The sequence below is a fragment of the Ictidomys tridecemlineatus genome, chromosome X (genome assembly GCF_052094955.1).
Source record: "Ictidomys tridecemlineatus isolate mIctTri1 chromosome X, mIctTri1.hap1, whole genome shotgun sequence".
Lineage (NCBI taxonomy): Eukaryota > Metazoa > Chordata > Mammalia > Rodentia > Sciuridae > Ictidomys > Ictidomys tridecemlineatus.
This window is the reverse complement of record NC_135493.1, coordinates 116,982,354-117,270,711: the sequence shown is the minus strand read 5'-3', so window position 1 is coordinate 117,270,711 and position 288,358 is coordinate 116,982,354. Positions and strand designations below refer to the sequence as shown.

Sequence of the window (288,358 nt, the reverse complement as noted above, 5' to 3'; positions counted from 1 at the left end):
CAAACTTCTGTCCAAAAGATCCCTCTGGGCCAGAGTGGTGCTAAAGTAGTCTTGAAAGTTGATCCTAACATTTCCATTATTTCTAGGTCAAAATTATCTCTTCTATATCCTATGATTGGTTTATCTGGTGAGTCAAATGGGATCTCTGAGTTCTCATCCAGGCCATTGAGCAGAGTTTAACTTCTTTCCTGAGAAAAACTTGTACCTCATGTGCCCAGGTCCATCTGGCACCACTTCTGTTTAAAGGCAGGATATATTCTATCTAGGTAAGAATAACAACCAGGATAAATATGTCAAAATAGACTCAACTGTCATGTATATCTAAAAAAAAAGAATTAAAAAAATGCTTAACTTTTTCATGTAGTCATCTGAAGGCATGAGTATCAACAGCATAAAATATCTATATTAAATATATTATTAGAAGGCTTATTTTTTCAGCTGATATGCAGCTTTGGCTAAAAGTCTTGGTTGAAAAAGGTTTTACTTGCAAGAGACAATCTAGGTTATCTGCCAATAATTTCAGCCTTATGTTAAATCTTAGATCCTCTGAAAGCAATGCATTCAAATGATGTTGTGTTGGCTGCAGTAGGATCCTTCTTCAGCACATAACTCCACTCCCACTTAAATGATAAGAGAGGTACCCTTTGCAGCCATTTTTTGTTATATGGCCTTAGTCTCTCATGCAGAGTTGATTGGTCCAGACTTGAACTTGTGATGCAGACTCGATGAAATAGAAGGCCTTCCTTCAAAATTTTGAATTGGAATTGAGATTCCAGTTTCTATCAGGACTGTGAATTTAAAAGGAAACAATATAAATCCATGAGTGGGGGTGCACACTTATTTTTAACCATGTGAGTTGAAAAGCCAAGAAACCCAGAAGGGAGAGAGAAGAAAGGAGAGAAAAAGAAACTTAGAGACAAAGAGAGAAATAAAAACTTGTAGAGTGATTCAGAGATGAAAAGTGGAAAAACTGCAGACAGTTTCCTAAGTCCTCATTCTAATCCATTTCCAATGTCATTGAGTTCCATGTTATTATATCTTAATAATAAATGACTTTTGCTTATATTCATTTGGATCTACTTGAGTCTATTTCTGTTAAATGCAGCCCAAAGAGTCCCAAATACAATAAATATCTTCCCTGAACTACTGTCAAATGCTGTGTCTTGGCTTGTGTCAGAATCATACAAAAAGACATTTACATTTTATATAGTGACATGGTTGAAATAGCCCCATCTGTATTGCTAATTGGGTGAAAAATCTTATGCAGACTTGAATCTTATTTGTGTGAGTGTGGTTATGTGTGGAGCTCATGTTAATTTCACCACCAAAATGATTACCATTTTGTAGTCATCTAACAAATGTTTATTGAGCACCTAACATATACCAAACAATATAAGTGCTGGTTTTAAAAAATTACATTTTCTCCCTTTAGTTGGTGACAGTTTTATAATTTATGTTTCCCTAATCATCTTGCCTGCCAGGAAGCTCCTGGCTAAATTTATTTTCCATTTATAGTGATTATTTCATTTCATATCATTTTATTTGTCTGTCTCATCTTTATATGATTTCTTACTACACTTTAAATTCCTTTCAAGTAGCTTGTGGTCACACATCTAGAAATTTTCATTTTTAAAGTTTGCTCCAGGAATTTTGCAAGAAGGTGGAACAGTGATTATTTGGAATTGGTTCTAATGAAATTTGATTCCATTTGGGCTGATTTGTGGAATGGAGATGAAATTAACTCAAAAGTCAAATCAAGGTATGGCCATGCTTTCTATCACATGAATGAGGGAGGAGAGAATATCAGTGGAGGGAAGCAAAAGAGAGAGTGAGAGCAGAGTAAAACACTGAACTGGGCTTTGAACATTCACATTCATTCTTTCATTTATCCTCCAGAGATTTATGGAAAAGTGCCGAATGCTGAATAGCAGAGACAGAGTTCTCTCTCACTTTTCACACAATCACCGAGGGATCATCATTTCAAACCTTACTTAACCGCAGCAGATTTAATACTGCAGATCCAGGATATTTTTTCTTTTTTGCTTCTAGACTAGTTTTTTTTTTTTTTTGTGAATCTTCTGGCTTTATTTCTGATATTTGTTACTGGATTCCACTTTTCACTCACTGACCTAATTAGTGCTTGGGTGGCCTGTCTAAGCCTTCACTAAGCCCTTGGTATTTGCTGTACACTTCAAAGCCAAGGATAAGTCAGTACTGGGCCTCCTCCTGATGGTTTATCTTACTGAGGTCAATGTCAAGTCATAAGATGAGGATGAGTACTTTAGATATTGGTAGCTGGCATTGCATGCAAACTGGAAATTTAGAGTGAAAATCCAGATGCCTGTCCTTGAGCTCTTTCACATTTTTACAATGGATGTTTACTGGTCAGGGAAAGGAGGCCTGTATAGGAAAAAAAGAATGGAAGATAGAAAATCACCCAATCTTCATTACTAAAATTAGAGCTTTATTACTTCTCTTCACTAGATATACTAATAAGCCAATTATACGTTGATATGAAGAGATTTTTCTTCACCATGTCATTGCAAATGAATTCCATGAGATTCATACAAATTTCATCATCATTTCAGAGCCTGAAGAGTGATTATGCTGTATGAGTATATAAACAACATACGCATGCATGCGCGCGCGCGCACGCACACACACACACACACACACACACACACACACACACACACAGACCCCTAGTGGTGAAATTTTCTTCCAATTCAATGAAATTCAGTTCTATTTATAAGTGTATGTTTTAGCCCACTCTCATATCTAAGATTGCACTGTAAATATTGCCTTGGAAAGTTGAAAGAAAAAATTCAACTAAACATTTTCATTATATAGAATTGAATACAATCAAAATGCTTATATATATATATATATATATATATATATATATATATATATATATATATACACACACACAATGCTAAACAGGACCAACCATTTGATTTAATTATATATCCCAGAGTTTTTAGAATGTGGTTTGATTCCTAACTGGTATTCCAAAACCAGAGAAAACTTCCTATGATAGTGAATGGAATTCTAGAATCTGAAGAAGCTTTCCTTGATGTCTCATAATTGATCTCAAAGAACAAATATGCTCAATGAACACAATTATAAATTCATTTAGGTAATAGTGCCTAAGCAATTATTTATTGACATTCATTGTGTCTGTTTCAGTAGATTCTGTACTGGAAATAGATTTGTGTATAGTATGAATAATGAATTAGGTGAGGTGTTCCATTTATAGGCAACAATATCATACTATTACTTTCATCACTTAGATGTTCTAATATGTTCATAGGAATGTTCAGAATCAGGTTCTGCAAATTCAAATCCTTGAGCAATGCAAAGAGTGGAGGTTTGGGAAACTGTCACCTGAGCAAAAACTTTTTTCAAGACGATCCTAATTAAAGGACAACAGATGCAGTTTCTCTTTTAAGTATTCTTGAAGGCTTTAGATGGCAAAGAAAAACCCTATAAACACATAATAATAGACCCACATAATAATACATAATAATAGAAACACATAATAATAACACATAATAATAGACCTACATAAGAGCTCACTAGTATATGAGTGTTTCTACTTATAAATACATTCACACATATAAAATACAGAACAACTTGGATAGATGTCCTAAAAATAGAAGGTCCTAAGTTTGAACATGTTAACAGCAGAGAGGGTTTTGTCGTCGTCCTCCTCCTCCTCATCATCATCAATCATCATTGTCATTATTATTATTGTCATTATAGAGTATTTTTATGTGCTAGGCATAAAGTTAAGCATTTCACTTTCTTTTTTTCCTGTTAGTTATATTTTAAATTAATTTTATTTTCTTAAATACATGACAGTGAATGCATTCAATTTTATTACACATATATAGAGCACAATTTTTCATATCTTTGTATATAAAGTATGTTCATGCCAATTCATGTCTTAATATATTGTACTTTTTTGCATTACAATTCTTATTACACATGTATACCACAATTTTTCATATCTCTGTATATAAAGTATGTTGACACCCAATTCATGTCTTCATACATGTACTTTGGATAATGAAAGCATTTCACTTTCTATAGCATATTTAACTTTCACATATACACTGTGAGATAGATAGTATTGTTATATCTCTTTTAGGGGAACAAACTTGGTTTTAGAGCAGCTAAATACATACCACTAAAATTCCAACTATGCCATCTATCCAGTTTGCTATTATAGAATCACAACTCTATGAGTTCTTTGTTTGGTACACTTCTAAATATAACACATTTTAGTTTGGAGCACACGGTAAACATCTGTAAGAGTGGAAGACAACCCTCTTCCTATGTGAAAGAGATATCTGAAAGTGACTTAAAGATCCATTACCTGAAGCGTCTCACTTTTAAAATTTTGTGGTACACTGACAACCAGGGCACAAAATATCTGCTCTTTGTTACTACAACAAACAGTAGGGTGTTTTTCCTACCCGGACGTCAGAATAGCAGAAAAATACAGAGGTTGAAATGCAGATTCTGAAGAAGGATGGCCTGGAGTTTTCCAAGATCCTGGCTGCACCACTTGCTACCTCTTGACTTAGTTCAGTCACTTAGCTTATGTTAAGGTCTTTATCTGCAAAATGGTGATTAAATACCATATCCTATTTAATAGGGTTGTAGTAAATATTAAATGAGGTGCTACATGTAACATACTTTGTACTGTATGATAAATGTTAACTCCTATTATTTGACCAAAGTATTCATCTCTTACAAATACATTGTGCCCTAGAAGTGATCTTTGGGCCTTTGCTATCTCTAAAACCACTGGCTTTCAACTGTCTCCCTATGATAATAAACTTAATGGTGAGTGCCTGGCACAATTGCTTTGTTATTAATTAGAACTCAATAATATCTTACTACATAAAAAAGTGTGAGTGATAAGAGAGACCTTCTATTTATGTTTTGGTCTGTCTTTCACAAGTTTTACAAATTTCAAATGTGAAGTCATGGTGATATAAAAATAGCTACTGTACTCAACTAATAATGCAAATAGAAAATGATCTTCAAATCACATTAAGGCTTCTCTTACATGCTTCGCATTGCCTTGAGGAAGAGATTTGCTTCAACCTACTCAGTTTACTGCTGGTTAGTGTCCTAGATTTTCTTTGCGATCTTAAAAAAAACCACCAAGTCAAGAATACTGAATGTTGCTGACCTTATTTACATTAGCAATGATCTCAACCAAATGATTAGTAGAATTGGAGCATAGTTTTATAGTCTTTTTTTTTTTTGTACCAGGGAGTGAACTCAGGGGCACTCCACCACTGAGTCACATCCCCAGCCCTATTTTGTATTTTATTTAGAGACAGGGTCTCAGAGTTGCTTACGGCCTCACTGTTGCTGAGGCTGGCTTTGAACTCACAATCCTCCTGCCTCAGCCTCCCAAGCCATTGGGAGTTTTATGAGTCTTTAGGGATATGAGTGATGTTAGGTAGAGAAAGTATGAGAGTAGCATGGAGAGGTGCAGTTTTTGGTAAAGTCTTTGATTAGACATCCATTGTAAACTCAGAAAGAGAAAGCACTGCTTTTGTAGCAAGCACAGAGATTAATTTGATGTTGATAATGTTAGCCTAAAACCAAATTCCTGGTACTGGCTTTGTGACTCAAATGTATAGAGAGATACTATATCATGTTGGTGACGGGGTCTGTCATCTCTAAAAGGCATAAGATCAATAAGGTCATATCAAGCCATCCTTCTTAAAGGCTGATGCAATTAGAACAGCATTTGGAAAGCATTTCACTGGTCAGCAGCAGCAAAGAATAATGTTCATTTTGATAAATACCTAAGCTTTCTTCCAAAGAGCTCAAATGTTCTGTTCATACTCAGATAACCCAAGTATCTCAAAGCTTTCTACTGTAAACATTCACCCTTAGGCTCATGCTCAAGTAGCACTTGTTTTTAAATATATTGTCCTTTTGGAATCCACATTGTTATAGCTATTTTGTTTACTCTGATTATTTTCCAATCAGTGTATACCTATTGCCTAACAAGGCTACAGACATCACTGTTTTGCAGACCTTCAATTCATTATCAGGCAAGCATAAAGCAGAATCTTTACTTAAGCATGAGGTTATCTCTAGTTTTAAGGGACTGTATAATATTAAAGTCCATGATAGAGTGTCTTTTATATACACAACTCAATAGGAGTGAAAGGGACTATTTATTAAATGTATACGCATGTCACGCACCTAACCTGTACTAGGCATTGTGTATGTGCATATGTGTGTGTTTTACATATATTACATATAAACATATATATACAACATATATGTGCTTTGTTTACTCTATGTAATCTTTCCTTATAATTTCTCAGTCAAAAATATTAATGTATTATTCTTTTTTATTATATATGTTTAATCCGTACGTGATGTTTTGATAAGACTTAATACATAGTGCTTATTATAGTCAAATAAATTGACATTTATTATCTCAGTTACCCTTTTTTTGAGATGAGAACACTTAAAATATTTGCATAGTTCCAGTAGGCAATACAATATTTTTATCTATAACTCTAATGCTGTACATTAGTTCTCTAGATTTATTCATTTTACATACTGCAACTTTGGGGTATCTTTTGACTTAATCTCCACATTCTACCCCCTCATTTCATCCTTGCCCCTGATAACCACTATTCTACTGCTTCTATATATTTGAATTTTCCTTAGATTTGATGTATAAGTGACATTATGCAGAATTTTTCTTTCTGTGTCTGACTTACTTCACTTGGTATAATGTCCTCTGGGGTCATCTTAATGCATCATTCTTGTAACTCCTCTTAATTTCATGCATCTATTCTCTTACACCTCACAATGGATTCATCAACAAATATGATCATCTTTATCTTTGCAACATACCTGGAATTTGAGCACATGTCACCACCTCTTCTCCCACCACTCTGGTCCCATCTGCCATCTTCTCATCTGTGTTGGCTTCATAACTGGTCCCAGCTTCCACTCTTGCTTCACAAAGGTCTATTGTCACAAATCTCCGTGTGACACTTTCAAGATCTGAGTCAGGTCATATTGTTCCTCTGCTAAAAACACTCTAGTAGCTTCCATCTCAATCTATTTCCTGTCTCCATTGTACTTCTCTGATGTCATCTCCTGCTCTTCTCCCTGCTTAATTGGAAAGAATGTGGAACATTATGTTTTATGTATTATGTAAAGGGAAGCACATATTAGTTGGTCTTTTGTGTGGCTCTTTTCCTTCAACATTATAGTAATTAAGACATTGTGGTATTGTCTTAAGATCAGGCAGACTATTGGAACAAAGGAGAGGGCCTGGAATTGTTCCCATATATACATGAAAGAAAAGATGCATTAAAATATGAAAAGAGATGAAAGACACATGAAAAGAGAGGGCCTGGAATTGTGACCACATATATGAGAGTTGGCATGGGAGTTCAGTAAGTAAATAGCCCATCTATTTGATTACTAATACTGGATGAATACATATCCCCATAGAAAGAGATGAACTTTTATCCCTATACCTTACACAAAAATCAATTATAGATTGCTAAAGGAATTCACAGCAAAAGGAAAGGTAAAATATAAATAAGAAAATAGAATAGCTATACAATACTTTGTTAGAGGGTATTTCTCGAAAAAGATGACAAATAATAAGCAAAAGAAACTCATGCTAAATTTAAGTACATTAAAATTAAGAATTCCTGTTCAATAGACCATAAAAGTAAAAGGTCAGCTATAATAAAAGAGAAGATATTTGTGGTACCTATAACTAGCAAATACGGAATATCCAGAATACAGTAGTCTCCCCTTTTATGTAGCTTCACTTTCTACAGTTTGTTATCGTAACCATGCTCCAAATATATTAAATGGAAAATTCTAGAAATAAGCAATTCAGAATTATAGATTGTACACCATGTTGAGTAACACGATGATCACTCATACTATCTTACTCTGTCTTATTTGGGTCATAAATCATTCCTTTGTTCACCATACCCATACTTAGTGGCTGTCTCCATGATTAGATCAACTATCATTTTCTTGCAGTGTTCATGTAACCCTTAGATAGTAGCCTAAAGCTGTGCCATAATGCCTGTGTTATTCACCTCAGTTTAGCTAGTCACATAGATATTGTATAATCTCACATCATCACAAGAAGGGTGAGTTACAGAATAATATGACATTTTGAGAGAGATATCACATTCACTTTAATTACAGTATTTATTATAATTGGCACTATATGTGCTTTACATATATTACGTGTAATACATATATACATACATTATATTTGCACTTCTATTTTGTTATAACTTATTGTTAATCTCTTAATTTGAATGATTCATAAATCAAACATTACCATAGTTATGTTTGTATAGAAAAAACGTATACAGGATGGTATTATCTGCTGTTTCAGGCATCCTGTGGAGGTCTTGAAACATAACCCTAGCAGATAAGGGGGAGAGCATCATATATGACAATATCCCCAAAATCCATGCAAAAAGAAAAACAAGTAAGCATTTCAAAAGAGATATATGAATGAAAAGGTCCTTATTCTCAGAAATAATCTGAAGGTGTTAGTTAAGGATTCAAAGAGATGACATTTCATGACTACCACTCTACCACATGGACAAAAATTTAAAAGTCTGACAAGGATGATTATTGCCAGAATGTGGAGGCCCAAACATTTCTTGTTCTATTGGAATGTATATAAATTAGTACAACAACTTGGGAAATAATCTGGCATTACCATGTAAAATTAAAAAAAATGTGCACTCACCAAAGAATGCATACAGTATAATTATATTTATCATATGTATATGAGGAGTTTGGTGCAGTGGCACATGACTATAATCCCAGCTACTTGGGAGGCTGAAACAGAAGGGTGGCAAATTCATGGCTGGACTGGGCAAATTAGTGAAACATGTCTCAAACTGAACAAAACAAAACAAAAATCATGTTTAGTAAAATAAAATTTTGTTTATGAATGCACACAAATTTTGATAAAAGTATATAGTGAAATAAATAAATGGTGAATTACCCTATATACACGTATGATTGCACGACTGGTCTGACTCTGTGCCATGTACAGCCAAAGGAAGGAGAATTTGTGCTCCATTTTTGTACAAAATGCAGTCTTCTGTCTTGTATAACTAATTAGAACATTTTTTTTAAAAAAAGGAGGTGGTTATTTCTGAGAGTGGGGTTAGCCACAAAGGGATCAGGCAGAGGTACTTGAAGAAGTTTAGGTAATAGTCTATTAGGCAGAGTTGTGAGGTACAGGGATTATTTTACTATTATTTGAAGAGTATATGTTAAATTATTTTATTCCTATGATATTATTAATAAAAATACAGTATCCATGAACAGAATAGTTTTTATAGAACTGTGCTATCCAATATTGGAAATCAAAAGACACATGTGGATATTTAAATTTTAATTATTTAAAATTAAAATTAGATATTCAATTCCTCAGTCTTATTGCCATATTTTAAATACTCAATAATCCTATGTGACTGATGACTACCATATCAGACAGTGCAGATTACCGGGTAGCACTCTTCTAGAACTTTCTTCTGTTTAGAGTTAGGTACTATTTATATATCCACTCTTTATATAAGCAAGCAAGTCACTGGCTTTCTGTAAAAAAATCTCTATAATTCTGTCAATAACATCAGTAGGAGATGAAGCAAAAATTTACTTCCTATGGATTTTGTTGATCCTCTTGGTTAAAGGAAATGCTATTAACAAATTTGTCAGACTTCATATTTCAGCTCATTTAACTCATCAAGTGCAGCATGAGCCTGATTATTCTTTGGCTTTAGGAAGTCAAAGACTGTTTCCAAGCATATATATTTGGCCTGAACCAACAAGATTGTGAACAGAATTTCATCTGCTAAAGATATCCATTTATGAAGTTTTCCAAAGGTGTATATTCTCCATGGTAGAATACATAATTGGGAAATGATAATCTAGAATGAGATACATTAGTACTATAAAGGAAGAATATCTCCACCTTCTTCTCACCTACTTTTAGGTCCCTTTCCCAAAGCAGGCATTGCTAATATGAGTACAGATTCTAGTACTGGAGTATATCACCCTGTGTGGTTAGAGGGTCAAATACACAAGTGTTATTTTTCTGTTTCTCTTGCCTCCATGGCTCAGAATCTGGCCTTGGACTCTGACTTCCTTCCTTTCTTTCCTATCACACATGTACTTTAGGTAATAGTCTATTAGGCAGAGTTGTGAGGTACAGGGATTATTTTGAATGTTCTAAACCTTGGCTTCAGATTCTTAATGCAGCTGACATAGGGGTAGTGAAATTTTGAAAATGGAGTTTGGGTTTGGGGCAGGATGAGCTTTCCTTCCTCTCTTTGTTCCAAGCCCTGAATTCTGTCAGTTTTCACAGAAAGCTTGCATTGGAATTCCATTTACAGACTCACTGAAAAGAAAAAGAAAAGTCCTTTTCCCCATTGCCATTGCCCATTGTAGCTACAGTTCCTTTAAAGATTCAAGGAGAAGAGAGGAGCTGATCCAAGATAAGATTTAGGTGATGCTTTATCCTTTGGCTAAAATTCCATTTAATGTTACTTGAAACCCCATCATAATTTTCAAGAGATACTATGTAGGGATTAGAAGTTTAACAGGAACTTGAAGAAATAGCTCTTAGCCATATGATGGTTCTGCTAGGAGGTACTATTTCAATAGAGTGTTTGCCTTACTTGATGGGTGGTAATCATTCTATTAACCCAAGTGATGTGACAGAAGGATCAGGTGACTTTCCATCCCTGCCCAGGCCACTTAGGATACGTCTATACACCCTGGTAATGTTGCATCTAAAAAACCAAAAATTTACATGGTCTGCAGTCCTGAATTGCTAAAGATAAATATCATCTTTTCAAACATCATTAGCTAAAGTTTACTTATAAGAAAGATATTTCATCTTATTGTTCTACTAATACAGTTTGTTGGACCAACCACAATGAGCACCCCTAAATTCAACACAGATGCACAGTAACAAGAATGATCATAAAATCATTTCCAATTTACCAAAGTAATTGTAATTCTAGCCTTAACAAGAGGCCTAGTTTCCTATATTTTAAGTTCATGTTTGTTTTCCCCACTTATTTATTACTCATTCTTTTATTTGATATCTGTATTGGTTAATCTGAATTGTCAACTTTATTGGATTAAGAGATGCTAATGATTAAGAGGCTTCTGAGTGTGTCAAATGAGGGTGTGTCTAGGAATGATTGGCAATGGGATATCGAACTGAAGTGGAGACCCTTCCTAAGTGTGGGCAGCACTGCCCAGTAGGCATGGATGGAATAGAAGTTGGAAGAACAAGGAAGAAAATACAAATGCAAGCCCTATTCTGTTTGAATGGGTTCTTGATTGCTGCTGCAATCACCTGAGGATATCTAACTTTCCATTCTTCACTCTTCCAAAGTGGACTCTGACTGATTCTCCAGGGGGTTTCAAGAAGCCTTTCGTCTCAGACTAGGGTAGCATTTTTGATCCCTCTTGTTCTGAGGCTTCAACCTCTTGGACTGCATAGCTACTGTTTCCTCCAGCTCTCCAGCCTGCAGATAGCCATTGTAGACCATCCAGCTTCTGTTCATGCAAGCCAATCTAATAAATCACCATTTTTATAATCCTACCTCCTGTTGGTTCTGTTCCTCTAGAGAAGCCTGCCTAATACAATATCATTCATTATCTACGTCATTGGCTTCAAGTCTGTACATCATGGGTACTTAGGAACTCTAAGTGCTGTGCAAAAAGGACCTTTAATCCCTCTGAATCCCAAAGTATTGGCTGCATATTGAATAAAAATAGATCTTCCACATACTTTTATTTTTAAATGTCTGTAGGTGTTCTGATTAATCAAACACAAGGTCATTTGAATTATTTTTGAATCTATACTTAGTTTTCCATCCTAGTTCAAATATTTTCTCAATTAATGAATACTAAAAACATAGGTAAAATCTTATGGTGATTTGGGTTTTTTTCTGATGGTATACAAGGGTCCTTAATTTCATAAGTGTTAGAAAATCAAATGTTGGTCTAAGTCATGCAGAGTTGGATCCTCTCCCACTATAAATTAATGCATACAAATGGACTTTACAAATCCTTGACTAACAAGAGCCACTGCTGATCAGAACATTAGAATGTCACTGGACCAGAACTTGGGGGACATATACCTGGGCTGTTAACAAAGGAAAATGAAAAAAAGCCCTTTCTAAACCAAAGGAAAAACCATTTTGCTTATCTAATGTGATCAGATACTTCCTCTTTCTGAAAAATACCACAATTTCTTTCCAAAAACAAGAAAATAATAGGACTAAAGGGAGTGTGAGGAGTCAAGGGGTCCCAAGCATCTAGCATCTAGTCTTTTATCCAAACATTCCCTAGTTCTGATTTTGACTTTCTTAGGTATTCCTGAATAGGGTCAGTGTTCAGCTAACCCATAAGAATCCTCTCCTTTCTAACAGCCCTCCACCTCATCTCAGGCTTCTCATCTGCCTGGTATTCTAGAAGTAGGAAGATGGGTAGTCAGCTACTATTCCTCCAGGGGTGGCATGTGCAATGTGTCAAATATCTCAGCAGGGACTGGGGTTGTAGCTCAGTGGTAGAGCGCTTGCCTCTCATGTGTGAGGACCTCAGCACCACATTAAAATAAACATGTAAAAATATATTGTGTCCATCTACAACTAAAAAAATATTTTAAAAAAATCTCAGCAGTTCTGGTTAAATGGCCATCATTATTTGTTCTTCTATAGTAAACAAGTGAAGTCAACAGGGTGGGGGTGGCAGAAAGGGAGACTAAAACTGGTGATACAACCAGGCTCCAGTCCAAAGATCAAGAGATAAGATGCAACACCTAATGAAGTTTTTTCCTAGTGAAATTAATTGGAAAAAAGTATAATCTGATATGCATCTTTTGCTTAAAGTTTGGGCAGCAAGGACAGAGAATTCTCAAAAACATAAATTCTTTTTATATAATAAGTTCATTTAGTTTGCTCCCATTCCCCAGTTTGCACCTCAGATATCAGTTCATCAGCTTGTAAAATTCATGTTGGTGGTAATAACCCAGGGAGGACGTGATGCATCAGAGAAGCTTCATGGCTGGATGAAACAAAGAAACGATGAAAATTCTATGTCTTTGATTCTGTATCAGTAGTAACAGCTTCCTGTGCAAGAAAATAACCTTGATAAAGAGATGGGGAGTTTGGAAAGGAGTGGATGGGAAATATAGGAGAAAGAACAAAACTTTATCATCTTTTATTGCCTTTATGGTTTTTGGTGGACATTTTAAAAAGCAAGCTTATCATACTTCCAAATTAGTATTAAGATAGCTAACTTCAGAATGTAGCACATACTGCACACATAATAAGTACCCAATAAATATTTATTAACAGCATCTGACCAACTCAAGATCAATTTGAGAGACTACTTGTCTGTTTTCCCAGTCTCCCTCTATCTGATTTATGGTTTCAAAATTCCTCTAACTAGGCTCAAGACTGAGATTATAATCGGAATTATTATAAAATATGATCACTTAGTCACAATATTATGGTCAGAATATAATATTTTTTCTAAAGGGAAACATACTACAAAAAGTCTTGCTTTGTTCTCATGGTTTTCAAATGGAATTTTGAAAACATTAAGTGTGGGAAAATGTTTTCTTAATTTAAAAATTACTTTAGTGTGTATATCCATTGAACTAATTAAAAATATTCTTCTATTTTAGCCAATACTTTGTAATATTATTTTACTACCTATAATTGCAAAAGGAGGGCCACACATTCTTTCTCAAGTCAGCAGTTCACTGCCAGAACCACCTTGGTTCTTCCTTTTGTAGATTTCCTACAGTTCCTTGTAAGCTTTCTTGTAGTTTTATTTTTAAAAGGGTAATAGTTCAACACTCAGCATAAATTTGAGAATATTGGGAAAAGTATTTCATTTCCTCTTCCCAATCTTTTAATTCAGTTTTGTGGTAAGTACAAATTACTAATCAGTGGTTCTTAAAGTTCAGAATGCATTAAAAAATCTCTTGGAAGGTTTATTAAGACACAAAATGCTTCTACTCAGCCCCAGAAAAATGATTCAGAAGGAATTGTCTGAGCATCAGGATTTATAGCAAGCACTCAGGTGATGCTGATGCTGTAAGCATGCAAGCCATATTTTGGTACTGATCTGTATGGTGCTGGATGAGTTAATGGAGCCATTCAAAACACCTGACATCCTTCTAGAAGACCTAGTGTAGGTTCAAATAATCCTGCCTAATAAGTGAGGATGGATGTCAAGACCTGGGCATCTTGAGACTTAAGCTCTGGCTATACCAGAAATATTATGTTTTGAGGCCAGCTCTAGTTTGACAAATATGTTTTCAAAGCTGATCATCATGACACATACCTACCAATTGTGTTGTTAAGGCAGACTATGTGCACTTCATGGACGTATATGTACTTTAAGGAAAGCTTGTTTTCTTATCTTGAGAACTACTAGGTCAAATCGAACCTGAGGTCATTCTAGTAAACTGTGGAAAATAAAAATAGCACTCAAGCAGATCTAGTTATTTTCTATGATAGCTGCTTTAAATATCATCAGTCAAGGGGAATGGGTGCACTTGTCCCCTTGGGAAGCCAAATGGAAAGTCAGAAAACAGGTATAAGGTGGATTTTCAATTAACACAAATTCTTTTGCCCACTTGAGTTTTGCAGGAGCTTATTCTACAAAAGGCTCTCAACAAAACAGGAGACATGATTGAAAGGAGATTAGGTATCCTTGAGTGTCATTGAGATGCATTCAAATCATTTCATGTACTCATGCTGTCAATTTATTTGCTCTGCTGTCTATGTGACCAACAGAAAGAACTTTCTCTGAGAAATATATGAAAATTCAATTCAAAGGTATTCAGGACTTCTGGATCTGGCTGAGATGGAATAAGCACACTTCATCCTATCTTTTCACTGAACTAAAAACCTTGGACATAGTACTTAAAGTAATTTTTTGAGGATGGTAAATAAAATCATGAAAGTATATTCAACATTATTAATCATAGGAAATATAGTATCACTACATAATTATCAGAATGGCTTATAAAAACCTGATATAACAAGTGCTAATATGCAGAGAAACTAGAGATTTCTTACACTACTTATGGTAATTCAAAATGGTACAATCATTCTGGAAAACAATCTATCAGTTTCTTTTAAAGCTAAATATCAATTGAACCAACATTATTAAGTGATTATCTTAGTCTTTTCTCACTGTTATAGCAAAATGTCAGAGAATGGATAATTTATAAAACACAGAAATGTATTTCTCACAGTTCTGGAGGCTGGAAAGAAGCTGGTACTTTGAATCTCTAGTGTTGGCATGGTTTCTCCTTCTGAAAGGAAACCTTGTTGCTGCATCCTCAGAGGGGACTAACATTGTCCTCACATGGTGGAAGGATGGAAGGACAAAAAGGCCAGTTCCTTTGAGCCCTTTTATAAAGTCACTGTATTACTCAGCCATAAAAAAGAATGAAGTTTTGGCATTTGCTGGTAAAGGATGAAACATGAGAACATCAAGCTAAATGAAATAAGCCAGACTCAGAAAGTCAGAAATCGAATATTTCTCTCATATGTGGAAGCTAGAGCAAAATAAGGGGGAAAGGGGGGGCAGGGGAATTCAACAAAAATACAAGGGAGATCAATGCTGTAAAGGAAGGGGATTAAGGGGGAGGGAGGAGGGACAGGAAAAGGGAGGAACTGCAGAATGAAATTGACCAAATGATGCTATGTAAATATATGAATATGCAACAGTGAATTCCACCTTTATTCTATAAAGTACCAATTTAAAAAGCAATAAATAAATAGAAGGAAGACCAATAGAACAAAAGAAGGCAAACAGGGAAAGTGGGGAGAGGAGAGTTAGAGGAAACAATATGGACCTAAATGGAGCAAATTATATTCCATGCATGTATGATTATATCACAATGAACCCCAATATCATGTATAACTATAATTCACTAATATAAACGTTAGAATAAATACAGTTATTGTGTTAACCAGCTTTTTATTGCTGTAACCAAAAATATTTCACATTACCAACTAAAAGGAGGAAATTTTTATTTGGGGTTTACAGTTTCAGAGGTTTCAGTCAATGATAGACTGACTGGTTCCATTGCTCTAGTCCTGAGGTAAGGCAGAACATCATGGTGGTAGGATGTAGTAGAGAATATCTGCTCAGTTTATGGCAGCCAGAAAGCAGGGGGGTGAGAGTGAAGAGCCAGGGACAAAATATATTTCCCATAAAGTTTTTTGAATTCTTTATATATTCTAGATTTTAATCCTATGTCAGAAGAGTAGCTAGCAATGATTTTTTCTCATGCTGTAGGTTTTCTCTTTACATTCCTAATTGTTTCATTTGCTGTGCAGAAGCTTTTTAATTTGATGCCATTCTATTTATGAACTCTTGGCAGCATTTCCTGAGCTTTAGAGGTCCTATTAAGAAAGTCACAAAAAAATCAAACAACCCAATTAATAAATGGACAAATGAACGAAACAGACACTTCTCAAAAGAAGAAAATGGTCCACAAATATATGAAAAATGTTCAACTTTATTAGCATTTAAAAAAAGCAAGTCAAAACTACACTGAGGGGCTGGGGTTGTGGCTTGGTGGTAGAGCACTTGCCTAGCATATGTGAGGCACTGGGTTTGATTTTCAGCACCACATAAAAATAAATAAATGAATAAAATAAAGGTCCATCAACATCTAAATTTTTTTAAACTACACTGAGATTTCATCTCACAACTGTCAGATGGCAGTTATCAAAAATACAAACAATAATAAATGCTGGAGAGGATGTGGAGAAAAAGGAACACTTTTACATTGTTGGTGATATTGTAAATCAGTACTACCACTATGGAAATCAGCATGGAGTTTCCTCAGAAGATTAGGTATGGCAAGCACCATATGACCCAGCTACAACACTCCTCAGTATTTGCCCTGAAGAATTAAAGTCATACTACAGTGATACATGCATACCCATGTTTATAGCAGCACAACTTCCAATAGCCAAAGTATGGAACCAGCCTAGGAAAATGTGGTATATATCCACAATGGAGTTTTATTCAACCATAAAGAAAAATGAAATTATATCATTTGCAGGAAAATGGTTGGAACTAGAGGTCATTATGCTAGGAAAAATAAGTCAAACTCAGAAGGCTGAGGGTTGTATGTTTTCTTTTATATGCAGAAGCTAGAGAGGAAAAAGGTAAAGAATGGTAGTAACAGATATCATGAAAATGAAAGGGAAATCAGTACAGGAAAGGGACCAAGGAAGCAAGGAAGGAGAAGGGAAGTGCTGTGGAGTGATATGGGGCAAAGTATATAGTGTATATTGTGTGCATGCATGAATATATAACAACAAATCCCAACATTATGTACAATATAATGCACCAATAAAAAGGTGGAAAATGGTAAATAAAATTATATTTCCTGGAGGGCATGTGCCCAGTGTTTTCTTTTCTCCAGCTATACCCCATCTGCCTACTGCTATCACCCAGTATTCTATTCAAATGATTAAACTATCAAATGGATTAATCTACTGATGAGGTTACATTGCTCATGATCTAATCATTTCACCTCTGAACATTCCTGCATTGCCTAGCACATAAGCTTTTCATGGCATGCATCATATTCAAACCACAACAATTACTTATACCATTCATGAAAGTAGGGCTCTCATGACTTAATTGCCTCTGACAGGGCCTATCTCTTAATACTTTTACATTGGGTCATTACTTGCAACATATGGGGGACAATATAAATTCCAATCATAGCACCTAAAGAAATAAAATCTAAATATAAAAAACATGTGAATGTTTATAGCAGCTTTAAAGTGGGAAAAATGCAAATGTCTTTCAAAGGATGAATGAATTGAAAATTGTGACACATCTGTACATTGGTATGCTGTTCAGTGATACAGGAACTAAGGATATGTAAATAACACAATTGAATGTCAAATATTTATGCTAAATGAAAAGATTATTTTTTAAAAAAAGCTATTCACAGAACTGTACCCAGAACAAAATGAATTTTACTGTATGTAAATTTAAATATAAATTAAATAAAAAACAGTGTCTGCTAAGGCTGAACATATGCATATTCTAGAACCAGTCATTCTACTCCTTGACTTATTTACAACAGAAATGCATATATGTATTCACTAAAAAAGAAGCATGAAATATTTTATAATGATGGTGTTCATAATAGCCCAAATCTAAAATAAAAACAAAAACAAAGAAGCCCCAGAAATCCAAATGTTCATTAATAATAGAAAGGATAAATAAAATATGGTATATTCATACAATGTAATATATACAAAGGGATTAATGAACTTCAACTACACATAATAATATAACCACTTACTCTTATAAACTAATGTTGAATTTAAGAAGTTGAACATAAAAGTGTATATCCTATATGATTTCATTTATATGAAATTCAAAAATTGGCAAAATTAATCTGAGGTCTTAGAAGTTTGGGTAGCATGTATTATTGGTGGGTAGTGACTGGAAGGGTAAGAAAGGTTCTATTGCGATGTTGGTAGGTAATATTTTATTGTGGATCTGGGTGCTATAGATATGGGTGTGTTCAGTTTGTGAAAATTTATCAAATCGTAATCTTTGGTTAGTACATTTGTTTTCTGTATGTATATAACCTGGATGTGCATAGATTTTTCTAGTAAGAGTTTCCATAGCTTTCATCAGCTTTGCAAAGGGGTTCCTACCTCAAAAATAATTATAAGCATTGAATTGGAGAAGAAAGAATGCATCTTGAATGGAATGGCATTAGAATTGTGGTTTGACAAGAAAACTGGTTTTTCATTGAATGAGTCTAAGTCCTGTCCTATTTAAAGAAATTGGTGGTCCTGTGGAATTTCCCACACTGAGCTATATTTTTAAGACAGCAGTTTTATGTTTGCTCTGAACTGAGGTGTTTCCCAGCTCGAGGGATTTTCACTGCTTCAACTGAGAAAGTCCTGAGCAACCCAAAATGAAAGTAGCAGAGACATTTGTCTTGTTGTTTTTAGAAAAGAGCAAATCTCCAACGTGCCCATCATTGGAGTTATTGGACACTGGGAATAATCTGCCCCATAGAAGCACCAAAATGGGTTTTGCAGATAAACTGGGTGGAATTTCTAGCAGTTACTGTGTTTGAAAAAACAAATGTGGGTCAGAGCAGCATTTAGAAATTCCCTGATGTTCTGAGGGCAAGGCCTGCTGCAGCACCTGGCCTTTAATCAACCCTCTGTATAATGCCTCCTTTCATCTTCCACATTAAGTGCAGCGACTTGGTTTCCTCTGTCACTTCAGAGGGGTGCAATTTCAGTGGCGGCTTCAGGACAAGTGATTAAATGAATGTCTTTCAGAGTTCTTGCTGGTGGATCAGATTTAGCCAAGGCAATCACGTGTCTCTGTACAACGAGTTCCCTAATTTTCAGAGAAGAAGCACAAATGGCCCAGTAGCCCTCGAGACTTTTCAGTGTAAGGTAGTTTCTCTTTCTAGGATTATAGTTTTTGATGTTTTTCTCTTATGTTAGGTGAACACCACTTTAAAAATACATTCAATATAAGACCATCAAAACATATCCCTTTAAGAAAGAACAAGACATATATCCTTTAAAAAACAGGAATGTTCTTTACCTTATTTAATAATCATACTTTTTACCCTTTTGATTAATGACTGATCTAAATGCAGGGGTGGAGGAACAAAGTAACTGGATTCTCTTAACATCACAAAAATTATAATGCGAGCTAATGGACACCAAAGAAACACATCATTTTGTTCGGTGATATAGAGTCCACTCTATAAAAGCTGTCATTATTACTATGAGAACTAGAAAGGTGACAGAAAAAGAGAGTGAGAGAGAACTCAATCAATTATAAGTTTATTGAGCACTGAGATTTATTACCCACTATGTATATGTGTGTGTGTGTGTGTGTGTGTGTGTGTGTGTATATATATTACATATATATCTTCTTATGCATATAAGAATATAGGTAAAATGTGTGTGTATATATATATTCACATATATATTCTTATTTAATCATCTAAATAACCTTTGGGTATATTAGTATGTGTTTTATAGATGAGAATCTAAGATGGAGAAAGATGAAGTAATCTGCCTTAAGTGTGCACAAACAGCAGCAGAGAAAAGATTCAAAAACATTTCTTCCCTATGCCTGATGATAGATGCCTTAGGGACTAAGATTACCATGAGCCTGGAAAATAATAGTCCATTTTGCAAAGGTATACTTGAGCTGAGGGGTTTCAGGATAATTTTGCTTCAGATCATCCAAGGCAACTATGAAAAAAATCCTTTGTTTTAAGGCAAAAACTTGTGAGTTCATGTTTGTAGCTGAGAAGAATTCATTGTGTTTTGAAATATGTAAAGGAAATTAACCAACATGGGTGAAATCCAAAGTCTGCATGGGATAATGATGAGGGAAAATATGCACAGTTTGCACATGTGGGTAGGGGACTTGAACCCTAGTTAAGATATATTGGCTCGTGTGAGCCCCAAATTCCACACCGGCATCAAGAGAAGTATCTGAAACCTAAATTAACTCATTCCAGTATTCTAATGCTACTCAGCAAGCTAATAGTCTAGCTTATATCTTGAGTTCTGATTTCTAGAGTGAACACATTTCCTAAGAAATATTAGCCAAACTAGTGCTGAGAAAATCCCCACACATGTTTTTTTTTAATTGGTTGTTCAAAACATTACAAAGCTCATGATATATCATCTTTCATACATTTAACTCAAGTGGGTTATGAACTCCCATTTTTACCCCAAATACAAATTGCAGAATCACATCAGTTACACATCCACATTTTTACATAATGCCATATTAGTGACTGTTGTATTCTGCTACCTTTTCTATCCCCTACTATCCCCCCTCCCCTCCCATCCCATCTTCTCTCTCTACCCCATCTACTGTAATTCATTTCCCTCCTTGTTCCCCCCCCTTTTCCCTCACAACCTCTTATATGTAATTTTGTCTAACAATGAGGATCTCCTACCATTTCCATATGCTTTCCCTTCTCTCTCCCTTTCTCTCCCCCCATTCGTCTCTGTTTAATGTTAATCTTTTCCTCATGCTCTTCCTCCCTGTTCTGTTCTTAGTTGCTCTCTTTATATCAAAGAAGACATTTGGCATTGGTTTTTTAAGGATTGGCTAGCTTCACTTAGCATAATCTGCTCTAAAGCCATCCATTTCCCTGCAAATTCCATGATTTTGTCATTTTTTAGTGCAGAGTAATACTCCATTGTGTATAGATGTCACATTTTTTTTTATCCATTCATCTATTGAAGGGCATCGGGGTTGGTTCCACAGTCTAGCTATTGTGAATTGTGTCGCTATGATCATTGATGTGGCAGTATCCTTATAGTACGCTCTTTTAAGATCCTCAGGGAATAGTCCGAGAAGGGCGATAGCTGGGTCAAATGGTGGATCCATTCCCAACTTTCCCAGGAATCTCCATACTGCTTTCCTAATTAGCCTCACCAATTTGCAGTCCCACCAGCAATGTACAAGTGGACCCTTTTCCCCACATCCTCACCAACACTTATTGTTGTTTGACTTCATAATGGCTGCCAATCTTACTGGAGTGAGATGGTATCTTAGGGTGGTTTTGATTTGCATTTCTCTGATTGCTAGAGACAGTGAGCATTTTTTCATGTACTTGTTGATTGATTGTATGTCCTCCTCTGAGAAGTGTCTGTTCAGGTCTTTGGCCCATTTGTTGATTGGGTTATTTGTTATCTTATTGTTTAATTTTTTGAGTTCTTTGTATATTCTGGATATTAGGGCTCTATCTGAAGTGTGAGGAGTAAAAATTTGTTCCCATGTTGTAGGCTCCCTAATTACCTCTCTTATTGTTTCTCTTGCTGAGAAAAAACTTTTTAGTTTAAGTAAGTCACATTTGTTTATTCTTGTATTTAACTCTTGGGCTATGGGCATCCTATTAAGGAATTTGGAGCCCGACCTCACAGTATGTAGATCGGAGCCAACTTTTCCTTCTATCAGACGCCATGTCTCTGATTTAATATCTAGCTCCTTGATCCATTTTGAGTTAACTTTTGTGCATGGCGAGAGAAAGGAATTCAGTTTCATTTTGTTGCATATGGATTTCCAATTCTCCCAGCACCATTTGTTGAAGATGCTATCCTTCCTCCATTGCATGCTTTTAGCCCCTTTATCAAATATGAGAAAGTTGTAATTTTGTGGATTGGTCTGTGTGTCCTCTATTCTGTACCATTGGTCCACCTGCCTGTTTTGGTACCAGTACCATGCTGTTTTTGTTACTATTGCTTTGTAGTACAGTTTGAAATGTGGTATCGCTATACCTCCAGATTCACACTTCCTGCTTAGAGTTGCTTTTGCTATTCTGGGTCTTTTGTTTTTCCATATGAATTTCATGATTGCTTTATCTATTTCTACAAGAAATGCCCTTGGGATTTTTTTTAAAATATATTTATTTTTTAGTTATAGTTGGACACAATAACTTTTTAAAAATTTATTTATTTATTTTTTTAGAGAGTGAGAGAGGAGAGAGAGTGAGAGAAAGAGAGAGAGAATTTTTAATATTTATTTTTTAGTTCTCGGCAGACACAACATCTTTATTGGAATATGGTGCTGAGTATCAAACCTGGGCTGCACACATGCCAGGCGAGCACGCTACCGCTTGAGCCACATCCCCAGCCCTGCCATTGGGATTTAGATTGGCATCGCATTATACCTGTAGAGAAGTTTGGGTAATATCGCCATTTTGATGATGTTAGTTCTGCCTATCTATGAACAGGGTACATTTTTCCATCTTCTGAGATCTTCTTCTATCTCTCTCTTTAGGGTTTTGTAGTTTTCATTGTATAAATCTTTTACTTCTTTTGTTAGGTTGATTCCCAAGTATCTTATTTTCTTTGAGGATATTGTGAATGGAGTGTTTTTCCTCATTTCCATTTCAGAAGTTTTGTTGCTGATATACAGGAATGCCTTGATTTATGCGTGTTGATTTTATATCCTGACACTTTGCTGAATTCATTTATTAACTCTAGCAGTTTCTTTGTAGACCCTTTTGGGTCTGTTAAATATATTATCATATCATCTGAAAATAGTGATAATTTAAGTTCTTCTTTTCCTATTTTTATGCCTTTAATTTCTTTTGTCTGTCTAATTGTTCTGGCTAGTATTTCAAGAACTAAATTGAATAGAAGTGGTGAGAGAGGGCATCCCTGCCTTGTTCCAGATTTTAGAGGGAATGCCTTCAGTTTTTTCTCCATTTAGGATGATGCTAGCCTGAGGTTTAGCATATATAGCTTTTACAATATTGAGGTAAGTTCCTGTTATCCCTAGTTTTTCTAGAGTTTTGAACATAAAGGGATGCTGTACTTTGTCAAATGCTTTTTCTGCATCTATGGAGATGATCATATGGTTCTTTTCTTTAAGTCTATTGATATGGTGAATAGCATTTATTGATTTCCGTATATTGAACCAGCCTTGCATCCCAGGGATGAATCCTACTTGATCATGGTGCACAATTTTTTTGATATGCTTTTGTATTCGACTCACCAGGATTTTATTGAGAATTTTTGCATCCAAGTTCATTAGAGATATTGGTCTGAAGTTTTCTTTCTCTGAAGTGTCTTTTTCTGGTTTCGGGATCAGGGTGATGTTGGCCTCATAGAATGAATTTGGAAGAGCTCCTTCTTTTTCTATTTCTTGAAATAGCTTAAAAAGTATTGGTATTAATTCTTCTTTCAAGGTTTTGTAAAACTCCGCTGTATACCCATCTGGTCCAGGGCTTTTCTTGGTTGGTAGTCTTTTGATTGCTTCTTCTATTTTATCCATTGATATTGGTCTGTTTAATTTGTGTGTGTCTTCCTGACTCAATCTTGGCAGATTGTATGACTTAAGAAATTTATCAATATCTTCACTATCTTCTATTTTATTGGAATATAGGGTTTCAAAATACGTTCTAATTATCTTCTGTATTTCTGTAGTGTCTGTTGTGATATTGCCTCTTTCATCCCGTATGTTAGTAATTTCAGTTCTCTCTCTTCTTCTCTTCGTTAGCATGGCTAAGGGCCTGTCGATCTTATTTATTTTTTCAAAGAACAAACTTTTAGTTTTATCAATTTTTTCAATGTTTTTTTGTTTCAATTTCATTGATTTCCACTCTGATTTTAATTATTTCTTGTCTTCTACTACATTTGCTGATGTTTGGCTCTTCCTTTTCTAGGGTTTTGAGGTGTAGTGTGAGTTCATTTATTAGTTGTTTTTTTTTTTTTTTTTTGAGGAAAGAACTCCAAGAAATGAATTTCCCTCTTAAAACTGCTTTCATTGTGTCCCATAGATTCTGGTATGTTGTGTCTGTATTGTCATTTGTCTCTAAGAATTTTTTATCTCCTCCTTTATGTCTTCTGTAACCCATTGATCATTCAGTAACATATTGTTCATTTTCCATGTGTTGTAGGATTTTTCCTTCCTTCTTTTATCATTGATTTCCAGTTTCAGTCCATTATGATCAGATATGGTGCATGGTATTATCTCCATGCCTTTATATTTACTAAGATTTGCTCTATGGCATAATATATGGTCTATCTTTGAGTAGGATCCATGTGCTACTGAGAAGAATGTGTATCCACTTGATGATGGTTGATATATTCTATATATGTCGGTTAAGTCTAGGTTATTGATTGTGCTATTGAGTTCTATAGTTTCTTTGTTCAGCTTTTATCTAGAGGATCTGTCTAATGGAGAGAGCGGTGTGTTGAAGTCACCCATAATTATTGGGTTGTAGTCTATTTGACTCTTGAACTTGAAGAGAGTTTGTTTTATGAACGTTGCAGCACCATTGTTTGGTGCATACAAATTGATAATTGTTACGTCTTCTTGGTGGATGGTTTCTTTTAACAGTATATAGTGTCCTTCTTTATCCCTTTTGATTAAATTAGGTTTGAAGTTGATTATATTCGATATGAGTATGGCCACTCCTGCTTGCTTCCGAGGGCCATGTGAGTGGTATGATTTTTCCCATCCTTTCACCTTCAGCCTGTGTATGTCTTTTCCTATCATATGAGTCTCCTGAAGGCAGCATATGGTTGGATTTGTTTTTTGTTTTTTTTTATCCAGGTTACTAGCCTATGTCTCTTGATTGGTGAGTTTAGGCCATTAACATTTAAGGTTACAATTGAAATATGGTTTGTACTTCCAGTCATGTTTATTTATTTATTCATTTTAGTTTGGGTAGTTTTTACTTTTTGGTTATTTTCCTCCCCCTTTACTGAGATACCTCCCGCTGTTAGTTTTGGGCACTATTTTTCAATTCCTCTTCTTGTAGAATTTTGCTAAAAATGCTTTGCAGTGCTGGTTTTCTGGCTGCACATTCTTTTAACTTTTGTTTATTATGTAATATTTTAATTTCATTGTCAAATCTGAAGCTTAATTTTGCTGGATACAGCATTCTTGGTTGGAATCCATTATTTTTCAGCGTTTGAAATATATTGTTCCAGGATCTTCTCGCTTTCAAAGTCTGTGATGATAAATCAGTCGTTAACCTAAATGGTTTACCCCTGAATGTAATCTGCCTCCTTTCTCTCGTAGCTTTTAATATTCTCTCCTTGTTCTGTATGTTGGCTATCTTCATAATTATATGTCTTGGAGTTGGTCTATTATAATTTTGAATGTTTGGGGTCCTGTAGGCTTCCAGGATTTGGCAATTCATTCCATCTTTCATCTCTGGGAAGTTTTCTAAAATTATTTCATTTAATAGGTTGTCCATTCCTTTGGTTTGAATCTCTATGCCTTCTTCTACCCCAATGACTCTCAAATTTGTTTTTTTATGACATCCCATATCTCTTGAATAGATTGCTTGAGAGATTTAAGCATCTTTTCTGTGTTGACTATATTCTTTTCAAGTTGATAAACTTTGTCTTCATTATCTGATGTTCTGACTTCTACTTGATCTAGTCTATTTGTAATATTCTCGTTTGAGTTTTTAATTTGGTTTATAGTTTCCTGCATTTCTAGGATTACTGTTTGATTTTTTTTTAATCTCTAACTCCTGGTAGAGCTTGTTCTTTGTCATTTGAATTTGTTTAATTCATTTTCAAAATATACTTTCATTGCTTGGACTTGCTGTCTCATGTCTTCTCTAATATTCCGTTCCATCTGAGTTAGGTATACCTTGAGTTCTTTCCCTATCCATGTTTCTGATGCTTCTAGGTCCTCCTGTAGATTTAAGTTGTCCTGCATTGTTTGTACTCCTTTTTTCCCTTGTTTTTTCATGATGTTCATGTTACTTTCCAGCTCTATTTGATTGCTGTGTTTCTGCTCTCTTCTATAGATTTGTTTTGGTTTTGTATATCTCTGTTGTCTCTCCTTTGTAGAGTAGACTATGCCTGCTATGGTAGACTATGCCTGCTAAAGTGAATTCTGCTGGGAAGGAATTCCGACGGCTGAGTTCCAGTGACGTCATCTCTCTGCTATGGCGGTCCCCAGGCTCCTTACTGGGGTGTCCGAATGGGTGGGTAAGACTGGACTGTCTCTGGTTGGTTTCAGCTCCCGGTCGCCGGTGGGTGGGCGGTCTCCAGCCGCCCAGTCGCACTGGCATCCGGGAGGCAATTGGTCACCGGCGGGCGGGTGGTCTCCAGCCGCCCAGTTGCACAGGCAGCGGACCGGCTGTCGCTGGCGGGCTGGCGATCTCTATCCGCCCATTCGTGCGGTCGGTTGTTGGCGGGCGTGTGGTCTCCAGCCACCCAATTGCGAGGCCTGGCCTCTAGTCCCCTGGTTTCTCCTGCTAGTCCTGGCTTCTCCTGTTAGACCAGTCTTCCCTGAGTGATGCCTCTCGGCAGTTCAAACTATACTCTGGGCCTGCCGTTTGCTGGGTGTGGAGGGTGACTATTGGGAACCCCGGCACTCTATTGTTTTGATTTTTTCTGCTTGCCCCTCCCCCAGCACTGGCAAGACAGGTTTCGTTTTCGCCGCTGATGGGAAGGGGAGTTGAAGGTCAGGTGTCTCTAGCTTTCCCCGCATCTTTATGCAGGCTCGTTCTGATACTCCCTCCCCCGGAAAGCCTAGGAGAGATTTTATGCGAATTCCCCGCTGTATGGAGATGGGCTGAATAACACACACCTGTTTTATTGTTGCAATCTGTCGGAGACTGGCAGTGGTTATGTCAGCTCTCCAAGATGGTGGTCCCTGGTTTCCTTGGTGGAGTTTCTGTTGTGGGGGATAGAACTGGACCACTTCCTTCCCTGTCTGATATCCTGAATTCAGCCCGGGGCTCAGTGAGGGCTCAGCCGGCAGGATTCCACAGAATCCGTAGCAACGTTTCTCTCTGCTTGCTGGTCGCTTCTCGGCAGCGTCCTGCCGTCTGTAGCCGCGGGGCGGGCCTCGCGGATCAATCAGCCTGGATCTCCGGTCGCACAATTGGCTCATGTTTGAGACTCAATTACTGGACCTCGGTGCTGGAAATCCTTCCTCTAGGTTTCGGTGCACCCCAATTTTGCTGTAAATTCCTAACAAGATAGTTTTTTGTCGTTCTAACTCATTATTCACCTGTGCAGTGGCACTGTACATAGGGTGTGATGCACTCTATTCGTGGCCATCTTCCCACGCATGTTGATTGATCTCAAAAATTATAACTCATATTATTTTAATATAATAATATATTTTCCTTGGTTTTCAGTGCATTTATCACCACTTTCCATCCTTGAGATAATTAAATAAACACAGTGATCTTAGTTAGAAGGAAAGCATATACTTTAAATCTTGGAAATCAGTGATTTAGTTGATTCTGCTTTCCAACATTTTCTTCATTTTAGCCCCAAATTATTATAAAGTCTAAATATTTTCAAAGTGCTTTTATTCTGAAAGACTCAAATTGTTTTCTGGATTCTTTAATACTCACAATTTGTGCCAGAGATACCCACTGGCAAATGTGAGGCCCATTTTACAGTTTGAGGATTTGTGCTCTTTAAACAAAAGGTATGTCAGTCCTATCCCCAAAGGTGTAAGGACCCAGACCAACTGTGACCCTAGACTTGCTGGTTTTCCCACTATGGCTTTCTTTATTAAGGAATGTGACTTCTGTTGGTTCCACTCTGGTGCTGTTCCTTGTCTGGTTACTAGGCAACTTGAGCTATCACAGCCTGACGGTTCAAAATACTTGTGCATCAAAGTCCTGGAAAAATGAGGCAAGATCTTTTCATTGAACACATGTTAAATTTAGTCTAGTATCATGCCATTGTAGCTAGAATCAGCTAGGAAAAAATCAAAAAGCTATGAAAGGCTACCAAACATTGCACATTTGATAGATTGGGTTAATTACAGGTGGATAATTATTACAGCTGTCTTAGCACACAAAAGAAGAAAAGTAAAGTACAGGCTGCTTGCTACACAGAGCTTAGACCTCAAGGCACTCAAATATATATTTGTAATACATGGGAAAATGATGTAAAGAGTATCACGAAGGGTCAAGGTAGAAGAGAGAAATCATCTGATAACCAGGGCAACTTGATCTTAGCTTCTCTGAGCTTTCATGGTGATTTCAAAATGAGAAAGCAAAAAGACAAAAGTAGAGAAAACAAATTACCCAAGCTACTTATTTCTTAAGCATAAAAAGGAATTCCTCATAAGAGAAAGAAGACAAAATAGCTCTGTGTAGTCTTTCATAATTCTCAGTGTGTGGATCCAATGTAGGCTTAGTTATGTAAAGCAGGTTTTGCCCTTGAGGACAGAGAAAGGTGCAAGATGTGGTTATGGGCTTTACAAACAATAGTTGTGCCTCAAACCTATAGCACAATCATTGAGGACACAGTGGGGGAGTGGTTTTCCCCTTCCCTTTCAGGCACACAGCAGGTTACTGGGAGCATTTTCACTTCATTCTGTTTTTTAAATGGGATATATTGGGACCAGACTCAAACTTTAAAAAACTAAATTTTCTTAGATTCAAAAATGTTGCAACAATCAGTAAAAATGAATAGAACTATTTATCCCTGAGATGTATTTTAGCCCATTTGTTGTTCTCCACATCATAAATTACAAAGAATTGAAAAAAAATCTGTCAAAAAAGGCCCCTAAAATTCCTCTGATTCCACATGACTCTACTCAGGAAGGTGCTCTATTCCAGGGATATTATCCTGGAACAAGACACACTGCAAGAGGGATTATGTATCATACATAAATTACTGGTCACAATTAGGATTCCAATGTAGAATGAGCATTAATCAATGGCTTAGGCTCACTCAAGAAAGAGATACTATTATTTTAATCTTATTAGAGTTCTAGTTAATATGATGATCCCTAAAGAGTAGTTAAGTAAATATTGGAAGAGAGTCATATTGTCCTGATTTTCATATGATTCCATGGTTTCCTAAAAAAAGAAAAAAAAAACCTAACATAAAACTTGATTAAATTATGGGATTAAAGGTAAAATCACTTAGTAAGGTGCTAGTTATCAAGAAAAATATTTTGAAAATAAACTTATAAATAAAAACAAGAAAAAATGAAGATGGAAAACATACACATATACTCCATTAAGTATATAAACAAAAACTACAAAATAAAAAGGAAAAAAATTCAACTAGGAAAGTATAAGATTTATTTAGAGAGCTATAATAGTTGTTGAGGCACATAAAATAAGACCTGTAGAGACATACTATACATGTTCCTTGATAGAAAGTCTTAATATAATAAATGCTACTCTTTTCCAAATACATGCACCACACACACGCGCATACATATATATACACACACACATAAGTATATATAAAAAATACAACTTCAATTAGTAACCCAATAGGATTTAAACTGACAAAATGATTTTATATAATAGAAAACAAACTATAAGTATATAAGAAAACAAAGTATTCCAAAAATTGCCAGAAATGCTTTTGCAAAGGTAGTAAATAAGGATTGATCCTACCTGTTATTCAACTTAAAGACTACTGTATTTTCCAGAATCTTCCCCAAGCAGCTGCTTCTGGAGAACCCAACGTGACACAGTTATGATCAATCTGCTACTGAATCATATTTTTATTGGTTCTTTTTAGTTATACATAAGAATTGAACTAATTTTTACATACTTATAAAAGCATGGAATATAATTTGTTCTAATTCCCTCCTTTCAACCCCTGTTCCCTTCCCTGTACTCTACTGATCTTTATGCTATTTATTTATAGTTTTATAAAATAAAAGTGCCTACATGATCGTGAGACTCACTGTGGTGTATTCATATAAGTACATTGAAAAGTTATGTCAGATTCCTTCCACTGTCTTTCCTATTCCTATACCCGTCCCTTCCCTTCATTTGCCTTTGTCTAATCCACTGATCTTTCTTTTATTCTTTTTATTACCCCCCCCCCCTTAGTTTGAATTAGCTTCCCCATATCAGAGAAAACATTCAAATTTTGACTTTTGGGGACTGGCTTATTTCACTTAGCATGATAGCCTTTGGCACTGAACCATAGTTTGATGGGGATGTCAGAATTCAATTCCATCACTTTGTTTTTTATCTAGCTAAAGAAAACTGAAAGGGAAGTGGATCTAAGCTTTTAAATGCTATATATTATGGCAAGTTGAATTTCAGTTGGGCTATGGATCAAGAAACCAGCCCTCATCATCCCTTTGCTATTGTCTCATGCCTTGGGGCTTTGCTTTTTAAACATTTTCCTTTGTGACCTGGTCCTCCTCCTTGTCTGGATTTTTTGGCTTTCTTTTCATCCAGCACTACTACTCCCTGCTTTGCTTGTAATTCTGTGATTTGGCACTCCTCCCAGTGCTTTGTTCTGGTTTGGCCACCTTTATGCTCCACTTGGCTCTGGCCCAACATGGAGCACATTTTCCCACTTACTCCATCCTTGTAGGCACTTCCAGAGTTCCAGATTTAGTCATAGCCTTATTTGTAATTATATTGCTCCAACCCTAGAGAACATTGTCTCTAGTGGATTATGATAAGTGGCTAGCCCCTGAGAGATTTGAAGGCTAGGGCCATGCTTTATTTATCAGCTAGTATCTCAACTATAATTGTGTTAGTTTGCTCAGGTGGTCAGAGCAAAGTACCACAGTCTAGGTGGCTTACACCATAGAAGTGTTTTCACTCACAATTCTGGAGGCCAAAAGTCTGAGACCAGGCTGTCAAGAGGATTGATTTCTTTTGAGAACTTTCTTCTTGGCTTGCAGATGGTCTTCCTCTCCCTGTATCTTCTTCACATGGTCTTCCCTGTGTGTGTTCTGTGTCCTGATCTTTTCTTTTTTTATTTGTTCTTTTTAGTTATACATGACAATAGAATCTATTTTGATATATTTATACAAATAAGGAATATATTTTATTATAAGGACATTGTCATATTGGACTAAAGCTCACTCCAATGAGCTTATTTAATGATAATTATTTCTTTGAGAATACTATATCCAAATATAGCCACATTCCAAAGTGCTAGGTGTTAGGACTTCAACATATGAATTCGGGGGACACAGTGTAGCCCATAACAGTAGCTCCACTTCCTCTATCAAATGTGTATTTCTACTTTCTAGCTGAGGGACTTTGAGCAAGTTCCTTCACTCTTTGGCCCAACATCTAGCACATTTTTCCACTATTCCATCCTTGTAGGCACTTCCAGAGTTCCAGATTTAGTCATAGCCTTTCATAGCCTTGTGAATATATATAGTCTTATGACTACTTCTCTGTACAATGAAGAAGACAAGTGTTCATCTCATACAACTGTGGTTAAGATTAAATTAACATAGATATGCAAAGCTACCTGGATCAGTTGTCATCCAATAAAGGTGAATTATTATTGATATATTTGAGGCCTAGTGCCATCACAGAATCTAATAAAACACACATTAAAATTTGTATATATAGAAATATATTCAGCTCCCCATTTACTTAATAAGCACTAATTAAGCACCTATTATATACAACTAATTCTCATTATTTGTTGTGGTGATTATGTTCTATAAAGTCACCATGAACACTAAATTATAGAATACTAAATCATGGCTCCTAGGGGAAATTCAAGGTTAGTCACAGGAACAATTTGCATCAACTGATCAATACACAGAACCTTGTTTTATGTATATTTCTATTTAAAAACATTTTATTTTAACAATATTATATATATATATACATATAATATATTATATATATATTTGATTTATTTGCATTGAAATCATGGCCAGCAGCAGTCATGCTTTATCTAACACATGTATCTTCTCCATAAGGAACATCATAGCATTCTTGTACTGAGGAACACTAGACATTACTTTATCACTATACCTGGGAGCCATTATAAACAGTGAATTTACCAATGAAGAGCACAAAAAAAATGAAGAAGAAAATGTCATCAAGGAGACTGCAAAAATAACAATTGTTTATAGTCTGAGAACTGAAACAAGATGGTAGTGTAACTTCGTTAAACCTCAGCTGGGAGTGTGCATGCATGTCAAGATACTAAAACTTTTTGTTGTTCTGTACAAGTCCATAATAAGGACCACAATGCTGAGTATTGATTTTGAAGTTACAAGAAAATTTCAGGGAGTAGGTGAATTTGGAAACATGGAGTCTTTGAGTAATGAGGATTGCCTGTATATGCAGCACTCTATTAGGATATAAGGCATACTGCAGAACAAGGCAGTTTCTTCTTACTGTGTACTTACTGTCTACAAAGGAAAAGAATGGTAGGGTGGCAAAACAGAAAGTTAATGAGTGACCTACTGACTTAAAGAACTGGCAAGAATGTTCTCATTCCTTCAGACCTCTGGGGAAGAAGAGGATTCCAAGTGTCTATCTCCTGAAGGAGCTCTGCTGCCACTCCACTGGCTGAATGATTTGTTTTTCTCTCCAGAGGGTACCACAATCAGGGAAGATCCTAGTGAAGTCCAAGTTGAAATATGTAGTAGGTCAGCATGTCCTTGTGTGGCCTCTGTTTCCTGGGAAATGCTTGTACTTGATTGAGAAGAGACTAGCATTCTCCCTTTTACTCCACTGATCACTGGCTGTGACACTTGCCTTCTTCAATGTGGATTTGGCTCAACTTCAGCACTCATAGATGCTGGCAGCCAGCATTCTGCAAGGTGACAGCATAGACTCTGTTCCAGATTCACATGACCTTGATCTTTTCCCCACTCTGCCACTGAAATTTAAAACAGGGACTCTGAATTTCAACTATGCCTAAAACCCATGTGAGAGGCTTTTGAAAACCATCAATGTTATACTCTATCCAGACCAATGAGATAGGCTTTGAGGGTGGGTCACAGACACCTCTTTATTTTAAAGTTTCTAGATGGATTTAATATGCATCCAGAATGGTAAACCACTACTTGGATTTAACTGCCTTTCAATTTCCTCATCCAGAGTAAAAGATGTTGGTATCTGAGGAGTCCCAAGAGAATAGATTATAAGCTACAGTCCTAAATTCAGTTTCAAAACTATCAGGACCTTTCCCTTTAGTCTTTCTTCCACTAATGTAGTTACTATAGGAATTATACTAATTAACATATTTTTCTTCCCCACAGTATGTTTACAATATTGTTGATGTCTAGCTCCCTATTTATAAGTTTGGAAAGAAATAATGTTTTCCCCTCCAAAGAAACAAAAACAAAAGCAGTCCCCAAAATAAAACTGTTTTCTGAAAGAGAACAAAAGCACTATGATCTTTTACATGATAGCTGAACTTGAATAATTTGTTGCAGGAATTTCAATGCCATTTTTGTGTCTCTAATCACATCCCTTGAGCACTTAGGTCTGTGGCTGGAGAGAGCAGGAGAGACATAGAGTTGAGCCAAGTAGCAGGTTTTTTTGTTTTTAAAAGAGAATATGTCTGGAACTCTGAAAAATTGTTAAGATCAGAATCTATGGAGTAATCCTGGAATAGCTTTGAGTGGGCAGATGAGCAGAACAAAGGCCACTAGGCTCTCCCCATAGGCCAAATGCTAAGTGAAGTTACAGGAGCACTTTGGCAGAGGTTTTGTCCAATGAGATACTTAAGTCCCATGCTTAGGTTACCTAACAAACCTCTCTTTGAATGAGATGCATCAAGTCTTAAGATAAAATGAAACTGTGAGAATAATTTAGATACACTGATCAGCAGCAGTCTAAAGGGATTTTAAGTCTTTGATAAATAGAATATTAAAAGTATCCCCTGCTAATCTATTAGGTTGGGATACTCAGTTCACAGACTGCATAGATCATATAATATATAGTTAACTTCCAGCAGCCATGATATGATGTTTTCCAAAACTTTTGGCAGTGAAGCATAAAAATGATAAAAATGATTCCTGTAAAGTCTGAGTTAAGGTCTAGGAACTTCCAGAATGTTCTAGAAGTTGCGAAGGACTGATTTTATAAGGAAATTAGCAGTAACTGTAATTCACATAGATGGGTAGTGACAGTGATACCTTCAAAGACTCCACATGATTAGATCCCAGAATGAAAGAAATCAAGGCTGGGTAGAGAGTGTTGTTAATAACACAGAAATAAGCAGATATAATATGTCTATAAATGTATGAATCAGAAACTGTGGAGCTAGGAAACAGAAATTAGAAAGTCAATCTCAAATATTAGGCTCTAAAGTTGAAAAGACTCTGTGAGTCAGAGATCTGAATGAGGCAGAAACTTATCCAGCATTTCATCAACAAAAATAGAGTTGTTATTAAGGAAAGTTCTGGGAATTGAGGCTTCCTAATAAGAGTAACCAACAGCCTGGTTTGTCTGGGACTTTCTTAATTTTAGCACTCAAAGTCTTGTATCCAAAGACAATGTCTCAGCCTTGGAAAACTAGAAATGGTTGATTATCCAACTGCTATATAATCTTGAGACAAAATCAGTCATTTTCTGAATAAGAGGACTATTCTAAAGAAGAATATAAAAGGATACAAGTTATTGAAGGGAAAAGTTAGAGATAGGATAGGGAATTAAGAATGTACTATTTAGGGGCTGAGGCTATAGCTCAGTGGTAGAGCATTTGCCTAGCATGTGTGAAGCACTGAGTTTGATTGTTAGCACCACATAAAAATAAATAAAATAAAGGCATTCTGTCCATCTACAACTACAGTTTTTTATTAAAATGTACCATATAGCTTACATAACTGGCCATAGAATTTTCTAAATGTTCTTTCATCTCTTAGAACCTCAGTTTCCATATTGGTGAATTGACTCCTTGGGGTTAGAGCAATAACCTTCAATCTTTTGTATTGTTCTCTTTTAAAAGAAACAGATCCCATTCTTCAAATGAGATCTTACCCAGAAATAAATATATAAACTAAAGCAGAGCTGCTGGGTTGAAGTCAGTTTAGAGGACTTATAACCCAGACCACTTAGCTGTACACTCAATTATTCCCCAAGACAACCCTTGAGGCATCTGTGCTGGACCAATACAGTTCTGATTCCACCAACTGGATGATCTCCAAGTTAACTCTAGGTCAGAAATCCCTTGATGACCTGGCTATCTGCAACATTACCTCTATTTTCCATAACTGAACTAACTGTCCTTATTTTCAGAGTCTCTGCCCCAAGATCCCCCTGCCCTCCAACACATGTACTACTCAGAACACACTCAGGGAAACAAATTGGTTGGACTTTTTTTCCCCTCTCAAAGAAAGTCAAATAATGCATAGAAAACATTTTCAAATGATCATCTTTGGGTGGTATGAATATAGGTGACCAATTTCTTTTGGTCTATTCAGGTATATATATATTCAAATTTATGCAATTTGAATATATTATTTGATCTTGTGCCACACCTCATATTTGGACATGTTTTGGCCTTGTCCACTACATCTGCCAACCTCTCCCTGCTCACAGACACTTTTTCCTTGGGTTATTCTATTTGTCTAGCATCCCTGCTTTCATAGTGCACATTTTTAGCTTCTCCTGTATAATTTTCTACTCTGCATTTCCCCCCTACTTTGACTTACAATGTGAATTTCTATTATTAGCATTCATTGCCCCTGCCCCTTGGGGACTGATTTATCCCTAAGATGACACATGTTTCCAGTGGGTATTATTAAGAGCTAATTCCTTGTAGAAGTCCTCTTTTCTCCCTTAAAATAGCTCATTAATCATTTTTTGACCCCTTCTCAGGTCCATTGGCTTCACAGAATGTTTCCCTGTGAAGAGGAGGTTCTGATAAAGAGAAGCCAAGTCTGAATTTAGGGACTCTGGACAATACACTATTTGGTCTCCATGAGGGTAAAGAATCTTCAAGTGAACTTCAAATCTTTCTGAAGAATATATCCCTCCATTGCCAAGGATAATAAAGTTTTATGGTTAGATATCAATTACCCTATTACCTTAAGCTGATCAGTATCACTGGGGTATGTGATCCCCAGAGAACAGATTGAAAGGTGGTGGAAGAATGAGGTAACAGTTATTAATATAGCTTTAGATGAAAATGATACTTAGCCAAAGCAAAATCCTTTATTGGGGTAGTTGCTCATGAGGCATACTCCATGGTCCATCACTCAACCCAGTTTCTTATCTTTGGTTACCTAGTTCCTGACCCATGCCTGACCAGGTTCTTCTGGCTTTTTGCTTCTAGCATTAATTTGTGAACTTGGACTATCAGATTTGATTCTGCCCAATGTCATTAATTCTTTTGTTAATAATTATGCACATTTTAAACTATTCAATCTTGCTACTTTCTGATCCTTAAAATATGATGGAGGATGATTTGAATCAGGATAAAATGCACTACCACTAACTAATTTTGTGACTCAGCAAATTATCTAAACTCTCTTAAGTCTCACCTTTTTCATCTGTAAAACAGAAAAGAATTTCCTTATAGGATTGTTCTGAAGATTAAATTATGGTATTTATAAAATGTCTATCATGCTCTCTGACACTTAAAAGGTGATCATTATTTATCTAGAGCAGTGGTTACTGCTACTCAAAATGTGGTTCACAGACCAGTGCTGGTTGTTTGTTACTGATCTGTTATGAAAAAAGAAATGCAGAAACTTGTAGATTAGAAATTTTATTTAAAAATAACCTTTATCTTTCCCCTACAGATACTTTGAGAAATACTTTTATAGATGGGACCTCAGTTGAGGAAATATTTGATATACCTTAGCATATATTACCTGGAAAGACATTTTTAAGAAGTATTAAACATCTTATTCCCCTTTTTCACTTGCCAGTTATCTTCATGGTATTGTCAATCCTGGAAAACTCTCCTGTCACACCATTACATTTGTGAGGGACCTCTTTCGTTTTCTGCTCATCTGTTGGTGTCTGTTAAGGAAACACAAATTAATGTTAACATTTGTTCAAAACATAACTCAGAAAATCTGTTTCAAAAGCACATGGGATGCATTCCAAAGCCAACTGGCATTTCTGATTTGTGTTACTCATGCCATTTCTCAAAGCTGTCAGGGGATAATTAAAAGTCAAAGGGTAAAATTTAATTCTTTTTTGTTAAGGTATAGTGGCTGTAGTAGAAAGAAAGCATTAACATTTTCAGAGAAGAAGAGGAGTGCTTGATTAAATCTAAAGAAAACAATCAATTCTAAGCATATGCTATGGTCACTTTATCCATTAGCTTCAGGATAAGAGTGGCATTTGGAGCAGACTTTTCAAGGCATTGGCATCAGGCCATTCCTGAAGCAGAGAGTCATTATGGAGACATTTAATTAGTGCATTTTGCTTGATTGCCTATGGACACAGGAGGGGCAATATGCCATCTAGCCCTTTTAGGGTCAGTTGATGGCTGGAGAGAAGGCCAGTCTGCAAAGTTATAGTAAATCCTATGGTGTTAATGAGTTCCTATTATTTCCATTTTAATACCCCCTCCCATGCCTAGAATGGTGCCCGGAACAGAGTAGGTGCTCAGTAAGATATTTGTTGAATGAATAAATAGATTTCAAGGCCACAAAAATCTAGAATACCTTTAAACCTGATCTTATCTGGATACCTGGACTGAACCAGTGATAAATGGCAGAACCAGGATTTAAACCTAAAGATTTCCAACTCCAGAGTTCATGATGACTCTACTACAGGCTGTTGCACAGATAGCACCAGAAACAAACGCTATGACCTTCACAACTGGAGAGTCCTCAGAATGTCTAATATGGACCACCCATCTATGAGATCTCACTGGGGCTGTTACCCATCACTTCCCTTACTAATCTCTAAAGAGGGATGTATGGTGGTGCCTCTTAAACTTATTATTAGTAAAACAAAATTGCTTTTTTGTTGCAAGCAAAGTCCTCCCTTTCTCTTTTGTCATGTATTGAATGTGTTCTGTCCTTATCTTGAAGTACCCAAGGTGGCCCTTAGGGGTTTACAAGGAGACATTACTTCAGAATAAATCCTAAGTAGAAGCTGGTTCTAAAATCCATTCTAATCTTATGTTTTTCTTCTGTTTCAAAAGCCTTATGTACTGTATCACCCTCAAGCATCCTTCACTTTAATATTTTTAATACAGTAATAGAACAAACAACAATGTTTAATTTAAGTAAACACAATAGCACTTTATAAGAAAATTGACCTCCTTTTTAAAAAATCAGCCAAAGAAATAAAATTAAATGAGCTCTGTATTGTTCCCTGGAGGGTAGAAGATTCAAACTTTGTTATATTGAGGAAGCAAAGGATTTTCAGACTTATAAACTCAAAAATCCTTTGATTTGTCATCAATGATCTAATTTAGTAGTTTTATAAAGAGAGCTTGGGACTTAAAGGTTTATAAGAATGGAGCAGGAGAAAAATAGTGATGAAGGTCTGAATTAAAATTGAAAAAAATTAAGAAAGGTTGATAAGAAAAAGGAAGCAAATCAAGAAATGATGAATTAAGATTCCAAATGCAACTCCTAACTATTGCCTCTTCCTGACTTGGAAACTATGAGAACTGTGAAGAATGGATTTGTGTGTCATCTTTAAGTGAAATACACCTTATGCTTAAGTAAATAACTGTATGTGGGTTTAAAATACAGTGAGAAGTCATAAAATAATGTTGGTTTACAGCTTGCAAAAGAGGAAGTGAAAAAGAACAGGAGTTAAAGATCAGGAACAGGAGTTTGAACATGATATCACAGGCAATAGCAGGCTTATATGGAAAAGAGTTTTCTGGCTGGAAACAGAGCCCTGCTGAAATGGAGTAATTGTAGGCAACTTACCAAAGGGACTATTTACAAAGACTGAATTAAAGGGAAAGCCACTAGATATGGTGAAACACCCAAGTCCCCAAAACAGCAAGTAGCCATTATAGCCATTACTATCCTATGCCTGAAAGCACAAAAACTGGAAACTAGAAAGAGCTACAGCCATAGAGAAAGTTACTCTCTAGGAACTGTGGCCTTCAATGGAAGAACAAAGCTACCACCACAATTCTGTTCAAGTGGGAGATTGCTGGAAAAAAAAAATACCTCAACTTTTCTACTTTCCAACTCTTTTGCTGGTACTTCTTATTATTAGTCAACCTCAAGTGGAAGCTATATGTCAGTGAAGCCTAATTTTAGTACATTAACATCAGGTTTCAGAGGTATAGAGAACTATGAAGGGTATGGAGAGAATCTAGCAGGACAAACAACAATAAGTAGTGTACCTAAGATGTATGGGCCTTGGGTAATAAGAAGATATTGGGAAGAGAATGGGATGTATGATCTGAATAGTAGAAGGGATATGTCATTGCGGTATAAGGAGTTGGGACTCCATGGTGAAAAGATATAACCCTAGGCATAATAGGTGGATGCAACATCACAGAATCAAGAAGTCTGAAGTTCACAGTATGATTGATTGTTTTCAATATTCTTACATATCAAAAGATAAAAATGGCATTCTTTTCTTAATTATAATTTTAATTAGGCAAATTTATGGGATACATTGTGATAATATTTTAACATATGTATACTATATGTACTAATCAAAAAGTAATTAACATTTCCATCTCCTTATCATTACTTTGTGTTTGGAGACTTTAAGTTCCTCTATTCTCATTATTCATAAAATATGTAATAGAATATCATGAACTATAGTTTCCCCACTATTGTGTTGAACACTATTTTTACTTATTCTATCTGTTTTGATTCTAATATATAATAGTGATTATTAGAGGCTGGGAAGGGTAGAAGAAGGGATAGAAGGAGGTTGGATAACAGAAAACAAAACATGGCATCCTTTTATTTTAATATTTAAGTAGTTTCTGGAGATCCAAGAAAATGATTTGTCATCAAGTGTTCATATGTCAATTTTCATTCTTATAGGTGTCATTGCAATTTTGTAGACATGACACTGAAAATCACATTCATCTTTTCTTTATGACACCCAATAAATAAGTAGAAATGTTTATTTGCTAACTAAATGATGGAAGTTTGTACAACTAAATTTATGTAGTGTTTAGTTAAAAACTGATTTAGTTTTGCAATATTATTTGGCCTCATCTTCAAGGCATTGCAAACTAACAAAAATAGCTTTCCTTAAAGGGAAAATGATAAATGGTTATTCAATTGTTTTGGCCTCTTAGTTGATTATGTTTTGGGGGTGGTGGAGAAACAAAACCAACTCAATATTTTCACAGACTTAGTCATATTATTATGATATACCACCCCCAACTTCTTTTAAAATTGGTTTTCTGTCAAGGAGACCTTTTCTTTGTATCAATGGAACTCTCTGCTGTACTCATATTTAGCAATTTATTGAAGTCTTTTGGTATGGCTATTTAAAATACTTCAAATTATTAAATTAGTGTCTTAAAAGTTGAATTAGGTTTCTTTTCAGAGGCCCATTTGAAAAATAAGATGTCTTTGTTTTCTTCATCCGCATATATTTTATATATACTATTTATCATTATAAAAATACATCTTTTTTCAATGTTCCTAAATTGATGTGAAATTTTGAATAAAATTTATAATCATATACTTAGAATTAAGGAAATAATTAAGGAAGCTATTATATAAATAACCTCCTGTGATCATGATAATACATTTATTTAAGAATAACAGCTTAGATTTATTAGAGTCCTTGAAGTTTATATTACCCTTTAACCCATGTTATTAGATGCTTCTTGCTACAACCTGGCATGGTAAACAAATAAGGTATTATCTCCCATTCTATTGAAGAGGAGATTCAAGCTCACAGAGGTAGAGTAATTTGTAATACAGAAAATGGTGGAGGTAGAACTTGAATATACACCTTCTAAATTTTTAGTTAATGCCATGTGCCATAGCAGCATAGGCCTGGAGGTGGATGAATGTGTTTACGAAAGGCATGCATGTTTTTAAAAAAGTTCTACTGATGGAGATTCCCCCAATTTCTCCTCTGTCTGGTCGAACAATCAACCATTTGGCAAGAATTCCTACCATTTATGTAACTTAGAAGCACAGCCCCTACATGGCTGCCCTGAAAGTAGATGAAGTTATACTATTTGGCATATTTTAGAAAATAAAATTTATACTCTTGAAGATGATAATTACATTGTCCTTTAACATTCTTGTATAAAATATGAAATAATTCTCCTGCATCTTGTCTCTGAGAACCTGTTTCTCTCTCTGTTGGGAGACATCTTTTTAAAATGATAGCATTGAAGTTGGATCAATACCAGGCAGGCCTGGAGTTAGGGAGTTAGGTAGAGAGATAGACTCTTTGATTCTCTAGTTTAAAATGTAAATCCTGTTTAACAATTTTTCTAACATTTAAAAACTCAGGATATCCTCCTATCCTATCCATTTTTTTCCTCTCTGTTCATCTTCCTCTTCTTGGTTTTTCTTTCTGCTCTCTTCCAATGTAGTGTCATACTATAACTTTAATCACATTGATATGGGTATAATTTCTGGATTTTCATACTAAGATTTATTTAACCTTAAAAACTATTTTGGTTTGAAATTAACATATACCATTCATGCTTATTTATATTTGTACATTTGTATAGCAGTTTCAATGTTCACCACTTTTTTTTTCATCTTATACTTTTCTTCTGGGGGCAGTTTCCTTTTTCCTAAAATAGTATTTTACTTCATTTTATTTTATTCATTTTATTTTTATTTTAAAAATTTTCTTAGTTATAAATGGGCACAATGTCTTTTTAAGTATTTATTTTAAATTTATTTATTTATTCTAATTTGTTATATATGACAGCAGAATGCAGTTCAATTCATATTACACATATAGAGCACAATTTTTCATGTCTCTGATTGTACACAAAGTAGAGTCACATCATTCGTGTCTTCATGCATGTACTTAGGGTAATGACGTCCATCTCATTCCACTGTCTGTCCTACATCTTGCCCCACTCCTTCCCCTCCTTCCCCTTTGCCCTATCTAAAGTTTCTCCATTCCTCCCATGCTTCCCGCTATCCCCATTATGAGTTAGCATCCTCGTATCACAGAAATCATTTAGCATTTAGTTTTTTGGGATTGGCTTTAAGTATTTATTTTTATGTGGTACTGAGGATTGAACCCAGGGCCTCATACTTATGGGGCAAGTGCTCTACCACTGAGCTACAGAATTTTATTCATTTTTTTGAAGTTCTGTTTTTTGTAAACATTTTCAGTTTTATTTATCTTGAAGTATGTTTATTTCACTCATTTCTGTTTTTTAAAAGAACTTCACGGATACATATTCCTAGGGTTGGTAGCTGGAGTCCCTTAGTATATTGAAGTCATTTCACTACCTTTTGGCCCTCTTCTTATTGCTGGCAATTCAGCTGTTCAATTGTTGTCTCATAGTATTGTCTTTGTAAACCTATTCCTAACTGACCTCAAGATCTTTTCTTCTTGGTCTTTAGGTTTGTTGTTGTTGTTGTTGTTACTGTTGTTATTTTTAGATTCACTTTCAGTACAACGTATTTAGAAGTGGCAATATTTTACCTGCCTGAATTTTATTGGCATTTTTAATTCTGATGATTAAAGTTTTTCATCATTTCAGAAAATTTTAGCCATTGCCTCTTCAAAAATAATTTCTCCTGTAATTTATGATTTATTTGAAATTCCTACTGGACATTTGTTAAACATTCCTCTTATGTTTTTTAACCTCTCTTTCATGTTTTCAAATGCTTTGTTTCTGTTTACTATTTTATATTTAAATAGGTTTAAATAGATCTATTTAAATAGCCATTTAAATAGATCATTAGCTTCTAAATGTTAACTGTTACATTTTTATTTGCAAATATTCTATTGGTTATTTTTTTAATTCTATTTAGTTATATATGACGGCAGAACTCAATTCAATTCATAATACACTTATAGAGCACAATTTTTCATGTCTCTGGTTGAACACAAAGTAGAGTCACACCATTTGTGTTTTCATACCCAGCTTTCCTACCCCTGTACCCCCACTTCCCCTCCCCTCCCTTTGCCCTATCTGAAGTTTCTACTTGGTTATTTTTGAGTAACTTGTTTCTTTCCCATTATTTGTTTTTGTAATTATTAAACATGTTTAATACATTTATTCCAAATCTAATAAGCCTAATATCTGAAGTATATGACTATTTTATTCTCTTACTGATTTCTTCTTCTGGCTCTAACTCATAGGGTCTTTGTCATGTGGTGTGTCTTGTGATTTACATTTGCAAACCAAATCCATTATAGCTTTTGCTGAAGGAAGACCTTTAGGTGTGTGTTGAAATTTGTTTCCCCAAGTGGATTATCATTCCTTCTACAAGAGACACTCGTAATCACCAACTTAGAAGAACTTTAAATAAATTCTTGGTTGGATTATAGAGTTAGTATTAATTAGGATCATAAATCTCTATGATGTTTTCCTGTGCTTACAAATTCTCCAATACTTTAAAATTCCATTTATAGTCAAATTTTAGATAAGCATGTTCCCTTGCTATTTCTCATTTTGTAGCACACTGCATAGCTCATCTCCCATCTTCTTTGCCTGGACTTTAGGCTCTCTCTGTAACTCTCCCATTGTCCCAAGATGCCATTAAAACTGAAGTCATAAGTCTCTGGAATAAAAACATACTCTAAGGCAATTTGCCTTTGGCATCTGAATTCTACTTTGAATTTATGCTTTCTTGTTTTAGGTATCTGAGAATATCCTTTGGTCATGGTCATTTCACTTTTTTTTAAAACATACATTTATACTTGAGCTTTAGGGATATTGTTAAGGAAGTTGGTGCCTGCAAACATATGTTGGAGTGTTGAGCTTATGTTTTCTTTTAGGAATTGGAGAGTTTCTTGTGTAATTCTTAGGTCTTTGATTTACTCTGAGTTGACTTTTGTACACAGGGATCAAGATTCATTCTTCTAAATATTGATATCCAGCTTTCCTAGCACCATTTGTTAAAAAGGTTGTCTTTTCTCCAACATATATTTTTGGCACCTTTTTCAAGTATCAGATGACTATATTTACATAGGTTTGTCTCCATGTCTTCTATTCTGTTTCATTGATCATCCTGTCTGTTTTGGTGCCAGTACCATGTTACAATAGCTCTGTAGTATAATTTGAGATCATGTATTGTGATTCTGCCAGCGTCATTCTTCTTGCTCAATATTTCTTTGGCTATGAATTTTAGGATCTTTTTTTTCTAGTTCAGTGAAGAATGTCATGGGTACTTTGATGGGGATTACAGGAAAATACCAATGTATTTTGTATGCATATTGTTTTTTCTATCATGGCTATTTACAAGATTAATTCTACCTATACAAGAACATGGGCAGTCTTTCCATCTTCTAAGGTTTTTGTCAATTTCTTTCTTCAGTGTTCTATAGTTTAACTTGTAGAGGTCTTTCACATGCTTGGCTAGATTAATTCCAAAGTGTTTTATTTTAGATATTATTGTGAATAGCATAGTTTTCCTGATTCCCTTTTTTTTTTTGAGAGAGAGAGAGAGAGAGAGAGAGAGAGAGAGAGAGAGAGAGAGAGAGAATTTTTTAATATTTATTTTTTAGTTTTTGGTGGACACAACATCTTTATTTTATTTTTATGTGGTGCTGAGGATTGAACCCAGCGCCCCGCACATGCCAGGCAAGCATGCTACCACTTGATCCACATCCCCAGCCCTTCCTGATTCCTTTCTCAACAGATTCATTATTAGAGTATAAGAAAGTGATTGATATACTTATGTTGATCTTGTATCCTGCTACTTTGCTAAATGTTCTCATCAGTTGACTTCTTTTTTACCATTTTTTATTTGTTTTAACTAGTTATACATGACACTAGAATGCATTTTGATACATCATACATAAATGGAATATGACTTCTCATTCTTCTGGTTGTACATAATGTAGAATGTGTGTATACACACACACACACATACACATAGGGTAGTAATGTCCAATTCATTCTACTATCATTCCTTCCCCCATACCTCTTCCATTCCCTTCACTCCCCTCTGCCCAAAGTACCTTTATTTTTCCCTAGGCCCCCCATATTGTGAATTAGCATCTGCAAATAGAGAAAACATTTGGTATTTGGTTTTCTGGGATTGGCTTTTTTTTCTTAGCATGATATTCTCCAGCTCCATTCATTTACCTGCAAACACCACAATTTCATTTATCTTTAAGTCTGAGTAAGATTCCATTGTGTGTATGTATATGTATGTGTGTATACACACACACACACACACACACACACACACACACACACACACCGTATTTTCTTTATCCATTCATCTGTTGAAGGACACTTAGGTTGGTTCCATAATTTAGCTATTATGAATTGAGCTGCTATAAATGTTGATGTGGCTGCAGCACTGTAGTATGATGCTTTTAAGTCCTTTGGGTATACACTGAGGAGTGGAGTAACTGGGTCAAATGGTGGCATTGTAATAATAAGCTTTTGGGTTACAGCAACCAGTAAGCATATGAGGTTGGGACTAGGGTGATTATAACCAAAACTACTGAATTCATTTTATATAGAGAAAAACATAATGGATAAACCCTTAGCGACACTAAAGAAAAGAAAGAAAAATCAAATTTCTAAAATTCATGATGAAAAAGGAAATATCATAATAGACACCACTAAAACACAGAAGATAATTGGAAATCATTTTGAAAATTGTTACTCCAACAAAATAGAAAATCTCAAAGACCTCAACAAATTTCTACAGACATACAAACCACCCAAACTGAATCAGGAGGACATACACAATTTAAACACATCAATTTCAAGCAATGAAATAGAAGATGCCATCAAAAGCCTACCTAACAAGAAAAGCCCAGGACCATATGGATTCTCAGCTGAGTTCTATAAGACCTTCAAAGAAAAATTAATACCAATACTCCTCAAATTACTCCATGAAATAGAAATGGAAGAAACCCTTCCAAACTCATTTATGAAGCTAGTATCACCCTGATAACAAAAACAGACAAAGACACATCAAGGAAAGAAAACTTCAGACCAGGATCCCCAATGATCACACATGCAAAAATTCTCAATAAAATTCTGGCAAATAGCATACAAAAGATAGTGTATTTAAAAGATAGTGCACCATGATCAGGTGGGGCTCATCCCAGTGATACAAGGTTGGTTCAACATATGGAAATCAATAAATGTAATTCATCACATCAATAGACATAAAGACAAGAATTATAAGATCATCTCAATAGATGCAGAAAAAGCATTTGACAAAATACAGCATATCTTCATTTTCAAAACTAGAAAGACTAGGGATAGTAGGAACATACCTAAACATTGTAAAAAATTACCTATGTAAAAGCTACCTAAGCTCAAGACCAAAAATTCAAAATGAAGAAAAAGTGAGAGCATTCCCTATAAAAACAAGACAAGGATGCCCTCTATCACCACTTTGATTCAACATAGAAAACTTCTACAACTCATAAATAAATTCAGCAAAGTAGCAGGATATAAAGTCAATACCCATAAGTCAAACATGTTCCTATACATCAGTGAGGAATCCACTGAAAGAGAAATTAGGAAAACTGTCTCATTCACAATAGCCTCAAAAAAATAAAATACTTGGTAATCAATATAACAAAAGAGGTGAAAGGCTTCTACAATGAAAACTAAAGAAAGAAATTGAAGGAGACCTTAGAATATGGAAATATCTCCTATGCTCTTGGATAGGCACAATTAATAATGTCAAAACTGCCATACTACCAAAAGCATTATACAGATTTAATGCAATTCCTATTAAAATACATTCTTCATAGAAATAGAAACTGCAGTCATGAAATTCATCTGGAAAAATAAAAGGCCCAGAATAACCAAAGCAATCCTTAGCAAGAAGAGTGAAACAGGAAGCATCATAATACCAGACCTCAAACTATTACCACAGAGCTATAGTAACAAAAACTGCTTGGTACTGGCAACAAAACAGATATGAAGACCAATGGTATAGAAAAGAAGACACAGAGACAAGCCCATATAAATAGTTATCTCATACTAGTCAAAGGTACCAAGACATTCATTGGAGAAAAGATAGCCTCTTCAAGAAATAGCACTGGGAAAACTGGAAATCCATATGTAACAAAAAGAAATTAAGCCCTATCTCATCACACACAAAACTCAACTCAAAGTGGATCAAAAGACTTGGGCACTAGAACAGAGACCCTGCACCTAACAGAAGAAAAAGTAGGCCCAAATCTTCACCATGTCAGCTTAGGAAATGTCTTCCTTAACAAGACTCCTAAAGTGCAAGAAATAAAATCAAGAATCAATAAATGGGATGGATTCAAACTAAAAATCTTCTTCTCAGCAAAGGAAACAATCAATAACATGAAGAGAGAGCCTATAGAATTGGAGAAAATCTTTACCATATGCACCCCAGATTGAGCATTAATCTCCAGGATATATAAAGAACTAAAAAAACTCAATACCAAAAAAAAAAAAACAAAAACAAAAACAAATAACCCAATGGATAAATGGCTAAGAAACTTAACAGTCACTTCACAGAAGAAATATAATCAATAAATAGGTGAAAAAATGTTCAAACCTGAAGCTTAATTTTACTGGATATAAAATTCTTGGTTGGCATCCATTTTTTTCAGAGCTGGAATTATGTTGTTTCAGAACCTCTGAGCTTTGAGGGTCTGGGTTGAGAAATCAACTGAGGTCCAAATCAATTTCCCTCTATATGTAATCTTACACATTTCTCTTGGAGCCTTTAAAATTCTATCCTTATTCTGTATGCTAGGCATTTTCATTATAATGTGCCTTGGTGTGGGTCTGTTGTAATTTTGTACATTTGGTGTCTTGTAAGCCTCTTTTATTTGACTTTACATTTCATTCTTCAGGTTTGGAAAATTTTCTGATATTATTTCATTGAAAATATTGTGCATTCCTTTGGTTTATATCTTCACTCCTTCCTCTATCCTGATAAATCTTAAATCTGGTCTTTTCATGTTATCCCATAATTCTTGGAAGTTCTGTTCATGGTTTCTTACCATCTTCTCTGTGTGGTCAACTTTATTTTCAAGATTATATATTCTGTCTTTGTTGCCTGAGGCTCTGTCTTCTAAGTTGTCTAGTATGTTTGTGATACTTTCCAGTAAATTTTTAATTTGGTTTATTGATTCCTTCATTTTGAGGATTTTGGTTGATTTTCTTTTCATAATCTGTATCTCTTTATTGAAATGATCCTTTACCTCCTGAAATTTGTCATTGATTTCACCTTATATCATCCTTTTTGTAACAAATCAGTCTAACCAAGTATATTCTGAACTCTTTCTCTCACATTTCTTCTATTGTGTTGTCCATGGATTCTATTATTGGAGCATTTTTGTTTGTTTGGGGTGTTTTGTTCCCTTGTTTTTTCATGTTGTCCATTTGTTTTCCCATCTAGCAGTATGGATCTGAGGTATTACAGCTTCTACCCTGTAGACTTATAGTGTCCCTGAAGGTTTCCAGTACCTTGCTTTTAAGGGGGAGATCAATATTAACATAATCCAGTGCAAACAATATACAGCCTTAAAACAAATAGATCCTATTAAGATGTCAGACACTTCTATCCCAGGTGATACTCAGAGCTTAGTGCCAGGACTTGTGTGCTTTTCAGAGAGAGCTGCTTTGAATCAGGTGGATCAGGACCAGGTGCTAAGAGCAGTAGGCTGACTATGTAGATGTGAATGCTCTGCCAGGTGGCTAGGGAGGGGTTGGGAGCCTGGGGTTTGGGAAACATAAGGGCCCTGCCAGACTGATGCTGGACCTGGTTGGACCAGGATATTGGTGCATGTCAGACTAGGGAGGGAGTTAAGGACCCAGCTGGTGCTGGGGCCCAGTGAGTGCTGTCCCGAGTGGGCCCCAGGAACCCAGTGGGTGTTGGACTGGCTGGCTGGACAAACAGAGAACAAGATATCCTCATACCCTTTTCCAGTCTCTGACTCACTTAGCCAGCCCTGTCTGTTTTCATGCACTTCAGGACCCATGGAGCTGGGGAGAGCCTGGTTCTTCCTGCCTCTGCAACAAGATGGTGGCTATTAGCACAACTAGCAGGAAGATCTCAGGTGTCACCAAATCTGCAGGCACCTTGATAATGGACTTCCAGGCCCTGGCCAGAGTCCCTGTATGTAGTTGGCCTTGTCCTGAGAGGGTAACAGTGGCAGTGGTGACATACCTGCAGGCACTTTGATATTAGGCTTCCAGGCCCTGGCTGGTGTCCCAAGAAGGAGGCGGCCACATTTGGAGATGGGGCAACAGTGGAATATGCCAGAGTAAATTTTACCATATGTATTCCTATAAATCATTAATTTAAAAAGTGCAAATAAATTGAAAGAATATCAATACTGTAGAAGAAGTGGAAGAGGAGAAGGGAGGACAGGTGGGAAGGGGGAGCAAATTAGAGTCTGTATATTCCAATGTATTCCATGCATGTATGACAACTGCCCAATTGAATATACTTTCTATTCATACTCTAGAAAAGTCCCCTCCTCTATTAAAGCTGAGCTGGTCATATGTAACTAGTAAAATGCAGTAAAATGAACAGTATCACACCAAAGATAATGTTATAATAAGCCTTGTGACAACATTGTTCTCATTCTTTTGGAGTGTTTACTGTTGGGATGCACCTTTTCAGTGCCAAAGCAGCATGGTTTAAGAAGCCCAGATTTCATGCAAAACCATGTATAGGTCTTCTGGTTAACTGTCCCAGCTGTCCATCCCGTATTCAATACTAGTCATGTAAGCAAGTCATCATGGAAGTCTGGCCCAGTTGAACCATAAGATAATTGAAGTCTTAGTTTCCATATAACAGGTTGACAGGGCCTAAACATGAGTGTCTGGATGAACCCACGCAACCTACCAGACTGAGACAAATCAATATATTATTGTTTAAAACTAGCAAAATTTTAGATCATTTATTACATAGCCATGCATTACCAGAAGAACAGTCAAGTATATTTTTTTGATTAGCAAATATTGTATCTCTTTGTAGTGACTTTTCATTCAAATATATGTTGTGATATGCTATGTTGACATTAGGGCATTTTATTTTCCAATATTTGTGTGTGCTTATTAAAGCAAAAAAGCAAAAAAAAAAGACAATGATAAGAAAATATTTAGGAGAAAAGTTAACAAACAAGATGTAATAATGGATTAGAATTCAGGAGACTTCAGAGGTGTTGAAAATTTTCTGTCTTATGCTATTTGTAGTTACATAAAATGTAATTTGTAGTTACATTTCTATTATTCTAACATAATTGACATATTTCTCTTATATAATTTTCTAAGTGTGTGAAACACAATTAATGTTAATTAGCAGTGGGGTTGACCAGAAATAGAGAATAGAAAAGAGAAGTTTGAGAAATAAATCAAATCCTAGTCTAAGCAATAAGTAATGGGAACACATGATATAAGTATTCAGTTTCTGGAACAGGTATTATGAGACTGGAGATGACTCTATCAGTTTGATATAGGTTCCACTCAACTTTTCCACATTTCAACCATAAGGTCATATTCTAAAATCAATTTGTCATGCTGCCTCCCCAGTGTACCCCCAGGAAGCTTACACACTGCCTAGGCTTACATGGGTTACTTAGCAGCCCAATAACTATTTCATTCTGGCTTATATGTCAGGTTCTTGGGCATTATAAAGTTAGTATGTCACATTCCTGATTAGTAATATATTTGGGGGACTAACAAAATTAATTTTGTGAACCTGCCAAGCTAAGAACCTAAATTTAGACTACAAAGAGTACATAGGTGAATGTTCCATTTTGAAACTTCTTGGGTATTAGTAAGCCAATCTCCCCAGATGAGATCTTGACTGAGAGCCTCATTTCTATAATATTTATTCTTCTTATTTTTGCATGTAGATTATAAGTCTTTAGCAGACAAAATTAATATATTACTTTGTCTCATCTTCAGAGAAATATATAGTAGTTTGCATATAGTAAATGATTAACCAATATTTTTTGACTGAGTGATTGACAGGACTGTTGGTTACAGACATATTAGCCAGTTAGCATCTATATCATGATTCACAATAATAATAAGTGTCATTACTGACTATAATGAACATAACTCCATTTCAACTATCAAGTGCTAGCTTATTGGCTAATATAAAACTATTGCCATTGTTCAAGTTCAAATCACTCTTTCTCAAATCAGCTTCTTCTCAGCATTCTATGAATTCAAGCAAGACAATCCAGAAGAGGCATTTTATGGTGTGTGTGTGTGTGTGTGTGTGTGTGTGTGTGTGTGTGTGTATGTGGAGTGAACATTAATGAAGTCAGTAACAAAAGTTTAAAATCTGAGAACTCCCCAAAAGAATTTTTCAGCATTACATAATGAAGGTAAAGTTAAGGCAATTTTCATGTCAGTGGCAGAATCAAACCTAGAAGATTCTAAGACAAGTGATAGTATAATAATCAATCTTATTGTGTTCATTATTTCATCTTTAGAATTGTAACAATGGTAAAATTTTTCTAACATATTCAAATGGTGATATACTTAATTTATCCTCTGAATTATTGTTTGCTCTCTTATTGTTTATAAAAAGAAATGCTGCATTTCTCACACTAGCCAAAAGAGAAGCAATCATTTGCCATGAATCAGTGCTAGAAATAGAAATTATTTCAAGCATTAGACACATTTGTAGTCTGTGAACACTGAACACTAATAACCAGAAGAGTTCCAATCCTAAAATGACTTCCGAGTAATTTAATCCAGAAATGCTCTGGACGGACATCCAGTTGTCTGCATGGAGCCTGGAAGAGCAGTTATTTCACATTTAGGCTTCATAGCCTTGAAGCTTGCCTTTCTGCAAGTAGGATGTCTCTATGCATTCCACCAAAAAAATAAAAAATAAAAAGAGGAGAGAAGCAAACTGTATTTCTGAAAACCAGGGAGAAGGAATGCAGAGTGACATCAGCTCTTTAGGCATTCTTGCTCTGTGGGTGCTGGCTATTAAAGCAGCCTTTAATTAATTAGTACTAATGCTTGTGGCATACTGAACAAATCAACATGCAGGAACTATGCTTTGTTTTTCACTTTCCTTTTTTTATTTCATTCCTGTCCCCCTAGCAATTTATCTAATCAACAGAAAGTGGGCTCTATTGTGTGTCTTTCATCTCCAATACAAGTGATTATAAGGAAATAAAGAACATATAGGCCAGAGAGTGGCCATGGAAGTCAAGGGTCAGTATGGGTTCCACAGTGATAGCTCAGCATTCTCAGTTTGAAGAGAGAGACTCTATACCTGATCCCTAAGGTAACAGTGATAATTAATTTTAGGTGTCGACTGGTATGGAAAATCTAGAGAACAGATAAAGCATCATTTCTGGATATGTCTGGAAAGATATTTTGGTAGGAGACTCATGTGTCAGTCAGTGGACCAAGTGGGAAAAATCTGCCCTCAAAGTGGGAAGGTACCATACAATTAGTTAGGGACCCAGATAGAACCAAAAGGAAGAGGAAAGACTGATTAATTCCCCCTCTCTCCCCTCTGGAGCTGGGATGCTATTCTGTCTTTGAACTAAAGAAATTACATCAGGGTTCTGGTGGGTTCTCAGGCCTTTGGTATGGAACTGAGAGTTAAATCATTGGCTTCCCTTCTTCTGAACCTATCAGACTTGGACTGAGTCAGGCTACTGTCATCCCAGGGTCTCTAGCTTTCAGAGGGCCTGTTGCCAGTTGTGGGATTTCCCAGTCTTTGTTGATATGTAAACCAATTCCTCCAATATATAATATTTTCTATAAATACACAATATTACATTTAGTTAAGAAATGGCAATCACAAATATTGATCTAAGAAGTTCCGTGGGTTAATAGATACAATGACCACATATCCTCATGCCTTAGGGTTTTCTCATCTAAAAATCTGTTCTAATCTGTGGTCTAATAGTGAAAAGGGGGGTCTGTTTGAGGAAGGTAAATCTTATAATTCAAGAGGTGCATTTTATCAAGTTGAAATTGTCTTTATTGTTTTTGGTGAGGAAGCATTCCCTAACAACTAAGGATTTGGTAAAACAACTTCTTGCTCTCTGTAATTTGCCTCTAACACTCAGTTGGTGTCAATGGCAAATAAATAGTTCATTCTTAACCTCTACTTCATTTTTTCAAATAGAAGGAACAATGGCCATATTTGAGGAGGACCATCTCTTTGTACTGAGATTCACAAGAGTTCAACTGGGAGTCCTGATGCAGGATATTGATATATTACATATCTTTCTATTATTTCCTTTAGGAAACTGACTGAGATTTTAATATGGGGTTTCTATTCATCACATTTGCGTGTGTGTGTGTGTGTGTGTGTGTGTGTGTGTGTGTGTATGTGTATCTTAGTATAATGGTGACCAAAATGCCATTGAAAAAGGGCATTTATTGCAATGGAATCAGAAAATGGTTATTAAAACTAGTTGTGAGCATATAATAGGCTTCCAGTGACTTGAAAAATAACATCAATCACACATGATGAGAAATAATTCTGTTCCCTTTGGTAGTAAATATAGAAAGTATGACTTTGTCACTTAATCATGTAGACTAGGGAAAATTAATAATCTTATTTGAACTTTATATTCCTCATTGGAAAAACATATGGATATCAATTATGTTCTGCCACATAGTGTGGGTATTTTGAAAATTGTGAAGTATTATGTAATTATTAGAGACTCCAAAAACTTATCAGTTGATGATACTGATGATCATAAGAAATGGTTCTATATGTTCATGTCTATTTAAAAATGTTTAATATGTAGCATATAGAACAATATTGTGTGTTGATTCTTATAACATCATAGGATGGATCAAAAATCTCATTTTTCTAATTATAAGAATACAAAATGAGGGTGCCACATGCTTCAACCAGTTGTAATTTGGTGAGTTAGAATCATAGAGGGATTAGACTTCAGGATTTCATTGCATTGCAAATAAGACCTTTTCAAAACTCCTGAGAATTACTGTCCTTGAAAGTGGAATTGTCCAAGGAACAAAGTCAAAACATAAATTTTAACAGCTAGTAGATGCAGGAGTTGAGATTAAGAGCACTTGTTCAGCTGTGCTTTCATATGACTTGTAAAAGTATTCTACATAGAAATATTTAACAATATTATCTGGATTTTACACATTACATGAATGAGGCTCAGAGAGATTAAATGACTTATCCAAGGTCATATAACCAATGAGTGTTAAAGGTAAAACTAGAATGAAGTACATCAGATTCATAGTTCCAACTCTGAATTTCATTTCACACTGTAGACTGCTGAGCCATAGAACTTAGTTTCCTAATTGTATTCTTAATATTATTCCATAATAAGCAATTTCTGACAGAAATATTTACTAACTATACATATTTACTTATTTTAATTTGTTTAAGCATCACTTTGGGGTATATATTTAAAATTCTCTCTTAGTGACCATCATACCATTGTGATTTTTGTTATTATCACTGAGTATATGGGGATACAATGGTAGACCAAATGATTTGCTATCCCTGTCCACTGCAAAGCTCATTATCTATGCAAAGAATCATGGGCATGTATACATGCAATGGTGATGTACTCCATGAATCAGAGTTGCAGAATATGAAGACAGTCTATAATAGAGTTGATAGAATAATATATCAGGAAAAGCCTTATTGAGGAAATAATACTTGAGCAGAGATTTAAAAAATAAGCTGGTGTTGATCAGAAAAAGATGGCAAGCCTTAACACTCCATGGGATTATGCAACATAGAAAGCATAAGAGACTAAAAAAAGACCAATATAGTCAGAGGGAAAGGAAATAGATGAATAGCGGGTAAGACAAGGGAGAACATAAACATGGACCTGGCCACATAAGACTTTTAGGTCATATTAAGTAGTTTCCTTGTTATATTCAAAGATAAATGGAGATCCATAGTATTAACTAGGGACTGTGACATAATCAGATTCTGATTTTGAATAATCATTCTGATTGCAGTAAATAGAATGGGTGGAAGAGGGTCAGCTGTTGGTCCATGCCAACTAGTAAGATGACTATTACAGCAGTATAGGTAATAGATAAGATATCCCAACTGGGGTTATGGGGGAATTAGATGCAGAAAAGTGGACATACATGACATATATTGGGGAGATAAAATCAATTGGGCTTGCTGAAGAACTGGATATAGGGTGTGACACATAGGGAGACTCAGAGTTGCTACCTTGGCTATTGGTTGCTGCCAGTGAAACAGGTACAGTAGAATAGGATTAGGATTTGGAAGAATTATCATGAGTCTGGTTTTGATATGAAGAGTTTAAGGAGATTTTGAGATACCCAACAAGAATTGTTTAGGAAGCAGTTGGATAAATAGATCTGGATATAAATATATATCTCTGGTTCATCTTCATAAAAGACAATAGAAATTATATTATTATCTAAGAGAGAGTAGAGTGAAAAGAAGAGAAGGTCTAGAATATATCCTTCAGGAAACCCAACTTTTATAGGCTAGATAGAAAGGATATGCCTGCCAAGGAGATAGAATAGGAGGCAAACTAGGAGTTCACTGTGTCACAAATGGGATGTACTTCAAGAAGGAGGAAGAGACTAATGACATTAGGTACCAAGGAAATGTCAAATAAGATGAGAACAGAAGAATATCCTTTGGCCTCAGTTATAAGGAATTCATTGGCAGACTTAATGAGAGCTGTTTCTGTGTATTGAAAGGGCTGGAATCCAAATTGAGGAAAGATGAGAAAAGGAGGAGGCCAGACTAGATCCTCTCTAAAGTCCCTTCCAACTCTAAAATAATATAATGCTGTGATTTCATGCTGCTAGCCAGAGTCTTCCTTTGTCACAAGTTTCCCAGTTCCTGCTTAATAACATGGCTCTGTTGTTGAAAGAGATTGATTCAAAAAGAATGTATTACTTTAAGCATCTTTAAAATCTTAAATTTGGGATGAATCATTTTTTCTTCATTTACATCTATATTTTCTTTTGGAAAGAATCTTGAGCACAAAAAAATCTTGTGTGATTTTTCCATATAGCACACTAATTGAAGAAATATATTTCCAGGAATTTGTTTAACTTTTTTGGTCAGGACGGCAGGGATAAAACCAGGTTTAAAGTTTCCATGTGAATGAATTTGGAAGCGAACAGATTTGAAGCTGTAGTTCAGGGATGTCTCATAGTAGACCATACTGTTTTTCTTTTAAATTGAATCTCTTTTTCTAGACACTGAGAGTTAAGAAACACATCCAAAGAACTGATTTTGTATGTAAGCAGAATGCTTAGGCTGCTGCATTTCATCTAAAAAGAGGTTCCAATATTCTGTCTTGGTGACATAGAAATCTGGTGAAAGGGCATACACACCTTTGTTATTCAAAGTGTGACCTGTGAACTTGCAGCATCAACTTGAGCTAAAAACTTGTAAGAAATACAGAACTCAGGTCCCAAGGCAGATCTATTGTATCAGAATTTGCATTTCAATAGGATCTTCAGGTGATTTATATTAACATTAAAAGGTGAAAATAACTTGCATTTTCCCTCAGAATTTACTTTTTAGAAACATAGAATTCTTTGTTACTCTGCTAGGATGTTATAAATTGATCCAAGGACAAGTTAGTCATTTATGGACTAAAAAGTAATTATATTATTTTGTTTTAAAATTAAGTCTTCTGGTGGAAGGCCAGAGTGACTAAGGTGACAAAAATTAAGTTCCTCACCCAACTCATGGTAGGACATTCATTTTTTCTTTCCCCCTTTCCAAAAGCTCAGTTGAATTATCTATCCTTCTTCTTGTACTTAATTATAAAATTTGTAAATTTAATTTGTAGTAGCAAGGTTAACTCTTATGCTTTCCTACAGGATTTACAAACTTTTGTTATTTTCAGTCTCTAGCATAGAAGAAAACCTACACTTCATTACATGACCTCCTTCCTGGTGATTAACATCTGGAATGGACAGATGAAACTAAAGCCCCCCGTCAGAGTCTCTCTCTCTCTCTCTCTCTCTCTCTCTCTCTCTCTCTCTCTCTCTCTCTCTCTCCCTCTCTCCCTCTCTCCCTCTCTCCCTCTCTCCCTCTCTCTCTCTCCTCCGTTTTTAACATGGAGCACTGTTCTAACCTTTAACCAGGGGCAGGAAAAGATTGCTACTGCCCCCTGCTGGCCCATTGTCTCTTTTTTTCTTTCTCTACAAATCTGACTTAAGAGGATGTCCAAAGATTTTGAGCCACTGAAGAAAGCCCAGTGGAAGGGGCTTTCCCTAGTAAAGAGGTAGATCCTTTGAGAACAGGCGGCTAAAATGAAATGAAAACATTCAAGAGGCGAGGAAAGCATAAAGGACTTCTAAATTAAATTACCGACTTTATGAACCTTTTTCTGTACACGGGCTTCTCTACACCAAGGTAATATCCCCTTCTCTTCAGCACAGGGCTTCACTTTTGCCTCTGGTTCCCACTGATAATAAGTGAACTACCCACACCCTTATTATAATTTCAGTACTCCAAATCCTGTTCTGTTTCCCTAATTTTCTTCCCCATGTCGAAACCTTATTTCCTTCTCTTTTCTGCTTCAAACTCCCGTCCCGCCCACCCACAGGCAGACTAGCATTTTCAGGAAGCTCAGACCCCAACCTTTCTCACCCTCTCCGTCTCCCCTGACCTCTGCTCTCTCCTTATCATAATCTCGCTCACTTCACCACCCCCTTACTGAATGGCCACTCACTCTTTGCCTTTGAACAGCAGGCACGTCCCCACATGAATGCCTCTCCCCGACCCCCGCCCCAAGCTACTGAAAAAGGAAACATGCGCACTTCAGAGCTAGGAGCTGTCCGAGTGCTGAAATTTATAGGCTGGGTAAGATCACGTCTCCGTCTTTTTCTGTAGCCCTCATTCCAGCACAGGATCTCAGCAATTTCTCCCTCTTCCCCGCAAACACTCCAGCGCGCAGAGTCCTTTCTTCTTCCTCATTTACAACTTCTTTTTAAAAGAGAACATTTTCTAGAGGAAAGGGCTTTGCTAAATAGAAAGGATATAAAACAAAAGCCACAGCAACCCGACTTCCAGCATGGCATTGTCACCAGCCCCCTTTGCATGGTGATGCGATTAAGGTAGCAGCATTTTTATTATTCAGGAAAAGCAGCTGGGGGATTCATCAGTTCTGAGGCTTTGTCTTTCCTGGGCTAACTGATGGTCCTGAGCCTCGGTTTGACCTGACCATGATGCCCAGGACTGGCACTTTTTGTTTTTTCTCAGAAAACTGTACAAACCCAAATTTCTTTTTGATTTTCAAAGAAACTAGATTCCTGCTAGATTTTGAATCTGGACAATAAATAGATACTTTGTCCTAGCTTCTTTCTGGAATCATTTCGGGATATTTTCCACAAGCATCACAGAAACAGGAATGAACCGGCAGCTAGTGAACATTTTGACAGCCTTGTTTGCATTTTTCTTAGAGACAAACCACTTCAGGTAGGTGAAACGACTTTGCATGCTAATATTTTCCACATGAAACTGTTTGAAAGAGAAAGTGTCATGCAATTATCTATTTTTCCTGTTCCCTGGATCATATTATTTTAATTTTATAGAGCAGAGTTAGATTTCTTTTGTTCATTTAAAAAGCTTAATTATGGTGGGAAGGTGGTAAATTTTCACAAAAGCAAGTTTTATGTTGCATAGCTGCACTCTGCATTTCAACACACATTTCCACAGCCAATGTGATATTAAGATAGTCTGATGAGTTGCATGTCCTTTACATTTCTATATAAGGTTGAGATTTTTGCTTTCAAATTCTTTTGGAAGTCATTTAAAGGGATTACTGGGTGCAATGTTTTTCATATGGTGGAGTGATTGAATTAATTTGTCGGAAACATGCTCATTTTATATAAAAATATATGAGAACCCTAATTCTCAGCCAACTTGGGACTTCTATTATATTTCTTCAACTTGAAGCATACTCTGAGAACTGCAATTCAGGAATTTTCTTGAAACATCAAATATCTATTTTTACCACAATTCTACCATTTAGTCTACTTGAAAATTGATTGCCTACCAAAATTTAATTAATATGACATCTTTGTACTTATGTCTGCATGACGAGTGGAGTGTGCATAGTTAAAATAAGTGAGAAATTATTATTTGCATGCTTCATTTTCTACCTAATTTACTAGTTGTCAAATCAATTGCTATCTCAAAATATTAATTTTATTGCCAGTAAATGAAATAGCCATTTAGTGGCAGAGTCTAAGATAAGAGATAGGAGATACTCTTATAATAAAGTATAGAACTCTACCTTTAATTTTCACCAAATTTTATGGTATTTTTTCACAGAACCAAGAGAAATTGAACACATAGAAATAATGCTATGAATACTGGGAAAACCCACTATGTTCCTTTCAGGTTCACACCTTCTACTATGATTAAGAAAGATTGTAGGCTGGGTTTTATTAGAATCATCATCATCATCATCATCATTTTCATCACTACCACCACCATCATAATCAAATAATACTTGATTAATCAGATGAATCTGCATATGGGAATGTGAGTATTTCTGGATGATTATATCAATTTCAACTCCTACCAAATGCTTATATCATATTTGCACTTAAATTCAATGCCTCTTCTTTGAAAAACTGGCAAGAATGTGGTATTTTCTTAGTGTTAGAATTAACAAGATTGTTCAACTATTGAAAACAAAGCTTTTACAATACATACTTTAGTGAAGAAATAAACATATTCAGTCAACCACTATGTATTTTGAAAGAATTTATTACAAACCAAATATGCTCTTCTTATAAGCTCTTTATTACTTTTGACATGGACATGAAAATCTGAGAGATTTTCCATTCAACTTTTAGTGCTTTTGATACTGAAAAAGACAAAATGAATTAGAAGTATTTCTTCATTAATGCTTTATTAGAGAGTTGAAAATTTAAGTATTCATATATAAATAACAACTGATAAATTAATGGAAGTAACAAACATAATCATTGTTGACCCATGTTTAAATGAAGTTAAAATTCCAAATGAAGTTTATCTTTTAGATATCACATTGGAAAATACTAATAACTAATAACTGAAATAGAATCTAGCATGTGAGAAAATAAGCAATATGATAATTAATTGCAGGGTTTAGTGTGTTCATCCTATCTTACATTTCTTATGAAAGGTAGAGGATTTATATTTAGGGCTGCAATGATGGAACAAATTTTTAAAAGCATGGGAAAATGATTCAAGTCATCACATGAATTTCAAAAATTATCATTTTCAATTCTCTGGTAATTCTACAAATAAATAGTTTTACCTAAATGTCCATAGAATCTACAACCTGAATCTATGTACATTGTCATCTGAAGCATATTATGATTAAAGTTTGAAAACTTGGGAGGTATGGATTTATGCTTCTCATCATGTAAAGTTAACTTTAGACCATATACAAGCTCAGAAGTTAACCAAAGAGTTTATATTTTTCTATTTTGTTCTTACTAATATATGAAATATCTTCACCAAAATGTGATACAAACATTCTATATTAGTTCTCAGCAGCTGAGAATGAAATTGTTTCTAAAAGAGTTAATGATGTGTTTAGGGCGGCTTTCTGCAAAGACCATGACTCCAGGTCTGGAAAACAACCTTCGCAGACCCTATCTCCTTCAGATTTCTTGGACAAATTAATGGGCAGGACATCGGGATATGATGCAAGAATCAGGCCAAATTTTAAAGGTATGTTCCACTTAAACTCATGTTAAGGCTTTGAGAAACACTAGGTATTTGAATAGTTTACTCAGGAAAAAAATTTCAGGCTTTTTTATTGCAAAACAGAAGCAACAAGTATGGTATTCATTTTATTTTAGCATTTTAAAAATCACTCAGTGATTTAAATATATTAAATTTTATTTGTCACTTGCCATACTTATAAACTTTCCTTGTTTGTGCTTCATTCCAAAAATAACACTAATGGCAGAGATTATTGCCACAGTCTCTATTTTGTCTTAAGTAGGAATGTGGATGGAAGTGAATACAAGAAGAAATGATTGACTTGACTTGTATAAACATCTACCAGGATGCATGACAAATTCAATGGTTACACCAAAATATATCGTTTTGGTTTTAAATATCAAATCAAAGTGAAGTTTAAATATCAGATAAAATATGACATTTTATACACTTTCAAGCCTTTCTAAAGTTTTAGGCTTTGTTAGAAGAGGCTCTAATACATCAGAAATTTTTGATTCCCACTTGTTTAAACATTTTAATTGCTTATTTGAAATTATTTATTCAGAAATAACAAACATTATAGAATTGCAAATGCATATGTAAAAGATGGTAGATAATTTCTTTGTTCAATTAGAAGCAAATGGAAGTTTTCTGTTTTTGTTCTACATTACAAAAAAAGTACTTAATAGTTTGTAGATACTGTTTTATCATTTGGTTTATTTTTACTCTCAATAAAAAATGTACTAAGAACAAATTATTAATAAAAATTATTGTGATGTTTTGTTTTTAAATACATATTTTAAATGGCAGTTGTCATTTAGTTGAATTGAGCATAATGTATTATGAAGCATTTATAATATTTTATAAAAGTATAAGCCTATAATATTTTAAATGTTGTGCAGTAATTCATGCATCACTTTGATTTTGCATATTAACAACTTAATTTCATTGCTTTCCTTGAGTTTTGATTAATTTTCATTATTGGAAAATATAAGCATGAAAACTAAATTATAAATTCCTTTCTTTTTAAGTGCTACACGTCTGAATATATCCAGTTTTGGGCACATTTCATAAAGATATGCCAGAATTTTGGCAAAACAAGCACTTTTGATTTTAGAGATTTCCAAGAAACTAAGATGAACTAAGTTTAGAGATCAATTTTCCTGAAAAAAAATCTTCCAGTTCATCCCATTTCCTATAACTTTGTGGTCACTGTTTTAGAAGTCAGTATTTGGAATAAAATCATATGAGTAACAAGCCAAGAATCAGCTTTCAATGGGATTGCTCATTCACACATTTATTCAATACCTTTTGAGTCTGAACTAATGGCTGAGTACTTTGGAAAACTGAAATATGAAACAGGTTCGTGTGCTCAAAAAATTTCAGGGTGTGGCAAGAGAAGATGTTACATGAATACTACAGTATTACATAGAAATAGTTAAGTACTCTCAGGAAGTATACATAAAATACTATTGAGAAATGGAGAGATAATTTCTTATTAAGCTATTCATGTAAAACATCACAGATAAGGTCTAGAGACAGCAAACTGTTCAAGTTTATGAGCATTTTTGTTTGATAGCAGTTATTACTCATTGCTCTCAAGAAATAATTCTTCAAAAGTGCAAAGGATAATAAAACAAATACCTATGTTGCCATTGCTACTTTACATGGCCACAGAATGAGCCATTATTCCTAGTTTTTTTTTCCTGACTATTCTGGGGATGTCATCATTTGGAAATGACATTTATCATGGTTCTAAAGGATACATGAACAACAAGAAGGTCAAGTTTAGCAAAGCATGACCACATTTTTGCAATCAATCTACTACATGAAGGCCTAAGTATAGGATATTTTAATGATGATAAAAGAAAAATGAGATGGATATCACTTAAGATTCTAAAATTAATGAACTTCACTGACTTTTATCTCCCTGTCCCTTTAACTCTCCACTTCAATGAACACTGCTATTCCTTCATAAACTTTATTTATATAGCCTTCATTCTGGGGAGTTTGATTTTCCAATGTAAAAGATTCCTCATTATTTTAGAGTAAAATGAATTTCTTTGCTTGGTGTTCCCATAGAACTTTATATGTCTAATAAGGTCATTTTACATATTTAAGTTTGATAGATTCACTCTACACTATATTTGAGAGGTCAGGGGGGCTCCTTATTTATATATACATGCATATGGGATATTGTGGTGTAAGGGAAAGAAGTCATCTTTTTCTCCAGAATGAGGAAATAAGGACCAAAAAAGAGTGAAATGAAGATCAGTTATGAAGATTAATGCTTCCAATTAGTTGTAGTAGAAGCTGAGGGTGAGAAATTTGGCAGTAGTCTTACAGGTGAACAAAAATGATCTTAGCTAAACTGAAGAGAAAGATATAAAAGTCAGAGTTAATAGGGAATTTGAAGCAGAGGCTTGGAAAATCACTATCATACTTATCATAATTATTTAGCAATGTATAAATGACAAATTTTGTATAGTAGGCAGAAAAGAAGAATGATTAGTATATGTAATTGCATCTAGAATAGTGGTAGTCTCCCTATAAATGTCCCAAAGCAAATTTGATATGATAATAATAAACATGATAATGACAATGTTTACCACAACAGTGATTAATAAGTAGACATAAGGACAAAATTTGACCATAAGAATAAAAGCAAGAGCCAAATATTGACTGCTGAGGTAAAGAGAATGAATATTCTAGAAGTCTTATTAAATATTAGCATGTTTGTTTTCCTTGTTGCCAGCCCTTGGCAAGACAGAAATAAATGTATATGCATAAATTTTTATTGAAAAGAATTTTTCTGCATACTTTCAAGTCAGTAAAATATTGTCTGTCTACTCTATATCCTTGATGGGCTCTGAAAGATGTCATAATGGGCATATATACATGAAAGAAGATGGATGTAAGCTAGAAAAAGAAACCAGAAATGATTCAGACTTAGGCTCTGTAATTGAGAGACATTCTTAGAAACTATAGGAAAAAAATAGCTTTTTTTTGATGAGCTGATACACAAGTGTATAAACAAAGTCATGAGTCAGAGTTGTCGACTGAATTCCATCTATAAGGGCTATAGAGACATGGCTCGAATCTTATCAAAATATAAATTTTCACAATTCCCAGTTCAGATAAAAATGCAGCAATGCCTGCTCACAATTACCCAGTCAAAACACATAGTAAATGTTGATTCTACATCAACAGAGAAGCTCCTTTCCCCTCTTTGGTGATTTGTCTGGTTTTAGTTGATTTATCATGGTGTTATTCCACCATCCTATCAGATATTCCTTTGTCAGTATTATTGTATCTTGAAAATGTCACTTTAAACATTAAGTTTTTAATTGAAATGCTCAAAGCTGGAAAAATTCATTAGCTCTGTCTCTTTCTTTTTGAAACAAAGCTTTATCTATTTTAATGAAAATTTCCTTGAAAATAAAATTAACTTAGATTTATATTCTGCATTTCATCCCAATGTGAATAAATATGTTTCACTATGGTATTGTTTTTGGCTTAGGACCTAGAATAGATAATACCAGGAGATAATTATTCACTCCACTTCTTTGAGCATGCCATGCAAACTAATTTTTCCACATCTAGAGACCTAAGTCTGAAAGTATGATGTATGGCATTAAAATCTACATTTGCATGTAAAATGGTTTACAGCATATTAGGATACATTATTATAAATTACCTTGCAAAGTACATATAGAATGCTTATATATATGCAATTTTCAATGAGTTAGTATCTCAAGAAGTTTTTCAGGCATAAGTAGAACTAGTTTCTCTTCCATGAAACCAGAGGTTTTCAGGTTTTGCCCATTGGCAATTCTTTTTTTTCTGTAGCTAAGTGGTGCTTAAGTTCAAATGTGAATATCAACCCCTGTAGCGAGTGCTTGAGCATGTGTCTAGCAGGGACACTTGGGAAGGAGGCTTCTCTTATAATAATGCAGCCCCAGAGTGACCATTTATTTAATCATTCTGGGGGACATGGGTATAAGACATTATCAAAGATCCTATGAAAGAGAAATGGACAAGTGGAAGCTAAGAGGAAAATGGAAAAAACTAAACATGTGGGGAGAGCTCATGAAAATCAAAGGGAGATCAGCAGAATAGAGTAGATGAAAGGAACCAAGGGAACAGAAAAGTAGAGGGAAAGGGGAAATACTGGAGTATGATATTGGCCAAATTTTATTGTTATATTGTGTGTGGGTATGAATATGTAACAAAAAATGCCATGATTATGTACAACTACAATGCATTAACAAAATAAGGAAAATTCTACTTTTAAAAAAGAAAGAGGAATAGAATTTGTATCTGAAGCATTAGACTTGAGGGCAGAATATAGTAGAAAGTCCTCAGGCACCTGAAAGGGTGAAGCAATGGTCATGTTGAGATTTGTCATTTTATTAGAATCTGAAGAAAACAATTGGCTCAATTATAAATCACCTTGATCAACATTTTGCCTTCTTCATAGGGGAATTCCTATTCTGTATCTCCCTTAATTAACCAACAGGTTTGAGATAAATTGCCCCTTAACTACTGAGATGGGAAAAAAGCAATGAAACAAAACCAATGTTGAAACAGAGTCATTGTTAGGAAGTATAAAGCAAAAGGAGTTTTCAGATGTTTATAAATGTCAAGCCTGAGAGATTTGTCTATTGTGAAAATTTTAAAGCTTATAAATATAGCATATGAGTTTTATCTTTTGATTATGATAATAACATCCATTTCAACAGGCCTAGAACTAAGCCTAATTGCAAGAGTCAACATTTACGTTAGGGAAAAATTGTTCTTCACTGAATACAAGGTGATAGCTATCAGTGGGGTTGTTTTTTGAAGAAACTAGAAGAGAGAAAAAAAAAGGAGGAAATAAAATTTCATGACTGAAAGAAGAATGGATTTGTTTTAGGATACATTATTATAAATTACCTTGCAAAGTACATATAGAATGCTTATATATCTGCTTTCCAAAGTACATATAATATGGAGAAATATGCATGCATAGTATGTGTATATATATATATATATATATATATATATATATACATACATACATACACACACTATGTTTATACATGCATTAGATTAACTGTGAAAGATACACATTGGTGACCTCTGAGAAACGGAAATAGACGCAGGGGGATAAGGATAGGAAGAAAATGTACTTCTCTCTGCATGTTCCTTGAACTTGGGTTATCACATATATTTTCAATTCAAAAAAAAGAATTAGCTGCAAAGTACTTAACAGAGAGGCAGGGTCAAGGAATCCTCTCTTGGGTAGCAGGACACACCATTGCAGATTAATGTGTCACTTAAAGCACAATAACATGCATATGGCTCTCCAAATACCCCAAATTTGAAATTTGTTTGAAATTCCCTACCCAATATACTTCCCAAACTAGCTTGCTACCATGATGGCTATAATAACAATGCTGTTGTTTCTGTCCTCGCATTGAAGTTTTATCTCATAGTAAAACCTTATGACAGAATGGCAATAAGCCTAATCAGTCACTGTCTCCATAACATTTTTTGCATAGCCCATTTATAAAACATCTATTATCTAACATCTCTCAAAGTTCTCTTCATTCCAGGGAGCTTGATTTTCTAATGTAAAATATTCCCCATTATTTCTAGTCTGAAATTAAGGAAGAATACGTGGACTCTAGGCATTCTAGAACAAGATGATAGGAGATAAAAATGGTGGAAAATGTTACTAAAAGGAAACACTGAGAGAAACAAAGGAAAATTTATATATGACAATTTTGTCCAAGAATGTTATGATGAAGATTTTTGAACATCCCAAATCCTCTGGCTGTTACAATTTATTTTAGCTTTTCATGTGCCACATAAATACCAATCAATATATTTGAAGATACGAGGCCCCAACCACAGGTCCACGAGATATTTGTTAGGGATTGGAGGTAGCATCAAGAAGAAAGTATCCAAAAAATTCTATTGAACTCTGGCAAAGCATATTCCAATAGTTTTGTCATTATCTTCCATTTCATGGTGACAGGGTGCTACAGTAAAAATAACCCTAGACTTAGATCCAAAAGACTCATATTCATGTCCTCATTTAGTCACTTTTGAGAGAAGGTGTCTTCACAATCTATCCATGCCTCAAATTTTCTTCTGCTTTATCTTGCCTCATATGGGTTGTTCTGAGGATCAAATGAGATCATGCATATGAATGCTTCTTTTATGATTATTATAAATAGTGTGAATTATTATTAACACTCTACCATTTTTCTTTTATAAGTAACATGATGTATTGCTTAAGCTTATCATTCATTGTGATTGGGTCCTTATATTTGATTTTTTTTAAATGGAAAGAAATGAATTAGAAAATTCTCACATCTTCTATTCCTAACAGAGTAGCCATAATGTAGATTCCCTATGTCTTAGTTGGTTTTATTTTTATTAGTTCAGTGAGTAATTTTTCAACTCAACAAGGTAATTCATATTCCAAAATATGAAAAAATAATGATTCATTGTGGGAAGAAATTATATTTCTCTGTTCAAATTCCATCCTGGATTAATTGCTTGGATTAATTTTAAAATTAAGCCATGTAAAAGGCACAGAATAAATTTCACTTGTCCGTAGAAAGGGAAACCCTAAATTTAACTGAAGATAATATAATTTTCATTTTTATGTATCTTTTTGTCCAGTTACCATAGTTACAATGTTTATTAAACAAAATTAATGAATTAGCTTCCTATTTTAGAATAAGTATTTTAAAGAGAATATTTGATCTTTATGATGTGGCAGGTTAGCAGCATCCAAAATGGAAGACTATAATCTTTGAGAAAGTATTACATCATTCATTAATTGATTCTGGGTAAAACTATAAGCTTTAATTTTCATTATTGAAAGAGACTAAACATTTTATCCTGAGTTCAATAGAGCCTGTTGTTCCTTCTTATCCTGAAGAAAAATCCAGTTCATTTTGCTGATAATCTGAGACATCATTTTAAAAAAAATATAATGGCATCAATATCAGGGTATCCTTCAACTTAGTCATTGGACAATATAATGTGTTCAGTTGGAGCAATTACGTTTAGAATGAGAAAAGATAGTCATTGGTTTGTTCTCAATGGTAATGAATATTTTTTCTTGGTGTGTTGAATCAGGCAATATTTGGAATAGGATCTTAAAATACTTATGGATCTGGGGGTGTTGGCACATGCCTGAAATCTTACAGTTTGGGAGGCTGAGGCAGGAGGATCTCAAGTTCAAAGTCAGTCTCAGCAACTTAGCAACTCAGTGAGATCTGTATCTAAATAAAATACAAAAAGGCCTGGGATGTGTCTCAGTGGTTGAGTGCCCCTGAGTTCAAGCCCCAGTACAAAAATAATACTTATGAAAACATATCTGATCAAGCCTCAGAAATATCTTTGGAAGCATTGTGAGATCCTCTTGGAGTTAATACCCAAGAGGCTGCCCTAACCGGGGCATGCTGCATTTGGTCATTGCCTTCCTCCCTGAGATGGCTACTTTGAACACTAGTGACCAATTAAGTCAGTTTCCGTCATGTGAAAGCCTCTAAAGGAAGAATAAAAACAAAAAGCAATAGTTCTCAAAGTGATATACTAAAGTATGAAGGACATTTAAGAACAAAGTCACTACATTACCTTCTTGGAGTCTAGTCTGTCTATTCAAGAGATAGTCATAAAGCAAATATAAGAAAGCAGCTGGATTCTACTCATATCCTGGCTAATATACCCACCAATCAATTATGAACATAAGTATACCAAATGGTGGCTCTGTTTTATAAACACATTCATTCAAAAGAACAATACACATCTTTAAATAAAAATGTGGAAATTACATAAGTAATTATCTTGTATGTGACTGGACAACTCTTATTTTCTAATTCTTTTTTTTTCTGATGGGAATGACATATTTTCTTGAGGAGGGAAAAAGTCACTTTTGACTATGCACTGTGAAAGCAATAGATTAAATCTGTCAAGTGAGCTACATGTGTGTACAAAAAGTTTCATGGAAAGGTTTTATATCATTATATTTGAGACTACACACACAGTTCATTTTTCATTCCTTCAATAAATAGTGAGTAGTTATTATGTGCCAAGGAACATATTAGGTGCTATGTATACAGTGCTAAACAGAAATTGAAGTTTTTATATGTCAGTTTTCACTACTACTATCTCACTTCAATAAATACTAGAATATAATTTGCTGAATCATCCATTATCTTTGCAGGAATGAGATGGCACACTCCAACTGGGTGTGAGAGGTTTTAGGAAAACCAACTTCCAAAGGTAGAGTATTCTGTGACTATCAATAGATCTGAAGAAGCAAGGAAGGGAATAGTTACTAGAACCTACCAAATGCAGCTCAATAGAGAAGCCACTCAATGGGAACTGGGAAGCAATGTGGTCAATCTGTGTTGTCCTAGCAGGGAGAAAGCCAGGGAATAAATATTGTCACTTTGCTTTCCTCCTGCTTTGCATTCTCTTGTGGGAACCTTTTATTGACTAAATTCACCTAGGGATCATGGAGTAAGAAAGGCCATTGATACAAATCCTGATGAAAACACAAGAGTGTCTCTTGGGTGAGGAATGCAAGATGACCAGCAAAAATATCAACTTATCAACAAATTCACCTCTCAATCTTTGGGTGGTTAAGGAGGCATTTCTAAAATCAGTGAGACATTTAGTGGGCCTTCCTTTATTAGTCTGAGAAAAAAGGGAAGTAAGAAAGAGTAATTACTGCAATAGATAAATGCTACCTCCAAAAGCAGAGAAGAGAGACTATAATGTAATGTGATAGATCTGACTCTGAAACAGAAAACTGGAAGAGGTGTAATCAACAAATTGAGGTGTGTGAGTCCAGGGGGGGGTGGATACAGAGGTGGGGAGGGAGAAAAAGGAGGGAGAGAGAAAGAAGAAGGTAGAGAAGGGGATGGGGGAAAGGTGAGGGACAGTGAAAGTGTAAGGGAGATCTATCTTCACTTTCCTTTCTGATTTAGTATGCTTGCTAACGTTGGTATGATTGTCCTTACAGTTATTCCCTGCATAGTCCCCCATGATGGGATATGTTATGGCTCTTTTACACTTACATTCTTTAAGATCTTGATTCCTAAGAACTACTTCATGTTTGATAAGGCAGTCCAAATTTATTTTCTCAGGCATTCTGTTAAAAAAAAGTAGGAAAGAGGGGGCAAAAAGAGATTTTAAAAAAGGGGAGGCAAAAAACCTCCCTGAAGTTTATTTCCTGAAGTTTAAAAAACCCTGTGCCTCCCCTTTTCTGAATGTATTCAGAAGAGATGTGTTAATTTATCTTTGAACCCCAGAGTCTCTAAACACTGAATGTTGTATATATTTGGCAGATCACACTGTAACAACTCAAGTTAAATTGGTATATATACACAATAGAGTATTACTCAGCCATTAAGAACGATTTTATGACATTTATCAGTAAATAGATGGATCTGGAGACTGTTATGCAAAGTGAAATAAGCCAATCCCCCAAAACCAAAGGTTGAACGTTCTGATATGTGAATGCTGACTCACAATAATTAGTAGAGGGGTAGAGGAATATAAATTCAGTGGGTTAGACAAAGGGGAACTAAGGAAAGGAAGGGAGATAGGAAAAGGAAATACAGTGGAAAGTATCTGACCTAACTTTCCTATGTACATATATGAATATACCACAGTGAACCTCACCATTGTGTATATCCACAAGACTACGGTCCTAATTAGAATTAGATATATTCCATGCCTGTATAATCATATCAAAATGGATTCTACTGCCATGTATAACAAAAAGAACCAATAAAAAATTTTAAAATGTGATTCAGTATAATTAATAATCATACTTTACAATTCTCACAATGAATTCTTTGTGTTCTATTTGTTACTTTGAATTAACTCTGATTTTCCTAGATGGGCTTTGTATGAAGTATGTCAAATCAAAGATTTGAGAATTTAATATGAAAATAAATTAGTGACCAATCATATGTATTTCTCAAAGCATGTTTTTCAGAACTGCTTCAGAGTCACGTAAGTGTCTTGTTTTCACCACAAAGAAATAAAAAGAGGAGATAGATATGCTTACCCTTATTTTAACATTACCCAATGTATCCATCTATTGAAACATCAGGTGGTATCCCATAAATATTTGGAATTTTATGTGACACTTAAAAATAAAAGACATTTTTTAAAAGGTACATCCTGGGCCCCCACATCTCTCCAGGTCTGCCTCTGCAGAATCTCTGGGTGGAGATTGAAATATGTGTTTTGAAAAATTCATTATTTCCTGATTTAAGAACTCTAGGGCTAGAATGAGAATATTTTGCCCCTGAAGGTTGATATGATCTTTATAGTATCTTTTCCCAAGATACTACGTGCCCACATTGCCTTACCAAATAAAGAGGGGAAATTCCACAAGACAAAGAAGTCTAAACTGAGACTCATGAGGCCTGGTTTCAACTTTAGTTTTAAAAATATTTTTATTAGTCCACTATTATAATTATTATATAATGATTGTTGTATTACACATAATAGTGGGGTTCATTTTGGCATGATCATATTTGCATGAAATATAATTTGCTCCAATTCAATCCCCAGAATTTCTTCTAATGTCTGTTTTGACAGCTGTGGCCTGGAACATGCCACTTAAACTTTCTGAGATTCACTCTTGTCATACATAAAATAAAGGAATTGGTCTAAGATGTTGACTTCCAACTTTGATAGTCCCTGGTCCTGATAGTCTAAATTGATAACTTATGTTCTTTTGAAAATTATTGATTTTCACACAAAATAGCTTAGATGAACTCAATCATTTTTTGTTGTTCTTTTTAGCTATATATGATAGTAGAGTGTATTCTGACATATTCTACATACATGGAGTATAATTTATTCTAATTAGGATTCCATTCTTGTGGTTGTACATGATATAGTTTTACCTTTTGTGTATTCATATATGAACATAGGAAAGTTATGTCTGATTCACTCTATGCTTTTCTATTCCTATCCCGACTCTGGTCCCTTCTTTCCTCTTTGAATGAACTACTCCAATGAACTTCTATTCCCTTTTCCTCCTGCCCTTATTGTGTTGGACTCAATCTTCCTAGAGAATTGGTCCCTTCTCTGGGAAATTATTAATTCTGTCCAGAAGTTTTTACAGTTAACCATATCTTATTTCAACATCCAATACTGTCAAGATAGTTATTCTTCTCTAGGAAGATCCTGGAAACTTACAAGAGGGTTACTGAAGAAATCAGCCATTTATAATTTCTGCCTTGTTTTTGGTTTGGAGGTAGCAAATTCATGAGTAAAAGGGCTGCTTCTAGAAAAGTAGCTACCATGCTTTTTGGATCAGTGTTTGGCCAAAGATATTCCTCAAAACATTAGTCCTAAGAAATATTCCTGACATAAACTTCTAAATGTAAAATAAGTATACGAAATTCTGTAAAATACCTTCTGAGAGAGACTCAATATTTATGACCATATTAAAAAGCATTGAGAAAGCTCACAGTAAAAATAAATACACAAATAAATATTTTTAAAACTTTTTAAACAGGGGTTTTCCCCATACTCATTTGATCTGAGATTCTTTATAATTAATAACATCTGGTTGTACTAGTGTTTTATAGGATAATTTGGAAATTGAAGTCTTGATAAAAATCTAGAAATCTAAAAAAATATTGCCATGAAAAAACTGATGGAAACCCTAAGTATACATAAAATATTATTATCTGCTAGAAAGATAATATTCACTAGAAAAAAAAACATCAAAAAGACATACTTGATGCAACAAAATACATTTATCTAATGTAAATTTTCTGTTTTAGTCTTTTGATTCATGAAATGAGTGATAAATACATATTTAAATAAGTGGCCTTTAACTTTGAACATGAAACATTATTTCTTCAGGAAGCTATGACAAAGTTTCATACTTGTAGGGAGAATATTTTTATTGCTAGCTTCTTTTTCAGGAAGTTTTCAAAAATGGGTAAATTTTGTGCTTATGCAATTTCCACAACTATTTGCTGAGAATTTTCCCCATAACTTCCTTGAAATGAAATTTTAAAAATTTGAATCTATGCTAAAATTGTAGTTTAAAATTGCATGATGCAATATTTTTCTTAACTTTTGTATATTGAAGACTAGCCTCCTCACTTACTAGTATTAAAATATATTCTGTTGGTCTGCTTAAAAATGATAATGTTTCATATACTTAGCTATAAAAGTTCCAAAAAACTACTGAAAATTGTTTTCAGTTGAGATGGATGAAAAAGGAGAAATATCTTTGAATTTAAATATAACATATGTATTAGTTATTTCTTACTAGTCCCTCTTTTATGCTTTCTCTGAAAGTGTCAAAAAAGCAAGTATGTTTTTTTTTCTTCTTATTTGTCTCTCCAGACTCTCATGACTATATAGATAATGAAGTAGTGGGTGAGGAAATAGCGAAGATACCTTAGACTTAATGGATGAACATACATCAATGATGAAGCACCTAATTTTGTATCAAATTAATTCTCTATTTTTATTATTTACAACTATTAATTATATACATTAATGGATTTGACTGGGACATTTTCATGCAAGTATTTTGATCATATCCACTCTTTTGCCTTTTCCTCTCTCCCCTCTTCCTACTGTCCCCTTCCCATTCCATAACATTCCCTCTTCTATGTTCAGGTCATCTTTTTGTTTTGGTTTTAGTTTCCACACATAAAAGATGTGACACTTATCTTTCTGTGTCTCGCTTATTCCACTTAACATGATAACCTCCAGTCCCATCTATTTTCATGCAACTGACATGATTTTATTCTTCTTTATGGCTACTATACCATTGTGTATAATACCATATTTTCTTTTCATTGATCTGTTGATGGGCACCTAGGCTGGTGTCATATATTTGGCTATTGTGAATAGTGCCATAAAAAACATGGGTTTGCAGTTTTCTCTTTTGTGTGCTGATTTTATTTCCTTTGGGTACATACCCAAGAGTGGCATAGCTGGATCATATGGTAGTTCTACTTTTAGATGTTAGAGAAATCTCCATACTTTTTCCATAGTAGTTATACTAATTTACAATCCTACCAATAGTACATAAGGGCTCTTTTTCTCCACATCATCACTGGCCATTTTTAAGTTTTATTTTGTTGATAATAGTCATTCAGAATGGAGAGAGGTAAAATTTCATGGTTTTTATTTACTTTTACCTGATGACTAAAAATGTTGAGAATTTTTTCATTTATTTATTGGCCATTGTACTAAATTTATTTCAAGAAGTGTTTATTCATGTCATTTGCACATGTATTGATTGTTTTTTGAGCTCATATATTCTGGATTTAATACTTTGTCAGATGAATAGCTGGCAAAGGTTTTCTTCCACTCTGTTGGTTGTCACTTTGTTATGTTGAATGTTTCCTTTGCTGTGCAGATGCTTTTTGATTGATGAAATCCCATATGTCAATTTTCTTATTTTCTGACCTATTAGGGTTCAAATCAAGGAAACATTGACTGTGCTTATATCTTGAAGTATTTTCCTCTAGTAATTTCAGTGTTTTAGGTCTTACATTAAGGTCTTTGATCCAATTTGAGTCATTTTTGTACAGGGTGATAGCTAGGAATCTAGTTTCAATCTTTTTCATGTGAATATTCAGTTTTCCTAGCACTGTTTGTTGAAGAAATTGTTTTTATACAACAAATGCTTTTGAATCCTTTGTCAACCATCAGTTCCTTTTACTGTGTGGGGCTATTTCTGGATCCTCTGTTCTATTCCATTAGGCTATAAGGCTGGTTTTATGTCAATACCATGCTTTTTGTTTGCTTGTTTTTTACATGTCTCTGTAGTATATTTTGAAATTAGGTATTGTGATACCTCTAGCATTTCCCCTTTTGCTCATTGAATCTGTAGGTCACTTTCAACAGTATGGCCATTTTAACAATATCACTTTTCTCAATCCATGAACATGGGAGATCATTCCATCTTCTAGTGTCTTGTTCAGTTTCTTTCTTCAGTTTAATTTTTAATTTATTTTTTATTCTAATTTGTTATATATGACAGCAGAATGCATTACAATTCATATTACATATAGAGAGCACAATTTTTCATATCTCTGGTTGTACATAAAGTAGCATCAAATCATTCATGTGTTCACACATGTACTTAGGGTAATGATATCTATCTCATTCCACTGTGTTTTCTACCCCCTTGTCCCTCCATTCCATTCCCACCCCTTTGCCCTATCTAGAGTCCATCTAATCCTCCCATGCTCCCCCATCAACCTCATTATGAATCAGCATCTTTTATCAGAAAAAACATTCATCATTTGGTATTTGGGGATTGGCTAACTTCACTTAGCATTGTATTCTCTAACTCCATCCATTTAGTGTAATTTTCATTGTAGATGTCTTTCACCTTCTTAGTTAGGTTTGTTCTGAATTATTTTTAAGTCTATTATGAATACTTTCACCTTCTTAGTTAGGCTTGTTCTGAATTATTTTTAAGTCTATTATGAATAAAGTTCATTACTGGTGTATAGAAAAGCTACTGATTTTTGTACGTTGATTTTGTATCCTGCTACTTTGCTGAATCTGTTTATCAGTTTTAAGAGTCTCTAGGTTGAATTTTGAAGGTTTTCTAAGTATAGAATCATATCAGCTGAAAACAGGAATAATTTTTCTTCCTCCCTTCCTATTTGTATTCTTTTATTTCTTTCTCTTGACTAATTGTTCTGCCTAAAATTTTAAGTACTGTATTGAATAAGAGAGGTGAGAGTAGACATTCTTGCCTTGTTTCTGATTTTTAGAGGATATGTCTTCAGTTTTTCTCCACTCAATGATGTTGGCTATGGATTTGTCAAATATAATTTTTATTGTGTTGAGTTAATATCCTTTGTATATCTAGTTTATTCAGGGTTTTTATCATGAAATAATGTTGAATTTTATCAAAGGCTTTTTCTGCATCTAAGATCAATGAGATGATCATGTGATTTTTATTCTTGTCTCTATTATATTTATTGATTAGTATATGATGAAGCATTCTTGCATCCCTGAAATAAGCCAACTTGATCATGTATATGCTCTTTTAATATGCTGTTGAATTTGATTTGCTTGTACTTTATTGAGGATTTTCGCAAATATTTTAATCACAGATATTAGTCTACAGTTTTCTTTTTTGTTTTATAATTATCAGGTTTTGGTAGCAGGGTTATACTGGCTTCACAGAGTGAGTTTGAAAGTACTCTTTCCTTTTCTATTTTATGGGATAGTTTCAGGAGTATTGGGGTTAGTTTTTATTTAAAAGTCTGGTAAAATTCAGCCACAGCTGAATCTATCCAGTCATAGACTCTTCTTTGTTGAGATACTTTTTTATTATTTTTACTGCTTCAATCTCATTGTTTATTATTAATATATTTAGGTTTTTATAATCTCTTGATTTAATTTTGGTTGGTATAAAATCTATTTCTTCTATTTTTAATAATTTATTGTCATATAATTTATTGTCACATACTTTTTTCAAAGTATTCCCAAATGATCTTGTGGATTTCAGTGGTTTCTCTTGCAATATCCCCTTTTTTACCTGTCATTTTATTCAATTTGATATTCTCTCTCTTTGGGGGGGCTAGTTTGACTAAAGGTCAATTTTGCTTATCTTTTTAAACAATTTACTCTTAGTTTCATAGATCTTTGTGTTGTTCATTTAGTTTCTATTTCATTTATTTCTGCTTTGTTCTTTATTGTTTGTTCTGTCTACCACTTTTGGATGTTCTGGTTTTTATAAGGCCTAGAGGAGTATCATTAGGTTATTTATTAAAGATATTTTTTTAATGTAGGCACTCAGCTAAAAACTCTCTTCTTGGTATTACTTTTTTTACATCCCATAAGTTCTGGTGGTGTATTTATTTTCATTTAATTCTAATTTCCAATTTTCCTTCAATTTATTCAGTGACCCACTATTCATTCAAAAGTGTATTGTTCAATCTCCATATTTTTAGGTAATTTCTGTAGTTTATCTTCATTGTTGATTTCTAGTGTCATTCCATTAAAGTCTAATTTCTGTAGTTTATCTTCATTGTTGATTTCTAGTGTCATTCCATTAAAGTGTATTTTCTAAGGCTTGATTTATGGGCTAAAATATTATTTATTTTGGAGAATATTCCATGAGCCCATGAAAGAAATATGTATTCTGCTGTTGGATGGAACAATCTGTAGATGTCTGTTAAGTCCACTTGAAATATAGTATAATTTAACACTGATGCTTCTTTGTTGATTTTTATTTGTCTGGGAAGAGTGGGGTCTTGAAGCCACCCACTATTGCTGGATCAGGGCCTATTTCTTCCTTTGTGTCCTGTGGTGCTAGTTTTATAAAGTTGGGTGCTCCAATAATCAGTGCATACATATTTATTATTGTAATACCTTCTTGATGTATTTCTCTCTTTATCAATATGTAATAACCCTTTTTTGTCATTTCTGACTTATTTTGGCTTGAAGTCTATTTTGTTAGATGTGAGAATAGTCATTTCTGCTTGCTTTTGGATTCCATTTGCTAGGAATATTATTTTCCATGCTTTCACTTTCTTTGTATGTCTTTGCTGGTAAGATTATTTTGTAGACAACAAATTTTTAGGTCTTTTTTTAAATTTTGTTTTTTTTTTTAGTTCCAATCAGTTTCACATGACAGTAGAAAGCTCTTTCATTCATTGTACATGAATGGAGAATTTTTCACTTCTCTAGTTGTACATGAAGTAGAGTCACACCATTTGTGCAATCATACATGTAGTTTATCTTCATTGGTAATGATGTCTGTCTCATTCCACCATTTTTCCTATCCCTTTACCCTTTCCCCCTCCCCTTTTCCCCATCCAAAGTTCCTCCACTTATCCCATGCTTTCCCCTCATCATTATGGATTAACATCCATTTATCAGAAAAAACATTCAGCCCCTGTTTGTTTTTTTTTTTTTTTTGGATTGGCTTATTTTGCTTAGCATGATGTTCTCCAACTCCATCCATTTACCTGCAAATGCCATAATTTTATTCTCTTTTAATGCTGAGTAATATTCCATTGTGTATATGTACTCCAGTTTCTTTATCCATTCCTCTATTGAAGGGCATCAAAATTGGTTCCACAGTTTAGCAATTTTGAATTGTGCTGCTATAAACACTAAAGTGGCTGTGTCACTGTAGTATGCTGATTTTAAGTCCTTTGGGTATAGACCGAGGAGTGGGATAGCTGGGTCAAATGGTAGTTCCATTCCAAGTTTTCTAAGGAATCTCCATACTGCTTTCAGGTCTTGTTTTTTAACCCAAGCAGCTAATATGTATATTTTAATGAGATTATTAAGACCATTTACGCTCAGGGTTATTACTGAAAGATATGTACTAGTTTTTGTCATTTTGTTGGTTTTTTTCTTGATGTTTTGAATCATAAGTTTGCTCCTTTCTCCCTGATTTATCTTAGGTGTTTGACGGTTTCCTGAATTAATAATATTTGATTCTTTCCTAATTCTCATTTGCTTATGTACTTACTCTCTAGTGAGATTTATTTTTTCTTGTGCTCTCATGATTGTGTTTATCTTGCTTCCTCTAAGTAGCTTCTGTAGAGCTGGTTTAGGGGATAATGAAAATTCCTTTAGATTACACTAATATTGGAAGGTTTTTATTTCTTCTTCAATTATGAAGAATAATTTTGCTGAATATAGGGCTTGATGTACATCATTCCATGTCCTCCTGGCCTTTAAATATTTGCTGAGAAATCTGATGTTATTCTTTTTAAATTTTTTTTTTAGTTATACATGAACAAAATCTTTATTTTGTTTATTTGTTTTTATGTGTTGCTGAGGATCAAACACAGTGCCTCACCTGTGCAAGGCAAATGCTCTGCCACTGAGCTACAGCCCCAGCCCCAAAATCTGCTGTTATTCTGATGAGGATTTGCCTTTATAAGTAACTTGGCACTTTTCTGTTGAAGCTTCAAATATTCTTTCTCTGTGATGTACTTTTGGCAGTTTAACTATAATATGTTGTAGAGAGTTTCTTTTCTGGGTATGTCTATTTGGGGTTCTAAATAGAACCTATAGACATTGGGGCTCCTATATCTGCATGTCCATTTCTTTGCCAAAGTTTGGAAAATATTCCATTATTTCACTGAATAGGTTTTCTATGCCTTTAGCTTTTAGCTCAACACACTGTTCTATACTTTTAATCCTTTATTTAAAACACTGATTCAATGTGCCCACAGTGATGACATTAGCATTGCTTGTATTGCACTGTGCAATCTAGAGAGTGAAACACTAATTAAATTTTTCTGGTGATTGAGGGTTGTAGTCTTAGATACACCAGACCTAGAAAAGATACTGAATAAAAATCAACTATTGGCTGGGACTGTAGCTCAGTGGCAGAGTGCTTGCCTAGCATGTGTGAGCCACTGGGTTTGATCCTTAGTACTGCATAAAAATAACAAAATAAAGGCATTCTGTCCATAAGTAACTACAATTTTTTTAAAAAATCAACTATGAAGAAGTTATTTGGCATGCACACCATTTTGCTTACTGTCTTCAACTTTTGATTTGTATAGCCTGAGTTCTGAACTCAGAGTCCTAGTTATAATTTGCTTCTGATATCATGGCTGCTTCTTCATTTACAAGGGACAAATGATGGCATTGATATTGGGTTGATATTGCTGAATCTTTACTTACAGATGTTATGGACTATGAACAAGAAAATAGCATTTCTCCCAGAATTCTGATATATTCTTTTTTTAAGTTGCAGATGAACACACAGTATCTCTATTTATTTTTTATGTGGTGCTGAGGATTGAACCCAGTGCCTCATACATGTGGGGCAATCACTTTACCACTGAGCTACAGCTACAGCCCTCTGAGATTTTCTTTTAACATAAAATATACAATGTCTTCCTGAAATATAAAAATTTAGGAGAGCATCCCTGTTTGAACGAAAATATTATACATGTCCAGTGCAATTCCTTATAAATAGGAAGCCCTGGCACCAAAGTTTTCACCTTTTGTTCAGAGGATTTATTTTATAGATAAATGCTAATTCTTCTCTGTAAAATTTCAGGTCAGTTGTTAGCAACAAGATTGCCCTACTACATGGCATTTATTTCCTCTGGAGTATCCCCATTCCATTTCTTGGAATTTGTAACCACTCTGTGACCAGGGGGATATTTAACTCAACTCATATAAACTAATCTATGTTATTAGACATATTTTCTCTAGCTCTCCCAAAATAGGAGGAATTACCCACAGTCTGGGATATATGTTCCTTTTATTTCCCTGAAGCATGTATATTTCTAAGATTCATATTTGTTTATCATGCACACTGACTCTTTTATTTACATCCTTTAGACAAATATTCTGAGCAAATATCCCCACTTGAAACCCAGGTAGTGGTTTCCTGTTCCATAGTTTCACCGAATGCCAACCAAGTTTATAACATGCAGCACATTTATCAAAATGTATGAATTTCACACTTGGGGCAAATATCCTGAAGCCCATTAAATAAAAATTTCCTCAGTAAGAGAATATATTTATGTTAAACAGAAAATTCCATATTTCTACTTGTCAACTAGGTTTAGCAAATAGGGTAATTACACACTCATTTTATATCCTGCCTACTTGTGAAAATAAGTTTGCAAAGAGCTTCTTCTAAGTGAAGAGTCTTCCATAGCATATCCTCCACCATATTGAGCTCATTTAAACGGTGCTAATATATTGTTTAAAGCACTGTAATTTGGGTGAAGAAATCTTTGTGGAGCTCAGTGGAAATGGATTGGCATGTTGATGCTTACATGAAAGAATTATTTGCCTCTCTCATTACACCATGGATTCAAAGAACATAATAATTATATGAGAAACCGGATCATGTACTAAAACTATACCATTATAAACAGTGCGTAAATTGTCAGGTGAGCAGGTAGCCCTTCAGTACTCAACTTTTCATATAAATGCCAGAATAAGTTATATGCTCCAACAATAAAGCATAGCAGTTCAAGGTTATTAACTAAAAGTATCCATCAGTCACATCATTCAACAGGCCATATAAATTGCATAATGACATCTTTGAAAAAAGCTATTGACTTATGAGGGATGATGTGACAGGGGCAATGACAACAAAGAAATAGAGTGTATAATAAATACATTGTAAAGCAAACCTAAAATCAGGAAGAAAATCCCATACTTTTAAAAAACATATGTAGTGCAGTAGCTCTGGGATACCTGTTGGCTATATCTTTATAGCCACACAAAAAGGCAAGCAGAGTTGTCACTAATGGGTAAAGAGCTCAAAATCCTAGTATTCTTGGTGTTCTAGGCCTCTCAATGCACTTAAATATCTTCCTAGTCTTCTCTTCACTTTTGGATAAATTCTATGCACCTGGGCATGGCTTATAATGGTCTTCATGGTTGTAGTTTTTTGCTATGTCTGTCTGAGGTTCAATTTCCAAGAAGCAGACCTGTGTGCATCTGCTTTGCTAAGGATAAGCAAAGACACATAAGTGAGACACATAAGTGAGGAAAAAATCAGATAAGAAAGAGGGAAAAGCTACACATGAGAGTATTCCTAACTGAAAACAAAACAGGATTTTCATATTTTCTTCTGTGTCACTTCTTGGTGAAGAACTGCCTTTAGAATATATGTGGGTAGATGGAGAATATCTCATATATTTTTTTTTAAAGAGAGAGTGAGAGAGGAGAGAGAGAGAGAATTTTTAATATTTATTTTTTAGTTATTGGCGGACACAACATCTTTGTTGGTATGTGGTGCTGAGGATCGAACCCGGGCCGCACGCATGCCAGGCGAGCGCGCTACCGCTTGAGCCACATCCCCAGGCCCTCTCATATCCTTCTGTATCTTCCCATGTTGGCCAAGTTAGCTCCAGTAGCCCCAGGACAGTCATTTGTGAAAGACAACAGGTGCTGGCTTCTGGAAACAAATGATCACTGAAGTGAGAGGCAAAACTAATAAATGGGATCAAATAAACCTGAATAGAACATCAGTGTTGTCCATTTCAACATTTTCATTCCACATCTCTAGCCATGCCCTCCGACTCTTTCTAGCCTCAAACCTTTCTTCTCTAACCCTTTGCTTCTGGTTTTTTGAATTTGTATTTACCTTCTTCAGGCCTGCCTTTCTACCAGTCTACTGGTTGAATGCCTGATTAGCTATATCTTTATCTGAATGCATAAAAAAAGCAAGCAGAAGTCTCACCCAAGGAATAAATAGCACAAAATCTACCCCATTGAGCTAATCTAAGAGGGACTAATGTATAGTTAAAAGTACTGTAGTTTGGGTGAAGGAGTCTTTTTGGATCATCCTTCAGACCTCAGCTTTGATATAATTCTCTCTAGAAAGCTTCTCTTAAACTTCCAAAAAATTCATCCTTTCCTACATGCTCAGTTTAGAGCCTATCCTGTGGTTGCCTGCTTCACTGTCTCATTCAGTTCCACATCAGCAGGCCAGGATTGGGCTTACCTCATTCTCCTCATACCTCCAACACTTTATAGTAGATAGGTAGCCAATGAACATTTATTAAATAAAAAGTTGATAATACCAATCTTTAATCCCAGAATCTGTACTAATAAAAAGTGAGATACAGGCTGAGGATGTGGCTCAAGTGGTAGTGCACCCACCTGGCATGTGTGCGGCCTGGGTTGGATCCTCAGCACCACATACCAGCAAAGATGCTGTGTCTACCGAGAACTAAAAAATAAATATTAAAAAATTCTCTCTCTCTCTCCTCTCTCACTCTCTCTTTATAAAAAAAGTGAGATATTAGTAATTGAACTATAAGACTAAATTATTTTCTGCAAGTATTTCTGATTCATTTAAAATGTATGAAGTGCTTTCTATAAGTAATCTCATTTGGCTCCTTACCACAGTTCCCTAAACAGAAAAAAGCTGGAATTTTCTTTACCATTTCTCTCATTTTGGGGAAAGGAAAAGTTGTTTTGCTGCCAAACAGAACTTTAAAAAGCACAATCTTTTCAGATACCAAAGCCTAGGATGGAAAGGAATGTAAGTCATTAAAGAATGATAATAGGGACACTTATTCTCATTCTGCAATACTTTATTGACTGTATTTTAACATAGTAGTTCACCTTTATATTATAGGTTGAATCTATTTATCTTCAAAGACCCATATTTTTGTGTACTTCCTGTTTACCTAGAAACCTAATAAATGTGTTGAGTGAGTGGGTTCATCCACACATCAACATATACAAAGCATTTATTAGGCATATGGCACTGTGCTGGTCACCAAATAAAGGATGATTAACTTTCCAGCCTTCTAACATGAAACCTTAGTGTTCTGTTTCCTTGTACTTTAAAACTACTTCAGGATTAATGTCTCGTTTATAAAAGCTTCATTTTCCATGCCTAATAGTGAACAGGGATGGATGGTGGCTTCTAACATATCCAAATACAATTCACTGGTCTAAGAAAACTCTTCTACTCAGTGTCTGCAGTGCTTTGTAAATAAAATTAAAGGTATCCGATAATACTCATTGTTAATATTGAATATACCTGAATTGTCAGTAATTTCTAACTATTAAAGCAATTTCAGTTGCACTTCATGGTTATAGTCCTTACTTCCAACCAGTGAGCCTGTGGTTAAACTTCCTCTAAAATTCTCCTTTTGAGCCTTATCCATCAACTTTATAAAAATAAAAGAGGGTCCTCAAGATGGAGGATTTTCCCAGATGATGAGTCAATGAACCAGAAGTCTTTACTAAGGCCCCAAAAGTCCAATTAAGGCATCATCCACTAATATTGATTATTTTTCTCTGGGGAGTTCTTGATATGTGAGAGCTCAGTCCACGAGGAGAAAAAGAAGTAGCGCCAGGCTCTATAAAGGAGGTGATGCTTGAACTGGATCTTGAGAGATATGAAGGTATTTTATGAACGGGCAAAGAAACTTCAGGTAGGGAACTTTCATGTATGAAAAAAAATGACTATTTTGGGGGATAACAAAAGATGATTATACTTACAGGAAATAAGGGAGAAGTCAGAAGATGAGGCCAGGGGGTAAATTTAGTTAAAAATAGACTGTGAAAAAGAGTATTAAAACATAGATATAACCATAGAAAATGTAGAAGCAAACGAGGTGTTTAAGCAGAAAAGAAGTATGATTAGGTATGATTTCTAAGAAATAATTCAGAATGCCTTTCAAAGGATATAATAGAAAGGTAAGTGACCAGAATGCCATGGTAATTACTCACAAGAGAGAGATGATGAAGTTCAAGGCTTAGGTAGTGGTAATAGCATTAGAAAGGAGCTAGATTCATAAGATAAGTTTAAGGTCAAATTACATCATAAAAAGTATGGGGGTATATGAGAAAGAGCAATATTTGATTCAAGTTTCCAGTTTGAGCAGTTGAACAGATTGTGATTTTTATTCACTCAGACATAATAGGAAGATGATGCTGGGTGAGGAAGATAATGAGTTCAGTTTTGTACATTTTGTATTTGAGGTGACTACCACAATCTAGATAAGGACGTATAATCTGTAGCTGAAAATGTTGATCTTGAGCCAAGAAGAGATGCTGAGGCTAGAAAGAATAAGAAAGAGTGTCACCTGATAATGACAATATTTTAACTAAGATCACCCAGTAAGAAAATGTATAATGAATAGAGAAGAGGGATACATATAGGATTTCCAGGCACATAAACATTGAAGAAGTAGGAGTGAGAGAAAGACTCAGCAAAGATTATAGAGGACAGTTTGGATAATCAGAGGAAAACCAGAAAAAGACAGTCATTACTGTTAATGGAAGAGTTTTGAGGATTGGGAAACCAACCATGTCAAATGTAGCAGGAATGTTGAGTAGAATGGATCAAAGAAGTAGATTTTTGGACTTAGCCAGTGGGACAATTTTTACTTCTGCAAGAACAACTTCTCTAGTATAGACAGGCAAAAGCCAAGGTTGAGTTGGTTGTAGAATGAATGAAATTTGAGAAAGTGGAGGAAAATTAATGTGTAAATTCTCATTTGATTAGAACCAAAGGGAAGATTGGATATTAGATTACAGAGTTTCAGGAAAGTGAGGGCTTCATTATTTTTTAAATTAAGACAAGAGTTTGTTTGTGGAATGTAGGAGAAAGAGATTGAACATACTGTAGAAGAGAGAGGACAATTGATGAAGTAACGTTCTCGAAGGTACTGAAAGGATCATGAATAATTTATATGGACATTGCAGTGAAGGAGAAATACCGTTTTTTTTCACTCTAATAATAAGTTTGCAAGGTAGTCAGTGTTATTTCACATCTAATGGCCTCTCTTTACTTGCTGAAGTAGTACTCTGTCATCTGCCATAGAGAGGCCCTTCTACACTATAGGCTAGTTCTTGGTGCAGTCACCATGAATCTAAAAAAGATCACCAGGCTTCTAATGTTTAGTTACCTTTCTCTTCTGTCTTTCAGAAAGCACTTAAAATTTTAAATATACCAAAAAACCTGAGTGTTTTTTCCTATTGAAAATACTTCTCAGGGGCTAGGGATGTGGCTCAAGTGGTAGTGTGCTCGCCTGGCATGCAAGGGGCACTGGATTCAATCCTCAGCACCACATAAAAATAAAAAATAAAAGATGTTGTGTCCACTGAAAACTAAAAAATAAATATTAAAAATTCTCTCTCTCTTTAAAAAAAAAGAAAATACTTCTCAGTGGGCTTATTAAATAGGAATATTTTAGTGTATAAGATCCTGAAGATCAATCCAGAAGGTATTGTGCACAATTATCTCACAAAAGATGAAGGGAGGTAAAGGGAGTTGGTGTCCAAGTTATCCATTAGTTGCCTTCTTAATCAGCCCTTTATTCATCACTGTAGTTATGCATGAATTCCTCACAATTTTCATGGTAGGGTCCCAGAAATAGAAATGTTAATATTAACATTGCTAGTTTATATTAATTGAGCTCTTACTATGTGTTAAGAACTTTGTATATTAACTAATTTAATCCTTCTAATAACCTTAAAAAGTACATGCATGTTACAATTATTATTTTACAGATAAGTAAATGGAGAATGAGAGTTTTTACTCATGGTCATACAGCTAGTAAGCATATACAACTGGCTTTTGTTTCCATGCAGTCTCCCTTATTACCATTAGTGGTATAGTAAAAGCTTTAAAGATTTGTATACTGGGATCATGAGTTAGATTTATATTCATTTATTAATTACACAGCCATGCTAAGGGCTTGTGAATATGGAGGCCTTTAAGGGCCTTTGAAGTGTTTTGCCTCAAGATCTGTTTATTATTCAACTTTACATTCTCAGATTTGAGCACATTATTAATCCTCCATAAATGTTTGATGAATAATTAAACAAACAAGCAAAACTGATTTCCCTCCAATCACCCAACAGTTTTCTGCTTGGGATATATTAGAACTAGTCTGTAGATCAGAAGATGAGGATGGGAGTAGAGAAAGATAGCTAGTAGTTGAGGAAAGAAGGAATAGAGACTGCTGCTTTCATGGGTTATGCATTCTGTGATTTTTGTCTCAGACTAATGGCATTTTGTAATCATTTTTACATCTTCTTTCAGTCCAGATATATGATATATTTAAACATATCCCAGGAAAATACTGACTATGATGGAAAGTTAAAAGCATGCCCCTCCATGTGGCATTTGATCTGGTCCTTTAGTATACTTTCCAGTAGAATTTATTGCCTGGGCTATGGGAATGTTTGCATTTAATAATCTCACTCATTTGGACATAATGAGAGAAAACTCTAACTCTGAGATCTGAAGTCTATAATTTTATTATTTTTTATTACTTTCCAGCATATATAAAGGACTCAACCTTGCTCAGTGACAGGAAACAGAAGGTTCTGAGGGCTGCTTGCTGGTGTAGCTTTCTTTCACAACTAACAAGATTGCTCTCTGAATTTACTTGGACTTTCACTAAGCAGAGGCATCTTGTGTACAAAGTCAATTGAACCTTGTAGTAAGGTGCAAATTGATCACGAAATATTTGGAAGAGGCACTTATAATGTTCCTAACTTACAGGTACTTTGGGAACTTCTAGAAGCAGTGACAGATAATTCCTATCCTCCAGCAATGCATCATCTTCCTGAGCAAATGAAATAAAAGACAGAAAACAAGTCTGAACAACACATGCCAACTTTTGTGTATATAATCACTATAGCTATGTATGCAATTGTCATGGAGACTAGATGTTATGAGTAAGGGAAGTTGATAATGGTTGATGTATAAGAAGAGGTGGAAAATGAGTGAGGATTTGGAATATGGGTGGGGTTCACAAAGACAATGTGTGCCTCGCAATGTACCAGGCAACATGTTAAACATGTTACATGAATGCTTTCATTTGTTCCTCATAAAACTAATAAGTATTACTTACTGTTCATAGTCCCAATGTTACAGATCCAGAAACCAATTACTTAGAATCTTTATATCTTGCACAACTGTGAGAGGCAGAGCAGCTGGTCAAATCCACGTAGTCTGGTGATATACTCAACAACTATACTATTTTTATGATGGCCTAGGCAACTACCTGTGTCTATATTTGCAAATTCATGACACATGACTAGGTGTATATCAGCCCAGGTTAACCTCTAAAGAGAAGATTCTCTTAGGATGATTCTTGACTTTTGGCTTGGTAGACTTCCTATCTTTGTTAACTGAAGTTTTTGGAATTATGAGGCTCATAAAGACCTCACCAAAGGTCTTTCTTTCCTACCATTCTGCTCTATTGCATCTGGTACAACATAAGAAATTAGATAGCCTTCTTAAAGCCTCAAGAAATCTGGTACTTAGTATGAAAGAATCATGGATAAAGACTCCATTTTGTTTCTTTGGCAAAACATAATTCCTATGTTTTCAAATTATAACCCTTTGAGGTCATAGGTGACATCACTGCTCATTATCATTAGTCCACAATAAGTGATGGTATCTAGTAGGAGAATGACCTCCTCCACTTCAAGTGTGTATATAACTATAATGAATGAGAGAAGGTCACATGACTTCTTTACTCTTGGAGAGATGGCTCTATTTAGTTCAAAGATCTGTCACAATGAGATGGAGGTAGAAATACATGATATAAAGATCCAGATTTAGGTCAGTTTCTTCATCACTATAAAATATTTAACAGTGCAAAACTGGGGGACTTTAGAATTCGATGGAGGATATACAATAAAGAACTGTCAAACGAGCTGTCAAAATAATAATGCATGTTCACCCTTCAATTTCTGGTTACATGTTGGTTGGTGATATACACTCAATATAAAATAGAACCATATCTTCCTCCTTTTCTTCATATAAAAAGATACATTAATCCCCTGCAAGAAATCTCCCTCTCTTTTCCTTTTCACCTGCACAATTCATTGCTTTCTATATTTTATCCCCTTAAAACATTATCCTTATTATCTAATTATACTGTAATTAGTCTAACCAAAGTCTTTCTGCCATGAGAAATTATGAGTTTATTGAATACAGGGATTGAGTATATTTCTGTACTCCCTGAAGTTTATAAGGCACCAGTGTCAGCATTTCACCCATATTCCCAATTCTTTACCACATTAATGCACAATGTGATTTCCAAACGGCAGAAGCTGAATTTCTTTGCTTGAGGGCTTTCTCTGACCCAAGCCATTTTGCCCACCCTTGTGGCAGACCAGAAGTGAAGATGAATGAATGCCTCCTGAAAGTACTTTCATTCAATGACTAATGAAAATTGATGTAAAATGCCCAAGCTTCTTCTCCCCCTGGGAAAAATCATTCAGTAGTGTTCCTATACCGGCTTCCAGAGGTTCTCATGAGATAAAGCTTCATTTGCCATCAGAGAATAATGAATTTATTGACTCACCTTTTCTTGTCTGCCTTTCTCTACTCTGTTACACTTCCCTACTTCCCATCCAGTGTATTATTCACATCCCTAATAAACTAATTTTACCTGAATCCTTGACTTAGAGAGAACTCAAACTAAGTGAGCATCCCACATACAAAAGGAGGCCTATAATGCCCTTTTAATTATACTAAATTACAAAGATGCATAGTGTAACATGCTGCTTAATTGTAGGGGGCCTATCAGTCAAATGTGAGCACTTTTAAATACAACAAGCACCAGGAGTCCAGGGTTTCCCTTTGCAAGAGAGGAACAGCTGTCCTAGTTGTTAGTAGAGAAGAGTACATATCAGGAACTCTGGGTTTTATTTTTAGATATGTTGCTGACACAGAAAACCTGTTTCCTAACAGTACAGTGGTGACCTTCTCACCCTTAGAGAAATGGTTCAGAATGCCTAAGGAGAAAACAAGTCCCCATTTGTGGAAGCCACAGAGGAACAGAGGAGGGAAATGAGAGCTTAGGTACTGTTCATTGGCAGACATGGAGCTTTAAGATCTCTTTTGACAGCTAAATAGAAAGTGCTGGGTTGCACGACAATGCAATGGTCTTTAACAGAATTTAGGTCTCCAAGCTTCTAAACCCTGGCTCAGAGCCTAAGACTTCTAAAGGGTAAAGAAAAAAATCTCTTTAAAAAACTTTACCTTAAAGATAAATTTTCCAAAAAAGGTAAAATCATCACTCTCATACAGATATAAAATTAATACATGTGAATGATTTTATTTAACTCATTATGCAATATGGGAACTAAGAAGAAGTAATAACCAGTTCAAGAGAAACTCCAAGAAAGACATAATTATAGATTAAGAATATCAAACTGAATGTGGAAATGTAGACAAAACTAGCCTTTTCCACAGTGGAAGAAGGAAATCTCTTGAACATGTATAGGACAGAATTTTCAGGTCCATAAGAAAAATTATTATCAGTTATATAATTTACACAGTTGTAAAATAGCTCCCATAGAATCAGGGTCAGGTAACGTAAAAGAGTGTGCTATATAGACAATGCATGGTTTTCCATTGAAGCATATTTTCCCCTACACTTATGATTGTTAGATTTAATAATACAATCCTTCTCTAATAAAGAGGGAACATATTTTTTCCTGGAGTTTATTTATACTTTTAAAATACAGGTATTTTCTTTAACACTGTGAATAGGGATGACAATAATAAAATGGAAGGCAGAAATATGGTGCTTGAGAAAGTACAACAAAAGGAAAATCTTGAGGTTTGGGAAGAATACCTTTCCTTGATAGAAGGAAATGGCAAGATAAAACAAATAGCTAAGGGCTGGGGAGATAGCTCAGTTGGTAGAGTGCTTGCCTCACATGCTTAAGGCCCTGGGTTCAATCCCCAGCACCACAAAAAAAAAAAAAAAGAAAAGAAAAGAAATAGGTGGAATTTCACTTGGTCTATCTTATTTATTTCTCCCATTGAACCTGAGATTAGATGAAAATATTTCATCTTCCATAAACAAGAAAATTGAGTCCATAGGAATTAAATAGCCTACATAGAATCACACATAGTATATAACAGAGCCAAGATTTAAACCCAGTTCTTTTGGCCCCAAAGTGTATGACTTTTTCCATTATCCCATGCTACACTGGGGAGGGATTACGTCAGAAGGGAGGGCAACAATCAAGAAGTTTCCTGATTCCTACCTGAAACACAGCAGCTCAGTAGTGGTTTCAAAGGAACACAATGCCATACTGCTGCTCATTGGTGACTGTCAAAATTATGTCATAATTTCCTCATTCTGTTGAGTGCTCTGAAGAGATAACAAACATAATTCATTTCTGATCTCAAAGTCTTAAATAAGATATTTTATTTAAATTTAAATGAACTTTTTCCTTTTTTTTTTTTTTGGTGCTGGGGATTGAACCCAAGGCTTTGCATGTATGCTAAGCAATCACTCCACCACTTAGCTATAAATTATCTTTTGTGTGAACTACTCTTTGGAGCAAAATGGATGTAAGAAGACAACTGATCAGGTTAAAAAGCCTTATATTGAAAACTGTTCTGAATCAGATTTCTTGAGATGCCACTGACATTTCCATATACAAATGGATTATCTTTCCATCAATAACATTCACTACACATTTATTGAACACTTAATATGTGCTCAATACTATAATGAGTGCCCAGGAGAACATAACAGTATATCAGATACAAACCATGAACTGTCTAGAAAATACTAAAAAGATTAGACAAACATACAAAAATTGACTTTAAAACAACATGGTAAGGGTTCTGAGGCTATGGAAATGTCAAAAATTTTGATATTCAGATGGGGAGACTTATGAAGAAATTCACTGAATATCATTTATCATTGATATAAGATGAATCAGACATGGAAACAAATATGAATATGTGGATCCATCTACCAATTTCATTATTATAATCCCAAGCATAGCAGTTTCTTCTTTTAAAAATCAGTGATGCAAAAAAAATCTATTTTCAATTTGTCAGGACCTAACAAGGTGATGAACTTGCTATTCATTTCACAAAGTAGTAGAGGATTCAATTAACAAGAGAAAGTCATCTTTAATTCTATTTTTTGTTACTTCCTAAAATGAAAGGAAATGTCATTTGGGTTCATGAGAAATTCTTAGGTCTCTTTATTTTAAAACTAATTTTAAATGGCATTTAGAATTTTCTCTTCTAAGGGTAAATGGATCGTTATTTATTATCTGCAGAAATCCCAAGATAGAAAGAATCCCATGTTTTTCAGCAGTTCTCCATCTGATGATATTTTATTATAGCACAAATAGAAATATACATAGATTAAATTTACAAATTATTCTCGATTTGAGAATTCCATTTAGTCTCTGAGATCTTTAAAATACAAATTGAACCTTTTTACAACAAAGTGCCCTGAACCTCCTAAAAGATAAACATACACTTTAAGGTCACTACAATTTTGCAATGAACAAACAAACAAAAAAAAGTCCTGTGATGCTTGGTTGGGCACACACTTTTTGTTTTCTCTGACATTTCTTGTAGAACCACTTAAGAGCTTTTCAGCAAATTGTTTGACTTTTCTTTAATACCTGATTTTCTTATATTTAGACCCATAATTCACCATTTAATTATAAATAATGATTAGTAGAAGACCTAGTATAATGGCAAATAGTGGGTGCTCATTAAATATTTTTGATGTAATGAAGTCTGAAGATTTGTAACTTATAAATATATATAATTCAACAAATGCTTGCTCATTTAATTCCTTGATGAATAAACCCAACAAAGAAGTGTAAGTTCCATAACACTGCCATTTTTACTCCAAAGTATGTTTAAATATTTCTTAAAATCCACACTGTTGAAATATGAGAATTTCTCATCTGAAATATGAGAAATATTTTAATATGATACCAGTATTGGTTTGGGGAAACAGAATAATCTAGTTCATTTAGCTATTACATAAAATGTGATTTTGATCAGTAATATTTTATTCATCCTATATTTTACCTTCTTTTTTGTAATTTAGTAGTTCTCAATTGAGGAAGATTTTGTACCCCGTGAGACATTGGACAATAACTAAACACATTTTTGTCACATCAGGGAATGTGGGAAGTGGGGTGCTATTGGTACTTAGTGTATAGAGAGACTAGGGATGCTACTAAACATTCTACAATGCACAGGACAACATCCAAAACAAGTAATGATCATGCTCCATGTGCCGATTGTCCCAAGACTGAGAAACCCTATTCTAAACAAAGAAAGTAGAAGTGATCATCTGAAACTCTTGGTGGCTATATGCATTCTCCAAACATCAAAAATGTTTATATACAATTCCTAGAAGCAAGAAAGTGATAAAAAGTGGTTGAGTCCTGCCAAGAAATTCCATAAAATTGGAAAGCACCTAGAGTTTACACATGGGCATTATTTCAATAAAGATTACTCTAAGAGGATGTTAGAAGATTTAAATTTAAGTCTAAAGATTTCTGTTTATTCTATATTAAAATGAGTTTGGTATGAACCTTCCACATAAGCATATTTTGACTACCCAGTGAACTTGTAATAATAATAGTATTGAATATCAATGACTACCATTACTATAAATAATAGCAACTATAATTTTTAAACAAATTTACATCATTTCCATACATTACCATTAGTTTTCACAATTACTATCAAGGTAACCATCATTAATCCTATTCTAAAGAAGAATTAACAGATTCAGATTTTCTACAATCTGTTTAAAGCCCCCAAGTGGTGATAATCAGAGCTAGCATTATAGATACGACAGGTTCTCTCAGGACAGTCTTCTTGGTTTATGCTTGGTGTTCCTGTTAAATTAATAGCACTAACTGTCTTAAAAGTGATCACCCAATATGAGATTTTGTGTCCTGTCCTAGCCCTTCTCTTTAAATCATGGAGAAATTACAGCATGCAAAGATAGACACTTGTAGCATTTTCAAGGTCTCCTGACAGGAATCTAAGTCATGTTCCTTTCTGTCCACACAGTATAACCTTGTAGGAATCAGATGCCAACTGGTAGCCATGAGTTGGAAGAACTCATAGATTTGGTTCTTGAGATTTAAGCTACCTTAGATGTTACTTAATCATGTTATCTGGCAATTTCTTCATAGATATCAATATGGCTAATCCAAAGAAAATGGATTTCTGGACTATATAACCAGGCTGTGGGAGTCAGTAAATGTCTAGTTTGTTTCCCTCTGAATGATTTGCACTTTGTGCACACCTGGATATCAGCAAATTGAATGCAGTAGGATTAGTAAATCCATTTTAACCATGCATTGGGCAGAGGAATCAATGGTATATATTTGTTTGTGGTGAATTTTCAAGATCAAATGTGCCCATTTTTAATTATGATCATGACATTAAAATTTTAAAGTTTGTCATTCTTGAAGATTAGAAACCACCCCCCAAGTGACTGCTATCATCAAAAGCCATTACCTCTACTTGGAATCCTTCCATCTAACAAGGCTCTCTTATTTCATGAATACAAACACATTATGCAACACAGAAAACCATTATAAGAAAAAGTGCTTACTCATGTCCAGATATCAAAGATCTAACCCTTAATTCTAAATCTACTTGCTTCATCTGTGTGCTTTAATTTTCCCTTTATCTTTTGAATTAATGGCAAGGATCTTTCTACTATACAAAAATTTTATTCCAAAGGAAATTTAATTTTGCATCAATGAAACATGTATATTTAATATTCCTTTTCCCCATCCAAGGGACCCACACTAAAGCAATAGTGATACTTGAAGACATGTTAAATTATTTACAAGAAATAAAATGCAAAATGAAAATGCAATTCTTCTCTATTTGTGACGAGAGAAAATATAACACTTTTATCTTGGAACTCAAGGATTGTTCTTTTCACTCAAGTAGTCTTTCACCTAAAAATTATATTGGAAAATACCTGGAACAGATCTAACCATTAATGACTTATTGTATTAGGATTACACAGGATCTCCTATTCTTTCCTGATGCTTATTTTTAAGCAGAATCTATCGTGAAAATTTTGAAAAAAATAATACATATAACAAAGTTAGGAAGATTTCGTTAACACACACACAGACACACAGACATATATTCCATATGAATATATGCACATATACATTGCCAAGATTATATAGTCATATGAATAACAGATAAGTGCAATATTTTAAAAGACAATAATATATATTGATAAAAGGACCAACTCATCAAAAAGATAAGTCTTTTTTTTTTGTACTGGGGATTGAACCTAGAAATGCTTAACTACTCAGCCACATCCCCAGTCCCTTTTAAGCCCCTTTTATTTTTTATTTAGAGACAGGATCTCGCTAATTTGCTTAGGGCCTTGCTAAGTTGCTGAGGCTGGCTTTGAATTTGTGATCCTGATGTCTCAGCTTCAAGAGTCCCTGGGATTACAGGCATGTGCCACCACACATAGTACAAGATATACTTCTAAACATAAGCAACTGTGTATTTCAATATTAATCTTTATAATAATATTCTTAATTGTGACATTGGCCACCACAGAACTAATACTATTTAACATTCTCTTTGAAGCAACACCAATCCAATTTCTAATTATTATTACCTGATAAGGAAACCTAAACAGAATGATTAAATGCAGGTCTTTACTTCCTAATCTATATACTGATTGGCTCATTACGTCTAATGTTAGCATTAATGTATGTACCATACTCCACAGGCTCATTAGATATTTTAATTACCTACAACAGAACTCCAAAATATATGAAACAGACATTGACAAATTTAATGGGAAAAATAAACACTTCTATAATAATAGTTGGGTACTTCAATACACCATTTTCAATAGTGAATAGAACATAAAGATCAGTAATGAAAGAGAGGACATGAACAATACAAACCAATTACACCTAAACCACATATATAGAGCAGTCTACTACCACCAGCAGATTATACATTCTTCTCAAGTACATGTGGAACATTTTCCAGAATACAGCATACATGTGGCCACAAAACAATCTCAATAATTTTTAAAAGATTTATATCATAAATAGTATCTTTTCCAACCATACTGGAAAAAGCTATAAATTAGTAAGAAAGGAAAACTCCAAAATTCACAAATAATAGGAAATAAACACCCCCTTAAAAAAACTATGAATCCAAAAAGAAAACACAAGGGAAATTAGAAATAAGTAAAAACAATACAATATAACAAAACAAATAGGATGCAGTGAAGGTAGTGTTCAGTGGGAAGTTTATAATGTAAATGCTTATATTAAAAAAGAAAAAAGTCTCACATTAATAATCTACTTTTAGACCTCAAGGAACTAGAAAAAGAATAGCAAAGTAAAGCCAAAGCTTGCAGCAGAAGTAAATAATTAAGATTAAAGTGGAGAAGAATAGACTAGAAGAGGAATTGGAGAATAACAAAACCAAATTTTTTTTCAAAGATAATAAAACTGACATATTTATCTAAATGATCAAAGATACTTAAAATAAAAATGGAATTGTAACTGATATTACAGAAATAAAATGAATTGTAAGATTATGTAAAAATTAGATAATCTGAGTGGAACAGAAAATACCTAGGAACACATTAACTCTGATTAAAGAAATAATGGAAAATCTCAACAAAAATATAATAACCAAGAGATTAAAGCAGTTATTAAAAATCTTCTAATAAAAAAAAAGTTCAGGACCAGGTGGCTTATCTGGTGAGTTCTACCAAACACTTCTCAAATTATTCCACTAAGTAAACAAATGAAGAAAGACTTCCTAAATCATTTTATAAGGCCATATACCAAAGCCAGATAAAGACCCCCAAAAGAAAAATCACTAAATAATATACCTTATGAAGACAGATACAAAAATCCTCATAAAATATTAGCAAGTCATATCTTATAGCACACCATGATCAATTGAGAAATCTCAAGAATGCCAAGGTGATTCAAAATAGGAAAATTAATCAAAACACAGTAATACATCATCTTAATAGAATGAAGGAGAAAAAAACCCACATGATCATCTCAGTTGATTCAGAATAAGAAATTGCAAAATCCAACATCCTTTCATGACAAAATCCTCAAAACACTCAGAAAAACAGGAACAGAAAGGAACTTCAATATGACAGAGTCCATTTATGAAAACACAAAGGTAACAACATAACATGTCTTATTCCTATTCTTATTCCTAAGAACAGGAATAAGACAATGATGCCTCCTTTCACTACTGCTGTTCAATGTTGTATTGGAAGTTTTATCCAGAATAACTAATTAATAAAAAATAATATAAGGCATCCAAATTCATGAGGAAGTAAAAATATCTGTATTCCTATATGACATGGTCAGGTATATAGAAAGCCCTAGAGAACTACTTGGGAAACAGAGGACAGGCAGGAGGATTGCAACTTCAAGGCCTGCCTTACCAACTTAGCCAGACCCTGCCTCAAAATGAAAATAATAAAAATAAAAACAAGCTTAGAATGGAGCTCAGTGGTATAGTGTCTCTGGGTTCAATCCCCAGTAATGAAAAGAAAAACGAAAAATAACATAAAAGAAAAAAGAAACCCAAAGAATACAAAGCTACTAGAGCTGATAAATAAATTCATCAAAGTTACAGCATATAAGGTTGCCACACAAAAATAAGTTGTATTTCTGTAAATTGCAACCAACAATCTGAAAAGGAAATATTAAAAATTCCATTTACAATAGTATCTGAAATAAACTGGATCAAGGAGGTGAAATATCTTTACACTGACTACAAAACATTGCTGAAAAATTAATGAAGACCTAAAGAAATATAAATATGTTTATGGGTAGGAAGACAATATTGTTAAGATGTCAATACTAGCCAAAGTGATAAATAGATTCAACATAGGACCTTTCAAGTAAGTTATGGCCAGATTGCTCTATTTCACAAAAGCAAAAAAGAACAAGAGCAAGAAAAAAAGGGAAGAAGGAAGGGGAGAAGGGAGAGAGGAGACAAGGACTTAGTAAAGAAGGAAGGGGAAGATGGTGATATGAGAGATTAGATGTCTACATCATTCTTTTTCCCAGTTTATCATTCTACTTATTTTGAAATATCATTTTGCTATTATCATTCTACTTATTTTGAAATATCATTTTGCTAATAGATCAATTAAATGAGGTTAACTAGTATAAACTGCTTTTTCATACATTTACAGAACACATTCATTCATTGGTGATCACATCTAAGAACATCTTGTCAATCAGAATACTTGAGCAGATTATTAGGCTAAAATGCAGATGTTATATTGTCACATATCAATGTAACTCTTGAAAGAGAAAGAAAACATGTAATCCTATCATTCAACTCAAAGAACTTGCAGAACAAATACCATATTTAGGCAGATTCTATCATTAGGATAATTTTATTGTCCTCAGAAATTTTACCAATTCTGTGACCTAGGGAAAATTAGTTAATCAACTTTATGACTTAGTATTTTTTTCTAAAATGCAAAGCATGGTATCAACTAATTATTGAGGAATGAAGTATAGTACTCACTGGCACACAGCGAGGTTTTAATGTGTGTCAGTTCTTAATAAATGTATGTGCTTATCCCTTAATTTAAAAATAGCTTGCTGAAAAAAAGAGCTTACTCTTTTTCTTTCCAAGGTTTTATACATAAGTGCAAATGAACCTTAAAAATAAAATGCTCAAGGTTGAAGAGGAGAGATGTAAAGAATCAAGAATTATATAAAATAACAGGAGGAATAGTAAATACTCAGGAAGGACATTGCATCATGAAGGCAATGTAGCGAAGTGAGCAAAAGTTTAGGTTTTTGAAACCAAAATGACAAGATGTTGAGTCTCAGCTTTCCTAATTACTGCAGAGTAACTGTAATCAAGTAACTTAACCTCTCTGAAGAGTTTCATCATCTGTAAACATTTACTAGAGCAGTAAAAAATCCTCCTTTGTGATAATTAAAGTAGATAATTTTTAATCTACTTAGTACAGTGTGCCAATATATGATAGCTTAAAATATTTCGAGTTCCAGCAATATACTTACACTGCCATATACCAGCAAGGATAATAACAAGTAAATGATAGCATGACTCAGTCTTGTAAATTCTTCTAATATTTCAGTAGACCAGACAAACAGATACTGTACAAAACAAGATATCCAAGGTTTAAATTTTCAAGTTCCTCCTGTTAAAATGTGATGTGTCAAGTTAAGCAAAGTGAGCCAGATTCTAAAAGATAAGTAGAATGTTTTTTTCTCATATATCGAAGCTAGTGGGGAAGAGAGGGGGAGGAGGGATGCCATGAAAGTAGAAAGGCAGACCAATAAAGTAAAAGAAGGGGAACAGAGAAAGGGAGGAGAGGAGATTAAGGGGAGGTACTGGGGGTAAAATTGATCAAATTATGTTATATGCATGTACCAATATGCCACAATGAAACCCACTATTCTGTATAATTGATATGCACCAATAAAAACGTGATATTCCAAAGTGAATTGCAAAAGGATGCTAGAATGACAATTCTTTTCTTTCCTGATTTTTCCCCATCATTCATATTCTATCTTGCACATATAAATTTGTAAAAATTTTCCAGCCTGAATTAGATGATCTAAAACGAAAGATCTCTTTGTGGAGGGAGAGAGAAAAGTGAATACACAATTTCTCATGACTTGCCCCTACCTTGCCTAATTTATTTCTTACTGGCAGAAAAATAAATTTGTTATAGAATAGAATATATGACCAAGAAAGAGAAAGACTCATTTTTGTTTTGTTTTGTTTTGAGTAATCAAAAGATAAAAATAAAATCAAGCAAAGTAGGAAGTGACCATGGAGAACTCATCTTGGCAGATGCTAAACTAAAAGACTTGGAGTATTTCAAAACTGTCAACTGAAAATTACTTTGATAATGTGGTGCCTGTGGTTGTATGCCTGCAAACACTTTTTTAAAAATACACATTTTTATTAAATAGAGACAAATTAGGTGTTAAAAGGAAAAAAACTTATATCTTTTATACAAATACTCCTTGCTCCTATTGTTTTTTAACAAAAAGATCTTGCCTGAAGACTCTTTTACCCCAATTTTTTCTCCTCATTTCAACAACCCAAATTGGACTTCTAGAGTTTTAAAATGCAGCCACAACTTGTGTTGTTACCACCAGTCTTTGAGGAAGGCCTGAAGCCAAACTCTTCTTCATTCAGATCCTACCACTTGACTGAGTCAGAACCAACTAGGGTGTTGCTTGCACTGGGCTGCTGAGATTTCACTGCGGGAAGAGAGACAAATTTCCACAGGGGAAAGCAATGAGTGAATAGATGTTCATGGCAATATTTTCTTATCTCAGAAAGCATTAAGAGGAAATTCCATGAAGGAAATAAACAATTCCCCAGCAAAGTATGAAGTAGGGAATCATCAGTGATTTGCCTGTTGATGAAAGGCTAGGGGAAAAGAAAGCTGGGGTCAGCCTAGTCCCAGGGTCTCTGAAGATATAAGTGGACTTATTTTGTTCAAAGCTTATATAAGATGTGATAATCCTTGCTTTACACCACATTTACTCAGATAACAGAATGGACACTAAATTATATTGCTATTTGAATTTTCCTAAAATAAGTTAAATTTCTTTGGCTTTTGTATTTCTGTACATCATTTTTTCATCAGGGTGAAAATATATAAAGAAGGAAAAGGTCAAATTTAGAGGTTTCAAAAGACTCAAAGTAACACATTGATTTAAAGGGTATCATGCAAAACGAAGTGGATGATCCTGACTCATCCATAATCCAAAATGCAGCTCCATTTTGACTTCATGACCCAGGCTATTTCATCCTCATGGGGCACCCACTCTTGATGCCCATGGTGTTGATGATCCTAAGGTCAAAGAAAACCACTTACCAAACCAAAGGACTACTGCAATATCAAATTGTACCAATGAATTCAGTTAAATAGTCTTAGCTTATATTTTCCAAATTCAAAACTCTTCAGGGTAAGTTACCATTGCTTAACCATCATTAGCCAAAATACTAGTAGGAATGTTATCATCATGTGCTTCTAGGTAACTTTTTTTTCAATCTCATCATCATTTTAGTTTTATTTACATTTCTAGCCATTTGCACAGATGTTGATGGAGCTGTATTTTTGCTTCAATGTCTCTTGCAATATTCTTATTGCATTCCACAGGTCCTCCAGTAAACGTTACTTGCAATATTTTTATCAACAGTTTTGGATCAGTCACAGAAACTACCATGGTAAGTGCTATAATGCCACTGGCAAGAGAAAAACGTGACTCAATTATGCCATGAACAAAACCTGTCAAATTTTCTATTGTTCAACTTGCAGGGCCTCCTGTAAATGTTACCTGCAACATATTTATCAACAGCTTTGGGTCAATAGCAGAAACTACAATGGTGAGTGGGACTGAGCATTGAAGCCATCGTGTAAAGGAATGGGATACGAGATCAAAGGGCTCTGTTGCATATTTGTGCGACATTTACTGAGTGCCAATTTCCAATTTGCTTAGCTCAAAAAAGCAATACTTTATGCTCCTTCATTTTGGAAAGTCATACATCAAGTGGTCATTATTTAAAATTCAGTGATATTATATTTATCAAACAGGAGAAATTTTGGAAACATTTGATGCCTGGTTAGTTTTGTGGTAGAATTGTTAGCAATATAAGTATGGCGTATAGTTGAGTATTTAAATATGTGCATCTCCAAAGTTTCATAAGTATAAATTTAAAAGTTTGAGAGCTGTTTGGTATCACCACTCTTTTAAATCTAATAGAAGGTTTAATAATAGCTAAGCCTACCTATGGTCTACATTTAAGATATAAGCCATGAGGCTGAATTTACAAACACTCACACACCCATGCCCATACAATTTTGTTGGCAATGTAAAGTAGTATCAAGTTCATAGCAATTGCGTCATATGTATAGATTTTTTAATAAAATCTAAACATAAAACTAATGAAAAGCTCATCATGGGGCATGTGCAAATATCTTTCATATATTTGAAAAAGACTTCAAATACCATAGAATCCACCAATATGTCTTATAAATAAATGTTATGGTCATACTGCCTATTGGATCTTCAGCTTTACCCCCACCTACTAAGTACTAGACTGTAGTATGGAGATTACATTTTGACTGAAATATTTTCTTGATATCCAGACAATTTGTTTTAAACCCGTAATCACTTGGTTCTAATTTTCATGTTTTATAAATTATGTACTCATTAGATGAAACACAAATAAAATATAGTTGAATTTGACCAAAAATTGTGGTGGCTGATGTTTTAGAAATACTCAAGAAATAAATAATGAAATAATGACATTGAGAAGTGAAAAGTATGATTCTTCTGTTTTTTAAAGAATTTTCTCTTAGGTTACTAGAATCATGTTAAATAAATTACTGTACTTGTGGTATCCTTGATGCCAGAAAGAATTAATTGACTTTTTACTTCTCCCTTTCACTGGCAAAATTAAATATAATGCATCTCCACTACCTATTTTAATATCCCAAAACAATATTGTCTAGAAACAATATTTCTGGGACACTGACAGGCTATATAGTACATTAAGAATTTTACCTAAACAAGACAGTTTTGATAGGGTTATTAAATGACTCACAAGAAATGCTAAACATAGAAACAATAATCCAATTCTGGTCTTGGCATTCAGTTTCTGTCTCTCCCTTCTTGTTTTTATTCTTATAAGAGAGGGGCAAAGTTTCTAGTAGCCCAAATCACTGTCACCAACTTTACACGATGGCATTCAATGACGATATTTGCACGGCCTAATGCTGATTGCATTAATTAAGACTCCTAAGTTGCTTTGATTAAATCTCCTCATTGCATCCTACTCTCAATCAAAAATGTAATTGTGCACCTTTTGATGTTCATTAATGCAAAAATAAGCTAAACATTTAAAGAGATGAAAATGGAAGTCATTGATACCCTATTTTCCTGTGTCTTTAAGAGCTAGTGAAGGTGTTCATAAATGGGCTGCTTAGGTGCTTCCTGGACACTTAATAGGTGTCCTTTGTCATATTTCCTACCAAAACCCTTGGAAACTGTTGCTCACGGATAACATCAACAGCCTATTTATTCTGCTGTATAAGATAGATTGAATTGCATGTTTAGAAAAGAAATGTGTATTGTGCTTCTTTTATTTTACTTCTTAGCTTTTGATGTAATGAAAAGCTTCATTTGGCTTTGAAAATATATTTTATTTTCTTCAATTATGGCTTTGGTGTTAAAATACAAAAACATGTGGTTTTTTTTTTTTTGAAACTCTATCACGCTTATGGCAAAGAAGAAATTCTCATACCACCTACAGTAGAGATTGGCAAACTTTTTGTGTAAAAGGCCAGACAGTAAATACTTAAGACTTTGAAAGCAAGATAGTCTGTGTCATAACTACTCAATCCTTCCTTTTCATATGAAAAGAGCCATAAACAAAAAAGAGCCAATAAAAAATTAAGAAAAAAACAATAGTAAGCAAATGCATATGGCTGTGCTCCATTAAACTTTATTTATAAAAATAGTCTGGGGCCAAATTCCAACCCCAAATTTAAGGCATCAATATTTAAATAGTCATTATTCAGATGCACACAAGAATGTGACAATTGATCTACTAGCGAAGGGTCTTGTTTTCCAAGATAGGTAAATCCCTCCCTGGGAAGCCACCTGATGCACCCTATCTTAATCAGGTCTGGCTGCTGTAACAAAGTATTATAGATTGGGTTGTTTTCAAACAACACAAATTAGTTTCTCAGTTTTGGAAGTTGGAAGTCTGAGATCAGGGCGCCACTATAGTTAGGTTCTGGGTAGGGATTGCTCAAGGTTAAAGACAGCTGATTTCTCCTTATATCCTTTTATGGTGGAAAGAACATTTTCTGGGGTCCCTCTTAAGGGGACATTAATTCCAATCATGAGGGTCTACCCTCATGACAAAATTACTTCCCAAATTTCTACCTCCTAATACTATAACATTGGAGGTTAGGATTTCAACAATGAATTTTGAGAGGACATACATAGTCCATTGCACCCTCACAGAGTGTTACCACAGCCGAGCTTCCTTTATAACACACTAAGATTCTACAATCCATAAATTTACTGATATTAAACAGAATTTTACTTGGAAAATATGGTCAAAAAATTAAGCAGAATTAGATTCTTTCCTGAACAACTGTGGAGTCAGAAACTTTAGCTTTTATGCAGTGATAAAGTCATTGATTGGTGCTATTTTGGGGGTATAATAGTTTTGCTTTCTCTACATCTTCTGTAATGATTTTTTTTTCAAGAATGCTTCAGAATTTCAAGTTTCTAAACATGTTGAATTTCCTCTTTCCCCACACCTCACTTTCACCCCAAAGAGTGTTATTGAAGGATTTAGTATGGGATGTTTGTTTCTAAAGGACAGCCAATGATTATCTGTTTCAAGAACTCATTGTAGTTTTTTTTTCTTTTTGGGCTATATAATCTGTCCCTCTTATGGTTAATGAAATACCACTAATTTATTGATACTGCCTGCCCAAAAAGTATTGGCTTACTAACACAGCCAGTAAAAATTCTCATTTCTTTGCTGTATGAGTGTTGGAGATGTGTAATTACAACACAACACATTTGTATTACTCTAAGAAATATTTTATGGATCATCAAAATGATATACAATATTTAAAAATACACATATTTGTTAAGAGACACAGAAATCTGTTGGTAGTCATTGTTAACTGACCCTACCCTATGCTTAGATTATTCAGTGGAACAAATTATGTATGGTCCCCAAAACTTAGAAGACTATTAAGGGATATATAATGAGACAAGTGATATTCTTTTTGGAGTGTCAGTTTACCATTTTCTTTGCTTTCTGTCTGATAACAACTGAATTTACAGAACAGGGAATAGATTCGCAATCCCCTGTTTCCTGATGTGAGAACATAGTTTGAGAGTATCAGTTATGTCAGTAAAGGTCAAGGGTGTTTACTACGATCTATATGCAGCAGCTCTTCCAAGGCTAGGTCATCAGAAAATAGAGATGAAATGCTCTCTTCTCAGCTTCCAAATGACTTCTTGGAGGGAAGTGAGTAGGCAGTGAGTGATTTTGGATGTGGGAACACTACCCAGGACACAGCAGCAGATCCTCTCTACTTATTTACCAGATAGAAGAGAAAGCTGAAAGTGTATAAATATGTCCCCTCAGAGAACATTTCCAGAGAGAGACAAAAGTATACAAATGTGTCTCCTAAGAGAACATCTCTAGAATATAATTCTGGCTCCCCTGAACTCTGGCCCTAAGGGTAAATTCCCATTCCCTGCTGGTTACTGCTGCAGGGTGAAGAGTTACTTTACCTCTGATCTGAAATCACATTCCTGAGGAACTCAGATAAGAAAGTAGACAGCCTCCTCTTAGAATATGTGTTCTATTATAGCCACTGAAACAACACTGTTTCCTTTCATTCTACAGCTGCATAAGCAAACCATAAGAAGATACTAACTGATAAGGAAAAAACAGATGGGTATATTTCTTTTTCCTGATGTCTTAAGGAAGAATCAAAAAACTACCACAAACATGGCATTTTGTTAATTTGATATATGAGATGGCCTTGATCCCAAATTAATCATAAAGAAACATCCCCCATAATTTTAAACTTAACTTTTCATATTAAAGCTAACAGTGTCTTAAGATTATGAAAATTTTACTGCAGTGTAGGCAGAGATAAAACTGAAGTGCCACAAAAGCACAGTGGCAAGTCAAAAAAGAATATCCTTGCTGGGTATGTGGGGCATGCCTACAATACCAGCAGCTGGGGCCTCTGAGGCAAGAAGATTGCAAGTTCAGAGCCAGCCTCAGCAACTCAGCAAGACCCTGTCTCAAAATAAAAAATAAAAAAAACTGGGGATGTGGCTCAGTGGTTAAGCACTCATAGGTTACATCCCCAGCACACCCCACCAAATCCTTATATTTGATACCTTTATAATATAATTAGAGAAGTAAGGTTTAATAAGAGTATATATGAGAGAGTATTGTAATCTCAATGTATAAATGAAAATACTAAATTAAATTGTGTCAAAATAATTCAATTTAAAGAAATAATCTTTACAGAGTAGACATAGCATTAGAAGGCAACTGAAAGAGAAAAACCCTGAGAAATTTTAAATTTGACACTAAATAATAATATAGAATGTAGGTACTTACATTACCTATGTTAAGAATAAAGATGATGTGGCTTACACAAAGCTTTTGAATAAATAAAAAAGAATATTATTTGAATGTTTCCATTACCTAATCTGGTACCCAGATAGTCAATCATAGGGAAACAAATTTTAGTACAAGAAAACATGTCATTTATTTGAAGTAGAATCTGTCCCTGGAGAGAGAAGGCAGTGCAAAAAAAAGTTCTGTCAGCATTTAAACATGCTTCTCAATATTTACTTCTACTTTAATATTTTGTTAAACCTTAAAGCAAAAAATAAAGGCAAAGAAAGACTACAGAACAATATAAGTATTCTCTTGTGGTTTGGAATATCACAAGGGAATAAACCTATCCATAAATAAACAGAAGTGATGCATAGATAAATATCAGATGTCAAATTTTTCCCTATATTGAAAATGACAGTGAATTGGAAGAATTACATAGGCACAGCTCCAGAAAATCTTTTCTTTGGTTATCTACTTCTGTATATCTTTGGGTGTCTTTTTATATTTTTAAAGATATTTAAGCATTGCTATTTATTTTAGAATAATGTATATCATAAACATAATTATGGATAAATTTTAATTACCTACACTGAAAGGAATGAATATTTACGTTCAAACAGTTTGGCAAATGTCTTATTTCATATAATCACTGTAAGTGTGGCATAGAATATATTTTCTCTTCTTCGTTTTATACTTCTCCTTGCTTACAAATAATGGAATAATTTATTTTAAATTAACCTTTAGACATTTAATGATTTTACTGTGATGTAATAGACTCACTGCTCTTTTTAAAGTTCTCATATTGGGAGGAACTGTTTCATCATTTTCTATATTTAAAATTCAAAACAAAATCAGGAAACACTGGAGAACATTCATGGAGAAGACTTTCTAAAAAGATGTATATTAGCTGTGAAAATATTGATTGAGATATTTTCTTGAAGGTCACTGTTTTCAGGATGCATGTCACTAATATAATTTCTAGACTTTCCTAGACTTAGGAGAATTACAAGGAGGTTCTCTTTGATGATTTTACTGCCCAGTGCTCTGCTCTCTGTCTAGCTTCTCATAGCATCTTCCATCCTTGGACTACTTCCTGGATGGGAGGTGGGGTTTTCTTGCCTGCCAGTAGTTTAAGATATTTAATATACTCACCTCTGTTATATTCAGTTACCATTACTTCCCATATTTACAGTACCTTATGAATTGTCTAAGGAAGGGGATATTTTTTTTCTCTATTTTCTGTTGAAACAAGTATACGTACTCCTCCTACACAATTTTGCTTGTTTTTACATTAGAAAAATAAAAGGGAATGGGTGTTAAATACTAGGGAAACTGCATTTTCCTCCTCAGGAAAACTTAAGAAAATCTCACAGCTGATGTATCTAGTGTATACTTACATATAAATTAGTTTACATTTTTAATAGCCACTTCTTTTATTTTCACGAATCACATGTTTTTACTCGCTACTCACACAAAACTACAAAGTTTCCAGTCACTCCATTCCCAAGCAGACACTGTCCTGTTATTAATCTCTTTTCAGTCACAACTTCCTGGGGTCTTGGGACAATTCTAGAAATTCTGTCATTCCCATGGTCTACTCAGTGGGGGAGCTAGTAAACAATCAGATTGGGATGCAAATCTAGTGAGGCCCACAACAGCACCTGCTTGGGTTTCAGAATTTACTGTTCTGGCTGGCAAAATCCCAAATAAAGGGCACCTACTAACACTTTCCAAGTCTGAATGTCCTCGTTTTATACAATGGAGGACCTCAAGGTTTTTTCTTTTAATAACACAGCCTTTCAAAATGAGACATATTTTTCATCACTGATATTCAGTGGTTATTAACTATTTGATTATTTGCTTTTTTATGCCCACATTGTGCACCTTTCCCAAGAACTGCCACTTCTAAAGTGCTTTGTGAGCCTGTCAACAGGAGATTGCATTTGAAAAAAAAAAAAAAAACTCACTGGAATTTGGGTAGTTTAGTGAATAGGTAGAAATAACTGAATTGAAGCTTTTTCCATATATACTGATCTTTAAAACTAATTTTTCTTTTGGCTCTGAGGGAATTAATCAAAACTGGCTACCCCAGGTAGTCTCCATGATACTTAGTATAGTGACCAACACCCCTTGGGAATGGTTTGGGACTGAGGGAGTGCTCTGGGCAAGAGATTTTCAGGGCCCAAACTGGAAAGTTCTCAGGCAAACCAGGACAAGTTATTCATCATTAAAGTAAGATAAACAATGACTAAAAATCCACATGCCAAATATGTGGAAATGAAGCTAGTGGTAATAAATCACCTTAAATAACCACAAATGGTAAGAATGAAAAACTATTAGCTCTGAAATTATAGTCCTGCTTGACTAGCGAATACTGATGAAACCCCAAACAGGGTGTAGATTATCAAATGAAGCAGTTTTCCATGAACCTAAAGAACTTTTAGTAGAGTTTCTCAGGAAAGCAATCACTACCCCAAGCTAATTCATTGGTATAGAAGGAAGTTTCCAGATCAAGTGAGAATGCCAGGGGTATACCTGAGGTTCCCACAAGGAAGAACACCTTTGTCAAGAAGGTGTTCAAATTGGGAAAAAATAAAAAAGATCTCTGGATGAAGCAGTAAGCTGGCTACATGTATACATTCAGAGAAAATGATAAAATAATTAAGAATTTTGAAAGTAGCTGAGAGAATTATTTTGTCATCATGAAGCAACTTAATGTGTATGTTGATGATCTTTTAAAATATTAAGCCATCATCTCACAGTTTTTCAAGTTTTTCCCTCCAAAATTACACAATGGCTTTTCTTCTGCCCAGAACATCAAGCATAAAGAGACTAGATATGGTCTCATTTCTGATTTGCAAAAATGAATCAGTTTTATTTAAAATATGCCATCCCAGACTTCTGAACTTGTTACCCTCTTCTACAGCAAAATCAACTTGAGTTAGTATTATTTCACACCAGAAATAATAGTTTAAGCATAAAAATTCAGCCAAGCCAACCTGTTCCATTTGTGTTATGGTTTGACTGCCTCTTCCTTCTTCCTCCCCTCTGGCTCCAATCCTAATAGAACTGAATGGTTTATTTTGACCAAGATATACTCAGCCTGCTTTATTCAGCAACAAACACTCTATCAAATCAGAGAGATGATGAGAGGGAAATTTAAATAGACTTCTTATGCCAGGACAGACAATAAGGAGCTCTTGTGCATGACATTTCTGTAGGACTACCGAGTGAATATTTTTCTGAGACAACAGTGGAATGATTCACGGCTGGCATACAGTGAGTACCCGGATGATTCCCTGGACTTGGACCCATCCATGCTAGACTCCATTTGGAAACCAGATTTGTTCTTTGCCAATGAGAAGGGTGCCAACTTCCATGATGTCACCACTGACAACAAATTGCTGCGGATTTCAAAAAATGGCAAAGTACTCTACAGTATCAGGTAAGCCTCCATTGGTTACACATGTTCACTTCTCTATTTCTCCTCTGGCTTAGAGGTGCCTGATTCTTCAGGGTAGGATGAATATGGCTTCAAATTTGTGTTCTTTTGTTTATCATTTGAATCTTAAAGTTGGTGGAGAGTAAAAGACATTCCTATAATCTCACAAGTGTGATTCTCCACAACACAAATGTATTTTGTAGTTTTGTGGGTAGGTGATGGTATTGTGTAAATACCTGAACAAATGTGCTTTTGGAGACCTTGATAAAGGAATCACATTCAGGCAAGGTGACACATGCTTGTAATCCCAGTGACTCAGGAGGCTGTGGCAAAGTTTTGCAACATAGTAAGACCCTCAGCAAATTATTGAGACTCTGTCTCAAAATTTAAAAATAACTAAAAAGAGGACTCAGTAGAGTGCCCCTGCATTCAATCCCCAGTACCAATAAATAAATAAATAAATACTCCTTCAGTTTAATTGCTATTGAGCATAATGTATGAATTTTCATTTCAATAATCCGGTCATTTAACCACACACAAAAAACTTCAATGGCTCAGCATGTTTAACAGCATACTTTGGTCTGGTAAGTGGAGACTTTATTCCAATCTCTGCTCCTACTTAAACATATGATCTTGATCTCTTAACTTTTCTTGGGCTTAGACTTGGGACATAAGATTCTTGAGATTCATTTTTAAATTTTATATTAAAATATGATCTTCTCTAGAATCTTTATCATCCCAGGCTCAAAATAATATCTTCCTTTTCTGAATTCTAATAGCAATTTCTCTGTGGCTCTGTATAAGGCTTTTATTTCTTCCTACTTTATATTTTGGTTATTGCTGCACATTCAATAAGTATAGCATAAGAACATGAAATTTTTAAATCAGATAAATCTAGACTCAAACCCAAGCTTTGGCACTTACTAGCTACATGACCTATAATGCTTAGTTACCTTAATCATAAAATGGGAAACACCATATTTATCTCTGAGTATATTTGTGAGAATAAAAGACACTGTAGACAACAAATATTTTCTTTAAAGTGACAGATTTAAGTATTTGAAATTTTACAGTCTCAATTACTTCTGTCACAACTACTCACCTCTGGCATTTTGTTCAAAAGCAGCTGAAGACAATATACAAACAATTGGATGTAGTTTGTTTCAGTAAACTTTTATTTACAAGAACAGGTGGTGGACTGGATTTGGTCCTTCGGCTATAGTTTGCCAACTCCTAAATTTAAAATGTACTTGTTATAATATCTGACATAGATTACATGTTCCATAAATAACTTATGGCTATCTGTATTTAAAATCAACATTCTTTTTAAACAGTAAGATTTTTGAGATACTTGGATTTTGCCTTTTAAAAAACATCTTCCAAAGGGCCAAGACAATGCACTATATAAGAGAGAGATATTTTGGTACAATGAACAACTATTGGCATCTAAAGGTGTTGTATAGAATATTCTCTTCTCTCCAATTTCATTGCCCACTCCCCCCCTAAAAAGTAGACAAGTAGGATTCTTGCAAATAATTTCAATAAGTTTACAGACTTAACATCATCAGAATCTCACTCAACAACTATATATGTAATTTGGTTCTCTATTGCATATTCTATTCTTATACCAAATATTTTCACAGCTTTCTAGTAGCCAATAGCCCGTGTCTTGTGGAATGAAAGGGGCTGCTTGCTTACAAAATGTAGCAAAGCCAAGTTCTAGTACAAGAACCAGGAAACTTCCCCAATGTCCACTTAATTTTCAAGGAAAGAATATTCTGCATGGTGATACATTTGTTTGGTGTAAGATGCAATAGTGGGCATGACCTAAGTTGATGTGACCTGATGAAACAGGACATATGTAGAGCATGGTGCTGGAAAGGAGAGTTATAAAAAGCAGCACAGGGTATCAGCTGCTTCAGCTAATCCTCTGGGCCTTGGGTGGTGTTTTCTTTAGTAAATATCTGGTGTTGTGCACTGTTGAAATAAAACAACTGTTGTTGTTTTCCTTTTTTACTATGAAGGCATGTCATTCTAGAACAGTAAAAGATAAAATGTTCCCCAGACTTAGATCCATAGGCAATTCTTGTTATCTCTGATTCCTAAGTGTAGTAAATTACAGGCTCTAAAATGTCCTAAAAATTGCTTGGATTGGGTGGGGTTTGTCCTATGGCAGGATGGCTTAGACTTTTCCTCCATTGTGGGTATACACTGACCTGAGGAAAAATCCTTGTTGAAGGAGAACCGGAGATGTCACTTTAAAGAAATACAAACTCTTGGCAAATTTGAACTGTAGGAATCTAATTATTTTCCCAGAAAGGTTTTCAGTGAGCCAGACACTATGCTGGGTTTAGAAATCCAGAGCTAAGTAAGATAGAGTCCTTGCCCAGGAAGTACTCCAATTTAACAGGGCACATGATAAATTAAGTAATAGGAATGAATAGGGAACCAGGAAAAGAAAAGTAGTTCTAACTTCATAAATAAGTTGTGTGATCCAAATATTGCTAAAATTTTGGGATCAGAACTAACATTTGTATTTGAGTCATTGAACTCAATTTACCTAGAGGCCAAGGAGTAATTAGTATTAATATATGCCCAGCTGAACTTTCAAAGGATTAAAACTCAAGTTTAAGGCAAAATGGGCTGTGTATAGTTGATATCTTAAAGGTGCTAAAAAGATCTTGCTGAAGTTCCATTAGGAAGGAATTTCCCTGCACACTCAGGTTAACAATGCAAATACCCCGAGAGAGGGAACACTTTGGCCTAAATTGATACTAAGCTGTAAAGAGCTGATATGAGACTTATTTCCAATAGTAAGTTTGATATCTGTAAAGAATAGTGAGGACGTCATATTGTGAAGAAAGTCTTCTTTATATACACAAATCTCATGTGTGGAATCTTAAATCCATCACTTTTCCCTCCATCTGTTATCATGACAAACCAATGGCCACCATTTTCAGAAGGATTAATGAATTACCTAAACATTTTTGCTTTCAAAATTTTTTGACCCATCAGCATTAGTAGACATATTTAGTCACCAAAACTATGTTGCTGACTTAATCTTATGGTATGTTCTACCTTGATAGATATTCATGTGGTAATATTCACTTTGTTGCACCATTTGAGACGCCTACTCTGAACCTGAGTGTGCAGGGGAATTCCTTCCTAATGGAACTTCAGCAAAGTTGTTTTAGCACCTTTAAGATATATCAACTATACACAGCTTATTTGGCCTTAAACTTGAGTTTAAACCTTTGAAAGCTGAATGCTATCCTGATTAGTTCTAATATTATCATAGACATGGGTTTTAAAGTCAAACACTCTCAAGCTTGAGAATCTGACCTCAACACTAGCTATGATTTAGAGAAATAGGATCTCTCTCTGAATCCTCAGCTTAGAAAAAGAGAGAATTAAGTTATGAGCATTAAAAGAGTATAATACATGATATATGCCCACTCAAAAGTTGTACTGTCATAAACACTAGGGCTTTTGGTATCTTCTTCAAATTTAATGATTGTGTTTTCTGTTTCAGACTCTAAGACAAACAGTATACTGACCAAGATAGTTCCTCAGAATTTCAAAACTTAAAGAATGGGAAGGACACACACTTTGAGTATAAACCTACAAATTAGGAGTTCTTAAACTGATGCAAGGGGAAAACTCCATAGATCCTTGAAATTCCCTAAAACTGTACGCATATTTGTGCATTGGGGCATTTAAGCTCTTTTTTTGTTGTTGTTTAAGGGGAAAAGTCCTCTGTCATTACTAAAGTGGCTATGCCTTCCAACTGTTAATAGCTTTGCTTCTAGATTTGTTGTATGCCTCCAGAATGGTTATGCCTAAGGTGAAGTTGTCGAGGAAATATTATTTGTTTTCAGTGTCTTATTTGACTTGACTAGGTGCCCAGGGGCCACATGCTAACTTGCAATTTTAGGGGGTTCCCCAACCTATAAATAATGGAATTGATCCTCCACAAAAGCACCCCATATCAACAAGCCATTTGCTTACCTCATTATCAACCTTTATTGGACCTGAAACTATTGCTTATAGCATTGTAGGTAATTTTCTTGTTAATCCTTTTGATTCAGCTCATGATTCCAAGTGTTGATGATTCAGTCTTGTACCCTACCAGGAGTCCCTTAGTTGTAATACAAAACCCATGGGGACTGACATACCTTCTCCATCTGATGAAAGATTTACAGGTACCACTGAGAGTAAGTGGAGTATAGACAGACACCCAACCATGCTCTCCAAATAATCCTAAGACTAACTCTATCCACACACATAAAGGCCAACTTTTCCCATGTGGCCTCTCATTCTTGACTCATCCTACTGTCTGATGCAAGAACTTCAAAAGGTTCTAGTTTTAGTTATAGAATGATTTTTATGCCATAAGGAAAAAAAGAACATTCTTTATTTAGATGTCAGAGCTGAAAATAAAATGCACAGTGAAGTGAGGCCTGCCTAAATGTTACCAATGGTGATGTTTTGATTATCTTACTCCCAATTTTGATGAGACACAGAAGCCTGTATTTTCTGCTGTAAGTTAGCTATGAAAAGCTGTGATTTCATATCTCTGAATATTTTGACCATGTTTATCTTTATATCTTATAATCCAGGAAAAAAATACATTATCATTTTCTAACTCTGTGTCCAAATCCTCATTAGTTTTGTGACTTGACTTAATGCAGTAATTAATGACTGTAGCATAAGCGCCCACATCAGAATTAAGCAGCAAGTCTTCAGGGAAGTGCTGGGAAATGCCATGGAAACCACAATGACTCCGTTCTTCTTAGGGGGGAGTAAGGTTGGAATGGTGGGAGGAGTTGGCATGCACATATGCTGGTGGATTCAGTAGGAGCTGAGCTATGTGATGCAGAGTGGGTAATATTAGAGGGGGGCCCTCAAAAACAGTGCAGCTGAGGGTAAAAGTATTAAAGTCTAAAAGGTGTGTTGTGTACCTGACAGATTCTCATAATGGGCCATAAAGCTCAGTTGAGTTCTTTATTGGATTCATAAATACAAATGCACTATGGGGTATAATATTGTTTTAAACCTAACAGTAAAGATCTTATCCTCCTTTGAAGGAAAAGAGGGAAATCAGTCAATGAAATACATGGAAGCTAGGATAACTGGTAGTCTTCCACTACTTCCCTGACTGGACTAGCAATAGGAACATTCCCCTCATTTTGGAAGTAACTTTCCATTTCATTAGCATGCATCAGAGTTTGCTCTTCAGATGATTGCGCAGAGACCGAATAGCAAGATGGTAGCTCAGGGCAATATGAGCTCTACACTTCTTTCCACCATTTACTGTATCCTTCAGGATCACAGAACAGCCTCTCTAGCCCCATTAGTCATCATTTTGTCTGCTTCCTCTATAAAACCTGGTTGAATCAGGAGAACAGACAGTCTAGAGTTCCTTCTAGCTCTATCATAAATCTGCAACCTAACATGACCTCCCCCTCCCAAACCACAAAACTCCTTCCTGATGATTAAATAAGAATGGTTCTAGGCTGGGATTGTGGCTCAGCGGTAGAGCGCTCCCCTAGCATGGGGTGGACCCAGGTTCGATTCTCAGCACCACATAAAAAATTAAAAAGGCATTGTGATGTGTTCTCAAATACTTTTGGATCTTGGAACCCTTCTTTTCCAAACTCATTATCCAACTCATGAACATAGTAACTGGATATGGAAGTGGAAAAGGGAGGCATTGACTACCTGAATAAAAAGGTAGCTTTAAAACATTCAATGTATAGGTTACACAATGACCAACAGTTCTGAGCTCCTTAATGAGAAATTTCAAAACCACAAACTAGATCCATTTGTACCATCTGGTTCAATCAGGAGTATTCATGAGATATTATTTTAAACATGTTAATGAATTATAGGTTCATATACTTTTAGACAATTATACACAGAGATGGTTGACTGGTTCAATAATTAAGTGGATATGTAGGCTAAGGGAAGCATGTGGCCTATTTGAGCCAGCAGAGGTGAAAGGCTAGTCTGCTATTACTTATAACCTAAATTTTCTTGTGACAAGAAAGCAAGGGAAAAATTAGAGATCCTGGTAAGTTTGCTTAACTTATGTTGAAATGAGCTTCTTCCTGGTCCATATGGGCTTTTTTTCTGATTTTGAAAGACTCACTGGATGGCATTAATCCCAAAATAAACATGCATAATATCACTGTAGCTCTTATGAGACCCATGGATTCCTTTACTGCCTTCTCATAGCACATACTCCAAAGGAAAGGTAATTCATTTTAAAATGGGAAAAATTTGTCCATCTGCAAAGCTCAGCAGTCTTACCAACAACTTTCTCTTTGCTTGGGGCATTTAAAATTACAAACTAACATCTGTATTGTAGAGGGCACAATATTGATTATTGGACAGTTATTGAAATGCAGATAATTAAGTGCATATATAATTATGTGAAGTTCCACATGTGACACTTTCAGAACAAAGTCATCCCATAGCTGATCAATCGGTCATTTCAAAGGACAATGAAATAAAAATTTTATTTGATATGTTATGTCAGTAGGAATATATTTCAAAATTTGAGTGATCAGATAAAAGATAGGAAGCAAAAGATGGAATAGGGGATTAAAGACAGAATGCTACTGGGCTGGGGTTGTGGCTCAACAGTAGAGCGCTCACCTAGCACGTGTGAGGCACTGGGTTTGATCCTCAACACCACATAACAATAAATAAATGAATAAAATAAAGGTATTGTGTCCAACTATAACTAAAAAATATTTTTAAAAAAGAAAGATGCTACTGAAGTGAGGCACATGTCAGTTCTAAGGGTCAGGAGGATTTTTAATCCAATATTACTAAGCAATGAAAAGAAGTCATTTAACCTTTCTTTGAGCTAAATTTGCTTTTACAGTTCTATATTCATATAAAATGTTAAATAAATGTCTTATCACTTTTGAGTTGGCTATAGGAAAAGGAAGAGAAAGTGGGGAGACAGTTCTTCCCATCCTCCATAACCTATATATACATACATTCCTTTAAACAGCACCTGTTACCATCCAGGCTCCACTCATCTTTCACTTAATACAAAGCATATGGATATTTTCCTTGCCCTGGTTTTCCTCCTTTTGGGAAGCAAATAACTCATGAAAGAGGATATAGTTGCATTTCTTTTCAGATAATGTATGTATAAAATGTATCTCCCATTTTAGTTGGTTGTTAAGAGTAAACTGAGGAATTATACTTGCTTTTAAAATGTTACCTAATTGAGAATGAACCATCCTACCATCTGATCAGAACTCTATTCTCTATATAACCTTTGCCACCATAAATACTAGTCAGCAACACTCCTCCAGTTACTACAGTAGAAGTCACAATGCAGCAAAATACTATCCAAGTATTTTGTTCTCAGCTGTCACCAGGTACTAAGTTACTTCGGTCTTCTCAAATCCATATTCAGTTCCCAAGAATGCTGGCACCTCTTCTCTTTTCCCTCTTTCCAAAGTAAGACAATCCTAAATAAAATGTTAAGTAAACTGCTACACCACACTTTTCCCTTTTTTCACCTCAGTGGCATTGTTAAATAGCTATAGACATGTAGTGACAAAAGTCAAGTCAGTTCTCATTATTTTAATATGCTGGTTAATAAAATGTTATATTGACAAATGTTTGGGTCTATAAATAAATACTAGATGTGAAATGACTTTGAAACTTAAAATGTGAGCAGTATTGATTATTTAACTGTGATAATTTGAGTTTTTTTCTAGTGGTGTTCAATTTTGCCCTCTCCTATTCAACACCTTTGAAATATTTTTATTCAGGAAATATCAAAGCATTTGGAAAAGTTTTAGCTGCAGATTTATCAGTTACTCTCCAAGTTGAATCCAATCCATATTTGGACTTAATTAACATGGGCCAACCATATGTGTGCACATTTTCTGAAGGGACCACACACAGATGGGAGCAGATATTATATTTTTGTCCTTCCCAGCTAGTATTGCTCAATGCATATGGGTATTTTCTATGATGCCTTTACAATGTTTGGTAAACATGGACATTCCTAGTCAGCCACTGGGATTTTAGTGGGGGAGAGTAGAACAGCTGATGAGCCAGGCAGTGTTGCCATTCATCTCTTTATATCCAAGGTCAACAGAGAAAAACAGCACAAGTGCTTTTTTGGAATTAACAGACAGGAAAGAATCTAAACATACAGCTTAGGATCAACTTGGGGCTTAGATCCAGCCTTAGACAATATTAAAAAATAGTGTATCTCTGGTGTCCAGCCACATATTCTGAGCTCTGTTTTCTATCTAGTTTCATCCTTCCTTTTGATACTTTTCAGAATCAAAGTCTGTCCTTGAAGATATTCATAGGGAATCAGGGAGTCTATCAATTGAATTACACAAAAGAGGAAATGACTAACTGTATTTAAAACATTATTCTTTTTCCTAGATTTGCATGTTAATAGTCATGTGGAACCTTTAGCCAAATGTCAACTGGTTGCCTATCTGTAACAGCAAGGGAGTTCAGAGGGTTTAAGCAAGGACATACTGACATCTTTTGTCACTCTTATCGATTTATACACCATGAATTTCTCAAACTTTGCTTATGTGGAAAGCCTTATCAGGTATAGCCATATGTGTGCCTGTCCATGAACCAAGAGACTAGCTCAAGGGATGGAGTGGACAGAACAATCTCTATGATTTACATGATGAGTGTGTTCAAAGCAGTCATCTCATTACAGAGCTTTCAGAATGAGTTTTAAAATTTAATTTCTTTCCTGCCTGGCCAAAATTGTACCAAGTATTTTTTTTTCTCTGTGGATTAAGTATTTTGTGTACATACTTTGGTTTTGATTCAGAAGCATTGAATGATTATTTCAAGGTATGTTTCTCTGACAGACCCAAAGGACCCTCTCAGGATCTAGGTCTGTAAGAATAGGTTACCTGCTCTACTCAATCAGTGTGACCACTTATTTAAGACCTCAAAGGAATAATTATAGGCCCTTCACTTGATTCAGTTTAGATATGTCTGATTTACATTATCAAAGGGAATTCTTTAAATGGGGAAAAACTTTGAAAAGTTTAAGAATAAATTATCAACTATTGGGATATTTATATCTATCTATCTGACATTAAAGTGTGATTTCCTTCAAGACAAAAAAAAACCCACTGTCTTATTTCAAGTGTCTGATGGTACACGGTGCTCAATAAATATTTGCCAAAATATTGCTGAATGGAACTACTGAGTTACAACTCAGGAGGAGTCACACTTAACACCAGTCCCTCCCGAGGACCTAGTGTTAGTCTTTCTACATTCTCTCCTCCTACATGATCGATCCTCCTTTATTAGTAGTACTATGAACTTTTGTAAAAATTTTTGTTGCTGTTTATCCAGTGCATGTAGCAGCCATTTGCCTAACCTTTTTGGAAATATATCAGTGGCTGATTTTCCAGGGACCAGAGAAAGTGACTTGATATACTTCCACTACCCTAAATAGAGCTCCTCTGCCACTTTTGGCCTTTGCACATTAATGTGTTAGGTGGAAACTGTTCTTGCCTTTTTCTCTACTTCACCCAGCAACACCCCATCCTTCTTAGCAGCTCTCCCAGGCTTCTAGCAGCATCTACCATATTATTGGTTGCCACTGCGACTTTGGTGTCACTGTAGTGATTTTATCACCATGCCTCTCCATTGTGACTGGGACCCTGAACCAGTCCCCTTATTTTATAAGCCCTAGTCCAATTACTTAGCAGCCTACTTCAGGCTAATTGCCCTGGCTTAGTGTCTAATTAAAGTATCATTTCCCAAAGAGATTGCTAATGCTATTGAAAAATTGCAGGCCCCTTTCTCAATGTTTTTTTTTTTCCTATTTACTTTTTTGAACCTTCTCCTTTTTAGTCTATCACATCACAGTAAAATCATCCCCTAGGACATCCTGAAGTAGTGATTCTTTTTCTACATTTCTTGTTAAGTAGTGCTTCTTAAAGTGTGCTCCAGAACAGCAGCTTCAGTGTCACCTATGCCCCTATCAATACTGCCTGAGAATATGCATTCCAAAAAAGTCCCCTCAGGTGATGTGTATGCCAATCAAATAGTGAAACCTACTATGCTAAAGGGTGTTTTGATCAGACAACTAGTCTAGCAATGTATTTTTTCCACTGATTCCCTGAGTCTTTCTTTCCTCCCTCTCTTCATGTGTGGGTTGTAATTAATGACGCATTTTTAACGTGACTTCTAACTTGCCCCCAGGCTAAATTCACTTAAGGCCTAGGTGGGTTAAGATGACACTCTTGTTCCTCTTGATATATCCTGTCAAACCTCCCTGATGTTAGAATGTCATAGGGTTCAGAAATTTCATGGTACAATTAGGAGAAAAGATTCAATAGATCTACATTGTAGAGTAAGGCTTTATGTTCTCAAGAAAAAAGGGTTATGATCTAAGATGTTGGATGACAAAGCCCTGTGGGGGCAATAACTAACTCACCTACCTGCCCAGATTGCCAGGAACTTCCTATTTTAAGAAGTGTTATTACTTGCACTTAAATCTTTCATTATATTCAAGAGGATACATTCATCTATTAGATGAAATCCTTCAAGCTGGTCACCTTCACTTATAGTTTAGAATCATAGAAACTTTGGGCAGAATGAAGGTATGGGTATGGATTGAGGCCAGTGATTTAGTCAAGATCAAATAATTCTTTTTGGTAAGCTGAGTGTACCATCCAGGACTTCAGATGACCAAAGAAGGTTGAGGAAATTATTAAAAGGATAAGTCATGAGAATTATAGATTCCTAAAAAAAATGAAAAGGGTATCCCTCAGCAGGTACAAAATGACTAAGGTGTCTATGACTAACTCTGCTGGAGTCACAAAGGTTGATAAATTGATAACAAGCACTTTTCTTAAGGAAGAACTATGGTAGAATGAGAAATAAATGGAATTTGGTATCAATTAAAGCTGAATTCAAGTCTATCTTTGGTAACTTACTGATTTTATGATTTGTGGAAAATGGCTTAACTTCTGTGAGCTTCAATTAGCTTATCTAAAAAATGGAGATAATACTGTCTTCCTTGTGTGATGGTACTTCATGATTATAAAATAATGAGTGCTTAAATCACAGCAGGTATTCAGAGAGTTATGATTATTAATACATTATCACTTTACTTTTCATTTTTCCTAAGTGTTTTAATGCTAAAGAATACCTTAAGTTCCATGCATTCTTATGTATCTGTGTAACATTATTTGCAGTGTCCCGCATAATGTGTAAAATGTGGTCCCCAACACAGGAACAACAGCAATATCCCTTGCTCCTGAAAAACACAGAAACATCCTTTTGTCCTTCCTCTCCAAACAAGACAGTCTATTATAACGATTAGAATGAACACTCCCAAAATAGCACATTAGCAATCTTTGCTTTAGGCAAGCAGATCACTCATTAAAATTTGTATGTCTACCTGAAAATTCATTTTCTCTTCAAACAGTATTTTTCCTTCAAGAATCTCACTGGGATCAGACTCCCAATTCTAATACTGAGCATCTTAGAAACCAGCAGTATCTTTGTGAGTTAAAGGAGCCTTCTGTCTGCCCAAACATTGTAAAGTTAAATGTTTAATTTATATTCTTCTAGCAATGTAAGAATAGCACCGGTCATGGACTCAGATGTCTGTCTAAAGCTCAAAGACAGGTAGACTGTGCTTCCTGGTTTTTCTTCAGGTTGATTTGCCTTACACCCTGTTGGCTCCAATGAACAGCCTCTTCCCTTCTAAATCCTTTATTCTTCCCCATTCTTATAGACTAAAAGCCTGGAATGTTCCCACAGGGTTTCAGGATGCTGATTCACTATTTTTTAAAAAAAAATATTTAGTTTTTAGCTGTAGTTGGATACAATATCTTTAATTAATTAATTTATTTTTATGTAGTGCTGAGGATTGAACCCAGGGCCTCACCCATGCTATGTGAGTGCTCTAATGCTGAGCCACAATCCCAGCCACTGATTCACTAACTTGTTCAACAAATATTTATTAAATACATACTCTGTTCCAGGCACAGATTTAGATGGTAAGAAAAAGAGAGAGTCTCAGCCTTCATGGATCTTGTATTGTAGTAGGGGAAAAAGATAATAAGCAAATAAAAATATGAAAATTATAATATTTGATTTAAAACAGTGTAAAGATAGTTGAAACCATTTGTAATGTCAGCATTTATCAGTAATTTAAACTTTAAGTGGGGTATAAACCTAAGAACTGGTTTTATGAGAAAGGTGAACTGAAGAGGAGAGAAGTAAGGAAAAGAAAGAGTGGGAAATGTAAGATTTAGGAAAACTGACTTTCTGAATTTAGATATGTTCTTTACCTTTAAAATATAAATGCTGGCTTGGCCTTCTTACTCTCAGTAAAAAAGCAGAGCCTCCTTAAGAGAACTTTATTCCTTCCCTGTGCAAAAAGGAACAGAGTGCCCCAAATGCACGTATGTCAGCTGCGTTGACAGTAGGAGAATGAGCAATAATGCTTCAGGAAATGAGTTCTTTAACAAAATCAAAAGGAAGAGGGTGGCCTCAGCTCACTGCCTTCAGGTGCTATGGCCTTAATATTTCAGATCGTGGGGAAGAAGGGAAGAAATTTGACATGCTTTAGGCAGTGTCTGCCAGTGAGAAGTCTGAGTTTCCAGGCAAATTAAGGAGAATATTGGCTTTTCAATTAAAATACTTAATTCTGTGATATCCATAAAAAATGAGTGAAGAGCAAGATAAAAGGAGATAAAAATTGTTCACATTTTAGTATACTGCTGTACATACCTGTCTTATTTGGTGCAATTTCTGCATATCTGTAGAAAACAGTATCATTTCTTTTTTCCCCAAAGCTCTCATTTTTTAAAAAAAAAATCATGAAATGGCTTTTAAAAAAACCAAATGAGGTGGTAGTTTGGGGGTTCTGGACTAGGAAGAGTAAAATGGAATGTTCTGAGGTGATGGGAATGTTGTAAATCTGGATCACTGCTTATTACCTGGGCGGATATAGATGTAAAAAAGTCATCACACTGTAAGATTTTATAGTTTTACTATATTTAATATATACTTCAAAGGAAAAACAAGTAAAGGGAAGACCTAGATTTTAGACCTTCGGATGTGTGGTCAAATATATGTCATATATCATGGGCTCTGAAGCTCATGCAGGACTGATTAGATCCTTACAGACTCTTCTGATTCACTCAGCTGATGAAATCATTTAACAAACTGTGGAGTTGTTAATTCTTATTATTGGCACCCACTGGATTCCAATAAAAAACCTATCTAGAAAGGAAAAATTAGAAAAATAAGGAAGAAAAAGATATCCACTGTGTACTCAGCTGAAATATTTAGGAAGAGTTTCATGCCTGTTGGGAATTTCTCTCAGTGGGGTTAATAATTTTGAACCCTAAAAGAATGGGGTCCCTATAGAATTGTTATATCTGCCATAAAGGTAGGAATAATTGTGTGTGAGGCCTTTGCTCCCTGAATAAATGTGAAAAGTTCACTTTTCAAAAGAATCAGAAACAGCAAGCCTAAGATTAGTAATATTTAGGTTGAGTTGTTTTCAATAGCAAATAATAAACATTTGAATTCCATGCTGCATGTTCTTTTAAGCTGTATTAATTTCCACCAATATTACTTTCTAATTTCTCAAAGCTTTACAAAATTATAATAAAATTTCCACATTTTCTCTTTTTGATTTACTTAAATTGTCCATACACTATCTGATTATTTTCATATGATATACATATTTTAGTTTTTTAAGTTTGTTCCTTTGTAAATTGACAAATTATAATTTTTTTAAAACAGGGTACATAGTGATGTTATGATTTATGAATACAATGTGGAATAATTAAATCAAGTTAATCAACTTATTTATAACCTCAAATATTTATTTTCTTTGAAGACAACATTTGAAATTTACTCTTAGCAATTTTGAAATGCACATCATTATTTGTTATATTCACAACATCGTGCAGTATAACTCAAAAGAAAAATCTATCTTCCTAATGAAGGATGTAAACCCTTTTGAAGTACTATTTACAATAATCAAATTATGGAACAAAGTATTTTTGTATTTTTATAAATATTTCCTCTTTAAAAAATAGAAAAAAGGGGCTGGGGTTGTAGCTCAGCAGTAGAGCACTCACTTCATATGTGCGAGTCCCTGGGTTCGATCCTCAGCACCACATAAAAATAAATAAATAAAATAAAGGTGTTGTGTCCATCTACAACTAAAAAAATATTAAAAAAGAAATTTGAAATATGTAAAGAAAAAGAAAAAAACAGATTCTCATTATGTTAATAATAATTTTAAGTCCATGGATCCTTTTTGAGTTTTTTCTGCCCCTTAATAAAGTCAACTTTTTTGTTAGAGATTTTCATTTTACTTCTTTTACTCTGCTTTTATTTTAAAGAGTTTATCTGTTAATCTTAATAAAATAGTGTTTTTAAAAAATTAAAGTGTTCATGCCAGGTAAAAATAATTAATAATCTATATAGGTATATCTACAAATGAACTCCACAAATGAGAAAGATTCTTTTTTCCTGTCTAAAATGTTGTTTTAGGTCACTTGTTTAAAACACAAAACCATTTTTTCCCTTTAGAATCATGGTGTTTGGGCCCTCTTCTGAAGATCTCATAGAAGATAGCTTATTTATTTAGCAATGAAGGTGAAATATTATGTATTTAATAATAATGAGATTAATAGCAAAAACACTGAATAGAAGAGAATTGTATGATTTTATCTTTCAGCTAGGGAAAAAAAGCCACATTTATTTACATGAAGACAAGAAAGCTAATAAATAGGCTGGGGTTGTGGGTCAGTGGCAGAGCACTTGCCTTGCACATGTGAGGTACTGGGTTTGCTCCTCAGCACCACTTAAAAATAAATAAACAAAGATATTGTGTTCATGTATAACTAAAAATATTTTTAAAAAAGAAAGTTAATAAATAGATTTTATGGATAGTTTCAAATAACCTATACTTGTCATTGGAGACAGTATGGAATGAAGAATAAAAACAAACTGTGAATCATTCCACCAACCAGAAATATCTACTCTTAATGTAGTGATGTGTTTATATCTGTGAAAACAGATTTTTACATAATTGTGATCAACTGCACTATGTTGTGTCTTGCTTTTCGTAGTCATTGTTGTATTTTAATGACTTTGAAGATCATCAACATGGATTCTTTGTCTAATTTTGCTTCAAATTCCAAAACCTTTCTTGCTTTAAAAAGTGTGCCACATTTTGTTTTGTTTTGTTTTGCTCAAATAGAATGTAAAGTGAAGGAGAAAAATAGAGAGGAACCAGGAGGGTGAGAATAAGCATAACTGCAGGAGAGAGTTTGGGTCAAAGTGTGATAGTCAGTGAGGTTTTTGGATTTAAAAATATTTGAGACACAGTGAACATAATTTGGGGCAGTGAACCTGAGAATAACAGAATTCTAATATTAGAGTAAAATGGGAATAAACATCATCCTACCTCATCATTTGATTGATGAGGAAACAAATGTTTAGCAAGTTTAATATCTTCCTGAGGATGTTGAGATAGTTTGACGCAATATTGGGAAGAGAAAATAGATCTAATAATCCTCAATCTTAATTTCCTTGTTTGAGAGAAAAGCAAAGCAAAATGTGTGCACCATCTGCTTAAAGAATACAAGGGAAATGGTGGAAAAGAGATGGAAGCCAACATTCTGATATAAGGCTCATCCTGAGTTGGCTGGAACACTGAAAAATTGAGAAAAGGGGAAAGGGAATAATGTAGCCCCTACTAAGTACAGAGAAGCAAAGACTATGCAAACCACCATCTTTAAATGGATTTTTGTAGCTTAAGGTTTACTAGCTCCAGAACTGTCAAAGTTCTACAATGAATGCTATATTCATTGTATGCTATATTGTTATGCTATATTGTTTACCCATCTATGTGGATTAGTAAATGAAAAGCCTGTGGAATTAATTATTTGCTAGAAGGTGAATTAATGCTTATTACATGATTTATTGTTCTTAAGGCAAAGTCCACACATCCAGGTATCCAGAATATAATTCTAAAATAGTATAAACCTTATGTCTTTTGTATATCAGTATGGGTAAGAGCATATTATTTGTGTTACATCATTTCTCAGTGGTCTTGCTTATTCTAGAGTAAACTTGAGACTGGCATCATTAATGAGGACAGGGAAAAGTAGAAAGAGTCAAAGGCTGGAAGAAGGGAAATAGAAAGCAGAGAGTTCTGATTAAATACTATAATATCTAAAAATATTACCAATGACTACTCTTCATTTGAAAAACAGAAAGTACTACCATGAGTGAGAACTTAAATTTCAGTATTTGAATCAATACATTTTGATAAATGTCAAATAGATTTCTGTTTCTGAAGAATTAGACTTCATGGATTTAAAACTGGTTTTCATATTTTTTTCTTTGCTAAGACTCACGTTGACCTTATCATGTCCCATGGACTTGAAGAACTTCCCAATGGATGTCCAGACCTGTACAATGCAGCTGGAGAGTTGTAAGTCACAATTATTGAAATGACTGCCTGCTTGTTTTAACAAAAAAACTGGTGCTTTTAGTGTCATTAAGGGAAAAAGACCTATAAGACTCATTCTCTACCTACTTACCAACACTCCTAAAGAAAGGACAAGCAAATTTGTGTACATGTCTCATAAGAGAAGCTCATTATCAATATAGCACAGATAACCTCCCAATCTAAAATGCCAAGTAACTTGCCCTTCCTCAAAAAAAAATTCTGACTTAGTTTTTCCTTGAAATAATAATGTCTCCTGGGAAAATCAAGATTATTATTCATTCAACTTTTATAATGATTCACTCTCTAATCAGAAAATCACATTTCTTTCCAACTTATGCCCATATAGACCATCAGTCCCAAGGGAATTCTGGCAGGAAAGGATGTTTGCTTTCAGAACAGGACACAGGGGCCTTAGTCAGAAGAGGATGCAAGAACAAGGGGTATGAAATGAGATGATAAAGACAGAAAAAAGTATCTTCTTAGATAAGCAATGGATACAAAAAGGCATGGTGAAGGAAGTAGGAAAGTGACATCAACGTTGTTCCCTTTATGCCCTAGCTCTAATGCCACTGAAATCTTTGACATGAGCCATAAGTTGCTGATGCCTCCAAGGTAATGGGCTTTTCAGCTAAGAGACAGAATTTTTCTGACTGGCTCTGTCAGTTTGTTTGTTTGTAGAATGCAAAGAATAATAAGTGCTATTGACCTACAGGAATGTTAGAAGATTTAATGAGGCACGGGCAAGAAAATACTTTTAACTTCTTGGTTTTGAAAAATAATAAGTGTAAAAAGACACATCAACTATTATTTAAAAAAAGAAATGGTGACAGGGTTTCTTTCTGATCATTTAAAATCACTGTAGATTTCCCTTGAAACTTCCTACAGAAATAAACAAAATAATGAAACATCTTTGTTTTAAGAAGTTGTCAGAGATAAAATGAGAATTTATGAATTATAATAGACTTTATGCATTCATTTTTTTCCCTATTGCCCCTTATCTTGAAAAAAAGGTTAAGAAAAATACTTTTTTTTACATAATGATTCCTTCTTTGTCTCTTTTCTAATACTTCATATTCTCCTCTGCCTCAAAATGATACTCTGTAAAACAGCAGACATGGCTACTAACTCAGGCTCATCCAAGGCTTCAAATGCTTCAAAAAGTAAATATGCTTCATTTTTGCAGACTCAGATATAATGAAATCAAAGAAACAGCAAGGTTCATACTACTAACTCTAGAAGCAAAGGGTGGAAATTACTCTGTACTTTGCTACCCCAATATTACCTTCTCTTTCCCCATCTCTTTACCTCTTCTGTCTGCCCTATGCTGAGATGTCAGGGAGCTGACAAAGACAATTATTATAGTAGACATCAAGAAGCTCACATGATAGGGACATGGGGTATTTGGTAAGCTCCAAGTATTTGTTGGAGGCACTTGGGTTGTATTCCCCCAGAACTGCAGTGGAAGAGATGGTTAGCCATTCTCTTTGTAGACTATCAGTGCTTGCACATGACCCTCTTTGCAGTTCCTTGCTTTCTGTTTTTATATTTTGGTTTTAAATTTAAAAGATAATCAAAAGAAAGAGGAAAGTAGATTCCAATTAAATTTGCCATTGATTTTTGGGTAGCTCTGATGAGTCACTATCTTTCAGTAAACAACAATGAGAATCTATAAACTTAATAAGCATGCTGAAGTTATTGGCTAGTCAAAACTTCACATAATATCCTTTGTTCCCATCACCCTCATTTTTAAGAGTTCAAATATCACTAACAAAAGATAGAGAAATAATGCATGAAAGAAGAATAGCTGTCAATTCTGGAATGGAGAAAGGTACAGAGGCACTTGACAAATAAAGGCCTGGTTAACAGGAACATGGAGAATAACAGCTAACATTGGTTTGCTGAACTGTTAACTATCTTACTTTGGATGGTTCAAGTAATATAACAATATGACCTTACACAATAGAGAGTCTATTTACTTTATATTAACTGAGATGTGTAGGCCTATTTATCAAGACATTGGCTCTTGCATATCCTACAACTTAAATTGCATATCCTACAACTTCCTATTTCCTTACCTGCCTATAGCCTTGCCTACTTGCTGAGGTAGCTGAGATTTGACCATAAATATTTAACATAAGTTTTCTGAAAGAAAAGCTAACAGACCTCAGAACAGGGGCCAAGTATGCAATGAGAATGCTTTAGGCAGACCCATTATTAATTTATTCTTATTTTTTAAAAAAAATCAGAGTGGTTTCAATTGAAATACTAAGACTAGAGCCATGAATTGAATTGTTTTATTGGATTGTCCCAGACACATCTCTTTCAAGTAAAGACAATCTTCAAATGATTTTTATGTTTGTTTATTTGTTCTTCAGAAAGTGTTAGTGAATAAAGAGGCAAAGAAAATACTTTATAGATTCCATTCTCTCATTACACAGAAAAAAATCATCCAGAAATAGCTTGCTGTCTTCAATTTCTTTGGTTCTAATGACATGTAGTTGTGATGATTACAGCCCTCTTATTAAGAATGCTCTTAAAATGATTGAGCATGTGTCTGCTTTAGATGACTTCCTTGTTTGTTTCTTTACATGGCTAGACTTTTAATCTTGCTATGAATAGATAAATTCAGGTTTTCACTGTGATTCCTTTACTCCAGTTGGGTACACAATGAATGACCTGATATTTGAGTGGTTAAGTGATGGTCCAGTGCAAGTTGCTGAAGGATTGACCCTGCCCCAGTTTATTTTGAAAGAAGAGAAGGAACTTGGCTACTGCACAAAGCACTACAACACTGGTAAGTTTTCTCCCAGCTGCTAAGCCCAAGTGGGCTCCTTTTGCTTCTTGGAGAATATATCATTTCACCTTAATCACTACATTTTTACCAAGAAAATAGAGTTCAAAAACTACTCAATAGATAAGATTCCGGTACCCTCTGGAATAGGTTACTGAACATAATAGATAATTTTTCTAAATCATCTAGAGAAAGAGAAATAATTCGTAATCTTTTGCTATTCTCTTGCAGAACATCTATTTAGATGAGTCTGAAGAAAGGTGTAGGTCGAGACCTAATTGGTGGTGCAGGAAACATGAATTCTTGCCCCTTTCTGGCATCCACTCTTGACATTGAATTCACAGATCAATTTGCACTTCCTGCCTTAGTGGAATAGAGGAATAATAACATAGGTTTTTGTAAACCCAGAAATAGAGCTGATGTGCTGTTTAGTCCTGAACAGTAATAGGAGTTTGGATGAAAATCAGAGGGAATTCTGCCAGATCTAAAGTAATATGTTATCAGTAATGCTGATAGGCACATATGGGGGTAGGGAGACAGTGAGAATTTGAGGTGGTAGCAACAAATAGGAATTTGCTATTGCCTAGAAGATTATACCTGCCCAGTAAAGTTGATGGCTTTTCCTATGAACATCCTGGGAAAAGAGGCTAATTATAAAGAGGCAATCAAGAGGGCCAGGTGTGGTGGCATACATCTGTGATCCCAGTAACTCAGGAGGCTGATACAGGAGGATTCTGAGTTCAAAGCCAGCCTCAACAACTTAGTGAGGCCCTAAGAAACTCAGTGAGATCCTGTCTCTAAATAAACTATAAAAAAGGGCTATGGATGTAGCTCAGTGGTTAAGGCCCCTGTGTTCATTTCCCAGTACCAAAAAAAAAAAAGGCAATCAAGGCATGATGGTTTATTCAGTGACTGGTCTAGATCCTTTGCTCAGGAGAATTGTCCATGATCTCCTGTTCCAGAAGTCAATAGTGACTTTCTATGAAGTAACTAAAAACCTGATTCCACAGTATTCTTCCTGACCAAGAAGAATTCAACCTTATCTCTTATAATTTTTATGGAATAAGCACAACTAACTTCTGGAACTCTAATTCCAAGTCAATCAAAGAAGGGTAAAAGTGGGAAGAGGCAGGAATATCTACCTTCTAATAGTATGTTGAAGTTTTAATATATCTACACGTACTCTTTTTCATAAGGAAAGTAACACCAACAAATAGCTCCTAGGAATAGTCAAAAGGTCCTCAATTACCCAAAAGTCTAGGAAATTTTTACAATGACTAAACTGTACGTGGTTTATAAAAATGTATATTTTCTCTTGCCATTAATAACATAAGAATCGACACACAGTTATTCAAATACTGTTGGGTATCATTTTACTGCTTAGGAGTGTTGGTTTCAACCATTATATATTATATAGCATATGTATATATTACATATATCCTATGGGTTCTATTATGCTATAGGTTCTATATTATGTGATATATATCATAACCCCATGTATTTTGAATATTTTATTTCCCCTGGCCAGTTTATGTCAGTCCTGCAAACTCTGAAGCTCTGTCTAAAATAATCAAGCTGCAAGAACAGATTTGAAAATTAAATGTGTCATGTGTTTTTAGTCCAGTGACTGATTAGATCACTCCTTCTTACTATTATTTCAATTACTAGTTGAATTGGAGAGAAGTTGACTTGGTTACATAGGGTGAATATTTTGTGAAATATCCCAAATCTGTCTGCAATATCATTTTAAAAATAAAGTAGGATACTGGAATGGGACAGATAAATTCAAATTATATTTTAAATGATCACTTCATGTTTTCAGGAAAGTTTACCTGCATCGAGGTCAAGTTTCACCTAGAACGCCAGATGGGATATTATTTGATCCAGATGTATATCCCCAGCCTGTTGATAGTCATTTTGTCCTGGGTCTCCTTTTGGATAAACATGGATGCAGCCCCTGCCAGGGTTGCACTGGGCATCACCACAGTCTTAACAATGACAACCCAGAGTTCAGGTTCCAGGGCTTCTTTGCCAAAGGTAAGAAATTTCACTTAACTAATAACCTGAGAGTTTCACCAAAGGTTTTATGGGCTGGAGAATTCTTCAAGGACAGAAATTTTGCAATCCTATAGCACAGTTGAAAATGCAAGTGTAATAAGACAATGAGGAACTGAGAGAGTATCAGGTCTCTGAGGATATGGGTAACCCTCAAAATCAAATCAGTTAAGAATTAGGGTTGACAGAGAAGAGGAATGGAGGGGGGGAGGTACAAACATGGCTTGGAAATTCTAAGAAGTCCTAGAGTACTTTTGACATCAGATGTTTATGAGCCAAGAACTGGAGTAGGATTGGTGTAACTTATATTGTCAACTCTTGTGAGGGTATTGTGATTCATATGCTCAGTGAAATCAGTTACAGTAAAAACAAATCTTGAATTAAGTTCCTAGAAATTTATATCAGAAAAATCATATCAATGTTGTATGTATGTATGCAAAACAAATAGACTTTTTTTAGCATCTCAAACAATGATACCTAAGTGGCTATGCGATCCATTTTTATGTAAGGTAGGCCTTCTGCATTTGTAAATGTTGCTTAAATAAGTATGATAAATGTACTACTTGTGAAATGCCCCAGGACCCCTGAAGTATGCCTATGCATGCTTCCCCCTTTTATAGGGTACATTGAGCCACTAGCTTGAATTTTCTGGGAGTGTGAGTTTGATTTAGCATTCAGTGTACATTGTTTCATATTGGTTGGTGGTCTTTCCAAAATCCAGTTCCATAAAGTAATTGAGATGTAATTCCATATCTTTGCCGGTTTAAGCTTATGTTCAGCTGTGCTACAATTAACATGATGATAAATGCTAATCATGTTCCATATTATTGCCCATGTTTGGAACATAAGATGACAATATAGAGGTCCATGAATATAACAGAGTTGTACTAAATAGTGGGGAAATAATTACACATCATACCTCTAAATATAAATATTAGATTTTGTATACACATAGAAAAACAAATAGAGCTGTCTCGGATACTTTATCTTCTACAACAAATAGTATAATGTATTTATGTCATATGTCTACTGGGGTACAGATGTGAGAAATACTAAAACCTTTTTTCAGCTACATAATCACAGATCAATTTTACCAAATAGAAATTCTAATCTACTCTGTTCTCCCTCCCAAAGAGGTTCATTTGCTTATTTCTCTCTAGCTGTTACTTACTGTCATCACTGCATTCTATGCCATTAAACTTCAGAATGCACAAACATATATTTTACAATTTAATAGACAGCCAAAGTATTAGTGACAAATTGTGAGCAGATAATGTCAAAACATAAGACATTTAGCCTCCAACTATCCATTGTTATGAAAAGAGAGTCACTTATTTTCAAAATGAAAGCTTAAGTTTTTACAAATTTGTTGTTCAGTCTATGAAGCGATTATGATTCTGCATCAACAGTCAAAACTATTGCTAAATAAATGGTTTCTGATCAGTGATCTTTTTATGTGGAAGCAATCAGGAACTCAGATAAACTCAAAGAGGGTACAATAAAAATCATTTTATGCTTGGCTCTGAACTTGTAGTGGTTATCCTTTTGCCACCAACAAGTTTATCTTCCTACGTGTACTTTTCTTATGTTATTATTAAACAAGGTTGGCTCTCAACTGACCATGAGGAGATGTGACTCATATGAATTACGATGAGAAACCAAAATGGGATAAAAAGTGAGTCATGGGAAACAAAGAATTGACCATATGCTTACTTATACATACATATACATATAAATACTGATTTTAATTTATGAACACTGCAATCTCTGACCAGATGCTTTACTGAGCTAATTGTACAATTGCTCCAGGGCCTACTACTATAAAACCCTGTACAAAGTATGTATGCATGCTGCACTTGAAAATTAAGGAATTCTTATTATAGAAAAAATAGACAACATCACTAATGTTACCAACCAGTAAATAACTGTTGTTAAATACTTTGGTGTGTTTAATTCCAGCCATTTTTCTCTATTTGCAATTGAGGGCAAATCTGCTTACATGTACACAAAGAAAAATGAGATCAAACTTTTATATAGTTTCCATATTATGTGCTATTTCCCATGGCATTAACAAAATCTCTCTTGCACATTTTTTTTTTTCCTTTTTATGGTGATTGGGATTGAACCCAGGGCCTCACACATGCTAGGCAAGCACTTTACCACTGGGCTATATGCTCAGCCCATGAGCATGATTTTTTTTGCTTCAAGCTTTTCTTTTTTATTGTTTTTTAAAGTCATAAAGATAGTAGAATAATTGTCTACCTGATATATTAATCATTATTTACTATCTTAGATATTCTGAGGGGTTATTGCTTTTCTAAATAAGATCATTTTAAATACATTTGTATTTGACTGTGTCTTATTGTGCTCCAAAAGACATATGTAGAGTTTAAATTTTTAACTTCAATGAGAAGAAAAGGGGAACCAATGATGATGAGAGTGAATATCTATGGGAAGTTGATCAATCGGATGCATGTTCCATGTAGGCCGGAACTTTGTCTTGTTTAGTGAGTTAAGTTCAATACCTAGGACAATATGTGGCTTAGACTAGATGATCAATAAATCTGCATCCATCAGATGAATAAATAAGTTCATTAATAGCCATGTTTCCTCATGTGAGACCATGTACATGATAAATGAGACCTAAAGCAGAATCCACAAGTAAGATGTTACAGGAAAACATAGTTTTGATATATGGAAGCATCTCATAAAAATATGACATATACTATAAAAAATGGAATTTATCTGATGGAGTAGATTCTCCTTTCCTGAAATTCTTAAGCTGATATTGGGAATTTTGGAATATATGCATAAAGATAATTTTTTAAATATAGGTAGACCTGGATATAAATCTTGGATCCTTTCACTCCACTCAACTTCCTTCAGCCTGTTTCTTCATTTTAAAAATAAGAACATGATTATCTACCCCTTTCAAAAATTAAATGAAATAAGAACTACCTTTATAAACTATTTAGCCATGTTTTTGTACATGGCAGGCATTGAACTTCTTCTGGTTATTTTTGTTGTTACAGATCCCTGTTCATAATGTAGTAGAAAAGACTGCTCTGTGAGATAGAAGGTTACATTAGAATTTTTTTATTGGTTGTTCAAAACATTACAAAGCTCATGACACATCATCTTTCATACATTTGACTCAAGTGGGTTGTGAACTCCCATTTTTACCCCAAATACAAATTGCAGAATCACATCGGTTACACATTCACATTTTTACATAATGGCATATTAGTGACTGTTGTATTCTGCTACATTTCCTATCCCCTACTATCCTCCCTCCCCTCCCCTCCCATCTTCCCTCTCTACCTCATCTGCTGTTGTTCAATTCTCTCCCTGGTTTCCCCCCCTTTCCCCTCAAAACCTCTTATATGTAATTTTGTATAACATTGAGGGTCTCCTACCATTTCCAAACATTTCCCTTCTCTCTCCCTTTCTCTCCTCCCACTCATCTCTGTTTAATGTTAATCTTTTCCTCATGCTCTTCCTCCCTGTTCTGTTCTTAGTTGCTCTCTTTATATCAAAGAAGACATTTGGCATTGGTTTTTTAAGGATTGGCTAGCTTCGCTTAGCATAATCTGCTCTAATGCCATCCGTTTCCCTGCAAATTCCATGATTTTGTCATTTTTTAGTGCCGTGTAGTACTCCATTGTGTATAAATGCCACATTTTTTTATCCATTCATCTATTGAGGGGCATCGGGGTTGGTTCCACAGTCTAGCTATTGTGAATTGTGCTGCTATGAACATCGATGTGGCAGTATCCCTGTAGTACGCTCTTTTAAGGTCTTTAGGGAATAGACCAAGAAGGACAATAGCTGGGTCAAATGGTGGTTCCATTCCCAGCTTTCCCAGGAATCTCCATACTGCTTTCCAAATTGGCTGCACCAATTTGCAGTCCCACAAGCAATGTACAAGTGTACCCTTTTCCCCACATCCTCGCCAGCACTGGTTGTTGTTTGACTTCATAATGGCTGCCAATCTTACTGGAGTGAGATGGTATCTTAGGGTGGTTTTGATTTGCACTTCTCTGACTGCTAGAGATGGTGAGCATTTTTTCATATACTTGTTGATTGATTGTATGTCCTCCTCTGAGAAGTGACTGTTCAGGTCCTTGGCCCATTTGTTGATTGGGTTATTTGTTATCTTATTGTTTAATTTTTTGAGTTCTTTGTATATTCTGGATATTAGGGCTCTATCTGAAGTGTGAGGAGTAAAAATTTGTTCCCAGGATGTAGGCTCTCTATTTACCTCTCTTATTGTTTCTCTTGCTGAGAAAAAACTTTTTACTTTGAGTAAGTCCCATTTGTTTACTCTTGTTATTAACTCTTGGGCTATGGGCGTCCTACTAAGGAATTTGGAGCCCGACCCCACAATATGTAGATCGGAGCCAACTTTTTCTTCTATCAGGCGCAGAGTCTCTGATTTGATATCAAGCTCTTTGATCCATTTTGAGTTAACTTTTGTGCATGGTGAGAGAAAGGGGTTCAGCTTCATTTTGTTGCATATGGATTTCCAGTTTTCCCAGCACCATTTGTTGAAGATACTGTCCTTCCTCCATTGCATGCTTTTAGCCCCTTTATCAAATATAAGAAAGTTGTAATTTTGTGGATTGGTCTCTGTGTCCTCTATTCTATACCAATGGTCTACCTACCTGTTTTGGTACCAGTACCATGCTGTTTTTGTTACTATTGCTCTGTAGTACAGTTTGAAATCTGGTATCACTATACCTCCAGATTCACACTTCCTGCTTAGCATTGCTTTTGCCATTCTGGGTCTTTTGTTTTTCCATATGAATTTCATGATTGCTTTATCTACTTCTACAAGAAATGCTGTTGGGATTTTGATTGGCATCGCATTAAACCTGTAGAGAACTTTGGGTACTATCGCCATTTTGATGATGTTAGTTCTGCCTATCCATGAACAGGGTATATTTTTCCATCTTCTAAGATCTTCTTCTACTTCTCTCTTTAGGGTTCTGTAGTTTTCATTGTATAAATCTTTCACCTCTTTTGTTAGGTTGATTCCCAAGTATCTTATTTTCTTTGAGGATATTGTGAATGGAGTGGTTTTCCTCATTTCCATTTCAGAAGTTTTGTTGCTGATATACAGGAATGCCTTAGATTTATGCGTGTTGATTTTATATCCTGCCACTTTGCTGAATTCATTTATTAACTCTAGTAGTTTCTTTGTAGACCCTTTTGGGTCTGTTAGATATATTATCATATCATCCATAAATAGTGATAATTTAAGTTCTTCTTTTCCTATTTTTATGCCTTTAATTTCTTTTGTCTGTCTAATTGCTCTGGCTAGTATTTCAAGAACTAAATTGAATAGAAGTGGTGAGAGAGGGCATCCCTGTCTTGTTCCAGATTTTAGAGGGAATGCCTTCAGTTTTTCTCCATTTAGGATGATGCTAGCCTGAGGTTTAGCATATATAGCTTTTACCATGTTGAGGTAAGTTCCTGTTATCCCTAGTTTTTCTAGTGTTTTGAACATAAAGGGATGCTGTATTTTGTCAAATGCTTTTTCTGCATCTATCGAGATGATCATATGGTTTTTATCTTTAAGTCTATTTATGAGGTGAATAGCATTTATTGATTTCCATATATTGAAGCAGCCTTGCATCACAGGGATGAATCCTACTTGATCATGGTGCACAATTTCATTAATATGCTTTTGTATTCAACTCGCCAGGATTTTATTGAGAATTTTTGCATCCAAGTTCATTAGAGATATTGGTCTGAAGTTTTCTTTCTTTGAAGTGTCTTTTTCTGGTTTCGGGATCAGGGTGATGTTGGCCTCATAGAGTGAATTTGGAAGAGCTCCTTCTTTTTCTATTTCTTGAAATAGCTTGAAAAGTATTGGTATTAATTCTTCTTTGAAGGTTTTGTAAAACTCCGCTGTATACCTATCCGGTCCAGGGCTTTTCTTGGTTGGTAGTCTTTTGATGGCTTCTTCTATGTCTTCCTTTGTTATTAGTCTCTTTAAATTGTGTGTGTCTTCCTGAGTCAATCTTGGCAGATCGTATGACTTAAGAAATTTATCCATGTCTTCACTATCTTCTATTTTATTGGAATATAGGGTTTCAAAATACTTTCTAATTATCTTCTGTATTTCTGTAGTGTCTGTTGTGATATTGCCTTTTTCATCCCGTATGTTAGTAATTTGAGTTCTCTCTCTTCTTCTCTTCGTTAGTATGGCTAAGGGCCTGTCGATCTTATTTATTTTTTCAAAGAACCAACTTTTAGTTTTATCAATTTTTTAAATGTTTTTTTTCTTTCAATTTCATTGATTTCTGCTCTAATTTTAATTATTTCTTGTCTTCTACTACATTTGCTGTTGTTTGGCTCTTCCTTTTCTAGGGTTTTGAGGTGTAGTGTGAGTTCATTTATTTGTTGTTTCTTTCTTTTTTTGAGGAAAGAACTCCAGGAAATGAATTTCCCTCTTAAAACTGCTTTCATTGTGTCCCATAGATTCTGGTATGTTGTGTCTGTATTGTCATTTGTCTCTAAGAATTTTTTTTATCTCCTCCTTTATGTCTTCTGTAACCCATTGATCATTCAGTAACATATTGTTCATTTTCCATGTGTTGTAGGATTTTTCCTTCCTTCTTTTATCATTAATTTCCAGTTTCAGTCCATTATGATCAGATATGGTGCATGGTATTATCTCCACACCTTTATATTTACTGAGAATTGCCCTATGGCATAATATATGGTCTATCTTTGAGTAGAATCCCTGTGCTGCTGAGAAGAACGTGTATCCACTTGATGATGGTTGATATATTCTATGTATGTTGGTTAAGTCTAGGTTATTGATTGTGCTATTGAGTTCTATAGTTTCTTTGTTCAGCTTTTATCTAGAGGATCTGTCTAATGGAGAGAGCGGTGTGTTGAAGTCACCCATAATTATTGTGTTGTGGTCTATTTGACTCTTGAACTTGAAGAGAGTTTGTTTTATGAACTTTGCAGCATCATTGTTTGGTGCATACAAATTGATAATTGTTATGTCTTATTCGTGGATGGTTCCTTTTAACAGTATATAGTGTCCTTCTTTATCTTTCTTAATTAACTTAGGTTTGAAGTTGATTTTATTTGATATGAGTATGGGCACTCCTGCTTGCTTCCGAGGGCCATGTGAGTGGTATGATTTTTCCCAACCTTTCACCTTCAGCCTGTATATGTCTTTTCCTATCATATGAGTCTCCTGAAGGCAGCATATTGTTGGATTTGCTTTTTTTTTAATCCAGGTTACTAGCCTATGTCTCTTGATTGGTGCATTTAGGCCATTAACATTTAAGGTTACAATTGAAATATGATTTGTCCTTCCAGTCATGTTTATTTATTTATTTATTTTAGTTTGGCTAGTTTTTCCTCTTTGGTTATTTTCTTCCCCCTTTACTGAGATACCTCCCACTGTTAGTTTTGGGCACTACTTTTCAATTCCTCTTCTTGTAGTATTTTGCTCAAAATGCTTTGCAGTGCTTCTGGCTGCGAATTCTTTTAGCTTTTGTTTGTTGTGAAATATTTTAATTTCATTATCAAATCTGAAGCTTAATTTTGCTGGATACAGTATTCTTGGTTGGAATCCATTATTTTTCAGCATTTGAAATACATTGTTTCAGGATCTTCTTGCTTTCAAAGTCTATGATGAAAAAATCAGTCATTAACCTAATTGGTTTACCCCTGAATGTAATCTGCCTCCTTTTTCTCGTAGCTTTTAATATTCTCTCCTTGTTCTGTATGTTGGCTATCTTCATAATTATATGTCTTGGAGTTGGTCTATTATGGTTTTGAATGTTTGGGGTCCTGTAGGCTTCCAGGATTTGTCAATCCATTCCATCTTTCATCTCTGGGAAGTTTTCTAGAATTATTTCATTTAATAGGTTGTCCATTCCTTTCGTTTGAACCTCTATACCTTCTTCTATCCCGATGACTCTCAAGTTTGGTTTTTTTATGACATCCCATATCTCTTGAATAGATTGCTCGTGCGAGTTAAGCATCCTTCCTGTGTTGACTATATTCTTTTCAAGTTGATAAACTTTGTCTTCATTATCTGATGTTCTGACTTCTACTTGATCTAGTCTATTTGTAATATTCTCGTTTGAGTTTTTAATTTGGTTTATAGTTTCCTGCATTTCTAGGATTACTGTTTGATTTTTTTTTAATCTCTAACTCCTGGTAGAGCTTGTTCTTTGTCATTTGAATTTGTTTAATTCATTTTCAAAATATACTTTCATTGCTTGGACTTGCTGTCTCATGTCTTCTCTAATATTCCGTTCCATCTGAGTTAGGTATACCTTGAGTTCTTTCCCTATCCATGTTTCTGATGCTTCTAGGTCCTCTTGTAGATTTAAGTTGTCCTGCACTGTTTGTAATCCTTTTTTCCCTTGTTTTTTCATATTGTTCATGTTACTTTCTAGCTCTGTTTGATTGCTGTGTTTCTGCTCTCTCCTATAAAATTTGTTTTGGTTTTTTATATCTCTGTTGTCTCTCCTTTGTGGTGGTAGACTATGCCCGCTAAAGTGGATTCCGCTGGGAAAGAATTCTGTTGGCCGAACTCCGGTGACGTCACCTCTCTGCTATGGCGGGTCCCAGGCTCCTTGCCAGGGCGTCCGAAGAGAGGGGTGGGACTGGTCTGTCTCTGGTTGGTTTCAGCTCCCTACATTAGAATTTTCAAGAAGTACCTTATGTTTTGAGATTGTCCATTATTTGGATATAGTCATGCTGCCAATGAGATGTACTAAAGTTTATTATATGTACTTATGTATACTAAATATTTATGCATTCTATATATTTATGCATGTATACTTACATGCATGTGTTTCTTACAGGTACTCAGTCTATTGAATGGGTTAAGCTCTAGAGGGTCTGAATAAGCGATGGCCATGTTTTTCTCCAGTCATTGCCATTAAACATCTTCAATTGACTTGTCTTCCCTTGGGGAACGTTTGATGAATCCATAGATTTTTAGTTACTATATTCCATGTCATTAGACCCAAAATGCATAAACATGTATTTTACCATAGACAGCTAAAGCATTGGTGATGAATACTTTAGGAAAATCCATTATCAGATCTTTAAGAAATCATCAGTCTAAAACAAAACTTCAGTCTCACAAGTCACTTCAATGCCCTTTCCCTCCCTTGCCCACAGCTCAGGCCTGACCTTTGTCTTGAATATGTGCAGCAATGTAGAGCACATTACCTGTTCCTTCAGTTCTTCCCCTTGTATTTCCAAATCTTTTCTCCACTCCTGTTGCCGATTTGATCATTGATGAGGGCTGAGGGTAAAAAGAATGATAGAAGAAAGTTTCATGTAACTAGCAGTTAAACCTATATAATTTCTTACTCCTAGGATCCTACTCAGGCAGGCAGCCCTCCCACTTGATATGCTTCCAAGATGTCTCATATTTGGCTATGTTCTATACCATCTATTGGTCCACTAAGAACTCGTGCATTCTTGCCTTGTTAAACTGTGCACATACAACTTAAAGAATTACTATCTCTTCTGCTTTTACCCCACTGTCCTGGGTATTCCAGGTAACCCACTTTCTTCAGAATTTATCCAGGTAAGAAACAAGTATTGGTGTTCATAATTTTATACAAACCCGAAACTGCTGAGGACACACGAGAGAATCTCCTAAGAACTCTTTCACTCTATGATCCAGGGGCAGCTTATTGGGATTTCAGAAGTTCAGCAAATATATGGCATGTGGGGGATAAGCCAGTCAGTGTCTTCTCTCATAAGAGTATGGGTGAACTACATTCTTTCTAGGAAGAATGCCATAGTACTCTCAACAATCATAAATTCCATTACTTCAGTTAATTATTTTCAAATGTTTAGTTTTCTGTAGTAACACTAGTATAGGTATAATGGTCTCTAGATAGTATGTGCTCCCTTCTAGGAAGTCCAGCATCATATATGCATATGTGGAAAATCTCCCTTTGGTGTAAGGCTTTAGTAGAAATTCTGAGGCAACAAAAATATCCTATTTCCATACTGTTACACTTAAAAATAAGCATTCTTAATTTTAGACTTTTATCTCTATGACGGCAATGACTTCATTGATTTTGTTCATATGTACATACCTACTTATTAGCATAAAACCTAGGTCATAGTAGGCATTCACTAAAATGTTAGTTATGAAATTAATGAACAGTATTGAAAATACTTATAGTCAGGTGCTATTATCAGCATTATTTAATTGGTTATTCATTCTCCCATGTGTTTATCCCATTAATACTGATTGAATGCTTTCTCTGTGTATCCATTAAGCTAGGGATCAAAGAAACAAAACATAGTCCCTACCCTCAGAATTTGTAATCTGTTAGGCCAGAGAAAGACATTTGCAATGCTGATTATTTATAAACAATGGGGAATATAAGGACATACCAAGGAGGATGCCTAACATATTAAGTGGAGGAGGGTGCAATAGAGGGAGAACTGAAGGAGGGAGGGAAGAGATGAAGCAAGGGAAGGAGGGAGACCGAGAAGTCTTAAGAAAATGGCCTAAAGGAGAGATCCTGAGCTGAATCTATGCATCATATTAACTAGGTGAAGTAGGAGGAGGCAAAGGTCATTCCAGGCAATGAAGACCTTCTACTCTTAATATTTGGGCTACACTTATAATATTCTTCAGAAGACAATCTGGGCAGGTTTCCAGCATGATTCACAATTTTTTAACACATATCAAGTAAGAAACTTGTATTTACTGATTCCAAGTTAATTTCCTGCCTTCTTGCCAACCAGTGCCTTTTGTGCTTTTTGTTTTTTAGAAGTTCAATCCCTTTCCTAAATACAGAAAAATCAAATATCAACACAATATCTGTTGTTCCATAAGTACTTTCCAGTTTGAAGCTATAAAACTGGTTTCTAAACACACACCTCTTCCAACCTCCAAGAAGCAGGTCTGCTGGCAATATTCTAACTGTGCAGAGCATGAAACTCTTAGTGGCAGACTAAAGCTTGACTAGAAGGCTGTGAGATATTAGGCAGGCTTAATATTTAAACAAGGTTGAACAATTATTTTCCTTTACTTCATGTTTGTTACAACTGAATTATTTGCAGTTCCTCCTAAGTGTGTCTTGAGCTCTCATTTGTGACTACAGTCTGGAAACTGTAGAGGTGATAGAAAGCATTGGTAGGAGACAGCTGGGATGACCCAGGTGTGCAGGTGATTCTGAAAGATCCATAACTATCTCCTTGGACCAAGGATACAGAAGCATTGTCTTATCTGTTATTAACTGGGATGCCCTATTTTCTACATAAGGAAATTTCCCCTTACTTTTTAGCCATCTGGTCAACTGAGACCAGCTGGACCATTTAAAGCAGCTGCCAAACCCAAGACAAGCTTGGAATTTAAAACAAGAAAGCCCATAGTCCTGCCACATTTGGCCTTGCTTTACTCCCCATCAGAATTCTTCCAGTAGAGAATGCAACAAGAGAAACTATGAAAGCAGTAGGAACTAATACCTACAGGAGTTCTGAATAAGGATTTATTTGGATATCTCTTTTAGCTCTGAAACATAAAGCTGATTGCTCCTTCTATCAGGTACACCCCCAGCTAATTTAAATGACTTTCCTAGGTGGGTCAGACTGGTATTTCTAAAAGAGGTTGAAAACAATTATGTTTTGTACATGATTGGGATTTTATGAGGTTCTTGGATAAAAGATTGAAAAGGAAGAAAGCTGAGCTTTGACAAATTGATCTGTGGGTTGCTTACTTTAGCCAGATGTCTGCATATGTGGGAGACTTCATAAACTTTCCCTTCTGACATTTCCCAAGCCACAGCAAATTGAAGAATCATTGATATTGTGAGTATGGGATAAAAATATGCAAAGAGATGACGTGTGTTGAATTCTCTTGGGACAGAGCTAGCGCACCATTGGCACTTCAGTTTAAGAATGTTGTTGGCAGTCTTTGCAGGGAAGCTGACAGTGGGAGAAGTTACCCAGGCTGTGCTGCTTCTTCAATACCAGTAACGTTCATAAGTCTTTGGGGAATATCATTTTGAGACTCAGGATTATTTTGAAATCTTCCTCTTCCCATTTCACTAAAATGCATAATTCTGGCTCATACAGCTTAAATGGCTCTTTTGGGTAAACAGCACAAAGTTAGGACAAAGTGAACTACTTTGGAGCATGAAACCCAGTGTGAGGCACTGTATTACATGCTCAGAGTGTTGATAAGAAGTAGAACTTCCTTCTTTAATAAGATTGACATATACATTAAATAGGAAATTACAACTCAGTGCAGCAAGGGCAATAGGGTAGATTTTTCACAAAAGTGGCTACAGTAATTTCTCTCCCTCTATTCACACCCTTGGGCAATATGAGCCTCCACTGCTGATTGTAATCTTGGACATGTGAGTTGCTTTAGACAACAGGACAATGGCAAGTGTGCCATAAACAGAAACTTGAAAAACCCTTGCATATTGGAGCTAGCTCTCTCCTGCTGCTCCTGGGATCCTAGGATTACCACTCAGCAAATAAGGCCAGATTAGCCAAATTGAATGACAGACTCATGGCCCAGTTATTTAAGTCAACAAGGTGACATCCAGCTAACAATCAAACAGGTGAGACCATCATTCACCAATAGACCACGACACATAAGTGAGCCCTGCCATGATGCTGTGGAACACAGACAATTCATCCCATTGGAACCCAGCCCAAATAATAATAATAATTATTATTATTTCTATACTGGGGATTGAATTGAGGGACACTGAACCACCGAACCATGTCCCCAGCCCTATTTTGTATTTTATTTAAAGACAGGGACTTGCTTTTGTGGAGGCTGGCTTTGAACTCAGGATCCTCCCACTTGAGCCTCCCAAGTCACTGGGATTACAGGCATGTGCTACCATACCTAGCCCAGCCCAAATTATTGATCCACAGAATTGTGAACAAATAAATGGCTATTATTTTAAGCCACTAAATCTTTGGCTATTTTGTTACAAAGCAAAAGTTAATTGATACAAGAAGCGATAGAGCTGGATACAAAGGGTTATGGCTTCTTAAAGATGGATTCTTGATCTGGTGGTAGAACTTCCTGGAAGGAGGGACATGAGAAAGCAATATTTGAGTTAAATTTTCTTGAAAATAGATGTTTCTTTTCCCTTTAGAAAAAAATTCCCCAACACCATTGTGTTTTCAAGGAAATGGCCAATATTAAACTTCAGTTTTTATGGAACAAGTCTGAAATAATCTATACATTTATTCTGATGATATTCTTTCTCCCTAATTCTCAAACCTCTCTTAAAATTTCACCTCTTCCACTTGGCTTTCTCAAATACTTTGGAAAAAGTTCTTCATAGTTTTCCCTCAAGAAGCCACCATAGGCAATTATTGAATGTTTACCTCTCTTTATGAAACATCTGTCAAAGCCTAGGAAGCAGCAGAATGCTGTTGATAAGAACATGAGTCTGAGCACTCCCTAACAATTGGGTAGTCTTTCCCTTTTTGTACATGTCCTTACACTGAATATGTATCTTTCATTAGAGAGAATTATGTGCTTGTATATATGCATTGTGATACATTTATTTATCTAAAGGGCATTATGATTATGGATTAAAGTAAATATAACACAGTATGAAATATTAGTAAGCTCTCGGTTGATGTGTTAATTTTCTATGACTGTATAACAAGCTTTGCATCTTAAAACAACACTCATTTATTAGTTCACAGTTCTGTAGGTGAGAAGTCTGGCATTGCATGATTGGGCTGTCTGCTCAGAGTCCTATAAAGTTGAAACTACAGTGCCATCTTGATTGAGTTCTCTCCTGGAGTTTTTAGGACAAAAAAATATGCTTCCCAAATCATTCTTGTTGGACAAATGCAGGTTTTTCAGCTGTAGAGATGAGGCCCCAATTTTATTTCAGCTCTTAGCCAGGGACTGCCTTTAGTTCCTAGAGGCAACAAGATCTTTTATATGTGGTCCCTCAATCTTCAAGTCTGCAATAGTGCATTGAATTTTTCTATTTAGAATCTTTGACTTCCTCTATATCCAGATTTAAAGGGCTCATTAATTTGGCCAGGCCTCCCTAACAATTTCCATATTTTAAAGTCAACTGAATTTGGATCTTAATTATATCTGCAAAACCTCTTCATAGCAGTCACTAGATTGGTGTTTGTTTAAATAACTAGCTGGAGTGTGTATACCAGAGACTGGAAATATCAACGGGGTGTAGAAGATATAAAAATTCTGTCCTACCACATGTAATAACTATGACACTCTTTAGATGGTCCCCTGATTCAATTTTTCCATTTATATTGTATTTTCAAAACAACAGTACATGAAAACCCATTTAACATCTTTGTTGAATGTCCTCTGATAGATTTCCATCTCTCAGGGAAAAAAATAGTGTTTGCCTTGGTGAGCAATGCTATCCATAATCTGCCCCCTATTTCCTATTGAACTCAGCTCCCTCTTACCCACGCCCTTTCCCACTGCTCCAGCCACACTGACCTCCTTGCTATTTACTGACTATGCCAGGCACATGCTGCTATCTCTGGGATATTGCAATGGTTGTTTATGCCTGCGGTGATATGCTCCCACATATTTACATCACTAACTCCTTTGCCTTCTCCAAATATTCATTTAATCTCGGCATCTCAATTAAGGCTGTTTTTTTCCATTATCATTCCTACCCAGAAACTCATCAACACCCTGATGTAACTCAACTTTTATTTTTTGTTTGTTTCCCTATATCACCTATCACCTTATAATAACACCATGATTTATATAAAACCCTATTATATATTATGTTCATTGAACATTGTCTGTTTCCCTTAGCATGACTATAAGCTCCATGAAGGCAAGAATTTAATCTGGCTTGCTTGCTATAACAGTACCTAGCCCATAGTACATGTTCAATAAGTATTTGTTGATTAAATGAGTGAATGAACATATACATCTCTATTAATTGATCACTATCCATATAATCTTCTCTAGGAAATGCAACAGATAAGAGAACCCACATAACCAGGGGCCTATCTTTCTTTAACTAGCTACTCTTTTTCTTAGAGAATCCTAGCTTTGTATAGTATGTTATTTTAATATAGTAATAATTTTATAAAATTTCACTTCTCTGATAGTACTGTTATATTCTATTTTCTTTGATAGATATTTTATAGAGTATTTTAATAAATAACTATAATAAAATAATGGTTTAGATAAGAGGACATCCAGATAGGCTATTTTTATCTCAGCTGTGCTTCCTCAGCACTGTCACAACTGATTTGGAGGTTTCTCAGTATGCTGATGTAAGCACCCATTATCCTTTCTTGCTTTTCCAGTTTGTCTGGATACAGCTTATCCTTTGAATTCTGATGAAGGTGTCCAGAGGCCTTCTTATCTGGGCTATCTCCAGCAGCTCTGAGCCCAAAAGTGTATAGCCCTGTACTCTTTCACAGGAGCCCAAATGCCAGAAAATTAGCACCCCTTTCGTTACCTAGAAGAAACTGAGTGTGGGTTTTTCTATGATTTTGAGGTATCATTAAGGATTACCTGCACATTTGAACCCAAGAATTGCTTTAAACTTCATCTTGGATTTAAGAGATCATGAACTCCAACCTGTAGCTAACTGTATGATATGCCTAAAGCAAATAATTTTCCAAGTCTCACCCAACAAGAAACCCTACAACAAAAACGAAGCTGAGGGTAGAGAGACTCCAGTTTGCATTTAAAATATGTCTAGACCTTAAAGAAACTGGTACACCAAAATATTTTCCACATTCCACATGAAATGGTCTCATAAAATCTTAGATTTTTGTGTTGTTAGCAGAAGAGACCTCAGTAATCCTGTTAGAGATGGACAAGGTAACAACAATAAAGATGAATTCATTTTCCATTTTTCAATATCCACTTGAAGTAGATGCCACTTCTTATGTGAGGCCCTATTGGATTGCCATCAAATGGAAATGTCCTCTTCCTTGCTTCCTAGGTACTTTGTATCTTGTCTTAATCACTGCATTTTGACTTGTAGCATAATAATCAGAGTCCATATGTACTTCAAGTATAATATAAATTACTTGCAGATAAAGTCATGTTTCATTCAAATCTACATGATCCAAGTGACTTACACAGATGAAACCCTTGGTAGTTACTGTTGAAGTACTGTAAGAGGAGAGTGGTCAGTGGTTCCTTATCCTCAGAGTGAGAATTAGTGCTGGGGTTTAACTGGCTTGCTAAGGAAGGGTCTCTAATGCAGGGGTCTCAACCTTTGCTGCACATTGTCATCAGCAGAGATTGTAAAGCTTTTCCAAACCCCACCACAGGAAAATTAAATCAAATATCTAGGAGGATTGTTAAGTCATCATCATTTTTTTTAAACTCTCCAGGTGATTCTACTGTGGGACTATGGTTGAGAACTATAGCTCTATATTTTGTTGTTCAAGGAAGTGTTTTCACTGTGTTTATTATGCACCAGGTTAAACATTTATTTGAACTATATATCAACAGTATGAAGTGTGTACTATTATTATCTGTGCCTTATAGATGAGCATATTAAGGTACAGATGGATTAAATAACTTGCTGAAGGATATAAAGAACTAAACCTTGAACCCAAGCAGTCTTGCACCAAGTTGTTATGATTAATCATTGTGCCACATCATCTTTCAGAGTTAAGATTACTGAACTCTGTCTTCATGCTTTTCACTGTGCAAAACCCTTCGTATGATTACCTCATAGCAAACACAAGGGAAATACTATTTTGTAATACCAGTTCATCAGCAGAGAAAATCAAGCATAAAGTAATTAAGTGATTTGCCTAGAGTTATGTTTCTTACAAGGGAAGAACCAAAACTCAATCCACTAGTCCATTTAAATACTCTCAAAGGAAGAAATAAGAATTTTAAGTTCCATCACATTGCCATGTTACTTAGAGGTGGAAGCTCTTGACTGTGAAATAATATTTTCTAGGCTCTGAAATTCCTAAATATTTTGGCTGTGTATATTGCATTCACTGTATATTATATGCAGTTGACATCTTCATTCATCATTTTGATGAAGAGACAATGCGTGCCTGATTGCCCTTTCTCTTTCGTATTAACAATACCTTGTAATGGCTCCTGAGGCTTTCACTACATATTCTCAATTTGTTGACAAACACATTCTTCTTCAGCAGATTTTCTAACTTAACCCTGTTGAAGTTTATTTCCTCAGTCATAGCCCTTTTTATTCATCATTTTCATTAATTCGCAGCACATGTGTATATGTAGAGTCCAACCATGTATATCATCTACCATTTAGTGGCAACTGAAAGGTTGAAGGAAAGCAGATTGAATGATCAACAATAAAATACTTAAATATATTGTAGCCTATTCATATAATAAAATGCAAGATAGAAATAAAACTGGAAGAATTATGGTCACACATAACAACAGAAATGAATCTCTCAATCTAATGCTGAGAAAAAATTACCAAGCAGAAAAGAATATACTCTATGATTTTATGCTTGTGAAGTTTTGAAAAAGCAAGCAAAATTAATCTATTGTGCTCAAACCAGAATTATGGATGGATTTTGGAAATAGAGAAGGTAATAATAGGCACAGAATAGGGATAAGGGCTTTAAAGGTCATGTAATGTTCTTGACCTGAGTGGTGGCTATGTGGGTGTGTTCATTTTGTGATAATTCACCAAACTCTACAGTTATAATCTAGTTACATTTCAGTATTTCAATAGAAGAGCTACAAAACATTGCACCAATTGTGTTTAAAAACAGAGAACACACAAATACTTTAGGCATTTTTTTTTACAATAAAACAAGTAGATGTTTATTGGTGATAGATGCCAATAATGCTTCTAAGTATTTTTCATTCATCTTGACACTATGAAATAGATATTATTGGGCCAATTTTCTTGACAAGTAAATTGAGTCTCTAGGTAAATAATAAGTACAAAAGTCAGAATTCAAACTTAATTGGATCTTAAATCCTAATTTTTTCTTAATATACTGCTCTACTCATTTTATAGTTACTATTGTCCCTTCAGCCTTTAAAATGGTCTTCCTTCATGCTGCCTGCAGTTTATACACTTATGGGTTTACTGATGGCACTGGAGGGATTTGGTAACCTATAGATTCCTTCCATACTCTCACATTATATTTCATTATTTTGAATGATCACAGTGAATCATCCATCCATTCTGAATTCTCCCTGGAACAACCCCACCCATTATGTTTAGCTTTCCACTGCTATTTTGTGCTTACTTCCTAAACAACTCTTTCTTATAGAAAGGGTAATTAACAACTTTCTAACATTGGAGAGAATCTGAAAATAGGTAGAAGATATTAAATAGAACTGTTACCTAATAAAGTTTCTTGCCCTATGTAATCTTAACTAAAAGAGCCCTAGAAAAGGAATTAAATTTGTAATTGGTTGATAAAAGACCATTCCCATTTACCCATGAATTTTGTTGGATCCAAACCATATGTGTGCATTTCTTTTTTTAGAACTCCATAGAAAGGATTCTCTGGAAATATGGAAATAATAGAGGTGGTAGGATTAATTTAAAATAATTTTCACAGTCCAGAATTATGAAGTGATCATACATGAAACACTCTAAACATTCAAGTGCAGCATGGGGAATGGGGCTGGTTTGACAGTTCAGGCTATAAATTCATCGTTGGATACACATTTGTCCAGGCATGTTGGGGGGTTGCTTGTTGGTCTGGCTGGGATGACTACTTATCTGAAGGCAAAGATGACTCCTTTACTTATTTATTTAGTTTAATATTTATAGTATATCTAGGACATACTTCTTTTCATATTTTCCATATCTGAGTTTGGGTTGTATCTTAAACTTGAAGGCAAGTTAGAGTTTAATTAGAAATATTTTTCTTAATTGTATATAAAATAGTGGTGCATCTTACAACCACTGGCATCTTAGGTTTAATGAACTTCTTTAACCAAACTTCTAGAGCAATCCATAGTGCTTTATACAGGACAGAAGTAGGTAAAATAGACATGTTCCCAGCCATAAGAGAACTCATATCTCATAGGAGAGGCAAATATTGAGCATCAAATAGCAATTATTTAAAAGGTACACTTACACACTGTTGGTGGGACTGAAAATTGGTGCAAGCCCTCTGGAAAGCAATATGGAAATTTCTCAGAAAACTTGGAATGGAACCACCATTTGCCCCACTCCTTGGCTTATACCCAAATAACTTAAAATTGACATAGACATCAACTACAGTGACATAGCCACATCAATGTTTATAGCAATTTAAAATAGCTAAACTATGGAAGCAGCTTAGGTGCCCTTAAACAGATGTATGAATAAGGAAAATGTGGTATATATACACAGTGGGATATTACTCAGCCATAAAGAGAAATGAAATTATGGCATTTGCCAGTAAATGGATGGAGCTGGAGACTATCATGCTAAGTAAAATAAGCCAATCCCCAAACTCAAAGGCCAAATGTTCTCTCTGATATGTAGATGATAATACACAGTAAGGGGGGTAATAGGGAAAAATAGAAGTACTTTGTATTGGACAAAGGGGAATGAAGGGAAGGAAGGGGGAATGGGAATAGGAAAGACAGTAGAATGAACCAGACGTTACTTTCCAGTGCATATGTGAATACATGACCAGTGTAATTCCATATCATGTACAACCAGAAAAATGGGAAGTAATACTCCATATATGCATAATATGTCAAATTATACATATTCTACTGTCATGTATAATAAGTGCAAATCTTAAAAGTTTTGGTTGCCATGGGCAAAAACAATGACAAAATTGGTACCTGTGCAGGAGTCAGAAAAGACTATTCCCATGGGTTGAGTAAGCCCCATCTAGGTAATGTAGCAGAAGATGTTCCCAGAGGGGGAAACAGCTGGTTTATAAAATCGAAGTTAGAATGAGCCAGTAAACTTAGGAAACTGGATAGTAAGACATGTGGCTGAAATGTAGAGGACAAATGAAGTGAGTGGCCAAAACGAAGGCAACCAGGTCACAGAGGGCCTTGTAGGCCCTAGTAGGAAGTTTGTGTTTTCTCATTATGGGAATGTAACATAATCCAATTTATCTTTTCAAAAGAGTCACACTAACTGCTTTGTGAATTAAGATTGGAGAGGGGCTGGGGGATGCAGGGAGACTAATTGGGAAGACACAGCAAAAAAAAAAAAAAAAAAGAAAAAAAGGGGTGGCTGGGAATGTGGCTCAAGCGGTAGCATGCTCGCCTGGCATGCATGTGGCCCGGGTTCAATCCTCAGCACCACATACAAACAAAGATGTTGCGTCTGCCGAAAACTAAAAAAATAAATATTTTTTTAAAAAAGGAGTGATAGCTTGAATAAGGTATTGGCCATGGGAATGGAGAGTAATGGATAAATTTGAGACTGATATTAGAGGTGGACATAACAGAATATAGCAATTGATTATATGTAAAGTTTTGTGTAGGTAGAACTTTAGCCAAAGTCAACTACTGGAGGAAAAATCACTCTAAGGGAAGAAAAGATGAGGGCCCATAGACTTGATCCACAGACACCACCTCAGGGTTGGAAGAAATAAATACTAGGGATGGAAAGCTGTGAGGAACAATGGAAATCCTTCTTGTCAAGCACTGGGAGCAGAAAAGACACTGATATAATTTATATATCAAAGGGCAGTGAAGCATGGCACTGAAGCATGCTTCCCCATTCAAGGGTACTACTGGAGCACAAAGATTGAGTGATACCCATCTGAACCACAAAAGTAAAAGGAAAGTATAATGCCTTTGGTTTGCATGAACAGGAAACAGTAACTGTTACCTCACCTTTTTTGACACTACCAACCTAACCGTCTTACCTTAGCAGAAAACCTACCAAGCGTTTTTCAGTTGGTATATTCGGACCATTTACATTTAATGATTATTGATTTCATTACATTTAAATCTGCCATTTGTCTTATTTTGCTCATCTGTTCTTCGTAACATTTTCTCTCTTTTAGACCTTCTTTTGGATAACATGCTTTTTATTATTGCATATATTCTTTGTTGACTTATTGTACATAACTATTTTGTGATTGCTAAATTCAGGGTTTATAGTACATATTTTTAATGTATGATAATCTACCTTCAACTAGTATCATATTCCTTCTCGTACAGTGTAAGAACTCTACAAAGCAGACAGAAGGTGCAAGGGGGGAAAAACCCTCATCAAATTCTTTTTTAAAGGCACCTCATCTCATTCAATCACTCCCAGAGGACAATCTTCCCAATATCATTGCATTGGGGATTAAATTTCAACATGAATTTTGAAGGAGACAAAAACATTCAAACCAAAGCATTCTATATTTCATTTTAGTTTCTATTGTCTGATTTTCAAATATTTTCTTCTGCAATGTCTAATCTGTGATTAATTCCAATCCAATGTGTTATTCATTGCATACATTATAGATTTTATCTCTAGAAGTCTGAGTTGGGACTTTCTGTCTTCCATGTCTCCTTTTAACCTATTCAGTTTTTCCCTAGTTTTCTATACATAAATAATATTGTGATGAGCTGTAATGTCCTTATCTGCTTATTCTAATATATGTGTTAGTCCTGGGTTGGCTTCAATTATTTTCATTTTAATCTTAATTTCATGTATTAATTTATTGTTTTTTGTGTGCCTGGTAAATGTTTTTTATTACATTCCAGGTACTATGATTTTCACCTTATTAGGTATTGGTTTTTATTTGACTAAAAATTACTGAAATGTCCTGAGACCCAACTAAGTTACTTGGAAGTAGTCTGATCCTTTTTGTATTGTCAATGAGATTTGTTACCTGGGCAAGATGCTTGTGAAAACTATTTAAATAATGTCCTACAAATGATCAGGTTTTCCATTGTGGCTTATGGAAATAAGCACTATTTTCAGCACTGTGAGAATTCCAAGTACAAATTGTTTTACATTTTGGTGATTTTCTCCAACCTTTAAATGCATGTTCTTAGTACTTTGCTGACTACTCCAGAGGAACTCTCTGCAGACCTCTGAAGTTCTCACTTATGACAGTAAGCCAGGACAACAGCAGGACTATTGCCATTTGTTTCCCATTTTTCAGGGATCACTCTTTTTTGTCTAATGTCTAGTACCTTGAAACCATTCTTCCCCATATATTTCATTGAGAGGTTTTGGGTTGTTGTTTGTTTGTTGTTGTTGATTCATAGTGAAGGATAAACCTTTTCCTTGTTACTTCATCTTGACCCAAAGTAGAAGTCACTCCCATGGTTTGAATATTTGATTTATTTTTAAATTTGATGTAGAATGTAAATAAATTGAATGTGACCATTTAGATAATTGAAATAATTGTCAGGACTGACATTAGCTTGTAAATGCCAAGAGTACAGTTGCTCTAATCAAGGAAGAACGCATTTATTAAATATATAATCTGTGAACTTTGAGACTAAGAAATGTTTCATAAATGAATTAATAATTGGTATACATAGGCATGAATATTAATATCCTAATAGGAAAATCAGTTTTGCTCTAAAATTGTTTCAGGAAAAGATTTCCTTTGACATGATATTTCCCAACTTATTTAGGCTTACAATTGCTGATTCTTCTTTTTTTATTATACACTATGGACTTCTTGGGGGAAGGTGACCTGATCTTCCATTCAACAACTCCTCTTCACTTGTCAATTTTTCTTAATGGTTCATATTTGCCCACATGGATGCTGTCATTGTTGTTAAATCACAGTTATTTACTTTAATTCAATAAGTATTCAAGATGTGCCTCATATGTTATACAAGTAGGTCAAAAGGATAGAAACAGTTCTTTTACCATGAGGAATTTAAGACCTAGTATAAGAGTCAGCAAACATAATCTGCAAAGGGACAGATATTAAATATTTTAGGCTTGCAAGTCATAAAGTCTTTGTCATAACTACTCAACTCTGCAGTGTTGCACAAAGGCAGCTACAGACAATATGTAAATAAATGAGCATGGGGTGTTCCAATAAAACCCTGATCTAACAGGAACAGAGAAGTACAAACACAGAATAATATGTTTATCGAAGATGATCAGAATCAAATGTTACAGAAGATCAAAGAAAGAGGATTAATATGTTAATACTTGATTTATAAATATAATGAATGATTTAATTGAGGCAGCAATATTAGAGTTGATGTATTAAGAGTAGATGGATTTACACTAAGCAGGAATGATAGGAGAAAGCCTGAAATAAATAAAAGAGATGAGTAAGCACTGACTATTTGGGCAAAGAAAAAAAGAGTAGGTCTGTTATGCTGTAATTCTGATTATACTCAGGAATGAAGTAGAAAAATAAGGAAATGTAAGGATTTTTTTTTCAACCTAGACAGAAATAATGTCTTCCTCCTGAAGACCTATTAAGTTCTTCTTTTTTTTGGTCCCTTATCCCATTCTGCCCTATATTATTCTTATTTTTTTTTTACTTCTCTTTGTTCCTCTACTAGATAATGCTCACCTTCAGGGCAGTGATTTTATAGCATTAATCTCTGAATCCCCACTGTTTCTAGCAGAGATGAAACCCAGCAGCACAGAAAAAAAAATATTTATAGGGTTAATAAATGAAACTATCTACTTCAGCTCAAATCATTTGGACTTACTAAATAAACATTGAGGCCCTGCAGAAATGATTTAAAGACTAGCCCACTGATAGGAGTGGAAATGTTCTCTCCTTACAAAATTAGCAACTTTATTTTTCAACAAAGCTTTTGGTAAGAGATCTCACAATTGTACATAGGTTAATTCCTTTAATTCCCCCACCATTTAGATTTGACCATAATTAGTAGCCACTTGAAATAAAGCTTTTAAGTTAAAATTCTCCACAGTCTATTTCAAAGAGAAAATCCATACAGATAAGTACTGGGGTCTTATTTTTTAATCAAAAGGTTAATTAAGTGAATTAATCTTTATGTTTGAATGCATTTTTGCATGGAATTTGGAATAAATAATTTAAATGGGTTAAATCAAATCAGTGTGATATTAAAATGAATAGGAAAGCTTAGGAAATGAGTTAAAAGATTATGTGTTCTATTAATTATGTAGCAGAAGACAAAACTGCCCATGGCAAGTTTAACCTGAGAAGACAGGGAAGTGGATAAAGATTCTCAAATCCTCCTGGAATCACTAGTACCTCCATAGACATCTTTTTATAAAATGTATAGTGTTTCACAAAGACATAGTTTCTAAGCAATTCATTAAAGAAAAACATCAAATGGTTAGCATTTAAATGAATCTCTTGAATTACAATGAGAGTAAATAACTGCAGCATTATAAATCAGCTCTGTCATGTCCATTGAGAAAATGAAGATAGACAGCACAAATGGAATTTGACTACACAAGTGTGGCAGACAAAAGAGGAGGAAGATCATTTAGTGAAGAGTTTTATAGGGGCAAATAATGACACCATCCATCAGCAAGATCTGTTTATATAACACCTGTGTGTGAGACTACGTAGGTGGTAGCTTATGAGTAGGAATGTTATTTTGTTAGTAAATGTCACCAAATAAGCAAATAAGGGAAATATGAGGGCTGAAGACTGTGTCACTGTTTAGAATAAATTGGTTATATAATAATGATATAAGATAGATTTAAAAATATGAGAAAGCAAGGCAATTTCTCTCATGTGTTTCAAGGGTCTCCAGAGAAGTGTTCATTTGTTCTCTATTTGAACTAATTAGGTTATGTGAGATGTGCATCTTCTGTTATTTCTATTGTAAATAACTACTAGGGAAAAGTTTTGAATCTCTCATCTCCATATTATGGAAAACAAATATCTAAGTTTGAATTGAAAGCAAGATTTCCCCCTTCATGCCCAAATAGAATCACTGCTCCTGTTTTTCTTGGTTTAATGGGGATTGAATCAAACAAAAACAAAAAGATGATAGTGGTATGTATATATGTCAAAGGAACACAGTGACTAGTGACTGAAACTGGTACTAAAAGTGGTTTGGGATTATAACTCATATTTAAGCCCATGTTGATACAAATAAATTATTTCTTAAAATAATTGGGGAGAATAACACATCCCAAGCAGAAGAGAATAACACATCCCAAGCAGAAGAATTCCAGATAGTTTAGGTAGATATTCTTCCTCTAAGAAGGTAGAGCACAACTTCCCACTACTTAAGTGAGGGCTTCCCATAATGACTTCCTTCCAAAGAGTAAAGTATGGAAAGGGGAAGAAAATGTTACTCTACAGTGGAGAAACCTGACAAACACTACCTCACCCAGGGGATTGAGGTCAACATCAACAGTGATATCATGTTGATAATATGACCCTTGATACAACATGATGAGAATGGCATTTTACCTCTGTGATCTTCCTCCCCAAAACCAAAATCTCAGTTTTGTCATGAGAAATGCAGTTGACAGTTGAGAAGTACTCCTCAAAATTGTCAAGCATATCAAAAATAGAGTCAGAGAAACTGTCATAGCCAAAAGAAGCCTATGAAGAGATAATGACTGATGGTAATGTGGTAACCTGGATGGGATCCTTGAACAACAGAACAATAAGCCCAGATTATGTCCCCTGTTCACTCTGGACAAGTCAATTACTATCAAGTGGGGAGAGTTACACATATGTACCTGGATACTCAGTTTACCATCATATGGGTAGGGAGGAACTATGGGAGAGGTAGAATGAGAAACAGAAGGGCAGCTCCCATCCAACACAAGTACAGGGATGACCAAAAAGTATCTAAGATGGGTGGTGGAGATTATTAGGAAACAAACATTTAGCACTTCTGAAAATGTACAAGTCCAAAATGCTTTATCCACACTTCTAAATCCCTAAATCTCTGAAAACCGAAAGGTTTTCCATAGCTCATTTGGCAACAAAACCTGTTCTGAACTAATGAGAGGCTAATTATAGGCTCCACATATCCCATTTAGTGTGAATATTCATGCTGTTTTCCAAAGAAATATTAATGTGTTTGATTACAGGGTCTTCCCTAAGCCCCACTAGGAGTAAGCAATATATAATAAATTGTATATCTTATAATATTACCTTAATAAAATCTGAAAACTCTGAATTATAGGGCACAATTACTCCCATGGTTTCATGTAAGGAATTCATTTATAATAGTGTACATATTCAAGTACATGAATGTCAATTTCTATGTAGCTCTGAAAATAAGAACTAAAAAATTAGGACTGTACACAAAAGCAAAGGAAAAAAATCTTTAAAACATTGGGAAAAATACATAATTTCTATGCTCCCTTGGGGATGATAGGCTAACTCTATTAATAATATTTTATTTTAAAATAATGTCTCCAGTCTTCAAATATCTTTTATGTTCTTTATATTATAACCATCAAAACAAGACTTGGACATAAGCAGAACAAATACTATTATCACTTTTTGTGGATAAGAGAGGAGTGCCTAGAGAAAGTTTTACCAAATAAAGAATAGGATCTCAGTATCAGTCCAATACTGTTGAACACTGCCCCCTTGAACTCTTCCATCTGCATCTCAGATGAAAGCAAGTTATTGAATTGAAATTTTTAGAATTTAGGTAAAAGCATAAGGAAGCTACTCAATATGTGATTTCTTTGTTGTTTGGGGAAATATAAAAAGGAAGGCTTGCCAAAGATCCATGGGAAGATGATAGTAAGAGGATAGACTAGATATTGAACTAGATATAGATGAAACAGCACAACACAGCTCCAAAACGTGAAGTTCTAACTTCAGCCTATCTTCAAAGAAACCAGATATTTTTACAATATTTTTCTTTGACTCTACAACTAAAATTTTTCATTAAACAGATTATGATCTTCCCTTATAATTTATATGAAAGCCAAATTTCAAATTTTTTTCACTCAAAAAATGTGGTCATTAACTGATACAGAATTTTATTTTGTTTTTTTACATCAAATGGTAAAAGTGAAATATTATTTTATCATACCATCAACCAGCGATATTCCTTTTGAGTTTTAATACTTTCCTTTTAATATCAAAACATACCATGTCTCCCAGATAAAAGTAATTTTATGTTTAGTAACAACTTATTCAAAATATAATTTCAAATACAAAAAGCTACTATAAATTTGGGTACATTCACACTTATCTGCATTTTATAATTAGTAGCATAAAAGTGGGAGGTATAATATTTATTAATTTTACATACAATTTTTGATGGAAATATGGATTCCCAGAAATGTCTGAGTCCCTCTGTGTTGCATTCCATTTTTGTTGTGACTAACAATAAAATCTACAAATGTTAACAGATGTATGACAGAATAATGGAATTTGAAAGAAATATTCCATAATAATTATAAGACCATATTATGCTTAGAATAAGTAGGCACTTAGTAAGTAGGCACTCAATAAACATATAAAGAATGAATAAGTAGATGCAAATATAGTTTTCTAACCAGGATTCAGACATCCTTGGATCTGAGTTCCTGTTTTAGTCACTTTTTTTTTCTACTGTGACCAGAAGACCTGACAAGAACAATTAGAGGAGGAAAAGTTCATCTGAGGGCTCACAGTTTCAGAGGTCTCAGTCCATAGATAGCCGACTACATTCCTTGAGGCCTTAGATGAGGCTAAATATCATGGCAGAAGTGTGTATGGTACAGGAACGTGACTTAGAACATGATGATCAGGAATGGGGAGGGGGAGGGAGAAAGAATGAGAAAGAGGACACAAGAATATGCTACAGTCTTCAGGGACAAAACATATACCCCAAAGGAATGCCCCCAATGACCTACCTCCTTTAGCCATACCCTACCTGCCTACAGTTACTACCTAGTTAATCCCTACCAGAGGATTAATACACTAATGAGGTTAAGACTCTTATTATCCAATCATTTCACCTCTAAACTCTCTTGCATTTTTTCATACATAAGCTTTTGGGGGACACCTAGAATCTAAACCATAACTTACTGGCTACAAGTACCCTTGGTCAAGCCAGTTATAATAATAACTACCTCTTAAAGCTGCTGTGGAGTTTTGAATTATATGTTTTATAAGTAAAGTCTTGCATAATGTCTTTTGTAAGAGGTAATTCCCTTCTCTCTCCTATTTCAAATTCCTGCCAATCTTCTTCAGGAGTCACCCAAAACTAACTTTTCCAGGAGATTCTTAATGAAAACCATATCCCTGATTCTGAGAAATAGGGCACTGTAGATCACATATGCTAGGAGGGCAAAGACCCACTGTGTTGCCACTGCAGCATAGAGCTTGGTATAAAGCAGGTTCTCAATACGTATTTGTCAAATGAGTAACTAGAGCAAGATTGTGAATTTTGTGTTGAAGGAGGTCCCACATCAGAGGCAAGGAAATCTCCAACCTCTAATTAATTAAAACAAGCAACTTAACAGTCTTAGAAAAAAAATCCCTCCTGACTTGCAATTATTTATCTTATTCTCGATCCGGGAACAATTCTTTGCTATTTCAAAGTCAGTGTGGGAGCTCCAAGGACAACTGTCAAAGCCAGCTCCTCAGTTCTGGGCCCCTCTGTCTGTCTCTCTGATTTCTACTCCTTAAATGCTGTCCAGCATTAACAATTCTGAGCCTTGCATTGCTTTTGTAAGATCCTAAATTCTCAATACCTAAAGACCCTACCAAAAGGACTCAAATTTGTCTAGCCAGAGGAAAGTTTAATCCTATTTCAATAAATTCCCATTTATTTGCTTGCTTTATTTGCTTTTTATATTTAATATCTTCATGTACTTTTTAAAAACTTGCATTACTTGACATAATATTTATAATGATAACAAATTGCCATAACAGATGTCAAAATATTCAAAGTAAAACAATTTTTGAATGATGTATATAACAAGTGTATTTCATATGTGAGTTCCACATATTTAGTGATTCAATTAGTATCCCTAATGGGAAGAATATTTTGTAACTTTGTTCCTGCACCATTACATGTTTCTCTCTCTTTACATCATAATCACAGAGTAACACCCACCCCAAATCACAGGATGTGTATATACATTTTAAATAGTTTAATGTTTGCTTGCCATAAAGATTTGCATTTGGTGGTTAAAAAAAGATAAAGCAAGCCTTGAACCCCAACTGCTTTACCAGGTATACACAATATATATGAGACATTCTCAAGGAAGAAAATGTGCAAAGTTTTACCATGTTTGTTTGGAAGATGTCTAACATTATGTGGTAAATGCATAAGAAAAGTAATCATTCAACAAATATATTGCTTGCATCATGAGGAAGGAATATCAAGAGAATGAAAAGAAAATGAATAAGAGATAACATGCCCTGTTCTATCCCCCCAAAATCATTTCCCAATATAAGTCTTTTACTTTTTGTCAGGTGTGTGTGTGTGTGTGTGTATAATGATTTTATATTTATAATTCCCTATATTTTTTATGTAGTCCACAATTTTTTACTTATGTATACATTGCAGATCAAGACAGAATATTTTCAGTCCCCCAAAAGGTTCTCCTATTTCCACTTAACAATTAACACTTCCCTTCAGAGGTAACCACCAGTCTGACATTTAACTTTCTATTAGCTTTGCCTCCTCATGAATTTCACACAAAAAAAGAACTTTGCAGTATATATTCTTTCATGACTGGCTTCTTTTACAAAATTTAATGCCTGTGGTTTGTTACCATGTTAGGTGTATAGCACTAACTTCTCCCTTTTATTGTTCATTCTTCTATTGGTGGGCATTACTTTTAGGTTTTGGCCATTCTGTCTTAAATCTGATATGAAAACTGGTACATGCACTTATTCATCTGGAGAGTATATCTATAAGTGGAATTACTAGGCCATAGAGTATGAGTATGCTTGCTGCAATATATATTAACAGTTCTCCCAAATGTTTGAAACAATTTATATTCTCCCAATAATGTTAAAATTGCTCAAAATAAAGGCCAATACTCATTGTCATTTAAAAAAATTTCATTTTAGCCATTCAGATGATGTTTAGTTGAAGCTCACTGTGATTTTAACTTACATACACCTGATGACTAATAATGACAAGCATGCACCTTTTCTTGTGCTCAGTAGCCATTGTGCAATCTTCGTTTGTGAAGCACTTACTCCAAGTTTCTGCTGATTATTTTATTACACAAGCACAATTTTTTATTTGAACTCTGATTTCCAAGTACTACATGATTTTACTAAACCAGTGTACTGAAGGTCAGCTGTAATAATTTTTCATTTTTCTGTGGTGTTTTCAAAAGCAATGACTTAAAAAGGACTTCTTTTTCAAGAGTGGACTTATATATGGTAGGATTTCTTTCCTGCACGTATTATCAGAAGTGAGATAAAATCCCACACAATCTACTGGTTCAGACAAGATAACTGGGTTCAAACCATATGATGTTAGTTTTATTTACATGTCTCTGATGCCTCATCTGTAAAATCAGGATCATGACAGGACTTGCCTCTTAGTATTGTAAAATTCACTGGAGCTTTATAAAGCTCCTAGAGTGATGCCTGATATATAACAAGCTGTCAATACATACTGGCTATTGATAATAATCTTGAAATGTGAGATTAGATCTTTTTATGTCTGTTCAATTAAGAGAAGATTATGATACTACCCAACAAATTGGGAAAGTATTCGCATGTTGATCTGGACCATTCAGACAAGAACTGGGAGACAGGGTCTAAATCGCCAGGATTGCCTGTGTAAAATGACCACTGAAATGATTACTGAAGTCTGTTGTAAATGTTTTTTTTCTGGTCCATTTGGCTTTGGGAATCCAGCATATGCCTAATGGCTCCATTGTTGTATGAGTTAGGAGAGCTCAGGCCAAATTATATATATTCATGACTAGTAAATTGTTCATTCTGACTCTGGATAAGAATTAAAAGATTTAGGAGAAAAAGAGTAGTTCCCCTCCAGGTAGCTCAAGACACAGGAACACTTTAAATAGAATAGAAACTTGTGTTCCACAAGAATCATTTTATGTACTGTACAGTACATTCCTATAAAAGTTCTATATTCAAGGGCATCCTAATGGCCAGAGAATGCAAATCAAATGTGGCAGGGGAGGAAATTACCTGAGTAAGAGAATCTCTTTTTTGCCAGTAACTTACAGGGGGCCATGGGCTTTTTCTCTCATTAAACCCATTTGCCTGGGCTGGGTGCCTGGCAATTCTTCAACTAATGAGAATCTGCTCTTCCTAATACTGAAAGAAATAAGTCTTCATCTCTGTCCCCTTTGCATGTACCAGTGACATGTCTAAAACAATTTTTCAGAAAAGAGGCATGTTAAGCTACAACCAGGTATGATCATTCAATCATCCAGCTCCTTAGCCATTGGATGCAATGAGGGCAGAGAAAGTGCTGACTGCCTGTCTTTTCTCTGCTGACTCATGAGATTTATAAAAGAATCACATCCTTTATCATTTGATGTCATTAAGATATTAGCTTCCCATAAATGTTCACGTAAGAATGCGCAATGATATGCATTTGGTCACGATTATTTTTTTTCCAAAATTCATCCAGTGATGGCCATGTGAATGTCTTGCTACTATATGTCCACAGAGCAAATAATTATTTTAATTTTAATTTTGCTTAGGTTTCTTTTTTATGTTTTATATTAGCACATTATACCTATGCATAGTATTGGGATTTATTTTGACATAATCATACATGCATGGAATGTAACTTGCTCTACTTCAGTCCCCAGTGCTTTCTCTTCCCACCACTCCTCCCTCCTGCTGGTCCCCTTCTTATGCTCTATTGGTCTTCCTTCTATTTATTTATAGTTTTTTAAATTAGTGCTTTGTACATATACATAAAGGAAAATATTCACTGTGGTATCTTCATAATGTACATAGAATAATTTGATTAATTTCATTCCATTGTTCCTCCCTCATTTAAACTTTTTATTACATTGATATTAAGGAAATGACCCTTGAAAATTATTTGGCTCTAAAGAAATACTAACCTGGTATCCTTTTTCATATTCTTATTCTGGCATGGTAAGCACAATTTCCATCTGCCCTTTCCTGCCAAGATTCTAAGTGCCTTCCTCCTAGGACCTATGATGTGATATGATATAATGTTCATGATTGTTGTATGGTATAATTGACCCTAAAATAGTTTATTCAGGTGGGCCAGATCTAATCACATGGGCTTCTAAAAACAGATTTCTCTGGCTGATGGCAGAAAAGGGAGTCAGAAAGATATGAAGCATAAGGAACTTCAACTTTTGCTTAAAGTTGGAGGGGGCCATAGGAGGAGTGTGGGAAGCTTTAAGGAACTGAGAGAAACTCCTGGCTGACAGTGATTAAAGGAACAGGTACATCAGTCCTATAACTGTAAGGAACTGAATTCTACCAATGATAGGAATAAGTTTGAAAGAGGATTTCAAATTCCAGATGAGAATACAGTTCACTGAGAAGTTGACTTCAGCATTGTAACTCTAAACAGAGCGCTCAGATATGCTGGGCCAGAATTCCAACCAGTAGAAATGTACTGATACATATGGGTTGTTTTAAGCAACTAAATTTCTGGAAAATACTTGTTCTCATTATATTTTAAAATGGCTCAGCAATGGACAATAACTAGGTAGACAGGATTAAGTGGACTGAGAATCTCTCAGAGATTAGTTTATGTTATTAGAGACCATGAGATCATCTCACCAGAGAGGTTCCAATTAACATCATTTTGCCAGTAATTACTGTAACATAATTGGACCAAGGAAAAAAGAATATTGTATATTCTAGTTAAAACATAATAGTTCACTGGGTGCTGGCTTTGACAATTATTTTCCTTCAAATTTGAATTATACTATAAATGTTATTTTGTTTTTTTGTGCTTCCCTTTCCTCCTTGGTTTGGGGAGCACTTCCCCATTCCATATGGTCCAGGAGTGCCATAAGAGCTCTAACAATGAAATGTGAACATTCTAAGATCATACATTTTTTGCCACAAAATCCATTATTAAGCCATATACAGGTTAGGAAGATGTAAAAATGCAAAGTAGGAGGAAGTGGTGATAAAATATTAAATAATTTCTAGAATTAGAGGAAAATAGAACATATGGATCCAGAAATCTATAAAGAGAAACACAATGGGTCCTGGATGTGTTTCACACAGATATAATAGTCTGGATATGAAATGTCCCCCAAAGGCCCATGTGTTAAGGGTTTGGTCCCTACACCATGTCATTATTGGAAGGCAGTGAGACCTTTAGGAAGTAGGTCCTAGTTAGAAGAAGATAGGTCACTGAGGGCGTTTGTTCCCTTAAAAGGGACACTGGGACCCTGGCACTTTCCTTTCTCTTTCCTTCCCAGCCATCATGATGTGATGATCCCACCATGATATACTGTGCTGCCATAAGCCCAAAGCAACAGGGTCAAGTTACCAAGATGAAAACCACTGAAGTTCTGAGCCAAAAATAAAGCTTTCTTTTCTTTAAATTGATTTTTCATAGGTATTTCTTAGAACAATGGAAAGCTAACTAATAGAACAGCAGTAAAATAAACAAGGTTAGATTGGTTTGATTTTGCCATTCCACATTTTTTAAAAAATGTACCCCATAAATATTTGTCAACAAATAAATTAATAAAAAATGCCGAGGAAGAACATATTTCTCCACCCCCTGTAGCTGCTGGGAATAAATCTACAAGCACTCTATTCAGGTGGGGATTACTCACATTGAACTGTGCTGCCCAAGAGGTGCCACTAATCTTTATAGATTTTATCTATACTCCTAATCTCCTTCACTCTTCTGTGGACAACAGCAGACACCTTCCTACTCTTAGGACAAGATTCTTTTAGTGGGATTTCTCCATGACAGTGTGCAAATTGCCACTCTACTTTGTTTTCCAGAGCCATCTCCTAACCAGAGCTCACATGTCTTTGCTTTGATGAAAAACTGGAGTTTAGATAGATTAGTGGTATAGTCAGAGATATTAAGTTGATTTCATTTTGTGAAAAAGGAAATTGAGGGTCATAGATTTTTGTAAACTAATGGGACAATACAATCATTCTTATTTTTAAAAAAATATTTATTTTTTAGGTGTACTTGGACACAATACCTTTATTTTATTATTTTTATGTGGTGCTGAGGATCGAACCCAGGGCCTCACACATGCTAGACGAGTGCTCTGCCGCTGAGCCACAACCCTAGCCCCCTTATGTTTTTTTAATTGAACCTAGGGTCTCAACGCATGCTAGGAAAGCTCTTATATCCCCAGCCTAGTACGTTCCTCTTTCAAAGACTATTCTAAATATTTAAGTAATAGATATTTTTAAAGGGAAAGTTTGGGGCAGATCTCAGGAAAATCAAAAGGTAGACCAGTAGAGGCAAGGGACTAAGGGGTGGGAGGTGGGGAGGGTGCACAGAAGTGCTAAGAGGGATATTGTTCAAAGACTATGGTTATATTTTTGCATTTAAGGATCTGTAACAATAATAAAAACAAAAAATTCAGGAGATGTTTTTATATATAAACCTCTGTAAACTCTCCTTATAGACTTTTGGAAGTTAAATATGAAATTAAAAGGTATTAAACTAAAAAAAGAAATTTGTTAAGGGGAAAAAGTATACTTTTTATACTTGCTAGTTTAAGCAAGGTAAAGAAATATAGCATTTTTTCCAGTCAAAATCTCAAAAGTCCAGAACCTCAAACCAGGGTCATTTATATTTGTATCCTAACTTATACTGTTTCTTTTGCTGATATAAGATTTCGGAGGATGAATTTATCTTTTTAATTAATATGCTTTAAAAAATCTAGAAAGTTCTTGTCCTAACCAGTGATAAACTGTATTTCCCACCTAAGAGAGTGGTTCTAAAGTATTACTCTAACCTTAAAAAACATTCTTGATAGTTAAATTAAATGCTGATTTGAAGAAAAAGAATGAACAGGCAAAGATAACTCAGTTTAGTAACAGCTTTTGGCTCTGTGGCTTGAAAAAAGCAATTTCTTTTTTACTTGCTTATCTTCTACCTTTCTAGTGTTAAACTCCAATACCAATCACAAAGTTCTTAAATGGGTGTTGTAAATAGTGTTCATTGTTCAATTTCTGAAAACATAATACTTAAATCTTCACTTTCACATGAAGAAGAATTTTGATGGTGGCATGAAAAAAGTTGTGGCTTGCACAACTGTATTATATGAATATTAATGAGAAATTTTGATTTTATACAACTGATGGCATTTCTATGATCTATATAAATGGTATAGGCAGGTAGAGGTAAATAGTAAACTCCTTGCTTGTTGTGCTTATGATTTAATTAATTAACTAACTTGGGTAGAAAAAGAGATGACTGCAGAGTGGAGGGCCTATACTGCCTTGATTTGAGCCATAATAATAAATATTATTCCTTGTCTAGCCCTAGTAAAGGTGAGTATTCAGTTGATGTCTTCATGTTTCACCATTCATTCCTGATGGCTATACATTCTTCATATTCTTATTGGCTTATATTTTCTATTATTTTCCTCTGGGGTGTGAGTTATTTATCATAGAAAGATGAGAACCTCTTTGTGCTCATAATTAGACAATGTGCACAAATATGTGTGTGAATAGCAGAGCTGTTTTTCAAAACGAAATACTTTGAATATAGATACAAACAAAACACAACTCTCAATTTACTATCTTGTCTCTTTATAATTTAAAGAAAAAATAGAACAAGAAGATAGCACAGCTTTTGAAACAGTCCACTTGGGGCTTGCTGGACTTGGTGCATTATTAGATGGCTAGTTTTCCCACAGAGTGAGCTAGATATGCTTTGGAAATAATTAGAGGGCTTTCATTTGTTGCGTTAATTAAAACTGCCTGTTTGTCTGTTCCCAAGCTTTACTGTCTTCTTTGCACAATACTTTGATTGATCCTCTGTGAGTTAAGAAATACCACAAATCTAGTCTATGCAAAAAATGGCTCTTCTGCCTTCTAACGTGACTTTAAAAATGCATCATGAAAGCCATTCCTCTGAAATAAGTGAAGAAAATTGGATTGTGCTCTAGAAAACCATGACTAAATAGTGAGGGAAAGGAATTGCAATAGTCTGAGAAATAGAAGTAGCCAGTTTAAGTACATGCTTATTATGTACTAAGCCCTGTGTTAAAAGTGATTTGTATGTATTATGTTACTTAATGTTTAACATGATCCTATATGGTGAAAGTACTATTATCATAGATGAAGAAATTCAAGACTATAAAGATTAATTATCTAGACTTAGATTGCATAAATGGCCAGTAAGTAGCAGAGACAAAATGAGAACCCACACATTTCAAAGTCCAAAACCATGTGATTTATGGCTCTGTTCTAGATTCCTTTATTGGTATGAAGGAATACTACTTGTATTGACTGCTTCTTTAGTACTAGGCACTATTTCTGAATTCCTTATGTGATTGATAAAACAAGTTAGAGGATTAAATTAAACAATGAATGGGCAGTGTATCTCAGTAGCCTATTTTATAGTTTTAGAAACTGAGACAAGGGAAGTTCAATAATTTTAGCAATAATGAAAGGGAGTATGGCAGAGCTGAAATTTTAATTCAGAAAGTCTTTCTCTAAAGGCTGTTCTTTTAACTGCAGTTTCTCTTTGCATCACTAAATGGCTCACTTGAACTTGCTATGAAAGGAAGTTAGGAAAGTAAACTTATTTCAGGGAGCCAGACTCAGCCTCAGACCAGTCCAGAAGGCTCAAGAGAAAATAAATGGGATGGGCAGGAGGATATATGACAAAGAAGACTGAGGGTAATATAATCCCGAGGAGAGGGTTTAACAAAGTTGGAGAGAGTCCATTAGCATAGGAGACTTGGCATCCCAGTTGCAATAACCTCACAGCTTTGCCCAGGAGGTATGATCCCTTAATGGTACTGAAAATGTGAAGTAACTTTTACTCTGGGCTTCTACTTTCTCTTCCTGCCATCTGTGTTCCAGGACCTTGTAAAAGACAGTGATAAAAGACAGTGACGGCCACCTTCGGGCCAGGTTTTCACAACTCCAAAAACATGAGAAATAAAGCAAAATAGGACAACATTCCCTTTCACATTAGTTGTACAGAGCCTGACATGGGGAAGAATGAGCAGATGTTGGATAGTGCACAGAAGGATCCAAAAATGTCTAATGAAACACAAGGCAAAATGCAGAAGGAACAAGAAATGAACAAGTTAAAAGATTGCCTTGGTCACAGGAAGACTCAGGAGTCAGGGATCACTTTGAAAGAATGCCGAAAGCACACCTGCTCCAAAATGTGCCTCCCAAATAAATATATTTGTGTTCATTGGTTGGACTGAGAGATACATGGATCTCAGCTAAAGGTTGATTTCAATAATGATTATAATAGTTCCTATGTTTATGTCATATTAAATTTGAAAATAACTTTTGCATTGATTGAAGACTCTGGAAATTAAATAACATAAAAACAAGACCTTATCTGCTTTGCAAGGAGGCAACTAAGGGGCCAAGCCCCATTTCCAGCACATGAGGCACCTTTGCAAGTCAGTCCTTAGAATTCTCAGTCTGAGAACACATAAGGTCAAACTGGAAAATTTGGAGGGACGGACAACAGGAGGACAATGAGAACCTGCTAATAGAGAATAATATGCTGTAAGTCAGGAGATGCATATTAAAGGAAAACTGATGAGAAGCTAAGGAAAAACATTATTTTGTTTAAGATAAAGATGAACAGAGGTTTGAGGTTATGTAAATGAAGGAGAATTCATAGTCATCTGGTAAGATCATGGAAGATACATAAAAGCAGTAGCTTTTGAGATGGTAGGATATTCTTAGGCAGAAATGAGGTGGAGGGAATTTCAAGGTAGAAGAGACAACTTGAATGATCATGAAGAAGCAAAAATTAAGGAAACAGATGAATACCAAATGAATTGTCCCATTTAGTTTGTTGAGTTAGATATGTGAAAGGGAATAGCAGAAAATAAACATCATAGATACCTCTGAATGACAAGCTAAATAGTTTGATCTTAATTCATTAGACTATGGAGAAGAAATAATTTATAAATATTGAAGTAACAATGTTTTCCCCAAAGATATCTTGTGATATTTTAATGAAATGTTGATACCAAAGCACTTCATGGAAACAATTTAATAAATTCATAGTATACTTGCATTCATTTATTTATTTAATAATTTAGAAAATATTTAATAAAGGCCTATAATATATTAGGCATGGTCCAGACATTTAACATTCATAAATGAATAAGATTTATCACTATGTGTTGAAGTTCACCATCTAGTGCATAAAATGAACATTTAAATAAATAATTTTAATTAAGTATTCTGAGGTTAATGTACATGTGTTGCTACGACATTACAAAGTTTGATAAGTGTTTCCTGAAAGAATTGCAGGGTAAATGATATTGAACTAATTTCTCAATAGCCATAGGGTTGGGAATATAGCTCATTGTTAGAGTGCGTACTTAGCATGCAAGTATATGTTCAATCCCCAGCAACACACACACACACACACAAACACAAACACAAACACTCACACAAATTACGAAAGAAAATATTGGAGAAAATCATTGAGACGTCGAGTCAAAATTTTCTTAGACTGATCACCAAAAACATAAATGATAGAAGAAAAATGAAAAAAATGATTATTAAACCTAAATTGACATGAAAGAAAAGGGGTGAGGGAAGCAAGTCATAGACTTGGAGAAAATATTTGCAAGACATAGATCTGAACAGAAAATTCATACCCAAAATATAAAAACAGCTCTTACACTTCTATAACAACAACAACAAAAACTCAGTAAAATAACTGGCCAAAAATTTCCAACAGACACTAGAAAGAAAACATAGCTAATAAGCAAAAGATACTTAACATCATTAATCATTACAGTAATATAAGATAAAATCACAATGAGATACCTGTATACACATAGTAGAATGATTAAAATTATAAAGACTTTATATCTAATGTTGATGAAATGTGAAACAACCAGAGTTCTTATGTATTTCTGGCGGGAATGCAAAATATTAAAGCCCATTTGAAATAATATAACAATGTATTATAAAGTTAAAAATATACTTAACATATAACACAATGGTCCCATTCCTTGATATTTACTTCAGAGAAATTAAAACATATGTCCCCAGGATATATGAATGTTCAGAGCTGTATTATTCACAACATCTAAAAATTAAACACAATCCAAATGTGCACTGACTTTTGAATAAATAGGTACACTACAGTGTATCTATGAACTCTAAGAGCATTAAAACTGGTGGTGATCTTTAAACATGTATTTACCTGTATAACTAAAATTAAATTATGGTTATAAAAGTAAAAACAGTATGTAATGGCTTTACACTCTGGCAATGCATAACTTACAGGAGAACAAGAGTAAGTTCAGTGATGAATAATTTTAAAATAAAAGTAAAAATAGTATGTAATGGCTTTACACTCTGGCAATGAATAACTTACAGGAGAACAAGAGTAAGCTCACTGATGAATAATTTTAAAATATTTAAGCAACTTTAAATAAAATTTATTCATAACACTGAGATTAAAATAACTTTTAAAGTAAATAAAGTCCAAGACTTAATATGTTATTATTTGAATTTTCTCTGATCTGCCTAATATGGTAGTGAACATACTTGTATAACTCTTCTTCCCTATCTCTCATCAGGAATTTTGATTGCTTGTTCTATGATAGGTTGAGCTACAAAATGTTAAGCAGATATAAAAAGTGATTTCCTAAAAGTCAATCTTTAAAACTCTATCATTTTTAATTAGTCAACTAACAATTACATAATTATTGTTTAATGGAAGAATTCTAGATAAGCTAAATAAAATCAAATTACAGAGTCATATGAAACATAATATTCAAGCTAATATTATGTTGCATATATTAAAACAAAATAGGAATATTTTAGTTTCTGATTATCACACTACTACTGTACTAATCACCTTCAAGAACTAATAATACATTGGAGCAAGGAAAACAAAATTGAAACACACCATAATTACTACAGGGAAACCGTTGATGAACTATTATTATATATAATAAATGATAATTTCGAAAGCTTCCTCAAACTGTGTTTTAATCATGTTTGTCTCTATTAAGCTGCTAAGTTAATTAAATAGGCAAAGCAACTTGAGACAAGAAAATTGATTTTCTACATAGGACACCTTCAATAGAGTTGCCGACATAAGAAAAGGATCAATTTTTCTTCATGGTGTGAAAATTAAGTTCCGTTCAGAAATTAATTAGCAAAATCTTTGTTCCCTTATGTTATTTTGTTCTTTAGTGACATGTTACTCAAGTAAATATGGCAAGAAAGGAAAATGCATCAGAATGTTCTTTGTACATTTCACCTTTGGAAAGTCTTCTATCTTATTAGAGTCTTCAACCACTTCTTCCAGCCTCCTCCCTAAGGAAGCCTGGGGATTGAGGCCAGTTGGGTAGATCCTAAGTACTTTCTATCCACTAAGGAATTCTAGTAGCAATTTATTTAAAATAGACCAAAACCAGAAATGTAGAGTGTGCATTCCTTTGTTATTTTTATTATAAATACAACCTGTTGTTTTTTCTTCCATTTTATTACAATCTGTCCATCTCTACCCCACTGCCCACAACTACACTAGAGTCTCATTTTCATTTGCATTCCAAAAGAGAAATCAGAGGGACCCACATTTGCCTGTATTTGCAAGACTAGAGAAAGATTAGCCCTGGTACCTGTGCTTAAGCTCTTTGATGTTGGTTTTAATTGTTTTAAGAATTTCATCAATATCTACTTACAAAGTGGAATAAGTGAACAGAGGAATCCTTTTTATGATTCTTAACTAAAACTCAAAAGCATATCCTTTAGTGATTTTTGTAGCTAAAAAGTATGTTCTTGCATGGAAGATGGAAAAGCATTTTTCATATGCTGCTTTCCTGTTATCTACATGACATTAAAAAACTATATTCCAGAAGGTATGTGTTAACAGTTCAACTATCTTTAGTATCAGAGTATCATAATATCACTGTAAAACATAATATCACTGTGAGATAGTTTTGTACTAACATGAATACATTCTTTACTACTGTTCTGATTAATTTGAATAAAATCAAGACCTTTATCATTTATGAAAGCAGTAGTACAATTTCAGGAGGGAAGAATTTGCTAATAAAGTTCAGGAAGAAGCTTTTAAATAACTCCAGAAAACCATTTGAGTTGTGAGAGATTTTAAAGAAAAAAAACTGTGCCAGATATTATATTATTAGGTAATTTTATATGGTAATACACATAGCCTAACCATAGACTATGTTATTGTATTCATATATCTCACAGTAAAACCAAGTCAGTTCAATCATAAAACTCCAAAGAAAGAAACTAACTGCTGTGGACTAAAGGTTAACATACCCTCAAAATTCTTATGCTGAAAATGTACAAAAAATCTTCAACATCCAGGCAATCAGACAAGTGCAAATCAAAATTACATTGAGATACACTCCAATTAGAATGGTAATCATCAAGAATAAAAATAATAAAAAATGCCGGTGAAGATTCAGGTGAAAATGTACACTCATACACACATATATAGTAGAGTTTTACTTAGCCATTAAAAATGAAATTATGGGCTGGGGTTGTGGCTCAGTGGTAGAGCACTTGCCTAGCATGCGTGAGGCACTGGGTTCAATCCCTGGCACCACATAAAAATAAAAAACAAATAAAATAAAGGTATTGTGCTCATCTACAATTAAATTATATATATATATATATATATATATATATATATATATATGAAACTTTTAAAAAAAGAATGAAATCATGGCATTTGACAGTAAATGGATGAGACAGGAGAATACCATGCTAAGTGAAATAAGGCACACTCAAAAAATCAAAAGTTAAATGTTTCCTTTTATATGTGGAAGCTAGAGCAAATTAGGGTTAAAAAAGTTGGGGGATCAGAATTCACAGGATACAAGAGAAGATAATGACAATGGGGCAAGGGGAAAAGAAGGAAAGGAAAGAAACAATGAATTTGAAAAATTATGCTATGTACATGTATAAATATACCATGGTGAATTCCACATTTATGTATATCTGTAATGAACCAATTAAAAACTCTAAACAAACAGAAGGAAGACCAATAGAAGAAGGGGAAACAGCAGAAGGCAGAAGGGAAGGGAAAAGAGGGGGCAAAGGGGACTAAAATGGAGCAAATTAAATTCCATGCATGTATGATTATTGCAAAACAAATCCCAGTATTATGTATAACTCTAAGGCAATAATAAAAGCATTTCAAAAAATCCTACATTATAGCCCTAACCACTTCTCCAAGTGGGATGGTATTTGGAGATTGGGCCTTTGAAATATAGTTAGGTTTAGATGATGTCAAGAAGCTGGAGCCCTTATGATGGGATTAGTACCCTTATAAGAAAAGCAATCAGAGAGCTTGATTGCTCTTTCTCTCTGCCTGTGAGCCCATGGTGAGAACACAGCCATCTACAAACCAGGAAGTGAGCCCTCACAAGAACCTGATCCTGCTGGCACCCTGATCTCAGGCTTCAGTTTCCAGAACTCTGAAAAATCATTTTGTTGTTTAAGCCACCTAATCTATGGAATTTTGTTATTGCAGTCCAACTGACTAATTTAGAACAGATTCAACTAACTTTGCTTAGCATACTTTCTTAGGGCTGTTATCTAGCCAGTGTTTTCATTGCCTAAGCAGAAACAGGGAATTGTTAGACATAAGGGCACAGAGTTATCTGGATATCCTTGAGGTAGATATTCTCCCTGTGTGCTTCCACACAGATGTGGACATGTTTTCATATCACTAATGAATTTTTACTCTACAAATCAAGTGCCCACCTCTGGAAAATTTACATTTAAACTCTGCTTTAAGCAGGATGGTTATTGCAGTATTTGGGGCTGAAGGAAAAGGTACCTTGGATTTTCCAACTATTCAAAATGGAGGAGAGAGTGAGAATGGTTTGGACAGAAACAAACCTGGCGTGATATCTACACTGAACAGGGATTACCCACACTTGGGAGTTTTTCCAAAGATGAAACTAATGGCTTTCTTGAGTAAAAATCCCAGAATCTTGAGGCTGAGGTTGTGGCTCAGCAGTAGAGCGCTTGCCTAGCACATGCAATGCCCTGGGTTTGATCCTCAACACCACATAAAATAAATAAATAAAATAAAGGCATTGTGTCCAACTACAACTAAAAATAAATATTTTTTAAAAATCCCAGAATCTTGAAGTCTCATTCTGTAAATAAAGAGAAGCTGGATAAAAACAAATTAGGTGAGGTTAAAGCCAAGGTCCATCCACAGGAGGAGCATTATAATGTGTTTTTTGCATACTTATTGCCTAACTATAAAAGATGTTGCCCTCTGACCCTTATTCACCCAGAATAAGAAGCTGGGTGCCTGCCAAGGTTCTCTATTATCCTCGTGGTAGTGGGTTTCTATTCTCCCTTCTGTACACCTGAAACAGACTTCAATTCATTTTCATTTGGCCATTCCTGATTTCCTTCCTGCTGTAGTTTGGGAGAGGTGATGGCCAGATCAGATTCCCATGTGAAGATTGTTATTCTTGATGAAAATAATCCAACCTGAGAGTACCTGCACAAAATCTCCATCTGACTCTTTGATGGCCACTGTTCCCTGGAGAAATTTGAAGTCAGCTTTTGTAGATGCTCTTTTGGATTTGTTCCATTCTTAGAATTGGTCCAGTAGGAGATTTCCATAGTTTGGTATTCATTCTCTGTTCTTAGAATATTTTCTTGTTTCCTTCCATATCCTCCCAGTACTTCTGAGTTATGTTTACATAGGCTCAATTGCTTGCATTGAGTTTCAATTTTTCACAAATATAATGGAACCTCACTACTAATTATGAAGTCTGTGCCAGGGATCCATCTGTGTTATAATGTGTTTTCTGTATACTTATTGCCTAACTATAAAAGATGTTGCTCTCTGACCCAGATCACTTATACTCTGGGACCTCCTATTCAAAGTGGGATCCATGGATAAGCAATACAGATAACATCTGGGAGCCTGTCAGAATGGGAGGATCTCAGGCTCTTCCCCAGACCTACTGCATCATAATCTGTAATTTAACAAGATTCCCAGGTGATTCATATGCATGTTACAATTGAAGACATACTGTGATAGAAGATATATTTTTTAAAAAATTGACAAAATAATTATACATACTTGTGGGGTACAGTGCAATATATAATGATTAAATCCTCTAGTTCTTTATAAAATATATAATAAATGGTAAACTATAGTCACACTACTGTGCTGTAGAACAGAGGAATGTATTTCTCCTAACTGTATTGTGGTACCTACTATCTAACTTTCTTCCTAGACTCTATTGACCATTATTCTCTATTTTCATAAAAATCAATGCTTTTAGCTTCCAAATATGAGTGAGAACATATGGTTTTTATAAAGCACTATTCTTTTAAGCTGGTTGTATATTAATCATGTGAAGAACTTAAAAATATTAAAGTTGGATCCCATTCATAGATATTCTGATTTAACTGGTTCGAGGCAGGGCCCTGATATGTGTACTATTTTTAAGATCCACATTTGTTAAGTTCCGCATCTCTTTAATTCCACAGTTGAGACATACTTCTCTAGAGTAAGCAATATTTGGTGAAATTTTTATCCTTTAAGCTATACGTGTTGTGTATTCTGAAAGAAATTTGAGGACTAGTTCATACCCTTACTTTTTTAATGTATCCTCCAAATTACCCTTGGTACAATGTTTAATGTACAGTGGTTGTTCAATGACATGTTCATTCAACATGAGGTACCAAGGCAGGAGAGGTGACTGGTGTTCATATATTAGCTCTGTAATTCGTAACCTCTGACCTTGGACAGACCACTGAACCCATTGTGAAAACAATTTTTTATCAGTCATATACGAATGAATACCTATTCTAGTGGTTAATTTAGACACTCATTCAACACGAATGTATGAACATCTGTTCTATGCCAAGTACTGTTTCAGGCACTGAAGATATAGTTGTAAATAAGACAGAAAAGGCCCTTGTCCTCATAGAACTTGTAATGAGAGATATGAATAACAAGCAAATCAATAAAAGTATAGAGCAGAATAGGAGGATATTTTGAAAACTTTAACACCATCAAAGTTTTAGAGCATTTATGAGAAACATAAATTACCTTTAGACAAAATATCAAATATGCAGGACAAAAGAAAAGTAATAGAAACCCAAAGAGTCATCATCATTGGCTCAACTTCTCTACTCTCAATATAGTAATATTTTACTTTGGGATCTACAGAACTGTGCTCTGAAATGCATATGGAGATAATATGTACTGCTCTAAGTGGTGCCTTGAGGTCAGCAGATTTATTCCTTTACTTTGGTGTGAAGACAAGGTCTGTTTAGGCTTTCTCCTGCTTCTGCTTCTTCCCTTTTGATTTATCTGTTTCTTATGAAAGCTGTGCAAATTTTTCAACAAACCAGGATCATGGGAAAAATATAATCCTCTGGGCCTTTCTTTCATCCTGGGTGTTCTGATTCCAAATCGTTTGAGTCTTTGGTTCTAGCTGAAAAGCTAAATGACATTAATTTTGCTGCTGTTTGCTTTTTAAGCCACCTTTTAATAATTTTATCATGGTTTTATTACTACAGTTCAACTGCCAAAGTCTACCTAGGGGTTTATAGATTTTTGTACCAGTCATAGAAGTCTTAATTGCCAAACCTTAATTGCCAAATCTTGCCAGGTTGGAATATCAGCCCCCAAAGAAACGATGCTTGAAGATGATGACTGGTATGATGATATCAATGATGATTAATGTATCCAGACTGGCTCTCCTCTTTTTCACATGTCATTTGACTTGAGAAGTGCAAACTGAATATTCATATTATAACAACACTATCACAAAATGAACTTAATTTCATTTTACTTCTCGTCCTGGTGCCTTATATGTGTTATCAAAGTTAATTGCCCTTATGCATTAGATACTGTCATCCTCATTAATAGGAAACTGAGTCACATAGATATTAAAAATTGTGAATTTATCCAAAGTCATACAAGAAACAACTACAGTAGGCCTCAAACTCCAGCTCTTCGGATTCCAAAGTCCAATTTCATAGTCACATTGCTTACATGCCTAAAAAACACCTATTTATCTTATAAAGTTCATCTCAAGAGTGTACTCTTCATGAAGTTTTCCTTTATCTCCCCTTCATCAGGCATAAATACTACAATAAAGACTATTTAATTGCCATTTTAAACGTTAATATGCTGCATCAAGCTCTGTGGCTTAGTGCCCTTATGAAATCCTTATAAAAATTAGGCTGCCTTCTGGTCAGGCAATGAAATGGTTTTATTCAAAGTCCTGTACTACAAAATTAAATTGTAGCTTTAATCTTTATTACATCCTCTCTTAAAAGCTCCAGAAGGAGAATCACATTCCTAACACAGAGCAACACTCCTTAGAATCTTTATCTTCTTCCTTCCCCATGTCTTCACGCACCCACTTGCACTCCTAAAGGCTACAAAGCAGTGCCTAAGAGATGAATCCAATCTGACTTCTTCCAAATTTCTAATAATCTCTTCCTGGAATACAAGTCCAGACTTGATTTTCTTTCCTCTTTCTGTTTCCCTCTGCCCTCCTTTCCAAATCCTTCTTTTTTCTTTCTCTCTAGAATAGCTTTCCATCCTTTCCAGAGTAAATTAGTCCATATGTTTTAAGCTTCTTTCACCTTGGCAGTTCTACATAGCCAATGGGGGGGGGGAACTCAGTGAACTGATCTTATCACAGAGGCAGCAGCTCAAAGGAACCTTTTTCTTAAAAGAAGACAATGACCTTCAATATGTTTATATTTTGCCCTTGTTGTACACATTTTCTCAATTTATCATCACCATTCTCAGATGGCTTTAAATTTTTGCCATTTTAAGATGAAAAAAATCAAGAATCACAACTCTTTTATTTAATAGGACAGAGCAAATGAATACAAATTCAGAATTTGAATCTAATCTGAATAAATAGAAGTCCTTGAGTTTAGCCATACCAGTCATTGAATGTGTTGCCTAATCCCTTCAATCTACCTTAAGAGCTCCAGTGTCCTCTACTGCAGAGTCAGCAAGGTATGGCTCCAAATCAGTCCACTATATGATTTTGTAAATGAAGTTTTATTGGAACACAGTCATATTCATTTACTCACTTACATACATCTATGACTGGTTTTTTTCACTATAAAAGTGGGGTTCAGTAATTATGAAAGAGACCATATGGCCCACAAAACCTAAAATCTTTAGTATGTGGTCCTTTACAGAAAAGCTTACTGACACTTGCCCTAGAAACCCTCATAGGACCTGTAACAGTTAAATAGAATTTAAAAAATTCAGCAAAAATCAACTTTCAGATTATTTACCATTGCATATTTACCACCACATTAAAATGTCTTTGTTTAGCTATTTAATAATGATGTAAGGTAAATTATGTTGGATAAGTTCATTTAACAGCTTTTGATTCCTTTAATATTGCTCCCAGATCTCTAGATTGGTAGCCTCTCATAGTCTTCATGAGCCCTACAATCCAACTAATATTAATTGTTGTTAACCTACAAATATTTTAAAAACAATTTAGTAAATTTTTTATATATAGTAAATTGATCATTCAATGAATTTAGTTTTTAAATTGGATTCTACAAAATCATTTCGGTGAGCAAACTACCAAGAAATCTTTATAGATTATCTACTATATGCCAGGTACCATTGGGATTTATTAGTGGAAAAAGTAAAAGTCCCTGTATTCTTCTAAGTTACATTCCAGCAGGAGGAGACATAAATAATACAAACAAATAAGCAAATTTAGTTGATATCCTACCCCATAAAAGTGACAGGTAAACCAAAGTGATCTGCAGCAGCTAGGGTGGAAACTACTGTGCCCCAAACTGCCCACAAAAAGCCTATACCCACAGCTCCCACAGTTTCAGACAGGTTCCAAGCACTTTGATAGTGTCACTACATAAAAGGCCTAGCCTACCAAAGGAGAGTTGGTTCTCAGAAATTCACAACTTTCAGCTCTAAGAGCTCAGAAAATACCCCAGTGCCTTGGTGATCTATATCAGCAAAGGTGGAGGCTTTTGTGCCACAGACCATGCCAAGAGAGCCTCCGTTCACAGGACTCATAGTTGTAGACAAGCACCAAGCTCTATACTGCTATAAAGAAGCCCCTGCAGAGGAGAGTGAGTGCTCAGCATCTGGAAGCAGTCACAGCCCTCATCCCTGCACCCTGTGCCCCTGCACCTGACAGAAACAGCCAGCGGATGCAGCACTCTCCAAGCATGCAGACTTGGGCCTCTGGACTAACAAGCACCAGGTGGCAAGAAAACCCTAGCAACTAGGAAGGTAGCTCCTGTGCCTCAGAACCTCTAGGAGAGTCCCAGATACAAGTCCCAGAGTTGCCAGTTAATTCAATTCTCATTCAGACACCTAGACCCAAAGAAGGCAATTACTGAACATATACCCAAAGCAACCAGCAGAGAACGCTGTGCATGCACAACAGCAGTACACCCCACAAAGGGACTCATGAAAATCCCACAGATACCAGCCACCACCCAGTATGCCCAGATATAAGTCCAGTGACCTGCAACCTGTGCTCTCCAGAGAGGCAGCAACCCAGCCCCCACAGGCCATCCAGTGCCACATCAAACAGACTACAGTACATCTACCTAACACTACCACATCCTGTATACTCCAAAATATAGACAGGGAGCCCACACTGGACTTGACCACACTGAATACATACATGGAGCTTTTCTTCAGAATGTCACACAAGACTGCACCCTCTAACCGGGAAATAACCTGGCTGCTAAGTCACAATTAGGAACCATGTCTTCTGACCCAACAGAAATCCAATAGGTACCTAGACACAGGAAAGATCAAATAACACCTCACAGAATTGTATCAGAGGTGACCTGGTTTGATCACTACTGATACCCAGGGAAACTCAGAGTAAAGAGTGGTGGAGATCTTTGAAAGGTCCCCAATCCTGATAAAACTCAAATCAGGAAGACTCAAGAAATTTCCTCACTCACTTTGGCATGGATTATCCAAAACATACATTGAATCAATATATGTCTCATTATTATTTGATATTACAGCCCTCAACCCAATTGATTTTATTTCTTCTAATGTTTTAAACCAGTAACTGGAATTATTCTATCTTTATTTCCTATTTAGGGTTATACTTGCTCCTCTTAGTATCTCTTTTCTATCTTGCATTAACTGCTTCTGCTTCAAATCCCACCCCCATGTTTTCTTCTTCTCATCTTAGTTTTATGATTTTTTTCTATCTTCTCTCTTCCCTTTTCCCTTTGCCCATTTTCTCTCTTATCTTGTTTTCAACCCCCATAGTATAATAATAATTTTACTATCTCTAATAACTAATTTCTATTCTAGAATATTAGTATAATTTTACATCTGGATTAGAGGAACTTTGGAGAAAAATATTCCAATATTTTTTTCCTAAGGTTTATTAGTAAATGGCTTTGCTTTGAAGTGATTGCTGTTAATAGAGTTTTAGTATCTTCTCTCAAAGTGGTGCTGATACTGGGCATAGCACAGAATACACATTGAGTGGGAGTATCAATACTTGGATATTTGTCCACCCTGGGGCACTTAAGAGAAAGAAGCTCACTAAGTAGTCCCTTGCATAAAAGAAGTAACAGTATCCCAATGGATGGGTAGATATAAAAATAATATGAAAAAGCAGGGGAACAACCCCCCCCCCAAGCAGCTCACAACACTTTGACAACTGTTGAAATTGACACCACAGTGAAGGAAATGCTAGAGAAAGAATTTAGAAAGTTCATAGTTAAAATTTCCAATAAACTAAAAGAAGGTGTGAGGAATGAACTAAGAGAAAATACAGGAAGTGAAAGATCATTTCAGTAGAGATATTCTGAAAAAGAGCCAAACTGAAATTCTGAAAACGAAAGACTCAATAAATCAAATTAAAAACTCAGTTGAAATAAGACAATCCCCCCAAAACAAAGGTTGAATGTTCTCTTTGATATGCAGATACTAACACCCAACAAGTGGGAAGGGAAAGTATAGAATTTCAGTGAATTAGACAAAGGGGAATGAAGGGAAGGAATGGGGGTTGGGAATAGGAAAGACAGTGGAATGAATCAGACATGACTTTCTTATGTTCATATGTGAATGCCCTACCAGTGAAACTATACATCATGTACAACCAGAAGAATGAAATCCTAATTAGAACTAATTAGGATTAATTAGAACTAATTAGAATTAATTAGAACTAATTAGAACTCAATTGAGTTCTACCAGACCTAAGTTATACTCCATGTATGCATATGTCAAAATATAATCTACCGTCATATATATTTTATATACAAAGAACAAATAAAAAATTAAATTAAAAAGGTACTGAACTTCCAATAAACTAAAATGGCTTGAGAACTTCTCTATATCTTTCAATAAATGATAAAGCTGTAATTAAAAAAAAGTTGAAAGTATCAATAACAGACTACTTTGAAAACAGATTATCATGCTTTGAAGACAAAAGACATAATCTTGAGAATAAAGTCAACAATAAAGAAAAGGTGATAAGATGGGGAAAAAAAAGAAAAGGTGGTAAGAGACCAGTATATTCCAGAAATAAGGCATAACATTAATAGTCCAAATCTAAAAATCATTGGTATAGAAGAAGGCAATGAAAGACAAACTGAAGTAATGTACAATCTTTTCAATGAAATAATATCAGAAAAATTTCTAAACCTTAAGAATGAAATGGAAATCCAAATACAAGATGCATTTAGAACCCAGACAGACAAAATCAAAAGAGATCATCTCCAAGATATAATTTTCTGATATATAATATAACTATGAGGATAAATTATTTATTGCCACAATAGAAAAATGGCAGGTCACCTTTAGTGGTAATTCAATTTGAATTTTTAATGATTTCTCAGCCCAGATTGTAAAAACCTGGAAGGTTTGGAATAATATATACCAAGCTCTGAAAGATAATGGGTGCCAACAAAGACAGCTGTATCCATCAAAACTATCCTTCAGAATTGTAGATGAAATAAAAACCTTCTATGATGAGCAGAAACTTTAAAGAATTCAGAAGCACTAAGCCAGCACTATTAAACATATTCAATTAAATATTTCACTTGGAAGAAATGAAAAAGAAATATTGGTGTATGGATGAATGTCACTAGGAAAGTAGTAAATTAAAGGACAATCAAGTCCAAATTAACATTAAAAATAAATCAAAATGGCTGTAAATAAAAATCCTCTAAAATATCATTCAATGTAAACTGTCAAAATTTTCCATTCAAGAGACATAGATTGTAAGAAAGAATTAAAAACAAGACCCAACCATATGTTGTTTACAAGCAACTCATCTGAGAGGTAAAGACATCCATAGGCTGAAGGTAAAAGGATGGAAAAAAATATATAAACAGAAAAAAAGAAAGCTACTTTCATGTATGACAAGGTAAGCTTCAAGCCAAAAGTAGTAGGAAGAGACAAAGAAAGTCACTTCATACTGGTTTAGGAACTCATCCAATAAGACATGATGATTATAAATATTTATGCCACAAATGTAAGTGCAACAATGTATATAAAATAAACCCTAATCAATAGAAATACTCAAATAGACCCCAATCAATAATACTAGGTGATTTTAACACACTTCTCTCACAAATAGGTCATCCAGATATAAACCAAGAATCTCTTTAGTTCTGAAAATTATTAATTTATGTATGTATGGATGACCTATCTGTGAGAGCTGAAATTAATGAAATTGAGAATAAAAATACAAATGATTAATGCAACAAAGAGTTGGTTCTTTTTGAAAAGATAACTGAGATTAATAAACCCTTAGCCAAACTAAAAAGAGAGAGAGAGAGAGAGAGAGAGAGAGAGAGAGAGAGAGAGAGAGAGAGAAGAGAGAGAGAGATGGAGGGAGGGAGGGAAGGAGAAAGAGAGAGGGAGGGAGAAAGAGAGAGAGGGAAACAGAGAAATTAGAGGTGAAAAAGAACATATCACCACAGAAACCTCTAAAATCTAGAGTATCATTAGAAAACTTATGCTCCAATAAATTTGAAAATCTAGAAGATATTGACAAATTTCTGGACCCATATGACCCACTCAAATTTACCTATGAGGATAGAGAAAACCTCAACAGACCAATATCAGGCAATAAGACTGAAGCAGAAATTAAAAACCTTTCAACAAGAAAGCTCAGTAGCATATCAAATCTCAGCTGAGTTCTACCAGACCTTTAAAGAAGAACTAATGCCAATGCTCCTCAAACTATTGCATGAAACAGAAAGGGAGGGAACACTCCCAGATTAATTCTGTGAAACCATCATCACTCTAATACCAAAACTAGACACATCAAGGAAAAAAAAACTACAGACCAATATACCTGATGAACATACATACAAAAATCCTTAGTAAAATATCAGCAGCCTACATTAAAAAGCACATTAAATAAATAGTATATAATTATGAAGTGTGTTTCATCCTAGGAATGCCAGGTGGGTTCAACATATGCAAAAATCAATAAATATAGTTCACCATATAAATAGAATTAAGGACAAGAATCACATTATCACCTCCATAGATGCAGAAAAAAACATTCACAAAATCCAGCACTGGTTCATGTTTAAAACACTGGAGAAAGTAGTGATAGAAGAACTTACCTCAACATAAAGGATGTATATGAGAAAGTCAAAGCGAGCATCATTCTGAATAGGGAAAAACTGAAAGCATTTCCTCTAAAATCAGGAATGAAACAAGGATGTCCACTCTCACCTCTCTTATTCAATATAGTTCTTGAAACTGTAGCCAAAGCAATAGGGCAACAAAAGGAAATTCAAAGGAGAGCAGATTATGCTAAGTGAAGCTAGCCAATCCCTAAAAAAACAAATGCCAAATGTCTTCTTTGATATAAGGAGAACAACTAAGAACAGAGCAGGGAGGAAGAGCATGAGGAAAAGATTAACATTAAACAGGGACGAGAGGTGGGAGGGAAAGAGAGAGAGAAGGGAAATTGCATGGAAATGGAAGGAGACCCTCATTGTTATACAAAATTACATATAAGAGGAAGTGAGGGGAAAGGGAAAAAAACAAGGGGGAGAAATGAATTACAGTAGATGGGGTAGAGAGAGAAGATGGGAGGTGAGGGGGGATAGTAGAGGATAGGAAAGACAGCAGAACACATCAGACACTAGTATGGCAATATGTAAAACAGTGGATGTGTAACCGATGTATTCTGCAATCTGTATACAGGGTAAAAATGGGAGTTCATAACCACTTGAATCAAATGTATGAAATATGATGTCAAGAACTATATAATGTTTTTAACAACCAATAATAAAAATTAAAAAAAATAAATAAAAGCTATGATAATCATGCAAAAAAACCAAAGAGATAATAAAGAAATCAAATAATCTGTTTGCTGATGACATGATCCTATATCTAGAAGATAAAAAAAAACAACTTTACCAGAAGACTTCTAGAGCTGATGAACAAACTCAACAAAGTAGCAGGGCACAAGATCAACATTCACATATCAATAGCTTTCCTACACTCCAATAATGAATCTGCTAAAAAAGAAATCAGGAAAACTATTCATTCACAATATCCTTTAAAAAATAAAACCCTTGGGGCTAGGGTTGTGGCTCAGTGGTAGAACAGTTGCCTTGCATATGTGAGGCACTGTGTTTGATAATGAGCACCACATACAAATAAATGAATAAAATAAAGGTCTGTCAACAACTAAAACAAATCAAAACAAAATAAAACACTTGGGAATAAATCAATCCAAGCAGGTGAAAGGTCTCTACAATGAAAAGTATAGAACACTGAAGAAAGAAATTGAAAAAGACCTTAAAGATGGAAAGATCTGTGGCTGGGGTTGTGGCTCAGTGGTAGACACTTGCCTAGCAAGTGCAAGACACTGGGTTAAATCCTCAGCACAACATAAAAATAAATAAAATAAAGGTATAAAACAAATATGGGGAGATCTGCCATGTTCACAGAGAGGCAGAATTAATATTGTCAAAATGGTCATACTACCAAAAGCACTACAGAAATTCAAAGCAATCCACATCAAAATATCAATGATATTCTTCACAAAACTAGAAAAACGTCCTAAAACTCATTTGGATAAATACTAAATAATAGACCCAAAATAGCCAAAGCAATACTGAACAAGAAAAGCAATGCAGGAGGTATCACAATACCTGATCTCAAATTATATTACAGAGCTATAGTAGCAAAAACAGCATGATACTGGCATCAAAACAGATATTAAGACCAATGGAATAGAGTAGAAAACAGAGACAAACCCACATAGATAAATTCATCTGAAATTTTCCAAAAAACATATACTGGGAAAAATGCTATTTTTTAGTAAATGTTACTTAGAAAGTTGATTATCCATATGTAGAAGTATAAAACTAGATCCCTACCTCTCACTTTATACAAAAGTCAAACCAAAGTGGATAAAAGACAAAAGAGGGCTGGGGTTGTAGCTCAGTGGTAGAGTGGTTGCCTAGAATGCATCAAGCATTGGGTTCAATCTTCAACACCACATAAAAATAAATAAATAAAATAAAGATATTGTGTCCTATAACTAAAAATATTCTTTAAAAAATGTATTATTTTTTAGTTGTAGATGTACACAATACCTTCATTTTATTTATTTATATGGTGCTGAGGTTCGAACGCAGTGCCTCAGACCTGCTAGGCAAATGCTCTACCACTGAGCCACAACCTCAGCCCGCAAAAATATTCTTAAAAAAGACATAAGAAATTAGGAAAGAAATTTTGCAATAACTAGAAGAAAGCACAGGCTCAAACTCCAATGTATTGGTGCAGGTAGTGATTTCCTTAATAAGACTCCTAAAGCTCAAGAAATAAAACCAAGAGTCAACAAGTAGGAAAGCTTCAAATAAAAAAAATCTTCTGAAAAAAAAATAAGTTTCTCCACAGAAAATTAAACAATAAAGAGGATGAAGAGAATGCCTATAAAATGGCTAAAAATCTTTGCAGCTACTTCTCCAATGATTAATATCCAGAATATATAAAGAGTTCAAAAAATTTCACACACACACACACACACACACACCTAACACAATCAGCAAAATGGGCAAAAGAACTATACAGACATTTCTTAAAATAAAAAATACAAATGCCCAACAAATATATGAAAAAAGTTAAATATCCCCAGCAAACAGGGAAATGTAAATCAAAATTACATTGAGATTTCATCTCACTTCAGTAAGAATAGCAATCATCAAGAATACAAATAATAGTTGGGCAGAGTGGCACATGCCTGTAATCCTAGCAGCTCAGGAGGCTGAGGCAGGGAGCTTATGAGTTCAAAACCAGCCTCAGCAACTTAAAGGCCCTAAGCAACTCAGCAAGAATATAAAAAAGGGCTAGGGATGTGGCTTAGTAGTTAAGTACCCCTGAGTTTACCCCCAGTACTAAGAAAACACACACACACACACACACACACACACACACACACTCATACACAAACAGAGAGAGAAATAGAGAGAGAATACAAATAATAATAATAATAATCATCATCATCATCATAATCATAATAATAATAATAAAAAAATAATAATAATAAAATGGTGGCAAGGATGTGGGGGGAAAGTACACTTATACTTTGTTGGTGGGACTACAAATTAGTACAGCCACTGTGAAAAGCAGTATGGAGATTTCTCAAAATAATAGGAATGAAACCACCATATGAACCAGCTATACCACTCCTTGATATTTATCCTAAAGAACTAAGGCAGCATACTACAGTGATATAGGCAAAGCAATGTGATAGCAGTGCAATTCACTATAGCCAGGTTATAGAACCAGCCCAGGTACCTATCAACAGATGAATGGAAAAGAAAATGTGGTACATATACACACTAAAGTTTTCCTCAGCCATAAAGAAGAATGAAATCATGGCATTTGCTGGCAAATTATGAAACTGGAGAACATCATGTTAAATGAAATAAGCCAGTCTCAAAAAGTCAAGGTTCAAATGTTTTCTCTCATGTGTAGAAGCTAGGGAAAAATAGGGATGATCCCATGAAAATAGAAGGATGAGTGGAATAGAGGTAAAAGAGGGGGAAGGAGAAGAGTCTGGAAAAAGGAGAACTATGTAATGAAATTGACCAAATTATATTACCTCTCCTATACCAGCAACTGGTCCCAATCTCTCTCCTTTCTCTCCCCTCTCTACCGGAATATCTTCAATAGTCTCCTAACTGGAATCTCTACATATATGAACATACCACAATGAATTTCACCTTTATGTATATCTGTGAAGCACCAATTTAAATAAATAAATAAATATATAAATAGAAGGAAGACCAGTAGAATAGAGGAAGGGTGCAGTGGGAAGGAAAAGGCGAGAGAAAGAAGAAGTCCATGGGACTTAAATGGAGCAAATTATACTCCATGCATGTATGATTGTGTCAAAATGAACCCCAAAATTATGAATAACTACAACATACTAATAAAAGGGACACAAAAGATAATTTAAAATGTAAAAAATAAATAAGTAATCAAATTATTCAACACCTTAGAAGATGCAATAGGGGGAAAAGAGCTGACAATGTCAGGGAGCGTGAAAATATAAATGGAGGAATGATACAATTTTAAACAATGTGATTACAGTAGTCCTCATTATAAAAAGATTCTATTAAAATAATGACTTTATATAGAAAGGAGAAAGGCACGTATATATCTGGTAAAGAATATTCCAAGCAGAGGGAAGAGATAGTGCAAAAACTCTAAGGTGAAAGCAACAAGATGGTGTGTCTGGTGTAGAGAGTAAAGGGGATGTTAAAAGAGGTCAAATAATTATGGTGGATGGATAATGTAGATTTTTTGTTCATTACTGAAAGAATTTCAGTTTATACACTAAGTGAAATGTGAGCCATGGAAGATTTTGAACACAGAAGTCACATGATTTGATTTGTATTTTAAAACTCTTAATGCTGCTTTTTTTTGTTGATGATAGACCCACGGAGAAAGGGAGTTTGTAGAGATCCCATTTAGGAGAGTATTGAAGGTATTCAAGTGAGCAAGGGAAGAGGGAAGAAGGGACAGAGATTGGGACCAGTGGTCAGTGTAGGAGAGTTGATAAAGGACCATATTCTGCTGCATGTATATTGAAGTCCAGTTAATAAGTTTTCCTGAGAGACTGGATATGAAATTTTTAAAAAATTAGATTTTTATTTGTGTGTGGCCACTGCATTGATGCAGTTACCAGCCAACACTGCCATGGGAAATATTACAAGTAGAATAGTTTGGTATAAATGTCCATGAGATATCAAAGTAGAATTATTAAATAGGCATTGGATAGATGAGAGAGGGATTAACAGATTTTGGCTAGATTTACTAATTTCACGGATTGAAATATAGCTTCTGGCATATATTTGTTTCATTTGCTAGACTGTAAATTCTTTTATGGCAAGACCATGTCTCATTCATCTTTTTTATCTCTAGCCCTTAACATGGTTTCAGGAGAATGAATAACACTGTATTTTACTGATCTTCATAGAGGCTATATGAATGAATAAATGGGTATATAATTTCATGAAGCCAATTTATACGCTTTGAGAAAAGAACATTTTTCTCTTGAGAAAGGGAAAAGACCTCAAATTGTTTTATTTACCTTAAAAGACTTGCATGTTCAAGCAAGTATCATAGTAAAGGATTGAGTAAGATCTTTAAACTTGGCACTGTATTGCCTTTTCCATGATTTTAGTTGTATGAAGACATAATAAATACATTGGCAGTTTTAGTTCTTTTTATTCTTGCTTTAAGAGAATGATGCATATTGTGTTGATAAGAGCATAGTTGCCAATTTCTGGACAAGCTAGATGATCAGATAAACTGAATTCCAAAGAAAATAAGCAAGCATATTCATTGATTTGAGAAAAATTCTATAGTTGAAAAACTGGGCCAACAGAAAAATAATGAATTCTAGCAAGTAGATAACTTTATTAAAACTTAATTGAAAAGTTACAAAAGTCAATATCATCCACAATCTAAGAATTAAGTATACTTTCACAGCTTACTAATAATTTTATATCCCAAGCCTATGATTTATTAAAACCAGTAACCCTATTCAAATAAATGTAATACTAATATAAATATTTCATAACTTTTAGTTTCTACATGATATTTAACAAAGAGAGTACAATAACTAACTGAATAAAATTGAAGTGTAACGACACCTGAAATTTATTACTTTCCTGAAAATTCCCCAGTCTGTCACTATAATTTGTTCTACTGACTTATATTAAATGAGGATGAATTATACATTCTAAAATCTGTGTCTCTTTGGAATTCATGAAGAAGAACATACACACACACATGCACACACACAAAACACCTATTAATGAAAATTCATCATTAACAAGATAATTTAAAAGAACAGATATAATCTGACTTCAAGATTCCAGAAAGCTTGGCCTACATATTTTTACATTAGCTTCAGGTTATATATAACTACACAAAAAGATGAGTAACAATTCATTTAAGCTAACTAATTTTAAATGTGTATCAGATGTGAATGATGATAGAAAAAAGAGGAATTATCCTAGTAAGGATTTTAGGTCCCTGAAAAATGTGTATTAATATTCAGGCTTTAGAAGTTTATGTGCAAGTACTTTGTATAACTAAATATTCAATTTTCTGAATAGGCAATACATTTAAATGAATGCCCACAGAAAGTATTTAAAGACTTCCCTAACCCTGTCTTCTATAAGCCCAGGACCTAAGTCTGTATCTCTCTCAACAAGTAAATATTTTGTATATATATCAGAAATATATTATAGAGTTAACCCATAAAAGGATTAAAAGTTACCTGATATTGAACTTTCAGATGCCAAAACATGGACATTAGGTGAAATCAACTTTTGTGTTCTCATATATTTTCTGTTTACTATACTTTGGATGAATAAAAGTTACTGATTTCTAAATGTTAATTTTTAGTTTACTTGTTTACTGAATTTCCTTAATACTTATAGATTTTCCAGGTGGTTCCATTGAGTTTTCTAGATAGTGTGTCATAATGGTTATAATATTATCATTTCTTTTCTAAATTTTATACTTCTTTTTAAATATATTTTTTAGTTGTAGATGGACATAGTATCTTTATTTATTTATTTTTATGTGGTGCTAAGGATCAAACCCAGTGTCTCATGCATGCAAGGCAAGTGCTCTGCCACTGAGCCACAACCCTAGACCATAAATTTTATACTTCTAATGAATTTATTTGTCTAATTACTTTGATATCTACCTCAAGTCCAATATTGTATGATAATACTAATATGAACATTCCTGTCTTGTTTCTGATACCAGTTGCAATTTTATAAGTATACACCATTATACTTTTGTACACAGTGTAATATTATCAATTATTTTACAAAGATCTTGTTTGAATTTTATAAATATGTTAGTATATCACCAGATGATCTTATAACTTTTTGCATCAGATTCAGATCCAGAAGGGTTCATAGAGGACTTCTAGTGTACCCTGAGAGAACAGATAATTCTAAGCTATTTCGCCTGTTTCAGAACCTACTATATAAAATACTTCTATATCATAAAACATAACAATGATATCAAAATTCACAAAAGATTATATATTACATATGTATACAAAATATTAACTGCACCCAAGCCTCACTTAGGAAAATGGATGCAAAAATGCTATACAGCAAACAATTCATCAAGGCATTAAAAGTAATAAGTTATGACCAAGCACTTCTTCAAGAATGCTATAACTCACTAAAAATCTATTATTAAAGTAATTCATATTAATTTGTCTAAGGAGAAAAATATGATGATGATATGCTGAAAAGGTAATCCTTGAAGAAATATATTACTTCTAGGGAAATAATCTACATAGATTTTTAAAAAATCTCTTCTGGGAGGAAGAACAATGCAGTAAAGGAAGGGTATCAAGGGGTAGGAAGGAGTGATGGAAAAGGCAGGAACTGCAAAACGAAATTGACCAAATTAAAAGTGTATTCCACTTTTACGTATACCTATAATACAAAAATTGAAAAAATAAATAAATGTAAAGAAGGCCAATAGAGTAGAGGAAGGCAATCAGTGGGAGGGAGGAAGAATGAGAAAAAAAGAAGTTCTAGGAATGGAAATGGAGCAAATTATGTTATCTTCATTTATGAATGTCAAAATGAACTCCATTATTGTATATAACTATAATGCACTAATATAAACATTTTTAAAAATCACTTATGGGGTCAGTTTCAGAGAATTATTTTTATAACTGCTTTATTAAGCTTTCAATCACTTAAACAAAGTAGTATTTATGAGTCTTTATTTTTCTTTTTCTGTTTTCTTTTCCATGATCATTTCCTGTTTTATATAGTTATATCTTTACTTTCTTTCTTGATTAGCTAGCAGCTTATTTTATCTAAAGTGTTAGTTTTCCAGTGTATTTATTTTTAACTATGTTCCTTTTTTCTAACTCATTCTTTCCTTTATTTTTAGTAATTCCTTCACTCTACTTTCCTATAGTGAATTTTATTTTTACTGATAAAATATTAAATATAAATCTCATTCTGAGTACCACTTTAGATAGGTCTTATAAATTCTGATACAAGCATTATTTTTAGATATTATGTAATTTCAGTTTACATTTCCTCTTTGATTCAAGTATTAAGATAATAAGTTCTTTCAGGGAAAGAATGAATTTATTTATTAAATTTTGTTGTTATTGTTATTTATTTCCAGTTTTATCATATTATCAAAAGAAAATATTTGCTATAGTATTTCAAGTTCTCTAAATTTATTGAAATTATCTTTTCAGTCTAGTACATGGTTGTTTTGTTAATATTTTATAAGCAGTTGTAAAGAAAGTATATTCTTTAATCTATAGAATTGAGAAAAATATGAGATCTTCCTCATTAACCATGTTATTTGGGTCTATCATTTTCTCTCATTTCCAGACTCAGCTTACTGGATATTTCTTCTGAAACATCTTCTCAAACCTTGCACACTCCAAGACCAGATGTATTCCTTTCCTCTCTGCTTCTCTAGCACTTGTACTTCCCTTTATCTTACCAATTGTTGCATTGTATTATATTTGTTTATTTACTTGTCCAAACATTCAAGGTGCTTGAGAACAGGGTCTATGTCTTATATACTGCTATATCCTAAGGATCTGACAGTTTTAATCACATAGAAGGACCTCAGAGTCACTTATTGAAAAAAATAGATAAATAGTATCATAACTTTCTTATAGAAGAAAGAATTTAGAATTCCTCTTATATAAGAAAGCTGAAGGAAAGGAGGGAGACACTAGGTAGAAAATATTAAGGATACATCAGAGTTATCTGGCAAGTAGGGAGTCTTCCAAACAAGTTATATAATAACAAGCCAGATACTGGCAGCCTACCACAATGGTACATAGATGTGGGTCAGTAGCACACCATCAGCCTAAATGCAACAGGAAAAAATGGCAGTTGCCAGTATTCATCATCACTGTCATTTTCTACTTCCCTAATTCTGTATCCTTCTTATGAATATACCACTAATTTCATACTACTAATCTAGTTTCAATGTTCAGGAACTTTCTCAGTCCTTTTTTCCCTTGTGCAATGAAAATTCAAGTCAATTAGGCCAATCTCAGTTGCGTTTTGGTTTTATTAAAATGATTTGTAATGAATTGTGACTGACTTTATCCACTTAATTTTTCAGGACATATGTACGTCCCCCAAATGGGAATCTACTAATCTAAATAAATCTTCTGAATAGTTCCTCCATCTCTATGTCTAATTATTCTTTGGGAATGTATGGAATGCCTTTAGAGCAGGAATTCATATTCAATCTTGCCCTTTGCTTTTCTTTCCCTCATCTGGAAATTGAGAGAATTCCATTAACTGATCTAGAAAGTTGCCTCAGCTCTGGAGTTCTAAGACTGCTATCCTATCATCTGGCTTTTGATATAAATCACCATTGGAGAATTAGTGAGAACATGCAAAGCAAATATTTAATTCACAATAAGTGCTCAAATGGACATGAGTGGAAAGAATAAAAAGCATTCCAAGTAGTAAAACTAGATTGAATATATGAAGTCACAGTGAAAGAAATAAGGCTTAACCTAGTACCAGGCATAGATTTGCTCTCAACTGGTCCTTTGACATTGGGAAAATCTCTCAAGGACTCTGACCTCAGAATCTCTATAACTATGGTATATAGAGATAGAATTGGTTATTATTCAACTTTTGGAAGATCAGTGTACCTTACACAACATATATTAGTTGTCCATGGTGACAATGTGCTTCATAATGTTAGGAGAAAAATAGGCCAAAATTATACAAACTTAGAATTTTCATTATGTTACTCATTAATGATATGCCTTTAATATTACCACCATGAATCATAACAGTGAATTGTAAAGCATAAGTGTATCTCTAATAGCATTTGGGAGAATAAAAACTGGAATTTACATTGTTTATCTAAAATTCCTGAAGAATAATTTTGCCTAGTTTTCTAAAAATTAATAGTTTGAGATTCAAAGCTAAAATTCAGCTGTTTCAGGCCAGAGGGTGATTTTAAAACAAGAATCTTTGGAGAAAACAGCTCCCACTTACAGCATTACTTTCAAGATACAGACATTACCCTAAATCTTTAAAGTGCTTCTATCCAGGAGATGTCACAGGAGACTGACTCTCACATTTAACTTTAATGAAGATCTTAAATTAGATGAAACTATTAATTAATCTAACTAATTTGCAATACTCAAGGCATTGACTCTAATGACATTATAAAAGTATAAGAGGTCAATTCCACCATGATGATGAGTGTTAACATGCTTGAGGACTTATAAGGTACCAGATCCAGTTCTAAGCACTACCTACTTATTTCATGTATATCTCAATACTTACAGCAAAACTATGAAGTAGGTTTCATTATTATCTCCCATTTCTCAGCTGAGAAATTCAAGGCACAGCATTATGTCATTAAGTATCTTTTAGTGAAATGCTACTAATATTTTTAATTGATGTCCTGTTGAAAGGAGTAAATTCTACTTTGGTAACATCTACATATTTATAGGCTTAAAATATAACCATGATTCCATCTTCTTAAGGAGCTTCATGCTTAGCAGAGCACATATTATTTATATGATATTTCCACAAATAAAGTGTTCCTCTTATTTCCCTGACCCCAGGAGCATTGGTATATGCTAAATAATTCTTGCACAGGATTAGGAAATACTTTCTGTTACAGTTATACAATTCTAATTTCATAAATTTGAAACTGTCTGTGCAGAGCAACAAGGAACGTGATGAGAGTTAAATTATATGGGTCATAGAGATTCCAAATTGATTTGGTACTTACTTCTTCAGGCTACTTTTTGAACTATGTCAATGCTCTGCTCTTATTGGTAATGTGCAAACCAGAGAGACATAGGGTGTTTTTTAATAATCAGGGTAGTTTTAGGAGTGTTAAATCTGCTTTTTTGCCACTGTGACCAAAAGACCTGACAAGAACAGTTTTAAGGAGGAAAAGTTAATTTGGGGGCTCACAGTTTCAGAGGTCTCATTGCACAGACTGCTGGCTCCATTCCTTGGGGCTCAAAGTGAGGCAGAACATCGTTGAGGAAGAATGTAGTAGAGAAAATCAGCTCAGGAAGGGAGAAAGGGAGGGAGAGAGGGAGGGAGGGAGAACAGGAGGGAGAAAGAGAGGGAGTGGGAGAGAGAGCTCACCAGGGACAAAATATAAACCCCAAAGGCACACCCTCATGGACCCACCTCCTCCAGCAACTCCCCGTGTGCCTGCAGTTACCACTCAGTTAATCTCTATCAGAGAATTAACAAACTGATCAGGTTAAGGCTCTCATAACCTAATCATTTCACCACTAAAGCTTTTGCATTGACTCATGGGAGTTTAGAGGAGATATCTCACATCTAAACCATAACAAGGATAATGTGTGGTATCTCTGCCATCCTGGTTCTACATGGTGACTAATATGGCAGTCATTGTTTTTGTATCAGGCTTCCATGATCTAACTTGAGGTTTGGGTTTTTTCAGTAAAATGCAGATTCAATGACAAGTATTATGGATGCAAATTGGTTGGGAGGTGGTCACAGAAAAAATTAGAGAATATGGAATATAAATAGGGAAGGGAGAAAAGAACATAACAGCATATTATTGAGTTGGTTACCATGGAAGGCAACTAAGTTTCAATCATGCTAAGGATTCACTAAAAACTGTGAACTCTCTTAAGACTTGCCCCACCAAGTAATAAGAAATCTGGGATCTTTGTCTAATACCTCTATCCTCCTGTGCCCCTGGGAGTATTCTAGGTTTCTTTGCATACATGCTGAGAAAATTACTAACGTGCCAGAGAGATCTCTCAAGCAGAAAAACAATACCTTAAGATGAGTTTCTGATGGTTAACATAATTGACCATGCACTCTGCAGGTAAACTCAGAGTACTTACTACACACATGTGATTATTTTTTCATCAGCACCATTTGTTTCTGAGCAAGGAAGTAACCATTTTTGCCAAGTTATACCTGGCACATAAAGATGGCCAATGAATACACATTGTTAGATAATACCAGAAGTAGTAAGGCTGAATAGAGGGCACAAAAGTTGCTACTGGGGCTCACAATTCTAATAACCTTAAAATTTGGACCCCATACTGCTATTGACTTGGCTTCCTCTTTCTCATCACTTTTTCTTTGAGTCACAGGATCTTAAAATAACAGAATCTTTAGAAATGATCAGTTCAAACTTTTTAGATGTTTTTTTTCAATCTCAAAGGAGGAATTTGAGGGCCATAAAGGTAAAATGATGTGAAGGAGTCTGCAAAGTCCACCAGTGGCAAAGCCAAGAACAACATCCCTAGCATATTCTCAGTGCTCTCTCCATCATAGCCCTTCTGCCTCCTCTTAGTTTATGTAAATCCTACAGGATTGATTTCTATTAAGAGACTGAAATTGATCTAAACTCTCTGAGGCAGATATGTGTAACTGATATTAGAAACTGATAGGCTCAATGAACCTAACTAAACTGTTTTCACACTTACAATTTATCTTTTAAGTATTTTGTACACTTTCACAATGAAAAATAATAATGCCTCCTGATGGTGTGGCTTTTTTTCAGTTCCTCAACACATTTATTTATGTCATTTTATTCCAAGAAGCTGTAGGATTTCTTTTTAATTACTAACAGACTCCTGCAGGCTAGTATCTATTGCAAATAAGTATCTAATTATTAGTGGATGATTTGTGCTTTGGATTTTTGTGGTAAAAAGAGAGGCATGGAGCTGACTTGCAGTCAAAATGCTACTCAGCTACAGAAAATGGGCACAGTGGAGATATGATCTTTGGTAATTTACACTAACAAAAAGGGAGATCACCAGCCTGGCCAGAGGCTTTTATTATGACATTAATTCCCAACCACTGATTGACTCGTAGCTTCTTTTCTTTTTTATTTCCCTACATGGAACCTGAAGCATGGTAGGGCCCTAGAATTTTTCCATTTTAGTTTTACTTTGCATGGTATGAAACAGTAGGTCACTGATTAGCTTCAAGAGCTTTAGGTTAGAACACACTAGGCTTAAGTGGCCAGAATCCCATGCCAAGAAAAGGAGGTTTCTGTCAAGTTGGCTCCCATGGAGACATACTTGCTGACCTGCAGCTTCCACTGTGAGCTCACATTAAAGTACAGAGCTGATGTTAAACCAGGCCACAGGTCAGAGGCTGGGCAGGAAAGCTTTTCAGCTACAATTGACTATCATTCAACTGAAATTAATATTTCATGCCATACTCTCATCAGTGAAATACTCTGACCCTCCACCAAAGCAATTCCCATCCGTCCTGCTGTAACACTCAGCTGCATTATAAGGAACCTCCATACCAGGAGTACAGTCCTTGTTCATGGGGAAATAGCCCCTTTATCAGTGAAAGTTGAACTGGGCTTCTAACATTGCCCCTATTTTGTATCCCCAGTCACCCATTTCCTAAATACCTTACCACCAGTCATATCAGAGGTCAGCTTTCATCAGGAGTACACTATTCATGACTGTCATGGAATGACAAAGAACTTGCATATATTTACCCAATACAGGTCCATCCACTTTGATAGGGTTCCAAGTTTCAGAAATTGTCAAGAGTAAGACATTTAGTCAGTGACACCTTCTTAATCTGGTCTCTTCATCTCTTTCTAAGGGGCATATCCAGTGTAAAAATCATATGCCAATAAGCTCAGCTCAGGGGATGGGCACTCTTCAGCTCTTCTATTCTCTTCCTCTCATTAAGTCCCCTCTTGGGGGCCACAAGATGCAGACCAAGAGAAAATCTTTGTTACCACCATATACACTACCAACTAGTCCAACGCCTTTCACTTAAAGCAGTCTAAAGGACAGGACTGGAGTGTTTTTATTAAATTCACCTTTTCTATTTTCTTGCTCACAAGTATGAAATTTGAACTTGGGGCAGGGTGGAGTTGGGAAGTAAATAAAGAAATGGACAAGACACAAGAAAGTGAAGCACCAATTGCTGTCTGAGAAAGCAAATTAAGGAGATTGTGGTTATCTGTCATCTTTGAACATTTTTATCACAGTACCTCCATGGCAGTAGGTGTGAAAGCGCTTCTGTTTCTTACTTGTCTATCCATCTGCATGTACTTTCTCACCTCTTCCATATCAGATATTGTCATCTGGTGAAATTATAGTCTATAATTCCTCTGACTCACCTCTGGAGAGGGAGGTTCTCTAGGGGTCAATGAAAACAAAACAAACAACAACAACAAACCAACAACCAGAGTTTGGAGTCAAGCCAAATCAATTGTGACTTTCAGCTCAACCATCCCTTAGCTGTATAATTTTGGTAAAGTTAATGAGTAAATTTAGTTTTGCTATCCTATAATGGAGATAACTCATAATGTTGTGTATTTCAAGCTTTTTTTGATGATGGTGATATTGGTGATTTGGTTTTGTTTGGTTTTTGCAATAGAATATCTCAGCCCTCATGACATACAAGAGTACTCACTACAGTGATGCTCCATTTTATGTGAACTTAGAATATGTGCATTTAAAATAGGGCAATATAAAAATATTAATAAAGTCTTAATGCATGCAGAGAACATGAAATACAACAGATTGTACTTTACATTTATTCCTCTGGGGAAAACTGCCTTGAATTATGCAAGTTTTGAATTATGCAATGTCTTCAGGAGCTTATCCCTTGCAAACCAATGTGACTGAGCATCTACAATCTGCCAAATGAGCATTAAGATTTACATGTCTTACTCAATCCTTCAATGACCCCATGGGACTAGAATCCTTGAGCCCCTACCTCAATATGAAATATGAAGAAACTGAGATTCTGAAAGGTTAAGCAATTTTCCCAGGTTCATTGATCATTCAGCTAGGATTCAATTACAAGTTGGCTTGGCTCCAAAGATGCTTCTATTCTTTCTTAATCTGTCAATCAATCACTCTCTCTCCTCTCCCACCCGTCTTGCACACATACACTGACTCCACAAACATCTATTAAGTGAAGCATCATCTCATCATCCCCCAAAAGCTTATGGTTGTCTTTCTAATACTGAGATAACCCAACTGGCTCTCTTCTTAAATGGGGCTGTTTTTCCAATAGTAGACCATTTGCTACTGACCTCCCACTCCCTTCTCTTTCCTGCTCGATAGAGAAGAAACATATATCATTTGTTTTGTCCCTGAAGGTGAAGCCACAGGAAGTAGATCATGGAAAAAATCAATAAACCTATCATCTGCAAATGTAATGAAATATGGCAGACACAAGCACAGGGAAGAAGGTAGCACCTAGTCCTGCTCCCTCCAAATGCAACCTCCTCCTCACCTTGGCTCCCCCAGCTGCCTATGAAGAGTTTCCAGAATGCCATAATGACAGAAGTTTATTCATCTTTAGTAATAATATCAATTAACTAAGCCTGTGTACTGCCTGGATGCCAAACAAACTCACTGGTCCCCAAAGGTTGTTCAGGACCATCTGAAATTGGTTGGTTCCTGCAGAAACCAGGCTGGAAGACACTGCCACCCAATGGATATTTCTGCAAACAACATCTTCATGAGTTGTGTTTATTTAACTACTTTGCCTAGAATCCAACAAGACTATTAGACATAAAGAAAAAAATGGGGAGGGGAAGGTGATACTATGATAGGCTAGGTAGTCAGTACTGTCATCATCCCTCTTTGCCAAAGAAATCTGATTTTCCCAGCATTAAACAGCAGGTGTGAGATCTTTAATTAGGCAATAAAAATGGCAACTTGGCAGTGAAACTATAAAGATAAAATTGTGTAACACCATGAATCTTTGGCACCAAAATTAATTTAACTATTTTTATTTTTTCTGATGATACAGTGACTGAGTATAGATAAAAGAAAAAACAGAAAATGAAAGCCAGAATTCTCATTTCTATCTTTGTTGATTACTAGCTGTGTAAGTTCTAGACATATATTTAATAAGCTAATTTTTTCCTTCATAAAATGGGGATGGAGAAAGTGGTGGCATAATTCATTGCACTCAATAAAAGGCAAATTGATTAAAGATACCAAAGGCTTCTATTCCATATAACGGAAGCACATCTCAGGCTACTGTGGCTAACAGGTATTCTTCATTTCAACAAGTGTGTTAATCAAAATTAATTTAAAATTTTCCAGTTCTAAATTAGATAAAATGAAATTATACTGTACAGAGCAGAAAAGCTTCTATTCTGCTTTAGCAATGGTTTGCAGGCATAGTTTGAGAATAATTAAACATTGACTCAAGCAGGAGAGTGTGAGAGATCACTGCACTTAAAGAAAAATATCTGAGAAAAGTAAGATTGCTCTATGAATTCCATTTTGTCACTTTTCTATTAAAAACAATATTTGGTTGGTCATAGCCATTGTGAATTCTCTCCATTATAGAGAACTTCCCTTCTCTGTACATGTCATAAGCAGTCCTCTTTGATTGGCTGCTGGAAGTATGGGGCTGGGGTCAGCCTGGTGGCTGGAAATGTGGATATACTTTAGTTGACACATTGTCACAGGGAAGTCTTTGCCTAAGGAATGGAGAGGGTGTCCAAGTTGTAAGGACATTCAGGTCATCCTCATACAATGACGATCCAATCTTTTATCCTGGGGAAATAGGGAGTAGAAAAATGTCTCAACACAGGAAAAACTGGCTTTCTGACACAGGAAACACTACAGTGTCTGAAAATAGAAAAAAATAAATTGTACGGTTAAAATAAATTCATGACTTGATTTTCAACTTTGAAACTAAACTGAGAATGTAGTTCATGGAAAAACTAACTCAAGAAAATTTGCTCAAGTTTTTAAAAACTGCCAAGACAGTATTGGAAATAACATTAAAGGAAAATATCTCTAGAGAATATTGACATGATGCCAAAACAACCAAGCAATTAACTGAATTCTACCATCTAACTGATATGTTCAAAAAACAGATAAATGTTTATATAGTGTCATGAAAACCTAAACTACTTGATTGGCTCTACTTTTCTGCCAGAGATTTATAAACTCTGTGAGTTGCAAAGTTATAGATATAATAAGTGTTCTTTCCCATAGTAAATGCAAATCAAGAGTAATCCAGACATAATAAGCTATCAGTTCTAAAATATGTGAGCTAAAATTTTCTTCCTTATAATTATCCTTTTATAGCTGACCCTTAATATAAAGCACTGATTATAAAAGGAATTTGAATTTATATATTGCTTGGAAAATTTGACATTCAATAGAAATTTATGGGCACTTACTAAATGGCCAAAGACTTGTCCTCAGTCACAGAAAAAAACATTATTAAATCTTATACTTTGAATATTCTACACTTTGGGTGGATACAGCAAATATTCATTAGGTAAATATTAAACTAAACAATTCTAACTGTAAGAGCATTAGAAATTCTAAAGATGAGTTGGTACACTGTGGGCTAGGATAAGCAAAGAAAGTATCACTTTGGAAATGGAATTTGAGCTACTCCTTGAGGAATTGTCTAGAAATAAACAGGTAAAAAAATGAAGGAAGAATGTAGATCAGTATTCCTCAATCCTATAACACTATTAATTTGGGGGACTAAGTAATTCTTTGTCATGGGTGGGCATCCTATGCTTTGTTGGGTACTTAGCAGCATCCTTGTATTCCTCTACCTCTAAAATCAATAGCAACTCTGCACTTCTCAGTTGATATGATCAAAACCATCTTTATATACTGCTGAACAGGCTGGGGATATACCTCAGTTGGTAGTGCTTGCCTCGCATGCATAAGGCCCTGGGTTCAATCCCCAGCAACACACACAAAAAAAATGATAGAGACCGCTGAATGTCCTAGAGAACAATATCATCTCTGGTTGAGGACCACTGAACTAGATATAGATCTCTGGGTTTGGAGCTTTTTTCTCTATTGGGGATCAACTTCAAATTATTGGCATTTGGGCTAGATAAGTTTTTGATGGGGCCATTCCTGGGTATTATGTTTAGCAACATCCTTGATCTCAATCTACTAGATACCAGTAGCACCTCCCTCTGGTTGTGATAACCAAAACTATCTCCAGACATTGCTAAATATCTCCTGGGGTGCAAAATCACCTCCTTCATTTGGGAACCACTGATACAGACAATGAGTCATCAGTGAGAATGGATTTGACTTCCTCAGGAGTAAATAAAATTGCTTAAACAAAACCCAAAGTCTGTGTTAGGAAAGAGTGGAATAAGATTGAGTAACTAGAGCAGACACATGCTGTGCAGGATCTCAAACACCAGAGCTTATAATAGGCTGTCACCAGTAGTTCCTAACCACATATGTTTCAAAATGAAATTGGTGCTTTAAATTTAATCATAGAGAAGCAAAAGGACTAAGTGCCACAGGGAGGAACTGAATGCAGAAGGACCAGTTATGAAGATGTTATAATAATAACCAGGTCTAAGCATCAATGCTGGGATTGTAGTGAAAAAAAGAGAAAAAGAGTAAACCCAAGGGTATTTTGCAGAAAGAAATGTTGAGTCTGTTCAGTAGAGTGAGTATTAGAGATAAAGGCAAGGAGGAAACCAGTGTTAAAACCAGGGTTGCTTGTGAGAAGAAATATTATAATGAGATGATTAGAAAAGGAGGGGATGTTAATGAGTTTGATTTTACAAATACTAACTGTAGACATCTTAGAATCAACACAGGTGTGCTTGAGAAGTCAGGAATGCAGGATGGATTTGGGAGCTTTGAAAACACAATGCCCTGAAATCTCTAAGGATTAATTGAGGTTGCTTTTTCATTCACATCACACTCTACTCTGAAGCAGGTGGCCCTAGATCTTTTAGGAACCCAGGCTTCTTCCATCTTATGGCATTTCCATCTTGAACAAATGACACTCAAGGTGGCTATAGAAGGGTTAAAATCCAAAGATCTCATGGAAGATTTTAGAAGATTTTAGTAGCACATACAACTTCTGCCACATGCCTTTGGGGATCCAACTGCACTGGCATATCTAGTTTTGCTGGAAGAAATAGGATGCATGGGAACTTGGACAATCTGTGGTATAGGAAAGATACAGATACACACACACATACACACACACCACTCCTATCACTCCAGGTACATATGAATAAAAAGAGAGCTATAGGTCTGGATGAATTCATTGAGGATTTGAAGACGGAATAGAAATCGAATAGGATAGAATTCACAGAACACAGTAAATGGAAGATGTTCCACAAAGGATTCAGAGATGTTGTCAGAGAACCTGAAAGAGAACCAGCCTTGTGTAGAAGTGGAAAGTGTCAAAAAAAAAAAAAAGTAGAGGCAAATTCCCATAAGAAGGGGAAAAGTTTGCTTTTGCTAAGACTTTGGCTTTTGGATCACCATGATAATTACAAGAAGACTTATATTCTGTACCCTACTTCAAAACTATCATTAGCTTATCATCATGAGCAATTTAACACCAAACCTATCTGGCTTTCAATGACATTTTACTGGCCCATCCGTTTACCTCTCACCATACAACCCCTGAGTACCCAACATGTCCATGTCACTGGGTTTCTCACTATCTCCCAATTCCACCGTATTCTTTCCCATTCTTAGGGTTTTGCCTTTACAGCTTTTTCTACCCAACAAAGTACTGGCTTTCCTCAAGCCCTAAATTAAATGCTGCCCCTTTCAAAATTGAAGGCTTTTCCCCTATCAACATCAACCTCCCCATATTCCACCAGTTTTTGGTCCTTCCTCTATTCTGACATGTAGAAACATCTACATTGCATCAGTTATGCATTCATGTGACTGTCTCACTCAACAGACCATGGGTTTCTTAAGCCCTGAAACAATGCCACAGGGAAGTGCAACACCAGTACAAACAAGACTACAGTCTAGGTCACAGGGTGGCAAATGTTTTCTTGTGAGACCATTTAGTATTTTAGGATCTGGGGGCCATTAGGTTTTTGTCACCACTGTGCCATTTTAATACAAAAGTAACCATAGATAATATATAAATAAAAATTACTGTGTTTCAATAAAACATTATTTACAGGACATGTAGTAGGCCAGATTTGATCCTTGGGTCATAATTTGCTGTTCTCTAATCCCAGTGAAAGCTACTTTCTGGTACACAGTGTGATGAAAGTCCTCTAAAGTATAATCTAGGAAGTTCTAGGAAGAATCAATATGCATATCTATCATCTTTATATCTTCTGCCCCATATCCCACAGGAAGTAAAGTATCTTCCTCATAGTAGACTCTAATCATTTTGTTTAAAAAATATTTTGGAATTAAATTTGCCCAAAAAGATACCAATTTAGTGAATCATAATAGTATTTTGAGAGTTTAATTACCTTTGAAAACTGCCTTGCAAATTTGTAGTAAAGTAATTCAGGAAGGGATCATGTAAGCCCCAAAATCATAAAAAGAATGAGACAGGAAAAAATGTGAGCAAAAAAAAAAAACAAAAAAAAACAAAAAAAAAAAAAACCATGTAAGGATTAGGCCCCAAAGAGAGAGAATCTGACATTAGAGCTAGATAGAAGCTACAAAAAGGAATTTCAACCCTGAGGGACCAACACCAAGGGCATCACATCGTATGTAATAGACATCTCACAACACCTCTAAAACTGTGTGAATAATGCATTTATTGCCAGCACTTCAATGCTGAAAAGATGTTTGTGATTTGGAGGAAACTCAGAGACCAACCAAAATGATTAAGAGACTAAAAGAATTCATTTATGAGCAGCTAAAATGAGGTCAAATACTTATGTGGCCTGCTGATGGTCAGAAGAAGATGTGGAAAAGGTCCACAAATTACTGAATATTGTACACATCAGGAAAGGTAGGAATGATGGTCAACTCTATTGGATATAGTTCTTGGTATGGACATATCTTAGGCACTGACAAATTGTTCTCTTTATTGGGTCTTAAAACATTTACAGGCCATCTGAATAATAAATAACTGGGAATACTGTGATTGGTAATGTTCTATTATTATAGGAGAGTGGGATTGCAGTACAAGATAAAATTATTGCTTATTAAAATTTTCTGGGAATGCGAGGTGTGTTGAGAGAATTCAAAATTGCTAATATTCCTCTCTTAGAGAGGTTTCAAATATATGCAATTATAGATAATAGGATATAGTTGAGAATTACTGAAATTCAAGCACAAATATGCAGAAAACTTGATATTTCTTTCCTTTTTTTCTTTCATTTATTTACTCATTCAATGATCCATTCATCCTAAATAACTAATGTCAGGATCTGTGGTGGTGATACAAATAGTAATATTGCACAGAACCAGTCCTCTAAAACAAACAAACAAATAAAAAATACTTTTACAGCCCATGGATAGGGTCAGGGAAGCAGGTGAACTAAGAAGGAACAGACAAATTCAATAGACAGAGTAAAATAATAAAGAAAAAATGGCCCCTAACTCAGAAGGGAGGAAGAAAGAAGGTTAAGGAGGCTTCCTGAGGGAGTGGGTATTTGTGCCAGATGCTGAGGGATTCTGAGGAGTCCATTAATCACTCACACACACACACACACACACACACACACACACACACACACACACACAAATGGGAATAAGCATCCTAAGTAGGAAAAATGATATATTTAAAGGGCTAGAGATGACAAAGTGCTAGACCACTGTGTCACAGCATATGTGGGACTGACAAGTAGTTTAAACTGTCTGAAACAAATAATGTAAGCAAGGCAGGCGGTCATCTTAAATAATTGGGATACAATAGGATTGTGATTTTTATTTTCCTTGTTAATACTTATCTTTTTCAAATCTCTTCCACTAACAAAATCACCCTTATACAGACAAACAGTTGCAAACAATCTATATACCACTTATTCTGTGCTTGACACTAGTTTTAGCTCTTTACTTATATTAAGTGGTTTTATCTACATAACAACTCCATGAGGTAAATACTATGATTGTTCATATTTTACAGGTTATACAACTTGCAGAAGTTAGAGATATAGTCAGCAGCAAAGTTGTGATTCTTACTTGGGATATTTCTCTCCAGAGTTCTGCTTTTAAGTCCTCTGTGCCACTGCTAACTTTCTAAGTCAAGAGTCTATTTTTCTATCATTTATTCCTATAATTCATCTAAAAACTTATCTAACAAATAAGCTGAGACAGTCAAATATTTGGGTGGAAAATTTTCATAGCAACAAAATTAATATTCGCAAAAATGAAATAGAAAACAAACTAAATATCCTATAATGTAAAATGATTAATCATAGCATGCACCATTACGCAAGCCTTGAGAATTATGATTTAGAAAAAAGTTAAATGACATTGGAAATACTATACAGGCCAAAGGGAAATGCAAGATACAAACTAATAGTATGTTTATATTCAGAAAAGAAATACATTAGTTAGATAAAGTTTCAATTCTAATCGTGGCTCTGTTACTTGTTAGCATTGTGACCTTGGGTAATAATTCAGCCCTTTTGTACTCCAGTTTCCTCATTAGCAAATGAGGCAATAAATTGTTTTGAGGGTCAAAATTAATACATATTCAATACTTATGATGCTTGCTAGCAATCACTTAATGATAATATAAAAATTTAGAAAAGCCTATATAAAAATTAGAACTGAATAGTATACTCACCTGGCAGTTTTTAAAGTGTCTTTTGTAATCTGGGATCCAATGCTACAATATTTTTCATTTCTTTTCTTCCCTATACTTTAAAAAATAATTGTAAATTGAGTGACAAAGGGAATATTCTCCTTTGCGAATAAAAAGTATTTGATTTCAGAATCTGCATTGTTAAATTATAAGACTTACTAAACACTTAACTAAACACCAAAGTGCTAAAAATGTAGTTTCCTTTTTTTTTTTTTTTTTACCAGATACCTTCTCAAGGTTAGAGCCCTGATATTTTGGTTGAATACTATTGAACTGTGTGAATTTAATACTACTTAGAACTGTTGTCATGTGAAGATCAATAAATAGATGGAAATTACAAATTGGTTTTTAAAAAAAGCCTAAGGCTATGCAGAGTTTATTTCTCATTCAAGTTTGAAATTATCTTAATTATACTTATTTTTAGGTGTCAGAAAGATTAAAAGGAAGTGAGCAGTTTTAAAAATAGGGTCCTCTTCATTTTACCTGAAAGTTTTATTTTTCTCTTTTTTATTAAAGAGATCTTATGTTTTTAATTGATAAGTAAAAATTTTGTATACTTATAATATACAACACAATGTTTTGAAATACCTATACATCGTGGAATGGCTAAATCAAGCTATTTAACATATGCATTTACTTAAACAGATTTTGTAGTGAGAACAGTTAAAATCTATTTGGGGCTACTTGAGCAGTCGGGCTATACTGAGCAGGGATGAAGCTACTTGAGCAGTCAGGCTATACTGAGAAAGATGGAACAAAGCAAACAGGGCAGGGGGCCATGTGACTTTCACTGCTCTGGCCAGGATCTTCTAAGTAGAACCAATGCATTGCCTATACACTTACATTTTAGATGTCATAATCTTTTTTTTTTAACTTTTTGATTGTCACACAGTATTTTTACATACTAATGAGGTACAATGTGATGTTTTGAGGTATTATTTTCCTTGGTACTGGGAATTTAACCCAGGGCCTCATACATGCTAAGTGTATGCTTTATCACAGAGCTACATGTCACCCCACAATGTGATGTTCAGATTCATGTATATAGAGTAATAATCAACTCAAGGTAATTAGCATGTCCATAACCTTTTATCATCTCTCTCTGATAAAACATTCTCTCTTCTGACTACTTTGAGCTAAATATATCATTGTTATTCATATCCACCTGTACATAACACAGAACATCAGAATTTATTCCTCCTATCACAATGCACCTGATTATCCATCCCTCTGCAACATCACCAACCCCCTACTCTCACAGTCTCTGGTAACCACTATCCTAATCTCAACTTCTCTGAGACCAATTTTTTTGATATCACATGAGTAAGATCATGAAGGGTTTGCCTTTCTGTGCCTAACTTATTTCACTTAACATAATATCTTCTAGTTCCATCCATGTTGATGCAAATGAATACAGTTCTACCTTTTTATGGCAGAATAGGACTCCATGGTGTATATATACCACATTATATTTTTTTGTGGTGCTGGGGATTGAACCCAGGGCCTTATACATGCAAGGCAAGCACTCTACCAACTGAGATATATCCCCAGCCCCACATTATCTTTACCCATTTCTCTGTTGATGAACATTTAGGCCATTTATTGCAGAACTATTCACAATAGTTTACCAACTTTTTTAGGGAAAGGATAGAAAGAAAATCTTTGACTCAGGAAATGAGGTTATTCTGCTGCTCACACCATTAGGAATCTGATTTTCCTGAAAGTTTTCATTGCTTTTCTCTCTCTCCCCAAACCTCTCTCCCTTTCTCTCTCTCAGGTCTCCTATGTAAAAGCGATTGACATTTGGATGGCAGTGTGCCTTCTGTTTGTGTTTGCTGCCTTACTGGAATATGCAGCGGTGAACTTTGTCTCCAGGCAACACAAGGAGTTCCTACGCCTCCGAAGAAGACAGAAGAGACAGAATAAGGTACAGTGGGCCCTCAGTACAAAGTTATGTACAACCTGGGGTGATTAATCAGGCAATATAATTCAGAAAACAGAACACAGAATGACCAAGAAGCTGAAGTTAATTTGTGTTCTAATTTGTCTTAGTGTGTTTATTGTTATTCAAATCAGTCTTTTAAATTTTGGGATGGAATTATCAGATTTGGCAAATAAAAATACAGGAAATGCAGTTAAACTTGAATTTCAGATAAAGAAACAATTTTTATTATGAATATGCCCCAAATATTGCATAGTATATACTTAAAAATAATTTTCTTAGTATATTTGAAAATCAAATTTTACTGAGCTCTCTATATTTTATCTGGCAACTCCAATTAGGTATGTATACCCAATTTGAAAATGTTACTTTAAAATTCTTGCTATTTTGAATGTTCATAATTTGTGTGTATGTGACCATGTGTGCACATAACTGATCTGATTGACTTTTTTTCATCAATTGTTCCAGTTTTATGTAAATAATGCTCTCATGGTAATAGCATGTCCATCATGTAGACTGCAACTTGACATATCCAATTGAACTGATCTTATTGCCTCCACTTCAGTGTAGAAACCTAAGCCTTACACTATCCAGAGGTTTGAGGTTTGAAATATATACCTCAAGATCTCTAGTTCAAGACTATCATGCTAAGTGAAATAAGCAAGACCCAGAAAGTCAAAGGTGAAATGTTTTCCCTGATATGCAGAAGCTAGTACAAAATAAAGGGGGGGGAATGAAATGGGGGATTCCATCAAAATAGAAGAAAGATCATTGGAGTAGAAGAAGGAGATTCAGGGGCAGGAAGAAAGGACAGAATAAGGAAAGAACAGTGGAATGAATTGGACCTAAGTTTCCTATGTAATATATGAATATACTACAGAGACTCTAACCATCATGTATATGTACAAGACACTAATTTAAAAAAAAACAAGCAAACAGCAGAAATATCAGTAGAGTAGAGGAAAGGGAACAGGAGAAGGAAAGGACTAGGGTAAGGAGAAGTACTGGTGACCAAGCTAGGGCAAATTATATTCCATACATTTATAATTGTGCCAAAATGAATCCTAATGGTATGTATAACTGAGATAAACCAATAGAAAATGGAAAAATAGAAATACAGTTCAGCAGCTCTAAAACTTATCTGCATATTAGAATCAACTGGGTTTTATGTATTTTTGAGAATTTTTTTTCATATTTATTTATTTATTTTTATATATTGCTGAGGATTGAACCCAGTGCCCCACATATGTGAGGCAAGCTCTCTACCACTGAACCACAACTCCTGCCCAATCAGTTGGGTTTTAATTTCCTGACCACATCCCACACCAATTAAATCCCCATTTCAGGATAGGATATAGGCATCAGTATTTCTGCAGCTCCCCCAGGCAATTCTACTGCATGGACATGTTTGGAAAGCACTGTTTTGGTCTATGACCAAATCTCATATAAGATACCAGAAGGCTTACAGCTGTTTTCTGTTTCAGACTCTGAGAGGGAAACATGCCCTTGAATATAAGAGAATATTACCTCTTGTAATAATATTGCTAGAGAACCAAGTTAAAATTTTAAGTATAGTATAACTAAAAAGAACAAATACAAATAAATAAATTTTAAATATAATAGATTTTTAAAAATCTTTTCCCCCTAAAATTTGATAAATTGAACCTGCTGATGAATTTGTACTTACATGCTACATTGTTAAAGCAAAACCAAAATGTTTCACTGTCAATCATTGCTTCCAAAATTCTAGATGTAAAGTTGAATGTTTGTTGTTATATATTGCTTACATGGAGTTTATATATGTGTGAGCTGAATTCCTAACTGCATCTCCAAAAAGGTTTTCTGCATATACTCTAAAAAAGATAAATATATCCTACTGGATGCCATCTAATACTCTTTGTTATGTTTTCAAACATTTTTGTCCTACCACAGCCTAAAGAAAACAAACATAGCATAAATATACTTTTTGGTGTACATTACTTCTTAATATTGGACCTTTATCAAGTTTTCTCTCTCTGCCTCCCTGTTGGTGCTAACCATTCCTTCAACCCATCCACAAAAGTCCTGTAAATAGTGGCACAAGGTCAGAGTCACTTTGCCACATAAAAAATATTAGATTGTGATGGTATTTCAGCACACAAACAATACAGAGTTTAAACAACTCACACAGTAACTACCAGTGGGTTATGTCATTCAGAAATCCCTTTTATGCTCTAATACTACCCAGGTTTTGCCAATCTTACCCCTATGATAATAGGACTCATCTCAGACTCTTATGGAAAAATCAAATTCTTAGTGAACTCCCCTGATTGATAAAGTTTGGGGAGTTACACAAGAAACTATATGCTTAATAATTATATCACATGATTCACATGATAAGTTTAAGAAACACTACACTGGCTCACTGATTGTATGTCAGACAATTCATACTTGTATTATACTGTTAGATCATAAAGGATTGTTTTATTCTAACTGAATAGGATCTTTGGTTAGATTCAACTTTGCAAAGAGGCTGAATGGATAGTCATGGAATCAAGAGTAGCAGCAACAGATCAGTTAGGAGGTTATCCTAGAAATATAGGTAAGAGATGGTAGTGATAAGGTATTGGTCATGAGAATGGAAGAAAATAGATTCAAGATCATTCATTTAATTCACAGATATTTAATTGTTTCCTACTATGTGCCAAGCACTATCTAGATCCTTAGAATATTGTTGAACAGAATAAACAAATGCAATTCATTGATGAAACTTACATTCTAGTGGTTATGCTTTAGAGGCAAAAATAATCAATAGGTCATGCTGATGCATTTGACATGAGGAGGTTAAACATAAGAGAGGAATTAAACATAACACAAATTTTTTGTTTAAGCAGCTGGGCAGTTAGCATTATAATTGTAATCTGTCATAAGAGGTTGTTGTGACAGAAACAGATTTAGGGTAGATTCCAGAGTCACATTTTGATGCTGTTTAGATGACTATGAGACATCTCAGTAAAGTTGGCAAGTAATTAGAGATAATGTGCTCAAAAGAGATAAAATTTGGAAATATATTTGGGATTGACCGACAAACAGATAATTTCCTAAATTCACAAAACTGGCTGAGACTGTCCACTGAGAAAATGGAAATTAAAAATTTCTCGAGAGGCTGGGGGTGTGGCTCAGTGGTAGAGTACTCACCAAGCACGTGTGAGGCACTGGGTTCGATCCTCAGCATCACATTAAAATAAATAAATTAATTAATTAAGAGTTAAATTCTTAAAAATAATCTTAGGAGAATGGAGTACTCCATCACTTAGAAAGCCTATCTAAAGTAGGCTGAGTAGAAAAAAAGGAATAAAGGAAATGATGCGACTTTAGATATTACTTGCAATTGCTTTTGCTGCACAGAGGAGCATAGAAGATGGTATGAAATAAAATGTGAGTTCATGGGAGGCCTTTTCCCAGAAAAGAAGATCAAAGAATGTTTGATAAAGTGAAAACAAAAATATTAGGATGCAGTGGAAGGAGAGCATAATTTCAAGAACAAAAGGTCAGCTAAGTGCAGTGACACACACCCATAATCCTAGTGGCTGGGGAAGCTGAGGCAAGAAGATCTCAAGTTCAAAGTCAGCTTCAGCAACTTTGTGAGACACTTTCTCAAAATAAAAAAGGGTGGGGATGTGTCTCAGTGGTTAAGCATTCCTGGATTCAATCACCAATACCATAAAAAGAACAAAATGTCTTGAGAAGGTGAGAAAGGATAAAATCCAGCACAAAGGTGTTAGCCTTACATGGGGACAAACATTTCATCCATTTTAATAATGACTTAAATTATTGTCAATTCATTGATGAAATAACTAAAGCACAGAGGAGTTAAATAATTTGTCCATGTTCATGAGCCAGGAAGTGGCACAGCAAGATCTTAAGTAAAATACAGTATCTCCAATGTCTGTGCTTTGCCATTATACAAACAAAATGGAAGAACAACTATAGTAGCTAGCTGATTTGTAAATTCAATGATGGTAAGATTCTCACTAATATCCCCTATCATTTCCATGAATACTGAGGTTGGTTGTCAATTGAGATGTGATAGAAAGAAGGAGTGTAGAAAGTTTGAGGAAGAAGGTCCAAATATTAAATAGCAGTTTTACATAGTATAAAAAACAGTAGTCCAAGGATAAAAATGGGGACAGTATGCTGAGGCAAACAATTGTGTGCCCATATGATATCTATGGTTACGAATTTGAAGTGTGAACAGTCAGCAAGCAGATATGTTTTCCCCTAGCAACCTTCTAGGCTCAGATACTAAGAAGTTAGATGCTTGAGTTTAATTACAAATTTAGTTTTGCCAGGTAAGTGAGAAAGTGGATGGAAGATATGGAGAGTATAATAGCAGAGATGAAGGAAGAGGAAAAGGAAGGAAAGGAAGAAAGAGAGGAAGGGAGAAACCTGGAGTTGAGGGAGTGGTTGCATGGAGTAGTGAAAGTGATGAACAAAAAACCCTAAGGTGGATAGAGAAGGTGGATAGAAGAAGGACACTCTAGATATTCATGGAAAATAAAGACAAGAATAAAGTTATGACCCTGTGAATTTATGACTAAGTTTGGATGGAGGGAAATTGACAGCTAGGCAGTCCAGAAACTGGGAGGTCTTGGATGAGCCGATTATCTATATGGATATGGAAGTTCCCCCAGTAAAAGTGATATTTTTGAGAGACAGGGAAATAGGAGCTACAGTCACCAACTAAAAGATTGAATCTGGGTGCTGATAGATAATAGCAGTGATAAGGGAAATCAGTGGTATAAAATTAATGAGCAGAACTTCAGAAGTACCAAAGGGGCTAGGTTTGAGGAAATAGGAAAAAGAAATGGTTCAGGTATTGCAGTGGGAAGCAAGAAGGACACTTCAGATTAAAGGAAGACTTCTTAAAGATGCCAGCTGACAGTTATAATTGCTGCTTTTAAAAAACCATTGAGAAATCAAGTTTGCAAGTGTATGTGGAGTTTTTTTTTAGTTTATGCATCTCATAATAGGTATTTAAAATACAAAGTTTAATGACCAAAGTTATGGCTGGAGATCAGGGTAAAGAGCTAACCAAATCATGCATGATCTTGCAGTTAATGCTTCTAATTATCACTGATGACTGAATTTTGAAAAGATAAGCAAAAGACATGTCCAATTATTTGTCCCTTAGGAAAGACAGAGCTTTTCAAATCATTTGAGTCTGAACTGTAGTTAAGTAAACCAAATGTAGCAAGCGCTAATATTCACTGAGGGCTTATTACATGGCAGGTAATATCATAGATACTATGCATATTTCATTAAATCCCTACTACCATTCTAAGAGTAATGGAATCATACAGCTCAGCTTACCTGAGAAAGCTCTGGTTTATACCAATTTTCCCAATATCCTGTGTGATTTGACATTTGTCCCAGAGTATTATTCTTATTCCTCCTCCTATTATTATTATTATTATTATTATACTGGAGATTGAACTCAGAGGCACTCATTCAGCGAGCCACATCCCAGCCCTTTTTATTTTTTGAAACAGGATCTCACTACATTGCCCAGACTGACCTTGACCTTGTGATTCTCTTGCCTCTACTTCCCAAGTTGCTGGCATATGCCACCAAGCCCAGCAGATTCTTCATTTTAAACAAAATATTTTATTAATAGCTGCATTAAAATAAACAGAAATGGGTTTGTTGACCTCCAATTTGTACATCTCGCTTCCATCATGGTATGATCTCCTGGTATAAGGGTAAAGCATAAAGTTTTCACTTTAAAACATGGTGAAAGTTTAAAACAATAAGCATAATTATCCCAGGCCTCTTTTCTTGATGTTTTCTAGATGCAATGCCCTAACTAACACTCCTTCCTCAGGTTAGTTTGCAGGGAGCTTGCTCATAAAATGAAGTGCGCTCAGACACAAGAAGTTGGGGAAAAATGATTTTCTTTTGGGCTCTGGCAGTTATGGGATACTGCTGCCCCTACTGGCCACATAGGGTATCAGCTTTGGTCAATAGCATGGCACACAAAATCCACGAAGCCACCATGTTCCTAAGAACATGAAACAAAAAATGGGGGGTCTGAGCACTCCTGCTACTGAGCTTATATTTGAGTTGTTTTTATCATTTTTTGCATGATATAAATCTGCTTTATTTGATAGTACTTTTTATTTTACAATAATCAACTTCATAGAGTTATGTCTATTAGTACCTCTTTCCACTATTAAGATTGTCCTTGTTTGAATAAATTAAGTGGTTATCCTACCAAAAATAAAGTAGTGTTTTATCCAATTTTACAAGGAGGAAATTAAAACAAAGAGAGGTTAATTAAAATATCCAAAGTCATACATGCAGGCAGTTCCCAGAGTCACTGAACTTAAAGACTGTGCAACCTGTGTCTCACATTTTAGTTTATCTAGTATAACACATGTGTACTGAAAATATTTCTTTTTTTTTTTACTGAAAATATTTCTAGTGGACTCTGCTTTCTGGTGGATAGGGACAGGGATAGGACCAGAATAAGACAAATGAAGTGAGTCACACACACACGCATGGTTAGATCCTGTTTTTATTTAAAATTTTAGTATTTTGTTTACCATGATTTTTTGTATTAATAGTGATTTTTAAAATGTTTTATTAAAATATCATCGATCTTGAGTACTGGAGTTTTTAGTATCCCTTCAATTTTGCAACTGAGGTCTCAACTTCTTTTCCCCTAATTCAGTTGGGCATGAATTACTAAATTAATTTTCAAAGACCCTAATTGGTTGTGGCCTGAGTTTAAAAAAAATCATCATTTTAAAATGCTAAATATTCCTAAATCAAAAAGTCATCTCTTTAATTTGTTACTGGAAAACTGACTTCTCAAATGTGATATGGGTTGATTTATTTGAAAGTCTAAGGAAAAAAAACAAGAGTCAATCATTTCCCAAACAGAAAATGGCTTTCAGATTTATTCAAGGAAGATCTGATAGGAGAACATCTGAGATTACATTTCCATGCATGGAAAGTATACCTGATATTTACTGAACAATCCAGTTATGAAATGGGGTCACTTTCAAGGAGGGGCCTGGTAATTTTCAACTGGGTGTATTTGCTTTGATTATCCTTTCTACATTTCGCAAAGCAGCTGCTGTCAATTTTATCACACTAGAGTTTCTCAAAACCAATTACACCCAAATCTTCACTTACAGAACGGGAAAAACCTAGAGTATTTGAAGCTGATACCCTAGATCCATGTAGTAAAACCCTATTTTTATGTTACTCTTTGGCTCCAAAAGGAAGTATTCACACAGTGTAAGGGTTATAACAATTTTACTATATGAACTTTAAAGCCTCACCTGCATTTCGCTTACTTCTGGTTTTGTGGTTTTGTGCCTGTCTTTAGATGTCTAGTTTACCCAAATAGCCCTGACTTCATCACTCAGTGACTAAACAGAAATAAATAGTGGCTGCTTGAGAACATGATTATGGCTTTAAGATCACCAAAAGAAAAGCTGCATTTGAAAAGGAATGATTATAACAATGTTAACACTGTTTAGACTGTTTAACACCCTCCCCCCCAAAAATCTGGGGCTTCTTAAACTGATCAGAAAATAAGGTAAGAATGTCAGGCCCTGATGAAAATGTCTCAAATGACAGCAATTTGGAAAAGTGAGAATTCAGTACTTAGTTGTCTGATTCTCTCTCCTTGACTTCCTTTACCCATGTTTTAAGGCTTAAGTAAACTGCTAACTCCTCAAAAGAACACTTTCTGATCCTACAGGACTGAAATAATCTCACTCTTTCAAGAATAATTTTTACCTTTTTTAAACCTTTTCATAACATGTCATTTTCAACCCATTTATCATGTATGATTTACAGAAGAATATAACATTTTTTTAAAATTTATTTTTTATTCTAATTTGTCATATATGACAGCAGAATGCATTACACTTCATATTACACACATAAAGTACAATTTTTTATATCTTTGGTTGTACAAAGTATATCCACTCATTCATGTCTTCATACATGTACTTAGAGTAACAACATCCATTTCATTCCACCATCTTTCCTACCTCCATGTCCCCTCCTTTTCCCTCCCACCCTTTTATCCTATCTAGAGTTCATCTAATCCTCCCATGCTCCTCCTCCCAACCCCACTATGAATCAGCCACCTTGTATCAGATAAAACATTCAGCCTTTGTTTTTTTGGGGGATTGGCTAACTTTACCTAGCATGATATTCTCCAACTCCATCCACTTACCTGCAAATGTCATGATTTTATTTTCTTTTAATGCTGAGTAATATTCCATTGTGTCTATGTACCACATTTTCTGTATCCATTCATCTACTGAAGGTCATCTAGGTTGGTTCCTCAGTTTAGCTATTGTGAATTGTGCTTCTATAAACATTGATGTGGCTGTGTCCCTGTAGTATGCTGTTTTTAAGTCCTTTGGGTATAGACTGAGGAGTGGAATAGCTGGGTCAAATGGTGGTTCTCCTCCATTTTTACTCCTCTTATGTTTCTTCAACAATGGGAAATTGGAGTGAGTGCATAGCAAGATGTGGACTGTATACAGCTATCTTTATTATCAAGGAATGAGATAATGGTTCTGTGCTTTCACTCTGTCATGTTTAAACAAGAGAAAATGAAAAGAATTAAGAAGCCAAAGTCTTAGGTTTTACCTTGCATTGATATTGGCTGTGGATAAACTAGGTCTTAAGTACATGGGAATTTTCCCCAAATGCAGAAAACCCCATTAAGACCCTTCAAACCCAATTACAATATAAACTGACTTTGAATGAAGGCTACTGGAATACAGATTCACTATCAGCAAGTCTAATCTACCAACAGACCTAAACAAATGAAGTACCTATTAAACTACAATTATAGTAGCATCAACCTTCCATAATCCTTCTGAAGACCTCCCAAATAGCTTCCTCTCCAAAGACTTAGAGCAGTGCTTCTCAGTCTGTAATGATTTTGCCCTTTAGGAGATATATGGCAATATCTGGAGATGTACTTAGTTGTTGTACCTAGGAGGGGATTTTCCTGGCATTTAGTAGAGATCAGTGATGCTGCTAACTCTCCTTTAATATGCAGGACAGTCTCAGCCCCACCAGGCAAGGTGGTGGTATTATACCAGCTATTTGGGAGGCTGAGGCAGAAAATCACAAGTTGGAGGCCAGCCTGGGCAACTTAGTGAGACCTATTCTCAAAATAAAGCAAAATTAATAAAAAGACTTAGGCATTTAGTTCAGCAATAGAGAATTTGCCTAACATATGTCAGTCCCTGGTTTCAATTCCCAATACTGCAGGGGAAAAAATTATTTCGAAGTCCTAAATATCAACAGTACTAAAGTAGAGATACCCTTGGTTAAAGCATTGTCAAGATAAACGTATCTATATGTAATTGTCTTACATATTTTCTCTGTCTTATATTCAAAACATTATCTCCCTTGCAAATATTGTCTGTGTATTCAATCTAAAGAGCTCAGTTCTGGTAAACTCAAAATGAATTCCTTCAAGATTCATACATAGGGTTGGGCTTACAGGGTAATGGCCAATTTTCTTTCCCTTATATTAGAAAAAAAATACATTCTATCAGTCTCTTTGAAATTTGATTTATGTATCCAAATGTAAAATCAACTGGGTAGGAAGGAAAGTTCCATTTGATTGGTGTCACTTTTTTTAGTAAAGACACAAATTATATGGATCCATACATCACATGCCTTAAGATCTATGATATTGTGCACAGCTTCATGCACAAAGGCAGGGTCCACATCTGGAAAATATTGGTTTTAATTATGAGTATCCATATTTTGTGAGATGGAGATGCTTCTGTGTGCTTAAGAAAAAAATGAAGTTCTTTATCTCACCTACTCAGTGGTGTGAAGACTCATAATGAAAGCTTATTTTTAGAATGAACGCCTGAACGTGTGTGGTTCAACAGATACACACTTATAATGTTAAGTATAAAAGAGATAGGGAAAGAAGTGTTGACCCATGATGGTTTCATCTAGAAGGAATCCAGTGGGAACTTTTTTTTTAAAAAACAAAAACAGGGTAAATGCATATAGGAAGCCTCACTCCTTGGAATAGCAAAAAATACAGGCATTGAGAATAACTTGAAATAAGCACAGATGTCTAGATGCAGAGCACAATAAGGAGTTCACAGTCTGGCACTGATAAACAGACTACAGCTGAGAGATTCTGATATAGATCAGGATAGGACCAAAGACTGTACTTTTCTAACAAGCACCAGGTGACTGGTAACAATCCAGAGAAGCCTCGACATGACATATTACTTCATGTCTTTGTTACTAATGGTGGCCACAGTCATGTCAAAGACATAAACCTTAGGGATGGATACAATGTTGGAAAATACATTATTGAAAGATTAACAAATAGAAAATAAGTACCTTATAAAAGCCATGCTTAGATTTGAAATCTGAATCCCTATAGGTCTCCTTTCTCCTTGTCCTTAGAAAACAAATCACACAATTGTATCTCTTCTGCCTTTCAAGAAGAATATAGTAAAATGGTGTGTGTTATCTTTTATCATTTACCATTTTCCTTATTCCACCCCATGTTTGCACAAGGTGTTTAAAGATGATTTCATAGATCATTAATTAAGGTAACAACTGCTTCCTTAGCAGGCATGATGTTGAAGAGCTTGTAAACTGCTTCCCCATGGAGGCAGAAAGCCTGTTTATTTTTTATCTTAAAGGTTGAGGAGTTTGGATAAGGCTTTGACAGACTTGCATGGATTAGGAATTTAGACTTAATTGTAAAAGCCATCCAAAATAAATAAGTTTCATGGTACTTTCTAATTCTCCATTTTACCAGGGTATAGAGCTGGTACTTGTCAGCAGGGTATAGAGCTGGTGCTTGTCAGGGACATAGAGGCCTGAAGTGTTTTCAAGGAGTTTTCTTCCAAGCATGTTCCCTTTTGTTAGGTACTATGACAGACTAGTATTTTAGGACTTCTAATATGTAGTGCTCTTTTGCAAGATGTAAAATAATTTGCAGAAGCAGTCTTGCAAATGAAATCACTGTCTTATTAGTGTCTCCCTCCTATTATTTCTTTCATCTCAGGCTATTTTCTACTACTGTTTTCTTTACTACTTTCCTTCCAACTTAATCATATTTTTCTGTCTCTCTAGTTTTTTTACTCTTCATAAGTTTCTCTGTCTCTTACCCTCAATCTTATCTCTTCAGACTATCTCATTTTATTTATTCATTCATACCTTTAATCAGTGTAAATGTATTGCACATCTATTATGAACCACCAAAGTCCAATAGACTCTTCCCTTGAGATGCTTACAAGAAAAGATAAATTAATATGCACTCATGTTTTGTACATACATATTACATATTATGATAGTGATCAAAATAGTGCTATGCAGGGGCTGCAGTTGTAGAACAGGGGTGGAGAACTTGCCTGGCACATGTGAGGCTGTGGGTTTGATCCTCAGCACCACATAAAAATAAATAAAATTTATTTTATTTATTATAAATAAATAAAATACATCTACAATTAATTTTTTTAAAAAAAGAGTGCTATGGAAACATGCTGGAGGTGCTCTGTAGTAGACATTGTCAATGCCCATTATTCTTATGGTAGTCATTGGTCTCATGTATTCTGCTGACTTCCTACTATAAGCTCCACTATGTTTTCTGTGGAGGGAGGGAAGGTATCTTACTCAAGTTCTGCAAAGCAGGCTGGAAATGCCGAGGACTTAACACTGAAAACCAATCCTCCAATCAATCATAAGACCAGTCCTCCTCCAATCATAGTTGGGATCCAGGGATAAATATACTAGTTTCCTTGTCCCTCTGAGCCATATTCTATACTGGCTATTAGTGATTCCCAGTTGGAGTGAAAACTGCTTACTTATGCACTCTAAATTGGAGTCTTTCTTTTCCCTGCTTAACTTCCCTACTCCTGCACTGGTGCTTCCTGAGATCACTTTCCAAATAATTCACTTGAACTCATATCCCCGTTTCGGAGTCTTCTGGACAAAACTAGCTAAGATAAGCACCAAGCCAATAGCTGGGTTCCCTCAGCTATAATTATCAAAATAGGAGGCTAGAGAGCTGAGCAGGTGCCAGGAAAGGCTCTGCTCCATGCTAAGAAGGTTGGACTTCCTCCTGAAGGCAATTGGGAGACATTAAAGGTTTTTAAATAGGGAGATGGCATGGTTAAATTTATATTATGAAAAATTAATTCAGTTGGGCACTCTGGAGAATGCTTCAAAAAGAGCAGAACTGGGGGCAAGAGATCAATAGAAGATTCTTATAATAAAAATCATGGATGAGGACATGAAAGGTGACAAAAATTTAAATGATTTTTAGAAAAATAAGAAAACTGATTAGAACATGTACTACTTCAACATATAGAATGCAGAAAGGAAGAAGTCTAAAATGACTGCCAGGATTATGGATTTCTCAAGAGGGGAACTGTGGTGTTACTGGATGAAGACTATGTTAGAGGAGGCAGATGTTAAGTTTGTGTAAGATGAACTGAAACTTGAAACACGGAGATGGAGATGTCCCTGAGGCAATCCAGTGATCAGGAGAGAGGACTGGGTTGGATGGAAATTTTGAGGAGTTATCAGGTTATAGATGGAGGTTAAAACTATAGATGTGGATGATTACTCAGGAAGAATTAACAGAGTGAGAATAGAAGAGATGAGGGGGTGGGAAAGAGTAGGAAGGGGTGAATAAGAAAAAGGACAGGGAAGGGAAGGTACAAAAAAGGAACAGAAAGTGGCAAGACAGAAAAGAAAGGACAGAACAATGAGGACAATGCCCTTGAGCACCACCATGTCAGAAACAGGCAGAGGAAAAGGAGCCCATAAGGGAGCCAGAAACAATATGATGCTTTCTACCCACACCACAAAGAGTTTGGTCCAGCAAAGCTGGGAACATAGGACCTGAGGGGAAGGAATAATTTAGTTGCTCAGAAAGTAGGAGGGACTAAAATGTTTTAAAGTTTATGGAATAATACTGACTGATGGAAACTATAGAAATATTTTTTTCTTTATAGAAAGGGTCAGATTGGAAAGAGGCACAAGTATTTTCCTAAATGCTGCTACAGCATTTCTATTTAAACACACTCTTAATTGTATAATTAGTTTACATTTACCTGGTAGCCCCTCTCTAGAAGCATAGGATTGTGAATAAGTTTGCCTTTTTTATGATTTTTCTGTAACTAGCTTTCAAAATCTGGGATATATACTATGACCTTAGCAAAGCTTTCCCTGAACAAATGAAAATATGAAAATGGCTTTGTGGTCTGAATTATTTACAGTAATAAACATTTCACATTGTTGTCATGATAAATCACCACAAACTTAGTGGCTTAAAACAAGACAAACTTATCTATAGTTCTGGAGGTCAGAAGTCCAATACAGATCACACTAGGCTAAAATCAAGGTATTGGCATGGCTGTGTTGCTTTGGAAGCTTGTTAGGGGAATCAAGGGGTTTGGTGGCTCATCAGAGGAAAAGATATGACCATGGAGGCAGCAACACACAACAAACTTAAATTGGCCGTGCTCAGACAGGATTGCATGATGGGGAAACCCCTCATAGCATGAGATATTCCAGAGCCTTAGGGAGGGGGGACAAGGTGGGTGAGGACAAGGGGACTTCCAGGGGAGAGAGAGAGAGAGATGGGGGGGGACTTACATGTCTTGATGATGTTGTTCAGCAGTACAGTGAGGGTTCTCTGGGTCACAGAACTTCAAAAGGCAGCTTGGGCCTTAAAATCACAAAGCTCTCATCAATCTCAGCACGTGTTAGGCATAGTTTCATGAATTATGCAAAGTAGTCAAGCTCTAGATGGCTAAAAGTCTGCATGTGTGGGCTAATTTTAAGATAACTATGAGTGTAAAATTTGAGTTTCATGTGGGAAGGCTCTTGAGCTAAAAGGATTTAACCTACAGTAAAGAAAAAAAACAACCAAGAGGCTAATACATAGAGGTCATCTTTGGCTTATTTATATAACAATGCTCTAGAGGAGAATTTGATTCTTTCCTTTTCCAAATCTACAGGCCACTCACAGTTCTTGGCTCTTGATTCCCTTCCTCCATCTTCAAAGCCACAGCATTGCATCTCTCTGACCTTTCTTCCATAGTCTCATCTAATTCTGACCATAGCTGAGAAATTTTCTCCATTTTTAAAATACAAGTGATTAAATTGGGCGCAGCTGTACAATCCAAGGCCCTTTTCTCGTACTTTACCTTAATTACACCTGAAATTCCCTTTTTCTTTGTAAGGTAACATATTCACAGGTTCCAGGGATTAAGACATAGGCATCTTTGGTAGTCATTATCCTGCCTTCTGTGAACAACAGTGTTTTCCTGCGACTCAAAGAGTGCCTGTTGGCCACTGTAAGTATGCTCAAGACTCACACAAGGTAGGCTAGAAGAGCCAGGTGGTGAATGCTCTAGGGGTGGCCCTCAACCAATAACCAGCTGGACGCTGGTAGCTAAATACCCAGCTTTGTCACCACTTGGTAGGTCAAGTCTGAGTTTCTCAGGGGTTTGAGCCCCATTTAACAATCTCGTTAACCTACTGATAATTCACACACCCTTTATTGACTTTCCTCCTTTCCCAGTTCCATTTCCCCACTCCCTTACCACACTTCCAATATTTTTTAAAGACCAAACAAGTGTATTTGCAAAATATCTAGTAGAGTTGAACAGTAGACTTTGAGTCTAACTGGTTCAACAGGATCAGAGGAATCTCAAATTGGTATTTTCTCTGTTGCCCAACATCCTGTTATAATTTAATATTAATTCAGCAAAAACATTATTAAGCACATCCTGTAACACATGGACTCTTCTAGATGGCCTGGCAGTTCAATACATGCCATAAAAGATTTTTCAGTTTATATCATGCATAGCCTCTCAAGTTTATGGGTATTTTGTTTTTTTTTAGATATACATGACAGTAGGGTGTGTTTTGACATATTATACATATATGTGGTGCAACCCATTACAATTTTAATCCCATTCTTGTGGTTGAACATGATGTGGAGTTACACCAGACTTCTAATATTGTCTCCCAAACAAACCATTTGTATGCAATTCTTTGTCTCAGAGTTGCTTTGAGAGAACAAAAGCAAATAAGGTGTACTGCCTCCTGGGCCAGAGGCTTGATAAACATCACAGTCAGTTAAACCCCATCCCCTACAACTAAACAGATCCTCTGGCACCCACACTTTAGCTAAGAATGTAGGAAGAGTGAGTGGCATCTCTGAGGGCACAGCAGGGGTTTCTCCACATTACAGCTCAACAACTATATTCTATCTATTGCACTTTACAGTTGGCATTGCTAAAGCATTTCTGTGCTACTGTGTTTCCCAAACAATCTGACATATTTCAAACAACTTGATTTATTTTATAATGTAATTTTGTTCCTGAAATCAAGCCTGTGACTTCAGCTATATTATTGTCTTATAAAAGCTATTATAGTAGATATTTTGAACGTTTTTTACTGTCTTGCTCTTAAATGCTATAAGATGCTTCATGGTAATTCAAGTTGCAGTTATTTAAACATAAATGAACTGATAAGAAGATTAAACTGAATGAGAGAGAAGTCTGGTGCTTCCCAAACATTTCATTGGTGATGTGGGTTTGCCTAATCACAGTACTAATTTATCTTCTATCAATGTTATTCTTGTTTCTTTCTTGTGATTCTTGTTTGGGCAAAACACTAAGTAAATCTGGAGTTATTTCCCACCTGATTGATGAAGTAGCATCAGAGGCAAAGGTAACCATTTAGAAAAACAAATGATTCTGACTCCATGCAAGAGTGAGTATAAGGAAATGGCAACTGTCTTCTTAACTTTTCATTTTAAGCTGCTGAACAATCCTAGAATTCATTTATTCAACAAGTATTTTTAATGTTTATTTTGCACAGAGTTCTGTTTTAGAAAAGGGAAATTAAGAATATGAAAACTGCTTGAAACTTCATGAAGCTGTAGAAGTCAATAAGAAAAGAGGAAGAACATGGGGCAATTCCTAGAAAGGGAGAATACTTCCAGTTCTTAAGGAAGTCTCTTTCTCAAGGAGGAAGCAACATTTGTAAAGTTCATGTGGTGTTGAAATATTTACTGTAAATTATTCTCAACTCATCTTGGGAATACATAAAATACAGATCAAATAGGTAATGAAAATTATACTCTTTCAGTGCTCACCAGAAAATGGCCGTATCATACTTTGCTGATCTACCTCTTATTTACATCAGAGCTTTCCACACCTTCACTTTCAAATAAAAGTGAGAGTCAGTGACAAGGTAGCCTCCTTTGATCTAAGGTAGTAGTTCTCAACTTACAGCTACTTTTTCCTGTTCAGGGGATATTCAGTAATATCTGGAGGCATTTTTAGTTCTCATGACTTGGGGGATGGGGACTACATATGCTTTTGGAATCTAGTGAGTAGGCCAAGAATGCTGCTAAACATCTTGCAATACACAGTATGGCACCTACAGCAAAGAATCATCTGACTCAAATGTCAAAAATGCTAACATTTAGAAAACCCTAATGTAAGGAGCAGAGATACGCTACACACACAGAGAACTGAGGTTTTTCTTGGGTGGGGGGAAGCTTAGCTTCATGACTGCAACCAGCTTCTGAACAAATAAGTCATTTGTGCCAGGAGTAATTAGAGTATGACTCAAAAGATGATCTAGTCAGAAATTCTCTTTAATTAGAGGAACTTCCCCTTTATAAGAAAGTTCTTTTTTACTCTGCATAAAGTTCTTTTAATTTACACCAGATAGCAAATAAGAGGTCCAAAATATTATTCTTTGCACTGATAATGGGGGCATGAATTTTGTTGGATGCCTGATTTAATTGCTTTCCACAAAGGTGACATGGGTGTAAACATTATGAGGTTAAGTTATTGAATGTTTCCACTTCATTTACTCTATCTGTCACTTCTGAATTTATCCTATAGCAACAGAAGTTACACTAGATACTAGCTCCAGTATTTTCTAGAAAGATTAACCCAATAGAACAGGGTTCTCAATCCTGGCTACACATTAGACACCTGGGAGCTTTTTAAAATACCAAAGCCCATACCATTAAATCTCAATCCTTTGGGGAGAACCCATTAATCTTTGAGTTTTGGGGTACTGGGAATTGAAACCAGGAGCACTAAACCACTGAGTCACATCCCCAGCCCTATTTTTTATTTTATTGAGAAACAGAATCTCACTGAGTTGTTTAGGGCACCACTGAATCACTGAGGCTGGCTTTGAATTTTAGATCCTCCTGCCTCAGCCTCCCCAGCCACTGGGATTACAGGTGGGCACCACTACCCCCAGCTGCATCTTGGCTTTTTAAGGCTTTGCAGGTGATTCCAACATGCAGTCCAGTTTGAGAATGACTGCTCTAAAGCCTCACTTATTAAAATTTCTGTTAACCAGCAGAGTCAGCATCACCTGGAACTTGTCAGAAATTCAGCCTCTCAGGCCCACCCCAGATCTTCAGAATGAGGAAGTGCATTATGAAAGGATCGCCAGGGACCTGGAAACATGAAAGCTTAAGAAGTGATGCTGTAGAACATATTGCAAAAAGTCCACTTAGAAAATGTATACACATTGCAATATGCACAATCTAAAACAAGGTACACTATTAAGACATGGGAAATGGTCCAAAGCTCTAAATAAATTATTTTTTCATTTGATATAAAATATTAAGTTCATTACAATAGTTACTCGAATTATTTATTGAATTTTATTTTTAATTGTGAAAAATTTCAAACACAAACAGTAACTTGATCTTTGTTTTGCACAGCTGAGAATGAACTCAAAGCCTTCTGCATGCTAGGCAAGAGTTCTACCACTGAGATGCACGTCTAGCCCTTGTTTTTCTGAAGAAGAGTAAGCATTAGCTCTTAGGTAGCATAGATTTCTCATTCTGATGTTGGGAACCAAGCATGAACTTCATGCAACACCATATCCTGTAACTCTGAGAAGGTGCCCTCTTAGCTCTGTATTCACATACACAAGAGAAAATCTGAAATGTCATTCAATAGAATCCATGCTAGAGTGAGGAACTTCACCTTTATTAACATGATGGAACTTTGCCCTTAGGTATCTTAGTAAAACAACAGTTCTAAATAGTCATATGAACTTATTCTGGAGCATAAATATGCTTTCAATTGGATAGTTTGGTAGTTTATAAGGATTGCTGAATGTTGTACAGTCAGCTAGTCAGCTCCAGGTGACCAGAATTCAGATGCCTTAATTCATTTTACAATCACCAAATGTTCTTTCACACTTATGTCCTTTATGACAGATTTTAAAAGCTTACAAAAATACATCATGAAGTTAGCCTTCCTCAGTCAAGCTAAGTATCCTGTTAACTTGCTTCATTATAGCACTTTTTTTCTAGAATAATTCTTCCATTTAATTACACTCTGAGCCTTAGTTTCTTTACCTGTAAAAGGAGTCTAATAAAACTTTCTCATGTGCTTTATGTTAGGAATAAGCAAGATTACACATGTAAAGAATGATGCTTTGTGCACACCCGATGCTCATCAAATATTCCCTTTCTCCTGCCTTCACTTATATTTCTGAAACCCTCAGGAAAATGTCATCAGAAATTTTCTAAACAGCAGAGTCCATTAGTCTTTCAATCTGAAAAACCTGTCATGGTTTCTGATACATAACAAGTGCTTTAAAAACGTTTGTTGAATGAATTTTTGGTTTCTACTCAGGATTCATAGCTTGGGGATCTAAAAGTGGACAGCTAACCATCCCTAAACCATCATAAGACATGCCATTTTTTACAAAGGACACTTTAAATGTGTATAGCTATGTGTGTTTCAGATTCCATCCCACTGATAATCTGACTTCTACTCCAAAGTACAAATCTGTGAGAAAAGCAATAGACAGTTACATAGAATAGTATAGTGGAGCTCTTTATGTAAACTTGTCTTCTCATGTTCATGTCAAATGTCCTCTGGTTCTTTAATTAAAACTAGATTTTTATTACCTTAATTGCTATTCAGTGTAAAAGAGACTAAAAATTATATGTTAAAATCCAACACAATAAATGCAAGCACTTAGGAGAAAACAGAAAAAGAGTAGTGGCTACTCCTTAACCAAGGTGGCAGAAATCAGGAGGGAAGAGAACCTCCTGAAAGGAGTTGTTATTTTTGCTGAGGATAGAAGATTGAATTATAATTTACCAAGGAGACAAAAGTCAAAGAGAATCACTAGACAGAAGGAATAACACATGGAAAGGCCTAGAAAAAGGAAAAGTTTGAACCACTGAGTGAACAGAGAACAGCTAAAACATAGTATTTGTAATGAGACATGATGAAAAATAAAACTAGAATAATCCATTAGGGTCTGATTATAAAAGCCCTTGTCATCTGTGCCAGTAGGGTCTGCATTTTTATACAGGAGCCAAGCAATCAGATAATACATAGGCAGAAAAATGAATTCAGAAACTCTGAACACTAGTTCTTATTTCTTATAAGATGGTTTCTACTCCTGAGAAGCTCTTGAAAACATAGGAGTATTTACAGCTGTCTCACTGCTAAAATCAATCAAAAGCTGTACACACAGAATCTAGGACTCAGTAGAAAAAGTTCAGGGCCTAGCATAATGCCTGGCACATAGGAGGTGGACTCACAGACTCTTGTGAAATCCCTGTGCTTTCTCAAGCATGATGAGTGACCATTGCATTAAATTTAAACAGAATGTGTGACTCTGCTCTTCATCAAGAAGCCCCTCTTTTAGATTCCCCCATAGCTAGCACGTCCCTATCATATGGTAGATGTTCAGGATATATTTAAGAAATAAATTCTAGCAGCAAAGAAACCAATTGTGACATTTAGTACAGTACTTTTCAAATTGAGGGGTCATGAAGTCAGTTCAGTGCTCATCAGCAGCATTTTTGAAAGAAAAAAGCTGGGAGAAAGGATTAAAATATCAGAGTGCATCCTAATTTGGGAAATTACTACTTTCTGATTTTTTTCCTTTGGATATATTAAGGTGTGTGGGAGTGCATGTATATGTGTATATTTGGTAATGGAAAATATGTTTCCTATTTTGGGTCGCAGCAAAAAGAGCGTGTGTGTGTGTGTGTGTCTGTGTTTGTGTGTGTGTATGTGTTGTGTGCATTAGATTACTGTCTTTGTTTTTTTCTAACTTTACTGAGATATAATCAACAAAATTGCATATATTTAAGGAGTACAACTTGATTTAATATATGCACACATTATAAAATAAAACATCATAATCAAACTAATTAAAACATCTATCACCTCATATGGTTGCCAATTTCTTTCTTCATTCTTTCTTTGTGGAGAGAATACTTAAGATCTATACTCCTATCAAATTTCAAGTATATAATACAGTATTATTAACTATAGTCACATCACTGTATATTAAATCTCAATAATTTTTTTACTTTGCATAATCAAAATGCTGTAACCCTGACCAACATCTTTCCATTTCTCCCTCCTACCATCTCCTGGAAACTACCATTCTATCTCTACTTCTATGAGTTTGATTATTTTAGATTTCACATATAAGTGAAATCTTATGGTATTTCATAGCAAAAATATTTTGAAAACTAGTCCTTTCAGGGTGGATCAGGAATCCTTCTCATATATCCTCAAGAGGCACAGAAATAATAGCTTATTTGGTTTTTACAATGACAGGGATAGGAGGTGTATGTACCTTGTACAAACTGCTGGCACCTCCCTAAAACTAAGACTCTTATCCTTGTCTTGCCAGCCCACTCTCACACCCCACTGGAGGAATGTGATGCTCATGACCCAGTGGAGTCATCACTCAGTGCCTTATGCCTTCAATGTCAAAACTGTGTCATCCTCAGCTGGGCACAATGTGTGCCTTATTAAGGCACACAGCTAGAGGGGGAAAAAGCAAGACTAACCTAGAAGTTAAGTCCATTTTCTTTGAAAATATATCTACTTAGAAACACATAATGTTTCCTCTTTTCTTTGATTATAACTATTCCATTGGCATCTTTGAAAAGAAAAGGAAATCAGACTCTCAAATACTATCTTACATACCTTCACACACACTTTCTTAACTAGAAACTCAGTTGGTCAACAATTAGATCAACAGATAACTGGTGTTATTTTCGCATTGTGATCAATCTCTGCCTTCTGTGTTTACAACAATCAATCTTCCCTCTGGGCCCACAGACAGGTTTTCTGTCTGAAGTCTTAAATCTGGTAACCATAGTAATGAAGCAGAGACAAGGGGAGATTTAGAAAATGTACTACAGATGCTCTATCAAAAAGAAAGAACCTTCATTTTATCCATTATTTTCCATTTTATTTGTTTTATTTGCAAGAGGTACTTGTAAGAGGCATAGCTGAAGTGCTAATGAACAAACAAATTGCTGCAGAGAATGTGGAAGAGAGCTAGGGCACAGATGATCTGCAAAACTAATTAATAAGCCAGAAAAAAGGGAGCATAGATTGTGCTTCTGGTTCACTCCACTGGTTTAAATGTCCTTGGGAGAAGCAATAGGAAAGTGCCTCCTGATTGTTTACAGTGTTCACCTGCCTCAGTAACTGCTAAATTTAAAACAGAGCCTATAGTCCATATTCATTAGAGAAAAGCTAGCTTAAGAGGATCATGCAAATTCAGAAGGAAGTAAGATTGGCCAGAGAGAGCAGGAATATGTTGTTTTTTTTTTTTTTCACCTGGAGAACCATGTTTGTTCTACAGCTGTGTAAAGCAGTAAAGTGATGGCCCACGGACATCTCACCCCTTAGGACATGCCTCATTGCCCCTCTGCTCAAAAACTCCTAACACTTTTGCCAAGCCTGGGTGATTGCAGCATGAATTTAACCTGGTTCTTCCATTTTGTAGGAAGACATCAAGGGCAAGACAAACATAGAGGTGATCTTATTGAGTTCTCAGTTCTTGAGTTTATTGAGCTCCCTGCAGAAACAAACAACTCTCTAAACTTTGACTGCCAACAGCCTTGACTCCTTTTTCTCTGTGCTCCTTCCAGGAGAAATTGAGCAGTGGGAAGGAAGAGGGAAAAAAAAAAGAAGTGGTATTTGGAAGGCTGATATTATTGGCTATTATAGGTTATTATGTATTATTATAAACATATAACAATACAACTTATGTAATATAGAATAAGGCTGAAGCAGGAGGATTGCCAAGTTTGATGTCAGCCTGGGCAACTTAGCAAGATCTCCTCTCAAAAGGAGGAGTGCTGGGGCTGTAGCTGAGTGACAGAATGTTTGTCTACCATGGGTGAGGCTCTAGGTTCAATCCCCAGTACTGAAAAAAAAAACTTGGATATAATAAAGATAACTCCATGAACATGGTTGTTGGACTCTAAAAAATTCCCAATTTAATGTCTAATCCTTTACATAATGTGAGGTTACATGTTACTATTTGGGGGGCTTTTCTTATCCTATACTCTATATTTTAAATATTTTATATTAGAATCTTCTTCAAAATTATAGCAGCAGCAAAGGACTTGCTGCTTAACTGAAACCCTAGGAAATGATTAAATATAATATTAAACAAGTGAAAGATACTTGACAGAGAAATTAGAGCAGGGTGTCTCAAAACTGGATTAAACATCTAGAACCTTTGGAGAGGTCAAAAAAGGTTGCAGCTGTACATGATATACTGATTACATCTTTCCTGTACTTGGGGCACTGCCTTCAATGTGGTTTGCCCTCTTAGACTTTTACATCAGTAATTTTCACACCAAGTCAGAGACTCCCACAAACAGAAGATATCTAAATGGTCACATAGTTACCTAAACCATCCAGCATTTCCAACAAATAGTTAAAATCTTGACTGTCTCTAGCAACAAGGAATCCATGACCTTCCAAAGGTATGTACCAGATTTAGTAATACAGTTGTTAAAGGTTCATCACTACATTGAGTTGTATTCTGTCTCCTTGTAATGTCAGCCAATTATTTCTGATTAGGTCCCTTGGAGCCATTAGTATAAATGTGAATCTGAATTCATAAAATCCCTTCACTCTTTTGAATATACTTGTCATATAAGCCAGGCTGATCTCTTTTCCAGACTTTACTTTCTTGTTCCTTTAACAGTTCTTTGTGTAGTATGCTTTCAGAAACCTTAACTAATCTGGAAGCACTCCCTTACTGTTTACCCTGCCCTTAATCTGTCCTGTTTGTACCTTATGACCCAGCCCTTATTTTATCCAATGACTTATGGAGAACAATCTATAAGCTGGAGTATCAATGAGATTCTCTCTTTTGATACTGAATGAATCCCTAAGATGCAAGATAATTAAGAGACACTAACTCCTAGCTAGAGGTAGAGAGAGTCCATGTGAGCTACACTGTAATGGCACTGGAAAATAGGATCAGTTAAAATGAGGCTCCCTTTACATGGATGGTTAGTCTATAACATATCCATGATATTCATGTATATTCTTTGGAGGCAGTACATTCTGTGTTATTATGGAAAGAGTGACAACTAGCTTTCCTTTAATTACTCTAGCATAGCATTTCTTCTTCCACAGTATCTGGTGGCCTGTGCATTCCTTTACCATAGCAGATATCACACTATGTTACAATCATCTGTCTATAGCAGGATTTCCCAGCCTCAGCACTATTGATATTCAAGGCTAGATAATTCATGTGTTCCAGTGGAGGTTGCCTATGTATTACATAATGTTTAACAATACCCTGGGATCTACCTACTAAATGCCAATAGAATACTTGCCTCTCAATGTGACCATGAAAAACGTCTTCAGACATTGTCAAATGTCCCCTACAGAACCAAATGTATCCCAGTTACAAATTACTGGCTATATGTTCTAGACATGCTCCTCCAAATTCATTCTGACTTTAAGGAAAAGATGCTGTCGTCTTTATCTTGTTTCTTTCCAAATTCTTGCCACATTATTATATTCAATACATCTTAATTGAAGAAAACTATAGTAACTTGCAATAATACAATGTTTTGTAGTTAAAAGTATGGAGTACCAGAATATGTGCATCCATATGGGTTTTGTCAGGAAAGGAGAGACACTAAACTTGTGCCAAAATAGGGGTTTAATATAATAATCAGGGTTTATGAATGTGTGAATAACCAGGAGAATGAAGATCTAAAAGGCAATTATTAAAAGATGAGACTTGCACCTAAAATTCTGGGTTGGAAAGCAGATGCTCACAGGAAAATCTTGAGACACCACAATGTGTAGCCACCAAATTGGGACCATAAAGCAGGAGCCCATAGAAAGTTCAGGAATACTACTGTATCTAACAAAGCAGCCTCATCTGACAACCAGTGATTCCCGATAATAATGGGCTCTGGTACTTTCCACCTTCTAAATCTCCCAAATTATCTCACTGCTAAACATTAACCCAAAACCAATCAAGAAGAGAATTCTGGGAAATGAACAGATATCGCTGCATGATGCTCACTTTGACACCAAGTGTGTAAGTACAGTATACACAGAGAGACTGAAGCATGATAATGGTTTGGAGAATTTGGCAGTTAGGATTATCCAAATTAGAAAACAAGCAAATTCTTGGTGTGATTTATCATTGGTGCTATTGCTATTACTGTTTTGTGTTTAGCAATGGGTTCATTCCCTGATCACCTCTCCCTCCACTCTCAATGTTCAATTTGAACCCAGAACAGATGGTAAATGATGTTAATAATCTAACAACTCATATTCCAGATGGAAAATGTTCACCTTCATGCTTCTTCAAATTTAATGTGTCTTCTGAGCACTCCTCCTAGAGCAGAATTGACAGAAACTATTAGGAAGGAATTTCCATATGCAAGGCATAGCTACTCTCTTGAGAAATCAAAACATAGCAACTTTGTTATCAATTTTAAGCTACTCTCTCAGACTGCATCTGATATCAAGTGAAATATTTCTGCTTTATAGATCACAAGCAGAAAGAAAAACAATTAAACAATTACTTCTAGTCTATTAAAATTATGGTGCTATAGGTAAGACATGATCCAAAGTACAATGAAGTATAAATTTTATATAGAAAATTAGATTCAAAAATATATTTAAAACATATAAGCTTCAGATATTGCATGGTCCATGAAATCTAAACAATTTACTATCCAGTCCTTTATAGAAAATGTTTGCTGATGTCTGAGGAGAAGAGGAACAGCAAGATTTGAAGTCTGAAATGTGAAAGGGACATTAAAAGAACCTTTGAATGAGAGCCACTGGAGAGTTTTGAGCTGAATAAGACCAGACTTGATTCACATTACACCAAGATCCCTCTAGTTGCTATGTTCAAAGTAGACATTATTGTTGGGAGAAAGAATTTAGAAGCTGGGGATCTAAAAGCCACTATGGGGTGGCTCAGACCAGTATATAATGTTAGAGGTGGCAAAAAGTAACTAGACTGCCTTGAATCTTGAGCTGATTTAAATCCTGAAACTTGACATGTTGCATAGTCTCACATAGATGCATAGGAGGCTAGAAAATGCAGTCTGTCTGGTGCATACATGTGACAAACTAAACAGGGGGTTATCAAGTAGGAATGATTTTGCTCCTCTAGGAGATACTGGACAAATGTAGACATTTTTGATTTTCACAACTAGAGGAAGAGACATGCTACTGGTATCTATTGAGTAGAGACAAAGGATACAGCTAAATATCCTGAAGTGTAAAGCTCATTCCTAATAACAAATAACATCTGGCCCCAAATGCCAATAATGCTGCAATTAAGCAACACTAAACTAAAGGACAATCCACCACTGAAATAGAAAATGAAAGAGTCTTGGTGGGTAACTAGGTAGCTTTAGCACAACTCAACCTCCTATGCCTGTGTTCCTTCCATCTGTAGACTGCAGCAATATTGATTCCAAAATTCCTGCTCATAACATAACTGTTCTGTTTTTCCTCCCTTGTGCACACATTTCACCTGTTAAAGGCTTGTCATGAATTAAAAGCCCTGATGGCAATTTTTAATAAAAATAATATAATGTGTGATTGAAGCAAAGAAGATTTTATGTAATGAAAGCTACATGGTACACAGTACCACAGTATAGATACTATTTTTTAAAAGAGATTTGTAAAGATAATGTTCCACTGATTAGAACTTCAAGACTTAAAACTGATATTTGGTAATAACCATAGATTTATAGGAACTTCACTATCTTTGCCAAATTCAAATGGATGGCATATGAGTTCAAATTCCCTAATATTAAACAAATACATCTTAGTTTTTGCTATGGGTGATAAGTTATGAAGCCTAATCTATTTGGTGAAACACTTTTATATATCCAATTCATGCTGACTTTCATTTACTTACCTTTATTTTTTTATTTGAAAATAGATACATAAAAGTATTTCTTCAGAGGCTGGTTTGTGGCTCAGCTGTAGCACATACAACCTAGCACATACAAGGTGCTAGGTTCTATCCTCAGCACCACATCAAAAAATAAATAAATAAAATAAAGGTATTGTGTCCAACTACAACTAAAAATTTTTTTAAAAAGTATTTCTTTATATTCTGGAGGATCTGTCTATTCCATTTTATTTTACAGAGGAGTATACATTTTCTTCCAACATTGTTAATAAGGTAGATCTAATTTTCATACTATCTGGCTGCTCATTAGCTTATCAGTGTGCCAAACAAATGGACAATGTTTCAAATATAAATCATAAATACTTCAGTTCTTAAGTGACATTGTTGAATTTAGGTTTTTCCCTAATTTTATATCAACCCAATATGCAAAAATAGGCATAAATAAGCAATCTATGAATAAGATGGATTTTCATGTAACAAAAGATTTTGTTTTACCATTCATTTAAGAAGCATTTACTTAATATACATTCAGTGTAAGAAGGTTCAGTCAAATGTTGTTCTAGGTACTAGGAATATCAAAATAATCAAGGACCCCGTCTTGGTTATATGAAAGTTACATGAAAGAGGCTGGCATGTAAATAGATGATTTTTTTCAATATTAGAACTTTATAGTTATATATAGTCATTGGGTTCATTCTGACAAACTCATACATCCGTGGAATTCAATTTCAGTTCTTAAGAATCTGATTTTAGAAAGAAGCAGTAAGTTTTGTTAGGGAGGCATGTGCCATTTGCTACAGCAGCTTAGGAAAAAAATGGCCCAGGTTCAGAGGTCAAGAAAGATATCCTGATTAGGAAGATGCAGAGTGAAGTCAGAAAGGACATGAAGGAGCACACTAGTTGAAAAGAGGTGAGAGGTATTCAATGCAAAGGGAAGCAGTTGAATAAAGTCAAAGGTCATGAAACCCAATGGAAGAAGGAGGTATGAGGCAGGACGTGGGAGTTCTTGAATGTCACACAAAGGAGAGTGGGAGATGAGAAACTGGAAAATTATTAAGCCTTGAAATGGAAGCAGTGAACCAATGCCACCAATTCTGCTGCAGCATAAGGCAGGGATGGCTTCATAATTTGTGTGACCCAGTGCAAAATGAAAATGTGGGGTCTTTGTTCACAACACATTATTTCAAGATGGCTAAAGCAGAGCATTATACCAACCACAGGACACTTACAACCATTGGTTCCTGTGTAACTGCATAGTGTGCATGCCTATGAGGTTGACTCTGGTAGAAGGTATCAGGGTAGGGGTAGGAAAGACTTATTTTCATGCAGTCCATTCCCTATTAGGTCAGAAAGTCTTAAACATATCAACTAGCTAGAGATTAGTCTCAAGGCAACATATTAACCAGTGTTATAGTCCTGTACTCACAAATTCATAAAAAATACTAAATGTGCAAGCTCTTCTGAGCAAAAGAAGAGCAAAACAAAACATTTGAGACATAGTCCCAAACTCACAAATATGTGAAATTAACCCAAGCCTTTTGGATTTAAGCCCAGTATTTTCCTCTACTCCTAGGAGATATCAAGGAGACTAAATCTGGAGTTGAGAGGGATGAGATGGAAGTTCCTTGGGAGGAAGATTGATCTAGAGGATGCAGAAAGGACTGAGATTGGTAAAGAGAAAGATAGCAGCTAAAAGATGATGGTTGTCCCCTCCCCTTCCCCAGGAAGCACTACTTTTCTGAGCCCTTACCCAGAATCAAGAGAATTGTTACAAATGTGATTACTGAATAACTATTAGGAACCAGGCAATGTCCTAGGGAATAGGACTACAGACTTTTACACACTCCCAGGAACTCATCTTCCATTGTTTGAAGACAATAGTAGAAATCAGTTATCAATGTCCAGAGTCTTTGATCACATATTCTTTATTAGGAAGTCGAGATGTTTATTGTTCAAATGGGAACAATAATATAATAATATACAATATAATAATAATGTGTTGTTAAACCCCTATTAACAACACATTGTATTACAGTGCTGCTAGTTGTTCAATGATATAATTCCCATAGTAGGGTGGATATTGAAGCTTTAGGTAGTGAAACTGCATCTCAGACAGCTAAGAGAAGATATAGGCAGCTCATTTCAGAAAGGACCATTGGCCAGATTACCCTGCATAGTTTACAGAGTTTTTTTCACCAACATGTTCTTGGATACATTTTTACTTCTACTTTTAAATTGGAAAAGCCAGGATTCAATCAGGAACACATTCATTCTTATACATTTATAATATTTCTTAATTTACTCCAAGGATTCTAGGTTTGGATACCTAGCTGTTGGAAGTGTAAACTTTGGTACAATGATGACTCAAAAACCCTCTTACAGTTACTGTGCATAATAAATCAATTACTTCACATTTAATGGCACAAAACAACCAACACCTTCTTATGCTTAGGAATTTGGAAAGGGCAGAGTGGGAATGACTTGTCTCTGGTACTTGTATGAGGTCTCAGCTGGGAAGCTTAAGAAGCTGATGTTAGTCATGTTCACTTACATGTCTGGTAACTAGATTGGGAAAATTATAAGACTATAAGGTATAAGAATACCTACACATGGCCTTTCCATGTGGCTTGGCTTTCTTCCAGCATAGTGGCCAATGAATAAGGCAGAAGCTATGTCATCTTTTATGAACTAGCATTTGAAGTCATACAATGTTACTCCACTGCCTATTTCAGTTACAAACAAGTCACAAACCTGCCCATGTTCAAGGTGAAGAGATACAGACTCCTAACTTTCAGTAGGAGGAGCTTCAAAGTCACAATGAAGAAAAAATATGGATGGGAGATATGGTAGAGGCCATTTTTTTTACAAATATATTCTGCCACATCCCAACCACTTGCCACAAAAATTCATTTCTCTTCCATGTGCAAAACATATTTACCTCCACTACAAAGACCTGCAATATTAAATGCACACTTACAAGAATAGTAAAATGGAAAGATATTTTTGGTATTGTTATCTTACTTTCTGGATAAGGAGAAATAAATAATAACTTACAAAATATTTCCATGGGTGAAACGGATCACAGGGTTTGAAATAAAATGTAGCTCAAAACCCAGGATGCCCTTCCAGTCACCTACATCACATCTCCATCTGAATGTATCAAGGGTACCCCCCATCACAGCATTATCTTACCCCACATAATATGATCCTCTTTTAATGTTTTCTCCTCACTGAATGGCATTATCATTCATCTAGAGGTTGAAGCTGGAAGTTTACCTGCACAACATTTAACAAACGTGTATGTGCCTGTGTGTGTGTGTGTGTGTGTGTGTGTGTGTGTGTGTGAGAGAGAGAGAGAGAGAGAGAGAGAGAGAGAGAGAGAGAGAGAGAGAGAGATTCATTTATTCATTACTGGGTTTTTTCCACTAGAATTTAATCATCAAAACACCAGAGACTTTTCTTGTTCACTGCTGTATTGCTACCACATATCAGAAATACATAATAGGTGCCTGATAAGTATTTTCTAAAATATGAATAAATAAATGGCACATGCTTAAGAAATGAATCCCAGAAACTGCTTTTTTCAAAAATCAATGATTCAAATATCCTCCATTGAAAAATAGATGATCTGTTGATACGATTTTATTGTGGAAACACTGCCTTTCATAATATGCCCAAATGACACTTTGATAGTTTTAGTTCATTTTACCACATGCCATTAAGCAACAAGAAACTATATTTGCTTTTCTTTATTTCAACTTCATTCTGCAAAGCTCAGTGAGAATCTTCATCCATAATCTTGAATAGAAGCCATTAGGGGCTTGATAGGGGCAACTATTCATACAAATCAAAGATTTGTAGGGTCTTTGGAATCAAACAATTTTAGAATCAGACAGACATGAATTTGAATCTCAGCTTTATCATTTATTAGCTACATAACTTTGAACATGACTTCTTTTGGCCTCAATTTTCCTAGGAAATGTGAGCTGCACCATTGGTTTAATAAAAGGAATGACTGGATTTAAGTGCACAGTACACAGTCATAATCAATAAATGATATCTATTTATTACTTACATATATTCACAAGGTCCTATATTATAGAGAAAGAAATTGAGGTGCCAAGAATTGAGAAAAATTTTGCCAAGGTCATTCCTCTTACCCATATCTAGGTAATAGAATTGGTCAAGTTTTTTTTTTTTTTTTGTGGTACTTGGGTTTGAACCCAGGGCCTTGTGCATATGAAGCAAGCACTCTACCCACTGAGCTATATCCCCAGCCCCCCTCCTTTTTGAGATTTCTTTTGTAGTTGTAGATGGACAGCATGCCTTTATTTTATTTGTTTGCTTTTATGTGGTGCTGGGTTCGCCCAATGCCTTACACATGCAAGGCAAGCACTCTGCCACTGAGCTACAGCCCCAGCCTATGAGGATACTGACTCATAAAAGGGAAGAAGGAGAAAGGAGGGGGCAAAGGTGTGGGAATGATGGTGGAATAAGTTGGACATCATTACTCTATGTACATGTATGAAGACACGAATGGTATGAAAATAGTTTGTGTACAATCAGTGACTTGAAAAATTGTGCTCTATGTGTGTAATATGAAATGAATCACATTCTGCCATTGTGTATAACAAATTAGAATAAATAAATAATTTAATTTTTAAAAATGGTCAAGTTTATGGATAAACATCACCCAGCCATAATTTGCTAGAGGGAACTTTTCATTGAAAAGTTTGGACTGTTTGGACTTGTGCTATTTCCAAAGGATGACTAGAGATTCCATTATGACCTTGCATTGATCACTACAATCTCCAATTCCAACTGAGTGATTTCCTGTTCCTAACAGAAAAGAGACTCAATCCAATCAAGGAATATGGATGGGAGATGCAATAGAAAGAACTTGCTCCTGCCTTGATTTAAGGAATCATTTATTTTCTCCTTGCTAGGGCATAAAAGAAAAACCCAAGATATTGGTTCAACTAAAATCTTTTATTTCATAAGTACCATGTCCTTAATTATATTGAAATCATTTCTTTTAATAAACAATTCACTATAGTGAAATTATGGTGTAATTTCACATTTAGACAGGAGTTATCCAAACACAAAAATGAGTACATTTTAAAATAAGTAAAACTGATGCACAAAATGAATTAAAGTAGATAATCTCAAATGAATTACACAGTGCCATAGCAGTGTTTCTTACAAAACACAGGATTTGAGATATTATCAAAGTAGGGTATAGAAATTATATACATTAAAACTTTGACCAGAAGATTCATTTTCTGTAGGAATTTAACAGATCAGTGAATAACAAAACAGGGTCATCTAGAAGTGTTTATTGATTAGTAAATGAAGATGGTGGATAAGCAGAAATAATTAACTAATTGGGTTCCTAGCTCATTAGAAAAACTGGAAACATACACCTAAAATTCTTTCCTTACTGGGAAGATCGGACTCTCCCTGTGAATATGCTCAACTAAGCTGTCCCTATAGATTGCTCTTTATTTTAGCTTCCATTATCCATGACCCAAAGCCCTTCTTCATTTTGTCCTCATATAGGAATCTTACCATACTATCATAACATTTTACTCTAAACCTTCTAGAAAGGCATTTAGTCACTCAATGTAATACACAATATTCAAATTGGTTGCAGTTATGTTTTCTGAATCAACACCATACCCTTTTATGTAGATAATTTAAGCTTATATATTTAATAGGCATTGAATGATTCATAATGGTAAATAAGAAGACTCTTAACTAGCATTCAAATCTCCTACATATTAGAAATTAAATGGATAATTTGTACCTGCAACAGATTTATTTTTGTGGTGGAGAATTTTAAAGAATTAATTTAATTAACTATAACTATGCTCAGAAGCATAATTTGAAATACTATTGGATGAATGAAGACAACATTTTCAAGCATAGGGAATACCTTAAATTCCATTTTTCTCACTATTCAGCAAACATTTATTAAGCACCTACAGTTTATTGTACAATAATGATATTCTAACCTAGCATCCTTCTATTCTAGCTCTAGTAGTTAATTAAATGAGTTAATCTCTTCAGCTGTCCATTCACAGTATGTGGGGAAAAGGCTATAGAAATTAAATGAATGAATCAGTCTGAAAATAAACATTTGATGTATATATTTAGGTTTCCTTTTGTTTCATGTGCTGATAATAAGGTACTACCCTTTGTATTTCTTTAGGGGCTCAAGAATCTAAAAGAATCTTATCTCATTCAAACAGTGAACTATATGTTTAATAATGAGTTTCTAAAATGTTTTTAGATATGAGAAGAGTAATTTGAAAGATTCTATAATATGGAAAGAGAAAAAAGCACCATAAACTTAGGCAAATAAGGGGAAATGTTTGTTGAGGAGTTGTTTCCATTTGAAAAATAAGTTTAGATTTAATAATATAGAATGGGTTATGCATTTTAGAGATGGGCATTAGAACTCCTCGAGGCCACTGGTCTCCAACTTTTTACACTAGAGTCACTAGCTTTTTAAAAATTTAGATCCTAAATTGTAATCCTCATGGATTCTGATTACTTTGATCTGAAAGAGGATTGGAGAAGAAGTGTGTGTGTGTGTGTGTGTGTGTGTGTGTGTGTGTGTGTGTGTATGTGTGTGTATTATTGTTTTAAAGTTCTCCAGCAACCAGAACCAATACCCACTGCTCTAGGGCATGCTGGACATTTTTGGCATGAGGTCCCTGAAGGTCTTGAAAAAAAATAAGTAATTTGCATAAAGCCAACATCGTTTATTGGCCTTAGATTCAGGGCTACTACCCAAATATTCAAATTCCCAGTGTAGATCTCTCTTTGCTAAACAAACTGACACCATTTCTACTTCACTCACACACTGGTTAAGATCTAATTACCAATTTACAGTTGTTAAAATGTTCAAGACTGTGTATAACCCATATCACAAGCAATGCCCCTCCTCCTAATGACCTGTTTGCTTCCTTTCTTGCTAAGCACTGAATAAATTTTTGGATGGTCATGATGACATTATAATGATTAACATATCTATTTATTCCACATTTTATAAAACTTCACTTATTTGAAACTTTTGCTTCCATAAAATGTATCATTCACATTTTAAAAGAAAAGAAAATAGATTTAATATTTGAATCTGAGTCCTATTTGAGTCTTTATTGTTGAGTTTATATGGCTGTGCACAGGGAAATACTCAGATGTCAGGCTGAGTGTTCTTTGCCAGCTTCCTTATATGATAATGCATTTAGGTTAGCCTCTTCCACTGGATTCTGAAAGCTCATGCAGGTAGAGCCCTTGTACAACTTCATCAACTGTCTCCCAGAACTTAGCACAATGCTTGCCATAGAGTCAACACTCAATAATAAATTGCTGAATGACACATCCTTTATTATATTTTATTTATAAATGAGAGAGAATACCTTGAACAGAGAGTACCTTGTATAAGACAAATAAAAGTATTGCCAAAAATGGCTTTATTTCACAGTTAATTTTTACAAGAGCTATGGCCTGAGGATTTTTTTTTTATTAGAAACGGGCTGATTAAATGTTATAATTAATGTCTTTTATTGGTAGCACTAGATCCATTCATTAATAAGAACTTCTATCAAGTAAATAAGCCTTGTGTTTTCTACTCAAATTTTTATAGAGACCATATCTACATGGCAAATGGTGACATGGAGTATTTAGCAACTCGAATTCTAAATCATTGTCAGGTTGCAATGCAATATTCAGCCATGTTTACAGCTGGCCTCACCAGAAGTACTGGATCACAGCAGATAATGTCAATAAACCAAGGGCCTCGAACTCTTCTGAACTCTCTTCTTCATTTTCAGGCTGCATGTAACTCACACGGAGAGAGAAGCAGCACCTGGCTAACTAATCTAGTTAAGTGATCCACATGGAAGCCAATCTGTCCTCCTTTCTGGACTTTGCAGTCATCCATCTGAGTACATATATTGTAATCTAATCAAATCATCATAAAATTCTTGCATTACTCTTTAAACCATGTATTTTCTCACTCCTCATTCTTCACAGAATAAACTGAAATACTTCTTCTCACCTTCCTTACCTCTACTAGGATCTTCTGTTGACCTTATAAAATTCATTTCAATATATATGATACAGTTTGTCCTTCCACCCCATTTGGGATACAGTTGAGCTTTCATTAATATTATGTTAAAAGTTCTGCATTTAGGATACCTTTTATGCCTGAAGGCATTACTGACATGCAGTTAACATTGATGAAATAAAGTAAATAGTAGGTTTCTTGCATTGTGGAAAACATGGCAATGATTATTATCTGCCAAGGTAAAGCATTCAGCAAGGGGTTGTATAATATTGTGGAAGGCGGTGATCTAGTTACAAAAGAAGATTCAATCAATGGCTATTAAAAGGTAAGTTTGTACTAAGCAGATCATTTCAATCCCACCTTTTCAACCCACCATTCAACTTCCCCTTTGACCCAACTACATTTGCAGATCCCATATACATGTCTCTAAGGCTATTTGCCCATTACACCTAGGAATAAAAACAATTTCCAGTCTTTTATCTTATTCATGTAGAAATAACACAAAATATCACTGATATCAGCTAAAATGGCACATTCATTTATTTATTGTGACACTAGGGATTGAATTCAGGGCCTCAGGCATGCCAAGGCAAGCTCAACACGGAGACACATCCCCAGCACCCCAATGACACTTTTAAATATGGTAGAGATGATTCACTGGCCAATGTTAAAAGTCAACACTGGATGCGAATATACTTTGTATACAACCAGAGATATGAAAAATGTGCTCTATATGTGTAATTAGAATTGTAATGCATTCCACTGCCATATATAAATTTTTTAAAAGTCAACACTGGATCTGGGTGCAGTGGCACACACCTGTAATCCCAGCAGCACAGGAGCCTGAGGCAGGAGGATCGAGAGTTCAAAGGCAGCATCAGCAAAAGCAAGGTGCTAACAACTCAGTGAGACCCTGTCTCTAAATAAAATACAAAGGGCTGGGGATGTGGCTTAGTGGTTGAGTGCCCCTGAGTTCAATCCTTAGTACAAAAATTTTTTAAAAAGTCAACACTGGAAAAAATTAGCCATGGTAGAAATATCCACACCAAAAAATGAATATTTAATCTAGAGAGCCAGAGAGGAAACCAGTGTACATTTTAAGGGGTTCATATCAGATTTAACAATATAAAGCTAATGTTACTAGAGAAGTGGTTTGTGGATGGGTAATGATGCTAAAATTTCCTAACTAGGGATCAGGCACTTACCAAGGGCTGAGGAAATGTTGTTTTTTTCTTTTTTAATGAATGAATGGATGAATGGTCCTCTTCATAGATTTACAATGTAATATTAGAATTTGGAGAACTAGCTTTAAAACAGTCTATTTAAATCTATGTATTCACAAACTAGATTTTGGGAAAGTCAGTACTGAATATCGTGTAGGTGTTTCTGTTTGTTAATTAATTAAAATGACCAGAAAGTCATTATTCTTACCCTTAATTTCTTAGCCTGGAAAGTTAATTAACTGCATTTGTTCCATGAATAATGGAGTCAAACTTTAAAGGGAATTCCCCATTCCAAAAGCCTCCTACACCACCAGTTAACTGTGATTTATCCTTTTACTTCTAAAGGATTTTAAGCCTCTTCAAACAAATTTGATTGATAACCAATCTGTGCTTCCTCTGTCTTTATTCTACCAGGAAGAAGATGTTACTCGTGAAAGTCGTTTTAATTTCAGTGGTTACGGGATGGGTCATTGCCTCCAAGTGAAAGATGGAACAGCTGTCAAGGCCACACCTGCCAACCCGCTTCCACAACCCCCCAAAGATGCAGATGCCATCAAGAAGAAGTTCGTGGACCGGGCAAAAAGGATTGACACAATATCTCGAGCTGCCTTCCCACTGGCCTTCCTAATTTTCAATATCTTTTACTGGATCACGTACAAGATCATTCGGCATGAAGATGTCCACAAGAAATAGATGTGCCCTACAGACCCTGGGACCTTCTTGCCTAAGTATTGTGCTTGTAAATACACAGTGAAATTGTCTTTATATCACTTTGACAGAGGAGAATATTAAGGGAGGGGGGAGGGAAGATCATGGGGGTGGGTTTCCTGGCACCTACATGGAAAAAAAGATAAGTTATGTGGGCAATGAAGAAAGCTGTTTGCACAAAACTAAGGTGTTGCAGAATCACGTAAGCATAATTCCTATCCATAGTCTTAAGCGTTGTTCTTTCAGATGATGCATCAATCAGACATGATATGCAGGGTCAAGTTCTCAAGGGCTGATTACTTTTTGGTTTTGTTTGGTTTAGTTTTGACTAATTCTGGTACTGAAAAGTTTGCTTAAAACACATACAAACACACACACTGAAAATGCTTACTATCTGACCATAGAGACTAGTCTATAGTGAATTGAGGACCAAACTTTTTCAGGAAAATGCTGCCTCGTTTTTAAAACAAGCTTCCTGAGCTATGTTCTTTACAATGTCTGTAATTAGTGTTCCACCCAAGAATCCTTTTGTGGGTTATAAGTCATTTCTACTTATCCAAACAACAACAACTAAACAAACACCAATGACAAAAAAAGAAAAAGATTTCTACTGTCTGTGTAGGTGTGCACTTTAATATTATTTTTCTCTCCTAGATGTAATTTTGGAGTTTAAATTGTGTATCGTGTCATTGATTTGATAGTGTACCCTTTCAAAAATAAATGCCCATTTTATTTTAGATCCAAGTTAGTACTATATAAATATATATACATATATATATCTTTTGCTTTTGCTATATTTATGTGCAACTTTAAGTGCCCAAGTGTGACTTAGCCATTGCAGCCACTCGGTCACAGTATTTATGGAGATGGTATGTCCTGAATGGTGTAGCTCAGATTAGCTTGAACTTCCCATTTCTGCTTTCATTGTAGATAAAACTATTAGTCCTAATGTTGACTGATCCATGATTTCTACTGTCTATCCAAGTGAATATCGTTTTAAATATCCTTGATTAAACTTAAAGAATTTTAAAATTGTACTGTGATTTTCATAACCCGTTGCCTTTTTGGTACCAGAGCTACGTGGTTTGAATCCTGGCTACATGTTTTAAGTAAGAAATAAAGACGTATTTTTGCTTACTCAGATAAAAGACAACCTGTAAAAACATAAGGAAATAATTAAATTTTACATGTGCTGTAAAAGGGGTTATTTAAAAGTGCATTTGTTCAATTTCAATAAAGCTAAGTGTGCCACAAACTTCTCTAGAGTGTTTCCATTTTTGTTCTGAAATGTAAATCATTTAGATGACAATAATAACTTGGATTTTTGTATCTGGTCTTCTCATAAACTTAAAGCACTTATACAGCTATTATATTATTGATACTTATAATATTCCTGTGAAGAGAGAAAAAAATGTTATTTTCATTGTAGAAATAGGGAAATGGAAGTGCATTGTGAGCAGAATCTAAAACTGGATATTTTATATGAGAAAAGGTAATGTTCCAAGGGCACTGAGAAATAATAGAATTTGAAGGTGAGAATAAACTTGAGATCAACTGTTGTAGTTACCCATCCTGATTTTGTACAGAATCAAGTTCCAAAATGAAAGCAAAATTCTGAGAACCTAAGTAAAGAACAGGTAACTCTTCTTATCCCTTACAGAGTTTCCTTAACCAAAGATATCCAACATAACATTCTCAGGAAGATTTATAAATCAATGTTTATGATCTTCTAAACCTATTCAAATAATTAAAAAAAACTTCCATAGAGGAGAATATCTCAGAATAGCTAGAAATATGAACTTTAGGTTTAAAGACAAGCTCAACCACCTATCAACCATGTGATCTTACGTATGGCACCTGCCTTCTCTAAATAGTGTTTGTTTCATAGTGCTTTAAGCAGACTGGGAAAAATGCAGGTAAAATCTGCGCCATGCCTAAGAAACATAATAAATTCTTAATGACTAACAGCTTAATAATAAAATTATTATTATGAATAATATTGACTATCCTCTGAATGGAAGCTTCAGAATATATAGTCTTGGCAAGTTTTATGCCATACTTTTTGCATCACTCCTAAAATACTAATTTCTTTCATACTCCTCAACAAGCAAAAAAGGTAAAGTTTTTGTTCTCAAATTCTTTTCTTCCCGCTGCAAAACAGTAAAATTGAGGCTAAAATGCCACTCCAAATGGGCCTGACTCCAGAAGAATCCTAGGGGGAACCCTGATACTACATGAGAAGAGTAGAGAGGCATTTGGCAGAGAAAATCTTAAGCTAACCAATGTGTGCACCATATAATTTGTGGAGAGTCAATGCAGCTCCCTCCATTAGAAAGTCAAAAGGTATAACTGCCAGCCACTCAAGTAGGTGAAGGCATCCTGGATAGCAAGAGGATTTCTTGGTTTTTGTATGGTTTTAATCCACATTCAGTGAAAAGAACTTGTAAATACACCAATTTGGATTATATAAATAAGATAAAATTACAGGGAGGATACTTTGAATACTGAATACTCTTGTGAAAGAGTTAATGTCCCATAACGTTACAGAAGATTTTATTTAGGACTTTTTTTCATAATAGTAATTGGAGGAAAATAGTTCAAGAGTGAAATCACGGCTTGAGGAAGAGAACTTACTACCTATTTTCATTAGACTGGAAGTTTCTGAAAGAAAGTGGTTATATTTTCATAGGCTCTCCTCAAGGCCTGACAAAAAATAAATGCTCAATGAATATTAGTAGTGTTACTAGGAAAACATTAGTGAAAGAGGCTATGCTGTGCCTATTGACAAAGTTACGTAAATTTTCCCCAATGCAGAAATCATATGAGATAACTCTCCATTGCCACCATTTTTCACATCAGGATTACTGGAGGATTAGTCTTTTAAACCTTTTTTCAGTTCCTACCATTTGGTTTTGAGAATACATCAGAATGAGCCAGGTGTAGTGACAAGAGCAGCTCAGGAGGCTGAGACAGGGGGATCACAAGTTCAAAGCCAGCCTCAGAAACTTAGGCCCTAAGTACTTAACAAGACCCTATCTTTAAATAAAATATAAAAAGGGTTGGGGATGTGGCTCAATGGTTGAGCACCCCTGAATTCAATTTTTGGTATTGAAAAAACAAAACAAAACAAAAACAAAAACATCAGAATGGTCCTGCATGGTGATTCACACATGTAATCCCAGTGACTCAGGAGGCTGAGACAAGAGAATTCCATGTCTGATTTCAGTGTGGACAAAATCCTATCTCAAAATAAAACATAAAAGGGCTGGGGATGTTGCTCAGTGGAAGAGCACGCCTGGGTTCCATCCCCAGTACCACACACACACAAGAAAGAATAAATCAGAATGACTTAGGATTGAATCTCTTTATGGCATTCTCAAATAACTTGTTCCTAAATAGATGCTACAAACTAGACTAGCTGTAAATGTTTTAAAATCCATCCAAACAGTGTTAGCATTAAGCTCCTCATCTATGCTACTAAACAGAACTGCCAAATTCTGAAAGCAAAATTACCAATAAAGATTAAATGAATATCATTTTACATTTCACTTACTCCATTAATATCAAATAAGAAGGTTCTAACCAAAACACAGTACAAAATTCCATACTATATGAATCACAGCTTTGGGGGAAAATCTATTCAGAATTTTTTTTTAGGTCTTACACATTTCTAGTTTAAGCCTGGAGCCAATTTGTGGGATGAGTCTGAATCATATGTCTGCCAGATATTCTTTTAAAATCTTCCGACTTCTACTTTAAACTTTTTCGTACTTTTGCCAACTTGGATGTTTTTTTAAATATAATTTGAACGGTTTGAGCAATACATATTCTTCATAAGTCACAAAAAAAGAACTAAAGAGAATAACAAAACCTCATGCCCATATAGTGCTTTGAAAATATCAATATATTTTAACATCTACAATAGCATTTGATTCTAACAGTCATCCAAAGTGGCCAGATCAGAGTCAATATCCACCCTTTGACCAATAGATAAACCAAAGCAGTATGAATTAAATGCCATGAACAAAATCCTATTAGATTAAAGGTTAAGCCCCCAGTATAGTTTGTTTCTTAACTCCTCAGACTATGAACTATCAATATCTAAGAAAAGAAAAGCCTGGAAAGTAAAAAGTAATGGTACCACTACTTGCCTTCTCATAATAATATATATTGGAAAGGAAGATTATTTACATTGAAAATTTCTAAGAGAAATGGTTCAAATTTGTGCATATAGCATTAAAAACATCTTCAAAGAAACTCAACATGTCATGTGATTGAATAACCCCAAAGATACTTGGGTTGAAAAATAGTCCAACATAATTCAATTTAAAAGGTGTTTATTTCCATTTTGAAAGAGGGAAAATTACCTTCACTTTGTCACACATGATCCCACATGAGAAAAGATGCATTCTTCCTACTCTGGTACAAATGCATTTTATAAATAACAAGTAATACATTTCCCCCGAGCTGAGGGCAGTGTGTATTTGATGTTTTTAGACTATGAGCCAGAATTTAGAAAGTACATTATCACTTTGGCACAAATGATTCATAAATAAGTGAATGTAACTTCAAAGAGGAAAGCAAAGCTCTGGGGTATTTTTTGTGAAATGTGCACTGCACTGGCTTTCTTATGTTAGGGCCCAGGGCTGCTTATAGAATGGGCAACTTGGTTAATCTTCATGCAGACTGAAATCTCATTAGAGGTTTCAGGTACCCCAAAATGATGAAAACAAGAGCAAGAAGACCCTTCATCAGTGAGGATCAGGAATAACCAGAAGTTTATCATATTCAATTCAATGGATAATCATTTCTTAAGCTACTCCTGTTTTTTTTTTTTTTTTTTTTTTAACCAGGGATTGAATCCCAGGGCACTTAACCACTGAATTACACCTCCAGCTCTTTTTTATATTTTATTTAGAGACAGGATCTTGCTGAGTTGCTTAGGGCCTTGCTAAGTTACTGAGGCTGGCTTTTTAAAAATATCTTTATTTTATTTATTTATTTTTATGTGGTGCTGAGGAGCGAACCCAGTGCCTTACACATGCTAGGCAAGCGCTCTACCATTGAGCTACAACCCGAGCCTTGCTGAGGTTGGCTTTGAACTTACAATTCTCCTGTCTAAGCCTCCCAAGCTACTGAATTATAGGTATGTGCCAAGGCAGCCAGCTACCCCTGCTTCTTGGAGGGGAGAAAGATTTAGGGACAAGATAATGAGAAAGAGAGAAGAAATAATTGGGTGACAACAGTCAGAAATTTCCTTTTAAGACAAAAATCAGATCATGTCACTCTGCTTTAACCTCCACTAGCTCTCCATCTTACTTAGAGAACAAGCCAGAGTCTTCACTGGCCACATGATCTGACCTGCCTTCCTAACAAGCCCTCCTGTTCCTCTCCCTTAGGTATAGTTGCTACCTTACCAATGCTTAAATATGCCAAACACACTTCTACCACAGTGCCTTTTCACTTGGTGTGGTACCCTCTTTCCCTGGACAAGAGGTTGGCAACCTTTTTCCATAAAGGATTAGATAATAAATGGTTTAAGTTTTGCAGGCCATACAGCATCTGCTATAACCATTTAACTATGCTATTAAGCACAAAAGCAGGCTTAGAAAATATATAAACAGGGATAGAGATGTGGCTCAAGTGGTAGTGGGCTTGCCTGGCATGCGCGTGCTGGGTTCGATCCTCAGCACCACATACAAATAAAGATGTTGTGTCTGCCGAAAAACTAAATAAATATTTAAAAAATTCTCTCTCTCTCTCTCTCTCTCTCTCTCTCTCTCTCTCTCTCTCAAAAAAAAAAAAAAAAGAAAGAAAGAAAATATATAAACAAATGGGTGGGGCTGTGTTCCAATAAAACTTCAAAGATAGCTCCAGGTGAGAAAATGGAAATTGGTTTATTGTATTCTCAAGGTCTAGATCTGTGCCTGGCACTTAGTAGGTGCTTAATCAACATAGTATTTATTCAATTAATAGTTAAATAGTTAACATTTATTAGGAAGTTAATTCAGCGTTCCGTGGTAGGCTTAGAGATAGAACTAAGGAACCTAACATTATCTGATTAGATAAAAATTGCTGTCAAAACTTATGTATGTTTTAAGTCTATAACAATGAAGAAATTGTACTAGGTTAACATTTTCTAAAGTGTATTCTGAGAAACTCTAATTTTACAGGTCTTCAAGGGTCTGAGACATTAGCAGTTGTGCCTGAATTGAATTGCTTTAGGTTCCCATGGACTTTTATCAGAAGCCATGGGCATTCTAAGATGTGGGAGGTCCTAAAATCTATAGGTATCCCAGGGGACCTCCTGCATTCTAGACATTCCTCCTTAACCCCTCTATCTAGTAGTAACTCAATTTCCCCTTAATAATCAGGCTCATTCACCCTAACATGTATTTGCATTTCTACAGGTTAGTACAGTAATTCACCCCTTCTTTACCTGCTGACACCCTGGCACCAGGAACCTAAGATAACAGGTAGCAGTCTCAACTTTAATGAAATCACTTTTGTGTCATTCAGAGGAAGCAGAGTAAGGAATTCCAGAAAAAGGTATAGACTTGGAATGTTCTATCCGGCTATTAAGGATAGTTTTTAAAAAGGATAAAATCATGACTCTAAGACACACTGAAAATTAGTACATGTCAAAAATTGCACTTAGGCTATTAATTGATAAAAAATAGTAAAACATTAAAATCAGTCCAAAGAGCATTTGGGAAGTTAGGTATGTATAAGCAAAATTTGGGTAAGTTTCACAGATTAAATTCAAAACTGACTGATATCCTATAAGGCCATGAACAGTATCTTTTTTGGGCAGAAAATATTTGTATTTCTACTGGACAAAATTCTTCAAGTTCACTTCTGCCTCTGCAGAGCAGTAAAATAGCTGAGATGATGAATGTGAAGCCTAGCACTATACTTAAAGAGCACCTGTAATCTTATTTTGCCTAATTCTGAGACTTCAATAATTTTTCTAATAGATAAATGCAATTCAAATCTATTTATGTACAGTTTGGGTACTGGGGATTGAACCCAGGGCACTCTATCATTGAGCTACACCTCTAGTTCTTTTTATCTATTATTTTGAGATGGTCTCACCAAGCTGCTAAGGGCTGGCCTTGAATTTGCAATCCACCTGCCTCAGTCTCCTGAGTCACTGGGATTACAGGTATGCATCACTGTGCCAGCTAGTATACAGTTTAAGGTGACTAAGACCCAGAAAGTTAAAGCCACATTCCCTCTATCACATAGCATGTTAATGTACCTTAGGACAAAATTTGTATCAAATTCCCCTGAATTCTATTCTGGTTCCTAACTACTCCCATGAGCTATTTTCCCCATATACATAGATAGAGAAAAGTATATAGGGATTTATCTCCCTTAATTTACTCCACTTGCATAGACTATTTACCCATTCTCCTGGCATGGTCACAAAGACATAGTTTGTAGAGACATATCTGAGTTCCAATTCTCCTTCTGTCTCATATTTGTAAAGTGTCCTTGGGCAAAGCCTCAGGACTGAAGATGGAATAGAGCACAATATCTATCTGATGTATTTGTAGGTGAAGATTAAATTGATTAGTACCTCCTACTTAATAGGTACTGAAAAAAAATATCAGTTCTTATTTCCCTTCACCACTCACCTTGCTTTTTCTTTTTTTTTATTTTAGTTGTTGATAGACCTTTATTTTATTTATTTTTTATATGTGGTGCGGAGAATTGAAACCAGTGCCTCACACATGCTAGGCAAATGCTCTACCACTAAGCTACATAATTTGACCGATAAACCAGCACTTCTCCCTCCCTCCCTTGTTGCAGGGTTTTTATTGTATCACTTTGCTCTAATACAGACAGGAAAACATTTTCCTGGTTTAAATGTTTAAAAGGCTTAAGTTGGCATAAACAGGGCCAATAAGGGAAGTTACCAGGAGGACTTTTGGTAGATATAGCTAATATTGCTGTATCATAAACACGGTTTACAAATTGCTTTCACATAAATTCTGCCAAATCATCTGGTAAACACAGGGGTAACACCCTTGGACCAGTTTCTCTTAAAGCCTCAACTAATTATTTTATAAAATTCAGAAGAATAATGGTTTCCCATGACAGACCTTAGTAAGATTAGGTCTTCAGTACATGATAATCACCACCATCATCATCATCATAATTCTCACTATTTCCATTATTTTGTGGATAAGGAAACTGAAACATAACACAGGGAGCTGACCCACTGTCACAGAGTTACGTCCTATCATTAGGTACTAGGTACATGACTAAAGATAATGTCTGTAACAGGGAGATGATGATATTTTCCCCCTCTTCCCACATTTCAAGGCTGCTGTGAAAATTAATAAAACCACAAATGTCAAAAGCATCTGAAGACTATTCCATGGTTAAGTAAACTGGAACACAGGCAGGTTTAGTAACTTGCCAAACACAGAGTTCAAAAATATCACAGTCAAAATTCACACCCAGGCTTTCTGCAGAATCCATACTTTTAATCACCATGCTATATTACTTCTTCAATAAAAGAAACTATCCTGAAAAAATAGATGTTATTACCTTCTCCTCTCCATCAGTTGTACACTCTAAGACTTCTATGTAGTTTCTTTTGTAGATCTTATCATACATGTTTTCATTTCTTTTTTAATTTGGGGCTGTAGCTCAATGGCAGAGTGCTTGCGTAGCACGTGTGAGGCACTGGGTCTGATCCTAAGCACCACATAAAAATAAACAAGTAAAATAAAGGCATTCTGTTCATCTACAACCTCAAAAATTTTTTTAAAAGGAAAAAATTTTAAAATTTGTTCTAATTAGTTATACATGACAGCAGAATGTACACAAATGGAGCACAACTTCTCATTTCTCTGTATGTACATGATGCAGAGTCACACCATTCATGCAATCATACATGTACATATGGTAATGATGTCTGCTTCATTCCACCATCCTTCCCAGCACCACACCCCTTCCCCTGCTCTCATTCCCCTCTGCCCAATCCAAAGTTCTTCCATTCTTCACTAGCCCACACCACTATGAATCAGCATCTGCAAATCAGAAAAAATAATGTAGCTTATGGTTTGGGGGGACTGACTTATTTTGCTTAGCATGATATTCTCCAACTCCATACATTTACCTTCATACATAATAATTTCATTTTTCTTTAAGTAATATTCCATTGTGTATATACACCACTGTTTCTTTATCCATTCATATATATATTCAATATATTCATATATATATATATATATATTCTCTCAGTATATCCATAATATACTCAGTATATTCCATATACTGAGTAGTATTCCACTGTGTATATATACCACAGTTTCTTTATCCATTCATTCCTTGAAGGACACCTAGGTTAGTTCCATAGTTTAGCTATTATGAATTGAGCTGATATAAACATCGTGTGGCTGCATCACTGTAGTATGCTGATTCTAAGTCCTTTGGGTATAAACCAAGGAGTGGGATAGCTGGGTCAAATGGTGGTTCCATTCCAGGTTTTCTAAGGAATCTATATACTGCTTTCCAGATTGGCTGCACCAATTTGCAATCCCACCAGCAATGTATAAGTGTGCAGTTTCCCATACATCATTTATTGTTGCTTGTATTCTTAATAATTGTCATTCTGACTAGAGTGAGATGAAATCTTAGAGTAGTTTTGATTTGCATTTATTTCTCTAATAGCTAGAGATGTTGAACATTTTTTTCATATATTTGTTGATCAATTGTACATCTTCTGTGAAGTCTGTTCAGTTCCTTATTATTGATTATGTTTTTTGTTTCATGATGTTAAGTTTTTAGTTCTTTATATATCCTAGAGATTAGTGCTTTATCTGATGTGTGTGTTAAAGTTTTTCTTCCATTCTGTAGGCTCTCTTTTCATTCTTGATTGTTTTGTTTGCTGAGAATAAGCTTTTTAGTTTGAATCCATCCCATTTATTGATTCTTGATTTTATTTCTTGCACTTTAGGAGTCTCGTTAAGGAAGTAGGGGCCTAGGCTGATATGATGAAGATTTGGGCCCACTTTTTCTTCTATTAGGTGCAGGGTCTAATTCCTTGATCCACTTTGAGTTAAGTTTTGTGCAGGCTGACAGATAGGGGTTTAATTTCATTTCGCTACATATAGATTTCCAGTTTTCCCAGCACCATTTGTTGAAGAGACTATCTTTTCTCCAATGTATATTTTGGCAACTTTGTCTAGTATGAGGTAACTTATTTATGTGGGTTTGTCTCTGTGTCTTCTATTCTATACCTTTGGTCTACAGGTCTATTTTGGTGCCAATACCATGCTGTTTTTGTTGGGATGCCCTCTTTCACCACTTCTATTCAATGTAGTTCTGGAAACTCTTGCCAGAACAATTAGATGAAAGAAGTTAAAGAGATACAAATAGGAAAAGAAGAACTCAAACTATTATTATTTGCCAATGACATGATTCTATAAAATATTTGGAAATCAATCAAACAAAAGAGTTAAAAGATCTCTACAATGAAAACTACAGAATACTAAAGGAAGAAATTGAAGAAGACCTTAAAAGATGGAAAGATCTCCTATATTCTTGGATACGCAGAATTAACATTGTTAAAATAGCCTCATACTACCAAAAATGTTATACAGATTTAATGTGATTCCTTTTAAAATCCCAATATCATTCTTCATAAAAATGGAAAAAGCAATCACAAAATTCATTTGGAAAAATAAAAAACCCAGAATAGCCAAAGCAATCCTTAGCAAGATGAATGAATCAGAAGACATCAGAATATCATATCTTTTTTATATTTTTTAGTTGTAGATGGACACAATACCTTTACTTTATTTATTTATTTATTTATTTATTTATTTATTTATTTATTTATTTATTTATATGTGGTGCTGAGAATCGAACCCAGTGCCTCACACATGCAAGGCAAGTGCTCTATCACTGAACCACAACCCCAGCCCTATCATATCATTTTTTTAAAGAGAGAGAGTTTTTTAATAATTATTTTTTAGTTTTCGGTAGACACAACATCTTTGTTGGTATGTGGTGCTGAGGATGGAACCCGGGCCGCACGCATGCCAGGCGAGCGCGCTACCGCTTGAGCCACATCCCCAGCCCCAATCATATAATTTTTAATGATTCATTTCCTTATCATCCTGTGATATTTCACAGGCACTAAACTAGTTTCCTAGGGATATTCAACAAATTATCACAAACTGAATTGTTTAAAACAACAGAAATTTATTTTCTCACAGTTCTGGAGCCTAGAAGTTAGAAATCAAGGTGTCAGAGTCATGCTCCTTCCATAGGCTCTATGGAAGACTCCTCATTTGCCTCTTCCTAGCTTCAGAGTAGCATGCTGGTGGTCCTGGGCTTGTCGTTGCACCACTTTAACTTCCACCTCTTTCTTCACATGGCCATCTTCTCTCTATGTGTCTCTCTTAAAATGTTTCTCTCCATATAAGGACACCTTAGAAAGCCCACCTTAATCTAGTATGACCTCAGCTTAATCAATATCTATAAAGATCCTATTTCCAAATAAGGTCACATTCTGAGGTTCTGAGTGGACATTGGGGATGGGGATGATATTCAACCCAATATAGGCATCAACTGTGTCTAATTTTTACAGTGTCTCTAGCACCTATCCCAGTATAAGATACATACAGATTCAGCTATATATAGCTTAGTGGTTGAGCATGCAGGCACTGAGTTGAGATTCTTTTTTAAAAAATTAAATATATTCAATTGTTGATAGATGTTTATTTTATTTATCTATCTATGTATTTATTTATATGTGGTTCTGAGAATCGAACCCAGTGCGTTACTCATGCCAACCAAGGGCGGTACCACTGAGCCACAGCCCCAGTCCCCTGATTTGAGATTGTTAAGATCAAATCTTTCTTCTGCTTTCAGTTGTGAGTCTTGGGCAAGGTTTCTCAAAACTCTCTGTCTCAGAATCCTAAAGTACTTATTTTACAATGTTCTAGTGAAATTTAAATTAGTTAATTCAGGTCAAATATTTAGAACAATAAGTAGCTCATAAAAATCCTCAACAAAGATCATTAACATTACTTTTAGATAACAACAACAGTATTTGGTAAATAAACTAATGAAAGCAAGGAGTGCCAGAAAGCATTAAAAACAGTCTATATTCATGCTGTTAATATTCTAAGGTATTTTCACATCAGTCTTTTCTCTGTGCATAATCATTTTAGAGGATCAATGGGCATCCAGTTTATGAGGCAGAAGGACTATAGAAGCAAGCAAAGGAGGAAAAAGGGGAAAAGCTTGTCTTCCCTTCTCCCTTGAAGCAAAAAATAAAAATAAAAATAAGAGCCATGGAGAGGCAGCATTATTTCTAAGAGACTATCCCAGGAAAATGGAATTACTTCTCTGAAAGTAGAAAATTAAGACCTAGAGGGTCTAAAACCTAATTATGGTATGGAACTCAGGAAAGTCTGGAATGGACACAGTTTTTGTTTTGTGTGTAGTTTGTTGGCCCTGTGGTATCATTAAAATGAACTCACAAGTCAGAGTCTGAAGATTTCAAAGTATCTGAACAGTCCACATCAAGACAGGTAAAAAGGTCCTTAATGGGTTCTAAAAGGTATCTTTCAAGGTAACATTCAGAGTATGCCCACAGGATTCCCTCTTATCATACAATTTTCCTAATGGCTTTAGAAAGTGATTGAACAAGCTATTAATGAAATGGCAAGGCAAAGCTAGATTGCAAACCAACAGAAAGGTACTATTTTCCTAGCTCCATCTATCCTTTGGGGTAACTGCAGGGGTAGGAGGCCCCCAAACTTCAGGGATGAAAATGAATTAAAAATGATTTTACATCTTTCTAGCCCCACTGAGGGCATGACCTTGTTTTTTTTTTTAAAATTCCATCTATACTTAAAGGATAAACTTGGGCACATTAAAGTTCTAAAGAATTTGAAGAGATAATGGTTCATGAATCAGGCCACATCAAACCCAAGTAGTTTGGGTTCCACCGAGCATGTGAAAAAGTAAAAATTTGTATAAGGTATTCATGGAAGCCAAGGAAAAGAAAAAAGCTTGAATGGTTAAAGTGGAGTATCTAGTTAGAGGTCAGTTGGTAGTTTCTGGTTGTTTACATAAAGTTTCATTTCCCAGGATGTGACCATTTACTCTGAGTTTGGTTTTAGTTTATTTATGTAGAAATCTAGGGTGCTGAAGACACCTCAATCTAATGGTGTCTCAATTAATTATCCTAACACTCTTCTGTTTCTTTCCCTTCCAAATCAGGTAAAAATCGTGTTGCCCACCATCTTTCCTACTTGGTTAGGCAAATGCACAACCAAATGTTTTACCAGGAGGCTCTGGCTGCCTCCAAATCCAATGAAAACCTTGAGGCGAATGATGGGATTCTAGATTTTTAGTAAATAGCATTAACAACTTCATTATGAATATATTAGGGGCCTTCTGGGATAGTTGGTGGAAGATGAACTGGAGATGTGTTTGAGGCCTTTGGGAAACCTCTGAGTCTATGGTTAGATTTTTACTAAATCATTCAGTCAAAACTCTTAGTATTTCATGGCCTCCTTCAGAAAAATTATGTCAACTATGGGTAATTTCTAATATCATTGTAATGGTGGTCCACTTTATGCTAGAAATAAAGTCCTTGCTGTCCTGCCACTGTGACTTATTTTTTTTAACTTTTTTTTTTAGTTCTTACATACATGACAATAGTGGAATGCATTACAATCATAATTATCCATTCACAACACCATTTTTCATAACTCTGTATATAAAGTATATTCACTCCAAATTATGCCATTATACATAAGCATTATTATTATTATTTGCATTACAATTCTTAATATACCTTTATACCACAATTTATCATATCTCTGATTGTATATAAGGTGACACCAAATTCACATCTTCCTATGTGTATTTTTGTATAATGATGAGGGTATCCTTCCACCATCCATGCTATTCCCCTTCTCCCTCCCTTTCCCTCCCATCCTTATTCGAGACTTATTTTTAAATCAGACATGTTTCTTTCTCTTCCTCTCTCATCTCCCCTCCCTTTCTTCCCCATCCTAGGCAGAGTTATCTGTCCTTGAGCACTTACCCACCACAAACAAGAAGTAATTCAGACTTGGCAACAGAAGATCTAAAAAATTACTATCTCCAAAATCAACAAGTAAATTACAACTCCAACACAGAACTTGTGAAATGTAGCTATTGAAACACCTCTATAAAAGCCCCCCGTTCCTGCTTATGGGAGCAGAATCACAGCCTCTGTGACAGAAGTCCCCTGTGCTTCTCCTTTGCTACCAAGCCAAAAAACCTTCTTTTTCCTTTTCCTCAAAACCATGTTCTCATTATTAGATTGGCATTGGGGACAAGGACAGAGCTTTTGGGAACACTGTCATTCTGGAATGGCAATGAGAAATGAGGAAAATAAGGCAGGGATGAAAATATGAAGCTGCATGTCTGCTTAAGGATCTTGGGATTATCTTACAAATAATGGTATTCCATTACAAGATTTTAAGCAGGAGGGTGGACAAGATTGATTTCACACTTCAGCACATAATTCTGGCTATAGAGCATAGAAATTAGAGAGGGATGAAAAGGGGGTGATCTCTAAAGTTCTGAAATTATATATTCCTGTTGAAACCTGACAAGATTGATTCATTTACTACTGAACATAAATCATTTTAGCAAAGAAGAATTTCCATCCTGGACAAAGACAAAAACAAAATGGACTCTTAAAACTTGGTTAAAATTTTACCAGTTAAAATCTGTCAAAATTCACCACAAAAGAGCTAGAAATTCCACAACATTGCACATTCAGTTTCAGCTGAAAGTTAAGCACAGTATGCAAAACAGTAAGGCAGTATCACTCTATAGTTAAAAAGACAGACTTTGGCAAAAAGAAACCTAGGTTCAAGTATCAAATGTGCCACTTTTCTTCCTTTCTATTCCTATTCCTCTTCCTATAGTTTGCTTAATTTCTCAAATTCACAATTACCCTATCTGTAATGACAACAAGGATAGCAATACTCAATTGCAAGGCCACTGTGAAATTCATGGATGTAAAGTGTTGGAAACACTGGTCTTCACATATTTTCAACATAATGGCAATGTTTTCTATGGAGCAAAGATCTAAGTCCAGCATGATCTATGATTCAACAGATAAATCTGACTAATTCTAGCAAAGGAATTTTAAAGGCTGCTTTTCCAGATATGTAAACTGCACTTTCCAAAAGCACTGTTATTTATAATTAAAGTGACAAAGGTACACCACACAAATGTATCCTTGGTTAATGCTTTCTCAGGAGAATGTCTCTTGGTTTTTAATATCTAAACTTCACCTAAATACTTTTTAGTGGAATGAGGGTTGTACTAAAAAATTACATTTTTTCCTTAAAAAATCCATTCAACTTTTTAAAATAAAATTGTATGGGAAACATCTCAATCTTCATTCCAAATACAACAGGTATTCAGAATGAATCGGGTTTGGATAGATCAGAGGTACACATAGGTATCAACAGAGGGAATTCGTGGCTACTATGTTGCTGGGGCTAAGAAACATATCACTGCTTGCTAACAACTATATTGTTTAGTGTCAAGGAAGCAATGTTTTAAGAATTTACCCAGAGCTAGGACAGTTTGTACTTTAGGTATCAACATTTTAATGAATTAGTTGGCAGTCTGGGATTGATTTGTAATGCATAGTAAGTTTTCCCATTTAAACTCATTGACAAAAGTTTCCTTTAGCATTTTCATGCAGTCCCAACTGCATGAAACTGATTTGATTAACAGAAAACCAATGTTAAGCAAGAGATGCCTGCATTTTGAAATTCTCATCTGCCTTATGTATTCATCTGTTACCTATTTATCTGCCTTACCTAGTTTTTAATTGGTTCGCAGTTCAATGGAAAAATTGGATGGCTATTTGTTGCCCTCCTTCCCCATTATGTATTTGGCAAAAGTAACAGAATGTCACTTCCAAGATCAGGTTACAAAAGATTGACTCTGTCTTCCTCTTTCTAGCTTTTTTTGGTTCACTTAGAAGAAGCAAGCTGCCATGGTAATTAATTGCCCTATGGAGAGGCCTATGTGGCAAAGAACTAAAGGAGGCTTCCAGGCAACATGCTGCAAGGAACTGAAGCCCTAAGTTCAATAGCCTGTGAGAAACTTAATCCTTCCAACAACCATATAATCCACCATCCAAACCTTGAGTTGACTGTAGAACTGACCAACAGTTTAATTTCAGCCTTGTGAAAGACTCTTAGCTAGGGAACTCAGCTAAGCCATGCACACATTCCTAATCCACAGACATTATATACAATAATAAATGTTTGTTGTATTAAGCTGTTCAGTTCTGAGGCAAATTGTTTTGCAGCAACAGATAATATATATGCTGATGAAAAAAATTAAATTCAAAACTAAATTATTTCCCCAAAATCTCACATGATTTGGATCCTTAGGTACTTACTCCCAGGAAATAAACCAAGACTTTCTTTCTGAATACGCTCCAGGGTTTGTGATAGGATAGGAGATAGCATTCCCTCTGAATGTCAAAATGACAGAAAGAAGAGTGATGGTATGTACCTTGTGTGACAGGTACCAAGTATCAAAATCTCCATGATTTGGTAATCTTGAAGTTCATATAAAAGTTCATAGAGGGGAAGACTTGGAAATAAATGGTATTTACAAGAAGAAGAGATCAGCAGAGGAAAGAGGACAGATTTTGGCAGATAGACAAACCAAAGAAGAAACATTTATATGAGATTTTATGGCATGCATTCAGAATGAATCTGGAAATAGGATAAATGGGTTTGCAGGAAGAGATGACAGGCATTGAATCTGGGAAACTTGCTACTTTCACAGTTACTATAGTTTAGATCTGAAGTGTGTCCCCAAAGACTCAAGTGTTAAAGGCCTGGTCCCCAGCTTGATGCTATTGGGAGGTGGTGGAATTTGTTAAATGTGGTCCTGGTGGGAGGTTTTTCTGTCATTGGGACTGTGCCCTTAAAGGTGATTATGGGACCCCTGTCCCTTCCTGTCTCTCTGTATTTCACACGCATTCATGAGGTACACAGGCCTCTTTTGCTGCACACTCCCATCACAATGTACTGTGCTGCCACTGACCCAAAGCAATCAGTCATAGACTGAAACCTCCAAAACTGTAAGCTAAACCAAAGCTTTCCTCTGATTAAGTTAGGAAATCTCTAGTAACTGTTATAGTAATGGAAATCTGACAAACACAACAGTCTTAAAATAGAAGAAAAAAGGAAAGCCTTATACCTATAGATGTAGGGCTTAGAACTGTGATTAGAATGTACCGAAACCCTTACCTGGATATGGGCTTCCAGATTTATGTAGGTTCATTCCACACATCTGTACATTACAGTTCTATGACAGGGATTTGGAAACTGATATGTAAAATTAGCCCACAAAAAGCCAACTTTAAGAAAATCATGGAGAAATTACTTATTTCTTTAAATTACAGATTTATCAGACCTCAAAAAGGAATTCCCAATGTAATAGTCTATAGTAACTAGTTTGGTGGAGTCAGTGATAATTTCCTGACCCATGATACAGACACTAGTATCTTAAAGCAAAAAAAAAAAAAAATGATGGACTGGAGCCACAAGTCTGGATTCTAGTTCAGCATGACTTAACCTCTGCATACTTTACTTGCTTCAACTGACCAATGTAGATAATAGTAGCTGCCGGCCCTATGTCATGAAGCTTCTATGAGGGATGAAGTTCAAATAGTATAAAAGGAGTATACAAATATGTGGTTAAACATAAAAAAAAGGTTCCACCAAGTATTCTATTATAGCTATGAAAAGGCCTTCTCTTATTCTGTAATGGCTTCCTTCACAAAGAACAAAAAGGTTCAAAGGCTAAATTACATAAAATTGCATCACATTGTCACAGCACATGTGATAAATAATGGAGCTGAAGATGATTCACAAAGATGATTAGATCAAGGCCATGCAAAGAAAAGCATTTAATTCTTATAATCCTGGCTAGTAAAGACAGGCAAGGAAGTAAGTCTTTCAAGGTTTATACTATGGTGAAAGTACTATAATCCCAATGATGAAGGCAGAGCAAAATGATGGTATGAGTATGGAGTATGGTGTGTAAGTTAAGGTAATACTATCTACTGAAACAGATAACCACCCCCCACAATTCAGAGGCTTAACATAATAGAAGTTTGTTGTTCCTTCAAAATACCGGATTGGCAGGTAGCTCTTCCTCACTTCCAAGCAGCAATTTGAGACCCAGGCTCTCTAAATGGTCCCATCATCACCATGGGCACAGTGGGTACTATTGAATCCTCTGATTCTGACAGGTGCACAGGAAACAAGGAAAAGAAGGAACACCTGCTTGGAGATGATCCACATCATTCCACTCACATTCTTATGGTAAGAACTTATTATATATCTGTCTAGCTACATGGGAAAGATAAAATGCAGTTCCTGGTTTTCCAGAAACAAATCAACACTATGAAAGGGAGCCAAAGTCTTTAGAGGACAGAGATCCAATTCTGCCTTACCTAGCAACAGAGAGAACATAGATCTCTACCTTTTAGCATCCTTTCCCTATGCTAGCATTTCTAGGCAATACACACAAAGGTATTCAATAACTAGAAACCTTACCAATAAAATAGACAACATTGTTTGGAAAACCACTGACATTTGTCTTTAAATCATGTGAAATAGTCCAGCATGCTTCTAAAAATCAGAGCTTAGAAGTTAGTGGGAAGACATTAAGCCAAATTAGTATCTAATCACTTCTCCAGCCCAAACAGTGAGGGACCTTTCATCATTTATTTAATCCTTCAAACTTTGGTGCCTTCATCAGCAGCATAAGCTCAACAATACAATTCCTGTGATGACATGGGAAGTGCTTGACTCATAAAAGGTACTTGTAAAAGAATATCCTCATAGCAACTAATGAAGTTGGGCACATACATCTATGGCTCAGCAACTCTATTCCCATACGTACACCCAACACACACACACACACACACACACACACACACACACACACACACATTTTGCCAAAAGTACTAGAATGTTCATAGCAACACTGTTCACAATGGCAAAAAGGCAGCATCTACACCCATGTCTACCAAGAATAGAATGGATAAGTAGATTACTCTATATCTTACACATAGTACTAACAACAATGAAAAGGAACACACTACAGCTAGAAGCACCAACATGGATGAATCTCACAAGCCCATGCTGAGCAAAAGATACAACAGAATACTTACTGTATGGTTCCATTTCTATATAAAGTTCCAAACAGATAAAATTAATTTGTGCTATTGGAAATCAGAATGATTATTACTCTTGGAAGGAGTCATACTGAATGGAAATAGACATGAGAATGGCTTGTGGCAGCAGGAAATGTTCTCTTTGTGCATGGGGGTACTGATTACATGGTATATTCAGCTTGTGAAAATTCTTAAGCTATAAATGTACATCAATAAAAAGTTATTTTAAAATAGTGTCCTTCCCTGAGAGATCCCACCCCCCGTGACAAAGTGCCTAAATATTGCTCACATGTGCTACCAGCCTTTCAAAGGGGAAAACAAAATAGAAAGGGAGAAATTTGAAAATAAGCCATAAAGAGGGAAGAGATGATAAGAACACAGAATAAGGCTGTAGGGTACTAAAAGCCAGAGATATCTACCACTTTTCTAAATTGTGCCTCTGTTATATGCCCCAAATCTCTAACAATTACAAAAGGGTCCAAGATACTTTTTCACAGTGACCCTGGAATTATTTGGGATAACTTTTAATGCTACTAAAAATGCAACATACTACATGTCTTCCATGTTACAATGTACCTTCCTGTTCCTTCCTGTTACAATGCCATTCTGACATTTCAGTCATTTTGATTTTTTCTTTCTTTCAACATTTTGTCATGCTAGGGGAGCTAAGGTGTATGTATGTAAGGTGTGTGTGTGTGTGTGTGCGTGCGTGTGTGTGTGTGTGTGTGTGTGTGTGTGTGTGTTTGTGTGTGTGGTGTGAGTATATGTTGGAGGGGTTGAGTCTTATTAACTCCAATTCTCATAATTTATATCATTTACCTGATCATCAATGAGGCCCCAACACTATAGTCATGATAAATTCATTCTCTACTAATATTACATCCAGATAGGCAGCTTCCACAGAAGCAACTGCATAGTAACTTGACCCTATATCCAATGTAGTTCTACATATTGAAGTAGGCACCCACAAATATATGTCAGGTATAGTTATCACATAATTGCAAAGGGTCATTATGAATACAACACCAAAAGTCATTGATCAGAATATTTGGTTTCATTTGATAAGTGATTTTATATGTTAACATCAATAGGAACCTTAAGAGATGATCTTCCCATGTAATCTAGGAAGAAAAATAAGGCCAAGAGAGTTGAATAAAGATAATATAAAAATAGTTGTGATAGAAACAAGACAAAAATTCAGATGTTTTGCTGTTTCTCCAGCATCCTTTTTACTACCTCATACCTTTAAAGGGCTTCAATTTCTCTTCACATGTAGTCAGCATGATATGAACATGATTCTAGCATTCTCCACCTCCTGTTTCAATCATAAGCCTCCAGGTCTGATGTCTACATAAATATTTTGGCTTTTGCCTAGAAAATGTATTGAGATAATATTGTTAAGCAATTTCTGAGGGAAGCTATGTCACTTAATTTTTCTATTTCCTCAACTGACAAATTTCCTTTTTATTTTGAAATACTTCAAACTTAAAAGATACAAGAATAGTACAAATAACTCCCATCAGTTTTACCCAGACTGATGTTTTTTTAAAAATTATTTTTGTTGTTGTAGATGGACAGAATGCTTTTATTTTGTTTATTTTTATATGTTGCTGAGGATCGAACCCAGTCCCTCATGTATGCTAGGCAAGCACTCGACCACTGAGCTACAGCCCCAGCCCCAGACTGATAAATTTTTAACATTTTATCAGTTGCTTTATAATGCTTTCTTCATCCGTAATTTTCTCTCTCATGTGTGCGTGCGCACAGACATACACACACACATTAATTTTTATCAACTATTTGAGAGTAGGTTGTATAAGTGTTTCCTAAGGACAGGGTATTTTCTCATACAACCACAATACAGTGATAAAATAAAAAAATTGATATTTTGTACAATATATTTTATCTGTTTGATGATTCACATTCTAATTTTGTCGACTATTCCAATAATGTCCTTTGGAGAACTTCTCTAACCCAATCCAAGATTTGATCCAGTATAATGTTTTTCCATTTGATTTTCATGCTTCTCTACTCTTTTCCAACATGAAATAGCTCTTTAGTCTTTGCTTTCATGACATTTTTGAAAAACACAAGCCATTTTTGTTAGGATGCTCTTTATCAATTAGCTTTTGCTATATAATAAACCACTACTAAAGTTAGTGACTTAAAATAAAATTTATTACACTCAAAATTTCTCATTTCTTACTATTCAGTAAGTCATCTAGATAGTTATGTTGGTTTGGGCCAGACTGGCTAGGACTATATGCTCTAGAATGACCTTGCTCACATATCTAGCAGTTGGTTGAATATCAACTAACATGCTAAAAAGATAACTTACATGTATGTCTCATCATCCAGCAGGTTCACTCAGACTCATTCACATAGTGATAATGACAGAGTTCCCAAACTGAACAAGAGAGTAAGCCCCAGTGCTCCAAGTCTTTGCTTGCATCATGTTTTTAATGTCCTATCAGCCAAAGGAATTCATAACAACAATCCAGAGTCAGTGTAGAAGAGCACTTCCATGAACCATAGATAGAAGGGGTAAAATAATCTGACACCATTTTTATAGTCTATGGTAGTATAAAGCCAGGGATAAAAATATTTTCTCAAGAGACAAAGAATATGCTATTAGCAGAAGAAGTTAGGAGAAAAGACAAAATCTTTCCCAAAAGTGAGGTATGAACACTTAAACTTATAGCCTTAAAAAATCTGAAATCAAGATATATCATACCAGTAATGGGAAAAAAGTCTTATCACAAAAATGATTAGTAAAGGGTTTGTCACCCTGCTACTTTTTATTGGTAAAAAGGGGTCAAATTTAAGAGCACATAAACGAACTCTAAAGTTCACTCTGTGCTACAATCCAATTAACACAAACAACTGAATGACAGAGAATTGTGTGCAGAGTAATAGGTCCCTATTATAAGAAAAAAAAGTCAAGAAAAGTGATGATAAAGGGAAATTGACTATCTGTCTCCCTGTTGGGGCAATCATAGGAAATTCTGAAACCATAGTAATGAAAGAAAGCCTATACTCTCTTTAAACACAGCAGCAAAAAGCTCCTTCCTTACTGCTGAGTGCTGCAATGCAGAAATGAAGACCCCAGAATCCAAATTACCATTTTATCTAGAAAATATGGAACTCTGGACTTAAATGTGAAATTGCCAGATATCTAAATGTTGGTTTAAATATTTTTAAGAGGACATTCAGAAGTTGAATGGGGCATAAGAGGCAGGACTTTGAAAATTTAAAAAGAAAATCAAACCACAAGATCAGAAAGAACTGACAATTTTGAATAAATGAAATGTTCATCCAGTTCTCTTAGGGACATCATACTTATTCTAGCCTGTGACTATCTAAAATATACCTTCATTTATGCCCAATAACTATCAAATTTAGTATTGTACATAACATACATGATTGAACTTTGCACTATAAGCATAAATAAACAAGAAATAATGGAAAACTAATAAAGTATAAGAACATTATGCCTTGCATACCTAAGCATGTACTCTACCACCGAGTTATACACCTAACCCAACATAACACAATTTCTAAAGTCAAAAGAAACAGGCAGTCTCAAAGCAAAGCAAATTGCAGATTTGGAGGTAGGTTTGTCTTAGGGACACGTTTGTGACAATACTCACTGTGTTTCAGGGAGGGATCAGTAATGGATTGGACAGCTTTAGATACTGGTTAGGGATCTGACTTTTACCATGGCTATAGAATGGGCTGTCTTTCCCTAGAAGTATAGAGACTTTATATGAATCACCTGGACTGTGTAGAAGTAATTGCAGTCACTGAAAAAGTTACCGTGTCCTGGCTTCACATGGACAGTCACTATTTCACAATGAGCTATGAGTTTACTTATACCTGGAGGCAGGGCGTGGCTCCTCTATGACATCATGGCTGCCCAAGTGTAAAGTCTTCTCATCTCAACTTGAAGAAAAGCTCTGTCAATGTAGACGGGTGGACCTTGTTCCCCCTGAAAACAATGCTCCATCCCTTGTGAATTACACCTATGTAAGTCCCCAAAATGGTATGTCATCAAAACCAGAGTTTGCACAGTAGCCCTAGTACTAGGGTGAAAGAGGAGAACAAGGGAAGGCAAGGAATACTGAAAAAGAACCAGCAACTAAAGAAACAAAACAACCAAATGAAAGGGGAGAACAAGAGAAGGCGAGGTATACTGAAAAAGAACAAAAGACGCAGAAAAAAAAGATACCAAGGTAAGAGGAGTCTTATGTCTTATTACAACTATGTTTGGAACCAGAGAATAAATTAAAATTCAAGCAGCTAGGTAAATCCATTTTTTGATACCATCCCATTTATTGATTCTTGATTTTATTTATTGTGCTTTAGAAGTCTTGTTGAGGAAGTCAGTTCCTAAGCCAACTTGATAGATAGTTGGGCCTACTTTTTCTTCTAGTAGGTGTAGGGTCAGTCTCTGGTCTAATGCCTAGGTCCTTGATCTACTTTGAGTTGAGTTTTGTGAAGGCTGAAAGATAGGGGGTTCAAGCTTTTTCACAGCAAAGGAAACAAATGTGAATGTGAAGAGATATCATATAGAATGGGAGAAAATCTTTTGCCATCCACACCACAGATAGAGCATTAGTCTCTAGGACATATAAAGAACTCAAAAAACTTAACACCAAAAAAAAATGGTGATTATCAAGAATATAAGTAACAGTAAATGTTGGTGAGGGTGTGGGGAAAAGGGTATGCTCATACATTTTTGGTGGGACTGCAAATTGATATGCAACTGCTCTGGAAGGCAGTACAGGGATTCCTCAGAAAAATGAGAATGGATCTACCATTTCATCCAGTTATCTCACTCCTTGGCATATACTCAAAGGACTTAAAATCTGCATATTACAGCCACATCAATGTTTATAGCAGCTCAATTCACAGTAGTTAAGCTATGGAATGAACCTAAGTGCCCTTCAAGAGATGAATGGATAAAGAAAATGTGGTATATATACACAATGGAGTATTAGCCATAAAGAAGAATGACTTCACACACTCCCACACAATGGAATATTACTCAGCCGTAAAAATTAGATTATGGTATTTGCTGGTAAATGGATAAAGCTAGAGACGATCATGCTAAGTGATATAAGCCAATCCCCAAAACCAAAGGCAAATCTTCTCCCTGATGTATGGATACTAACACAAAATAAGGACGGGGAGGAGGGAAGAATAAGAGTTCACTGGATTAGACAAAGGGGAATGAAGGGAAGGGAGGGGAGGTGGGAATAGGAAAGACAGTAGAATGAAGTAGACATCACTTTCCTGTGTTCATATATGAATACATGACCAGTGAAATTCCACATCATGTACAACTACAAAAATGGGATCTTAATTAGAATAAGTTAGACTCCATGTGCGTATGTCAAAATACACTCTTCTGTCATTTGTATCTAAAGAGAATTAAAAAACAGGGTTAGGTTAAAGTATTATACATAAGAACTTTAAAAAAGATAAATCCATTTTTACATACTTCTATGAAAGAGTTCCTGACTTCTATGACTGTTTTCCCCATTAATAGCACATGCCTAAATAAAATAGAATACTTTAAATACTTTAAATAAGATAGAACAAAAATTTCTCTAGAAATCTGAAGCCCAAGTTAGATCGTGTATGAAATCCCCCTCTCCTGACTTCTTATGTAAAAAGAGTCAGCAACCTTGAGAATTGAAAAGTCTCCAAAAAAGGCTCATAGGGAGTAGTGAGATAAGAAGTTTGCTGGATGTCCAATACCAAATGACAATATCTTGTATTTTAATCAGTCTCACATTTATTTGACCCTTGAATTGGGAACTTTATCTCCTCTTCCCACAAAAGTATTCATACAATGTAAAGAATAGCTCAAACACTTTCTGACAAGAGAGTGTATTGTTTCTCATAACTGTTCATTGACCCATCAACTTCAGATATTCATTTGAGCATTTACTAAAGGCATAGGCTTCAGAAGTAAATAAAACCTATCCTTGTGCTAAAAACACCACAATCTCAAAAGGAAAAAATAAAATAAATTTACATACCAAGTGAGTAGAGAAAGGATCTATTCTGAGGGAAAGAAGCATCTGAAAAAGTAACCCTTCCCTGTAGGTTTTGAGATTAAGTCATCTTAATCTAAGTGAGGTGATATTTGAATTGTATCAGGAAGGGAAAAGTTTTGTCAAGTAAAGAAAACTGCATACCTAGAGACTCATTAGATATTCACTTTCGGTAAAACACAAGATGAAGATTCATGGCAGAGAATGAAAATTAAAAAGTAAGTCTGGCCTTGTAGTTGGCAGTATATTTTTAGGTATGACACAAAAATCACAGACAACAAAAGAAAAATGGATAAATTGAAATTCATAGAAATTTTAAAATTTTGTATGCCAAAGAACACTACCAAGAAAGTAAAAACACAACTTATAATAAAGGAGAATGGAGAAAATATTGGGAAATCAGTTATCCAATAAAGGTCTCATATACAGAATACATAAAGAACTTTTATGCAGATGGGGTAGAGAGGGAAGATGAGAGGGAAGGGGGGGATAGTAGGGGATAGGAAAGGTAGCAGAATACAACAGTCATTAATATGGTATTATGTAAAAATGTGGATGTGTAACCGATGTGATTCTGCAACTTGTATTTGGGGTAAATAATGGGAGTTCATAACCCACTTGAATCAAATGTATGGAAGATTATATGTCTTGAGCTTTGTAATGTTTTGAACAACCAATAAAAAAAGACAAAAAAAAACTTTTATAATGCAACTACAAAAAAAAAACTTAAACAATGGGCAAAAGACTTGAATAGACATTTCTCCAAAAGAGCTATACAAATGGGCAATAAGCATGTGAATAAGTACTATTCACAGTCACCAAAATGTGGAAACAACCCAAATATTCATTTACTCATACATGGAGAAACAAAATGTCTGGCATATATACATAATGGAATATTATTAAATAGTCATATAGGGGGAATGAAGTACCAATACCTGCTACAAACTGGATGAACTTAAAATAGTATAGTAAGTGAAAGAAACCAGACACTAAAGGTCACAGATAATAATATTCCACATATATGAAATATCTAAAATAAGTCCACAGAAACAGAAAATATATTTTTTCTATACATAGATTTTTTTTTCTTTTCCTCTCTAAGGAGAGGGAAATGGAAAGTGCTGTTTAATGAATATGGGATTTACAATTGGGAAAATGAAAATGGTTTGAAACTAGGTAGTGGTAATTGCACAATACTGTGAAATACTAAATGTCACTGATTTTTACATCTTGAAATGGCTGGTCTTATGTGAATCTCACATCAATAAAATTTCAGATTAACACCAAAATAACAGACCAAAAATGTACATCTGACCCTGAGGAAAGATGAGATTTTATCCTTTATAAATAGTCTTAAAAGGTTTTTAAGATTACCATGGCAGTTTAGTATTTGATGAAGAGTCTGGACATTTTTTAAATAAACTGGAGAAGGGAGAATAGTGACAGGGAGTTCAGTTACAAATTATTACAGAGATAGCTGGGGTTTGAATTAAGACAGGCAGAAGAGGTGGAGAGAAGAGGCTGGCATGAAATAGATTTTTGAATATATGATGAAAAGCAGTTCAGGATTGGGTATAGGGATATGAAATTACAAGGGTCTGAGAATTTTTAGTGCTGGCAGAAATAGATGGTAGTGCTATCCAAACTGAGTATCACACCAGTAACAGGCTGGAAGGGAGTCCTAACTCTTGAACTAATCATAGGAGGATGTGTTCTCAATAGATTCTCAACATAATTCTGACATCCAGGCAAAGATCAAGCATATAAAATGCTAACAAATACTTAGCTTATTTCACTGGTTCCCAGGAAAGAGACCCATGAGTTTTATCACTTTTCAGAATAGTCATCATAAGTTTCATAGAATGGGCAGCAATAGCCTCAGAAGCTGAGAGTGAGCCCTGAATTGTATCTGTAAGTGGAAAGAAAGTGACAAAAAGACAATAGGGAGAATGACAAGGATGCCTGTTGGGGTTTGTCTCTTGGTCTGTTTGTGCTGCTGTAAGAAAATACTACATGCTAGGTAATTTATTTTAAAACAGGAATTTATTTTCTCACACTTCTGGAGTTTGATCAAGGTGTTGGCAAGCTTTGGTGTCTAATGAGAACCTATTCCCTGCTTCTAAAATAGCACCTTACTGCTGCATCCTCACATGGTAGAAGGTGTAAGGGCAAAAGGGATGAATATTGTGCTTTCACATGGCAGAAGAGATGAAAGGGAATGAATCACCTCAATCTCTTTTATAAAGACCTTAATCCCATCAAAAGGGTTCTGCTTAATGCTATCCCATTGGTGACTGCATATTTCATTGGTGACTATATTTAAATATGGGATCCTTGGGGGACACTATCAAACTATAGCAGGATCATTTGGTTAGGGAAATTCAAGAGATGCAGAAGGCCTAAGATGTAGGGGTTAGAAAGTCAGCATTAAATGTGGAAAGGAAATATTGAACATGAGAGGGTTTCTCAGATGGAATAGTTGGGATAAGTGGATGGATATGGATAAGTAAGATTATGACAGGCTGGTAAAAATGAGTAGAGAATGGAGGATGTAAGATGGATTCATGGAGAAAAACAAGAAATAGGTTCCAGGCTGAATCCTTGCTGGAGAGAGCAAGCATCTACAATTGACCTTCCATATCCATGGGTTCCATATCTGCAGATTCCACCAACTACAGATCAAAACTCTTTGAAAAAAATACATCTTCTCTGAGCATATACAGGCCTTTTCTCTCTTCATTATTCCCTAAACAATATAGCATAACAAATATTTACATAGCATTTACATTGTATTAAGTATTAGGTATTATATTATAAGTAATCTAGACATGACTTAAAATATATGGGAGGATGTGCAAAGCTTCTATATAAACACTAAGCCATTTTATACAAGGGATTTGACAATATGTGGATTATGGTATCCAAAGGGAGTCCTAAAACCACTGCACTGTGGATCACAAAGTGTACCATATATACAGAGAGATTTCTATAAAGAGAGTAAGGAAGGGGCTACTATGAAGGTATGCATGGTGTAGACATGGTAGTTAAGCCTGGGTTGGGATGAATAAAGAGAACACAATGAAACAGCTTGGAAGCAGGTGTCAGTGGAGAAAGGCCTAGCCAAAACATGGGGGAGAGGGCCATTGTTGATGGAACCATCTTGGTGTATGGGGGAGAGCGTGTTAAACTCACATCTAATCAAGGATGTCCTCTGCTCAAGCATGAGTCTCTATTCTCATTTCTAAAGCATCGAGATCAGGTTTCTCTCCATAGCTAACCATATTACTATCATTTAAGGCCCCCATTCAGGCAGTAGCCCTCATGATTTCCCAATTTTCTTTACAGTGGTATTTGCAGAGGAAACAACTATTATGGGGACAAATGACAGATAACAAAAACAAACCAAGAAATACTTCAGCCTTCACAAGCCTTTTGCAAAAATGAGACCTAAGTCCTTTGACTGATCCTAAGAGACAACAACTGAATGCAAGATCCAGAAAAAAACATCAACACCAGTGTCAATAAACCTTTAAAAGATAAAATCTTCTTTGTATTTTTTTAAAAGATCAAATCTTTAACTCCTTTAATAGTAATCAACTTGTTTCCCTGTGACAGACTTCCTTCCTTTCAACTCATTTTCCAAAATGTAACTTGGAAGGTATATTTTAAATGGGTTTTCATCTTTCATTTCACTTACTTTAACCCTTCACTGGTTCTTCAGGATAAAGTGTAAATGCTGGTATGGCTTACAGAGAAATGAGTAGTCAGAATTGTACTAAACTTTCTGACTTTTTGTTATGGTTTAGATATTAGGTGCTCCTAAAAGTTCATGTATGAAAAATGCAAATTTAAGGTGACATGATTGTGTTATTAGAATCTTAACATAATCAGTGCATTAATCCCCTGATAGGTATTAACTGGGTAGTAACTATAGGTAGATAGGGTATGGCTGGAGGAGCTGGGTTGATGGGGGTGTACCTTTGGGGTATATATTTTGTCCTTGTTGAGTAGTGCTCTCTTTTCTCTTTTCTCTTCTCTTTTCTATTTCCATCCTTCCTCCCTCTCTGCCTCTCCCCCCACCTTCCCCTTCTCTGCTTCCTGGTGCCATGACCGCAGCTGCTTTCCTCCACCACATGCTTCTGTCATGTTAGGCCCCTAGTAATGGAGTCAGCCATCTATGGACTGAGACCTCTGAAACTATGAGCCCCCAAATAAACTTTTCCCCAAAATCTTTTGGTCATATCAGTAAAAAAATCTGCCTAAAACACTTCTATTGAGCCCACAATCTCCTCTTAACATGTGTACTTCAGAGAGTGAACTAAATTAAGCTTAGAAAGGTAGACCTGTATTAGATTGTTTAGTTCTCAATAACCTATGTTAGATTACCCCTTCTATGATTTCGGAAATCAAATGCCTTTATCCTATAGCCTAATTTTATTTCTGAGCATCTACTCAACATATGTTGCTATTTTACAAAATTCTGTATAAGGATGTTCATGACAAACAACCCAGACCATCCACCACAACATGAATAAAGTTGGTATCTTCTTAAAATGGAATATTATATACAGCCATGAGACAAAAGCAACTACAACTGCATGCAACAAGATGAATAAATCTCACAAAGATGACATGAGGGGAAAAGCCATATACAGAAGAACACATAGTATATGAATCCAAGAATAAGAAGAACAAAGATAACTAAAACTAAACTATGGTGCTACAAATCAGGACAGGTTTTATCCTTGCAGAGATAGTAGGTATGTTACTATGGAATGTGACACAAGGGGGCTACTGAGAGGCAGCTAATATTGTTTCTTGATCTGAGTATATTTGCATGGATGTCTACTTTGTGAAAATTTGTCAAGCTGCACACTTATGTCACTACAATTGTTTACAGTTTTTAAAAATTCTCTGCATTCGTACTCCATAATCAATTTTGCTTAGTGAATTCTTGTTCTTCAAATTTTCAACACTATTTCCTCCAACAGCCCTTTCCTGAATTCTTAGACCATTTAGCACATCATGTTGTGTGATCAAAGTCTCCTATTGTTCTCCTATCTTAACAACTCTCTGTATTTAATTGCAACTGTGTGTTGAATCAAGTTTAATGAACTGATTTTGTGTACCTTTCCAGGCATATTATAAAAGCATATAAATTTTATAATGTGAAAGGAGAAAGACTTAATAATCCTCTCCCTGGATAGAATTCAGCCCCAATATTTTGCAGTGAAAAAGATATAAGGCTGAACTAGTTATCTATTGCTGTGTAACAAATTACCACAAATTTAGCAGCTTAAAACAATAATCATTTATTATCTCAGCTTCTCTTCATCACAAGTCCCAGCAGGCACAGATCAGATGGATCCTTTGTTTCAAGGTCTCTCAAGGCAGGAATTAAGGTCTCACTTAGACTACATTTCTTTCTAGAGTCTCAGAATTCTCTCTTAAGCTGGCACAGTTGTGGCTATTGGTCAAAGTTGGTTCCTTGTCATCATCTGGCTGAAATACCTGCTTTCCTGCTGGCTGTCGACTGAGGGCCATCCTGTGTTCTTAGGGTCTACCCACATGCCTTATTGCAGGCCTTTGCATAGGCCTCTTGACATGACAGCTTTTTCAAGACCATCAAGGAAGAGCCTCTTGCCCTATTCAGCTAAGAGAGACTCTTACATAATGTAAAAGATTATGAAAATAACATCTTATCTTTTTTTTCTATATAACATAGCCAAGTCAAATCCCAGGTTATGCCTACACAGGTATTATATAATGGTATAACTCATCTGCAGTTATCTTAGAATTCTGCCTACCACAAAAGGGTAATATTTGGAGATAGAGAAAAAAAAATTCCAAAAAAGCTTAAGTCCCATATCACAGGTGTGGGAGCCAGCCTCCAAAATGGTTCACAATGATTTTATACCTTTGTGTAATCTCCTCACTCTCAATATAAGGGTTGTTCTGTGTGACCAATTATGTTAGTCACCTTTGCATTGCTGTCATCAAAATACTCAAGAACAACTTAGAGGAGGAAAAGTTCATTTTCGGCTCACAGTTTCCAGTTTCAATCTATGATCAACTGGTTCCATTCCTCTGGGCTTGAGGTGAGGCAGAACATCATGGTAGAGGGGTATGGTAAAGGAAACCTCAGCTCATGGCAGCTGAGAAGGAGAGAATATAAAAGAGCAAGGAGCCAGGGACAGATATAGCCCAGGGCATGTCCCCAGTGATTTGCTTCCTCCAGCCATGCCCCACCTGCCTACAGTCACCACCCAAATGTACATTCAAATTATTAATCCATCAAATAGACTAATCCACTGAAGAGGTCACAGCTCTCATGATCTAATCATTTCACCTCTGAACACGCCTGCATTGCCTAATACATGCTCTTTTGGGTGAACATTAAAGATCCAGATTATAACACCCAAAGAATGTAGCAGCAATTGTGACAAACTACTTCTGATGCTAGATCCTAAGAAACTACACAGTTTCCACCCACCTGTCACTAATTCTCAGTGAGGATGTTCAAATAACCCTTTGGAGAGGCCAATGTGGCACTAAGATCTATAGCCAATAAGGTTGCCAGATTAAAAGAATTCTAGCCCAAACTGAATTTCAGGGAAAAAAATGAAAGATAGTTTAGAACAAGTATGTCTCAAATATTGAATGGGAAATATTTATGTTATAAAATTATTCATTATCTGAAATTCAAATATAACTGGGCATCTGGAGTCTTGTTTTTGCATGGTTTTCAGAAATCCATTAACCCTACCTGCCAAAAGCCACAAGAGTGACCCAAATTTTCCAGCTCCGTTTCAGTCAAATCATCTGACTACAGGTGCAGCTGACATCTTAACTGCAACTTAATGAGAAACCCTAAACCACAACCTTCTGAAAAAACTGCTCCCAAATACCTACCCACCCCCCAAAACTGAGATAATATTTTTTTATTATTTAAAACTTCTAAGTTTGGGCTATGGTTGTAGCTCAGGGGTAGTGTCCTTGCCTAGCATGTCTGAGGACTGGGTTTGATCCTCAGCACCACATTAAATAAATAAATGAATAAAATAAAAGTATTTTAAAAACTGATAAGTTGGGCTGGAGATGTGGCTAAAGCGGTAGTGACCAATGTGATTCTACAACCTGTATACTCAGAAAAATGAGAAATTATATCCCATCTGATTCAAATGTATGATATGTCAAGATCACTGTACTGTCAATGTGTAACTAAGTAAAACAAATTTTTAAAAAGAATATTAAAATAAAATATAAATGCATTTTTTAAAAAAGTACTGAATCTATAGAAGTAAAGGCTTTAGTGTACAAGTGACATATAATTTTTAAAAAAGAACTAATATAATAGGTAACTGCCCATTATTTTGGTTGGTCAGCCTGTTTCCTTTATGAAATGCAATCATCAAGAATGATCTCATCATTTAAGAGGCAAATCCCCTTCTCTAGTTGAAGATGAAGAAGATAACTCATCATTTACTAATGAAATGCCTTACTATCTATTAGATTGAATTAAATATGTCAAACAGTACTTCTTATTATAGAAGTCAGAAGGCATTTTTTTGTTGCTCTTACTTACCAAAGTTGGCAAGAGCAGCTTCAACATAACAAAGCCAGACAGCTTGGTTCAGCCTGAAAATGCTCATGACAGACAAGTGATATCTATCATAAATAGAAGGTCCTGCAGATCCTTAAGCAAAAACAGAAGTGGCAAATGCACATTACAAACCTGACAGATTGGGCAGTATCCACTCTGGTGCTGGAATAATGGAAAGATGTTTAAAAATGAGTTACACATTATTAAGCATATAGCTGGAAAGAAGAGGAAAAAAGGGACTCAAAGGATCTTAAGAGCAGTAGTTCTTTATTGGGGGCTATTTTGCTTCCCCATACCAAGACATTTGAGAATATCCAGAAACATTTTTGGTTGTCACAACTTGGGGTGAGTGCTATTGGCCTTTTGTGATTCTATACCAGCGATGCTCTTAACATTCTCCAATGCAGAGGTCAGCCCCCACATCAAATATTGACTGTCCCAAAATGGTATCATCACCAAGATTGAAAAACTTTGCTCAAGAGAGACATTGGAAAATGAACTATTTGTTGTACTGACAAATGAAATTGCTGTATTCAGAAAATTTCTAGTTTGAAAACATTTAGTTCATTGATCTATTCTTCACTCTTTAATTGCTTCATTCTATATTCATTCATATATTCATACATTCATTTGTTCATTCAACAAGATTTTATTGAGTGTTACTAAGTGCTTCAGTGTGCCAGGTGCTTGGGGAAAAACTAATGTGTATAAGAAATTCATAAATTCATTCAGTTATGAAGTAAATTAGTAAGCACCTGGAAGTGATATGGGAAATAAATCAAATGTGTATTCTTCCCTCAAAAAATTTAAAATGATGACTTGATAATAAATACATACAGGAAAAAAATGAAGCAAAACTGTTAACACTTAAGCTTAACCAAACAATCAAAGCTTTGTATAATCCTAATAAATGGCAATTGTCTTAAGGCAAACATTTGAAGAACAATTGTCACAACACTGTGGGCTAGCCAAAGAATGCATCATTGGGCCAATGTGTGAAAGTAGCTGGTCATCTGTGTTTTCATTGATTCACAATCATTTGACTTTTATCTAGTAGGCCATATGGTAATTTGTGAAGAGGTTAAAAAAGGGTATTTGTGGAAAATAGAAATCAAATGAAAGATAAAATTTTGGTGATGATTGAAGATCTGGTTCTAGGATACATGCACATCTTACACAAAAATGCAGCTAGGAAGAAAGCCTGAATAAACATTTCAAGTTAGCAATGGCAAGGAACTATAAGAGCTCTGAAAATATGTCTTGTAAATGGTGAGGTGTCGTGATAGTGCCATAGGAATTAGAAAATGGGGGGAATTTGGAAGTTTTAGAAGAGGTTTCAAATTCAAGCAAGGCAAAGGTATAGTCACAAAGCAGTCTGTCTGACATGCAGGATGGTAAGAAGGAAGAAGAAAGGTTAGAAAGCATGATTGCAGGCTAGGGGTGTAGGTGAGTATAGAGCACCTGCTTAACATGTGTAAGGTCTTGGGTTCAATCCCTAACAACAAAAAAATAAATAAAAAATAAAGGCCATGATCACAATGCTCAATGAGATTCTCACAACAAAACAAAGGCAAGGGGGATGGAGAAAATGTATCTCATATATTGTTCAGTACTCTTTCAATTAAAAGTAATTGTAGCAAAATAGAATTGCTTGGCTCTCACAGCCAGCAAGAGTAGGATTCTATTCAGCGATACCTAATATGCCACCAGGACACCGTGTAGATGTCAGCTTTCTTTGTTCCTGCCACATTCTCCTTGAAGTGAAACCATCCTTACTTACAACTCTAGCCTTGTAACCTTACACCTCTACTACACTCAGTGAGTTTCCCAATTCAGAGGGGGAAGAATGCCAACGCACTGGCCTAAGTCATAGATCTATCTGTTGAACCAACTACTAGAATGTAATTACGTTCTATGTTTCACAGTTCCCACCCAAATCATATAATCACTCAAAAGAAAAAGGGCAAATAAAGATCTCACAAAACAACAGATGCCAATAATTTAAATGTCTGAAATCAGAACAGTGGTTAGATAAGGTATATCCAAATGAAATAATATCAAGCAGCCATTAAAAATTTAAATTATGCTTTATAAATATAATGGTATCCCAATAAATGCCAATACTAAATCTAGGCAAGCTAATTATAAAGTTAAATTAGAAAACAGACAAGAATAACCAGGCAAAAGCCTGAAAAATAATAAAAGTAATGAAAAATAATAAGCTCTATTATATATTGGAACACTATTAAAATGGTATAACAATATGAAATTTGGAAGTGGTACACAACTAAAACTACAAATATCATCCATAAATAAGGTACTGAAATACATGTGGATACTTAGAATAAAAGGGCACCTCAAACCTATTGGGTAAATCTGGGCTTTTTCATAAATGGCACAGGGACAACTGGGTAGCCCTAGAGAAAAAGATGAGGATGGCTTGATACTTCCCAGTGTACACCAAAATTAACTTCAAACAGATCAATGAATTAAAGATAAACTTCAAAATTTTAAAAGTACTAGAGGGCCAGGTGTGGTAGTGTGTACCTGTAATCCCAGCTACTCAGGAGGCTAATGGTAGGAGGATTGCCAGTTTGAGGCCAGCCTGGGCAACTTAGTGAGAACCCATCTTAAAAAAAAAAAAAGTAGAAGAGAAAGAAAAAAAGGGATTAAATGTCTTTATAACCTGAGAGTAGGGAAAACTTTCTTATAATTTATGGGAGGAAATGTACAAATGTTCATATATATATATATATATATATATATTCATTCTCATGTAGCTAAGGGTCAGATTCTATATAGGTTGTGGCCTCCTTGTTTGAAAATGAGACCATTTCCTTTTGGGTCTCCCTTCTATTTCTACTCTGTTATTTCCATTTCTCTCAGTGTTTTTATTTTGATGCCATAATTCTGACTTTTTATCTCTCTTATGATTACAGAGAATCCTTACCTTTAATTTCTTTTTTTTGGATTTTATTTATTTTTATTTTTTTATTGGTTGTTCACAACATTACAAAGCACTTGACATATCATATTTCACACTTTGATTCAAGTGGGTTATGAACTCCCAATTTTACCCCAAATGCAGATTACAGAATCACGTTGGTTACACATCCACATTTTTACATAATGCCCTATTAGTAACTGATGTATTCTGCTACCTTTCCTATCCCTACTATCCCCCCTCCCCTCCCCTCCCATCTTCTCTCTCTACCCCATCTACTGTAATTCATTTCTCTCCTTGTTTATTTTCTCATTCCCCTCACAACCTCTTATATGTAATTTTGTATAGCAATGAGGGTCTCCCTTCACTTCCATACAATTTCCCTTTTCTCTCCCTTTCCCTCCCATCTCATGTCTCTGTTTAATGTTAATCTTTTCTTCCTGCTCTTCCTCCATGCTCTGTTCATAGTTGCTCTCATTATATCAAAGAAGACATTTGGTATTTGTTTTTTAGGGATTGGATAGCTTCACTAAGCATAATATGCTCTAATGCCATCCATTTCCCTGCAAATTCCATGATTTTGTCATTTTTAGTGCTGCGTAATACTCCATGGTGTATAAATGCCACATTTTTTTTATCCATTCATCTATTGAAGGGCATCTGGGTTGGTTCCACAGTCTAGCTATTGTGAATTGTGCTGCTATGAACATCGATGTGGCAGTATCCCTGTAGCATGCTCTTTTAAGGTCTTCAGGGAATAGTCCAAGAAGGGCAATAGCAGGGTCAAATGGTGGTTCCATTCCCAGCTTTCCCAGGAATCTCCATACTGCTTTCCAAATTGGCCGTACCAATTTGCAGTCCCACCAGCAATGTACAAGTGTACCCTTTTCTCCACATCCTCGCCAGCACTTGTTGTTTGACTTCATCATGGCTGCCAATCTTACTGGAGTGAGATGGTATCTTAGGGTGGTTTTGATTTGCATTTCTCTGACTGCTAGAGATGGTGAGCATTTTTTCATGTACTTGCTGATTGATTGTATATCCTCCTCTGAGAAGTGTCTGTTCAGGTACTTGGCCCATTTGTTGATTGGGTTATTTGTTATCTTATTGTCTAATTTTTTGAGTTCTTTGTATACTCTGGATGTTAGGGCTCTATCTGAAGTGTGAGGAGTAAAAATTTGTTCCCAGGATGTAGGCTCCCTATTTACCTCTCTTATTGTTTCTCTTGCTGAGAAAAAACTTTTTAGTTTAAGTAAGTCCCATTTGTTGATTCTTCTTATTAACTCTTGTGCTATGGGTGCCCTATTAAGGAATTTGGAGCCCGACCCCACAATATGTAGATCGGAGCCAACTTTTTCTTCTATCAGACGCAGAGTCTCTGATTTGATATCAAGCTCTTTGATCCATTTTGAGTTAACTTTTGTGCATGGCGAGAGAAAGGGATTCAGTTTCATTTTGATGCAAATGGATTTCCAGTTTTCCCAGCACCATTTATTGAAGATTCTATCCTTCCTCCATTGCATGCTTTTAGCCCCTTTATCAAATATAAGATAGTTGTACCTTTGTGAATTAGTCTCTGTGTCCTCTATTCTATACCATTGGTCCACCCGCCTGTTTTGGTACCAAGTACCATGCTGTTTTTGTCACTATTGCTCTGTAATATAGTGTGAAGTCTGGTATCGCTATCCCACCTGATTCACACTTCCTGCTTAGAATTGCTTTTGCTATTCTGGGTCTTTTATTTTTCCATAAGAATTTCATGATTGCTTTATCTATTTCTACAAGAAATGCCATTGGGATTTTGATTGGCATTGCATTAAACCTATAGAGAGCTTTTGGTAATATTGCCATTTTGATGATGTTAGTTCTGCCTATCCATGAGCAGGGTATATTTTTCCATCTTCTAAGATCTTCTTCTACTTCTCTCTTTAGGGTTCTGTAGTTTTCATTGTATAAATCTTTCACCTCTTTTGTTAGGTTGATTCCCAAGTATTTTATTTTTTTTGAGGATATTACGGAAATGAGGAAAAACATTCCATTCACAATATCTTTACCTTTAATTTCACTGCTCCCCTCCTCTTTTTTCTAAATAATGTTTCTTTGATATCTGCCGTCTCTCTTTCCACAGTTTTAGTTACATGTGGCTAACCAAGCTTCAAAAATATTAAATGTAAAAGTCCAGAAACAAATTCACTCAGAGCAGTGTTATGAGATCTACCAGTGTCCCACTCTATCTGACCCAGGACATGAATTATTATTTTGTCCCACATATCCACATTGTATAGGTTACCCACCCATTGGTCACTAGTTACCTTTTCAGTTATCAGACCAATGTTGACTGTTGAGTTATCATAGTACTTGTGTTCAAGTAACTCTTCTTTTACTTAATAATGGCTCATAAACAGAAGGGTAGTGATACTGGAAATTTTGATATATCAAAGAGATCCTATAAAGTGCTTCCATTAAGTGAAAAGGAAAATAAAATTCTTGACTTAATAAGGAAAGAAAAAAAGTATATGCTGAGGTTGCTAAGACCTATGGTAAAAATGAATCTTCCATCCACGAAATTCTAAAGAAGGATGAAGAAATTGGTATTAGTTTTGCTATCATACCTCCAACTGCAAAATCTACAATCATAGTTTTGCTTAATAAGTGCTTCGTCAAGATGGAGAAGGCATTACATCTTTACTATGTATATGTAGAAAAAACACAATATGCATAGGGTTCAGCACTATCCACAGTTTCAGGCATCCACTGGGGATATTGGAACATATCCCCACAGAAAAGGAAGGCTATTGTACTTGCATATTTTCTTACTGCCAACTCATCCCCTGCCCTCCTTACAAAGTCTTTCAATTCGAGAAATTCTAACTAGGTAGTATGGGGCAGGGGAACTCACAAGAACTAGCTAAGTTAGTAAACAGCCTTGTAAGAATAGATGGGACTCTTGGTACTATTGGGAAGTGGCAAGGAAAGAAGAACTGCAATTCCAGAACAGCTCAGGTAGACTAGAAATAAGTCCAAGCTATGGGAAGTACTTTCTACGCCATAGTATAGACTCAGTTTGAGCTTACACTGGGTCACCAAGGAAAAATGAGACTGTATGGGCATATTTGTGGGAACAGTGGGTTAGGCCACCCAGTAATCCCTTTTTGTATGTTTGGATAATTAAGATACCAACTGAGACAAGACAAAGTCCTGCATGACAACCTTGATTTGGTTACCTAGTTATAGAGATCAGCAAATTGGGATTATTTTGAGTACTGCCTAGAGTCAATTATTTAAAGTTATCTTCCTATCTGGAATCCACTATTGCACCAATATCTGTGCCTTATGGAAGGTCATTGTTAACAATCATAGAAGCCTTGTAAATTGGAGCACAAGCAGCTACTATGCAGAGGATGTTTGAGAAAAAGAGGTTCTCCATTCATTTCATGCCAGATCCACAAGCAAGAACAGCAGTGCCCAGTGGACAGGTCACCAATGCCCACAAACTCACTGGGAGAAATCAGAGCCTGAGGCTAGCACACATGATGAGGATTATCATCAGAAGAGAAATAAAACTGGTGATTTGTTTATAGCTACATTTTTATAAGCCTTGGTAGCTCTCTTGGTGTGGGAGGGTAAGGGATGAGGAGGGCCCTGCAACAAAAGGACTGGTGAATATGAAGAAGGAGGTTTCTACTGAGAAGCTATTATGTCATCTTAAATGTGATACTATTTTCAGGGTGCTTGTCAGTTCATCAATAAGGATAAATCAAGTAGTTCAAACTGATTTGGGTCACTGATCCTAGAGAAAATGCCTATCTGCTTCAGATTACCAAAAGTACCTACTGGTCATCTGGCCAGGATTATTGTTGGAGAAAAAGCACTGAGCCAGTTTAAATCTTCGCTCTTTTAGAAATGAGCAATGTGACTTGACACTTGCCCTTGAATCTACCTGAGCCTCCACCCCTTATTTATAAAATAAGGAGATCGTACTAAATAATTTGCAAATACAAAGTCCCCTCTTATCCACGGGGATGCATTTGAAGACTCCCAGTGAATATTTGAAACTGTGTTCAAGTACACCATCCTACATATACTATTTTTCCTATCATACATACCTATGATAAAGTTTAATATATACATCAGATACAATACGAGATTAACAACAATAGATAACAAAATAGAACAATAATAACTATACCCCATAATAAAAGTTATATGAATGTGGTCTCTCTCTCTCAAAATATCTTCTTATACTGTAGCTCTTAGCAACCTCAGCACACAATTTTTCTTCTTCCCTTATTAAGTAGAGAATATTAGCCTTTTCATTTAGAGGAAGCACTTATCACTTCTCTTTGGCATATCTAAATTACTATCATCAGTACCCTTGGACTTTGGGGCCATTATTAAATAAAATACAGGTTACTTAAACACGATCATTGAAACATCATGGTCAATATAATAACCAAGATAGCTACTAAGTGACTAACAAACAAGTAGCTATATATACAGCATGGATATATTAGACATGGAGTGATTAATATCCCTGGTGGGACAATGCTAGATTTCATCACATTGCTCAGAATGGTATGCAATTTAAAAACTTATGATTGGTCTAATTTTGGAATTCTTCATTTAATATTTTTGGACTGTGGTTGACACTCTGGAAAGGGAAACCAAAAATAAGGGAGGGCTCCTGTAGTAATAAATGGAGTACTCCACTGTGTGGAGTATCTATGCTGAGAAGGGAGCTATGAAGACAGACTGAGATGGCCCTAAGCCCCCAGCCCCACTTCCCCCTGAGAAACAGCATGAATGTCTGTTTCACATACTGGGGATTCTTATTTGTTATTTGAAGGAATAACTTGACTGCTAAAATAAAATTGGATAACCACTTAAACTAAAATAGTAATTCCTAAGAGAACATCAGATTAAAGCTGTGAGTGCCAATTCATGTTACTAAGAGAGAGGGGTATTTATCTTGTAGTTTTGCCACTCTGAACTGTGTAAGGATTCTGATCAAAATGGGACTCATTTACATATGAAACGAAGACTTATTTTCTAGGCCATATTGGGTTGGCTTGTGGGGCAATCAGTGGGTGAAACTAGGGGGGAAGACTGTAAGAGAAGGAAGAAAGAGGGGCCAAAGAAGGAGAACTACTGGGTACTGTGTGAAGTGCACTCAGAGTAACTGGAAGGTGCCCAAAGAGGAATGGTAGGGTAACATCGGTCCCATCTTCAGGTCTCTACAGGAATTCTTGCTTTATCACAGGTAATGGGTTGTTTCTAAAGCCTCACTAGGCATTGCTGGGTCTACAAGTGGGTTTACAAAAAATAAAACCAATCATTACAATGCTGAAATACTTAAAGGTTTCCAAATTCAACCCCTGAAGATATGAAAGCCTTTCTTAAATGAAGGTCTTCTGGTAGTATAAATAAGCTGATTTTCCCCAGGGGTCTACCTATTAGGATTCCTGCTGAGAGCTGTCTCTCAGCTGGCAGTTACCTATCATCACTCCAGGAGAGCTTGAAAGTGGCAAATTATTTTTCTAGGATGGGAAAGTAAGGTCTTTCTATCAGTTCAAATTCCTGAGATTACAATTTGCATTACTCAATATTTTTTTTTCAATTCTATCTGCTCCTAATAGAGATAAAAATATTCAGCTTTAAAACTGAATTCAGAAGACAATTACTGGATTAGTATAAAGTTGCAATTACAGTAATTTGATAATTTCAATTATTCAGGCTTTTTCTTTGACAAGGATGACTGAAACAATTTGAAATTAGAACCAATGGTCATATAAAGGTAAAATTATTGGACAGCATTTTGAATGGAAATACTCAGTCCTAAATGTGCCTCATCAGATTCACAGTCACAAAACACTGTCAATCTTTCCCTATGAAAATGAGATTAGCACATCCTGTCTTACCCAATAATATTCATTCTGTTCTTCCCATTTCCAACAAAATTTTATATAGGAAACAGTAAACAATTACCCAAAATGATAATCTTTCAATGGCTGCTTTCCAAACATTGGATTGAACAAGGCAATCTGAATTCAAATCCTGGCTCCTTTGAAGTCACAAGGTTAAGATACATGCAAGTTTTCTGGATCTCCAAGAACTTGTTGCTTGCAATATGGTCTTCCTCGAATTCATGCATTTAAAATATGTGAGTTCCCTCCCTTCCACCCATCCCCAATGTCCAAAACAAAATAACAGTACCTCCCCACCAAAAAGGAAAAAATATAAAAACCCACCATGCATGAAAAATTCTATTAGTTAAAGAGGGAAAGGGGAAAATATTCCCAGCATTTACAAGGTACTGCTATTCATTGAATTACATGAGTTCCAAGACTGAAAGAAACTCTGCACGGTTCCTGAAAATTTCCAGTGGTTAATTAACTAGGAGTTAATTTGCTTCTTAGGGGACATTTTTTTTAATGTATGGAGATATTTTTGGTTGTACAACTTAGAGTACTACTAGGATATAGTGGGCAGAGGCTAGGATGCTGCTTAACATCTGAAAGTGCACAGGATGGCCATCTATGACAAAGAATGATTCAGTCCAAAATGACACTAGTTCTGACATTGAAAATTGGATTAGGTAAATCCAATTAGAGTATGATATCTCATTTGTCAATGATGTTTATACTAAACAGAAAAGCCTGTAATTCATTACATCATGTCATAAACTAGGAACTAATTCTAGATTATGGCCAGAGACTGGCAAAGTGGAGCAATTTCAAATTTCACTTATGTGAAAGGACTATTGTGTACTAGCTTCCCAAGCAATCTCTTTAATTTGCTAAAAACCTCTGAGAGAGTAGAACTAAGCTCATTTAAAGTACTATAGGAGACTATGAAAAGTTTAATCATATAATCAAGGTCTCTTAGGGTGATAGCAAGGCAAGGTTTACTGCCAGAGCTCTCTTCTTCTACCTGTATTTGGTAGTGGTAACACATGGAAAGCACACAGTAGAGGAGATAATGTGATAGAAACTGAGATTCCTCTTACCACTTCTGTGTGCCTTTCCCTGGTTTCAGTATGCTTCTGCTTATAATAGCCTGTATCCTATGTCTTTGTTCAGAAGATGCCCTAAGGCACATACAGTTACCTTGTCCCCATACAGGCAAAGTTTATAATGCCTGGGATTCTACTTGAACCTGAGCATCCCTTAGCCAATAACTCGAGATTTCAAGGATATACTGTTCTTCAAGGCAAAGCACAGTCTAAGAACTAACTTACATTCCAGAACTTCCATTTAGGATCAGATTGAAGGACCATTATAGGACTTCAACTAAAATCATGTTTTCCTGCTGCTGCTTCCTCTACTCCTTCACCATTTTCTACTGAGAGTACTTCCTTTTATTCATGGAGAAGCTGCAGATGGAACCCAGGGCCTCAAGCATGCCAGAAAAGTGTTATGGCACTGAGCAGCATCCACAATACCCAAGAACACTTCCTTAAGAAATCACTTGTGCACATATTCTTTTCTCTGGGTCTACTGGAGAATACAACCAACATAAGAATAGATGACTTGAAGACCAGGAATATTGGTGTGCTTCTCTAAGTAAAAAGATATTAATTGGGCTTTGGTAGGTGCAATGGTTTAAGTATGCACCCTCCAAAATTCATGTGTTGACAATATATTCACATTAAGAGGTATAGGCCTTTACAAGATGATCAGGCCATGAAGGATCCTCTCTTGTTGCTGGGATTAAGGCCCTTATGAACTAAGCTTCAAAAATGTTAGCTAGCTTGCCTTTTTCCTTCTACAATATGAGGATTCAGAAGAAGAGTCTCACCACACATCAAATGCTGGTGCTTTCATCTTGGACTTTCCAGCCATGCCAACTATGAAGAAACAAACTACTATTCTTTATAAATTACCCAGTCTCAAGTATTTTGTTATACCAGCACAAAACAGATTAAGTCAATGGATACATAAGACTCAGGAAATAGATAAGAAAGTAGGGACAGAATGACTGTTGGAGATAAGGTCAAAGAGATGGACTGCAACCAGGATGAGTCTGACTAAGAAATCTGTAGTACCCCAGGAGCAATGGAAAACCATTAATGCTTTTTCAGTAAAGGAGAACATTCTGCATGAAATGGAATTGGCTACATTAATAAACTTTAGTTGATACTAAACATAATTTATTGAACATTTTCCAAGAGCATTATTAAGTAATGGGGAACTTACAAGTACAGCAACATAAATGCAACAGAGGAAAATGAAAAATTCTTTGGTGCTGATTACATTCTGTGTACAAAGAGGCTTCATACTCTAGAAATACATGAATAGATCAAATGACTTTGAACTGTGATCATGGCCAACCATAAAAAGAAGGCTTGTTTCCCAGAGTCTTGGGGCCAGTTATTTTACAAAAGTAAACACTTCTCTCCATAACAAGCTGATTTTCTAACATGAAATAGGAGAACTACTTGATAGCTGAGAAAAGTAAGTTCACTTTATTATTATTATTATTATTATTATTATATTATTATTATTAAACATTCCCTACATATATCAAGAACTAAATAAATTATTTAAAAGTAAATAGTAAAGTTAAATATCAAAACAGTTTTCTGAGCAAGGCAAGCCTGTAGTCCCAGCTACTCGGGAGGCTGAAGCAAGAGGATCCTTTGAATCCAGGAGTTCAAGACCAGCCTAGGCAACATACTGAGACCCTATCCCCAAAACACAAACAAAAATTAGTATTCTTGGGTTGTGAACTCTATTTTTTGGAAATATGACCAGAAGAGAGTTGATTACAACATTAAATCTTAGTCTAATGGAAGTCAAGTACAAATTATGTTAAACTTTTTACATGTCTAAAGCATTCTGGAAGAAATTATTTTGACGTGAATAACTAAAATCAGACCATATTTTATAATATTATAATTCAATTTTAACACTTACTGTCAGTGAACTTTTATGTTAGAAA

The 288,358-nt window shown here is 35.2% G+C and overlaps 1 protein-coding gene and 1 long non-coding RNA gene across 9 annotated transcripts; one reads left to right on the top strand and one right to left on the bottom strand.

Annotated features, from left to right (window-relative positions):
• The first annotated feature begins 57,527 nt into the window (after positions 1–57,527).
• On the top strand, positions 57,528–244,803 carry Glra2 (glycine receptor alpha 2). Of its 8 annotated transcripts, none has more exons than XM_021722797.3 (10): positions 57,528–57,720; positions 58,665–58,785; positions 60,905–61,038; positions 100,500–100,567; positions 108,742–108,965; positions 125,387–125,469; positions 128,144–128,281; positions 130,101–130,315; positions 207,108–207,257; positions 243,255–244,803. In XM_021722797.3, exons 2-10 carry the CDS (start codon positions 58,718–58,720, stop codon positions 243,531–243,533), a joined length of 1,359 nt encoding a protein of 452 aa, XP_021578472.1. In that variant the 5' UTR covers positions 57,528–57,720; positions 58,665–58,717; the 3' UTR covers positions 243,534–244,803. The 8 variants fall into 8 exon arrangements, with proteins under 8 accessions (XP_021578472.1, XP_040144837.1, XP_040144941.1 ...); XM_040288903.2 differs by lacking the exon at positions 57,528–57,720 and adding an exon at positions 57,963–58,170; XM_040289007.2 differs by lacking the exons at positions 57,528–57,720; positions 58,665–58,785 and adding an exon at positions 57,964–58,170.
• Positions 139,525–269,872, bottom strand: LOC120890861 (uncharacterized). Its single transcript, XR_005735341.2, has 3 exons — positions 265,145–269,872; positions 264,050–264,177; positions 139,525–139,628 (listed from the first exon to the last, which is right to left on the bottom strand). It is a non-coding gene; the product is annotated as an uncharacterized LOC120890861 (long non-coding RNA).
• Positions 269,873–288,358: the final 18,486 nt, after the last annotated feature.

Excerpts from the sequence above, each read along its gene's own strand:
- Glra2 (XM_021722797.3), top strand. The coding sequence starts at position 58,718 with ATGAACCGGCAGCTAGTGAACATTTTGACAGCCTTGTTTGCATTTTTC. Across the intron at positions 108,966-125,386 it reads AAAGTACTCTACAGTATCAG|ACTCACGTTGACCTTATCAT; the intron begins GTAAGCCTCCAT and ends TTCTTTGCTAAG. Across the intron at positions 207,258-243,254 it reads GACAGAAGAGACAGAATAAG|GAAGAAGATGTTACTCGTGA; the intron begins GTACAGTGGGCC and ends TTATTCTACCAG.